The sequence below is a fragment of the Pipistrellus hanaki genome (assembly GCF_964339955.1).
Source record: "Pipistrellus hanaki genome assembly, chromosome: 3".
NCBI classification, from domain to species: Eukaryota; Metazoa; Chordata; class Mammalia; order Chiroptera; family Vespertilionidae; genus Pipistrellus; species Pipistrellus hanaki.
The window spans coordinates 90,072,561-90,360,918 of record NC_140505.1 but is presented as its reverse complement, the minus strand read 5'-3'; the positions used below and the strand labels follow the sequence as shown (position 1 = coordinate 90,360,918).

Sequence of the window (288,358 nt, the reverse complement as noted above, 5' to 3'; positions counted from 1 at the left end):
GCTCACTCTAACTGCCCCTACTACCCTTCCCCGGGATGCCAGGACTCATGCTCCAGAGAAGCCCCCGTGCTAGGTACTGGCTGTCCGTTAGGAGCCCTCCCCATATCTGCGTGGCCACATCCAGGTGAGCCAGGCCACAGTGGCTGGGACCATAGGGGCCAGTTGGGTTCCCCATGAGTTCACGTAGGAGCTGGCCAGCCAGAAGAGAGCACACAGCCTGCCCGGCTTCTGTGCAGCATCACTGGGTGGCCCAGGGGCCCACGTTACACCCCAGTTTGTGGTGTCCAGCCATGCTCACCACATCTTTACTTGGACTTGGACACCGTGACTCAGGTGGAGGGGGACATGTGGAGGCCCTGGGGCCCAGGTGGTGCCCAGGGCCCATAGGTCTGCTGGGACTTTCCCTTGCACACAAGACACTTGTACTTCAATCGCTGGCCAGGACTAGGGACTACACCAGTGCATGATTTTCATACATTGTGCCTCTAGCTATGTAATATTTTGAGAAAAAACACTAGACTTAAAATTTGATGTTTAAAGCCACCAACTTACAGCACATATAAAAATATACTCAAAATGGATAAAAGATTAAATGTAATTCATGAAACCATAAAAATCCTAGAAGAAAATATAGGCTGCAAAGTATCAAACATCTTACCTAGCCTGTTTCCCCGAAAATAAGACAGTGTCTTATATTATTTTTTGCTTCCAAAGATGCACTAGGTCTTATTTTCAGGGGATGTCTTATTTTTACATGAAGAAGAATATGGTACACATTTATTGTTAAATGAAAATAAAGGAAATTTATTACCTGTATAAGGTACGGTAGTACGATGGTTGTCAACACAAACCAGACAAACTGTGAATCCTACAGTATCAAGAATTTACTCATTTATTCAATGATAATCATGTCATCATCTTCTGGAACATCATCATAACAATATAATTTCTGAGTTTCCTGGTGAATTTTTTGACTCCATTTCTTTCAGAATCAGTGGACCAAATCTCTCATGTTTAGCCTTGGGGGGCCTTATTTTCAGGGGGATGCCTTATATTTCACTCAGAAGGAAACCTGTAAGTAGGTCTTATTTTTGGAGGAAGTCTTATTTTTGGGGAAACATGGTAGTAGAATTTTCACAGATACATTGCCTAAGGCAAGAGAAACAAAGGAAAAAATAAACAAATGCATCAAACTAAAAAGCTTCTGCACAGCAAAAGCATCAAAATAAAAAAAGTGTGGGGGGGGGTCCCACTGTATTGGAGAAGATATATGCCAATAAAACATCTGATAAGAGGCTTATTTACAAAATATATACAGTATAGTACTCATACAACTCAACAAAAGAAAGACAAACAATCCAATTTAACAAATGAGAAGAGGCCCTGAACAGATACTTCTCCAAAGAGGACATACAAATGGCCAAGAAACATATTTTTAAAATGTTCAATGTCACTAATTATCAGAGAGATGTAAATTAAAATGACGGTAAAATATCTATCACAACTGCCAGAATGGCTGCAATCAGTAAATCAACAAATAACAAGTGGTTATGAGGAAGTAAAGAAAAAGGAACCCTAGGTCACCGCTGGGGTAATGCAGACTGGTGCAACCACTGTGGAAAACAGTGTGGAGTTTCCTCAAAAAGTTAAAAATGGAACTGTCATGCTAGGAATATATCCTAAGAAGCCTATCAATTAGAAAAAACATATGCACCCTTATGTTCATAGCAGTATTATTTACAACTAGAAGACCAATGCAAGAATAATCATGCAAGAATGGGCCTTCCTTTCCCTGGATACCGGCACCACCTTTACTCTGGTCCTGGAGCCGTCTTCCCACCTTCCCATGCTGCCCAGAGGCCCTGAGTGGCTGGGGCAGTGCAGAACGCAAGCATCCCACCTTATCCCTGGTAGTTCGGAGTCTGCGTATGCAAATTAATCCACCATCTTTGTTGGGTTAATTTGCATTTCCACTCCTGATTGGCTGGTGGGCATCGTGAAGGTACCATCAATTTGCATCTTTCTCTTTTATTAGTGTAGATAACTAAGATCTGGAGACAGCCCAAGTGCCCATCAGTAGATGAAAGGATAAAAAAAACTTTGGCATATATACATAATGGCATATACACATAATTTTATAAAAGGTAGGATCTCTTACCCTTTGAGACAGCATGGAGAGACCTGGAAAGTATCATGCTGAATGAAATAAGCCAGACGATAAAAGATAAGTATCACATGATCTTACTTATATGTGTAATCTAATAAGCAAAATAAACTGATGAACAAACAGACCAAGAGACGTTGAAGCATGTAACATACTGATGTGTTTCAGCGGGAAGGGGGTGGGGGGGGAGGAAGAGATTAATCAAAGAACATATATGCATAATGCATGGACAATCAATAGTGTAGTGAAGGCCAGAAATGTGGTTGGGAACTGGATGGAGGATGCCAATGAGGGGAAAGAAGAGGACATCTGTACTATTTTCAACAATAAGGATAAATTTAAAAAAAACAAACCAATTTCAAAATCACATTTAGAATTTCTGTTGCTACCAAATTTTCATATGGTTAAAAAAAGCAACCTAGGAATTCTTTATTCATCATTTTAAAAAAAAGTTTGAGCCGAAGCCGGTTTGGCTCAGTGGTAGAGCGTCGGTCTGTGGACTGAAAGGTCCCGGGTTCGATTCCGGTCAAGGGCATGTACATTGGTTGCGGGCACCTCCCCGGTAGGGGGTGTGCAGGAGGCAGCTGGTCGATGTTTCTCTCTCATTGACGTTTCTAGCTCTCTAGCTCTCTCCCTTCCTCTCTGTAAAAAATCAATAAAATATATTTAAAAAAAAAAAAAAAAAAAAAAAAAAAGTTTGATTTAGAGTCATGGCCCTTGCTGGTGTGGCTCATTTGGTTGAAGTGTCCTGTATACAAAAGGCTATGTGTACAATCCTGATCAGGGCATATATGGAAGGCAACTAATAGCTGTTCTCTCTCTCACTTTGATGTTTCTCTCTCTCCTTTTAACCTTCCCCTCTCTCTAAAATCAATAAGCATATTCTCAGGTAAGGATTAAAAAAAAATAACGACACAGATTAGACAGCTGAAAATATAAATACTTATTATAATATTGATATTACTGAAGAATTAGTTATTTTTTAGGTGTCACAATAATATATATCTTAAAACTTATTTTATAAAGATAATACTGAAAAACTGATAACTATGATGTTTGAGATTAACTTCAAAATAATATCAGGCAAAGAGAAAAAAAGATGGCGACTGGCAACACAGCACTGAAGGCGAGAGTGTGAGAAAGTGAGGGAGTGAAAGGAGAGTATGTGGTCTTGTGTGGTGTGTGTGTGTGTGTGTGTGTGTGTGTGAGAGAGAGAGAGAGAGAGAGAGAGAGAGAGAGAGAGAGAGAATAAGATCATGCAAGACTTTTCATGAGGCTGGTGGACCATGCCATCTTGGATGGTGAGACCCTGCTGCTGCTGCAGGCACTCCCAGGTGGCCGGTGCTGGCACAGAAACCATGCCATTTTGAAGGGCAGAATGGCTATGACTGGGAGTCCAGTCTCACCACCACCCAGAATGATCTCAGACACAAATGGGTACCCAACATTCACTCTGGACAAAGAACTGGTACCACAGCTGTAGACCTGAAAGCACCAAGACTCCAGCCATACCAGCAGCAGTCTCCAGTGAGTCAGGAAGGCATTACCCTCCCGCTGACCTGCTGTAGTGGTCCCACGCATCCTGAGGAGCATGAGTGGGCCTCTGGCCAACACATGGCAGCTGCACTGCCCAGGCCACCTGGCCACCGAGCACCAGTGACTCTGATTCCGGCACTCGGAATAAGATCATGCAGGCTGCCCTACCCCCACATGTATCCATGACTCTGCCTATCAGCATGTGCAGGGAACTGCTGTTGCCAACCAATGGCAGCCGCACCACTAGCCCATGAGTGCACATGACTTGGCCTCTCAGAATTGGCGACACCTACCTCAGAGAACACCCTAGACTCTGTCTCTGGGTGTGTGTGCACAGGGCTGCTGCCCACCTATGGCAGCCATGCCAATCCCCAAGCACCCTTGACTCTGCATCAGGGCACACACACACAGGGCTTCTGCTGGGTCCCCCAAGCGCCTGTGACTCTCTTTCAGTGTGCATGCACAGGGCTGCTGCCGACCCTCTGCGGCGACGCCACCCCCTTCCCCAAGTGAACCATGACTCCGCCTCTAGCATGGGGCTTCGCCATCCGGCTCTCGAGAGCCCATGATTCTGATTCTTTGGGATAAGTGGGGCTCCCGCTGATCTACAGCAGTCAGGTATCTCAGTCCATAACCTCTCCCATGACTCTTGGCGTGATCCACACACCAAGCAAGCCCAACGCCAAAGCTCGGTGCCCTACAAATCAGCACTTGAACCTTTTGGTGATAGCAAACTGGGGAGACAAAGACAAAATGCCCAAAGGAAAGAAAAAGAGGAATAGCAAAAAAAAAGAAACAATGAAACAGAGTCATGTAATCCTGTATAATAAAGAGATAATATGCACATTGACTATCATGTCATCACAAGATGGCAGTGCCAGGGTGGGGGCAGGGCCAGCTGCTCCATGTGCCTGCATTCAGAGTCCCCTCATCCCCGCCAAGGGCCTTGGGTCCTCCTGCATCCCCCACCAACTGACAGCTCCCCCATGACCCTCTAACAAGCTGCCCATCACAATATTCCTCCCTCCCTGGAAGCTGAAGCCTAACTGTGGTGTCCAATAAATTGAAAGTTATAACTCATGTCGTTGAGAGTATCTTCCATTCCTAAGCTGGGCCAGCCATTCTATATGACTGTTGCCAGAGTCCACTCAGCCCCGCTGGGGGACTCAGATCCTCCTGCAACCCCCACTGATTGAGGCTCAGGCAAGCAGGGCCATCCGAAGCTTGCGTTGCTGGTAGTGGCAGCAGCAGAGGTGTGATGGGGGCATTGGCTTCCCCTGATCACAGGGATCCCAGAATTGAGAAGGGGAAGGCCGCCTCTCTAGTGCATGAATTTTCATTCACTGGGCCTCCAGACCTATATAAAAAGAGAGGAATGTAGGAGGAGAGCCAAGATGGCAGCATGATAAACAACTATACTTGCTGCCTCTCACAACCACATCAAAATTACAACTAAAAAGAAGAACAGCAGGAAAGCTGGATGAGTGGAAGTTTCACAATTAGAGAGGTGAAGAAAGCACAATGAGACTGGTAAGAGGTGCGGAGGTGCAGAAAGTGCTGGCACCTGGATGTGTTGCTCTTTTAATCGGGAGGGAGATACAATTTCCTGCTTGCTCTGAATGCCACTTCCAGGTAAGACTAGGGGGGACCCAGAAATACCAGAGAACCTGGACTGTCTGGCATTGGGACAGGAATGCGAGACCAGCTTTCTCTAAGAAGTACACACAGTGATCATTGTTCCAACCCAGGGACGTGGGACGCAGAGACCCAGGGACCTCTCCAGTGCAAGCCTGACTGGCAGCCATTGCTGTTTGCTACATCAAGATGATTCCTGGAGACCCCACCCCAGCCAATTTACAATCCTACCCAAGCTGTGCACATCGGCTTTTGCATATAAATGGCCTGTCCTTTCTCCACCTAAAACCTGTCAAACGGCAACTGGATAAGATAACCCCAGAGCTTCCAAAAGAAGGCCCAAATCTGTCAGCAGCAGCCTGCCCACCACCTCATCTGGGCACTTCCAACTCCCATACAAAGAGGAGGAATCTGCAGATGTCTCTGTAGCTCCTGCTGGGTGACCCCAGACAATGGCTGACCTTGGACTTGGAGATCCAAGAGCTAGTGTACCCAGTGATCAGAGTGAGACCATACCGGATTACCACTCTTCACATCCATAAGAGACACACTCAAGGGGCAGACTCAGTTAGCGCCAAAGCCCTACTGAAACAAGTCCTGTCCCATAAGGTTGTCTCCTGTGCAACAGATCTTTCAGTGTAGACACAGCTGGCCATTACAGCCAATTGGCCTGGAAGTCAATTCCTCCCAGTGACAACAATAGCAATCAAGGGTTAAGTACAAGATTGTGCACACATCCCACAAGGGATGCACCAAGAGCGTCCACATAAGGTGACTTGGGAGGCTGAGAAACTGTGCCCTATAGGACACCAACCACACAAGGCCACTCTGTCAACTCAATGAGACTTAGAAGCTACCCAATACATAGAAACAAACACAGGGAAGCAGCCAAAATGTGGAGACAAAGACACAGGTCACAAATGACAGAATGGAGGAAAGCAAACTACTGGAAATAGAGTTCAAAATCAAGGTTAAATGGTTACTCAAGAATCTTCTAGAAACTTCTGATAAATTTAGTGAGAACCTCAAGGATATGAAAAGGACCAACTAGAAATTAAGCATACACTGACTAAAATAAAGAATAATATACAGAAATTCAACATCAGACTCGAGGATCCCAAGAATCAAGTCAAAGATTTGAACTATGAAGAAGCAAAGAACACCCAATAGGAAAAGCAAAAAGAAGAAAAAAAAAAATATGAAGATAGTGTAAGGAGCCTCTGGGACAACTTTAAGGATACCAACATCAGAATTATGGGGGTGGCAGAAGAAGAGAGAGAGCAGGATATTGAAAACCTATTTGAAGAAATAATGACTGAAAACTTCCCCCACCTGGTGAAAGAAATAGACTTACAAGTCCCAGAAGCACACAGAACCCCAAAGAAAAAGAATCCAAAGAGGACCACACCAAGGCACATCATCATTAAAATTCCAAGGGCAAAAGACAAAGAGAGAATATTAAAAGCAGCAAGAGAAAAACAGTTAATTACCTACAAGGGATCACCCATATGATTGTCAGCTGATTTCTCAACAGAAACTATGCAGGCCAGAAGGGGGTGGCAAGAAATATTCAAAATGATGAACAGCAAGAACCTACAACCAAGATTATTCTACCCAGCAAAGCTACCATTCAGAATTGAAGGGCAGATAAAGAGCTTCACAGATAAGAAAAAGCAAAAGGAGTTCATCACCACCAAACCAGTATTATATGAAATGCTGAAAGATATTCTTTAAGAAGAGGAAGAAGAAGGAAAAAGTAAAGATAAAAATTATGAACAACCAATGCATATCTATCAACAAGTGAATCTAAAAATCAAGTGAATAAAAATCCTGATGGACATAAAAGACTGGTGAATGTAATAAAATCAGGGGCATGGAAAGGGAGCAGACTGACAATTCTCGAGGGAAAGGGTTTGTGGAGATGTTGGGAGAGATTGGGCAAAGAGTATACACCTATGGATGATGTCAATGAAGGGGGGAAGGCCTGGAGTAGGGTGGGAACCTGGTGGAGGGGAGTTATGGGGGGGGCGCGAGGAACATCTGTAATAATATGAACAATAAAGATTGTTTAAAAATGGGGGGGGGGGGAAGAGAGAGGAATATGCTAAATATCCATTAAGCCCTGAGGCATAACGAGTGACCATATAATGACTGGGTCATGGATCTGCAGGAGAGTGGGGTAGCAACCTACAAGTGGGCAGAGGAAATCTGCAGGAGGGAGCATGGCAGCAAGCTATAATGGGGGGTTGGGAGGGATGGAGGCAGGGAGAGCTATAGGACAGTGGGGCAGCGAACAGAGAGCTACAGGAGGGCAGCAGCGACCTACTTGCGCATGGGTTTGTGCACAGAGCTACTAGTATGTCAGAAAAAGAATTCAGAGTAATGGTCAGACAGTTCATAAACTGATGGAGGATTGAATTACTGAGTTAGAAAATGAAAGTAGAGAAACAAGCCCAAGCCAAACAGTAATTGCAGAAAAAGAGGAGGAAAAAAAAAGAAAAAGGGGGGAAAAAAGCAAGAGGAGAGCCTAATGGAGCTTTGGGACAACACGAAACGAAGTAACATATATATAATAGGAGTGTCAGAAGGATAAGAGTAGCAAGGACTAGGGAAGCTATTGGAAGACATATGTCAGAAAACTTCCCTGGGATGGGGAAGAAAAATGTCACACAAGCAGAGTCCTAAACAAGATGAACCCAAAAACACCCACAACAAGACACATTGTATTTACAGTAGCAAATGTTAACAACAAAGAGAGAAGCTTAAAGGTTGCAAGACAGTTACCTAAAAAGGATCTCCCATTAGATTATCAAATGATTTATTAACTGAAACATATGAAGCCAGAAGGCAATGGAATGAAGTATACCAAATGATGCAAAGCGAAGGACTGAATTCAAGAATACTCTATCCATCAAAGTTATCATTCAATACTGAAGGGAAAATCAGATGCTTCTCAGACAAAAAAAAGGCTAAGGGAGTTTATCACTACCAAGCCAGCAATGCAAGAAGTACTAAAGGGACTATTGTAAAAAGAAGAAATAGAAAGGGAAGAAGGAACACATGCATAAAAAATAAAAATGACTTTAAACAAGTACTTATCAATAATAACCTTAAACATAAATGGATTAAATTCCCAATCAAAAGACATTAAGTGGCCAAATGGATAAGAAAACCTGACCAATATACTGTATATGCAGTCTACAGGAGATCATCTCAGAACAAGGGATTCACCCAGGCTGAAAGTGAAGGGATGGAAAAATATTTTACAGGCAAATGGAAATGAGAAAAAAGTTGGGGTACCAATATTTATATCTGACAAAATAGACCTAAAAGTGAAGGCCATAACAAGTGACAAGGAAGTTCACTTTATAATTCTAAAGGGATCGATACAACAAAAATATATAACTCTAGTAAACATATATGGACTCAATGCAGGATATCCAACACATAAAAGAAACTTCTGGAAGGTATCAGGAGACTGACAGTAATACAATAATAGTAGGAGACTTTAATACCTCATTAACATCACTGGATAAACACTCTAGACCAGGGGTCCTCAAACTTTTTAAAGTGGGGGCCAGATCACGGTCCCTCAGAGAGCTGGAGGGCCGGACTATATGAACTACTAATCCCCACTGTAACACCTTGGCTGCGCTCACTGCCCAAAAAAACCTGGCGGGCAGGATCAGACTCCCCTGGGGGCTGCATGTGGCCCGCGGGCCGTAGTTTGAAGACCCCTGCTCTAGACGAAAATAAATAAATAAATAAATAAATAAATAAATAAATAAATAAATAAATAAAATTAGCAAATAACCAGGAATTCTATACAACTCACTAGCTAAGATGGGCTTAATTGACATCTTGAGAACATTTCACCCTCAAGCTACAGAGTATACATTCTTCTCAAGTGCATATGGGAAATTTTCAAAGATAGGACACAGGCAAAGTCCAAATTCAAGAAGGCGAAATCTTATCAAGCATCTTCTCAGATCACAATAGCATAAAATTAGAAATCAACTACAATATAAACAATGAAAAATATCAAACACTGGCAGGCTAAATAGCATGCTATCAAATAATGATTGAGCAATCAAATAGATAAAATAAGAAATAAAAAACATCCTGGAAAAAAATTACACTGAAAACACAACAATCCAAAATTGATGGGACACAATGAAAGCAGTCCTGATAGTGAAGTTACAGTTCTACATCTAAAAAAGAAGAAAAACTGGTAACAAATTATCTAACTATGCAACTTGAAGAATTAGAAAGAGAGCAACAAGAAAAGCCCAGAGTGAGCAGAAGGAAGAAAAATAAAGATCAGAGCAGAAATAAATGACATAGTAATAAAAATAAAAAAAATACAAAAGATCCACAAAACCAAGAAAGAGCTGGTTCCTTGAAAGACTAAACCAGATTAATGAACCTCTAGCCTGGCTCACAAAGAAGCAAATAGAGAGGACCCAAATAAACAAAATCAGAAATGAAAGAGGATAAATAAAAGACCCCTCAGAAACACCATACTGGACCAACCTTGGAGAAATGGACATATTCCTAGAAAAATATGACCTTCCAAAATTCAATAAGAATAAAAAAATCTGAATAGGGTGATAACTATGGAGGAAATTGAAGCAGTCATCAAAAAACTTTCAACAAACAAAAGACCTGGACCAAATAGCTTCACAAGGGAGTTTTACCAATCAGTCAAAGAAGAACTAAAACTTATCTTCTTCAGACTATTCCAAAATATTCAAGGAGGAGGAACACTTCCAACCTCTTTCTATGAAGCCAGCATTTCATTAATCCTAAAATTATATAAAGCCACCACAACAAAAGAAAATTATAGGCCAATATCTCCAATGAACATAAGATGCTAAAATCCTCAAAAAAAATTACTAGCAAATCTGATCTAGTGTCACACTAGAACATGACCAAGTGGGATTTATGCCAAAGATGCAAGCATGGTACAATATCCACAAATCAATAAATATGATAAATCACATAAACAAACTGAAAGATAAAAACCATATAATCATATCAATTGATGCAGAAAAAGCATTTTACAAAATCCAACAGCCTTTCTTGATAAAAATGTTCAGCAAGGTTCAAATAGAGGATCATAATTTAACACAATAAAAGCCATATATGACAAACCCAAAGTGAACATCAGATTTAATGGGCAAAATCTAAAACCATTTTCTCTAAAAACAGGAACAAGACAGGAATGCCCACTCTCACAATGTCTATTTGATATAGTTCAGGAAGTAGTAGCCATAGTGATTAGATAAGAAGAATAAATCAAAGGCATTCAAATTGGAAAAGAAGAAGTAAAACACATTATTCGCTGATGACATTATATTATACATAGAAAAGCCTAAATATTTCATAAAAAACCTACTTGAGCCGAAACCGGTTTGGCTCAGTGGATAAAGCGTCAGCCTGCAGACTGAAAGGTCCCAGGTTCGATTCCGGTCAAGGGCATGTACCTCGGTTGCGGGCACATCCCCAATAGAGGGTGTGCAAGAGGTAGCTGATTGATGATTCTTTCTCATCGATGTTTCTAACTCTCTATCCCTCTCTCATCCTCTCTGTAAAAAAATTAATAATATATATATATATATATATATATATATATATATATATATATATATATATATAAAACCTATTTGATTTAATAAGTGAATTTGGCATTGTAGCAGGATACAAAATAAACAGTCAGAAATCTATGACTTTTTTATATACCAACCAGGGTCCCAATGCACGAATTCATGCACCTTGAATAGAACTGTGGGCCACAAGGCTGTGGTGGGCACAGGGGCAGGTCTCGGCCCATCCTCCATGCTCCAATCTGGCACCTCCTGCTGTCACCCCTGATCCCCTGTCTGATGGCTGCCCAGCTCACACTGCTGTTGCTCCCATGCACTGACAGTGCTGGCCCTGCTCGCACCTGCTGAAGGCAGGAAGCAATTGTGGGTGGCGCCAGTGCCATCAGCAGGTGCTAGTGGTGGCTGCTGCCCTAATCACCTCTCAGGGCAGAAGAATATGGAAAAGCCATCAGGAGCAATAGGGACCAGTGACAGCCCTGGTAGCAGGTGCAAGTGGTGTCTCTGGCACTGGCAGTGGAAGCAAGCGGGGCTGTCATGGGCAGAAGGTGTGCGAGGTGGCTGCTGGCCCTGATAGCACCTCAGGAGCAGGGTGAGGTAGAGAAACCCTGAGGGGCAATCAGTGCCAGCAGATACCGCTTGCACCCAATGATGGTGTCCAGCAATCGGGGAAGGCATTGGGCACTGGCCAAGGGTGTGAGCAGCAGCTCTGGTGATGGAGGCAGGTGCGAGCAGAGCCACATCATCAGTGGATGCAAGCAGCAGTTGCTTCCCTGGTTGCCCTTCAGGAGCAGGGGGAGGTGGAGAAGCCCTCAGGGGTGATAAGGATAAGCAATGGACACTGGCAGCGTGTGAAGGTGGTGATTCTGGGTGTAAGTGTAAGTGGGGCCATCATGGGCAGTGGATGCAAGAGGCGGCTGCTGGCCCTGATAGTCCCTCAGGAGCAGGGGGAGTTGGAAAATTCCTGAGGGATGATCAGTGCCAGAAGATGTGGCTCACATCCACGGTTGGCACCAAATGATCAGGGCCAGTGTTGCACACAAGCGGCTACTCCAGTGATAGCAGCAAATGCAAGCGGGGCCAGGGCCAGCAGTAGATGTGAGCGCCAAGTAAGAATGCGGTGCGCGGGAGCAAAGAATTTTCAGTAACCAACAGTGGCTCAATCCAATGCCTTGGTCTGGCAACCCGCTCACCTGCTCCACCATTCCACCGTGGCTGATGTAAGCCATGTTCCACACTCTTGTGCCTGCTGCCAACACCCGCCATGTTCTGTGCACAGACCTTGGTGGTAAGCACACATCATAGCAACCAGTTGTTTGGTTGTTCCACCATTTGGTCAATTTTCATATTAGCCTTTTATTATATAGGATACTGAGCTCACCAAAAGAAAAACAAAACAAACAAACAAATCCCATTTACCACTGCAACAAAAAAAAATGAAGATACCTATGAATAAACCTAACTAGGAGGTAAAAGACCTATACTTATAAAACTATATGATGTTGAAAAAAGTGATAGAGGAAGTTATAAACAAAAGAAAGAATATACTGTGTTTATGGATTGGTAGAATCAACATCATTAAAATGACCTTCTTACCCAAAGCAATCTAAAGATGAAATGCAACTCCCATTAAGATACCAACAACATATTTCACAGACCTAGAACAAATGCTCCAAATATTCATATGAAATAAAAGAAGACCCTGAATAGCTGCAGCATCTCCAAAAAGAACAAAGATGGAGGGATCACAATATTAGATATCAAGCTCTACTACAAAGCCACTGCTCTCAAAACTGCCTGGTACTGGCACAAGAACAGAAATATAGACCAGTGGAACAGAACGAAGAACCCAGAAATCAATTCCAAGCTATTATGCTCAATCAATATTTGAGAAAGGAGGCAATAGCATACAATGGAATCAAGATAATCTCTTCAATAAATAGTGTTGGGAAAATTGGTCAGATACATGCCAAAAGATGAAACCAGACCACCAATTTACACCATACACAATAATAGATTCAAAATGGATAAGAAACTCAAACTTAAGATGGGAAACCATAAAACTTTTAGAAGAATCCATAGGCAGCCAAATACCAGACATATGTCGTAGCAATATCTTTACCAATACAGCTAATAGGGCAATAGAAACTAAGATGAAAATAAGTAAATGGGACTACACCAAAATAAAAAGCTTCTGCACAGCAAAAGAAACCATCAACAAAACAACAAGAAAGCCCACTGATTGGGAGAACATATTTGCCAATGTTATCTCCAGTAAGGGTTTAACCCCCAAAATTTATAGGGAACTTGTACATCTTAACAAAAAGAAGATAAACAATCCAATTAAAAAATGGGCAAAAGACTTAAAAAAATTGACATACAGAGGAATATTAAAAAATGCTCTAAGTCACTAGTCACCCGTTAGATGCAAATCAAAATGACAATGAGATACCATCTTACAACTCTCAAAATGGCTTTCATCAACAAATCAACAAATGACAAAGTGCTGGCGAGGAACCCTCGTGCCCTGCTGGTAGGAATGCAAGACTGGTGCAGCCACCCTGGAGAACAGTATGGAGTTTCCTCAAAAAACTAAAAATGAAACTCCCATTTGACCTGGTGATCCTACTTCTGGGAATATATCCCAAGAAACCAGAAACACCAATCAGAAAAGACATATGCACCCCCTATGTTCATAGCAGCACAATTTACAATATCTAAGATTTGGAAACAACCTAAATGCCCATCAGCAGATGCATGGATTAAAAAACTGTGGTGCATCTGCACAATGGAATACTATGCTACTGTAAGAAACAGCATAGATGAACCTGGAGAATATTATGCTAAGTGAAATAAGCCAGTTTGTGAAAGATAAATATCACATGATCTCACTCATTTGTGGCATATAATGAGCATTATAAACTGATGAACAAAAATAGATGCAAGTCAAAGAAGCATGGAACAGACTGTCAAACTTCAGTGGGTATAAAGGGGAGGGATTGGGGTTGAAGGAAAGAGATCAACCAAAGGACTTGTATGTATGCATATAAGCATAAACAATGAATACAGATACTAGGGAGGTGAGAGCATGTGCCGGGGATGGGGGGCAGGGTGGCTGGCTGTGGGGAGCTTAATGGAGGGAAAAGGAGACATATGTAATACTATATATAATTCTTTAAACAATAAAATAAAACTTAAAAATAAGTAAAAAATAAAATTAAAATGAGAAAAAATATCGGGGAACATGGTTGGAATACAGATGATAAAGATCAGCTATAAGCAAATAACTGCTAAAGTTAGGTGACTGGTGGGCAAGTAGACACCATACTGCTGTGTACTTGTGTATATGTTTCAAGTTTTTCATAATACAAAGTCTTTCTAAGTCAAAGTATTTTTTTAAAGGTTTAAAAGAAATGAGACAAATTCAATCAACTTTAAAACAAATTCAACATGCAAATGTTGAATAGATCGTGGTTCAAATTTTTTTTAATAGGGGACAACTGGGCAGTTTAAAATAGAACTATTAAATAAAATTAAAATTACTGTTTCTAAGTGTGATAATGGTATTATGATCATGCAGAAGAGCATCCTAATTATGATGTTTAAAAGAGCCACAATGAATTCCATAGGACAAGAGCCACAAAGAATGCAACTGTGAATTGACTCAATTCTGCAGAAAAACAAACAATTAAAAAAATACATTCATTTTCATATAGTAGACAAAGCAAATATTACAAAATGATAACTGACAAATCTAGGTGATGGGTACTGTGGGCATGCACTATAACATTTTCTCAAATTTTCTGTATATATTTTTAAAATTTTATAGTAAACAAGGTTTAAAAATTATAATGCCTTCAGATGGTGACACACAACTGAGAGGACCAAAGCCAGCCAGAAAAAGCCCCACAAAACAGTCATGCATGTGTTGAAAGGACAAGTAGACAAAAAGGCTCCTTGACTGGCCCTAGAAGTTGAATATAAATAAAAACACAAAAGCAATAAATTCATTGGAGAAAACAGAGCCTCAAAAAAACAAAACAAAACAAAAAAAAAACACCAATCGGTATTCTTAATAAGAAAGTCCATGACCATTTTGTCACTGTTCAAACTGCAGAAAGAGCTTAGAACTTTGAATGAAGAAAAGACAAATCAGCCAATCTGAACAACCTTCTAAGGATACAGTGTAAATAAAACCAAAGTGAGGGAGATCTAGACCTACACTCTTCCAAATAGGTTCTGTGATTCAGAAGTATTCTTTTGGCCCACCAAATCTACTGAAAAAAGGTGAAGTCCTTTACTCACAATCAATGACAGGCCAACCTGTGATGTCTTTCTTTGCTTCTAACAGAAGCCTGAGGCCCACTGCTGCAGAAATCCCTCCACTGGCTCTAGGTCTCATCATCATCTGAGATGCCTTTTATAAACACTCTGTCTCATATGTATGCTTTGTTGAAGATAAGAGATGGCTCCAAGAAGCTACATGTATATACATCTGTCAGAATGCAATGAACAGTACACTTAAAATTTATTCATCTCATATATGTAAATTTCATCTAAAAACAAAACCCAAAAAGAATTGCAAACCAATATTAACAACACACACTATAGTAAATGGGATGACATGCACTGAGGTCCACAACTTACTTTGAAACACATCAAACAACAAGATAGGCTGAAGGATGGATGGAGGCATGTGTGTGTGTGGGGAAAAAAAATTAAAAAAAAAAAAAAAAAAAAAATATATATATATATATATATATATATATATATATATGAAACAAGTAAAACGTTAACTTTAAAAGTTGTTTTTTAAAAGTTTAATTGTAGAATTTTGGCAGTCCACATACAAATTATAGCTGTGAATTTTTTCAGCTTCTCTGTATATTTGAAAAATTTCACAATATATTGTTGGAAATTTAGTAACACACTACTTCTACTAATTATTGCAATGGCTTTTACATTACCTTACTGCTTATTCTTATAACTATAAGCTATGTTCTATGAATCACCAGATTATGTTGTGTGTTTTTTTTGTTTTTTGTATAGGCATGAATATTACATTACTATCTATTCACACTCAAGGAAAGCAAGCATATCTCCCAGTCAATTAAAACTTAAGTGTACCCTGGCCAGGTAGCTCAGTTGCATAAAGTCAAACCAATATGCCAAGGTTTCGCGTTTGATTCCCTGGTCAGGGCACATATAAGAATCAACCAGAGAGAGGGAAGATGGCAGTTGGTAGGATGGAGGTGAGGGAGAGAATGTGAGTGAGGGGGTGAAGAAGAGTGTGTGGTGTGTGTGTGAATGAGTAAGGGACAGTTAAATCTGGCAGGAGTAGCAGGAGCTGGCTGACTAGACTCTCCTGGACAGGGAGCACCTACCACTACTGAGGACACTCCCCAGGCTGTGGGACGCAGGCATGTAGCCCACGCCATCTTGAAGGGGTGAGTGGCCTCTTCTAGAAACTCATCAACACCACCATCCAGACAGGTCTTGGATACTGCCTGCAACCCTTCAGCCACTCCAGCCAAAATTCTGCTGCCCCATCCGCAGACCTGCAGACTCTAGGACCTCCACCTCCAATGGCTCTCACAGCAGTAAGTGCAATTACCCCCTCACCAGCGGCAGACCTCCAGATGCCACAGTCGCACTATTCCAGTGCACAGGCCTCCTGAGCTCACCACTCCACAGGCAGCTCTTGGATGCCGCTGTGAGTCCTGGCATTAGAAATTCTGAATTCATTCATCCTGGATACCTGCCCACACATACCTCGGTCATGTGGCTTCAGCACCAGGGCCCCTCAGAGTGCATCAGAGTGCCATGCTGGCAAATGCACCATGGGTGCCCCTGTGAGCTGCTACTCCGCACAAGTCCCCAGAGCCCACAGGAGGCCACTGGGTGCTTTTATGAGTTGCCGCAAGGCACAACTCTGGCCCCTGGCATTCAGTTCTTGCAGTAGCACCTCTCTAGCACAAAGGTGCCCTGATCTCACTGCCCAGCAGATGGACCGTGGCACCTCTGTAAGCAGCCATTGGGTACCCATATCCAACAAAGGGAGAACATACCCTGAAGCATAAACTGGGACCTCTCCCTCGATGGAGCTGGTAGCACACCACAAACACTCCGATTCAGTGTGTGGACACCGTAAGCACACACCCCTTGAAGATGGCTCCTGGGGCCCTCTGAGTACTGCCCGTGGGCATATGCCTCTCCAACCAATGGCATACGACTCCCTGAGAAGGATCCACAACATCCCCCTCCTGGCTCCCTATCTCTGGAAAGCTTGGTGAGTTACTAAGGACTTGCCTTCCTGGACAAGCTCACATTGTTTCAGCCACAGACCTTGAAATTCCCACACCCCCAGCTACTGGAACCTGAACCCTTTCATGATTCAGAGAGGGAAGTCACTTTGGCAAGAATCCCACTGCCTCAAACACAGGCTACAAAACATCCTGCCTCCCCCCCATGGGCTCTGGGACTCTCATAATGAGTTTCAGAGTGATGCGAAACCAGCAAGAGTCACAACACACTGGCCAAAGTCACAGTTCCTGAGACTTAGCCCTAAAACTCCTTCCTCCCAGGCCATAAAGTCTGGGAACCAAAAATGAGCACATAACAAGTGAGACCTCAGACAACCTTTTCTACAAGAACCAGAACCACAATCACATCCAAAACAGCTTGCACAACAAAGCTGGGGTAAGTCACATAACAAAACTGTGATGAGATTTCACTCATGAATAAGAAACTAACATTCAAAATCCAACTACATCAAGAGAACCCAAATAACTCAAGTAGCAAACTTGACTAGATTACCAAGCTCAGGAGACCTGAGAGATCACACAACTGTCATCATCCATAAAAGAACCTGAGTAGCAAAACAGTTTGATTTAGGACACAGAAACAATTAAAGCATTACAGCAAAACACGTGTAGATAATAAAAGCAATGCCCAAAGGAAATAAAAAGAAAGCACCAGAAAGGGAGTTAAATAAAATGAGGGTAAGTAACATGTCAGATAAAGAATTCAGAGTAATGGTTATAAGGATGTTCAAACAGCTGGATGACAAATACAATACATACAACTCAATGAAAATTATAAGGATCTGAATGAGAATGTCAACAACATAAAAAGAAACCAAGAGGAAATGAATAGAATGACATAGTTGCAATAAAGAACACAATGGGAGGTTGAAAGAATAGGCTAGAAGAAGATGAGGACCACATCAGCGATTAGAAGACAAGGTAGGAACACACACACACACACACACACACACACACACACACACACAGCAGGACTGGAAAGAAAACTTAAAAGCAAGAGGAGAGCTTAAGGGAGCATTGGAGCAACACACACACACACACACACACACACACACACACACACACCAAAAAAACACTATCCACATAGTAGGGGTAAATAGTAGGAGAGGAAGCAGAGCAAGGAATAGAAAATCGGTTTGAAAAAATAATGACAGAAAACTTCCCTGATATTGGCAAGAAAAAAATCTACACAAGTCCAAGAAGCACAAAGAGAACCAAACAAGATAAATTCAAAAAGATGAATACCAAGATAAATCATAATTAAATTGGCAAACAACAGAGAAAAGGTAAGAATCTTAAAAACTGCCAGAGAGAGACAGAAAGTTATCTACAAGGGATCTCCCATTAGAATATCAACTGATTTCTCAACAGAAACACACCAGATCAGAAGGGAATGTAATGAAATATATAAAGTGAAAGCAAGAGATTGAATCCAAGAATACTATACCCAGCAAGGTTATATTCAAAATTGAAGGTGGAATTAGGAGCTTCACAGACAAAAAAAAAAAGGGGGGGGGGGAGATAAGAGAGTTTATTACCACCAAGCCAGCAATAAAAAAAAAATGCTAAAGAGATGCTGTAAAAAGAAGAAATATGAAGGCAAGAAGCATAAAGATAAAAATGGTGACAAACAAGTACTTATTAATAATAACATTAAACTTACATGGGCTACATGCTCCTATCAAAAGACATAGGGTAGCTGAATGGATAAGAAAACATGACCCATATATTATATTTGCTGTCTGCAAGAGACCCACTTCAGAACAAAGAATTCACAAGGATTGATAGTGAAGGAATGGAAGAAAAATTTTCAGGCAAATGGAAATGAGAAAAAAAAGCTCTGGTTGCAATACTTACATCTGACAAAATAGACCTCAAAGAAAATGCCATAATAAGAGATAAGGAAGGCCACTACATAGTACTGAAGGGAGAAATTGCACAAGAAGATATAACTCTGGTAAACATATACGCACCCACTACAGGAGAAACCAAATACATAAAAGAAATTCTGGAATATATCAAGGGAGAGATTAACAGCAATACAGTCATAGTAGGAGAATTTAATATTTCACTGACACTACTGGATAAATCCTCTAAATAAAAATTCAGCAAAGAAACAGCAATTGCAAATGACTCACTAGAACAGATGGAATTAATTGACATCTTCAGAACATTTCACCCCAAAGCCACAGAATATACATTCATCTCCAGTGCACACAGGACATTTTCAAAGATAGACCACATATTAGGACACAGGCAAAGTATCTTCAAATTCACGAATATAGAAATCATAAAAAGTATCTGCTCAGATCACAATGGCATAAAACTAGAATTCAACTACAATAAAAACTGGAAAAAAATTGAACACTTGGGGGCAAAATAGCATGCTATTAAACAATGATTAGGGTACAATAACATCAAAGAAGAATTAAAAAGCACCTGGAAACAAATGAAAATGAAAACACAACAATCCAAAATCTATGGGACACAATGAAAGCAATCCTGCAATCCTGAGAGGGAAGTTCATAGCTCTCCAAGCTTAACTAAAAAAAAACAAACAAACAAACAAACAAAAAAAAAAAAAACCAGAAAAAAAGGGTAGTAAATCATCTAACTCTACAACTCAAAGAATTAGAAAAAGAGCAACAAGAAAAGCCCAGAGCGAGCAGAAGGAAGAAAATAATAAAGATGAGAGCAAAAATTAAATGACATAGAGAAAAAAAATACAAAAGATCAATAAAACCAATAGATGGTTCTTTGAAATGATAAACAAAATGATGAACCTCTAGTCAAGATCACCAAGAAAGAAAGAGAGAAGACCCAAATAAACAAAATAGGACATGAAAGAGGTGAAGTAACAACTGATGCCACAGATATACAAAGGACTGTAAAAATAAATAAATAAATAAATAAATAAATTAATTAATTAATTAATTAATTAAATTAAATAAAAATACTATGAAAAAGTCTACTCCAACAAACTGGACAACCTTGATGAAATGGACACATTCCTAGAAAAAAATCCAAGTTTCCAAAAGTCAATCAGGAAGAATAAAAAAACCTGAATGAACCAATAACTACAGATGAAAATGAAATAGTAATAAAAAAGCTTCTAGCAAAAGCCCTGGACCAGATGGCTTCATAGGGGAATTTTACCAAACATTCAAAGAAGAACTAAAACGAATCCTTCTCAGAGAAAACCAAGATGGTGGCAAAAGAAAACAACTAAACTGCCACATCATACAATTTTAAAACTACAACTAAAAGACAAAACCTCTATCACCCAGAACCACAGGAAAGCTGGCTGAATGAAAGTCTTACAACTAGAAGGAAAGAGAAAGGAGCACAAATGCTGAAAAGCTGAGGTACAGAGGCACAAGAATCTGGCTGGTGGGGGGCAACTGGGTGCGCGGCTTTTTTTCAACCCGAAGGAAAACAAGCTCCCGATCACTCTGAAATCCAGTTTCTGGGGTCACACAGGGGACCCAGACGCCTACTGGGAGAAGCTAGTATGTTGGCCACCGGGTCAGAAAGTGAGGGTGAATTTTTTGCAGAGGTGCACACAGCAATCATTATTTACTGCACTGGAGCACAGGACGCCAGGACTTGGAAATGCAGAAAGGCAGAGACAGCTGATGGCAGCCATCGCTGTTTGCCACACCACAGCCTAGTGATGCCCTGAGACCCCGCCCCGCCGTGAGACCCCACCCCATCCTACAAACTTGCCCAGGCTCCACATAGTGGCTTTTGCATATAAATGGCCTGCCCAGTCTAAGCAGCTCCAGTCAGACGGCTCCAAAACCGCCAAATTCCAAGCAAAGAGGAGAAAACTGTAGTTCTCGCTGTAGCTCCTGCTGGGTGGTCTCAGATAGTAGCTGACCTGCACCCAACTGGATATCCAGAAACTAGTGTATCTAGTGGTCAGTGTGTGGTGACACCAGATTTCAACTACTCTCATAAGGGACACATTCAAGAGACAGACTCAGTGAGCACCAAAGCAATACTAGAACAAGTCCTTCTCCATAAAAGTATCTCCAGCACAGCAATTCTTTTGTTATAGACACAGCGGGTCCTCATAGCCAAGTGGCGTGGAGGTCAATTCCTCCCAGTGACACCAACAACAATCAAGACTTAACTACAACAAGGTTGTACACACAGTCCACAAAAAGATGCACTAAGAGTGTCTACATCAGATAACTGGGAGGCTGACCCATTGAATCATATCCAGGCCCACAAAGCGACCGTACCAACTCAGGGAAGCAGTGAAAATGAGACAAGGAAACATATCATAAACGAAAGAAATGGAGGAGAACAAATGACTGGACATAGAGTTCAAAACCACAATTAAAAAGTTTTTCAAGAATTTCCTAGAAAAGGCTGATAAATTTAACAAGAACCTCAAGGATATGAAAAAGAACCAACTAGAAATTAAACATACACTGACTGAAATAAAAAATATTGTACAGAGACCCAACGGCAGACTAGAGGAACACAAGAATCAAGTCAAAGAGGCAAAGAACTGCCGGGACCGGTTTGGCTCAATGGATAGAGTGTCGGCCTGCAGACTGAAAGGTCCCAGGTTCGATTCCGGTCAAGGGCATGTACCTTGGCTGCGGGCACATCCCCAGTTGGGGAGGTGCAAGAGGCAGCTGGTCAATGTTTCTCTCTCATCGATGTTTCTAACTCTCTGTCCCTCTCAATTCCTCTCTGTGTAAAATCAATAAAATATATTTAAAAAAAAAAAAAAAAAAAAAAAGAGGCAAAGAACACCCCTCCGGAGAAGCAAGAAGAGAAGAGAATCCAGAAAGTTGAAGATAGTGTAAAAAGCCTCTGGGACAGCTACAAGCGTACCAACATCAGAATTATGGGGGTGCCAGAAGAAGAGAGAGAGCAAGACACTAAAAACCTATTTGAATAAATAATGACAGAAAACTTTCCCCACCTGGTGAAAGAAATAGACTTATAAGTCCAGGAAGCACACAGAGCCCCAGATAAAAGAAATCCAAAGAGGACCACACCAAGACACATCATCATTAAAATGCCAAGGGCAAAAGACAAAGAGAGAATCTTACAAGCAGCAAGAGAAAAACAGTTAGTTACCTACAAGGGAGCATCCATATGACTATCAGCTGATTTTTCAACAGAAACCATGCAGGCCATATGGGAATGGCAAGAAATATTCAAAGTGATGAATAGCAAGAACCTACAACCAAGATTACTCTACACAGCAAAGTTATCATTCAGAATTGAAGGGCAGATAAAGAGCTTCACAGATAAGAAAAAGCTAAAGGAGTTCATCACTGCCAAACCAATATTATATGAAATGCTGAAAGGTATACTTTAAAAAAAGGAAAAAGAAGATAAAAATTATGAACAAATACATATCTATCAACAAGTGAATCTAAAAGTCAAGTGAATAAAAAATCTGAGGAACAGAATAAACTGGTGAATATAATAGAATCAGGGGCATAGAATGGGAGGGGATTGATAATTCTCAGGGGACAGGGGTGTCTGTGTGGGGGGTACAGGAACAGACTTGACTAAAATCATACATCTATGGATGAGGACAATGGCGAGGGTGGGGGAGTTTGGTAAGGACAGAGGGTGGTAATAATCTGAACAATAAATATTTATTAAATTAAAAATTAATAAATAAATAAAACTAATTCTTTTTTTTTAAATATATTTTATTGATTTTGTACAGAGAGGAATGGAGAGAGATAGAGAGTTAGAAACATCGATGAGAGAGAGTCATCGATCAGCTGCCTCTTGCACACCCCCTACTGGGGATATGCCCGCAACCAAGGTACATGCCCTTGACCAGAATCGAACCCGGGACCCTTCAGTCCCCAAGCCAATGCTCTATCCTAGGGGTGTCGAACTCAATCAGAGAAGGGGCCAAAATCTAAAATCCAGCCTAAATTGCGGGCCGAATGGTTTACTGAACAGTCATAAACTGACAATGTCATAAACTGACAGCGGAGTGCAGTGATGACAGCGCGGTGCGGGCCACATTGCAAGGCCTGGCGGGCTGGATTTGGCCCGCGGGCCTTGTGTTTGACACATGTGCTCTATCCATTAAGCCAAACCGGTCTTGGCTAAAACTAATTCTTCGCAGACTATTCCAAAAAAATTCAGGAGGAAGGAACACTTCCAAGTGCATTCTATGAATCCAGCATTACCATAATCCCAAAACCAGATAAAGATACCACAACAAAAGAGTATTACAGGCCAATATCCCTAATGAACATAGATGCTAAAATCCTCAACAAAATTCTAGCAAATCAGATCCAGCATTACATTAGAAAGATCATACAGCATGACCAAGGGGGATTTATTCCAGGAATGCAAGGCTGGTTGGTACAAACCTGCAAATCAAAAAACGTGATACATCACATAAACAAATTGAGAGACAAAATCAAATAATCATATCAAATGATGCAGAAAAGGCATTTAACAAAATGATCAGCAAAGTAGGAATAGAAGGATTATACCTCAATGTAATAAATGTCTTATTTGACAAATTGACAGCTAACATCAAACTCAATGGGCAAAAACTAAAACCATTTCCCATAAGAACAGGAACAAGACAGGGATGCCTGCTTTCACCACAGCTGTTCAACATAGTACTGAAAGTGCTAGCCAGAGGGACCAGATAAGAAAAAGAAATAAAAGGCATCCAAATAGGAAAAGAAGTAAAACTGTCATTATTCACAGATGACATGATACTGTACATAGAAAACACTAAAGACTCCATCAAAAAAATTATTAGAGTTAATAAATTAATTCAGCAATGTACAATAGTAGGATACAAAATTAAAGCCAAGAAATCTTTGGAATTTTTATACATCCTGGCACCCAGGTCACTGAGGTAAGGATCGCAGGGAGCTGGGGGTCTGCTTCAGCGTGGTACACAAGCAGACCTCCTGCGATCGACCAAAGGGAGTTGGGGGCCACTCTGGCACCAGGCTGAAAGCCTCAGTTTCAGCCTGGTACAGGAGCAGACCCCCTGCAATCGATTGCCTGGGCAGGGAGCTGAGGGTCTGCTTTCATCCTGGGCAGGAGCTGACCCCCTATGATTGATTGCAGGGAGCTGGGGGTCCACTCCTGCCCAAGAAGCTTTGGGCCTGGGCAGGCCTGGGCAGGGCTGAGCTGGTGATCAGGGGGAGCTGGAGGAGCCCTGCGCAGGCCTAAAGCTTTGGCCAGAGGCTTTAGGTCTGGGCATGGCCCAGCCCTCGATTGGTGTAAACTATAGAGGAAACACCTTTTCTGACATTGGCTAAGCTTCCTCTATGCCACTGGTAATATTCTTAGTAACTTGGATAATAAGAGTCCAAAAAGGTGATCTAGGGTTTTTCCACCACACTTCTGGAGAAAGAAATGAAGGTCTGGCCGAGACCGGTTTGGCTCAGTGGATGGAGCGTCGACTTGGGGACTGAAGGGGCCCGGGTTCGATTCCGGTCAAGGGCATGTACCTTGGTTGCGGGCATATCCCCAGTGGGGGGTGTGCAAGAGGCAGCTGATCGATAACTCTCTCTCATCGATGTTTCTAGCTTTCTCTCTCCCTTCCTCTCTGTACAAAATCAATAAAATATATATATAAAAAAAAAAGGAATGAAGGTCTGCTGCTGGAGGGCTAAGAAATGTCATATCCTGCCCTAGCCAGTTTGACTCAGTGAATAATGCCTCGGCCTGCAGACAGCATGGTCTGGGTTCGATTCAGCTGGGGCCCAGATCAGGGCTCATGCAGGAGACAACCAACCAAAGTGTTCCTCTCACTTTGATGTTGCTCTCTGTCTTTCCCTTTCTCTTCCACATTCTCTAAAAGTCAATGGAAACATATCTTCATGTGAGAAGAAAGAAAGAAAGAAAGAAAGAAAGAAAGAAAGAAAGAAAGAAAGAAAGCAAGCAAGCAGGCAGGCAGGCAGGCAGGCATATTCTATGAAAGACACATCTTGAAAATGTCTAAAGAAAGTTGTCATTTTTTCTCGGTGAAGGGACTGGAGTCCGTGTTAATGAAAACACCTTGGTGGATGCAGTGACTGGCAGTGGCTGCAGCAACGGGGTGATAGGGCTGGTGCCTTCCCCTGATCAGCCCAGTTGCCTCCAAAAAGCGAGGCCATCAGTGGGGTGCGGGCCTAAACCATCAGTAGGACATTTCCTGAGGGCTCCCAGTATGTGAGAGGGGCCAGGTTGGGTGAGGGACCCCCCACCGCCAGTGAACGAATTCCATGCACCTGGCCCTTAGTTCAATTATAAAAAGTTCTGGCATCCCACAGTTAGCAGCTTAAGAACATGAGTTTTTATCTGAGAGGAAGCCCAGGAAGACTCATGTTTGGTGAGTAAAAGGAGAAAGGTTCTATTTATTTTGTCTGTGTTGCATCAGTAGAGGTTGTCTTTCTTTCTTTTCTTTTTCTTTCTTTCTTTCTTTCTTTCTTTCTTTCTTTCTTTCTTTCTTTCTTTCTTTCTTTGAGGGTGGGGCAATCAATTAGCATATTCCTTCCTTATTGGCTAGCTGTAGGCACCACCATATTTGAGGGCGGGAAGCAATTAGCACATTCCCTCCTTATTGGCTGTGGGTGCCGCCGTCTTTGCAACAGCATGAAGGTCAATTAGCATATTCCCTCTTTATTAGATAAGATGGATCATTTTTCCAAAAGTACAGATTTTATACAATACTTTTCTGAGTATAAAAATATTTATTTAGAAGGTTTGAAAAATTAAGGAACAAAGTTTGTGAGAAAAGGAAGAGCTATACTAAACACAGCATCATAAAATTTCAGAACACTGAAGACAAAAATTGCTCAGAGCACCAAAGAGAAACCAAAGGCTACAGTCAATCAAGCATCAACAATCAGTAGCAATAATGGAAGCTGCAAAACAATGAAGGAATGTTCTCAAAATTCTAGGTGGAAATAATTGCTGACCTTGAATTCGATATCCAAACAAACTGTTTATGAAGGTGTCAGTGCAGAATAAATTGTTTTCAGACATGAAAAATACAATTTTTATATTTTTCATGTCTGAAAACAATTTATTCACAATTAAAAATTGTGACTCCTTCGTACTCCCTTGGGAGATTACTAAAGGAGATCTTCCACTAAAACCAAAGAGTACTAATAAACTTAGAAAGACCAAAGAATCAAATAGAAGGTAAAGACAAAAGAATGCCATTGAGTGATCAAGAAGAACAATCTGAGGGTAAGGCCCAGAGGACAAGCAGTCCAGATTAGAGTGGGAGAGGGGGTTTCAAAAGAGGTCATCAATAAAATAAAACACAAATATCCTCATGTGGCATAAAATACTAATAAGAGTTCCCCACACCTGGGGGAATGTTAGAGGTTTAATAAATAATATGGTTACAGTAATCTAATCAAGAATACCAGGTCCAGCCCTAGCCAATTTGGCTCAGTGGATAGAGCATCAGCCTGAAAACTGAAGGGTCCCAGGTTTGATTCCAGTCAAGGGCACATGCCAGGGTTGTGGGCTTGCTTGATCCCCAGTGGGGGACTTGCAGGAGGTAGCTGATTCATGATTCTCTCTCATCATGGATGTTTCTATCTCTCTCTCCCTCTTCTTTCCTCTTTGAAATCAATAAAAATATATTTTAAAAAAGAACATCAGGTCCAGGGAGGAAAAAGTAGTTACAGAATAGCCACACATTCACAGTAGTGCACAATGCTCACATGGTTACAGTAAGAATGAAAGGAACACACTATAGACTGATTTATTTGCCTCTCAGCATAACCATTATGGCTTGTCTCAGTTTAGGTTCTTACAAGGGTGTTTCATGGATCACATGATCTCACACATCTAGAGGAAATGATGAACAACATAGACTGATGAACAAAAACAGACCCAGAGAAAGAGAAGCACCGAACAGACTCTCAAACCTCAGAGGTAAAGTAGGGGAGGGTGGGGGTAAAGGAGAAGAGATCAACCAAAGGACTTGTGTACATGCATATGGGCCTGTCCAGTGGCCATGGACAACGGGGGTGGGGGGGGGGTGAGGGCATATGTAGGGAGGGGTTTGGGATGGGATTGGGGAGATGAGGACAATTATGTGATACCATAATCAATAAAAAATAAATAAATAAATAAATAAATAGGTGCATTGAGAATCTAAAAAAAAAAAAAAAAAAAAAGAATGGGAAGGAGAAAGAATCTTTAAACTATTTGTATATAAACCTTTAATTTAAGCAAGAGAAAGATAGATCACTTGACCTTACAATCATCAACATTCTAACGCCTTTATCTCCTGTGTGGCTGCCATGTGAAGTTTATTTATTTATTGATTGATTGATTGATTTTTTAAAAATATATATTTTATTGATTTTTTAGAGAGGAAGAGAGAGGGATAGAGAGTTAGAAACATTGATGAGAGAAGAATCATAGATCAGTTGCCTCTTGCACACCCCCTACCGGGGATGTGCCCCCAACCAAGGTACATGCCCTTGACAGAAATCGAACCTGGGACCTTTCAGTCCACAGACCAACGCTCTATCCACTGAGCCAAATCAGTTTTGGCATAAAGTTTAATTTTTAAGGAAACCCAGGGTCAGACTTAATGTACCTAATTCTAAGGTTTAAATAAAAGTCGTGTACTGTAAAGCATTTTACTTATTAAAGATCCTTCCTAAACAAGTAGTAAGACTAGTTAAACACTGTGAAGTAAACCAACAGTTTAATTAAACATTACTTTATTATTAGATAAAGCTACACTTGTACATTAATATTTATATACCTGATTATTCTTTTAGGATACAGTCCTAGAAGTTAATCAAAAAGACTCATTTTTAAGCTTCTTTCTAATACATTGCCAAATTATCCTCCAAAAATTTACCTAATGAATCCTCCGTCTAGCCATGCATGGTAGCAACAAAGGAAACTATTTAATCACTCTTAGCAAGACCTTTTTATGTGCCAATGGGCAGGTTCCAGTCAAAATGAAGGAGTAAGTAAATACTATGCTAACCTCCTCCCATGACCACATCAAAATTAAAACTTAATTATAGAATAATCAACATGGAGAGCCATCTGAAGACTAGCTGAACAGAAGTTCTATAACTAAGGATATACGTAAGAAGCCATGTCAAGAATGACAGGAGGAGATGAGATACGAAAAGGGCTGGTCCCACAGATGTGTCTGGCAGTTGTGAACTGGGAGGGGTATCTCAACCGAAGGGTCCCAGGTTTGATTCCGATCAAGGGCACATGCCAGGGTTGTGGGCTTGATTCCCAGTGGGGGACTTGCAGTGAGGGGTCTCAATCCCACACCAGGCTTTCCACCTGGAGCACCAGTGCTAAGATTCTGTACATCCAGGTATAATGGAAGGCTGGTGGAAATCCAGGCATCCTCTTAAAGGGATGATAGAGATCTACAGGGAGAAACTGAGTTGTGTGGCTTCAGGGCAAAGGCTGAAAGAATAGCTGCCACTGTCTCTTTTTTGGCCCTCCTCCTACACAAAAGGCAGGTGGGTTCCATCTTTCTTCTGTTGAACCTACCCCTACAGGGGGCAAATATGATTCTGCATTAGTCTGGTGATCATCACTAGCTCCACCCTGAAACCATGCCCTCACCCATCACGCAGGCAGACAAATTTTCTTAAAAATTCTCAAAGTCCACAGGACCTAGGCAGGTAGTTTCATGAATGGTCTCAGTCTGAGTGTCCTCAGACTCTGCACTGGCACCAATTCTGAATCTACATTAACCTGGTGAATACCCACTCACCCCATCTTGGTGACTCTAAAACCCTACCTCATCCAACTCACCTCACCCAACTAGCCTATCACCTGAGGCTCTTCCAGTGAGCCTTTCAGGCACTGGCAGTTCTAGAGGTGCAGACCTTCAGGTGGTCTTTTGCTGACCAGCCCTTGGTCTGGTACTGGTGGCAGCTGGTCATGGTTCATAGCATGGCCTCTCCCACAAATCTCTAGGCCTGGTACAGTCAGTTACCAATCATGGATAACTTTTTAACTTTTACCAGGTAGTTCCAGGCTGATTCCAAGCAGTGGCTAATGTTGGCCTGCACCCAGCACCTCTTAAGAAGCCTCAGAACTAACACACCCTATGGCTAGCTTCAAAACACTATTCAATTATCTCCATAGTCTTATTTCATGGGGTCAACCTCTGCAGAGTAGCTCACACACTGTGGTTCTGGTCAATCCTTCATAGCCAGTTGCCTGACGATCAATCCCACCCAGTGACATTCCAATAGCAACCAAGGCTCACTCTCACACAAGAGACAATCCTGGAGGACCTGGCTCATGTGATTGAAAAGACTGTACCATTTGACCTCATAGAACACCTCTTATGTAAGACCACTCTGCCAATACTGGGAGACACAGCAGATCTATGTAATACATAGAAACAAACTCAGGAAGTCAGCCAAAATGAGGAGACAAACATAAAACAAACAAAAGAACAGAAAAAAATCTCCAAAAATAAGAACTAAAAGATGTACACACACTCAACCAAAGACATAAATGGCAAATAAGCACATGAAAATATATTCAAAATTTCTAGTCATTAGATATCCTCAAATTAAAATTACAGTGAAGGATTGTGCAGTGACAGTATTGTAGCCAATAAGGTTTATCTATGATGTGGTATTACTAATTTAAAAAAATATACAATGAAATATCACTACACTAGGATGTCTCAAGTAAAAAAGCAAGACCATATCAAGTGTTAATAAAATAAGGTTAGGAACTGAACTACTGCTGGTGGGAACATAAAATAGTATAAACACTTTAGGAAGACAATTTGGCAGTTTCTTACAAAGTTAAACGTACTCCTGCATTAAAATCCAGCAATTCCTCTCCTTTGCATTTACTTAAGAAAATGAAAGCATACACATAGACTTGTATGTATATATTCCAGAGTAGTTTCATTTGTAACAGCCAAATGCTGCAAACAATCCTAATATCCATCTACTGGTAAGCAAATCGTGTATGTCCATACAATGGAATATCACCCAACAATAAAAAGAAATAATGAACCTTTACTGCCATGCTTGCAATCATCAGCTGTACAGTAATATAACCTGGGGCTATTGGCTAAGTATTTCTGGACTTATGTTCCTAATCCTTTTCAGGTAGGAGCCCTTACCTGGGCTGATCCTCCTGCCCAAAGTAGTCACTGATGATACCAAACACATTGGTCATTCAGGAGGACCACAGGTGGGACAAGGAAGTATAATTACATAGGGGTCACCACCCAGCTGCCCTTCTGTATGACACAAAATCAAAAAACTGCTCCTTTGTGTGTAAAATTAAAGAGAGGTTTCTGGCTTGTGAGGACACCAAAGGAAGGGACCATCACTAACAAAGAAATATACAAAAAGAAATACAAAAAGAAATTGATAGCCAGTTTAAAATGGAATTTCCATGGCCTAGAGCAAAAAATATCCTTACATGATATTATTCTAAGAGGTCATTATAATTTTTCCCAGATTTGGGTTATCCCCATTACCTATAATATTTCCTTGCACCATGGGGTATCAATAAAAAATAATTTATTTTATTTTATTTTATATATTATATATATAATTTGTTGGTGGTGGTGCTTGGAGACCAAGGTAACACATCTCTAGATATTTTAGAATTACAATAGCATATTGTACAATTATCCTAAACAAACTTCCAAACCAATCCTTTGAATGTCTGGCAGCAATTTAAAAATGATATGAAAGGACTTAATTCCTTCCACTGTGTAGCGGGCCCCTTGGGAAGGCACCTGAGCATTCTATATTGGCCCCTCTTGTCCTTTTGGCCAAAAATGACCCTCTTCTCGTAGTCCAGGTGCCCACAGCTGTTCCTTGACCTTTCAGCTCATGCCGAGGCTGAAACACCATGGTGGCTAGTACCATGGATCTCTCTCCTGCCCAGTGGGGTGAGCTGGGCCCTCTCTGGAGAAGAAACATGGGTTCCCCGAAATATGAGATCAGTGCCTGGGCCTCGCCAGTAGGTGAGGGGTTCCTAAGGCAGGTGCTGGGCGTGGAGCCCATGGGGGCATAGGCTACCAAGGAGACAGAACTAAACCTCACATCACCCTGCTTGGCTCTGGAGGATGGCTGGTTAGCCAGAGACGGGTAAGATTCCTCAGGGAAGGAAAAACCTACGACAGGCACAGTCGCAGAGGGGCCATCAGGAGAGAACTTGCAGGTCAACAGAGGTGGGGCACAGACCCTTACCACCACCATTCCTGCAACGTGGCAGGCACCTGAACCTTCTCCCCTTCTGAGGGAGGTCTCCTGCTTCCGTGGCTGCTTTGCTTCCCATGCACAGCTCAAACTGGGACCCAGGTAACAGACAGAGACTTGGCTAACAGAATTGCCCTCTCACTGCAACAAGACTTGTTTGAGAGGTCTTGTACCTATGATGTGGGCAAGTGGGTTTTTAATATCCAAGTCCAGCCTAGTAGCAGAAATGCTCAGGCCCTTCTCAAGAAGGCAAATAATCATTTCCACTAATACACACATGGTAAATAAATACACAGCTAATGGAAATAAATGAATATTCTAGAAAAACTGATTGTACTGTACAAAAAGCTGTTCCTAAAGTGTTAACAAAAATTCTTATTGGCAGAGCAGCTCATGGTAAAATTGCATAACATGTAATGAACCTAAAGCAGTCATAGTTTAGTGCAAATAATTAAAAAGTAAAACCTATCAAGACTACATTATAAAATTTCCAAAAGCTTCCTATTATTTAAATTAAAAAAGGGGGTGACAGTGGAAGAATATCATGTAAGGAAAAATATCCTGTGAGTAAATTACATCTAAAAAATTTGTACTTTAGATTGGTTGCGGGCACATCCCCAGTAGGGGGTGTGCAAGAGGCAACTGGTCGATGTTTCTCTCTCATCGACATTTCTAGCTCTCTCTCTCCCCCTTCCTCTCTGTAAAAAATCAATAAAATATATATTTTTTTAAATTGTACGAAATGCTAACACCATAAAAATACACACATGGTGTCAAAACAAGCCAGAGGAAAATCATTTGGGGGGGAAAAAATGAAAAAGGATCCCAAGTCAAATTTATAGAAAATATCCCTTTATTAACTTTTGGTTGAGAATATGTTTGTATATTTTCAGAAAACAACTCCAAGACCATCTGGATTCCTGTATCAGAGAGGAATAGACATGCTCCGGCCATGAAGACAGAAGAGAAAGAATTCAGAGATAGAAGACGTTGACTCACCATTCCAGCAGACAGAAGCTGCGTATTGCTGAAGGATGCTTAGGACCAAACCAGAGATGGTCGGACCTGCATCATCACCATTTGTCCACCAACCTGAAATATCATGGCTGACATGTACACATAAGAAACTTTTTGACATTAAAATTGGGACTCAAAAGAACTGTTGGCCCAGAAAGGAACACACTATAGACTGATTCATTTGCCTCTCAGCATAACCATTATGTCTTGTCTCAGTTTCGGTTCTTACATGGGTATTTCTTGGATCACATGATCTCACACATCTAGAGAAAATGATGAACAAAAACAGACCCAGAGAAAGAGAAACAGCGATCAGACTTTCAAACCTCAGAGGGAAAGTACGGGAGGGTGGGGGAAAGGGGAAGAGATCAACCAAAAAACTTGTGTGCATGCATATGGGCCTAGCCAGTGACCATGGACAACAGGGGGGTGGGAGTATATATGGGGAGGAGTTTGGGATGGAAATGGGGGATGAGGACAATTATGTGATACCATAATCAATAAAAAAAATTTTTTTAAAGAAATAATGAACTATTGATATACACTTCAACATACATGTCAAAATAATTGTGACAAAAGAAGTCAGCTCTGCCAAAAAAGTATATTCTTTAAAAAATTCCAAAAAAAGAATATTCAATATTATTCATTAATATAAATTTTTAGAAAATACAAATGATCTATAATGAGAGAAAACAGATCACTGATTTAGCAAAGCCTAGGTGAGATTACAAAGGGCCGACAATAGAAAACTTTTATGGGTGAGAGATATGCTTACTTTCAATTGTGAGGGTGGTACACATTAGATCATAAGTTATCAAACTATACACTTTTAAGTATGTGCAATTTACCACATGTCATTTATACCTCCAGAGAGTTGTTTTTAAAAAGTTAAACAAGGTGAGACATTTTATATAAGGACATGGGTAGTGCCATTTGGCCTAAAAATCCAGTGAATAACACTGTTGACCCTAGGGAAGGGATATTCCATAACAACCCCCAAAAGACAGATGCAAAGTAGCAGGTACTCTAGTTCAGGTAGGAGAAAAAAAAGTGAATAAAAGCTAAACAAAATAAAAACAACAACATCTATTTGATAAAGAAGAAGCTATCTCTGGGTGTGAGCTATAGACTGAACAAAGATGGTCAGAGTGGAAATGAAAAGGAAGAGAAGGAAAAAAGGAAGAATTTTATGATTAAAAAAAATAGAAATTTGGGAAAAGAATATTACTGCTCTCCTCTCTTCTGTAAAGTTAACTGTGTGAGGCTAGGGGTTCTGAAGGACAAAGAAGCATCCAGAGGACCAGTGAGGCTGAGCCTTCAAGTCAGAGCATGGGCCACCATGCTGCAGCAGATTCACAAAGTCCAGTCTCGGAAAATAAAGCCTAGAATGAGATAATGCCATAGTGCAGGCTCGCAGAGAAAAATTCCACTAAATAAACTATTTTTACAAGATTCAAACCCAAACTAATTCCAATTTCATCACTAATTTTAAAATGTGAAAAAATTCTCATACACAGAAAATAAGACTTTTAGAAACAAGAATAACAACAATACACACAACAACTAAAATAAGACTTTCTTTGAAAACTATATAGAACACTAACATAGACAATAAGACTTTCTTTTTTTCTTTTTTTGAATGTCAGGCTACAAACCATTCTTAGTGCCCACTGTTCTGATCACTGAGCGTAGAAATAGCCACTTCCTCTGTGCCCTGGCATCACAGGTGCAGCACGGCAGCTGCGTCTGTGGTGCCGCAGGTCCAGCACCCGCAGGGCAAGACTTTCTTTTAACACCAAAAAAAAAAAAAAAAAAAAAAAGGGCTAAAATGGTTTTAAATATTTAAAAATGTCAGAAGCATGGAAATTCCATTTATTAATATAGCAAGATGATCTCCAGTTCCTTGTAATCAACTCTATTTCATAAATATTAATACATGGTCTGGCACAAGTATTTGCCTGTAACAATCTATATTTAGAATGAAGATCTGTGTTGTGAAAGGACATCAGAAATGCAGTATCTAGCTCTAGTCGGTTTGCCTCAGTGGATAGAGTGTTAGCCTGCAGACCGAAGAGAACAGGTTCAATTCCCACCAAGGGCACATGCCCAGGTTGTGGGTTCGATCCCCAGTGAGAAGCATGCAGGAAGCAGCCAATCAATGATTCTCTCTCATCATTGATGTTTCTATCTCTCTCTCTCCATTTCCCTTTCCCTCTGAAATCAATAAAAGAAATATATTTCAAAAAAAGAAATGCAGCCCTAACCGGTTTGACTCAGTGGATAGAGCATCTATCTGCCTTTGAACTCAAGGGTTCCAGGTTCGATTCTGGCACATTCCCAATAGGTGGTGTGCAGAAGGCAGCTGATTGATGTTTCTCTCTCCTCAGTGTATCTAACTCTCTCTCCCTCTCCCTTCCTTTCTGTAAAAAGATCAATTTAAAAAAAGAGAAAAGAATGCAATATCTAAAGCTTTACATGCAAGAAGAATTAAGTTTTTATTGCCCTTATCAATAAGGCTAATCTTATGAACCAAGAAATCAACCCCAAATTCTAATTCTATAATCACTCCCTCAAAATCCACCCACCTTATATTATCCCAACTGCATGGACAAAGCATTTGTGCCACCCAGCACATACAACCTGTATACCTGTTTGGAAGGTAGGATTTGCTCCAGGGTACATGTTGGAGGAGTAGGCAGGAGCTGCTGCTGCATAGCTCATGGGGAAACCAGCTGGAGAAAAACACAGAATACTCTGATGTTATCACTTGAAGGAGTAACATGATTTTACAACCAGAGTGGCCCACAGACAGAGTCATTCTTACCTTCTTCATCAGAACTCCAGACCAACTTAGGCAGCCCAACAATACTATGTAACCTGAGCATTTTGTTTCTAGTTGTCTCCTTTCCTCAGAATTGTGATGTGTCAAATTCCTAATCATGTATTTCAAACCTATGAGTAAATGTTTACAACTTTTTCCCTGGCTGGTGTGGCTCAGCTAGTAGAGTGTCATTCTGTATACCAAAGTGATGCCAGGTCAGAGCAAATATCAAGATTCTGGGTTCCACATCCCTATTTGGGGTGCATGTGGGAGGCAACAGATTGATGTCTCTCTCTCTCTCCCCCGGCTTGCCCTTTCTCTCTCTTGAAAAATCAATAAAAAAGGTATTTTAAAAAAATACAACTTTTGTCAAAGAAAAAACTAAACAAAAACTAAGTTAGAATACAAAATAATACATATAGATATATACTAGTAAGAGAACTACCAATACTTAGGCAGTTTTAGCCTAGATTCTAATTCCATAATTTAAGAGCGATAAAAGCATTGTGTACTGAAGGGGCTCTAACTGTGACCATAGACCCATGGAACTGGCAAAAAGCCAATCTCACAATATACTTGGAAGCAACCTTGCATTTATTAATACTAACAAGGAATTCCTACCTAATAAGAGTAATATGCAAATTAAAATTCATTCCGCTACACCTACCAGCCATGCCCACCAGCCAATCAGAGTGAGTATGCAAATAAACCCAACCAAGATGGCTACAGCTACAGAGAGCATGAGGGAGGTTTCTGTTTCCAAGGCAACAGAGGAAGCCAAGCTTTCCGCCTGCCCTTGCTGGCCTAGGCCTCCACTCAAGGATACAAAGTTTTCAATTATAGAAGGTAAACAAATCCAAACAGAAATGGTGGCAGCCATGGAGCTGGAAAGAACGGGAAGCTAGGGTTGCCCCCAGCAAAGGAAGAAGGAAAGCTTTCAGCACACCCTGGCCTGCCCAGGCCTCCACTTAAGGATACAAAGTTTCAATTATAGAAGATAAATTCCAACAGAAGTGCCTGCCAGCCACAGAGTAATCTGGAGGCTTGGCTCCAGTTTCAATTGTAGAAGCTAAATAAATTCCAGACACCAAGGCCTCCTCTTGGGTCACTAGGGGGCGTGGCTGGCCTGCAAACCACCACAGGCCCCTCGCTCAAGCTGCCCCACACCCGAAGGGTGTCCCCACCCTGGACTGGGACATCCTTCCGGGCAAACCAGCCAGCCCCCACCTATGCACCAGGACTATATCCTATCTAATAAAAGAGTAATATGCAGATTGATCATCATTCCAAAACACAATATGGCTGCCCCCATGTGGACACAAGATGCCCAGCAGGGAAGGGCAGTTGGGAGGCATCAGGTGTGCAAGGGAGGGCAGTTGGAGGCGATCAATCCTGCAGGGGAGGGCAGTTAGGAGTGACCAGGACAGCAGATAAGGGAAGTTGGGGGCAAACAGGCTGGCAGGAGCACTTAGGCATCAATCAGGCTGGCAGTAGAGTGGTTAGGGGGTAATCAGGCTGGCAGGCAGAAGCGGTTACGGGCAATCAGTAAGGCAGGCAGATGAGCAGTTGGGAGCCAACAGTCCTGGATTGTGAGAGTGATGTCCCTCAAGGGTTCCCAGATTGGAGAGGGTACAGGCTGGACTGAGGGACACACTCCCACTCCATGCATGAATTTCGTGCACCAGACATCTAGTCCTTTATAAAACTAAAGATTCACCAACAGTGCACAAGGGTTTCTTTTTCTCCACAACCACATCAACACTTTTTTTTTAAATTAAATTATTATTTGTGTACATATCTTACCATTTCCCTCCCCCCTCCCAATCATACTCTCTCTCCCCAGAGTTTTGTGTCCATTTGTTGTACTTATATGCATGTATACAAGTCCTTCGGTTGATCTCTTATCTCCCCCAGATCTCCCTGCCCTCCAAGCTGTAATTTGAGTCTGCTTGTTGCTTTACTGTCTCTATATCTATCTTTTGGTTCGTCAGTTTATAAAGTTCTTTATTATCCATAAATGAGTGAGGTCATGTGGTATTTCTCTTTCATTGAATGGCTTATTTCACTCAGCAAGATGTTCTCCAATTCCATCCAGGTTGCTGCAAATGATGATAATTCCTTCTTTTTTATGGCAGCATAGTATTCCATTGTGTAGATGTACCATGGTCTTTTGATCCAATCCTATGCTGACGGGCACCTAGGATGTTTCCAAATCCTAGTATTGTAGATTGTGCTGCTATGGACATAGGGGTGCATATATCCTTTCTGATTGGTGTTTCTAGTTTATTGGGATATAATCCTAGGAGTGGGATTACTGGGTTAAATGGGAGTTCCATTTTCAGTTTTTTGAGGAAACTCCATACTGTTCTCCACAGTGGTTGCACCAGTGCATTCCCATCAGCAGTGCACGAGGGTTCCTTTTTCTCCGCAACCTTGCCAACACTTGTCGTTTGTTGATTTGTTGATGTTGGCCATTCTGACAGGTGTGAGATCGTACCGCATTGTTGTTTTGATTTGCATCTCTCGGATAATTAGTGACTTTGAGCATGTTTTCATGTGCCTTTTGGCCTTCCTTCTGTCTTCTTTTGAAAATATTCTGTTTAGGTCCATTGCCCATTTTTTAATTGGATCATTCATCTTCCTTTTATTTAGTTTTTAAAAATATATATTTTATTGATATTTCAGAGAGGAGGAAGGGAGAGAGATAGAGAGCTAGAAACGTCGATGAGAGAGAAACATCGACCAGTTACCTCTTGCACATTCCCAACTGGGATGTGCCTGCAACCAATGTACATGCCCTTGCCCAAAATTAAACCTGGGACCTTTCAGTCTGCAGACTGACACTCTACCACTGAGCCAAACCTGCTTCGGCACTGCCTTTTATTTAGTTGTATAAGCTGTCTGTAGATGTTGGAGATTAAACCTTTCTTAGTGATAACATTTGCAAATATGTTCTCCCATACAGTGGGTTTTCTTGTTGTTTTGTTGAAAGTTTCTTTTGCTGTGCAAAAGCTTTTTATTTTGATGTAGTCCCATTTGTTTATTTTCTCTTTAGCTTCCATTGCCCTAGGAGCAGTATCAGTGAAGAAGTTCTTTTGGCATATGTCTGAGATTTTTCTGCCTGTGGATGACTCTAGTATTTTTATGGTTTCCCGTCTTATGTTTAAGTCCTGTATCCATTTTGAGTTTATTTTTGTGTATGGTATAAGTTGGTGATCTACTTTCATTCTTTTGTGTGTATCTGTCCAATTTTCCCAACACCATTTACAGAAGTGACTGTCTTGACTCCATTCTATATTCCTGCCTCCTTTGTCAAATATTAATTGAGCATAGTGATTTGAGTTGATATCTGGGTTCTCGATTCTATTCCATTGATCTATAGGTCAGTTCTTGTGCCAGTACCAGGCTATTTTGAGAACAGTGGCTTTGTAATACAGCTTGAAATCTGGTATTGACATCCCTCCTACTTTACTCTTCTTTCTCAGGATTGCTGTGGCTTCCGGGGTCTTTTGTTGTTCCAGATGAATTTTTGGAGAGTTCTTTTGGAGAGGTCTGTAAAGTATGTCATTGGTATTTTAATGGGGAGTGCATTGAACCTGTAAATTGCTTTGGGAAGAATGGACATTTTGATGATGTTGATTCTACCAATCCATGAACATGGTATGTTCTTCCATCTGTTTACATCTTCCTCTATCTCTTTTTTCAGTGTCGTGTAGTTTTCCGCATGTAGGTCTTTTACCTCCTTAGTTAAGTTTATTCCTAGGTATCTTAATTTTTTTGGTGTGATGGTAAATGGGATTGCCCTTTTACTCTCTGTTTTTGTAAGTTCACCATTGGTGTATAGAAATGCTGTAGATTTCTTGGCATTAATTTTGTATCCTGCTACATCGCCAAATTCATTTTTAAGACAATTAGTTTTTAATGGAGTCTTTTGGGTTTTTTATGTACAATATCATGTCATCTGAAAATAAGGATAATTTTACTTCTTCCTTTCCAATTTGGATGCCTTTTATTTCCTCCTCTTGTCTAATTGCAATGGCTAGTACTTCCAATATTATGTCAAACAGGAGTGGTGAGATTGGGCATCCCTGTCTTGTTCTTAGAGGGAATGGTTTTTGTTTTTGCCCATTGAGTATGATGTTGGCTGTGGGTTTATCATATATAGCTTTTATTATGTTGAGGTATGATCCTTGTACTCCCACAATGTTGAGAGTTTTTATGAGAAATGGGTATTGGATTTTATCAAATACTTTTTCTGCATCAATTGATATGACTATATGATTTTTTATCTTTCAATTTGTTTAAGTGATGTATTATATCACATTTATTGATTTGCGGATATTATACCATCCTTGCATTCCTGGAATAAATCCTGCTTGTTCATGATGTATGATCTTTCTGATGTGCTGCTGGAGCACATTTGCTAAAATTTTGTTGAGGATTTTGGCATTTATGTTCATGAGGGATATTGGCCTGGAATTCTATTCCATTGTGTTATTTATCTGGTTTTGGTATTAGGGTGATGCTGGCTTCATAGAACGAGTTTGGAAGTGTTCCTTCCTCTTGAATTTTTTGGAATAGTTTGAGGAGTATTGGTTTTAGTTCTTCCTTGAATATTTGGTAAAACTCTCCTGTGAAGCCATCGGGCCCTGGGCTTTTGTTTGCTGGAAGTTTTTTGATGACTGTATCAATTTCTTCCCAAGTCTCTTGTCTATTGAGATTTTTAGATTCTTCCTGATTGAGTTTTGGGATCTTGTATTTTTCTAGGAATATGTCCATTTCCTCCAGGTTGTTCAGTTTGTTGGAATAGAGTTGTTCATAGTATTTTGTAACAATCATTTGTATTTCCGTGGGGTCTGTTGTTATTTTACCTCATTTGTTTCTGATTTTATTTATTTCAGTCCTCTCTCTTTGTTTCTTGATTAGCCTAGCTAGAGGTTCATCAATCTTATTTATCCTTTCAAAGAACCAGCTCTTGTTTTTGTTGATCTTATGTATTGTTTCTTTGGTCTCTATGTCATTTATCTCCGCTCTGATTTTTATTATTTCCTTCCTTCTGCTTACAATGGGCTTTTCTTGTTGCTCTTTTTCTAACTCTTTGAGTTGTAGAGTTAGATAATTTGTTACCATTTTTCTTGTTTTTTTGCAATAGGCTTGTAGAGATATAAACTTCACTCTGAAAACTGCTTTTGCTGTGTCCCATAGATTTTGGGTTGTTGTGATTTTATTGTCATTTGTTTCCAGGATGTTTTTAATTTCTTCCTTGATTTCTCTGGTAACCCAGTCATTGTTTAATAGCATGCTGTTTAGTCTCCATGTGTTTGATTTCTTTGGATTATTTTTATTGTAGTTAATTTCCAGCTTTATGCCACTATGATCTGAGAAAATGCTTGATATGATTTCTATCTTCTTGAATTTGAAGAGACTTTGCCTATGTCCCAACATGTGGTCTATCTTTGAATATGACCCATGTGCACTTGAGAAGAATGTATATTCTGTGGCTTTGGGGTGGAATGTTCTGAAGATGGCAATTAATTCCATCTGGTTTAGTGAGTCATTTAGGATTGAGATTTCTTTGCTGATTTTTTTGTTTAGATGATTTGTCCAAAGGTGACAGTGGGGTATTAAAATCTCCTACTATGATTGTGTTGCTATTAATCTCTCCCTTAATGTCCTCCTGCAGTTTTTTTTTTTGTTTGTTTGTTTTTTTTTATGTATTTGGGTGCTCCTGTATTGGGTGCATATATATTTACCAGGGTTATTTCTTGTTGGATTGCTCCCTTTAGTATTATGAAGTGGCCTTCATTATCTCTTGTTATGCCCTTCACTCTGAGATCTAATTTGTCAGATATAAGTATTGCTATCCCAGGTTTTTTTTCATTTCCATTCACCCAGAAAACCTTTTTGCATCTCTTCACCCTCAGTCAGTGTGCATCTTTTTTTCTGAAGTGGGTTTCTTGTAGACAACAGATATATGGGTCTTGTTTTCTTATCCAATCTGTTACCCTATGTCTTTTGATTGGAGCATTTAATCCATTTACATTTAAAGATATTAGTCATAGGTACTTATTTGATGCCATTTTTATTCTATACCCATGTGTTCCTTCTTCCCTTCTTATTTCTTTATTTTTACAGTAGACCCTTTAGCATTACTGGTTTGGTGGAGATAAATTCCTTTTTTTTTGTCTGTGAAGCTCCTGATTACACTTTCAATTTTGATTGATAGCCTTGCTGGGTAAAGTATTCTTGGATTCAGACCCGTCCTTTGCATGATGTGTATTTCATCCCATTCCCTTCTGGCCTGATGAGTTTCTCTTGAGAAATCAGTTGCTAGCCTGATGGGGGTTCCTTTATATGTAACTTTCTGTCTCTCTTTGGCTGCATTTAAGATTCTTACTTTGTCGTTGGTGTTTGCAATTTAATTATAATGTGCCGTGGTGTCAGTCTTCTGAGATTCATTTTGCTTGTGACTCTGCGAGCATCTTGGATTTTTGTGGGTTTTTTCTTCTCTATCTCAGGAAAGTTTTCTGTCATTATTTCTTGAAATATGTTTTCCATGTCTTCCTCAGTTTCCTTTTCTCTGGAACCCCTATTATTCCAATATTGTTTGGTATTGTCCCAAAGTTCCCTTAGGCTCTCCTCCTGCTTTTTAAATTTTTTTTTCCCCAGAAGCTGCTCTAATTGGGTATTTTTTTCCATCTTGTCTTCTATCTCACTGATGCGGTCCTCTGCTTCTTATAGTCTACTCTTGGTGCTTTGTATTTAGTTCTTCATAGTAGCAATGTCATTTTTCATTTCCTCTTGGTTCACCTTCATTTCCTCTTGGTTCTTCTTCAATTCCTCTTGGTTCTTCTTCAGTTCCTCTTGGTTCTTCTTAATTTCCTCTTGGTTCTTATTCATATCGTCAAATTTCTCTTCCATTCTTTTTAGCTATCCTATGATCATTACTCTGAATTCTTGCTTGGTAGGTTGCTTGCCTCTAACTAGTTTACTTCCTTTTCTGGTGATGCCTGCTTTTCTTTCATGTGCAGGCTATTTCTTTGTCTCCCCATGGTCTCTCTTTTTAGGATGTCTGGTTATGTGGTATTTCTTCTCCTGCGTTGATTTAAAGGCACAAAATACAACACTACCAGGTACAACACAAAAGGCTCTGAACAGGTATGTATTTGCGATATTAATAGCCTCTAATAAAGGTGACCACTAGAGAAAGGCAAATTAGGGGATATGAGAGAAAAAAGAAAGGTAAAGAGATAGAAAAAGAAGAAAAAATTAATGTTGAAATGAAGTTGGCAAACAGGAAAGAGAGAGAGAGGGGGAGGGGGAGAGACAAGAATGAACACAGGCATAAAGAATGAAAATGGAGGGCTCTGCGCCTTGCCGCCACAGCCCACCGCCTCCCAATCGGCTCCCTCCGCAGCCCCGCAGCATGGCCCCCAAGTGCCCGGCCCCGCCAGTGAGAAGATTTTGAAAGTAGAACAGAAATATAACAAACTCCGCCAACCATTTTTTCCGAAGAGGTCAGAATTGATCCCCAAAATTCCAAATTTTTGGGTAACAACATTTGTCAACCATCCACAAGTGTCTGCACTGCTTGGGGAAGAGGATGAAGAGGTGCTGCATTATTTGACAAGAGTTGAAGTGACAGAATTTGAAGATATTAAATCAGGTTACAGAATAGATTTTTATTTTGATGAAAATCCTTACTTCGAAAATAAAGTTCTCTCCAAAGAGTTTCATCTGAATGGGAGTGGTGATCTATCTTCAAAGTCCACTGAAATCAAATAGAAATCTGGAAAGGATTGATGAAACGTTCAAGTCAAACACAGAATAAAGCCAGCAGGAAGAGACAGCATGAGGAACCAGAGAGCTTCTTCACCTGGTTTACTGACCATTCTGATGCAGGTGCAGATGAGTTAGGAGAAGTCATCAAAGATGACATTTGGCCAAATCCATTACAGTACTACTTGGTTCCTGACATGGATGATGAAGAAGGAGAGGGAGAAGAAGATCATGATGGTGATGAAGAGGAAGTGTTGGAAGATACTGATGAAGAAGGGGCTGAGCATGAAGGTGAAGAAGATGAAGATGATGATGAAGGGGAAGTAGGAGAGGAAGATGAAGGAGAAGATGACTAATGAACACTGATGGATAACAACCTTTTTTAATTTTCTCCAGTCCCTGGGAGCAAGTTGCAGTCTTTTTTTTTTCCTTTTTCTCTTCTCCAACACCCCCTCCCTCCCCCCCCGCTTGTGCTCAGTCACCCTGTTTTTGAGGTCTCTTTTTCTCTCCTTTACACCATGGTTCTCACCTTATTTGGGGGGAAGTACCTTGAGCAGCATACAGTGGGAAAAGAATCTTTGCCCCTTTCTGTTCCAAATTCATTTTTATCCATTCCTGTCTCAAGAAAAACTTAATGGAATCACCACCACCGTGCTCTGTGGGAAAAAAGAAAAGCCTTCTGCTCCCTTAGCTCTGCTGGGAGCTGGAGGTTGCTAGGCCCCTGTGTAGTAGTGCATAGAATTCTAGCTTTTCCCCCTCCTTTCTCTGTATATTGGGCTCAGAGATTACACTGTGTCTCTATGTGAATATGAACAGTTAGCATTTACCAACATGTATCTGTCTACTTTCTCTTGTTTCAAAAAAGAAAAAAAACTTAAAAAAAAAAAAGGGGGGGGGGTTATAGAAGGTGAGCAAAGGGTGGGTTTGAGATGTCTGGGTGGGTTAAGTGGGCATTTTGACAACATGGCTTCTCCTTTGGCATGTTTAATTGTGATGTTTAACAGACATCCTTGCAGTCCAAGATGACACTTTTAAAATAAAATTCTCTCCTAATGATGACTTAGCCCTGCCACTCGATGGGAGAATCAGCAGAACTTGTAGGATCTTTTTCGGAATTGACATTTCTCTATTGTAATTTTGTTCCTGTTTATTTTTAAATTTTGTTTCACTGGAAAGAAAAGATGCTCAGTCTTAAACGTTAAAAGTGTACAAGTTGCTTTGTTACAATAAAACTAAATGTGTACACAAAGGATTTGATGCTTTTCTCTCAGAACAGATTTCAAGCTTGACTTGTATAACATATTGTCAGACTTTGTCAACTAAACTTCATATTTTTTGATACGCACTTTGCAGGATGATCTCAGGGCTATGTGGACTGAGTAAAGGGGTTTGAATCAATATATTAATGTCTCCACAGCTGGAAAACATCAGTTTCTGTCAGTGTCTGAAAATTTTCAAATATTTGGAATACCAGATTGCTCAAACTTAGTTCTGAGTATGTTGTACTTTTAATTTTGTATATCAAGTTGGCATTTTAAAAATAGGTCTATATTTACCTGGGTTATAATAACAGTGCCTGCCACCACCACCAGACAGACCTGGTGTTCTAATGCCGAGTTACACACGGGGCTATTGCTGGCATGTCTTCATTGGCACTATAAAGGTGGCCCAGAAGACAGGCTTGCAGAGTAAGAAGTCCGTATTGGTAGTTAAGAAACTCAGGTTAGGAGTACTTTTGTCTCTTAAGTACCAGCTATTTAGCTTATTGTTCTCAAATGAGACCAGTCTGTGAATCTGGGTGACATGATGGACTCTGCTCTGCTAGATGCCATTCTGCATAGAACAACAGTTTGAAAAGCTACCTAATGCCTAAGCTTTTTAATGCTGTAAAATATAGTAGCTGAAATTAAATGCCAGTTATTTTTTTCAGAGACGAATTAATGGGCAGCCTGGTCAAATTCAAAGCTATTTGATGTATAAAACTTTAAAAGTGGAACTATTCCATCAATAGGCAAAGTGTAATAAAACCTATCTAGATGGATAGTATGTAATTTCTGCACAGGTCTCTGTTTAGTGAATTCATCACTGTATACTGGTCAGGAATCTTGCTCCAATAAAGATTTTTTGACTGAGAATGGAAATATTAAATAAGTACCTATCAATAACAAACTTATATGTAAATGGCTTAAATGCTCTAATCAAAGGGCGTAGAGTAGGTGAAAGGATAAGAAAACATGACCCACCCGAAACCAGTTTGGCTCAGTGGATAGAGCATTGGCCTGCGGACTGATAGGTAGGTCCCAGGTTCGATTCCAGTCAAGGGCATGTACCTTGGTTGCAGGCACATCCCCAGTAGGGGGTGTGTAAGAGGCAGCTGATCAATGATTTTTCTCTCATCGATGTTTCTAACTCTCTTCTCTCTGTAAAAAATCAATAAAATATATTAAAAAAAAAAAAAAAGAAAACATGACCCAGATATATGCTATCTTCAAGAGACCTATCTTAGAACAAAGAACTCATACAGATTGAAAGTGAAGAGCTGGCCGAAACCGGTTTGGCTCAGTGGATAGAGCGTCGGTCCCAGGTTCGATTCCGGTCAAGGGCATGTACATTGGTTGTGGGCACATCCCCAGTGGGGGGTGTACAGGAGGCAGCTGGTCGATGATTCTCTCTCATTGGCGTTTCTAACTCTCTATCCTTTTCCCTTCCTCTCTGAAAAAAAAAAATCAATAAAATATATTAAAAAAAAAAAAAGTGAAGGGCTGGAAAAAAAATTTCCAGGCAAATGGAAATGAAAAAAAAAAATGAAGAAAAAATAGCTGGGGTAGCAATATTCATATCTGACAAAAAAAGACTTCAAAGTGAAGGCCATAACAACAAATATTGAAAGCCACTTCAAACTATTAAAAGAGATCGATACAATAAGAGATATAACTCTGGTAAATATATTCACCCAACACAGGAGGATCCAAATATATAAAAAAAACTTTTGGAGGGTAGCAAAGGAGATATGCACAGCAATTCAATCACTGCAAGGGACTTTAATATCCTACTGATATCATTGGATAGATCTTCTAAATTAAAAAAAAATCAACATGGTACAGCAATCCCAAATGACACACTAGAACAGATGGGATTAATTGATATTTTCATAACGTTTTACTCAAAAGCTATAGAATACACATTCTCCTCAAGTGCACATGGAACATTTTCAAAGACTGACCACATGTTAAGACACAAACTAAGTAAAAGTTCAAGATGATTGAAATGATATAAAGTATCTTCTCAGATCATAATGGTATAAAATTAGAAATCAACAACTACACTAGAAACAATAAAAACCAATCAAACACATGGAGGCTAAATAACATGCTATTAAACAATAAATGGGTTACCAAAGAGATCAAAGGGAAAAAAAATTTTAAATCCTGAAAACAAATGAAAATGAACAAACAACAAACCAAAATCTATGGGAAACAGTGAAAGCAGTCCTGAAGAGAAGTTCATAGCACTACCACAAAAAAAAAAAAAATAAATAAAAAATAAAAAAATAAGGAAACCACAGCTGGTGTGGATTAGTGGCTGAGCATTGACCTATGAACTAGGAGGTCACAGTTCAATTCCTGGTCAGGGCACACGCCCAGATTGCAGGCTCAATTACCATTGCGGGGGAGGGGGGAGCATGCAGGAGGCAACTGGACAATGATTCTCTCACATCATTGAAGTTTCTGTCTCTGTCGGTATCTCTCCCTTGCTCTTACCTAAGAAATAAAATAAAATAAAAAATTTTAAAATAAGAAAAAGGACTAATAAACTATCTAACACTCCAACTTAAAGAATTAGAAACAGAAAGACAAGAAAAGCTCAGTGTACATAGAAGGAAGGAAATAACAAAGATCAGAGCAGAAATAAATGACATAGAAATAAAATAAATAGATACAAAAGATCGGTAAAACCAAGAGCTGGTTCTTTGAAAAGGTAAACAAGATAGATGAACTTCTAGCCAAACTCCTCAAGAAACAAAGAGAGAGGACCCAGATAAAATCAGAAATGAAAAAGGTGAAGTAACAACTGAAGCCATAGAAATACAAAGGATCATAAAAAATATATATATACACACACACACACACACACACACACACACACCACTCTGTTCCAACAAACTGGACAACTTGGAGGAAATGGATATATTCCTAGAAAGATATGATCTTACAAAATTCAATCAGGAAGAATTAATAAACCTGAATAGGATTCTATGATCCAAGGGGGTAGGGGTGGGGGTGGGGAAGAGAATGACGAAATGACAGCCGAATAGGCAGAAGTATACTGAACCTTATCTTGGAGCAAATAGAAAGAGCATCTATAACAAATAACATTTATCTGGAATTGATGAAATAGACATAGCTGGTGAGACAATGTGCAGCTGGGAAGGGCAGAGGACACCTGGAGAATGGTAGAATCAGGGATCTGGGTTGGAGAGACCAGTGGGCCAAGAATATATGAAGGAACATGCACAGCACCAAGTCAGCATCCCTTGAGGACAGGTTTAACATCTGACTGTGGAAGGGAGGTCCACAGGGCTGCTGGCAGCAGGGGATTCTAGATCTAAGTCCATAGCCACAACAGGCTGAGCCCAGAAAGGTAGCCTGAAGAGCTGCTTGAACCTAAAGGTGGCTGGGAGAAACTCGCAAACACACGGTTGTTTTTGCCTGTGTTGTCTTTAGTTTTATTCACTAATCCCAATTTATAAGATCTTTCAAATACAAACATCAGTGGCTGCAGTGAAAGTGGAGGTGCTGATTTGTGGAGTCTAGGAAGAGATTGTGGAGAGCAGGTTGGGGAGAAGTGACCAGGAGTCCAGCACTGAGATAATCCTGACTCTCCAAATTTGAGTGGTTATTTTTCTCTGAGTGAAGAGAAAATTACAACTTTCTAAATGAAGATCCAGCCCCTCCCAGCAGCATCAGGACAGCTAGTGCATTCACATCCAGCCTTGAACTTTAAAAAGGAAACGAAGACTCTGAAGAGCCCTTGGGGAACTGGGTTAAAAGGGGCATTCAGTCACGGAAAGCAATACACCACCTAAAGCACAGTCAGAAATAGACACTAGGGAGATTAAGATTGACAGCAGGCAGAGAGGCAAAACAGACAGATTGATCCTGTCTGTTTACAATCAAGGCTGTGGAGACAGACACAAAGAAAGGAGTGGTGGATCGCTACCTACTTAACAGGAAACTAAGAAGTAGAAGAAAGAACAGAAAAGTGGGGTCTTAAACCAGTCCTTAAAGGGCAATAAAACTTGGCTGAAGCAAACGGCACTTCACTTTTTTATACCTTGTATTTAAAATTTTTTTCGTTATTTTCTTTTGTATTTTTGTTTATATTTTATTTTTTGTATTATTATTCTTCATTTATTTAATTACTGGAGGTCCAGTGCACAAAATTTATGCATGGGGGAAGAAGTGTTCCTCAGCCCAGCCTGCAACCTCTCCAATCTGGGACCCTTTGAGGGATGTCCGACTGCCCAGTTAGGCCCAAGCCAGGTAGGATCGGGCCTAAATGGGCAGTTGGACATCCCTCTCACAATCCAGGACTGCTGGCTCCCAACTGCTCGACTTCCTTATTGCCCCTAACTGCTTCTGCCTACCAGCCAGATCACCCCTTAACCACCCCCTGCAAGCCTGATTGATGCCTAACTGCTCCCTGCCAGCCTAACTGCCCTCCCCTACAGGCCTGGTCACCCCCAATTTCCTCCCTCTGCCAGCCTGGTTCCCCCTAACTGCCCTCCCCTGCAGGCCTGGTCCCTACCAACTGCCCACCCCTGCTGGCCATCTTGTGGCAGCCATCTTGTATCCACATGGGGGCAGCCATCTTGTGTGTTGGAGTGATGGTCAATCTGCATGTTAGTCTTTTATTAAATAGGACAGAGGCCAGGTGTACAGATGGGGCTGGCTAGTTTGCCCTGAAGGGTGTCCCAGATTAGGGTTGTGGTTCCCTTGGGGTGTGGAGCAGCCTGGGCGAGGGGCCTGTGGTGGTTTGCAGTCTGGCCATGCACCACCCCTCCACCCCTCAGTGACGCAAGGGAAGTCCCTGGTATCTCAGATTTATCTATCTTCTATAATTGAAACTTTGTAGCCTTGAGTGGAGACCAAGGCAGGTCAGGGTTTTAGGAGCTTGGTTTCCTCCATTGCAAGGGACAACTCAAGCCTCCTGCTCTCTCCATCCCCATGGCTGCTGCCATTTTTGTTGGGATTTATTTATCTTCTATAATTGAAACATTGTAGCCTTGAGTGGAGGCCTGGGCTGGCCAGGGTGTGCAGAAATCATATATATGCTGTCTACAAGAGACCTACCTCAGAAAAAAGGACTCATACGGACTGAAAGTGAAGGGATGAAAACACATCTTTCAGGCAACTAGAAATGAAAAAACAAAAACAAAAACAAAAACAAAACTGGGGCAGCAGTACTTATTTCTGACAAAATAGATCTCAAAGTAAAGGTCATAACAAAAGATAAAGAAGGCCACTTCATAATAATAAACGGATGATACAACAAGAGGATAAAACCCTGATAAACATATATACACCCAATGAAGGAGCACCAAAATAAATAAAAAATCTCCTGGAAGATATCAAGGGAGAAATCGACAACAATACAATCATAGTAGGAGACAATAATACCCCAGTGACATTAATGGATAAAACAACTAGACAAAAAATCAGCAAAAAAACAGCAATTCTAAATGAATCACTAGATCAGATGGACTTAATTGACATTTCAGAGCATTTCATCCCAAAGCCATGGAATACACATTCTTTTCAAGTGCACATGGGACATTTTCAAAAATAGACCACATATTGGGTCACAAACAAAGTCTCCACAAATTCAAAAAGACTGAATTCATATCAAGCATTTTCTCAGACCACAATGGCATATTAGAAATAAACCATAATAAAAACACTTCAAAAAAATTCAAACACTTGGAAGCTGAATAGCATGCTATTAAACAAATTGATTGGGTTAACAATGAGATAAAATTAGAAATTAAAAAATTCCTGGAGACTAATGACAATAAAAACACAACATTACAAATACTATGGGACACAACGAAAGCAGTCCTGAGAGAAAAATTTATAGCTCTACAGGCCTACCTAAAAAAAGGTTACTAAATAATCTAATTCAACAACTCAGAGAATTAGAAAGAGAGCAACAACAAAAGTCCACAGTGAGCAGAAGGAAGGAAATAATACAGATTAGAGCAGAAATAAATGACAGAGAGACCAAACCAAACCAAACCGAACAAAACAAAAAGATCAATAAAACGAAGAGCTGGTTCTTTGAAAGGATAAACAAGATTGATGAACCTCTAGCCAGGTTCACCAAAAAGCAAAGAGAGAGGACCCAAATAAACAAAATTAGAAATGAAAGAGGTGAGATAACAACAGACTCCACAGAAATACAAAGGATTATTAAAAAGTACTATGAACAACTCTATTCTTTTTTAAAATATATATATATTTTATTGATTTTGTACAGATAGGAAGGGAGAGAGATAGAGAGTTAGAAACATCGATGAGAGAGAGTCATCGATCAGCTGCCTCTTGCACACCTCCTACTGGGGATATGCCCACAATCAAGGTACATGCCCTTGACCGGAATCGAACCCAGGACCCTTCAGTCCCCAAGCCGACGCTCTATCCATTGAGCCAAACCGGTTTTGGCATGAACAACTCTATTCTAACAAACTAGACAAATTGGAGGAAATGGAAACATTCCTAGAAAAATACAACCTTCCAAATTTACTAAAAAAAATACTAAAAATTTCAATAGGCAGGCAACTATGGATGAAATGGGAGCAGTCATCAAAAAGCTTCCAGCAAACAAATGCCCATGGTCAGATGGCTTTACAGGGGAGATTTACTAAACATTCAAGGAAGAACTAAAGCCTATCCTCCTCAGACTATTCCAAAAATTCAAGAGGAAGGAACACTTCCAAGCTCCTTCTATGAAGCCAGCATCACCCTAATACCAAACCAGATAAAGACAACACAATGAGAATTACAGACCAATATACCTCATGAACATAGATGCCAAAATCCTCAACAAAATTCTAGCAAATCGGATCCAGCAGTACATCAGAAAGATCATATACCATGAACAAGTAGGATTTATCCTGGGGATACAAGTATGGTACAATATTTGCAATTCAATAAACATGATACATCCCATAAACAAATTGAGAGGTAAAAATCCCAGTCATATCTATTGATACAGAAAAAGCATTTCACACAATCCAACACCCTTACTTGATAAAAACTCTTAGCAAGGTAGGAATAGAAGGATCATACCTCAACATAATAAAAGCCATATATGAGAAACCCACAGCCAACATCATACTCAATGGGCAAAAACTAAAACCATTTCCTCTAAGAATAGGAACAAGACAGGGATGCCCACTCTCACCACTCCTGTTCAACATAGTGCTAGAAGTACCAGTCAGAGCAATCAGACAAGAAGAAACAAAAGGCATCCAAATTGGAAAAGAAGTAAAACTGTCCTTATTTGCAGATGCCATGATACTGTACATAGAAAACACTAAAGACTCCATCAAACAATTACTAGACTTAATAAATGAATTTGGCAGAGTAGCAGGATACAAAATAAATGCCAAGAAATCTATGGCATTTCTATACACCAATAATGAACTTACAGAAAAAAGAGAGTATAAAAGCAATTTCATTTACACAAAAAAATTAAGATACCTAGGAATAAACTTACTTTAATTAAGGATTTAAAAGACCTATACATGGAAAACTACACAACTCTGGAAAAAGAGATAGACGAAGACATAATCAGTTGGAAGAATATATCATGTTCATGGATTGGCAGAATCAACATCATCAAAATGTCCATACTACACAAAGCAATATATAAATTCATTGTACTTCCCATTAAAATACTAACAGCATATTTCACAGATCTAAAAAGAATTCTCCAAAAATTCATCTGGAATTAAAAAAAGACCCCGAATAGCTACAGCAATCCTGATAAAGAAAAACAAAGTAGGAGGGATCTCAATACTAGATATCAAGCTATATTACAAAGCTACTGTTCTTAAAACTTTCTGGTATTGGCACAAGAACAGACATATAGGTCAATGGAATAGAACAGAGAATCCAGAAATTGATCCAATTCGCTATACTCAATTAATATTTGACAAAAGAGGCATGAACATACAATGGAGTCAAGACAGTCTCTTCAATAAATAGTGTTGGGAAAATTGGACAGATACATGCAAAAAAATGAAACTAGATCACCAACTTACACCACACACAAAATCGATCAAGGACTTAAACATAAGAAGGGAAACCATAAAAATACTAGAGGAATCTATAGGGAGAAAAATCTCTGACATATGCCGAAAGAACTTTTTCACTGATACTGCTTCTAGGGCAATAGAAGCTAAAGAGGAAATAAACAAATGGGACTACATCAAAATAAAAAGCTTTTGCACAGCAAATGAAACCATCAATAAAACAAGAAAGCCCACAACAAGAGAGAACATATTAACCAATGATATCAATGATAAGGGTTTAATCTCCAACATTTACAGGGAACTCATCCAGCTCAACAAAAAGAAGATAAACAACCCAATCAAAAAATGGGCAACTGGTGTAAAAGACATTTTTCAAAAGAAGACAGAAGGAAGGCCAGCAGACATATGAAAACCTGCTCAAAGTCTCTAACCATCAGAGAGATGCAAATCAAAACAACAATGTGGTACCATCTCACCCCTGTCAGAATGGCTATTATCCACAAGTGCTGGCGAGGATGCGGAAAAAAAGGAACCCTCGTGCACTGCTTGTGGGAATGCAGACTGGTGCAACCACTGTGAAGAACAGTATGAAGTTTCTTCAAAAAACTAAAAATGGAACTCCCATTTGACCCAGTGATCCCACTCATAGGAATATTTCCCAAGAAAGTAGAAACATCAATCAAAAAGGATATATGCATTCCTATGTTCATAGCAGCACAATTCACCATAGCCTAAGTGCCCATCAGTAGATGAGTGGATTAAAATCTGTGGTACAACTACACAATGGAATACTATGCTGTGGCAAAAAAGAAGGAGCTCTTACCGTTTACAACAACATGGATGGAGATGGAGAACATTATGCTTAGTGAAATAAGTCAGACAGAGAAAGATAAATATCACATGATCTCACTCATTTGTGGAATACAATGAACAACATAAACTGATGTGGGGGGGGGGGGGATATATTCTCCAGAGACAGAGAAATGCCAATCAGAACGTATAACCTCAGGGAAGAAATTGTGAGGCAACCAGAAACTCAATAATGCCTGAGAACTCCTTTCTAGTCATACTAGCAATCATCAGTTGTACAGTAATATTACCTGGGGCAAATGGGGAAGTATTTTAGAATTATGCTCCTGACACTTCACAGGTAAGACCCCTTACATGGGCTGATCCCCCACATAATGTAGTCACCAATAATACCAAACACCTTGGTCATCCAGGAGGACCATGAGGGGGCAAGAAAGTATAATTACACAGGGTTCTCCATCCAGCTTCCCTTTTGTATGACACAAAATCAAAATACTGCCCCTTTGTGTGTAAAATTAAAGAAAGGTGTCTGGCTTGTGTGGACAGCAAATAAAGGGTGTCACTACTATCACTACTAGCCTCTTGGAGAGGTCCAGAAATATAACTAAGACATGGTCCATAGAAAAATAAATGGACAGCCAGTATGAAATGGAATTGCCATGGCCAAGAATATCCTTACATGATATTATTCTACAATGTCATTAAAAATTTTTCTGGATTTGTGTTACCCCAATTACTTATAATAGTACTGTGAACCCTTGGGGATCAATTAAAAAATCATCTTTTGGTGCTTGGAGACAAAGGTAACACATCTCTTAATATTCTAAAATTACAACAGCATAATATACAATTATCCCAAGCAAACTTACAAATTAACTCTTTGAATGTCTGGCAGCAATTTAAAAAGTATACAAAAGGATTTAATCCCTTCCATTGTGTAGAGGGCCTCCTGGGAAGGCACAAGATCATTCTATATTGGCCTCTCTGCTCTTTTGGCCAAGAGGGATCCCCTTCTTACAATCCAATTGCCCACAACTGATGCCTGAGCTTTCTGTTCATGTCGAGGTTGAAGCCTCATGATGACTGGCACCATGGATCTCTCTCTCACCCAGTGGGGCGAGCTGGGCCCTCTCTGGAGAAGAAACGGGTTCCCCAAGATATGTGATCAGTGCTGGGGCCCCACCATCAGGCGAGGGGATCCTAAGGCAGGAGCTGGACGTGGAGGCGACGGAGGCATAGGATACCAAGGAGAAAGAACTGAACCTCATATCACCACATTTGGCCCCAGAGGATGGCTGGTTAGCCAGTGACGAGTAAAATTCCTCAGAGAAGGAACAACCTAAGCCAGGCACAGTCGAAGAGGGACTGTCAGGAGAGAACTTGGGGGTCAACAGAGGTGGGGCAAAGACCCTCACCCCCAAAACTTTGCAGGGGCCTGAAACCTCACCCCTGCTGAGGGAGTCTCCTGCCCCCATGGCTGCTTAACTTCCCATGCCCAGCTCAATCAGGACCCAGGTAAAAGACAGAGACTTGGCTGACAGTAGCTACCCTTGCACTACAAGACTTGTTTGAGTTGTCTTGTAAACATGGTGTGGGGAAGTGGGATTTTGATATCTAAATCCAGCCTACTATCAGGAATGCTCAGGGCCTACTCAGGACTGAACTCATACCAAGAAAGCATCTTCTCAGATCACAAGAGCATGAAACTAGAAATAAACTACAATATAAATACTCAAAGACAGTCAAACACATGAAGATTAAAGAGCATGTTATTAAACAACTAGAGTCCCAGTGCACAAAATTCGTGCATGGGTCGGGGGGGTGTCTCTCAGCCCAGCCTGCACCCTCTCCAATCTGGGACTCCTCAAGAAATGTCTGACTGCCCGTTGTGGAATCGGGCCTAAATAGGCAGTCGGACATCAAGCTCACAATCCAGGACTGCTGGCTCCCAACTACCTGCCTGATTGCCTCTAACCACTTCTGCCTGCCAGTCAGATCAGCCCCTAACCTCTCTCCTGCCAGCCTGATCAATGCCTAACTGCTCCCCCGCAGCCTGATTGCCCCTAACTGCCCTCCTCTGCAGGCCTGGTCCCCCCCAACTACCCTCCCCTGCAGGCTTGGTGCCCCCTGCTACTGCCCTCTCCTGCAGGCCTGATTGCCCCCAACTGCCTTTCCTTGTAGGCTGGTCCCTTCCAACTGCCCTCCCCTCCTGGCCTGATCACCCACAACTGCCCTGCCCTACTGGTCATCTTGTGGTGGCCATATTGTGTCCACATGAGGACAGCCATCTTTGACCACATGAAGGTGTCTATCTTGTGTGTTGGAGTGATGGTCAATTTGCATATTACCTCTTTATTATATAGGACTAGAGGCCCAGTGCACAAATTCATGCACAGGTGGGGTCCCTCAGACTGGCTAGCAATCACAGCCTATCAAGGGGCTGGCCAGCTGGGGGGAGGAATTGTCAGAGGTTGGCTGGCCAGCCATGGGGGGGGAGGAGGAACAGGAGTTTAACAATGAGATTCAGAAAAAAAATTTAAAAACTAACTGGAAACAAAAGGAAATGAACACACAATAAACCGCAGTCTATGGGACACAGTGAAAGCAGTCCTGAGAGGGAAGTTCATAGCTTAAAGGCCTATCTCAGTAAGCTAAAAAAATCTCACTTAAATCATATAACTCTACACCTAAAAGAACTAGAAAGAGAACAAGAAAAGACCAAAGTAGAAGGAAGGAAATAATAAAGATTAGAGTAGAAATAAATGACATAAAAACTAAAATAAAATACAAAAGATCAATGAAACCAAGAGCTGGTTCTTTGAAAAGATAAGATTGATGAACTACTATCCAGACTCATAAAGAAACAGAGAGCCGAAACCGGTTTGGCTCAGTGGATAGAGCATCGGCCTGCGGACTGAAAGGTCCCAGGTTCGATTCTGGTCAAGGGCATGTACTTTGGTTGCGGGCACATCCCCAGTAGGGGGTGTGCAAGAGGCAGCTGATCGATGATTCTCTCTCATCGATGTTTCTAACTCTCTATCCCTCTCTCTTCCTCTCTGTAAAAAAATTAATAAAATATATTTAAAAAAAGAAAAAAAGAAACAGAGAGGACCCAAATAAATAAAAGCAGAAATGAAAAAGAGGTAATAATGACTAACATCACAGAAATACAAAGTATTGTAAGAAAATATTATGAATAAATTGAACAACCTGTGCAAGATGGACAAATTCCTAGAAATATATAATATTCCAAAACTAATTCAAAAAGCATTTTTAAAAACCCGAATAGACCAGTAACAATAAAGAAGCAGTGATTAAAAAAAAAAAAAAAAAAAAAAAAGGCCTAGACCAGATCACTTCACAGGCAAATTTTTCCAAACATTCAAAGAAGAACTAACACCTAACCCCCTCAAACATTTCAAAAGATTCAAGAGGAGGGAAGGTTTCCAAGCTCTGTTCACAAAGTTAGCATTCTCGTAATTCCAAAACCAGATAAAGGCACTACAAAGGAAGAAAACTGCAGGCCAATATCCCTGATGAACACAGATGGTAAAAACAAACAAACAAAAATACTATAAAATAAATCCACATACACCATGACCAAGTGGGATTTATTTCAGAGACGCTAGGCTGGTAGAATATTCGCTAATCACTAAATATGATATATCACATAAACAAGATGAAGAATAAAATTCACATGATCATATCAATAGACACAGAAAAAGCATTGATAAAATCCAGCACACATTTATCATAAAAACTCCAAAGTGAAAATAGAGGGATCATACCTAAATATAATAAAGGCCATGTATGACGAACCTACAGCCAAATTCAGACTCAATGGGCAAAAACTAAAAGTGTTTCCCTTGATATCATGAACAAGACAAGGATGTCCACTTTTACTACTCTTACTCAACATAGTACTGGAAGTCCTAGTCACAGTGACCAGACAAAAAGAAAACAGAAAAGGCATCCAAATTATAAAGGAGGAAGTAAAACTGCCATTATTCACAGACATGAGATTGTACCCTGAAAACCCTAAAGACTCTACCACAAACTACTAAATTTAACAAATGAATTTGGCAAAGCAGCAGGGTACAAAATTAACATTCAGAAATTGATGTCATTATTGTACACCAATAATGAACTATAAGAGAGAGAGAGAAACTAAAAAAAAAAAAAAAAAGTCCCATTTATCATTGCAACAAAAATAATACAAGATAACTATGAATAAACTTAACTAACAAAGTGAAAGACCTATACTCAGAAAACTATCAGACATTAAAAAAGAAAGAGAGGAAGATATAAAGAAGTGGAAGCATTTACTGTGTTCATGGATTGGAAGATTAACGTAATTAAAATGTTCCTATATCTCAAAGCAATCTATAGACTCAACACAATCCCTATTTTAGCAACAGCAGCCTGGCCAAGTATGGCTTGGTGATTGAGCATCAACCTATACACCAGGTCATGATTTGATTGTCACAGCACATGTCCAGGTTATGGACCCAATCCCTAGTCAGGGGAGTGCAGGAGGCAGCCAATCAATGATTCTCTCTTATCATTGATGTTTCTATCTCTCTCTCCCTCTCCCTTCCTCTTTGAAATCAATAAAAATATATTTTTGAAATTATCAACAGCATATTTCACAGATCTAGGACAAATATTCCAAATATTCATACAGAACTAAAAAAGGACACAATTGCCACAGTAATCTTGGGAAAGAACGAAGTTAGAGAGATCACAATACCAGATAAACAAGGCCACCATAATCAAAACAGCGTGGTAATGGCACAAGAACAGGAATATAGATCGATGAAACAGAACTGAGACTCCAGAAATTGACTCTCGTGATTATGGTCATTAATACTTGACAAAGGAAGCAAGAGCATACATTGGAGTAGAGATTCTCTTCAATAAATGGTGATGGGAATATTGGACAGGCCCACGCAAAAAAAAAAATAAAAAAAAATGAAACTACCCTACCAACTTATACCATGCACAATAATAAGCTCAAAATGGATAAAAGACTTAGGTATAAGTAACTAAACCGTAAACGTCTTAAAAGAAACCATAGGCATTAAAATCTCAGACATCTCATGTAGCAGTATTTTCACTGATGCATCTCCTAGGGCAGTGGTCAGCAAACTCATTAGTCAACAGAGCCAAATAACAACAGTACAACAATTGAAATTTCTTTTGAGAGCCAAATTTTTTAAACAAACTTCTTCTAACACAACTTCTTCAAAATAGACTCGCCCAGACCATGGTATTTTGTGGAAGAGCCATACTCAAGAGGCCAAAGAGCTGCATGTGGCTCTAGAGTCACAGCTTGCTGACCATGATCCTAGGGCAAGAGAACCAAAAGAAAATATAAACAAACTAGAGACCCAGTGCATGAAATTCATGCGTGCGTGCGTGCGTGGGGGTGTGTGTGTGTCCCTCAGCCCAGCCTGCACTATCTCCAATCTGAGACCCTTCGAGGGTAGTCGGACATCCCTCTCACAATCCAGGACTGCTGGCTCCCAACTGCTCACCTGCCTGCCTGCCTGATTGCCTCTAACTGCTTCTGCACACTCTCCTGCCAGCCTGACTGACACCTAACTGCACCTCTGCTGGCCAAATTGCCCCTAAAAGTCCTCCTCTGCCGGCCTGGTCGCCCCTAACTGTCTTCCCCTGCAGGCTTTGTCCCCCCCAAATGTGCTCCCCTGCTGGCCCAGTCACTCCTTACTTCCTTCCCTTGCCAGCCTTGTCGCCCCTAACTGCCCTCCCCTGCTGGTCTGGTTGCCCCTAATTGTCCTCCCCTGCAGGCCTGGTCCCCCCCAACTGCCCTCCTCTTCAGGCCTGGTCCCCCCCCAACTGCCCTCCTCTTCAGGCCTGGTCACCCCCAATTGCCCTCCCATGCCAGCCATTTTGTGTCCACATGGGGGTGTCCATCTTGTGTGTTGGAATGATGGTCAGTATTACCTCTTTATTATATAAGATGGGATTATATCAAACTAAATTGCTTCTGCACAGCAACAGAAACTATCAAAAACATGAAAAGGGAACCCACGTATGGGAGAACATATTCACCAAAGGTACAGTTAATTTTTAAAATATATAAAGAACTCATACAACTCAACAACAAAGGACCTGAACAGACACTCTCTAAATAGGACATACAGATGGCCAATAGACAAATGAAAAAAAAATGCTCAATGTCACTAATCATCAGAGAGATGCAAATTAAAACTACAATGAGGTATCACCTCACACTTGCCTGAATGGCTACCATCAATAAAATCATTATGTATACATATAATACCTTAACAAAAAAAGAAAAATAAATAAAATCAGCAAACAAGTTCTGGCCAAGTTGTGAAGATAATGGAACCCCAGTGTACTGTTGCTGTAAATGCAGACTGGTACAGCCACTACACAGATTGTAGTTTCACTAAAAAGTTAAAAATGGAACTGCTATTTGACCCAGTGATCCCTCTTCTGGGACTATATCCTAAGAATCTCAAAACACCAATGAGAACTAATATCTGCAACCCTATGTTTATAGTAGTATTATTTACAATAGTTAAAACCTAGAAACGGTCCAAGTGCCCATCTATGCAGGAGTAGATATAAAAGCTGTGGTACAGAAAATAGGGGCGGAGCTTGAAGATGGCAACCAAACAGTCGGACTTGTTCTGACTCTGGTCCCAGAACGGATAAAAGTAACATCTGAGTCGCTCAGGGAGGGATGATTGGCAGCTGAGGGGCAGCAAAGGTTTCAAGGAAGCTAGGCAGCGATCCGCTGGACAGGATTTCCAGCCGGGTGGCCAACACTGCCACAGCGGCGGCCACGGAGGCCGGCGGCAGCGGCAGCGGAGGCAGAGGCAGCGGCGGCGGCGCTGTGAGAAAGGAGTGGCTTCTCTGAGGCCTGGAAAGCCCACTGCGGAGAGGTCCATCCAGTAGCTGAGACGCCCGAGTTGGCGCTGGCGCGTGGATTCAAAGGAGTTCTTCGGTCACCCACGGAAACGTCAGAGTTTGCGGGGAAAGCCTGAGAGATTGCGGTCCCGCGGCGCCGGCAGCCACGGTAGCCGGGGAGTTCCGGCCCCGCCTCCATGGAGCGCCCGCAAAGCTGAGCCCTAAGAAGGCTGCAGCGACATCTACTGCTGGGTTTGGCATAAGCTTCCCCAGAAGCGGAAATTTTTTTTTTATTTTAAAAAAAGCCAGGGGACACGGGACAGAGTGTTAAGAATCGCGGCTGTCCCGCCAAGGGCGGAACATCTGGACACCTCGGCGCCTGATCCCCTTCACCCCCTAGCTTCAGAATACTAGGGAAGAACAGCCTAGTTGGGCATATCCAGGGAATTTGCAGGGAGAAAGTGCCTCCCTGGAAACAAGGGATCGGAACCAGAAGAGATAGTCTGGGAGCCAGCTGGCACCCTGCCAGCTAGAGCCATAGAGAAAGAAGGCCGGAGCAACCAAAAAGACTGGGAGGTCAAACCGGAAACACTGACACCTAAGAGCTGAATTACAAACTGCCCTTTTTTTTTTTTTTTTTTTTTTTTCCTTTCTTTTCTTTTGTCTTTTAATTAATCAAAAATAAATGGACACAAATATCTAAGATATAGTCTACTAAAAATTAAGGATTACCTTACAAAACTGAGGTGCAGTGGAAAGCTGGGAACTGCAAGACTGTCTGGTCCGAGAATCAGAAGTGCCAAATACATTAACTGAGGAAGTGAGTGACCAGTACTGGTCATTTTTATGCTAATTTTGCTATACTTTATTTTATTTTCATTTTTTACATCTTTTATTTAATTTTCATTTTTCATATCTTTTACTTAAGAAACAATTTTTTTTTCTGTTTTCCTTACTTGATTTTACCTTTTCAATTATTACATTTTTCAATCTCTATCATCACTATTACTACTGCTATTTTGCAATTTTTAAAAAAAAATTTTTATTTATTTTTTTTTCTTTTCTTTTTTTTCTCTCTCTAGTACCATTTTATTTTTTCTTTATTTTACATTGGGAGTAACCTTCATTCTATTTTAATCTCTACTATAGCATCATTCAACCCTATCTCAACTCAACCTTTACACTATCACTCTCTTACTAAACTTTACCCTTTAGTCTACAGTTTATCCTATCCCTTTCCGACTTTAGTTTTTCCTCTATTCTCTCTGTATACCCCCTGCTAAAGCTCTCACTATACTTATAGACCTAAGTTCCAACCCCTGTTCCAAGTGTATAAATACCAATCTCTGCACTATATTAACTAGTTAAAAAAAAAAAAAAAAAATCCATTCTCCCCTCTATTCTTTTCGCATTGTGTGTGTGAAGGTTGATTATTGTGAATTTTTATGCCTTTTAGTGAAATTGTTATGCTTATTCCTGTATTGTTATTGTTGCTTTGTATTTTTTTTTTAAATCCTCTGTTTTTGTTTCTTTTACTTCTGTATATCATAGCCTTACTTAATAATAGTGGATATTGTAGTTTGTATTAATCTCCAAGTATTGTTACTGGCATTGGCTGGGTCCAGAGGTTTTTCTATGGCAATTTTCTCCACATATATATAGTTTGTTTCCCATTTCTCTTTTAGTTTGCTTCTTCTCTCTCTTTCTCACTCTCTCTCTCTCCCTCTTCTTTTTTTCCCTGTTTTCCAACTTCATTTTGTCATTACTTTTTTTTTCTTCTTCTTTTTCTATCTCTTTATCCCTCTTATTTTTTAATTTACTTAATTTTTTTTTAAATTTTAATTTTATTTTTTTTTAATTTTTCTTTATTTTATTTTTACCTTTATTCCTTCTCTCCTATCCCCTAAGTTGCCTTTCTCTAGTGGTCACCTTTATTAGAGGTTATTAATATTGTAAATACATTCCTGTTAAGTGCCTCTTTTGTTGTACCTGGTAGTGTTGTATTTTGTACCTCAAAATCAACACAGGAGAAGGAATACCACATAACCAGACATCCTGAAAAGAGAGGCCATGGGGAGACAAAAACATAGTCTGCACTTGAAAGAAAAGCAGGCATCACCAGAAAAGGAAGTAAACGAGCCAGAGGTAAGCAGCCTGCCAGAGCAAGAATTCAGAGTAATGATCATAGCATGGCTAAAAAGAATGGAAGAGAAATTTGACAAAAGCCAAGAAGAAATGAGAAAGAACCATGAGGAAATGAAGAAGAGCCATGAGGAACTGAAGAAGAACCAAGAAGAAATGAAAAGTGACATCGCTACCATGAAGAACTCAATAGAAAGCATCAAGAGTAGACTAGATGAAGCAGAGGACCGCATCAGTGAGCTAGAAGATAAGATGGAAAAAAATACCCAAGTAGAGCAACTTCTAGAAAAAAAGATTAAAAAGCAGGAGGAGAGCCTACGGGAGCTTTGGGACAAAACAAAACAAATTAATATTCGAATAATAGGGGTTCCAGAAGGAAAGGAAACTGAGGTAGACATGGAAAAAGTATTTCAAGAAATAATGACAGAAAACTTTCCTGAAATAGAAAAGAAAAAACCCACACAAATCCAAGATGCCCGCAGAGTCCCAAGCAAAATGAATCCCAGAAGACAGACTCCAAGGCACATTATAATTAAATTGGCAAACAACAACGACAAAGTAAGAATCTTAAAAGCAGCCAGAGAGAGACAGAAAGTTACATACAAAGGAACCCCCATAAGACTAGCAACTGATTTCTCAACAGAAACTTATCAGGCCCGAAGGGAATGGGATGAAATATACAAAGTCATGCAAAGGAAGGGTCTGAATCCAAGAATACTGTACCCAGCAAGGCTATCAATCAAAATTGAAGGGGAAATCAGGAGCTTCACAGACAAAAAAAGACTGAAGGAATTTATCTCCACCAAACCAGCAATGCAAGAAATGCTAAAGGGTCTACTGTAAAAATAAAGAAATAAGAAGTGAAGAAGGAACACGGGTATAGAATAAAAATGGCGTCAAATGAGTACCTATCAATAATAACCTTAAATGTAAATGGATTAAATGCTCCAATCAAAAGACATAGGGTAACAGATTGGATAAGAAAACAAGACCCATACATCTGTTGTCTACAAGAAACCCACCTCAGAAAAAGAGATGCACACAGACTGAGGGTGAAGGGATGGAAAAAAGTTTTCCAGGCAAATGGAAATGAAAAAAAGCCGGGGTAGCAATACTTATATCTGACAAATTAGATCTCAGAGTGAAGGACATAACAAGAGATAATGAAGGCCACTTCATAATACTAAAGGGAACAATCCAACAAGAAGAAATAACCCTGGTAAATATATATGCACCCAATACAGGAGCAACCAAATACATTAAAAAACTGCTGGAGGACATTAAGGGAGAGATTAATAGCAATACAATCATAGTAGAAGATTTTAATACCCCACTGTCACCCTTCGACAAATCATCTAAAAAAAAAATCAGCAAAGAAATATCAATCCTAAATGACTCACTAGACCAGATGGAATTAATTGACATCTTCAGGACACTCCACCCCAAAGCCACAGAATATACATTCTTCTCAAGTGCACATGGGACATTCTCAAAGATAGACCACATTTTGGGACATAGGCAAAGTCTCTTCAAATTCAAGAAGATAGAAATCATATCAAGTATCTTCTCAGACCATAATGGTATAAAACTGGAAATTAACTACAATAAAAATAATCCAAAGAAATCAAACACATGGAGACTAAACAGCATGCTATTAAACAAGGACTGGGTTACCAGAGAAATCAAGGAAGAAATTAAAAACATCCTGGAAACAAATGACAATGAAAGCACAACAATCCAAAATCTTTGGGACACAGCAAAAGCAGTTTTGAGAGGGAAGTTCATATCCTTACAAGCCTATTGCAAAAAACTAGAAAAAATAGTAACAGATGATCTAACTCTACAACTCAAAGAGTTAGAAAAGGAGCAACAAGAAAAACCCAGTGTAAGCAGAAGGAAGGAAATAACAAAAATCAGAGCAGAGATAAACGACATAGAGACCAAAAAAACAATACATAAGATCAACAAAACCAAGAGCTGGTTCTTTGAAAGAATAAACAAGATAGATGGACCTCTAGCCAGGGTAACCAAGAAACAAAGAGAGAGGACCCAAATAAACAAAATCAGAAATGAAAGAGGTGAAATAACAACAGACCCCACCGAAATACAACGGATTGTTACAAAATACTACGAACAACTCTATTCCAACAAACTGAACAACCTGGAGGAAATGGACATATTCCTAGAAAAATACAAACTTCCAAAACTCAATCAGGAAGAATCTAAAAATCTCAATAGACCAGTGACTTGGGAAGAAATTGAAACAGTCATCAAAAAGCTTCCAGCAAACAAAAGCCCAGGGCCAGATGGCTTCACAGGAGAGTTTTACCAAACATTCAAGGAAGAACTGAAACCTATCCTCCTCAGACTATTCCAAAAAATTGAAGAGGAAGGAACACTTCCAAACTCCTTCTATGAAGCCAGCATCACCCTAATACCAAAACCCGATAAAGACAACTCAATGAAAGAGAATTACAGGCCAATATCCCTCATGAACATAGATGCCAAAATCCTCAACAAAATTCTAGCAAATCGGCTCCAGCAGAGCATCACAAAGATCATACACCATGACCAAGTAGGATTTATTCCAGGAATGCAAGGTTGGTACAATATCCGCAAATCAATAAACGTGATATATCACATAAACAAGTTGAAAGATAAAAATCATATAGTCATATCAATTGATGCAGAAAAAGCATTTGATAAAATCCAACACCCTTTCCTGATAAAAACTCTTAATAAGGTGGGAGTACAAGGATCATACCTCAACGTAATAAAAGCTATTTATGATAAACCCACAGCCAACATCATACTCAATGGGAAAAACTAAAACCATTCCCTCTAAGAACAGGAACAAGACAGGGATGCCCACTATCGCCACTCCTCTTTGACATAGTACTGGAAGTCCTAGCCATTGCAATTAGACAAGAGGAGGAAATAAAAGGCATCCAAATTGGAAAAGAAGAAGTAAAGTTATCCTTATTTGCAGACGACATGATATTGTATATAAAAAACCCAAAAGACTCCATTAAAAAACTAATTGGCTTAATAAATGAATTTGGCAATGTAGCAGGATACAAAATTAACACCAAGAAATCTATGGCATTTCTATACACCAACAGTGAGTTTATAGAAACAGAGACTAAAAAAGCAATTCCATTTACGATCGCACCAAAAAAATTAAGATACCTAGGAATAAACTTAACTAAGGAAGTAAAGGACCTATACGCGAAAAACTACACGACACTGAAAAAAGAAATAGGGGAAGATGTAAACAGATGGAAGAACATACCATGTTCATGGATTGGTAGAATCAACATCATCAAAATGTCCATACTTCCTAAAGCAATCTATAAGTTCAATGCACTCCCCATTAAAATACCAACGGCATATTTCACTGACCTAGAAAGAACTCTCCAAAAGTTCATTTGGAACAATAAAAGACCCCGAATAGCCACAGCAATCCTGAGAAAGAAGAGTAAAGTAGGAGGTATCTCAATACCAGACTTCAAACTGTATTACAAAGCCACTGTTCTCAAAACAGCCTGGTACTGGCACAAAAACAGACATATAGATCAATGGAATTGAATCGAGAACCCAGATATCAACCCAAATCACTATGCTCAATTAATATTTGACAAAGGAGGCACTAATATACAATGGAGTCAAGACAGTCTCTTCAATAAATGGTGTTGGGAAAATTGGACAGATACATGCAAAAGAATGAAACTAGATCACCAACTTACACCATACACAAAAATAAACTCAAAATGGATACAGGACTTAAACATCAGACGGGAAACCATAAAAATACTTGAAGCATCCACAGGCAACAAAATCTCAGACGTATGCCAAAAAAACTTCTTCACTGATACTACCCCTAGTGCAATGGAAGCTAAAGAGAAAATAAACAAATGGGACTACATCAAAATAAAAAGCTTTTTTACAGCAAAAGAAACCATCAACAAAACAACAAGAAAGCCCACTGTGTGGGAGAACATATTTGCAAATGTTACCACTGATAAAGGTTTAATCTCCAACATCTACAAACAGCTTATACAACTAAATAAAAGGAAGATGAATGATCCAATTAAAAAATGGGCAATGGACCTAAATAGAATATTTTCAAAAGAAGACGGAAGGAAGGCCAAAAAGCACATGAAAACATGCTCAAAGTCACTAATTATCCGAGAGATGCAAATCAAAACAACAATGCGGTACCATCTCACACCTGTCAGAATGGCCAACATCAACAAATCAACAAATGACAAGTGTTGGCGAGGTTGCGGAGAAAAAGGAACCCTCGTGCACTACTGGTGGGAATGTAGACTGGTGCAACCACTGTGGAGAACAGTGTGGAGTTTCCTCAAAAAACTGAAAATGGAACTCCCATTTGACCCAGTAATCCCACTTCTAGGAATATATCCCAAGAAACTAGAAACACCAATCAGAAAGGATATATGCACCCCTATGTTCATAGCAGCACAATCTAAAATAGCCAGAATTTGGAAACAGCCTAAGTGTCCGTCAGCAGATGATTGGATCCAAAAACCATGGTACATCTACACAATGGAATACTATGCTGCCATAAAAAAGAAGGATTTCTCATCATTTGCAGCATCCTGGATGGAATTGGAGAACATCATGCTGAGTGAAATAAGCCAATCAATGAAAGAGAAACACCACATGACCTCACTCATTTGTGGATAATAAAGAACATTATAAACTGATGAACCATAAGATAGATATAGAGACAGTATATCAACAAGTAGACTGTCAAGTTACAGGGGGGACGGGAGGAAAATCTGGGGGAGATAATAGATCAACCGAAGGACTTGTATACATGCATATAAGTGCAACCAATGGACACAAAACTCTGGGGAGGGAGGGGATGTGTGGGAGGGAGGGAGGGGGTCAAAAAAAATCAATAAAATATATTAAAAAAAAAAACTAAAAAAAAACTCATCATGGGTAAGGCTAATGTAACATATATTTATACCAATCTTTAAATTGGTTGCACTAGTAATAGCTTGGGAGAGCTGAGTTATAGAGTCATGGTAATAATTATCCCTAGACTTTCGCACATTATTATTGCAGTAAAAGAACTATGATGGATTAACTGAGAAATGTGTTACCTTAAACTAATAAAGAATAAAAAAAATTAAAAAAAATAAAAAATAAAAAAATAAAAAATAAAAAATAAAAAAAAGGCTAAAAGCTGTGGTACATTTCCACAATGGAATACTATGTGGTTATAGAAAAGAAGGAACTCTTAACCTTTGTGACAGCAGAGGAAACTAGAGATGATTACACGCAAAATAAACCATTCAGAAAAAGACAAATATCACATGATCTCACTTATCCTATCTATAATAATAAAAGAGAAACATGCAAGTATGAAAATTAACCCAACCTAGATGGTGGTGGCCACGGAGCTGGAGCGAGTAAGAGGCTTGGGTTGCCAAGCTCCCCCCCCCCACCCCGCGCCCCCCCCCCCCCACCTACTTTGGCCAGCCCTGGCCTCCTCTCAAGGCTACAAAATTTCAATTATAGAAGATAAATAAATCCCAGATACACGCTTCTAGCCTGCCCTGGCCTCCGCTCAAGGACACATTGAAAAAAAAAAAAGAGGGTCTGGGAGCCTAGAACACCAGAGGGTATGACCAGACTGAAAACGGCCTTCATCCCCTCATCCATGCCATCCCACACCCGAAGGGAACTCCCACCCAGATCCGGGACACCCTTTAGCGCAAACCAGCTGATGCCCACCCATGCACCAGGCCTCTATCTATATTAATAAAAGGATAATATGCTAATTAGACTGGAAAACCTCCCAGGAGATCTTCCAGATGTTCTTCTGGACAAAGCTATGGTGCCGGGGCTGAGGTAGAGGCGGTTAGAGGCCAAGAGGGGAGGGCAATTGTGTGTGATCAGGCTGCTGGGGGGCGGGGCCATTAGGGGTAAGCAGACCAACAGGGGGGCCAGTTGGGGGTGAGCAGGATGTCAGTGGGGGTCAGTTGGATGTGATCAGGATAGTGTGTGGGGGGGGGGCAGTTTGGAGTGAGTAGGCCAGCAGGGGCACAGTTGGGGGCAAGCAGGCCAGTGGAAAGGGAAGGTGGGGATGAGCAGGCCAGCAGGGGAGACAGTTGGAGGCAAACACACTGGCACTGGGGGCAGCTGGGGGTGACCATGACAGCAGGGGAGTCAGTAAAGGTTTACCAGGCAGGTGAGCACTTAGGAGCCAGTGGTCTAGGATTGTGAGAGGGTACAGGCTGGGCTGAGGGGACCCCCCACCCCCTGCACAAATTTCATGCACCAGGCCTCTAGTACAGTATATGTCTAATGATAAAAATAAACTGATGAACAAAATAGGTCCAGAGGCATGGATGCATAGAACAGACTGACAGATCTCAGAGGGGAGGTTGGTGGGGAGGACAGGAAGAGATAAAACAAATAAAATATATGTACCACAGTTTTTAATCCACTCATCTTCTATGGACACTTAGGCTGTTTCCAAATATTAGCTATGGTGAATTGTGCCACTATGAACATGCATGTGCATATGGCCTTTCTAATTAGTGTTTCTAGTTTCTTGGGATATATTCCTAGAAGTGGGATCACTGGGTCAAACGGGAGTTCCATTTTCAGTTTTTTAAGGAAACTCCATACTGTTCTCCACAGTGGCTGCACCAGTCTGGATTCCCACCAGCAGTGCACAAGGGTTCCTTTCTCTTCACATCCTTACTAGCACTTGTTGTTTGTTGATTTGTTGATGATAGCCATTCTGACAGGTACAAGATGGTACTGTATTGTCATTTTGATTTGCTTCTCTGGGATGATTAGTGACTTTGAGCATGTTTTCATAGGTCTCTTGGCCTTCCTAATGTCTTCTTTCAAAAATTATCTATTTAGGTCTGTAGCCCATTTTTTGATTGGGTTATCTTCCTTTTGTTAAGTTGTATGAGTTCCTTGTAAACACTGGAGATTAAATCCTTATCAGTGATAACATTGGCAAATATATTCTTTCATGCAGTGGTCTTTCTTGTTGGAATACTACTCTACAGTAAAAAAAGGAGTTCTTACCATTTACAATAGCATGGATGAATAGCATTATGCTAAATGAAATAAGCCAGCCAGAGAAAGATAAATCATATGATCTCACTCATTTGTGGAATATAATGAACAACATAAACTGATGAACAAAAACAGATTCAGAGACAGAGAAACATCAATCAGACCATCAAACCTCAGAGGGAAAATAGGGGTGGATTGGGGTAAGAGGGAGAGATTAACCAAAGGACTTTTATGCATGCATATAAGCCTACCAATGGACACTGACAAAAGGGGGGTGAGGGCATGAGTGGGGGGATGGGAGGGTAATGGGGGGATAAGGACACACATGTAATACCTTAATCAATAAAGAAATTTTAAAAATGTGTATATGCATAACTCATGGTTGCTGACAATAGTGTGATGAAGGTCTGGGGTGGGTTGAGTTGGGCAAAGAGGGGTAATATGTAATACTATCAACAATAAAAAATAATAAATTAAAAATATGTATTTGATTTTTCAAAAGTCAAAAGAAAGTGAACAAAAGCTGGTGGCATCAATCTGAAAATAGTACATATATATCCAGTTATGTGAGAAATTACATGAATATAATTAAAAGATGAAGAAGGTAGAAGGTGTTCCTTCCTTTCCATTTCATATATTTTATTATTTATTTTAAATTTCTTTATTGATTAAGGTATCACATATTTGTTCTCCACCCCCCATTCCAATCCCCCACACACACCCCCACTCATGTGCTCACCTCTCTATTGTCCTCAACCACTGGTTAGGCTTGTATGTATGCACATAAGTCCTTTGGTTGATCTTTCCCTTTTATCCCCACCCTCCCTTTGAGGTCCAACAGTCTGACCCATGGCTACTTATTTCTGGGTCTGTTCTTGTTCATCAGTCTATGTTGTTCACCATTTCCCCTAGATAAGTGAGATCATGTCCTACTGGAAATATATTTATAAGAATCAAAAATGAGAAGCAATAATAGTTATGCTGAAAGGCATATGAATCAGTCTGTGAGAGTTTCTTTCTGGGCCACCAGTTCTTTTGAGACCAAATTTCAATGTCAAACAGTTCCTTATGTGTACATATCAGCAATATTTCAGTTCTGAATGGTGGGCAAATCATTACATATATTTATAAAAAGTTATACATCAGCCTGTCCATTTGCTGATAAGACTATAAAATTATATTAAAGCACTTTCCTATAATGTCTTATCAGTTTGGGGTATTGAAGTCATGGTAGCTTCAAAATTCTGTAGGCACATTAATTCCCTGCATTGACACCCTCATCTTCGAATTTAAAATACCCAGAATGACTACTAATTCTTGCATTGTATCTTTCCTGACACAGTCTGTTAAGAAAGTCAAGGAAACTAAAAAATATTAAAAATCATAAAAATAGGCAAGATACTGGTAAGTGTAAAAAAAATAAGTAAAATAGAAGAAATCATACAAAACTATATATAATTTACAACTGTTTTAATATTATAGAAATTTTCTTTTAAATGTAATTTCAAGACCGCAAACAAACAAACCTCTTAAAAAGTGTTTTATTCCAATGCTCCTGACCAGAGATCATCAAATGATAGGCCACAGGACAATGTAGCCCTCTGTCTTTTCAGTTGCTCTGAAAGAGACATACTCAGAGTAATTACCACAGAAACAGTGTGACCCACAGACCATGTATACTACCTGGGCCTTTACATAAAGTTTGCTTTTGACCAACCAAAGAGCAGAACAAAATTTATGCATATATCTTTAGTATTTTGGCAGCCTGGCACAATCAATCAATCAATCAATGTTTTTATTATATGGACTCTCATGTCATGTCTATTTCACTCAGAATTCTCTTCAGCTATTTAGCATTTTGATTAAAGTAATGTTAATATTTTAAGGACAGGTCTTATCACTAAATAACCTTTCATCAGTTATGGAAAATTCTGTTGTTTCTTTTCTTCTAGATTCCACCCAATCCTTCTAGAGCTCTTAATTCTCAAATCTTTCATTCTAACACATTTATATCTTTACCAGTCTATTTCCCCCTTTCCTTATGCCTTTTCTCTCTTTAGCAATGTTTTACCTGCAATTTAGCCTAAATTTTGTTCATATGTCTTTTTCCTCCCATTTAAGGTCCAGTTGGTTCATTTTGTTCACCCACTGTCTCATTCCCCTCTCACGTTTTAAGTCACTGTTTTATATCTTCTGTTATTCTAAGCATTTGGTGTGACATGACTTCTTTTTGATTAATTATGTCATGTGTTTTATAATAATTTTGCACTGGTTTTGCTTGTTTTTACTGAGAATACTTTATTTGCTGGTTGAAACTGCTAAAAATGCATAGAACAAATACCAATAGAAAATGTACTGTATTTGAAACTCTCTATTCTGTATAAAATGAATGGTGTACAGCATCTGCTAGAAAAATGGCTGCATGGACATTTCTTATTTTATGCCTTTGTTAAAAATAAAAATAAACCTTTTTACTCAAGAGTATATAAAATCTAGGAATACATATCCATAGAGGGCTTGTGGATTTTGGCAGATAATGCACTGTCTTAATTTCATCTTATCTTGTCAATATTCTGCTCCTCCATAATTCTGTATCCCTCATAATAAACCAAATCCATTGAGCAATAAAACATTCTTCAGCAATTAAAATGAGCTACTTACTCATTGATTTAATAAAACTGGTTAGCTTTTAAAACATAAAAAAGGCAAAATGTTGAAATGATTTTTAAGTGGTAAAACAGGAAAATAATGTTACAAATTTTTTTTTTACTCAATGCTGAGTTTTCATGAAACAGGTGTCTAACAGTGTTTATCTTGACAGCTATTTTAAATTTTTTTCCTCCCTCCAGAAAAACACACATTTGTATTGGGTAAGTCTAATATTAGAATACAAATGATTTTTAAGTTAGTCTTTCTGATGTGACCTTCACCAACAGCCCCCTTAGTAATTTACATGCTCTTCCTCTGTCACTGGAAAAGGGGACTGACCCAGAGCAATGCGGGAGACACAAAATGGCGGAAAAATAGATGGATGGGTTCTGAGCCTTGTCCTGAAGCAGAAAAAGAGAGCAGCTGAGGGTCACGCTGAGAGTGTTTGTTAGCAAGCTAAGGGACAGGCGAACTTCAGGAGAAGGTGTGGGACTGCTGATCAGGGTGCCCCTGACAGGGAAGCACCCACGGCGGGGCTGGGTCCCCTCCTGGAGCTACCTATGGGCTTTGACAGCGAAATCTCGCCATCTTTAAAGGAAAAGTGGATCTTGTCAGAGGCCTGAATATCCACAGCTGCAGTGACCACTGAGCAGCTGTGAGCCCCAGAACGCTGATCCCAGGCGGCGCGAACACTTGGACTCAAAGGAGCGCTCCACCACATGGCAAAAAGGAGAGAGAACTATATAACCAGACATCCTGAAAAGAGAGATCATGGGGAGACAAAGAAATAGCCCACATATGAAAGAAAAGCAGGCATCACCAGAAAAGAAAGTAAACGAGTTAGAGGCAAGCAACCTAACAGAGCAAGAATTCAGAGTAATGATCATAAGATGACTAAAAAGAATGGGAGACAAGTTTGACAATATGAGTAAGAACCAAGAGGAAATGAAGAAGAACCAAGAAGGAATGAAAAATGACATCACTACTGTAAAGAACTCAACCAGAAGAAGAAGAGCTAGTGAGCTAGAAGACAAGATGGAAAAAAATACCCAATTAGAGCAGCTTCTGGAAAAAAAAAAATTAAATACAATAGCAAGAGGAGAGACTAAGGGAATTTTGGGACAATACAAAACAAAACAATATTAGAATAATAGAGGTTCCAGAAGGAAAGGAAACTGAGGAAGGCATAGAAAAAATGTTTGAAGAAATAATGACAGAAAACTTTCCTGAGATAGAGAAGAAAAACCGACACAAATCCAAGATGCTCACAGAGTCCCAAGCAAAATGAATCCCAAAAGACCAATACGAAGGCACAATATAATTAAATTGGCAAACACCAATGATGAAATAAGAATCTTAAAAGCAGCCAGAGAGAGACAGAAAGTTACATTTAAAGGAACCTCCATCAGACTAGCAACTGATTTCTCAACAGAAACTCATCAGGCCAGAAGGGAATGGAATGAAATATACAAAGTCATGTAAAGGAAGGGTCTGAATTCAAGAATACTGTACCCAGCAAGGCTATCAATCAAAATTGAAGGTGAAATCAGGAGCTTCACAGACAAAAACAGACTAAGGGAATTTATCACCACCAAACCAGCAATGCAAGAAATGCTAAAGGGTCTGCTGTAAAAATAAAGAAATAGTAAGCGAAGAAGGAACACAGGGTCATAGAATAAAAATAGCGGCAAATAAATACCTATCAATAATAACTTTAAATGTAAATGGATTAAATGCCCCAATCAAAAGGCATAGAGTAACAAATTGGATAAGAAAACAATACCCATATATCTGCTGTCTACAGGAAACCCATTTCAGTAGAAGAGGAACCAAGATGGTGGCCTAGGTAAGCACCTAAGCTGCCACCTCACAAAACAATTTAAAAAACAACTAAAATCAGAACGGACTTCATCCAAAAACACAGGAAAGCTGGCGGAGTGGGAAATCTACAACTATTATAGAAAGAAGGAGAGAGGCTCAGAGATCGGACTGGGAACCGCAAAGTGCTGAGGTAGGGAGACACTCGCGTGCACAGAGAGAAAGTGCGGCCGAATGGCTGGCTGGCCGGAGGGAAAAGGAATTCCCCGACTGCACTGAACCCTTCCTGACTGTACTGAACCCCAACCCCAGCTGAAACCCCGTGGACCCAGGCTCATACGGGTGGAGTCTGGACTGTAGAGAAAGGCACCCAGAGACTCAGAGTCTGGGAGACCAGGGAGCCAGGAGCCGCAGCAGGCAAGATCTAGTCGAGCGTGAGTGAATACACGCAGAGGTCTGACTGCAGAGGTTGCCACAGCCTCTCTGTAGTGGAAGGAGTCAGAAGCTCCAGACTACAGAGACCCATACCAATTCTGGGCGAGCCCCTGGGGCACCCACACTCTTGCACAGGAAATCTGGGATGATCAGGCAGAAACTCAGGGGAGCCACAGAAGGCAGAAACTCAGGTGCCCGCACAAGGGCAAGGCTGATGAGAAGCTAAGACTGTCAGCTCAGCCCCAACACTCAGTCCTATCCAAGCTGAACACAGAGGCTTTTGCAATTTTGAAAGTCTGATCCTATAAGATTGTCTCCAATATAGAAGGTATCCCACAGCTGATACCCACATCCAATTGGCTTGGAGATCAATTTCTCACAGGGATACCAACAACAATAAAGACTTAGCTACAACAAGGCTGTACACGAATTCCACAAAGGGAAGCACCAAGAGTGTCTACCTCAGGTAACTGAGGAGGCTGAACCACTAGGCCATATAGGACACCAAACACACAAAGCTATCCTACCAACTCTGGGAAGCAGCGAAAATGCCGAGACAAGGAAATAGATCTCAAATGAAAGAGATGGAGGATGTAGAGTTCAAAACCACAGTTTTAAGGTTATGCAAAAATATCCTAGAAGAGGCCAATAAATTTCATGAGACCCAACTAAAAATTAAACATAAACTGACTAAATTAGAAAATATTATGCAGAGATCAAACAGCAGAATGGAGGAACACAAGAATCTGGTCAAAGAGCCAAAAGACACCACTCTGGAGAAACAAGAAGAAAAGAGAATCCAGAAAGTTGAAGATAGTGTAAGGAGCCTCTGGGACAACTTCAAGCATAACAACATCAGAATTATGGGGGTGCCAGAAAAAGAGAGAGTGCAAAATACTGAAAACATACTTGAAGAAATAATATCAGAAAACTTCCTCCACCTGGTGAAAGAAATAGACTTATAAGTACAGGAAATATACAGAACCTCAAACAAGAGGAATCAAAAGAGGAACACTCCAAGACACACCATAATTAAAATGCCAAGAGCAAAAGACAATAAAAGGATCTTACAAGCAGCAAGAGAAAAGTTACCTATAAGTGAGCACCCATATGATTATCAGCTGATTTCTCAACAAAAACTATGCAGGCCAGAAGGGAGTAGCAAGAAATATTCAAAGTGATGAATAGTGAGAACCTACAACCAAGATTACTGTATCCAGCAAAGTTATCATTCAGAATTAAGGGCAGATAAAGAGATTCACAGATAAGAAAAAGTTAAAGGAGTTCATCACCACCAAAACAGTATTATATGAAATGCTGAAAGGTATTATTTAAGAAGAGGAAGAAGATCAAGTGAATTAAAAATTTGAGGAACAGAATGAATTGGTGAATATAATAGAATCAGGGGCAAAGAAAGGGAGCGAATTGGTAATTATCAGGGGGAAAGGGGTGTAGGGGTGCAGAAAGAGACTGGATTAAAATTGTATAAACTATGGATGAGGACAATGGCAGGGGGTGGAGGGGAAGGTAAGAGCAGAGGGTGAGGCGGGAACTGGGTGGAAAGGAGCTATGGGGGGAAAAAGGAGAAACAATTGTAATAATCTGAAAATAAAGTTTTATTTTTAAAAAAGAAGAAAAGAAACCCATTTCAGAAAAAAAGATGTACACAAACTGAGGGTGAAGGGATGGAGAAAGGTTTTCTAGGCGAATGGAAAAAAAAAAAAAAGCTGGAATAGCAATACTTATATGTGACAAATTAGATCTCAAAGTGATGGACATAACAAGAGATAAGGAAGGCCACTTCATAATACTAAAGAAAGCAATCCAACAAGAAGAAATAACCCTGGTAAACATATATGCACCCAATACAGGAGCACCCAAATACATAAACAAAAAACTTGCTGGAGGGCATTAAGGGAGAGATTAATAGCAATACAATCATAGTAGGAGCTTTTAATACCCCACTCTCATCCTTCAACAAATCATCTAAACAAAAAAAATCAGCAAAGAAACATCAATTCTAAATGACTCACTAGACCAGATGGAATTAATCGACATCTTCAGAACATTCCACCCCAAAGCCACAGAATATACATTCTTCTCAAGTGCACATGGGTCATACTCAGAGATAGACCAAATGTTGGGACATAGGCAAAGTCTCTTCAAATTCAAGAAGATAGAAATCATATCAAGCATTTTCTCAGATCATAGTGGCATAAAACTGGATATCAACTACAATAAAAATAATCCAAAGAAATCAAACACATGGAGACTAAACAGCATGCTATTAAACAATGACTGGGTTACCAGAGAAATCAAGGAAGAAATTAAAAACATCCTGGCAACAAATGACAATGAAAACACAACAACCCAAAATCTATGGGACACAGCAAAAGCAGTTTTCAGAGTGAAGTTCATACCTCTACAAGCCTATTGCAAAAAAAAAAACAAGAAAAATGGTAACAGATTATCTAACTCTAGAACTAAAAAAGTTAGAAAAAGAGCAACAAGAAAAGCCCATTGTAAGCAGAAGGAAGGAAATAATAAAAATCAGAGCGGAGATAAACTACATAGAGACCAAATAAACAATACATAAGATCAACAAAACCAAGAGCTGGTTCTTTGAAAGGATAAACAAGATTGATGAACCTCTAGCCAGGCTAACCAAGAAACAAAGAGAGAGGACTCAAATAAACAAAATCAGAAATGAAAGAGGTGAAATAACAACAGACCCTGACAAAAAACAAAGGATTGTTATAAAATACTACGAACGACTCTATTCCAACAAACTGAACAACCTGGAGGAAATGAACATATTCCTAGAAAAATATAACCTTCCATAACTTAATCAGGAGGAATCTAAAAATCTCAATAGACCAGTGACTTAGGAAGAAATTGAAATAATCATCAAAAAAAAGCCCAGCAAACAAAAGCCCGGGACCAGATGGCTTCACAGGAGAGTTTTACCAAACATTCAAGGAAGAACTAAAACCTATCCTCCTCAGACTATTCCAAAAATTCAAGAGGAAGGAACACTTCCAAACTCATTCTATGAAGCCAACATCACCCTAATACCAAAATCAGATAAACACAACACAATGGAAGAGAATTCCAGGCCAAAATCCCTCATGAACATAGATGGCAAAATCCTCAACAAAATTCTAGCAAATCAGCTCCAGCAGTACATCAGAAAGATCATATACCAGGACCAAGTAGGAATGGAAGGAAGGTACAATATCTGCAAATCAGTAAATGTGATGTATCACATAAACAAATTGAGGTATAAAATCACATTGTAATATCAATTGATGCAGGAAAAGCATTTCACACAATCCAAAATTGGAAAATGTCTTTCTTGATAAAAACTCAAAACAAGGTGGAAATAGAAGGATCATACCTCAACATAATAAAAGCTATATATGTTAAACCCACAGGAAACATCCTACTCAATGGGCAAACAAAAGCCCGGGACCAGATGGCTTCACAGGAGAGTTTTACCAAACATTCAAGGAAGAACTAAAACCTATCCTCCTCAGACTATTCCAAAAAATTCAAGAGGAAGGAACACTTCCAAACTCCTTCTATGAAGCCAGCATTACCCTAATACCAAAACCAGATAAAGATAACACAATGAAAGAGAATTACAGGCCAATATCCCTCATGAACATAGATGCCAAAATCCTCAACAAAATTCTAGCAAATCGACTCCACCAGCACATCAGAAAGATCATACACCATGACCAAGTAGGATTTATTCCGGGAATGCAAGGATGGTACAATATCCGCAAATCAGTAAACATGAAACATCACATAAATAAATTGAGAGATAAAAATCTCACAGTCATATCAATTGATGGAGAAAAAACATTTGATAAAATCCAAGATCCTTTCCTGATAAAAACTCTCAACAAGGTGGGAATAGAAGGATCATACCTCAACATAATAAAAGTTATATATGATAAACACACAGCAAACATCACACTCAATAGGCAAAAACTAAAACCATTAACTCTAAGAACAGGAACAAAACAGGGATGCCCAATCTCACCATTCCTGTTTGACATAGTACTGGAAGTTCTAGCCATCGCAATTAGACAGGAAGAAGAAATAAAAGGTATCCAAATTGGAAAAGAAGTAAAATTGTCCATATTTGCAGATGACATGATATTGTACATCAAACACCCAAAAGACTCCATCAAAAAACTAATAGATTTAATAAATAAATTTGGCAATGTTGCAGTATACAAAATTAATGCCAAGAAATCTATGGCATTTCTATATACCAATAGTGAACTTACAGAAACAGAGACTAAAAAAGCAATCCCATTTACCATCGCACCAAACACATTAAGATACCTAAGAATAAAATTAACTAAGGAGGTAAAAGACCTATACACGGAAAACTACAGGACACTGAAAAAAGAGATAGAGGAAGATGTAAACAGATGGAAGAACATACCATGTTCATGGATTGGTAGAATCAACATTATCAAAATGTCCATATTTCCCAAACAATTTATAGGTTCAATGCACTCCCAATTAAAATGCCAATGGCATATTTCACAGACCTAGAAAGAACTCTCTAAAAATTCATATGGAACCAAAAAAGACCACAAATAGCCACAGCAATTCTGAGAACAACAAATAAAATAGGAGGGATCTCAATACCAGATTTCAAGCGGTATTACAAAGCCACTGTTCTCAAAACAGTCTGGTACTGGCACAAGAACATACATATAGACCAATGAAATAGAATAGAAAATCCAGATATCAACCCAAATCACTATGGTCAATTAATATTTGACAAAGGAGGTACAAACATACAATGGAGTCAAGACTGTCTCTTCAGTAAATGATGTTGGGAAAATTGGACAGATACACACACAAAAATGAAACTAGATCACCAACTTACACCATACACAAAAATAAACTCAAAATGGATACGGGACTTAAACATAAGACGGGATACCATAAAAATACTAGAGGCATCCACAGGCAGCAAAATCTCAGACATATGCCAAAAGAACTTCTTCACTGATACTGCCCCTAGGGCAATGGAAGCTAAAGAGAAAATAAACAAATGGGACTACATCAAAATAAAAAGCTGCCGAAACCGGTTTGGCTCAGTGGTAGAGAGTCAGTCTATGGACTGAAAGGTCCCAGGTTCGATTCCAGTGAGGGGCATGTACGTTGGTTGCGGGCACATCCCCAATAGGGGATGTGCAAGAGGCAGCTGGTCGATGTTTCTCTCTCATCGACATTTCTAGCTCTCTGTCTCCCTTCCTCTCTATAAAAGTCAATAAACTATATTAAAAAAATAAAAAATAAAATAAAAAGCTTTTGCAAAGCAAAAGAAACCATCAACAAAACAACAAGAAAGCCCACTGTATGGGAGAACATATTTGCAAATGTTATCACTGAGAAAGGTTTAACCTCCAACATCTACAGACGGCTTATACAACTTTATAAAAGAAAGATAAATAAATGATCCAATTAAAAAATGGGCAATGGACCTAAATGGAATCTTTTCAAAAGAAGACAGATGGAAGGCCAAGAGACACATGAAAACATGCTCAAAGTCACTAATTATCCGAGAGATGCAAATCAAAACAACATTGTGGTACCATCTCACACCTGTCATAATGGCTATCATCAACAAATCAACAGATGACAAGTGCTGGTGAGGATCTGGAGAAAAAGGAACCTTCGTGCATTGCTGGTGGGAATGCAGACTGGTGTAACCACTGTGGAGAACAGTATGGAGTTTCCTCAAAAAACTGAAAATGGAGCTGCCATTTGACCCAGTAATCCCACTCCTAGGAATATAGCCTAAGAAAGTAGAAACATCAATGAAAAAGGATACCATATTTTCCGGCTTATAAGACGACCCCCTAATTTTACAGTTAAAACATAGGTTTAGGCCTATATTCGCTGTATAAGACTACCTCCCTTTTCCGAGGCAACACCAGTTCTTTTTTTAATAGACCGCCTCTCTGACTCTGGCCAATCTGAGCAGGCTTTTTACTAGAACACAGTGTAGCTTCGGGCACAGAACATGTATAATTTACATGCATAAAAAGCTTGCTTGGATTGGCTGAGTTTGAGAGGCGGTCTATTAAAAAAAGAACTGGTGTTGCCTCAGAAGTGGGGGGTAGTCTTATACAGTGAATATAGGCCTAAACATATGTTTTCACTATAAAATTAGGGGGTCGTCTTATATGCCGGAAAATACAGTGTATGCACCCCTATGTTCATAGCAGCACAATCTACAATAGCTAGGATTTGGAAACAGCCTAGGTGCCCATCAGCAGGTGATTGGATAAAAAAAAACTCTGGTACATCTACACAATGGAATACTATGCTGCAATAAAAAGGAAGGAATTCTTATCATTTGCATCAACCTGGATGGAATTGGAGAACATTATGTTGAGTGAAATAAGCCAGTCAATGAAAGAAAAACACCACATGATCTCACTCATTTATTTATTTATTTATTTATTTATTTAAATATATTTTATTGATTTTTATACAGAGAGGAAGAGAGAGGGAAAGAGAGCTATAAACATCGATGGGAGAGAATCATCGATCAGCTGCCTCTTGCACATTCCCTACTGGGGATGTGCCCACAACCAAGGTGCATGCCCTTGACTGGAATCGAACCCGGTACCTTTCAGTCCCCAAGCTGATGCTCTCTTCACTGAGCCAAACCGGTTTCGGCTCACTCACTTATTGATAATAAGGAACATTAGTCGAAACCGGTTTGGCTCAGTGGATAGAACGTCTGCCTGCGGACTGAGAAGTCCCAGGTTCGATTCTGGTCAAGGGCATTTACATTGGTTGTGAACACATCCCTGGTAGGGGATGTGCAGGAGGTAGCTAGTCGATGATTCTCTCTCATCGACGTTTCTAACTCTCTATCCCTCTCCCTTCCTCTCTGTAAAAAATCAATAAAATATATATATATAAAAAGATAATAAGGAACATTATAAACTAGTGAACAAAAGATAGATACAGAGACAGTAAAGAATCAAACAGACTGTCAAATTACAGTCGGGAGCATAGGGAGATATGGGGGAGATAAGAGATCAACCGAAGGACTTATATGCATCTATATAAGAATAACCAATGGACGAAAAACTCTGGGGAAAGAGGGCATGTATGAGAGTTGGGGGGGGGGGGATTGTTAAGGTATGTACACATATAAGACCTTAATTTTAAAAATACGGAAAAAAAGGGGGGGGGGGACTGACCTCAATCATTTGATTAAAAAACAAATCACATCACATCATATCAAAAGTATTTTTCCCCTATAACACCTTGCACAGTACATAGGTCTCTAGCTCTAAATAATAGAGTTTCAGACTTGTAAATTTTCTTCAGACTTCAAAACATAGGCATTCCAAATCCTGATTCATCTTCTATGACAGCTGCAGAATCAAGGAAATCTGGCCTCACCTGAGCTCTCTGACTTCTTGATGGTGTCTTCAAATTTTCATTCTAACTGGCTCCAGAATGACTTCATCACATCTTCAAAGATGGGCTCAGCATCTTATTCCATTAAGGCCAAAACAGCATGCCTCACTCCAGTTCTGTTTCATGTAGTTCATTCCTGTTCTGTCTTCCTGACTTGTCTTCTAATTTTGACTTTGCTAAACCAAGAGATCGGCATTTGGGACTGTGTAAAAAGTCAGATTTAGAACCATGTTCAGATTCAGATTTCTGAACCTGACCTCCCATGGACCAGCTACTGGTATTCTCCTGCAGGACAGTGGAAGTGAACTGTGGTGCTGGCAGGGGTCCAGGACTCTCAATCATGATGTCAGTCCTATTTAGCCAACTATTATCCAGACTTTCATCTTCTACTCGTTTCTTGTGAGGATTGTCCTTTCTTAATTCTTACTGAAGAGGTTTTGCTGCTACTTCCACTGTTCATAGACATTCTACCATCTTTACTTCTGGTGACTAACACATTTCTAATACTATAAGAGATTAGTAGAAGGCAAACATCTTTCCTCCTTTCCATCATCTGCTCTGTAAGGATTTTCTTTCTAGGTATGAATGAACAGTCCTTTTGTCTTGTCGAAAAAATTTAGAAGAAAATTCTCTTAGTACTTCCAGCAGAGCCAGATTAGGAGGTGGGCATTCTGTCCTTTCTGATTTTGATATTTAAAGGCAAATTCCATGCCATTCCTGTGAAGTGTGGCAACTGATTCTTTTGTCTTGATTTGATCCAGTCCAAATGCAAGAGCAAAGTGACATGACAAGTCTTTAATGCCACTGACTTAGGGAGATGTTCTAAGTAGCTTGGAACCTTGTTCTTTAACAAGTTCATTAAACAACTGCTGTAAATTGAGAATGAGGGTCTTGGCATACTAAATTTTATCAGTCTGCCTGGTTTTACTAGTTTCCATAGTAATATCACCATATTCATTGTAATACTTCATGTAGTGTTTAAAGATGTCTGCAGCTGCATGCATGTCAACAATATCACAAATGTTTGTTGAAACAAGTAGATTTCCTTAGTTTATGTAAGGACTCAGTTTTATTTGTTTCATCTTCTTCATCCCTTCTATGCTCTGGTTCTCATCATCCTGTTTAATGAAAACATGACCCATCACAAAACTGAGGAGCTCAGACTGCAGTCCAGTATCTGGATTAAACTCCAAAAGCTGAAGGGCCTCCCTGATACCTGCCATTAATTGGTGGCTAAAATTCATCAAAAGATCACAGAGTATGCCAAAACCAGTTTGGCTCAATGGATAGAGCATCAGCCTGCAGACTGAAAGGTCCCGGGTTCGATTCCTGCATTCTACATATTTCAAAACATGTCTATTCTCACGGTACTTCGACATTCTAAACACAGGGTAAAAAAGCTGATAACCTTGCTGGTTTGGCTCAGTAGATAGAGCATTGGCCTGAGGACCTTGGTTGCGGGCACATCCCCAGTAGGGGGTGTGCAAGAGGCAGCTGATCGATGACTCTCTCATCGATGTTTCTAACTCTCTATCCCTCTCTCTTCCTCTCTGTAAAAAATCAATAAAATATATTATAAAAAAAAAAAGATCACAGAGTAACATGAAAGCTTTCAAGATAGAAAACACACACACACACACACACACATGCACGCACGCACGCACACATACACACACAGCATCATAATAAGATTTTTATTTAAACTGTTCTTTCCTCTCCTCTTTGCTAATGTTTCTTCTACTTGTGGGACTGACTGCTGAAAAAAATTTTTGTGAAGGATTCTCCAGCTCCATAGCAACAGGCAATGTGCTAAGTCCATCAGGAGGTAAACATTTTCATAGTCTTCATCACAAAGAGCTTTACTTCAATGAAATATGAGAGTAACCAATCAAATAGCTTCCAAATAGCTTCATATTCCTTGTGTCATTGATACAATGCAATCCTTGAATTGGTTTATGAATAGCTCCAATTTGGGGAATAATTCTCTATTGGAATAAAGACTCTAGCAAAAATTCAACCTGACTTCTCCTTGCCTGTCATGAAGAGTCCAACCAACATATTTTAGGTAACTGTCATTTAGGAAGGTATCACTATACATTTTCTCCCATAAAACAGTTCTTTCAATACAAATGGCTCTAATCTCAGTAATAGCATCACAGTATCTATGAACAAATATATCCTTAAAAATAGAGTTCTTCGTATTTTCAATGTCATCCTGATTTTCTTGTACACATCAAAAGTATGTTTCCCCCATAACACCTATCACAGTATCATAGGTCTCTTTGCATTTCTGAAGTAGCAACTTTAACCTTTGATTGGCTCTTTTCCCAATCATTTTATTTCTTTCAGCTTCATACTATCTTTGAGTATTATCCTGATAAATTCTGAGGTATAAGGCAACATTCACAGAAGTAGTCATGAGCTTCACAGCATCAGGGTGTTTGTATGCCTGAAAAGTCTGATCTGGGAGTCTGACAAACCAGTCAAAAGGGAGATTACTGGGTCCATCATATATAGATCATAATTTATGCTATACTAATACTGTCAAATCAGGACTCTGGTAAATTCAAAATTTTTTTCCAGTGAGGTCAAGGCATGGTAAGGAGATAATCACCCCTATCCTCGTCAAATTCTTCAGTAATTTTTCTGATGATTTCTGCATTCTACATATTTCAAAACATGTCTATTCTCACGGTACTTCGACATTCTAAACACAGGGTAAAAAAGCTGATAACCTAGCTGGTTTGGCTCAGTAGATAGAGCATTGGCCTGAGGACCAAAGAGACCCCGGTTCAATTACAGTTGCAGACCCTGTTCAGGGCATGTGTAGGTGGCAGCCAATAGATGTATTTCTCTCACATCGATATTTGTCTGTTTCCCTCTCTTCTACTCTCAATGGAAAAATATCCTTGGGTGAGGATTAGAAAAAAAAAAAAGTTGATTAAATTCAGAAGTGCACTGTCTCTGTCTTGTTTATATGATTTAATTCAGTTATCTACCAGTACTGCACTGCACTTTCCCCATTTCACTACTTCAAATAATGTGACAGACTCCCCTTCGTCATTCTGTTGCAGGTACCCATTTTTCCATGGCTTCAGTTCTAACTCTAGCTTCAATTCTCCTGTTCTTTCCTGGAGATTTTTGAGGTTTCTTTTTTGTATACTAGAGGCCCGGTGTACGGAATTCATGCACGGGGAGGAGAGGTGTCCCTCGGCCCAACCTGCACCCTCTCCAATCTGGGACCCCTCGGAGGATGTCTGACTGCTGGACCTAAACAAGCAGTTGGGACATCCCTCTCACAATCCTGGACTGCTGGCTCCCAACAGATCGCCTGCCTGCCTGATTGCCCCTAACCGCTTCTGCCTGCCAGCATGATCACCCCCTAACTATTCCCCTGCTAGCCTGATCGATGTCTAAGTGCTCCCCTGCCAACCTGATCGTCCCCAACTGCCCTCTCCTGACAGCCCAGTCACCCCAAAATGCCCTCCCCTGCATATTGCCTCTTTATTAGATAGGGTTTTTTCTTTTAACATATTCGACAGTCCTAACTGGTTTGGCTCAGTGGATGGAGCAATGGCCTGTACACTCAAGGGTCCCAGGTTCAATTCTAGTCAAAGCCATGTACCTTGGTTGGGGGCACATACCCAGTGGGGACTGTGCAGAAGGCAGCTGATCAATATTTCTCTCTCATAGATGTTTCTAGCTCTCTATCCTTTTCCCTTCCTCTCTATAAAACATCAATATATATATAAAAGAAACATTTAAGATTCCTCCATATCTGCCTGGCTGGTGTGACTCAATGGCTGGGCCAGGAAGGGATCTCTGCATGGGTCCACATGCCACTGCCAGCCTGAGACCCCAGGCTGGGACAGGGGCCCAATTGCCATGTGGGTCTGTGTGCCGCTGCCAGCCTGAGACCCCAGGCTGGGGACATGGACCCAAACCACTGCATTCACAAACAGCTGCAGGTGGGGTGGGAACGTCCCTACATCACTATGGTGATGCGGGGATGTTCCTGCCCCACCTCCAGCCACTTGGCACCTGTTCCAAGTGGCCAGAGGGCATTCTGGGACCTCTGCCGCTCAGGGCATAAACACAGGCCTACAGGCTAGGAGCAGCCTGGGTCCAGAGGATGTTAACTGCCATCTTTGTTGGGTTAATTTGCATACTCGCTCTAATTGGCTGTGGGCTTAGTGAAGGTACGGTCAATTAGCATTTTTCTCTTTTATTAGTGTAGATAGAACCTGGCTGGGATAACGCTTTTTTCTTTTTCCTTTGACTTCTGTTTCTTCAAGTTCATTGCCAGCATCAGAATGAGCAGTAGTTTCAGTTGTTGAACCTGTAACACTGGTAACTCTGAAGTAATCATTGTGGAGAGGTGTTTTCATAATGGAGGGAAAGAATGAAGCACTGTACAACTCAAAACTTGAGAAACAACCTAAAAGGCAATCCTCAGCTACCTATCCAGGTGCTGCAGCCATTGACATAGTTACACCTCAAAAGTCTTTGCTGTGTTATTCCAGTTGCCGGGGTTTAGGAGAACAAGAGGGCCTTCAAGACAGTTGCAATCCTAACTCACCATCTGGTAGCATTTTCCACATGCCAGTGGCATTGGCTGCTGATAAGCTCAGAAAGGGGAGGAAATTGGGGGCCACTGTGGGAAAATACAATAACTCTTTCCAATGGGGACTGAGTGCATACCAATAATTTTGCACTGTTAAGGAGAGAAGTTTATGGGAAACCCTCAAAACCTGGATTGAGAATGCCTCTACAGAGTTCTGCATTTGCTGCTGTCTGGTGCTACAGGAAATATTGCAGGATAAAAATGATTTTTTAATATATATTTTATTGATTTTTTTTTTTTTTTTTTTTACAGAGAGGAAGAGAGAAGGATAGTTAAAAACATCGATGAGAGAGAAGCATTGATCAGCTGCCTCCTACACACTCCCTACTGGGGATGTGCCTGCAACCAAGGTACATGCCCTTGACCAGAATTGAACCCAGACCCATCACTCCCCAGGCCAACGTTCTATCCACTGAGCCAAACTGCCTAGGGCTAAATCTATTTTTTTCATGTTACATATTCTTAGGAAATATTTTCCCCATTTCCAAAGCCCAAGCAAAAACTAATTTCCTTCTGAGCCAGTAAATGGATTGCTCCAGTCTACCTCTTCAATGGGAGTATCACTCTCTGAAGGAACCAGATTGATGAGAGCTCCCAGCCTCACAAAGTGCCTAATGGGTTATTTAAACCCACAAATAGCAAATGCCCCCAGGACAGGCTTAACATCAACTCAATGGCCAAATGTACTGGTTTTTATATCACTTTCATATTTACCTGCAGATATTTCTCTTATATTCTTACAAAACCATGGTACTGGAGAATCAAGAGCTCTGATGACTCCACTGGTTTGGGACTAGGATCTTTTATCACATAAAATTTTACATGTTTTATTCAGTTTTCTAGTGTGTGTGGTGTGTGTGTGTGTATGTTTATATCAACATGATTTTAAGGTTATCTGTTCCACCATATTACCAAAACTGAAAACGAAACTGTAACATTACAAATAATTATTCCTTGTTCAAAGTCAACAATTAGGACCACCATTTGCTTTTTTTTTTTTTTTTTAATTGATTAATTTGAGAGAGGGGAAAGTGGGGGAACACATGAATTTGTTTTTCCACTATTTATGCATTCATTGGTTGATTCTTGTATGTGCCCTAATCGGAGATTGAACCTGCAACCTTGACATATCAGGATAATATTCTAACCAACTAAACTACCTAGCCAGGGCCTAATTTGCTATTTTTGACCAACCAGCCCCTATTCCCCAAATTTTGCTTCATTCCTCCCTCTCGGCCCATGTTTGACTAGTTGACTCTAATAAGGGTGAAGAATGTAGTTAAGACTTAAATAAACCAATAGACGTCCATCCCTGGCCCAGGGATAGAAGCTGAGTCCAATCAGAACAAAGCCCTTCTTGAATAGAAAACAAGAAGGCCCATGGGGCTTTCCTATAGAGAAGGAAAGTTATAAAAATGCTGCTAGCCAAGGGACTAACAGGAAGAGCAAAACAGACCAACCACAATGGGAAGAAGTGTGACCTGTGACCAACACTGAGCTAATGATGAGAAAGTAATGCTGAGTCCAGGAGGGCTAGATCCTAGTCCCAAACCACTGGGGTCACCAGAGCTTCTGATTTTCTAGTACCATGATTTTTCAGTTCCATGAGCCAATACATTTTCTTCCTTACCTAAGACACTTTGAGCTGGGTTTGTCAACTGAAAGCATTCTTAGTGACATGGAAATTCACCAGTGCTCAAATTAAAAAGTTCAATAATGAAAACAAAATTGTACTTACTTACCTGGATAACCAATTCCTTTGACATTCGTATAGGGAACTCCAGATGAACTAGGACTATAAACAGGATTCATGACTTTGAGAACTAAAAAAGAAAAAGAAAGATTTAGTCAAACACTATTGTTCTCAGTTTATCCTCCAAGAATAATCTCAAAAAAAAAAAGGTAACAAGAGTCCTTCCTCTCCTTTACATAGTAAGACATCTCATTCTGCTGCCAAACAACAGTAAACAGAAAAGCAACAGCAATGTCTGAAGGGACCCAATAGGACACTGTAAACTTTCCTTTACAACTGCTTCAGAGCATTAGAAGCTAAGAAAAAAAAAAAAGTGGTGTTCTCTACCTCCCTGCTTAAAATAGTGTATGTAAGGGGTGGGGGGTGGGGGAGGGAGGGGGATTGTAAATAACCTAAATGTTCTTATAAAGAAGAGAATAGTTAAGTAAAACATATCTAACTACATGAAATATTGGTTCAATTGCTGTGAAAAATGTTAAATGAAGAAATATCTGGTGAGGTAGGGGAAAATGGCAACTGGCAGGACAGAGGTGAAGGAGAGGGTGTGAGTGAGTAAAGGGGTGAAAGGAGAGTGTGTGTATATGTGTGGTGTGTGTGTGAGTGAGTGAGGGACAATTAAATCCAGCAGGAATATCAGAGGCTGGCAGACCAGGCTCTCCTGAACAGGGAACACCCACAACTGCTGTAGGTACTCCCCAAGCCGCAGGGCTTGGGCACGGAGCCCACACCATGCAAATGGCCACTTTTAGGAACTCATCAGCACCACCACCCAGACTGACCTTGGACACTGCCCGTGGCCCTGCAGCCTGGGTAACTGGGGAGGATGAGCCACTGGCCCATATAGGACACCAAGCACACAAAGCTACCCTACCATCTCAGGGAAGCAGCAAAAATGCAGACACAAAGAAACAGATCACAAATGAAAGAAATGGAGGAAAACAAATGACTGGAGATAGAGTTCAAAACCACAGTTATAAAGTTTTTCAAGAATTTCCTATAAATTTCCTATAAATTTAGGGAGACCCTCAAGGATATGGAAAAGGACCAACTAGAAATTAAATATATACTGATTGAAATAAAAAATATTGTACAGATACCCGACAGCAAACTAGAGGAATGCAAGAAAAAAAGTCAAAGATTTGAAATACAAAGAAGCAAAAATCACTCAACTGGAAAAGCTAAAAGAAAAAAGAATCCCAAAATTTAAAGATAGTGTAAGAAGCCTCTGGGACAACTTCAAGCATACCAACATCAGAATAATGGGGGTGCCAGAAGAAGAGACCAAGATGCTGAAAACCTATTTGAAGAAATAATGACTGAAAACTTCCCCCCACCTGGTGAAAGAAAGAGACTTAAAAGTCCAAGAACCCCAAACAAAAGGAATCCAAAGAGGACCACACCAAGACACATCATAATTAAAATGCCAAGAGCAAAAGACAAAGAGAGAATATTAAAAGCAACAAGAGAAAAACAGTTTGTTAGTTACCTACAAGGGAGCACCCATTTGATTGTCAGCTGATTTCTCAATAGAAACTATGTATGCCAGACGGGAGTGGCAAGAAATATTCAAAGTGATGAATAGCAAGAACCAAAATCGTACACCTATGGATGAGGACAGTGGGGGTGAGGTAAGGGAAGAGGGTGGGATAGGAACCAGGTGGATGGGAGTTATGGGGGGGAAAAAGAGGGATACCTGTAATGATCTGAATAAAGATTTATTAAATTAAAAAAATAAAATAAAATAAAATAAAGAACCTAAAAAAAGTTAAAATCATATTTTTAAGGGCACTTAAGTTTTTTTTTTTTTTTTCTAATTCTAATTCTCTAGTTCTGTGGCATTACACTGCTCATTGTCTCAATGTTTGAAAATTCAAATAATTCTGGCATCATAATTCTGTCTAACTTTAAAACAGAAATGAGTTGAAAAGCAGTTGTAGAGCAAAATATCTGAAAATCCTAACAAATAACAGGAGAGCCTGATAGGAGGGCAGGGGTAGCTGCTGCAGCAGATGGTGCTTCCTCCTGTCTGATGAGTGTCAGGCATTTGCCCTACACACATAGCCAATCCTTCCACTATTATGAAGAGCAGAAGGCAGTTAGAGGGCACTTCTAGTAACTATTGCACCAAAACCACCCAGCCGAACCCAAGGAAGCAGGCTGTCTCCAACTCTTAAATCCCTCAGGGACCTCTACCACAGTGTTTTTCAACCTTTTTTGGGCAAAGGCACACTTGTTTCATGAAAAAAATCACGAGGCACACCACCATTAGAAAATGTTACAAAATTTAACTCTGTGCCTATATTGACTATATATAAAGTAATTCTCTTGAATAGGAATCAAATAAACACAAAGAAAGTATTTTATAATTACTTTATTATGAAATATTAAGTAAACAAAATAGTGAAAAATTATAAAATTCTTGTCTTGTCTGCACCTACGGCACACCAGGCAACATCTCGCGGCACACTAGTGTGCCGCAGAACAGCGGTTGAAAAACGCTGCTCTACCAGACCTTAGTTTCAGGAAAGGGCTAATCATAAGTAAGGTATGCAAACACTTGTAAACCGCGTAACTTAAAACAAAATCTCCACAATGTGAATCAACAGTAGAAAAAAAAAAAATAGCTTTGACTTGTTTAATTCTTAGTTTAAAATGCAAAAATAATCCACTACATTTATACTTGCCAACGTTTAAAAATGTGCCGAAAATAAAAGTTATTAACCTAGTGTTTCATAAAATATTTGGGAAAGTAACCTGAAATTACAAATACAAGGATGACTTGAAAATTTAAGGAGTGGGAACCAGACAAACCTTTCTATCTAAAAAAAAAATTCTTGCATGCCAAAACACTCCAAAATATTTTTATAAACATTTTAAAAAATTAAAAATCCATTATGTACACACTTATATACACTATAAGGGAGAAATAGCTTGTTTGTAGACAATTTGTAAAATCGTACCTTTTTCAAAATTAAGCAAGACTGGGACACAAAATGTCCTTTCTGACGAAAACATTAAAAGCATTTCAAGCTGGAGGGCGAAAACTAAGCTTCTGCCAGGCAAATATAATATTTTTTACATCGTGGATAGAGAAAGTGAATAAATTGTATATATGAAATTATCAAAATCATAAGAACCCAAACCTAACTGACAGAAACAAAAAAAAAGCTGCTTCTCCATTTTTCTTCCAATTTCCTGATCTGATCTAAATAACACCTTAAAGAACCCAGAGAACGTTTTTTGTGCAAAGACTTCACTAGGTATCAGTCCTCAAAGCCCACACCGCACTGCCGCACCCCTCTCCGCCTACCAGGCTCTGTGTGTCCCAGGAACCCGAGGCTACACCGCTCAGCCCCGCCCTGCGGAACAAAGTGCGCGGATCCCTTCCAGGGCTCCGGAGGGCCTGAGAGACGGACTCAATCTCGGTGCCGCCCCAGGGCGGTTGCACAAAGAGCCGCACTTCCGGCCAGACAGCCCACCCCCCACTCACCGTGCTGCCCGTTGTGGTGGCGTCCTGGGTCTGGGGGACCCGCTTGGCGAAGTGGCTCCACAAGGGCTAACAGCGCGGAGGCTTTGCTTCGTTGGGTGGTTGAACTTCGAAGCTCTCGTCTCCGCCAACCGCGCCCACTCTGTCTGGCCTGTGCTCCCCGCCCACGCTGCTCCCTGCCCACGCTGTGCAGCCCGTCTGCTGACTTCACTTCCGCCTGCAGCAAGCCCTCCGGGGGTGCGCCTGCGCGTCCATCAACTACACCTTCCTGGCTCTAGAGATGATGTGCAGCCTCCCATCTGTGTCTGAGGGGCCCCCTGTGCCTGATAGAGAGATGGAAAGAAACCAAGTGATGTGGCGACCCTTCAGGGTGCAGAGGGTTTAGTAGGTGGATAGTGTTAACGAAAAAAACCATTGAAACCTGTAAAGAATTTTTTGTGAGTTTATTTGAGCCAAACTGTCCACATATGCCAGGAAGCAGAACCTCAACGGGTTGAGATAAAGCTCCGAAGAATGGCGGGTTACGTTTCTATATTTATACATTGCAATCAAAGGAAAGGGACATAGGTGAGTTACATGAAATTCATTGGTGATAGATTAGGGAGGTGGGACAGAGCTAAGCAGGGAAACCTCTGTGATAGGGTAAAAGGTGAAATGATGGACATGAGCTTCTTTTACAGAGATGGATACAGGATACTCTAACTTAATTAACAGCTGACAATTAACTTGATAACAATAATAATGAGGGAATGTCTCGAGGCCATTTGTTGTGCCCTGAGGGGTCTGGGGTAAAAAGGAAGTTACAAATTACCCAGACATCTCACAGATATGTTATCTTAGATGCAGGATGGCAGATGGGCTCAGTAAACTAGATCAAAGTTGATCTTTGTTAGGTGAAATATCTGGGACATGACTACCTACTATAACCTGTTAGATATTTAATTTTCAAACCATCTTTTGTGGTTATCTTAGTTCTCTTGGTTTGCAAGACTGCCACTCAGGCCTTCCCTGAGCTTGTCAGGTTAGCATGTGGCTCTTTTCTTTTACAATAGCCAGAGAGGTCCATGGCGCCAGTGGGGTCGTCTCTGTTGATCTTTTGAAACGCTTGCATGGAATGTTTTTCCTCAACCTATTTTTGCTGTTCCTCCTGATGCATTATGGAAAGAACATATTGGAACGTAATTGTAGCGTTTTCTTAATATCTTATTGGTGGAAGTGGAGTATCCCTTTCCCTACTCTATGCTGGGTGTGGGATCCTTAAGATATCTGGAGGAAAATAATTTTCTGAGACTCACATAGCAGGATGAGTGACTTTTATTTGCATGGTATTAGATCTCTGGATTTCCAAAGTTCCATTTCCCTTAAATCAGTCCTGGAGGATGTGTAGCTAGGAATTCAGGAAAGCTAGAAGCAAAGTCAGCATCCAAAGTTTTCTTTCCATGGTGTAGTTGGGTCTAGTGCAGCATCAGGTTAGTTGCAAGTCTATTAGTCTATTGTGTGGCTTCCACATACCCTGTGAGCCATGTGGGCGAATGCAATGTATTGTGGACAAAGCAGGCCACATGCTAGCCTGACAAGCTCAGGGAAGGCCTGCATGGCAGTCTTGAGGTCTCAGAGATCTAAGGTAATCTCAAAGGATGGTCTGAAATTAAACTTTGGGAGCAATTGTGGTGATTAGTCACCTCCTAGGCCGGTATCTTCACTGACAATGTCAACATTTACCTTAACCAAGCCTGTCTTTTTGCATCTACAATAACATACCCTTTGAACTGTCTGGGTAACTTGCAACTTCCCTTTTTCTGGACCCCTTGGGGCACAACCTAATGTGCTGGTCACCAGGACAGATACCACAAATTCCTTCATTATGTTAATTGTTCCTGCACCTATGTGTCCATCATTTTACTTTTTATCTAATCCCAGGAGTTTCTTGCCCCTCCTCCCACCGGCCAACCCCCAATTTGCTTTCTCCTGCCTATCTACTCCCGTGGTCAGTAAACTGCGGCTCTTGAGCCACATGTGGCTCTTTGGCCCCTTGAGTGTGACTTCCACAAAATTCCATGGCTTGAGCAAGTCTATTTTGAAGAAGTGTCGTTAGAATAAGTTAAGTTTTAAAATTTTGGCTCTCAAAAGAAATTTCAATCGTTGTACTGTTGATATTTGGCTCTGTTGACTAATGAATTTGCTGACCTCTGAGACTAGAGTCTAGTCTATGAGCAATGAATTTCATGTAACCTACCTATATCCCTTTCCTTTGATTGCAATGTAGAAATACAGATGTAATCCCCAATCTCCAAAGCATTATTCAATTTGTTGAGGTTCTGCTTCCTGGCATTTGTCTACAGTGAAATATGGTAGCAACCATACTTGGGTAAAACTGCTGTTTGAATTTTATCCTGCTATTCTGGCTTCTGCACCTGCTTAAGCATAAGGTAGTTACCTCAGCTTCCAGGTGGAGACCTGGAGGCTAAGGCAATTTTCCTGTGCCTGGTACCAGAAATACAGGAGATTGATTCCCACAGACTCAGTAGCTTCAGGGATAGAAACTGTAGATAAACTTTAGAGATCAACCACTGAGCTCTGCTTCTGCATTATCGGCTATTGCAAGATAGGGCCACATTCCAATGTCCAGCAGGCTGTGGCAGGGAGGACCCTGCGGGATGTTCCCAGCCTTTAGAATTTAGAATTTAGAACAAAGGAAAATTCTTGTGGTTTAGACCTTTAAAGGGACTGCCTACACTGCACTTGGAACGGTGTGGTCGTGGGTGTGGCCACCTGTGTGTGGTGCTCTTGTGGCTGTCCTGGCCAGTTTTCAATAAATCCTTGCCTTCCTTTTTTTAATCAATCATCAGCCTCCAGTGGTCTTATTTTGAACCCAGGGTTCGACTCTACAACAACAATTTGGCTCAAATAAACTCACAAACATTCTTCACAGGCTTCTATGGTTTTTACGTTAACATTACATGGCATAGTCATGGCAGGATTCCAAAGAAGCTCACCTGGGACCATCCCTTGGACTTGGACTCGATGCTAGGATCCAGCAAAGGGCCCATTGAGCCCTCCAGTTCTCCACCCATTGGGTGAACTTGGGTGAGCTGTCTCTTGGATCCAGGACTTTCCCTCGCTTTGGTAGAGGGTCGCACTTTATTTGAGCTGTTTTAAAATCTTTGAAGTGGAACCAGGATTGAAAAAACTCAGGTTAATGTTTGACAGAACCCAGGCTAAGGTGGGACTAAAGGAAAAAATGGGTAGCTGGTTTTGATTTTGGCTTTTCAATTGGAATTGCTGAGAGTCTGAGCAAAAATAACCTTTGCTATATAAATGAGCTGAACTCATTCAGCTTTGAAGATAAAGGGGCACATCCTCTCACCAGTCCGATTCTGGGGTGTTCTTAGGTGACTAAGAATCTTTGTGGAGGTGTCAGAAATGCAGGAGCCCTATAGGGAAGTCCCAACACAACTGTAATTAAATGGCTCATCAAGGCTTGGTCTGCCTGGCCCCCCTGTGGTTTTAGATAACCTGGAGAGAAACTGAGGTCACACTTGACCCACTGTATAACATATTTAGAAAGTTTGCTCAGACTACAGATATATATATTGATATATATATATATATATATATATATATATATATATATATATATAAATAAATTAACATGTGAAATTGTGTCTTTAAGGCCAGAAGCTCCTCAAACCCCAGCCCGTATTTAATACTCCTGATATGGAGCCTTTACTTGCAAGTACTTTACAGAAATGGGAAGATTTCACTAGAACATATAAACAGAAATGGCCAAAATGCACTTTGTTTTGGGTACCTACATTAATATTTTGAATGCTGAAATTAGAAAATGCTGGCTCTGAAATTAAACTGAATGAGTATATGGGAAGCATATCTTGATTTGGAAATTAGAAGCTTCTAAGGAAAAGCATAGAAAAAAAATTCTTCCAATAAGATGGAAATAAAAAATTTTAGATGCTGTCTCAGAACTATTCTGAAATTGTTTTTCCCCCATAGGAAGCATGCCTCTGATTTATATCTATAGAAAAAGAAATAGTAAGTGGCTAGGCCATTACTGAATTTCCCCAGAGCAAACAGAATGTGGGGGTGGGGAGACATATGGTCCATAGCACATGTCCTAGGAAGATTCCCCTAGACAAAGGCAAGTAAAGGCAACTAGAAAAGACCCCAGCCCATTTTTTAGAATAGTCCATTGGGAGTATACTGAAATTCTAGAAAGGGACAGTTCCCAAACCAGGGACAAGAGAGATTGCTTTGGTGGTTTTTAATGCTGGACATACTCCGGTGTAAATTAGTGTATTCTGCATGCCTGTATAAAAGTGTTGATGTTTTGTGTTTCTTTGTTTAATTTGCTTAAAGAGGCGGCAAGTCCTGCTTGGGGAAGCCCAGTTATGTGTGGTGAGGTTGAAAGCATGAGAGAGATTGCAGGAATGTCCCAGCAACTGCCAAGAATTCTTAATCTTGGGACCTCTTCTTGTTTTCCTTCTCAGGGTTCAGCTACCAGAAACAGCTAGTGAGATTTCTGTTTGTCTGCAATATAATTTTGGCTTTCTATCTTTTAGGGCAGTGGTCAGCAAACTCATTAGTTAATAGAGTCAAATATCAACAGTACAACGATTGAAATTTCTTTTGAGAGCCAAATTTTTTTAATGTAAACTTCTAACGACACTTCTTCAAAACAGACTCGCCCAGGCCATGGTATTTTGTGGAAGAGCCACACTCAAGGGGCCAAAGAGCTGCATGTGGCTTTCGAGCTGCAATTTGCCAACTAAGGTTTTAAGGATTTGGGTTTGCTCTTCCCATGTATTTGAATATGGGGACAAAGATTACAGGGGGGAAGTAGGGATTACAGGCATGGTGAAGTGAGCTGTACAGGTGGGTTGGGCAACAAGGTTAATGATTCCATGATAATGTACAGTTCTTGAATAAGAATGGCCCACATTCCAAGGTTGACTCTCAGGTCCCGGAGGTATATGATTCCCAGCCAGGTTAGTAAGTCCTTTCTTTAAACAAAAAGGGCAATCATGGTTAACAGCATAATTAATATTTACCATTACCATAAATAGTCCCCAATGTTCTCTTTTTCCACCTATAACACTGGGAGGAAAAGATCTAAAGAAGTACACTATTGCAATGCAAGTGGGAGTGGGAGGCGGAGGCAGGGGGAGGGGGGGGAAGAAACTCCTATTTTATAAAGGAAAATAAAAATAGTACTATCACATTAAAGCCACTGAAGGCTGCTGAGTTATCACTGTTACAAAATTGGTTAAGAAAATGCTTTAGGTAATAACTGGCTTTAAAATGATGACCTTATGTCTGTGCAATGAGCCTTTTAAATGTAGGAAAAGTAGGTTCTTAAAATAAAGATCTAAATTAGATAATAAAAACTGACTCAGATCCATACACCTGGGCTAAAAAGTATAGCAAGTAAAACAGACTCTATTTTTTGTTCAAACATATTGGTTGTTCAGTGCAACAATTATTGGGAGCAGCATTCACAGCAACTGTGGTAAAATGGGATTCATGTTGTTGTACAAAGTGATGGCCCTTCACAGCCAAGTCTACAAACTTTGCCACCACCACCATCTCTGCTTTTTCTTTCTTGATGAGAGACCTTCACATTTATTTGTGTATTTGTCAATAGGTGACCCATTTCTCAGCACAGGAACTGATTTATGATTATAATGATTGAAGCCAGTCCTAATGATCTCACTCCCTGCCTGGTCATGGTTCAATCACAGAAATGTGACCCAATAATATTAAGAGTAAATCCCCTGATGGCACCTGGGAAAGGATTTCCTGAGAAATGAAAACAGACACGTAGAACAACGCTTTCTTCTTCCACTGGATGCACTCTTGTCTCTGGTGATGTCTGAAGCTGTTTAACTCAATTTAGATGAAATCGACTAAAATGTTCCAGAAAGAACAACAGAAATCCAAGATAAATCCTACTATTTATACATTTCTGTTGAGAAATAATAAATTCCTTAGTACTTTAAGCTACAATAAATATATTTAAATAAATAAATAAAATCTCAAAGTTGTTAAGGGAAAATATCCTACCTAATAAGAGTAATATGCAAATTAAGCAACACTTCACTACACCCATCAGCCATGCCCAGCACCCAATCATAGCAAGTATGCAAATTAACCCAAGAAGATGGCGGTTAATATCCATATGTGGAGGGAGGGAGGAGTGAAAACTGAAGACAGCAGAAGGAAAGTGGAAAGCAAGTCATCTGGGACTGCTGGAAGGGAAGCACTGGAAGCTCCTGCGGGGTGGGCACGGTCCCAGAGGCTGCAGCAGCTGGTGAGGTGTGGGGGAACATGCACCAGTGGTGGCAGCTCCCCTTTGGCCACGGGTGCAGTGGGGTGGGCAGGATCAGTGAGGCAGAGACAAGCATGGCGGGTCAGGAATGTGGGGGGAAGCGCGCAGCAGTGATGGCAGCATGCGCCGCGCGTGGTCATGGAGATGCTGGTGGCAGCAGTGGCCGCCAGTGCGGTGGGACAGGCGGGGTACCTCGCAATACTCACCTCAGCAGGAGACATGGGGAGGGAAGGGGGAGGAAAGATGGCAGTGGCAGGAGGGAGCCCGCCAGAAGTCTTGCCGGAATATTCCTGCAACAGGTTGCTAGTATATAAATAAAATGAAGAGTATATTATAAAAAAAAAATTTCAGTCTAAATTATATATACCTAAAAATACTTTTTCAGTCTTTTTTTTCATTTTCTCATTTTTTATTAAGGTATTATATGTATCCATATCTTACCATTGTCCCCTCCACCTCACTCCCATACATGCCCTCACCCCCCCACCCAGTTTTGCATCCATTGGTTATGCTTATATGCATCCATACAAGTCCTTCGTTGATCTCTTATCTCCCCTACCTCGCCCTAACCTTTCCACTGTAATTTGATGGTCTGTTTGATGCTTTACTGTCTCTGTGTTTATCTGTTTTTTTCATCAGTTTATAATGTCTTTTATTATCCATAAATGAGTGAGATCATGTGGTATTTTTCTTTCATTGACTGGCTTATTTTACTTATCAATGTTCTCCAATTCCATCCAGGTTGCTGCAAATTTTAAGAATTCCTTCTTTTTTATGGCAGCATAGTATTGCATTGTTTTCTGATCCAATCATCTGCTGACGGGCACCTAGGCTGTTTCCAAATCATAGCTATTATAAATTGTGCTGCTATGGACATAGGGGTGCATATATCCTTTCTGATTGGTGTATCTAGGTTCTTGGGATATAATCCTAGGAGTGGGATTACTGGGTCAAATGGGAGTTCCATTTTCAGTTTTTTGAGGAAATTCCATACTGTTCTCCACAGTGGTTGCACCAGTCTGCACTCCCATCAGCAGTGCACAAGGGTTCCTTTTTCTCTACAACCTTGCCAACACTTGTCGTTTGTAGATTTGTTGTTCTGACAGGTGTGAGATGGTACCGCACTGTTGTTTTGATTTGCATCTCTCGGATAATTAGTGACTTTGAGCATGTTTTCATGTGTTTCTTGGCCTTCCTTCTGTCTTCTTTTGAAAATCACTATCACCTTTGGACAAATCATCTAAACAAAAAATCAGCAAAGAAACATCAATCCTAAATGACTCACTAGACCAGAGGGAATTAATAAATGGTACCACACTGTTGTTTTGATTTGCATCTCTCAGATAATTAGTGACTTTGAGCATGTTTTCACGTGTCTTTTGCCCTTCCTTCTGTCTTCTTTCAAAAAGATTCTATTTAGGTCCATTGCCCATTTTTTAACTGGATAATTTATCTTCCTTTTATTAAGTTGTATAAGCTGCCTGTAGATGTTGGAGATTAAACCTTTATCAGTGATAACATTTGCAAATATATTCTCCCATACAGTGGGCTTTCTTGTTGTTTTGTTGATGGTTTCTTTTGCTGTGAAAAAGCTTTTATTTTAATGTAGTCCCATTGCCCTAGAAGCAGTATCAGTGAAGAAGTTCTTTTGGCATATATCTGAGATTTTGCTGCCTGTAGATGCCTCTAATATTTTTATGTTTTCCTGTCTTATGTTTAAGTCCTGTATCCATTTTGAGTTTATTTTTGTGTATGGTGTAAGTTGGTGGTCTAGTTTCATTTTTTTTTTTTTTTGCATGTTTCTGTCCAATTTTCCCAACACCATTTATTGAAGAGACTGTCTTGACTCCATTGTATCTTTATGCCTCCTTTGTCAAATATTAATTGAGCATAGTGATTTGAGTTGATATCTGGATTCTCTATTCTATTCCATTGGTCTATATGTCTGTTCTTGTGCCAGTACCAGGCTATTTCGAGAACAGTGGCTTTGTAATACAGCTTGAAATCTGGTATTGAGATTACTTTATTCTTTATTCTTCTTTCTCAGGATTGCTGTGGCTATTTGTGGTCTTTTGTTACAGATGAAATTTTGGAGAGTTCTTTCTAGAGTCTGTGAAATGTGCTGTTGATATTTTAATGGGGAATGCAATCTATAGATTGCTTTGGATAGTATGGGAATTTTAATGATGTTGATTCTACCAATCCATGAACATAGTATATTTTTCCATCTGATTATGTCTTCCTCTATTTCTTTTTTCAATGTCCTGTAGTTTTCCACATATAGGTCTTTTACATCCTTAGTTAATTTTATATTTCTGTATCTTAATTTTTTGGTGCGATGGTAAAGGGGATTGCTTTTTTAGTCTCTGTTTCTATAAGTTAACTATTGGTGTATAGAAAGGCCATAGATTTCTTGGTGTTAATTTTGTATCCTGCTACATTGCCAAGTTTATTTCTTAAGTCTATTAGTTTTTTCAAGGAGTCTTTCAATTATTTATGTAAAATATTATGTAATTTGCAAATAAGGACAGCTTTACTTCTTCTTTTCTAATTTGGATGCCTTTTATTTCTTCTTGTCTAATTACAATGGCTAATACTTCCAGTACTATGTCAAAAAGGAGTGGTGAGACTGGGCATCTTTAACTTGTTTCTGTTCTTAGGAGAAATGGTTTTAGTTTTTGAGTATGATGTTTCCTGTGGGTTTAACATATATAGCTTTTATTATGTTGAGGTATGATCCTTCTATTTCTACCTTGTTTTGAGTTTTTATCAAGAAAGGGTTTTGGATTGTGTGAAATGCTTTTCCTGCATCAATTGATATGACAATGTGATTTTATACCTCAATTTGTTTATGTGATATATTACATTTATTGATTTGCAGATATTGTATCATCCTTCCATTCCTGGGACAAATCCTACTTGGTCCTGGTATATGATCTTTCTGATGTACTGCTGGAGAGGATTTGCTAGAATTTTATCGAGGATTTTGGCATCTATGTTCATGAGGGATATTGGCCTGGAATTCTCTTCCATTGTGTTGTCTTTATCTGATTTTGATATTAGGGTGATGCTGGCTTCATAGAAGGAGTTTGGAAGTGTTCCTTACTCTTAAATTTTTTGAAATAGTCTAAAGAGGATAGATTTTAGTTTTTCCTTGAATGTTTGGCAAAACTCTCCTGTGAAGCCGTCTGGCCTCGGGCTTTTGTTTGCTGTAGCTTTTTGATGACTACTTCAATTTCTTCCATAGTTACTATCCTATTGAACTGTTTAGATTCCTCTTGATTGAGTTTTGGAAGGCTATATTTTTCTAGGAATATGTCCATTTCCTCCAGGTTGTCCAGTTTGTTGGAATGGAGTTGTTTGTAGTATTTTTTAATAATCCTTTGTATTTTGGCAGGGTCTGTTGTTATTTGATCTCTTTCATTTCTGATTTTATTTGGATCCTCTCTCTTCTTGGTGAGCCTGGATACAGGTTCATCAATCTTATTTATCCTTTCAAGGAACCAGCTCTTGGTTTAGTTGATCTTTTGTATTATTTCTTTGGTCTCTCTGTAATTTATCTCCTCTATGATCTTTAGTATTTCCTTCCTTCTGCTTACACTGGGCTTTTCTTCTTGTTCTTTTTCTAACTCTTTATGTTGTAGGGTTAGGTAATTTGTTACTATTGTTTCATGTTCTTTTTGCAGTAGGCTTGTAGAGCTATGAACTTCCCTCTCAAGACTGCTTTCACTATGTCCCATAGATTTTGGATTGTCGTGTTTTCAATGTTGTTTGTTCCTTTTTCTCTGGTAACCCAGTCATTGTTTAATAGCATGCTATTTAGTCTCCATGTATTTGATTTCTTTGAATTGTTTTTATTGTAGTTGATATCCAGTTTTATGCCACTATGATCTGAGAAAATGCTTGATATGATTTCTATCTTCTTGAATTTGAAGAGACTTTGCCTATGTCTCAACATGTGGGCTATCTTTGAAAATGACCCATGTGCACTTGAGTATATATTCTGTGGCTTTGGGGTGAAATGTCAATTAATTCGATCTGAAGATGTCGATTAATTCCCTCTAGTCTAGTGAGTCATTTAGGATTGATGTTTCTTTGCTGATTTTTTGTTTAGATGATTTGTCCAAAGGTGATAGTGATTTTCAAAAGAAGACAGAAGGAAGGCCAAGAAACACATGAAAACATGCTCAAAGTCACTAATTATCCGAGAGATGCAAATCAAAACAACAGTGCGGTACCATCTCACACCTGTCAGAATGGCCAACATCAACAAATCAACAAACGACAAGTGTTGGCGAGGTTGTGGAGAAAAAGGAACCCTCGTGCACTGCTGGTGGGAGTGCAGACTGGTGCAACCACTGTGGAGAACAGTATGGAATTTCCTCAAAAAACTGAAAATGGAACTCCCATTTGACCCAGTAATCCCACTCCTAGGATTATATCCCAAGAACCTAGAAACACCAATCAGAAAGGATATATGCACCCCTATGTCCATAGCAGCACAATCTACAATAGCTATGATTTGGAAACGGGCTAGGTGCCCGTCAGCAGATGATTGGATCAGAAAACTATGGTATCTCTACACAATGGAATACCATGCTGCCATAGAAAAGAAGGAATTATCATCATTTGCAACAACCTGGCTGGAATTGGAGAACATCTTGCTGAGTGAAATAAGCCAGTGAATGAAAGAGGAACACCACATGACCTCATTCATTTATAGATAATAAAGAACATTATAAACTGATGAACCAAAAGATAGATATAGAGACAGTAAAGCAACAAGCAGACTGTCAAATTACAGAGGGGAGGGTAGGGAGATCTGCGGGAAATAATAGATCAACCGAAGGTCTTGTATACATGCATATAAGTACAACCAATGGACACAAAACTCTGGGGAGGGAGGGTAGGTACGGGAGGGGGTGTAATGATAAGATATGTACACGGGTAATAATTTAATAATAAAAAAAGAATCACTAAAAAAATATAAATAAAAGTTTAAAGTTAAAAAAAAAAAAGGTGATAGTGGGGTATTAAGATCTCCTACTATGATTGTATTGCTATTAATCTCTCCCTTAATGTCCTCCAGCAGTTTTTTTGTGTATTTAGGTGCTCCTATATTGGGTGCATATATGTTTACCAGGGTTATTTCTTCTTGTTGGATTGTTTTCTTTATTATTATGAAGTGGCCTTCCTTATCTCTTGTTATGTCCATCACTTTGAGATCTAATTTGTAATTTGTCCTATATAAGCAATGCTATCCAGCTTTCTTTCTTTCTTTTCCATTTGCCTGGAAAATGTTTTTCCATTTCTTCACCCTCAGTCTGTGTATGTCTTTTTTTCTGATGTGGGTTTCTTGAAGACAGCAGATATGTGGGTCTTGTTTACTTATCCAATCCGTTACCCTATGTCTTTTGATTGGGGCATTTAATTCATTTACATTTAAAGTTATTTATTATAGGTATTTATTTGTCACCATTGTTATTCTATACCTGTGTTCCTTCTTTGCTTCCTATTTCTTTGTTTTTACAGCAGACCCTTTAGCATTTTTTGCATTGCTGTTTTGGTGGTGATAAATTCCTTTAGTCTTTTTTTTGTCTGTGAAGCTCCTGATTTCACCTTCAATTTTGATTGATAGCCTTGCTGGGTACAGTATTCTTAGAGTCAGACCTTTCCTTTACATGACTTTGTATATTTCATTCCATTCTCTTCTGGCCTGATGAGTTTCTGTTGAGAAATCAGTTGCTAGTCTGATGGAGGATCCTTTATATGTAACTTTCTGTTTCTCTCTGGCTGCTTTTAAGATTCTTTGTCGTTGGTGTTTGCCAATTTAATTATTGGGTCGGCAACTAAGTAATTGCGGATTTTTAAAAGAAAATCAAAGACAATTTTTTCATGGAACTAAATAACTTTATTCTGTAATGTATTGCCCATTTTGATCAATGACCTTTTGCCATCTTTCAGGCAGCATCATAATCCCACGTTCAAAAAACTTCTGGTTTTTATTAGCAAAAAACTGAATCAGGTACGATTTAACATCATCATCATTATTGAAATTTTTACCATTCAAGGAGTTTTGTAAAGATCGAAACAAAAAGTAATCAGATGGTGCAAGGTCAGGACTATATGGTGGATGTGGCAAAACATCCCAACCAAGCTCCATTAATTTTTGCCGAGTGACCAAAGATGTGTGTGGCCTTGCATTGTCATGATGGAATACAACACCTTTTCGATTTGTCAATTCGGGCCGCTTTTCTTCAACTGCATTGTTTAATTTCGTTAGTTGTTCAATGTAGACATCAGAATTGATCGTTCGGTCGGGTGGTAAGAGTTCAAAGTAGACAATTCCTTTGTAATCCCACCAAACTGATAACAAAACCTTCTTTTGATGAATATCAGCTTTTGATGTTGTTTGAGTTGGTTCACCTGGCCTGCTCCACGATCTTTTCCGCTTGATATTGTTGTAAACAACCCATTTTTCATCGCCAGTTATCAGTCGTTTTAAAAATGGATCATTTTCATTACATTTCTTTAGCAAATCGCAGCTGCTAATGCGTTGCGTTAACTGTGATTCTTTCAGTTCGTGAGGAACCCATGTATCGAGATTTTGAACATAGCCAAGTTGTTTTAAGTGATTTTCAATGCATGTATGTGATACATGAAGCTTCTCTGCAATCTCACGTGTTGTACTGTGACAGTCCGAATTGATTATTGCACCCTCAACCAGGCATGGAACATGCAACTTAGATATGTGCCCTGACTGGGAATCAAATTTGCAACCTTTTTTGGTACTTCAACCAAATGAGCCACGTGGTCAGAGTTGTTAACTTTATTTTTATTTATTTATTTATTTTTAAAAATCTCTTACCACTGTTTCATGGTTGTGGTTTATATTTAAGTTCATGAGAATTATACACGGTGCCTAAGAGCAAAAATAATTGCTTCTGTCTTTCTTAAAAATTATATTTCTCAGGCTATATTGACACTCTAAATAAATAGAATTGCTACCCTGTTTCCCCAAAAATAAGAGAGTGTCTTATATTAAATTTTCAGGGGATGTCTTATTTTTCCATAAAGAAGAATACAGTACACATTTATTATTAAATGAAAATAAAGGAAATTTATTACCTGTATACGATACGGTATCCTACAGTATCAAGAATTTACTCACTTATTCATTGACAATCATGTCATCATCTCCTGGAACATCATCATAACAATCCAATTCCTGAATTTCCTGGTGAATTTCTTGTGACTCCATTTCTTTCAGAATTAGTGGACCAAATCTCTCATATTTAGCAATAGCACTGTCTTTAAATGAGTACTTCTTGTCAAGGTAGCCTGCTCGCAGTGCATTTGCAATGCAACTGTCAGTGATTTTCTCCCATAAATTCTTCACCCAAGTCACAACTTGTTGCACTTTAGGTTTCACAAAGTTTCCACACTGATTTCTCTCCATTCTATTTTCAATGTAGTCATTAATTTCCACAAGCAAATTGTCTTTGAATGGCTTGTTTATTGCAATATTGAGTCTGGAGATAGGCCGTTATTCCTGCGGGAATCATCTGATCTATTTTTTTTTTTTTTTTTTGAGAAGAAATGTCTTCATGTCTTTAGCACAGTGAGTGCTGGCTGCATCCTAGACTAGCAGACCTTTTTGGCTCCCTTGCATAACAAGCGGCAGCATTAAATCGACCCACTTCCTTATAACTGCTTGTGTGGCCCAGGCTTTTTCAGTTTCAAGAATAAAAACGCCCAAAACATGTTCAATCTTTTCCTTCTTGCCCTTAGAAATGATTAAAGGTGGGATTTTAGTACCATCCAGACGAACTGCCAAAATACAGGAAACACGTGCACTTTCGTAAGCAGTGGAGGGAATGTACACTAAGGAGGCACCCCACTGTTCAATTGATGTTTGAGATAATTGGCCCATAAACACTGCAGTTTTATCAATAGCGATCATGTTGGAAAGATTGTATTTAGAGAAGTCAGAGCCTAGAGGGGGCCTTATTTTCAGGGGGATGCCTTATATTTCACTCAGAAGGAAACCTGTAAGTAGGTCTTATTTTTGGAGGATGTCTTATTTTCGGGGAAACACGGTAAAGCAAAAGAAAATTAAATTTTTTTAACATATACCTTAAAATTTGTTTTGTCCAAAAGATGTATAAAAAATTTTACTTATGACAGTAAATTCTTTACAATTATCAAAAGGCAGACAATGGCATACACTTATCTCAGCTTTATTTAAAATTTTAATTCAAATGAAATAATATCACAATAATACATATTACAATCAAAAATAGCAAATAACCTAATTCATTTTCCTGATTTGGTCAAGCCTCCAGGCACCAGTCAAGTATCGGAGTCGTATGAAAAGTAGGTCCTTGCCCATTTGTAGCCAGCTCCAAAATGGAACTAATTTAGAACCTGCGATTAAATAATAATTAAAAATAAATTGAGTTAAACTCAGAATATATATCCCCTTATAATTACTTTTAGTAGTCAGTTTACATGATTTTTGGTAGCTTATAGGTACTAATTTTATTTATATTATATATGTATGTTAAATCTATGTCCATCTGTTCATTTAAAAGTGATTTTGGGGAGAAATTTTCATATTTTAAATACCACTTTTCAGGCTCATATATACTATAGAGAATCAAGTATACCGCCACAAATAATAGAAGTACATATTAATAATCTGTGATAAATCTAAGAAAAAAACCTATTTTTTTTTTCTAATTCTTCCAAAGGCTCTTACTCTAAAATAAATGCCACCCTAGGTAGGCCATCTTCTTGTCCTTTGATTTCCAAGTGGCAATGTGCCAAGTCCAGCTAACTATATAAAATACATCTCTGAACATGTTTTAATATTTTATATTTCTTGATTTCACTCCTTGGAATTGTCTTTTTATTATATCAGGAATAGAGCCTCCCTATCACTTCTACAATTTTACAGATTAGGTCATGGATGCTGGGTGGTAAAGTGATATGGCTAGAATCACAACACTAATAGAACTGACAATTTTCAGATTTTAGGCAAGGCCAGTGCCCTGGCTTCTTTCTCTTTATTTTTTCCTAGCTTTACATAGGTGTAACTGACAAAGAAAATGGAAATATATTTAAAGTGTACAATGTAATCACTTCATATAAATATATACAGTAGGTAGGTACTTGAATTACGTTGGAGATCCGTTCCTATGGTGCGACATAATGTGATTTTTGCTGTAGTTGGAACCCACCTACATAAGCACCTACATCACTCACATGGAGCATATACACAGCAGTAATGAAGTGAAACAGTAAAAGGAGTTTAAAAGAAAGATAACAATTCCTGACGTTTACATGTGGTAAATATATAATAAAAAACATAAAGCACATATGTACATATGTCAAAATGATGGAACTTTTCTTTTTTATAAATAAATGGGAAAGGGAGGGAGGGAGGAAAGGGGAGGGTAGGGAAGGGGAAAAGAAGGGAGGAATTTTACTTTTAAACTCAGGTCTTGTATTTTGGAGCTAGTTTTACTGAATTTCTTGGGCAGGATGGTAGACCTATTGAAGACCCCAAGACTGAAAAAATATAGAAAGCAATAGGCAGTAGGCAGAATGCTCAATGGAATTGCTTGTCAGAGTTAAGATAGCTGAGGAGTTTCTGATGGAGAAAGAAAGAACATTAGAGCCAGGAGACTACTGGGAAACTGTATTTTCTCATGTCTGCCCTACTCCTCTTAAGATAAGTTAAATCTATAGTACTCACCTTCTATTTCAGTCCAATTGACAGCAATTTCTGCTATTGGAATTTTAAAGAACTGTGCTATGTAAAGCAGTTCTACATCAAATGCCCTGAAATACAAAATATATTGGTATTTATTTTTTAAAAGAATGTAACTAAATTGCTACCCTGGCATGTTTAAAAAAAAAAAAATAAACTTGCATGGCAGATATAAAGCTTCTATCATGAAACTAATGGTCAGATTGACATAAGATCAAATAAAAGCTAAGCAGTTGAGGAGCTTTAAGGCGAATAAAATAATTTGGTGTCACTGTATAACACTTAAATGAGAAATATCTCTACCACGACTCCAAAAATCCCAGGGATAAAAACAGCCTGTTGGCCCTAAGAAAACATTTAATTTTAGAACGTTTCATGACTGATGGTTTTCAGTCCCAGTTTTAATTAACTCAAGATACAGATCGAGAGCATTTTCAACTGATTTAGAGAGCTGATAAAATAGAACTCTGAGAAGCTTTTAAACAGAATGTTCTCAATGACTTTTGTGTTGCTTGATTACACAATTCTCCTACCAAAAGATCAGGATTTCTTTACAGGGTCTTTAGGGTCTATCTTTTCCTTTTCCCTTCTCCAGGTCATCCTGGACAATAATAGTATCAATAATTACTAAAAGTGAAAAAACAATATAAACTAGTCTGAATATCCTTTGAATATAATTAAATACATGCATAGGAATTAAATATAGTCTTGCTTTTACATACAATGTTAAAATCATCTCTTGTCTAAATTCCCAGTTTATCCTTCCTTCTATCCATGAGATAGATTTTTTCTCAAAGCTCCTCTTCGATCAGCCCCTTGATATAGTAAAATCTGTTCTCCTTACAGTTTTTGAGTCCTGACTCAGTTTTCCTGAAATCTACTTAAAAATTTCTCTCAACCAAATGCTTCCTTTCACTGGCACTAAGATAAAAAAGAGAAGCATGCCTACCTGTGCTATACTTCTCCACATTCTTTTAACTGTCTCTAAAGCATATCCTTTAATCATTAAGACCCTACTTTTCAGACTGCATGGAACACACTTCAAACATGACCCTATGCTGTCTAACTTCAAATCAAAAGACTAACAGAAAATGAAAGTGAAGGGATGGAAAAAATTTTCTAGGCAAATGAAATTGGGGGGAAAAAAAAAAAGCTGGGGTAGTAACACTAATATCTAACATAATACAATTCAAATATTACAAGAGACAATGAAGGCCACTTTACAATACTAAAGAAATCAAAACAAGAGGATAAAACTCTGGTAAACATATATGCACCCAATACAAACATAAAAGAAAACTTCTGGAGGATTTTAAAGGAGAAATGGACAGCAATACAATCACAGTAGAGGGCTTCAACATTGCCTCTACATAGCTGGATAGATGTTTTAGACAAAAAAAATCAAGGAAACAGCAATCCTAAACAACACACTAGACCAGAAGTAATTACATTTTCAGAATATTTCATTCCAAAGCTACAGAATATACATTCTATTCAAGTGCACATGGGACATTTTCAAAGATAGACCATATGTTAGGAAACAAAGTCTTTTTAAGTTTAAGTAGACTGAAATCATATCAAGCAACTTCATAGATCACAATGGTAAGCAATTAGAAATTAACTACAATAAAAACTCAAATACATGGTGGCAAATTGCATGCTATTAAATAATGAAGGGTTCATTAAAGAGATCAAGAAAGAAATAAAAACTTCCTGGAAACAAAGGAAAATGATCACAAAACAACCCCAAATCTCTGGGACACAGCAAAAGCAGTACTGAAAGGGAAGTTCATAGCCCTCCAGACCTTCCTCTAAGAATAAGAATCCTATATAATAAAAGAGTAATATGCAAATTGACCGCACCTCCACTATATTCACAAGCCACGCCCACAAGCCAATCAGGAGCAAATATGCAAATTAACCCAACCAAGATGGCTACAGGCCCCAGAGAGAAGGAGGGAGGCTTGGGTTTCTCCTGCGATGGAGGAAGCCAAGCTTTCCACCTGCCCTTGCTGGCATTGGCTATGGTCAGAGTCGGAGCCAGCTGGGATCCCCTGCGGGTGACTAGAGCCAGCTGGGGGTCTATGCCCAGGGTCTGAGCCTCAGCCAGATGCTTGCGGCCTTGGCAGTGGGTGGAGCCGGGTAACTGCAGCAGCTGGGGGTCCCTGCGGGTGATTGGAGCCAGCTGGGGATCCATGCCCAGGGACTGAGCCTCAGCCAGAAGCTTTCAGCCTTGGCCAGGGGCGGAGCCTGGCGATAGAGCCAGCTGGGGATCCCCTGCCAAAGGCAGGAGGCTTTAGACCGTGGCAGGGGCGGAGCTGGAGATCTGAGGAGATAGGTGTGAACTACAGAGGAAACACCTCTTCTGACCACACATTGGCTAAGCTCCCTGTATGTCACTGGTAATATTCTTAGAAACTTGGGTATAAGAATCCAAAAAGGTGATCTAGGGCTTTTCCACCACACTCCTGGGGGGAAAAAAGAAGGTCCGCTGCTGGAGAGCTAAGAAATATCATAACCTGCCCTAGGTGGTTTGTCTCAGTGGATAATGCCTACATTTGCCAACCACAGGGTCTGGGTTAGATTCTGATCAAGAGCATGTACATAAGTTGCAGGTTCTTCCCTGGCTGGGGCCCCAGTCAGGGATCATGCAGGAGGCAACCAATCAAAGTATTCCTCTCACTTTGATATTTCTCTCTGTCTTTCCCTTTCTTTTCCTTCCACGTTCTCTAAAAGTCAATGGAAACATATACTCAGGTGAGAAGAAAGAAAGAGAGAGAGAGAGAGAGAGAGAGAGAGAGAGAGAGAGAGAGAGAGAGAGAGAGAAGAAAGGCATATCCTATGAAAGACACATCTTGAAAATGCCTAAAGAAAGTTGTCATTTTCTCATGGTGAAGGGACTGGAGTCCATGTTGATGAAAACACCTTGGTGGCTGCAGTGACTGGCAGTGGTTCCAGCAGTGGGGTGATGGGGCTTGTGCCTTTCCCTGATCAGCCCGGTTGTCTCCCACAAAGGGAGGCCAGACTGCAGCTTAAGCTGTCAATAGGATATCCCCTGAGGGCTCCCAGTATGTGAGAGGGGGCAAGCTGGGCTGAGGAGACCCCCCAGTACACGAATTTCCTGCACCAGGCTTCTAGTATTAACAATAAATTATTTAACCCAACGACTTAAAGACTTAGAAGAGTAAGTCGAAGGAAGGAAATAATAAAGATTAAATAAAAAATATATGACAGAGATTAAAAAAAAATGTTTTTTTTAAAAAAAGGTTTAAAAATCAATTAAACTAAGCGCTGGTTCTCTGAAAAGATAAATACGATTGATGAACTGTTAACCAGACTCAAGAAACAAAGAGAGGATCCAAAAATAAAAAAAATCAGAAACGAAAGAGGTGAAGTAAGAACTGACCCCATGGAAATACAAAGGATGTAAAAAAACAAAAACAAACTATGAACAACTATACAGTAAGTTGGTCAACCTGGACAAAATGAACATAATCCAAGAAAAATACAATCTTCCAAAACTCAACCAGGAACAATCACAAAACTTGAATAGACCCATAACTACTAATGAAATTGAAGCAGTAATAAAAAAAAGAATTCCCAGTAAACAAAAGCCCTAATCCAGATGGCTTCAAGGGGGATTTTACCAAACATTAAAAGAAGAACTAATTAACATCTAGCCTCCTCAAATTATTCCCCCCAAAAATCCAAGAGTAAGGAACACTTCCAAGGTCTTTTTATGAGAATATCATTAGCTTAATTCCAAAACCAGGTAAAAACAGCACAAAGAAAAAGAATTACAGGCCAATATCCCCCATGAATATAGAGGCTAAAATTCTGAACAAAATATCAGCAAATCAAATCCAAGAATACATTGAAAAGATCATACACCATGACCAAGTGGGACTTATTCTGGGGATGCAAAGCTGGTACAATATTCTCAAATCAATAAATGTGATACATCATATAAAAAACTTGGAAAACAAAAGCCACATGATCATAACAATTGATGCAGAAAAGCATTTGACAAAATCCAACAATCTTTTTAGGTAAAAACTCTCAGCAAATGGGAATATAGGGATCATACCTTAACCTAATAAAGGCCATATATAACAAACCTTCAACCAACATGATACTCAATGGGCAAACACTAAAACCATTTCTCCTAAGAACAAGACAGAAATGTCCTCTTTCACCACTATTATTCAATATAGTGCTGGAAGTACTAGCCTCAGTTATTAGAGAAGAGAAATAAAAGGCATACAAATTGGAGAAGAGGGAGTAAAACCGTCATTATTTGCAGATGACATGATATTGAATATAGAAAACCCTAAAGATCCTACAAAACACTACTAGATTTAATAAAATATTTTGGCAATGTAGCAGGATACAAAATTAACACCCAGAAATTGATGGCACCTTTATACACTAACTTAGAGGCCTGGTGCACAAAATTCGTGCATGGAGGGTGTGTGCATGGGGTGAGGGAGTCCCTCAGCACGGCCTACACCCTCTCAAAATCTGGGACCGCTGGCTCCTAATCGTTCACCTGCCTGCTTGATCGCCCGTAATTGCCTCTGCCTGCCTGATTGCCCCCAACTGCCTCTGCCTGCCTGCCTGATCATCCCTAACCACTCTACCTGCCTGTCTGATCACCCCGAATTGCTAGCCTGCCTGCCTGATTGCCCCTAACCACCTCTGCCTGCCTGAGAGAATGGGGAAAATAACAATAAAAAGCTGACATTTGTTATACTCTCAACAAAAAAGTTAATTTTTTTTAAAATAACCATTTAAGCCCTGGAGGTGTGGCTCAGTTTATGGGGAGTTGTCCCATGCACTGGAAAGCTACTGGTATGATTCCTGGTCAGATCCCATACCTATGCTTCAGGCTGGATCCCAGTAGCAGATATGCAGGAGGCAGCCTATTGGTATTTCCCTCTCACAAAGATGTTTCTTTCTCTTTCCCTCTCTAAAAACCAATAAAAAAAAAACCTTGAAAAAAATGGACATACTAAGTTCCTGAATACTTCCAAAGGTGGTGGGCAGAGATAGGGGTATATGGAGACAACATAACATAGTACCATATCAAGATTTACATCATCTACAGAAATGAACTACATAAAAACACTTATTTTTTCTCCAGCTAATTATTAAATAAATTTGGGAATAAAGATACCTCTTTCCATGCAAAATCTCCAAGTTGCCTTCTCATAATTTAGGGAATTGAATAGAGGATATGCTCTACTACAATTGGAGTATAAACCAAGAAAAAGGAAAGGGAGAATAGGAACTGTTCAGGAGGCCAGAGAACTGGAAAGTAACATCCAAGGAGAAGAATTTATACTCCTGATGGAATATAATCTACACTAATAGAAGAGTAAGATGCAAATTGACCATACTTTCATGACACCCACCAGCCAATCAGGAGTGAGTATGCAAATTAACCCACAGATATGGTGGGTTAATTTGCTTATGCAGGTGCTACACACCACCCCAGCCACTTTGGGCCTCTGGGAAGGCAGAAAGGTGGCTCCGGACAGAGCAAAGGTGGTGCCGGCAACCAGGAGAAGGAAGGCCCATTCTTGCACGAATATTTGTGCATCGGGCCTCTAGTATAATATAATATAATAAATTAATATAATATAATATAATATAATATAATATAATATAATATAATAAATATAATATCATATCAAAACCATAAGATAGCTATTATATTCTTAAATAGCAACCTTCTCCCAGCCTCTACCTGCCCTCTGCTGAGGTAAATATAAATTATTTTTACATAGCTGTAACTATTATCTCAATACTGATATAACCAAAAATTATTTTTCAACTATACTAGGAGAATAAGTGTAGAGGGGGCATAGAAATTTAAGAGAACTAATTAGGTATCCATTAATTTTCTATTTCAAAAAGTAATATGTAAAACTGAAAAATGGACATGTAGCTATGCAGAACCATTCTGCATTAGGAAAACAAATACTACAAAAAACAGTATAGAGTTGAAAGTGGCTATAGTTAGAGAGTATTAATTGGGGGTGGTGGAAAACGGCATTAGGGATAACTGTTTTTTGTTAAAATCCTGATGGGGCTGACTTTAAATTAGAAACTTGTATAACATTGATTAAAAAGAGAAAGTATTTATCAGAAGAAAATACATTTCAAAAGAATTCAGTTTTAAACTTACTCATAAACTGGGCTAAATTACACCTTAAGATTAAATAGAAAGAATTTAGCTGAGGTACATGTGAGGATGGAGATTCTATACATAAATATTTACTAGAGGCCCAATGCATGAAATTCGTGTGCTGATATGGTCCCTAGGTCTGGCCTGCAGTCAGTGTCATGTTTTCCAGCTGCCTGCAGCCAGCTCCACCATACGCCACCACCCACCCTAGTTCCCTGTTTGCCATCAGGTGATCAAAGCCTGCTGGCTGGGGCAACTGAGAGGTTGGCTGTTCCTACCACTTGTCAGCACCACCCCCTGCCACAGGACACCTTCTGTGTGTGGGCAACTGGCAGGGTGGGAGCATTAGCCTGGCGCTACCCATCATCCGCCACCCCCCACCCCCTTGTTCCCTGTTTCCCATAGGGAGAACAGAGCCTGCTGGCCAGGGGAAGGGACCGAGAGGTTGGCCGTTCCTGCCCTGCTGCAGGTTGCCCTCTGTGTGTGGGGCTATTGGTGGGGTGGGGGCCTTGAATTGGCACTATGCATTTCCCCTGCCACCCATCCCCGGTTCCCCGTTCCCCATTGGGAGATTGGAGCCTGCTGGGCGGGGAAAAGGACCGAGAAGTAGTCAGTGCACCTCATAGTGACTGGTCAAGTTGTCATTCTGGTCAGTCCACTGTTAGGGTCAGTTTGCATATCACCCTTTTATTATATAGAGAAGCCTGGTACATGGGGGTGGTGGCTAGCCTGCCCTGATGGGGGCCCCGGATCATGGTGGGTATCCCCTCTGGGGTTGGGGCCAGCTGGGACAATGGGCCACAGGTGGTTTGCAGGTTGGCCATGCCCCTGATGAGGATAGATGTCACTGCTACGGGGTGGGATCAACTGGGACATGGGGTCGCAGTCATTCTGGTCTCTGGTCATTCTGGTGGTTCCACCATTTCGGTCGCTGGGTTTTTAATATATAGGATATTTAACATTACCTATATTCAAGTCTAATTCTTAATAAAAGAAATATCTAGTCTTTTAACTTCAGCTATATGTTTTCTAAAACCTAGAAACTCAACTTGGGTTTTAATGAAATTTATTTGAAAAATATGAATGAATCTTTAGGATAAATTCTTTAAGAAAGAAGTCTCAGGTGACATATGGAAATAAACAGATGCACAACTTAATTTCTATAATTTATACTACATAAAAGAAATCTTTTAAGTCTTTCTTGACTAAAAAGTATAGATGATTTTGATTTAAAGAAATGTTTAGCCCTAGCTAGTTTGGCTCAATCAATGGATAGAGCATCGGACTGCGGATTGAAGGGTCCCAGGTTCTATTCCAGCCAAGAGCACATGCATGGGTTGCGGGCTTGGTCCCCAGTAGGGGATATGCAAGAGGCAGCTGCTCAATGATTCTCACTCATCATTGATGTTTCTATCTCTCTCTCCCTTTCCCTTCCCCTCTAAAATCAATAAAATATACCATATTTTTCGGACCATAAGACGCACCGGACCATAAGACGCACCAGTTTTTAGAGAAGGGAAATGAAGAAAAAAAGATTCTGAAACAAATAGTGTCCTAAACTATTTTATGTGCATTAAAACCCAACATCACAGTCATAAACACATGTAATCAACCCTGTAAAGTAAACAGCAGCATTTAGAACCATTTTAGAGCCGGGCAAGCACACAGAGACCACACAGAGCCGGGCAAGTAAAAAAACTTTTTTTTTAAAGTATATGTGTAGGCTATATTTGGACCATAAGACGCAGGGACTTTTCCCCCCCACTTCTGGGGGGGAAAAAGTGCATCTTATGGTCCAAAAAATACGGTGTGTGTGTGTGTGTGTGTGTATATATATATATATATATATATATATATATATAGAAATGTTTTAATGACAACTATTGATGAAAAGTGGTAAAGAAAGTACTGCTAATTAAGTTGATAAATGCATATTTGGTAGTTCTCTTTTACAGGTCCAAATTAAACATAATTGGACCATAAAGAAATGTGAGAGGCTAAAATTTTAAGTCAAGTCATTACTATGTCAACCAAGTCCAAATAAATAATTTAAAAGGCATGCACATGCCGAAACCAGATTGGCTTGGTGGATAGAGCATTGGCCTGAGGACTGAAAGGTCTCAGGTTTGATTCCGGTCAAGGGTATGTACCTTGGTTGGGGGCATATCCCCAGTGTGAGGTGTGCAGGAAGCAGCTGATCAATGTTTCTCTCTCATTGATGTTTCTAACTATCTATCCCTCTCCCTTCCTCTATGTAAAAAATCAATAAATATATATATATTTTTAAAAAGGCATGCACATGAGCATAACATTTAAAGAAGAAAAACAAAAATTTTAAATGTTCTTTAACCAAAACTTTCCCAATATCCTGGAACTATGTTGTTCAATACAGCAGCCATGATGGGGATAAAGATATGCTGAGGAAACAACTTATTTCAAGATAGAGAGTTCAGAAGCATTGAGAGCTGCTGATGGGTTAATTACTAGTAAGACAATAAATTGTCATATAAAACATGACCACTGAATTTAACAACCTTAAGGGAAAATTCATATTAAGGTGGGGTGAAGAGTAAAGTGGAAAATGAGAAAATGGTGAGAGTGAATAGAGACCACTCTTTCAAGAAAAGGTCAGCTATGAAAGCATACAGGGCTAGAGCTGAAGGGATGCTGAGGGGGTGGGGTGGTGTTAATAGAGAATTTTTTTAAAATGGCAAGAGAAATTTAAAATTGTTTTCAAAACTGATGGGAAAGATTCGATTAAGGGGAAAAGACTAAATGAGGAGAAAAGCAAACAAGATAAAGTTCTTAGAAGGTGGAAGGAGATGCAGAAGATTGGTCTTAGGCAGGAGAGAACTTATGTAAAGGAAAGAAAAAAAAAGAAAGCTTAAGGACACAGGATTTTTCAGTCATCTCAATTTATACTGTCTATAATTAAAACGATTCATAACTTTATATCCAACCAGTAAAAGTATAAAGGCACAGATTACATATAAAAAGTGTCAATTCTGTTTAAACCTGGTTGTTCATTATGAGAATAGAAGCCTGCTTCTCATTATCTGAAATAACGTTGTATAATATGATATACCAGATACATTCCAATTAGAAACCTACCATCGTTCAATGTGTAGAGATGAAAACGTCCGTGAAGCTGCTTCTCTCGTTAATAATTTGAAACCACATTGTGTGTCTCTGATTCCTTTGACACAAAGGAACCACACCAGGAAATGGAATCCATACATGAGCAGAGTACGGAAGTAAGAACGCTGAAACAAAGACAATAAAAATGACTTTCCATTTACCTATAAAGGAGACACTGAAAACACCTGGCTATAGACAACTGCAATTAATATGTAATTGGCTGAGTAGATCTTACATGTGAACACCATTCTTCCATTAGCTTTACTGGAAAAGTATATCATAGAAACTGTGAAGATACTGTCTGCTTAGAACAGGGCAGAGGCACTCTGGAGTTTGAGTCAGAAAAGAAGAATCATAGTACCTGTGCGAGATAGGAACTTGAATTTACTAGAAGCATAGCATAGCAGTTTGAGCTGCTATATGCAAAGAGAACATCTCATTCACCTATGTTGTGACGCTTTTTCCCAAATACACTCCAGTTTCAAAAGAGATGAGTTACCAGAATATCTTGAAAAAGCAAAACAGTAAGATAAAAGTCACAAAAGTTTCAGACTAGAAAGGAATTTGAAACAAAAACCCAGTATGCCTAATTAGGCATGACATAATTAAATATACTTTAACAATTAAGTTCTTTAATACTTTATATACTAAACTTAAGTAATCTTTACTCCTGTTTATTACTTATCATTGTTAGTAATTAATTTCATTATTAGTAACAACAGGACATAATATTCTATTATTCATTAAACACTGAAAACTTATACACTAATAAAAGAGAAACATGCTAATTGACAGTCCCTCTGCTCTATCCACCAGCCAATCAGGAGCAAATATGTAAATTAACCCAACAAAGATAGCAGAGGCAGGAGGCTTGTTTGGACCACGCCCTGCCCCCCCAAATGGAAGAAGCCAAGATTCTGGCCCTTCCTGGCCACCACTCAAGAAGTGGCTGGGGGCCTGGGTCACTGGGGGCGACCCAGGCTTCCAGCCAGTCTTAGCCTCTGCTCAAGGAGGAGCTGGAGAAAGAAAAAAAAAAAAGGAGGGGCTTGGAGCCTGGGTCGCGGGGAGGGGAGGAGCGTGGTCAGCCTGAAAACAACTGTCAGCTTCTCATCCAGGCTGCCCACACCCCCATGGGAACCCTACCCTGATCCAGGACATCCTTCAGGGCAAACCAATTGGCCCTCACCCATGCACCAGGCCTCTACTTATACTAATAAAAGGGTAATATGCTAATTAGACCAGGAGACCTTCTGGATGTTCTTCTGGCCAAAGCCATGGTGGTGGGGCTGAGGTAGAGGCGGTTAGAGGCCAATAGGGGGAGGCAGTTGTGGGTGATAAGGCTGGTGGGCAGGGGGCCGTTGGGGACGAGCAGACCAGCAGGGGGGCCAGTTGGGGGAGAGCAGGCCATCAGTTGGGGTCAGTTGGGAGTGATCAGGACGGGGGCGGGAGGGGGAGCAGTTCAGAGTGAGCAGGCCAGCAGGGGGGCAGTTGGGGGCAAGCAGGCCAGTGGGGAGGGGAGGTAGAGATGAGCAGGCCAGCAGGGGAGGGCAGTTGGGGGTGAGCAGGCTGGCAGGGGGGCAGTTGAGGTTCCCACTGGCACAAGGGGCAGTTGGGGGTGATCAGGCTGGAGGGAGTCATTTGGGGGTGAACAGGGGGCAGTTGGGGGTGAGCAGGCTGGCATGCAGAGTGGTTAGGGGCAATCAGGCAGGCAGGCAGGTGAGCACTTAGGAGGCAGCAGTCCCGGATTGTGAGAGTGTTATCCAACTGCCAGTTTAGGCCCATTCCCTGTAAACCAGCAATAGGACATCCTCTGAGGGGTCCCAGATTGAAGAAGGTGCATACCGGGCTGAGGGACACCCACTCCCCATGCACGAATTTCGTGCACCAGGCCACTAGTTAAAACATAAGAATAATAGATCCTTAGTTATCACTGTATTCAAGACTTTCAAGTTTGGAATTATAAAATACAGGACTTCTTAACATGGGTGAAAAGACCCATGGAATAATAATTAGATATTTATATAAACAACCTATTATGAGTCTATGTAAAATATTTAAATTGTATATCAGTAGAGAAAGGTCTGTTCACTCTTTTGTTTTGTTTTTTTGTAATTGTAATTTTTAGTATCATTCTTCACTCACATATCTTTTTCTATCATCATTGAAAGAATCATGACTCATTGATAACATAAGTAGAAAAAAGCCCACTGAACTAATAATTAGGGAAACCATGAGCAAGTTACTTACACACTCTGTCTCACTTTCCTCATTTGAAAATGGGAATGAAAATGCCTACTTTCAGATGTTATCACAAGAATTCAAATGAGATAATATGAAAGCCTTTAGCCAAGTATTTGGCACAGAAAGTAATAGAAACTCAATAAATATTTTTAATAAGGAGAGCTTGAAAGCTCATTTTAATCTTTTGACCACAACTTCACTCAAGTAAATAGGCTAAGAAAGGAAGGAAAAATAAAATATTTATAAAGTATTTCAAATAAACTTTTTGAAAGGATCTAACACTTCTCATTTACCACCTGTAATAGAATCTGTAGTTACGTTTTGATATAATTACGTCCTTCTTCTCTAAGTAGATAGGGTGGAAATCTAATTTTAAAATGCTCTGGGAATTTCACAACACCTAGCCTTCTATATAAAATATTTCCAATAAATACTGGTTGACTGATCAATCCTCCAAAAGAGCATTTACACTTAGGAAAGGAACAAGTAGAAATTCAAAGATAAAAATAAAAAATAAAAATAAAAGGTAGAAAAACAATAAACTATTTTTCTTAAATATGATTTAGGTGACCTTACTAGTTATAAAATAAAAATACTCATGACTGTTTTTGCTTTAATGTGAAGAGAAGATTTTTGTTTGTTTTAGGATAATGGCTATTTTAAAATCTAGAAACGTAAAGTTCACATGAATACCTTAAATTTGATGTGTAGCATATTTAAAATATAACAATTAACTACAAAGAAGATCTTTATTTAATTTTTAAAAACCTGGCAAAATATCTTAAATTTAAAAGACAACTAAAAATATATTATAAGATAAACTTAATAAAATAAATCTAACAAAGTGATAGAATAGCATTATATAAACTTCTGGTAGACTTCTAAAAACATCAAGGAAAAAGACATTCACTACTTCATGTTAAAAATAACTTTCTAGTGTTACGAAATATAAATAAGGAATTCAGGTAAAATTTAAGGGGATTTCATTATCTTAAAATAAGAAGTCTCAAGATGTCTTCAAAGAAAATCTAAAGATATCACATAGTAATAGATTATATTTTGAATCTTTTAAATGATAAATTCAAGAATACACACACAATATAAACAGTATTATTATAACTGTTACACAGAACAAATGGGAATATGAATACATTTAAGGGTGCTAAAAGACTCCATTAGTGTTGTATCCTGTTGTACATCCACGGGAGCAGAACATATGAGAATATGTATAAATGTATTTAGAAAAGATAAGTCTGAAATCTATGCAATTAAATTATTGAAGTCACAGTTTATTATTTTGATTATTAATTCTTTTGTAACTTTTTCACTATGCACTATACAGGGATTTATGTTAGCTACAGTACATTCAGAAAAAAACTGAGTGCTCAGAAATGGGAGGCCATGCTGCAGTTTCATGGACATGTGGCAAAAGAATGTGTTGTTTCTTGGAAAGGATCTTCAATAAGATTTAATTGTGGAAGCTCTCACTTCTGAATAACACTGTGGCATAAGTAGGAGTGGTACTCACCTCCTCCCACAACCAAATAAAATTACAACTAAATTACAATTACCATCATTCAGAACTACCGTATTTTTCGGACCATAAGACGCACCGGACCATAAGACGCACCAGTTTTTAGAGAAGGGAAATGAAGAAAAAAAGATTCTGAAACAAATAGTGTCCTAAAATATTTTATGTGCATTAAAACCCAACATCACAGTCATAAACACATGTAATCAACCCTGTAAAGTAAACAGCAGCATTTAGAACCATTTTAGAGCCGGGCAAGCACACAGAGACCACACAGAGCCGGGCAAGTAAAAAAACTTTTTTTTTACAGTATATGTGTAGGCCAGTGATTCCCAAAGTGGTCTATATCGACCCCCAGGGGTCTATGACAACCTGCAAGGGGTCTACGTCAGCGAAAAAAAAATTTGGGGGTCCATGAAATGAAAATGGGGGTCCACGATAGTGGATCTCAACATACACTGATAGTACCTATTTACTTACATCATATTATCTTATAATATAAAAACATATAAATTATTTATAAAAGTACCTATGAAGTAAAAAATTTATTATATATGTTTATAAAATTGTGTAAGTTGTAGGATAAAAACCTGCACATAATGATATACCAGTATCATCTTGTTACAAGCATACGTGCAGTAAACATTTTGTCTCAAAGCTTCGCGAACTTGCACCGACTTGTTCAATTCGTCACTCTATAAATATGAATGTGAGAAAAATACGTTCATTCGTTTCCTGAATCTTGAATAGGAAAGTGCTGAGAAAATATTTAAAAAAATATAAACTGGTAGTTTATCATACAAATTATAGTGAATCAGTGTTATTTTGTTTGAGAATGCCGGAGAAAAGTAGGTACATTATTTTTTATTAAATTTTAACACTAAACTTCACTACAGTTAGAAATTTACAAAAAAATCAATATCAGGTAAGTAGGGGGTCTAACCAAAACCGAAAAACATGGCAAGGGGTCTACGGCACAAACAAGTTTGGGAACCTCTGGTGTAGGCTATATTTGGACCATAAGACGCAGGGACTTTTCCCCCCCACTTCTGGGGGGAAAAAGGTGAGTCTTATGGTCCGAAAAATATGGTAATTGAAATGTGGCTGAATGGAAGTCTTACAACTAGGGATTTACAGAAGCCATATCCAGACTGTGAGGGGAGGTGAAGATGTGGAACAGGCTGGTACCACACCAAAATGTGGCAGATAAAAATTGGAAGGGATATCTGAGCGGTGGAGTCCTACCTTGAGGCGCAAGGGGTCCCAGCCCCATACCAGCAGCCCACCTCCAACCCTGGGTTCCAGTGCTAGGAAGAGAAGTCCTCATGATTTCTGGCTGTAAAAACCAGCAGAGATTGAGGCTTTTGAAGACAAAGGCTGCTGGAATCCCAGGCAATTCCTCTTAAAGGGCCCATTCAGGGACTTAGTCACACTCACTCCCTCTGAGCTTCAGTGATGGAACTGCAACTTGAAAAGCAACAGAGACATATGGGGAAGAACAAAATTATCTGACATCAGGGCAAACACTGGGTAAACAGAAGCTGGCAGAGTCCATTGATCCTTGCATGAGCCTTCCCCCACAGAGCTGGCAGGTGAGAGTCATATCTGAGTCTCCATCAACATAGCTCGCACTGTTCGTCCTTGGCCCCTCCCAGTGGCCCCTCTCACTGCCCCCCTTCCCTGCAGTGGTTCCTTGAGGCCCCATGACATATAACTTCACAACTTACAGACTCACCTAAGCTGTTTCCAGCAGCTTTTCCATATAAATGGCCTGTCTTGCTCATGCTTCAGATTCTAAAAATCTCTCAAACAAGCAGCAGCTGGGCTCAGCATGCCCTGTACCTCTCACTAAGTGGCCTCAGGGTGGTACTCACAGCAGCAGGCCTTGGACCTCTCCTGGGCGCACCCCAAACCCAGCACAAGTAGCAGCCATCTGCAGACTGTTTTGTAGCTCACACTGGAAGGCCCCCAGCAGAACAAAAGCAGTGGCTGGCCTTGGCCTGCAACTCTGGGAAGCCTTACAGAAAATAATTCAGTGGACAGCTTTAGACTACGTCAAAGCATCATGGTTCAACCATCACTATAGGCAACACACTCAATGAGCAGACTAAGCGAGCACTATAGCCCCACTGAAGTAAGTCCTGCTCTGTCAGATGGGCCCCTACACAACTGATTATCCACAGTGGTCAAAAGTCAGTGGTTGATGGTCATAGTCAGTCCTTGCAGCTGAATGACCTGGAGGGTAAATCCCTCCTATTGACAAGCCAACAGCAATGAAAGTTAAACTACAAGATGAGGGAGTACACAGCCCATATGGGAGATGCCCCTTGAGGGCCCTACTTCGGTGATTAGGGAGGTTGTGCCACTAGAACACTGACTACGTTAGGTCACTCTACCAAGTTGGGAGATGTAGCAGCTCTACCTGATACATAGAAACAAACACAAGGAGGCTGCCAAATTGAAGAGACAAAGAAATCTCCCAAATGAAAGAACAGAACAAAGCTCCAGAAAAATAAAAACTAAACAAAATGGAGAGAAGCAATCTACTAGATTCAGAGTTCAAAACACTAGTTATAAGGATGCTTAATGTACTGAGTGAGAACCTCAGCAGCATAAAAAAAGACTAGTCAGAAATAAAGGAGAAACTAACAGAAGTAAAGAATAATTTACAGAGAATCAACACTAGAGTAGATGAAACCAAGAACAAATTAGCTATTTGGAATATAAGGAGGCAAAAAACACCCAATAAGAAAAGAAAAAAGAAAAAATAGTCCAAAAAAATGAGGATAGTTTAAAGAGCCTCGGGAACAACTTCAAGTGTACTAACATTCAAATCATGGGGGTGCTGGAAGGAGGAGAGACAGCTGGAAATTGAAAACCTGTTTGAAAAAATTATAGAAAGCTTCCTTAACTTGGTGAAGGAAATAGACATAAAAGTCTAGGAAGCAAAGTCCCAAACAATATGAAACCAAAGAGGCCTACACCAAGACACACCATAATTAAAATGCAAAAGGTGCCAAAAACAGTTTGGCTCAGTGGATAGAGCGCCGGCCTGCAGACTGAAGGGTCCCGGGTTCGATTCCAGACAAGGACATGTACATTGGTTGCAGGCATCCCGGGTGGGGGGTGTGCAGGAGGCAGCTGATCAATGTTTCTCTCTCATCGATGTTTCTAGCTTTCTATTCCTCCCCCTTCCTCTCTGTAACAAGTCAATAAAATATATTTAAAAATAAAATAAAATGCAAAAGGTGAAAGACAAAGAGAGAATCTTAAAAGCAGCTAGATAAATGTAGTTAGTAACCTTCAAGGGAGTCCTCTCATAAGTCTGTCAAAACTTTTCAGGCCAGAAGGGAGGAGCAAGAAATATTCAAAGTGATGAAAAGCAAGGACCTACAACCAAGATTTCTCTATTCAGCAGTTATCATTTAGAATACAGGGACAGATATAGAGCTTCCCAGTAAGAAAAAGCTAAAGGAATTAATCACTAACAAACCAATGTTATATGAAATGTTAAAGGGTCTTCTTAAGAAGGAAGAAAAGAAGATAAAAAATATGAATGATAAAATGGCAATAAATATGTACCTATCAATAATTGAATCTAAAAATAAAAATAAACAATCAAGCAGAACAGAAACAGACTCATAAGTATAGAGAACATTTTGATGGTGGCTAGATGGGCAGGAGACTAGCAAGATGGGTGAAAAACTGAAGGGATTAAGAAGTACAGAATTGCTAGGACTGGTTTGGCTCGGTGGATGGAGCATCGGCCTGCAGATTGAAGGGTCCCAGGTTCGATTCTGGTCAAGGGCATGTACCTTGGTTGCGGGTACATCCCCAGTGGGGAGTGTGCATGAGGCAGCTGGTCGTTTCTCTCTCATCGACGTTTCTAGCTCTCTATCTCTCTTCCTTCTTCTCTGTAAAAAATCAATAAAAAATATATATATTAAAAAAAAAAAAAAAAAAAAAGAAGTACAGAATAGGGAGAAACCAAGATGGCGGTATAGGGTAGAAACCTGAATGCAGCCTACCACAACAAATTTGAATTTAGAACTGAAAAACGGGGGAAACATCACCTTGAAGTGCTGGATGGCTGGCTGAGAGGAGGCTCTACCATCTGGGAAGGAGAGAGAAGGCACCTCAGGAACTGTGAAGGTAGAGAGAACTGTGTGCGCGAAAAGGCGGGCGCCCCACTTCGCTGCCGGCTTGCTTTTGACCGCTGAGAGGGAGGGCTGAGTTCGCTGCTGGCTTACTCCCTGCACGCAGAGAGGGCGGACAGCTAACGTGTGGCTGGCTTTCTTGTTTGGGAGGAAAACAGAAGCACCCTATTGCTCTGATATACGGCCCCCGACAGGAAGAGGCTAGACTGTCAGGAAGTGGGCAGAGATCTCTGGAGGTGTGTGAAGTGGGACTCAGAAACCAGACCCTCGTAGGGAGGGGCTGAATAAAGCTTGTCTGCACCACCCGAGACTCTGCCCCATCCAAACTAAGCACAGAAGCCCTTCCAGTGGCTAGCTTTCTCATTCGCAGTGAATGGCAGACAGGAATCCAAAGCTTCTCTACGCCTATACCAAAGAGGAGCGTGTGTGCCTGCAACCAATTGTGCAGGATTCAACAAAGCTTGTCTGTGCCACCCCAAGACTCTGCCCCATCCAAGCAGAATACAGAAACCCTCCTAGCTGAGACACTTTTGATCCTCATAGCCAACTGGCTTGGAGATCAACACTTCCCTGTGATACCAACAACAAGCAAGGCTTAACAACAAGACTGCACACACAGCCCACAAAGGGCTACACCAACTCAGGTACCTGGGAGGCTGACTCACTGAACCATATAGGACACCTTAGCACACAAAGCCACCCTACCAACTCAGGGAAGCTATGAAAATGCTGAGACAAGGAAACAAATCACGAAAAATAGAAATGGAGGAAAAGAAGCGACTGGATATAGATTTCAAAACCACGCTTATAAGGTTTTTCAAGAATTTCCTAGAAAAGGCTGATAAAATAAACGAGACCTATGAGGATAAGAAAAGGGATCAACTAGAAATAAAGAATACATTGTCTGAAATAAAAAAATATTATACAAAGTCCTAAAAACAGAATGGAAGATCCCAAGAATCAAGTCAAAGATTTGGAACACAAAGAGCCAGAGGACACTCCTCTGCAGAAGCAAGAAGATAAGAGAATCCAGAAAGTTGAAGATAGTGTAAGAAACCTCTGGGACAATTTCAAATGAACCAACATCAGAATTATGGGGATCCCAGAAGAAGAGAGAGAGCAAGATACCAAAAGAATACTGGAAGAAATAGTGACAGAAAACTTCCCCCACCTGGGGAAAGAAATAGACTTACAAGTCCAGGAAGCGCAAAGAACCCCCAAAAAAAGGAATCCAAAGAGGACCACACCAAGACACATCATAATTAAAATCCCAAGAGCAAAAGACAAAGAGAGAATATTAAAAGCTGGAAAGTGGAAGAACAAAGCAGGTAGTTACCTATAAAGGAGCACCCATACGATTGTCATTGATTTCTCAACAGAAACCATGCAGGCCAGACGGGAATGGCAAGAAATATTCAAGGTGATGAATAGCAAGAACCTACAGCCAAAAATACTCTACCCAGCAAAGCTATCACTAAGAATCGAAGGCCAAATAAAGAGCCTAACAACAACAAAAAAAAAAGCTAAAGGAGTTCATCACTGCCAAACCAGAATTATATGAATTGCTGAAGGGGGTTACTTAGGAAGAGGAAGAAGATAAAGATAAAACCAAGGGAATTAAAAAATCTGATGAACAATATTAACTGGTGAATATAATAGAATCAGAGGTATGGAAGGGGAGTGGACTGACGATTCTCAGGGAAAAGAAATGTGGGGGTGCAGGAAGAGACTGAACAAAAACTGTACACCTATGGATGAAGACAATGGGCGATGGGGAAAGGACAGAGGGTGGGGTGAGAACCAGGTGGAGGGGCACAATTGAGGAGGGGGGGAAGAGGAACACATCTGTAATAATCTGAACAGTAAAGATTTGTTAAAAAAGAATTTATATATATATACACATATATGTATATTATATACATATATATGTATATATATACATACACACACACACACACACACACACACACACACACACACACACACAAAGTGATTAACAGCAAGAACCTACAATCAAGATTACTCTACCCAGCCGAGACCGGTTTGGCTCAGTAGGGGGCATGCAAGAGGCAGTTGATCGATGATTCTCTGTCATTGATGTTTCCAACTCTCTATCCCTCTCTCTTCCTCTCTGTGAAAAATCAATAAAATATATTATATAAAAAAAATTACTCTACCCAGCAAATCTATCATTTAGAATTGACAGTCAGATAAAGATCTTTAAAGACAAGAAAAAGCTAAAGGACTTCGTTTCCACCAAATCTGTATTATATGAAATGCTGAAGGGTATTCTCCAAGAGGAGGAAGAAGAAAAAGGTAAAAAGTGACAACAAATGCATATCTATCAACAATCATCCTAAAAATCAAATGAATAAAAAAACCCTGATGAACAGAACAAACTGGTGAATATAATAGAATCAGGGGCATGAAAAGAGAACAGACAGACAATTCTCGGGGGAAGGGGATGTATGGGGTGTGGGAAAAGATTAGACAAAGAGCTTACATCTAAGGATGAAGTTCGGGGGTGGGGTAGAGAAGGCCTGGAGGGGGTGGGAACTGTTGGATGGGAGCTATAAGAGAAAAAAAGAGGCAGAGACCGGTTTGGCTCAATGGATAGAGCGTCGGCTTGGGGACTGAAGGGTCCCGGGTTCGATTCCAGTCAAGGGCATGTACCTTGGTTGCGGGCATATCCCCAGTAGGGGGTGTGCAAGAGGCAGCTGATCGATGACTCTCTCATCGATGTTTCTAACTCTCTATCTCTCTCCCTTCCTCTCTGTACAAAATCAATAAAATATATATTAAAAAAAAAAGAGAGAGAGAAAAAGAGGAACATCTGTAATAATCTGCAAAATAAAGATTTTATAAAAAACCAAAACAACAAAATAAAAAAAAATTAATGAGCTGGAAAAATAGGCTAAGTTGACTGGCACACAGACAATACATATAAAGCTTTCACTGGCAATTGCATGCATATGTTTTCATCTTTCATTGTCAATTGTGAATTTGGTTGACACTTCTATAGAAAAAGGGCAAATAGTGATATTAAAATACTAGAGGCTCGATGCATGAAAATTCATGCACTGGAGGGGGAGTCTCACAATCCGGGAGACTTCAGGGGTGGGAGGCGACAAGGCAATCAGGGGAAGGCGACATTCCATAACACTCCGCTGCTGCCACTGCGGGCGGTACAATACTTGGTTGGCCATGGTTACCTGAGCAGCCACCATTCGAGGCTTGCCTGCGCCTTAGGCATCGGCTAGACAGCCACTAACTGAGGCATACCTGGGGCTGGTCCTTGGGTGGCTGGGGAGCTGAGGGGACTGGGCACAGCCCTCTTATGGTTGTGGGTGTCACCATCTTTGAGGGCGGGGCACTCAATTAGAATATTCCCTCCTTATTGACTGTGGGTGCCGCTACCTTTGCTACAATGTGAGAGTCAATTAGCATATTCCTTCTTTATTCGATAGGATTGGTTCTAATTAATTTCCTTTCAATATGCATGAATTTGTGTACCAGGTCACTGGTTTATATAAATAAAAGTCTAAGCGACAAAACAGTTGACTGGTTGCTATGACTCACACTGATCACTGGGGGGCAGATGCTCAACACAGGAGCTGCCCTTGATGGTCAGTGTACTCCCATAGTGGGAGTGCCACTCAGTTGACCGACTTGTCCTGGCAGCCAACCAGCAGGACAGCAGCAATGCACACCCTCAGTAGTCCTGCAGGTCTAATCTCCAGAGCACGGGCCAGGCACCGATGGACATGTGCCACTGGCATGGTCCCAAAAGAGCTGACAGCTTCCTGGAAGTTGGCCTTGGGTGCTGCTGCTGCTTCCTTACAAAGTCGCAAGCATTAGTGGTATGGATCTGGATCTGGGGAATGCAAGGCATCCACCACCCATCCAGAAGACCAATTGTATCCTGGTTCCTCTCCTCAACCACCCTCAGGACAGGCAGCCGACAAAAGGCTCATAGCTGGTGAGCACTGCTGTGGTGGTGCAAGCTTTTCCTAATTGCGAATAACTGTGCATGAGCCAGTGGCAGACACAATGGGGCCAGTATGAGCAGAAGTGGCAGGAAAGAGTGGCAGGCAGGAGCAGAAGACAGCATTCCTGTGCATGAATTTGTGTATTGGTCCTCTAGTAAAATTAGTCCTAGTATATTTTCTTTTTTTTTTTTTTAAACATTTTTTAAAAATATATTTTATTGATTTTACACAGAGAGGAATTGAGAGGGATAGAGAGTGAGAAACGTCGATGAGAGAGAAACATCGAACAGCTGCCTCTTGCACACCCCCTACTGGGGATGTGCCCTTGACCGGAATCGAACCCGGGACCTTTCAGTCGCAGGCCTATGCTCTATCCACTGAGCCAAACCGGTTTCGGCGAGTCCTAGTATATTTTCAATAAGTGTTTTAGTTTGCACTGATATTTTTATGTAAAATATTATACTGTACTAGAGGCCCAGTGCACGAATTTGTGCATGGGTGGGGTTCCTCATCCAGTTCTGATTGGGACCGGCAGCCAACCTCCTGCATCCCTTCCCCCGGCTGGCTTGCAAGGGACCACAGGAGGTTGGTTGCCTGCAAGGAGGAACCATGTGTGGTTGGCTGGATGGCGAGGGGGAGGGGTCATGAGAGGTTGGCTTGCTGGGTGGTGGGGCCATGGGAGGTTAGCCAGCTAGCCAGGAAGAGAGAGGGCACAGGAGATTGGGCACCTGTGGGGGAGGGGCCATAGGAGGTTGGCCAGCCAGAGGGAGGGGCCAATTGGGCTGGCCAGTGGGGGGAGGACCGTGGGAGCCCGCTGGTGGGGAAAGGACCAAGTGTGGCCAGCCAATGGGGAGGAAGGGGGAGGAACTATGGGAGTGTGACTGGCAGGGGAAGGGACCCACGGCCTGGAAGGAGGGACTGAGAGAGGTTGGCCAGCCATGGGAGGTTGGCTGTGGGAGCACAATGACCACCACAGGTCAGCTCCTGCATTGAACATCTGCCCCCGGTGGTCAGTGCGTGTCATGGCAACTGGTTGACCCGTCGTTCCAGTCATAACAGTGGCTTAGGCTTTCATATATATAAACTGGTGGCCCGGTGCATGAAATTTGTGTAGGGGGGGGTGTCTCTCAGCCCGGCCTGCATCCTCTTCAATCTGGAACCCCTTGGGGGATGTCCGAATGCCCTGTGGGATCAGGTCTAAATTGACAGTTGGACATCCTCTAGCAATCCAGGGCTGCTGGCTCCTAACTGCTCCCATGCCTGCCTGCCTGATCACCCCGAATTACTCTGCTGCTGGCCTGCTCTTCCCCAATTACACCAACCCTACCAGCCTGCTCACCCTTAAATTGCCCCCCTGCCAGCCTGATCACCCCCAACTACTCCCAATGCCAGCCTGATCACCCCCATACCACTGGCCTCATCACCCCCTACTGGCCTACCCTCATGGCATGATCTCCTCTAACTGCCTCTCCCTTGGCCCTGCCACCATGGCTTTATCTGGAAGGATGATAGGAAGGTCTCCAGAAAGGTGTCCCAGTCTAATTAGCACATTACCCTTTTATTAGTATAGATAATATTTTTTTATGCAAATTCATATTTTAGGTATTTCCCCATGTTTTATAGTCTCCATTTTCATCTATTTTATTGTTTGGATATTTCACCCAGGGGTAACATCTATATTTTCTAGCGTTGGAATTTAGTATTTTACAGCTTCTACTATTTTATAATAATAGCTAATGTGCTGAATATCTTGGACAAATATTTTTCTTCTTTATCCCACACCACAGATATCTGTAAAGTGATAAAGTTAAACTAACTAATCTCTAAACTCCCTTAGTTTTAAATTTCTAAAAAGTATGTTTTGTATTGTATATTAACCTTTTAAAAATACCATTAAAAGTCCATATGAATATAAAACACTGAACTACACAGGGAAGATGTTAAAATAATATACATCTTAAAAAAGGAGAGTCTAGGTTTCCATATCCTGTCTAATAAAAGAGTAATATGCAAATTAACCGTCACTCCGCTACACCCAAAAGACCCACCCACCAACAATCAGAGTGAGTATGCATAACCCCAACCAAGATGGCTGCAGCTGCAGAGAGCAGGAGGAAGGCTTGGGTTTCCCTGGCAATGGAGGAAGCCAAGCTTTCCAAACACCCTGCGGACCCAGGCCTCCACTCAAGGGTACAAAGTTTCAATTATAGAAGGTAAATAAATTTCAAAAGAAATGGCAGCAGCCACTGAGCTGGAAGAGCAGAAGGATAGAGTTGCCCCTGGCAATGGAGGAAGCCATGCTTCTGTAGCCTTGGCTGGCTCAGGCCTTCACTCCAGGCTACAAAGTTTCAATTAAAGAAGATACATAAATTCCAACAGAAATGGCTATCACCACGGAGTGTGCCACACCACAGCTCTGCTCCAGGATACAAAGTTTCAATTGTAGAAAATAAATAAACCTCAGATACCAGGCCTTCAGTTTGGGTTGCCAGGGGGCGTGGCTGGCCTGAAAACCACCACAGGCCCCTCGCCCAGGCCACCCCACGCCCCAAGGGAACCCCACCCTGATCCAGGGCATACTTCAGAGCAAAACAGCTGACCCCCACCTGTGCACCAGGCCTCTATCCTATTAATAAAAGAGTAATATGCAGATTGACCATCACTCCAAAACACAAGATGAGTGCCCCAATGTGGTCAAAGATCCTGCCCCCATGTGGACACAAGATGGCCACCACAAGATGGCCAGCAGGGGACTGCAGTTGAGAGGAACCAGGCCTGCAAGGGATGGCAGTGGAGAGGGACCAGGTCTGCAAGGGAGGGCAGTTGTGGGCGATCAGGCAAGCAGGGGAGAGCAGTTAGGAGTCACCAGGCCTGCAAGGGAGAGTAGTTGAGAAGGACCAGGCCTACAAGGGAGGGCAGTAGGAGGGAATCAACACTGCAGGGTAGGGCAGTTAGGGGTGAACAGGCCAGCAGAGAAGGAAAGTTGGGGGCAAACAGGCTGACAGGGGAGCAGTTAGGCATCAATGAGGCTGACAGGAGAGTGGTTAAAGGGTGATCAGGTTGGCAGGCAGAAGTGGTTAGGAGCAATAAGGAAGGCAGGTAGATGAGCAGTTGGGAGCCAGCAGTCCTGGATTGGGAGAGGGATGTTCGACTGCCCGTTTAGGTCCGACCCTACCAGGAGGGTTGCAGATTGGAGAGGGTGCAGGCTGGGCAGAGGGACACCCTCCCCTGTGCACGAATTTCGTGCACCAGGAATCTAGTTTAAATATAATCCTTAAGAGGCTCTATAACTTTGCCATCAGTTTATCTTGAAAAATAAAATTAGATTTTTTTTTCTTTATTGACTAAGATATTACATATGTGTCCTTATCCCCTCATTGTCCTCCCACCCCACTCCAATTTATGCCCTCACACACCTGGTGTCTATGTCTAGAATTTCTTATTTCAGAATCATTGAGGGAAAGATTCAAAGTTTTATTCTGGTGCTTCTCAAACTTTGGTATGTATAAGAGTAACCTGGAAAATTGTTTAAAATGCAAACTCTTAGCCCCATGGCTAGAGGTTATTTAAGAGTGTCTGGGATTGGCCTAGAAATGTTGCATTTAAAAAAGACACTCCCCAGATAATTTTGACCTTGCACTAAGAAATACAACTTGTTTTGTAAGCCACTGATTCTTTTAACAGATGAGCCATTAAAAATATAATAGACAATTATTGAACTTGATATAGTAGGCCTGCATTTTTTAAATGAAAGAATTTTTAAAATTGCCAAATCACACTGTACATCTGAAACTAATAATATTTATATTAACAGTAAGTGAAAAATTAAAAAAAAATAAATTAAAAATAACCAAAACATTTGTATAAGATGATTCCTTATTTATTCTTTCAAGTTATTCCTATAAGTGCTTCTCTAAGAGGAATTAAGTTAAACAAAATTTAAACTTTGAATGAAACTCAAAATATAGTATTTAAATGTGCCAATATGGAAAAACAAAAAGCAAGCTGATATGTTCAAAATGGATCATGTAGGAAAATTTGTCTTATATTATTATTGAATGGGGACTCCTTTGTGTCTTAAAAATAAAAATCAAAGAAAGCTGGTTGCAGTTCAATTGAAAGTGAATTCTTCTTACACTCATTAAAAAAAAAAGCATTCCAAAAAGTGCAAGTCCTTCATAAACTTTCCAATATAAAAGTTTTCTTTTCTTTCTTTCTTTTTTTTTTTTTGAGGAACTTAGTTTTTACGATATTAAATATGAAAGTTTATTTTGTGCTACTAAATATACACACACACACACACACACACACACACCCACCCCGTATTTTTCGGACCATAAGACGCACCAGTTTTTAGAGAAGGGAAATGAAGAAAAAAAGATTCTGAAACAAATAGTGTCCTAAAATATTTTATGTGCATTAAAACCCAACATCACAGTCATAAACACATGTAATCAACCCTGTAAAGTAAACAGCAGCATTTAGAACCATTTTAGAGCCGGGCAAGCACACAGAGACCACACAGAGCCAGGCAAGTAAAAAAACTTTTTTTTTAAAGTATATGTGTAGGCTATATTTGGACCATAAGACGCAGGGACTTTTTCCCCCCACTTCTGGGGGGGAAAAAGTGCGTCTTATGGTCCAAAAAATACGGTGTGTGTGTGTGTGTGTGTGTGTGTGTGTGTGTGTGTATATATATATATATATATATATATATATATATATATATGAAATAACTACGGATCTATTCAGTTAATGAAAGCCTTACCTGAGCAATTGATTCTGTTTGCAAATGAGCTCGAGATCCACATGCAATAGCCATTTGATCCTGAAGAAAAAACAGTTGTTTTAATATTTAAATGTCATTAATAAAAATATTTACTTTCAGCCGAAACCAGTTTGGTCAGTGGATAGAGCTTTGGCTTGCGGACTCAAGGGTCCCGGGTTCGATTACGGTCAAAGGCATGTACCCTGGTTGTGGGCACATCCCCAGTAGGGGGTGTATAGGAGGCAGCTGATCGATGTTTCTCTCTCATCGATGTTTCTAACTCTCTATCTCTCTCCCTTCCTGTCTGTAAAAAATTAAGAAAATATATTTAAAAAATAGTTTCCTCAAAATAATTTACAAAAAAAAAAATTACGCCGAAACTGGTTTGGCTCAGCAGTAGAGCGTCGGTCTGCGGATTGAAAGGTCCCAGGTTCGATTCCGGTCAAGGGCATGTACCTTGGTTGCGGGCACATCCCCGGTAGGGGGTATGCAAGAGGCAGCTGGTCGATGTTTCTCTCTCATCGACGTTTCTAGCTCTCTATCTCTCTCCCTTTCTCTCTGTTAAAAATCAATAAAATATATTTTTAAAAAGAATACACTGCTAACTGGTTTGGCATAGTAGATAGAGTATTGGCCTTCGGACTGAAGGGTCCTGGGGTTTGATTCCACTCAAGGGCACATGCCTGAGTTATGAGCTTGATTCCTAGTACGAGGTATGCAGGAGGTAGCCGATCAGTGATTCTCTCTCATCATTGATGTTTCTCTCTCTCTCTCCCTCTCCTTGTTAAATGTTCATATAATAAGAAGGAAATGAAATGTACAGATTACATGAAAATCTCTACCATACTTTGAAATTATATATTTTTTAAGCTCTATTGTTCTCACAGCTTTTCTTTTCACTTTGCTATCACTAACCTTCTTATAACTCATGGTGAGTTATTGTATGTATTTAATAATAGTAAGCAGCAATTAAAGCAAAGGAAAACCACCAAAACACATGAAAATACTCATAGCACAATTTCTTGAGATGTAAACAATGTGAGGTTTAGGGGTAAATTAGTTCATAATAGTGCATTCTTTGGTTTAATTATCACCAAGAGACTTGTGATTGATCATACTGGCATCAACAGGAGAGTTGTGAGAGCAAGAACTGAATTGCTACAGATGGGGGATATTAGTGAACCGAGGTTTGTAATTTATTTGTTGAAGGAACCATGCAGTTTTTCTGTAATTTCCTACATTTTAGATTTTTCTGATTAGATCTAACATGTTCCTTTGTCTTCTGGATTGCCTATAAACTGTTCTTAAGAGAGTCTTGATAAGATTTAGGTTTATTTTACAAGAATTTGTCATAGAAGTATTGTTTCTCTCTTTTTTGTGTCAATAAATGCAGCATAATATTTCACTGTTTAGATTACCATACTTTCACTATTTGCCTATGTGCTGACCATTTTGAATTTGGTATTATAACAATGATGCCTAAAATAACATTTTTTTAATATAAAACTCTAATTGCATTTTGGTTTTCTTTTTTTGGAGTCATAGAGGTAGAATTCTACCAAGTTAAAATTATGAATGCTTTGTAGTGTATACGGACTAAAATTTTTTTAATGCTCCTTCTATCCTCACTAACTAGAAATAATTTTTAAAATTGATTTTCAGAGAGGGAGAGTGTGAGAAAAACAGTGATGTGAGAGTGAAACATTGATCTGCTGCCTCCAGCAGGTCCCCCTATCAGGGTATGAGCTCACAACTAGGCATATGCCCTGACAGGAAATTGAAGAGTTTGGTGCATGGACAATGCCCAACCAAACTGAGCCACACTGACCAGGGCATGATTGACTATTTCATCAAATATTTGCCAATACTAATTATTTTCATTTTATTTGTGTGTCTGTATTTTTTTTAATAAATATTTATTTATTTATTTATTTATTTATTTATTTATTTATTTGAGGGGGGGGGGGAGAGAATTACTGGTCCACTTATATATGAATTCATTGGTTGATTCTATTGAATATGTGCCCTGACCAGTGACTGAAACAACAACCTTCTGGGATAATTGTTCTCATTTTAAATTTGCTGACCTATCGGAAGGCAATTCCAGCATGTCAGTAGGGCTAAGAAATCTGGAGATGGCTTAAGGTATTTTCCAAACCTGAAAATAATACATAAAATAACTGCTGGCTGCTAGACAGCTCAGGGCCTTTCAATCTACATGTTGTTGCCTCCTACTGGCCAAACACCTGAAGAACAGAAGGCAGTTTCTCCCAAACCTGATAATCTGACAATGGTTTCTGTATAGTAGCCCTGGCCTTTGATGTGTATATCTACTTTGCCTTAGGACAATTTATGTTAATAAATAGCAAGGGGTCCTGAGACAAGGAGAAATTAGTCTCTTTAGTTAAGTCTTCTCTGAATCCCCATAATGCCTTCCAAAATTATATTTTGTCTCTGGATTCTTATTTAATTTATACACAGCCCTTTTCCAGATTCCTGAATGCTTCTAGATGCTGGATCAAGACCATAGGCACTAACAACACATGAACTCATTTCCTTTTTTAATTTTTGAAATACTTTTAATCCAAAAAAGAGCAGTAAAATTAATGAAAATAGATAAGGACATCCTTCCAGCTTTCAGAGAATAGGTAGAGTTAAAATATCATTTAACTAGGGTAAAAAGAAATAAAAACCAAATTCGTTCATTTAAAAGATCCTTTCCTTTCACCATGAGTCTATAAAATTTTTAAGAGTTTTGCATATTTGAAGTTCTGACATAAGAACTGAACGCCCATTACTCATTTAACACCAGGTGGAATTCATCTAAATAGCATATATGATTAGCTTAATTTAATTTTATTGTTTAAAGTATTTCAATAGTGGTTCATGTCTCATCTCATTTCCCCCCCCAATGGCCTTCCCCTGATCTCATTAACCCTTAGCACATTTTCACCCCTCCCAGTGTCTTGTGTGCATTCGCTATGCTTATATGAATGCATACAAGTCCTTCTATTGTTCTCTTGCCTCTCCCCCTATTATTCCTCAGCCTTCCTGCTGCAGTTTGACAGTGTGTTCGATGTTTCTCTGCCTCTGTATCTATTTTTGTTCATCATTTTATAACGTTCTTTATAAAATATAAATGAGATCATGCAACATTTCTCTTTCACCGATTGGCTTATTTCACTTAGTATAATGCCCTCCAGTTCTATCCATGCTGTTGCAAATGTAAGAATTCCTTCTTTTTTATAGTAGCATACTATTCCATTGTGTAGATGTACCATAGTTTTCTAATCCACTCATCTGCTGATGGACACTTAGGCTATTTCCAAATCTTAGCTATGGTGAATTGTGCTGCTATGAACATAGTGGTGCATATATCCTTTCTGATTGGTGTTTCTGTTTTCTTGGGATATATTCCTAAAAGTGGTATTACAGGGTCAAATGTCAGTTTCATTTTTAACTTTTTCAGAAAACTCCATACTGTTATTTACAGTGGCTGTACCAGTCTGCATTTCCAGAAGTGTACGAGGGTTCTTTTTATCCAGATCTTCACCAAGACTTGTCATTTGTTGATGATAGCCATTCTGACAGGTGTGCGATGGTATCTCATTGTTTTGATTTTCATTTCTTGGATGATTAGGGACTTTGAGCAAGTTTTCATATATCTCAGGGCCTTCTCTATGTCCTCTTTCAAAAAGCGTCTATTTACTCTAGTTTCTCTTAAGATCGCATAAATCTTTCGCCTTTTCAAAAAGCATCTATTTAGATCCTTTGACCATTTTTTTAATTGGATCATTTATCTTCTTTTTGTTAAGTTGTATGACTTCTCTGTAAATTCTGGAGATTAAATCCTCATCAGAAATAACATTGGAAAATATGTTCTCCTGTAAAGTAGGCTTTCTTGTTGTTTTGTTGGTTTCCTTTTGCTCTGCAAAAGCTTTTTATTTTGATGTAGTCCCATTTGTTTATTTTCTCCTTAGTTTCCATTGTGCTAGGAAATGTGTCTGTAAAGATGTTGCTACAAAATATGTCTGCAGAGAATCCAAGATGGCTGCTCGGGTAGGCAACTAGCCGCAGCCGCACACAACAATTTTAATAAAATACAACTAAAATATAAAATGGACATTACCCAGAACTACAGGAAAGTCGACTGACTGGAAATCCTACAACAAGAAGCAAGGAGAAAACCAGAAGGAAGCACGGAGGAGCTGTAAAAGCCTAAGGTACGGAGACACGCGGCGCGCGCGGAGAGGACGGAGCCGGAGAGGAGGGAGGCCGAGTGCCTGGCAGGCGTTCCCTAGCAGAAAGGAGATAAAACTCCGACTGTGCTGGGCCCCTGACTGCTCTGAACCCCAGATCTGGGCCAGACCCCGGGGACTCAGGCTCAGCCATAGGGAGCTGGGCTGTAAGTCGGAACCCCGGGGTAGCGGAGAAAGGAGGTCCCGGAGGCGCGCACACTGCCCCCAGAGAAGGGACGGTCGGCTGTGCCGCGGGATTGCCCTGACGGGAAGGAGACTGGGGCTCCAGACTGCTGTGAACGCCACCTCCAACTCCACTTCCAACTGACCTGAACCCCAATACTGGGCTCATTGTGGGAGAGCATAGACTGTTTGGCAGCAGGCGAAAATCGAGGGCACCTTTCTCTCAGAGGCGCCGGCAGCGAGCACTGAAGGACCCGCATAGGGCGGGGCTGACGGAAGCCAAAGCTGCAGACTCCACCCTGAAACCCCGTCCCATCTGTAACTGCGAAATGCGACAACAAAATAGATCACAAACGAAAGAAATGGAGGACAAAAAGCGTCTGGATATAGAGTTCAAATCTACGCTTATAAGGTTTTTCAAGAATTTCCTAGAAAAGATGGATAAGACCTATGAGGATATGAAAAGAGATCATCAAGAAATGATAAGGGAACAACAAGAAATAAAGAATACATTGTCTGAAATAAAACATATTTTACAGAGTCCTAAAAACAAAAGGGAAGATCGTAAGAATCAAGTCAAAGATTTGGAACATAAAGAGCCAGAAGACACTCCTCCACAGAAGCTAGAAGGCAAGAGAATCCAGAAAATTGAAGATAATGTAAGAAACCTCTGGGACAACTTCAAGCGAACCAACATCAGAATTATGGGGGTTCCAGAAGATGAGAGAGAGCAAGATATCGAAAACATACTGAAAGAAATAGTGACAGAAAACTTCCCCCACCTGGTGAAAGAATTTGACTTACAAGTCCAGGAAGCACACAGAACTCCAAACAAAAGGAATCCAAAGAGGACCACACCGAGACACATCATTATTAAAATTCCAAGAGCAAAAGATAAAGAGAGAATACTAAAAGAAGCAAGAGCAAAGAAGGTAGTAACTTATAAAGGAGCACCTATACGATTGTCAGCTGACTTCTCAACAGAAACCATGCAGGCCAGAAGGGAATGGCAAGAAATATTCAAGGTGATGAATAGCAAGAACCTACAGCCAAAAATAAGCTACCCAGCAAAGCTATCACTCAGAATCGAAGGCCAGATAAAGAGCTTCACTAATAAAAAAAAGCTAAAGGAGTTCATCACCACCAAACCAGAATTATATGAATTGCTGAAGGGGGTTCTTTCAGAAGAGAAAGTAAACAAAGATAAAAATTATGAACAACAAATACGTAATTATCAACAAGTGAATCTAAAAACCAAGGAAATTAAAAAAATCTGATGAACAATATTAACTGTTGAATATAATAGAATCAGAGGTATGGAAGGGGAGTGAACTGATGATTCTTGGGGAAAAGGGGAGAGGGGGGCGTGGGAAGAGACTGAACATAAACTGTGCACCTATGGATGAGGACAATGGGGAGAGGGGAAAGGGCAGAGGGTGGGGTGGGAACCTGGTGGAGGAGAGCAATGGTGGGGGGGGGGGGGAAGGGAACATTTGTAATAATATGAAAAATAAAAACTTATTAAAAAAAAAAAAAAAAAAAAAAAATTCTTCCTAAACTACACATCAGAGTGCACTCGCTACCACGCTTTCAAACATACTAACAGTGGTTCAGGGAGGAGCCCTCTTATTTGTAAAATATGTGTTTACATTTATTAAACAATGGTAAAGACCTGCATGAAGGGCTGAACCCCAAACTTGGCTGTCCTTTCTAAAGTGATGTATCACTCAGCATCTCTTAATTAAGATGAACTAGATGAAATATAAAAAAAAAAAAAAAAAAAAAAAAAATATATATATATGTCTGCAATTTTGCTTCCTATGGAGTCTTGTAGGATTTTTATGGTTTCCACTCTTATATTCAAGTCGTTTAGCCATTTGTAGTTTGTTTTCTGTATGGTGTAAGTTGGTGGTCTAGCGAGCACCATTTATTAAAGAGACTGTTTTGACTCCATTGTATGCTGTTGCCTCCTTTGTCAAATATTAATTGAGCATAATGGCTGGTATCAATTTCAAGGTTCTCTGTTCTGTTCCACTGGTCTATATGTCTGTTCCTGTGCCAGTATCAGGAAGTTTTTAGAAAAGTGGCTTTTTAGTATAGCTTGGTATCTGGTATTGTGATTCCTCCAATATTGTTATTCTTTCTCAAGATTGCTGCAGGTATTTGCTCTCTTCTTTTATTCAGAGATGAATTTTTGGAGAATTTGTTCTAAGTCTTTGAAGTATGCTGTTGGTATTTTATTGTGGATTGTACTGAATTTATAGATTGGTGTTTTATGGACATTTTATTGATGTTGGTTCTACCAATCCATGAACATGGTATATTCTTCCATTTGTTCATGTATTCCTCTATCTCTTTTTTCAGCATTCTGAAATTCTTAGTACAGGTACTTTATATCCTTGGTTAAGTTTAATTCTAGCTATCATTTTTTTTTTCCCCAAGGGTAAATGGAATTGCTGTTTGAATTTCTCATTCTGTGAGTTCATTATTGGTGTATAGGAAAGCCATAGACTTCTGGTGGTGAATTTTATATCTTAGTACATTGCCAAATTTATTAAGTCTAGTAGTTTTTGGTTGGAGTCTTTGTTTTTGTAATGTACAATATCATGTCATCTGCGAATAAGCAGTTTTACTTCTTTTCCCATTTGTATGCCTTTTATTTCTTCTTGTCTGTTCACAGTGCTTAGTACTTCCAGTACTATGTCGAATAGGAGTGGTGAAAGTGGGCATCCTATCATGTTCTATTTTTAGGTGAATGAAATTAGTTTTTGTCCATTGAGTGTGATGTTGGCTGTGGGTTTGTCATATATGGCTTTTATTATCTTGAGATATGAAGCTTCTATTCCCACCTTGCTGTATTTTTTTTTAAACCAAGAAAAAGGTTTTTCAGACAGCTTATACAACTAAATAAAAGGAAGATAAATGATCCAATTAAAAAATGGGCACTGGACCTAAATAGAATCTTTTCAAAAGAAGACAGAAGGAAGGCCAAAAGGCACATGAAAACATGCTCAAAGTCACTAATTATCCAAGAGATGCAAATCAAAACAACAATGCGGTACCATCTCACGCCTGTCAAAATGGCTAACATCAACAAATCAGCAAATGACAAGTGTTGGCGAGGTTGCGGAGAAAAAGGAACCCTAGTGGACTGCTGGTGGGAATGCAGACTGGTGCAACCACTGTAGAAAACAGAATGAAGTTTCCTCAAAAAACTGAAAATGGAACTCCCATTTGACCCAATAATCCAACTCCTAGGAATATAGCCTAAGAAACCAGAAACATCAATCAGAAAGGAAATATGCACCCCTATGTTCATAGCAGCACAATTTACAATAGCTAGAATCTAGAAACAGCCTAGGTGCCCGTCAGCAGATGATTAGATAAAAAAACTATGGTACATCTACAGAATGGAATACTATGCTGCCACGATAAAGAAGGAATTCTCATCATTTGCAGCAACCTGGATGGAATTGGAGAACATTATGCTGAGTGAAATAAGCCAATCAATGAAAGAAAAACACCACATGATCTCACTCATTTATGGATAATAAAGAACATTATAAACTGATGAACAAAAAGATACAGACAGTAAAGCAACAAACTGACTGTCAAATTACAGTGGGGAGGGGAGGGAGATATGGAGAAGATAAGAGATCAACCAAAGGACTTGTATGCATGCATATAAGCAAAACCAATGGACGAAAAACTCTGGGAAGGGAGGACATGTATGGGGGTGGGGGGACAATGGTAAGATATGAACACATAAAATACCTTAATAAAAAAAATGGGGGAAAAAAGGTTTTTTGATTTTGTCAAATGCTTTTTCTGCATCAATAGACATGATAATATGGTTTTTATCTCTCAGTTTGTGTTGTATCACATTTATTGATTTGCAAATATTGTACTACACTTGCATCCCCAGAATAATTCCCACTTAGTCATGGTGTATGATCTTTCTAATGTAATGCTGGATTCTATTTGCTAGAATTTTGTTGATAATTTTGACCTCTATGTTCATGAGGGATATTGGCCTGTAATTTCTTATTTGTAGTCTCTTTATCTGGTTTTGGGATTAATGTAGGACTAGCTTTTAGAGCTTGGAATTGCTCCTTTTTCTTGAATTTTTTGTAGTAGTCTGAGGAACATAGGTTTCATTTCTTCTTTGAATGTTTGGTTAAACTCACATGAAACCATTTGGTCCAATGCTTTCGTTTGTTAAAAGTTTTTCTTTCTTTCTTTCTTTCTTTCTTTCGTTTGTTAAAAGTTTTTCTTTCTTTCTTTTTCTTTCTTTCTTTCTTTCTTTCTTTCTTTCTTTCTTTCTTTCTTTCTTTCTTTCTTTCTCTTTCTTTCTTTCTTTCTTTCTTTCTTTCTTTCTTTCTTTCTTTCTTTCTTCTTTCTTTGATTACTGCTTCAATTTCTTCGGTAGTTATAGGCCTATTGAGACATTTTGATCCCTCCTCATTGAGTTTTGCAAGGTTGCATTTTTCTAGGAATATTTCCATTTCTTCTAGGTTGACCAGTTTGTTGGAATACAGTTGCTAATAGTATATATTTAAGATTCTTTATATTTCTGTGGGATTTGTTGTTATTTCACTTTGTTAGTTTCTTATTTTCTTTATTTGGGACCTCTCTCTTTTCTTCTTGGTGAGCTGCGCTAGAGGTTCAACAATTTTCTTTACCAGGTTCAATGAACCAGCTCTTGGCTTCATTGATCTTTTGTACTGCTTTTTTTTTTTTTTTTTTAAATTTTGTCTATTTGTCATTTATTTCCACTTTGATCTTTATTATTTCTTTCCATCTACTCAAATTGGGCTTTTCTTGTTGCTCTCTTTCAATTCTTCAAGTTGGTGAGTTAGATTATTTATTATCAGTTTTTCTTTATTGAGGTAGACATGTAATGCTATGACTATGTCCCAAATATTTTGAATGGTTGTGTTTTCAATGTCATTTGTTTCCAGGATGTTTTCTATTTCTTCTTTTATCTTTCATAAACCACTCATTTATTTTTTTAAAAATTGTTCTTTATTCAGATTGCAATTGTTCCTCCTCCCCCCCATAGCTTTCCTCCATTTCTTTAATTTGTGACATGTTTCTTTGTCTCCACATTTTGGATGCTTCCCTGAGTTGATAGAATGACTTTGTATGCTAGGTGTCCTATAGAGCCCAATGGCTCAGCCTACCTAGTTACCTGAAGTGACACTCTTGGTGTACCCCTTTGTGGGCTGTGTGCACAGTCTTGTTGTAGTTAAGCCTTGACTGTTGTTGGTATTACTGGGAGGAATTGATCTTCAGGCCAATTGGCTGTGAAAATCAGTTGTGATTATGCTGGGAGAATTTCTGTGCTGAAGACACACTTATGAGACAAGAATTGCAAAACCCTCTGTGCTTGGATGGGGCTCAGTTTCATTGTGGAGCAGACAGGAATGGCTTCCCTTCAGCCTTGTCCTTATAGAACCCTGTGTCTCGGTGTCCCATGGTAATTTCTGCAAGCACCTCAGAGAGAAAGCTGCCTTCGAGTTTCGCCCGTTGCCAGACAGTCCAGTTTCTCCCTGAATGAGTCTGGTTCCCCAGAGTCTCACCCAGAACTGGAGTTTAGAACCATTGGGACTTTTTGTCTCCAAGCGGATTGAAAATGCCAGCCGAGTACACAGTTGCCAGCCCTCTCTGCATGTGAGTCTCTGTACCTCTGCCTTCCTTAGTTCCTCTGATTCTCAGTGGTGCTTTTCTCTTTCATGACAGTCCAGTACCACCTCATTTGAGTCTTGGTCCCCAGAGTCTCGCCTGGAACTGGAATTCAGAGCAGTTGGGAGTTATCTCTCTCCGATTGAGAAATCCAGCCACTAACTCAGTTGTCAGCCCTCTCCATGTGTGCCTTCATACCTCTGCTTTCTGCGGCTCCTTGGAGTTTAGTATGCTTTTCTCTTTCCTTTTAGAGAAATTTCCACTCAGCTAGCCTATCTGTGGTTCTGGATGATGTCCCTTTTGACTTTTAGGTATAGTTTTGAAATTGTGTTCGAGGCAGTTTAGGTGTATACCTATGCCGCCATCTTGGTTTCTCCCCCACACTCATTGTTTAAAAGTATGCTATATAGTCTCCAAGTGTTTGAATTTTTGTGATCAGTTTTACTACAGTTGATTTCTAATTTTATGCCATTGTGATTTGAGATACTTGAAATGTTTTCAATCCTCTTGAATTTGGAGAGACTTTGCCTGTATCCCAATATGTAGTATATCTTTGAAAATGTCCCATGTTAGCTTGAGAAGAATGTATATTCTATAGTGTTGGTGTGCAATATTCTGAAGATGTCTATTAATCCCATCTGATTTAGTGAGTCATTTATGATTGAAGTTTCTTTGCTAATTTTTTGTCTAGAGGATTTATCCTGTGAAGTTCATGGGGGTATTAAAGTCTCCTATCATGATTGTGTTGGATATTACCTGGGTTATATCCTCTTGATACATTGTTCCTTTTAGAATTATAAAGTGGCCTTCCTTATCTCTTATTATGGTCTTCAATTAGAGGTCTATTTTGTCAGATTTAAGTTTTGCTTGCATAGGTTCCCCCCCTCCCCCCATTTCCATTTGCCTGATATTTTTCTTTTTAAAAATAAATCCTTACAGTCATTTCTCTTCTCCGCCCCATAGCTACCCTCCACCTGATTCCACTCCACCCTCTGCTTACAGCCTCTTCACTGTCCTCATCCATACATGTACAATTTTTGTCCAGTCACTTCCCGAACCTCCACATCCCTTTCCCCGAGAATTTCCATGCCCCTGATTCTATTATATTCACAAGTTTATTCTGTTCATTAGATATTTTATTCACTTGATTTTTAGATACACTTGTTGATAGATATGTATTTGTTGTTCATAATTTTATCTTTGCCTTTTTCTTTTTCCTCTTCTTAAAGAATATCATTCAGCATTTCATACAATGCTGGTTTGGCAGTGATGAACTCTTTTAGCTTTTTCTTATCTGTCAAACTCTTTACTGACATTCAATTCTAAATGATAGCCTTGCTGGGTGGAGTAATCTTGGTTGTAGGTTCTTGCTATTCATTACTTTGAATATTTCTTGCCACTCCTGTCTGGCCTGCATTCTATTGAGAAATCAGCTGACAATCATCTGGGTACTCCTTGTAGATAACTGATTTTCTCTAGCTGCTTTTAAGATTTTCTCTTTGACTTTTGCTCTTGGCATTTTAATTATGATGTGTCTTGGTGTGGTCCTCTTTGGATTCCTTTTGATCAAGGTTCTCTGTGCTTCCTGGACTGGTAAGTCTATTTCTTTCCTCAGGTTGGCACGTTTTTGGTCATTATTTCTTCAAATAGGTTTTCAACATCTTGCTCTCTCTCTTCTTCTGGCACCCCCATAATTCGGATGTTGTTACAACTGAAATTGTCCCAGAAGCTTCTTACACTATCTTCATAGTTTTGGATTCTTTTTGCTTTTCCAGTTGGGTGTCTTTTGCTTCTTTGTATTTCAAATCATTGACTTAATTCTTGCGATTCTCTAATCTGCTCTTGGGTCTCTGTATATTATTCTTTATTTTAGTCAGTGTATGCTTAATTTCTCGTTGGTCCTTTTCATATCCTCGAGAGTCTCACTAAATTTATCGGCAGTTTCTAAAGATTCTTAAAAAACCTTATAAACTGTGGTTCTGAACTCTATGTCCCGTAGTTTGATTTCCTCTATTTCTTTTTGTCTTCGAATTTTGGCTGCTTCCCAGGGTTATAGAGTGGCTTTGTGTGCTAGGTATCCTATAGAGCTCAGTGGCTCAGCCTTCCCAATTGTCTGAGGTGGACACTCTTGTTGCACCTTTTTGTGGGCTGTGTGCAGTCTTGTTGTAGTTAGACCTTGTTTTGGTATAAGTCTGATAGATATTTTTCTATCCCTTCACTTTGTCTGTGTGAGTCCCTTGTTCTGAGTTGGGTCTGTTGTAGACTATATATAGTTTTCTTATCCATTCACTCTCTCAATGCATTTTATTGGAGCATTCAATCCATTTACATTTAATTATATTGATTGGTACTTTTCTGTAGTAGTTTGTGTACTTTATGTCTGTTATTTCATCCCCTTCTATTTCTTCTTTTAATAGTATTTCCTTGAGCATTTCTTTCAATGCTGGCTTGGTAGTGATAAACATCCTTAGCCTTTTATTATCTGCAATGTTCCTGATTTACCCTTCAAGTTTGGTCGATAGTCTTGCTGGATAGAATATTCTTGAATTCAGTCCTTTGCTTTGCATCTTTATTCATTCTATTCCCTTCTAGCTTAAAATGTCTGTTGAGAAATCATTTGATAATCTTATGGAGGATCCTTTGTATTATAGGTAACTCTTGCACCTATAAGGTTCTCTTTGTTTTTAACATTTTCAATTGTAATTATGATGTGTCTTGGTGTGGGTCTTTTGGAATTTATCTTATTTGGGACTCTCTGTACTTGTGTAACATTTTTCTTCCTCAAATCAGAGAAGTTTTCCATAATTATAAAAATAGATTATCTAATCCTTGCTGCTCTTCTTCTCCTTCTGGCAGCCCTATTATACGTATGTTACTTTGTTTTGTTTTCTCTAAAAGCTACCTTCGGCTCTTCTGCTTTTTAATTTTTTTTCATCAGATTGGGCTTGTTTTTTGCTGTTCAGATTGGGCTTGTTTATCTACCTTATCTTGTAATTCACTAATTTGGTACTTTTCTTCTAGGAAACTGGTAAAAACTTTCCATGGTGTTTTTTATTGTAGCTATAGCACTTTTGATTTCTTCCTGCTTTTTACACGTTAATTTTCTCGTCCATCCAGTTTATGAACTGTACGATCATTACTCTGAATTTTTTTTCTGACATTTAGCATGTCTCAGTTTCATATATTTACTTTCTTGGCTATTCCTCTTTTTCTTTCCTTTAGGGATTGTTTCGTTGCCTCCTGATTTTAATTATCACTATAAGGTCCAGTCACCAAGATGTGGGGGTCTGGGCCATGTGCAGTGGGAGGTTTGTGTCACTGAAGAGCTCCATCATAAAGATGTGTGGCTGCTGTGGGTCAGTGGAAGGATAAGAGTCACCAGCAATCAGTGTGGCCTAGTGTGTGCACCTAGAATCAGGGACCCCTCCTGCTCCATGCTGAAAAGTGACCCTGCTGGCATGTGTCAAAAATCATAGGACCCTAGATCAAGCCAGGAGTCAGTGTCTCCCTGTGTCTGTGCCAAGAATGGAGTACTGGAATCTGTCAATTGGTGTAGGCTCACACCAAGACTCAGGGTCCCTGTGTGCACATACACTGAGAATTGGAGTCACTAGCTCTTAGTGTGTGTGCACTGGGAATCAGGGATCCTGTGTACACAATGAGAAACAGAGTCAAGTAACTGGTGCTCAGTGCTGCCTCTCGTGTAGAGAATAATGGTCCCAGTCTGCTTGGGGGAATTAGTTGCACAGCTGCCCTGTGTTGGCTGAAAAACAGACTTTTGTGTGCTTTCGCCCAGAATCAAAGTCAGGTGGCATAGCTGCCCTGTGTTGGCCTGGGGTCTGGTTGCACAAGTGCACTCTGCAGGATACAGACCCACCGTGTCCACATTCCGAGATTTAAATTCAGGTAGCACAGCCACCCTGTGTGGGTATGGGTACTGGTTGCATGAGTGCACGCTGTGGGAAACATACATTCATGTCCCTGCATCCAGGTTCAAAGAGGGATAGTGCAGCCATCTTGTGTGGGCATGGTGTCTGCGTACACAAGCACTGACAGTGAAAAACAGTGTCCCTGTGTCCATGCACCCAGGCTCAAATTCAGGTAGAGCAGCCACCCTTTTCTTCTTTGGCATGGGGTTTGGTTAAGCAAGGGCATGCTGCGGAAAACAGTCTCCCTCTGTCTGTGCACCCAGGCTCAAATGCAAGTAGCACAGCCATCCTGTGTGGGCAGGAGGCCAGTTTTCATAGAGAGGATCTAGCAGTTCCTATGCCACTGCAGCAGGCCAGTGGGGAGGGAAATGAGCTCTGTGCCTCACAGAAATCCGCAGCCAGGATGCCTGGAGTCTTGGTGTCCATGGGTCTGCAGCTGTGGTCACAGGTCTTTATCCTGAGTGGCTGTAGGCTCCTGGTTTGCATCTTAGACCAGATTGGGTGTTGGTGAGGCTAGGATCCTAGTCTAAAGCAATTCTATTCTTGCAAGATGGCATGGTTTCTGTCCTGGCGATGTCCACCCCGTAGTGCTTACAGTGGCGAGGTTTCGCCCTCTAAGTCTGCCTGGTTTGATAGCCTCCCAGGAAGACCTGCAGGAACTGTCCCCAGCTCTCACACAAACACACACACACTTCACATGTCCACACACTCCTCTATTGCTTCCTCACTATCTCACAGACTCTCATGCCCTACCTTCTTGCCTGTCGTCATCTTTTCTTCTCTAAATAGCTTTTAGAACAGTTAGCTGTTCCTCAGAAATGAAGGATATTATTGTTTTAAAAACTGCCCGTATTAGAAAATATATATGAACATGGAGTTTTTTTTTTTTCTTTTAAGCCTCTTTCAGAGTATCACTGAATTTTTGGCTTAAAAAATAAAATATTAAACAAAATATTTTAGTTACTATGACAGCTGGGGTTTTTAAGTGGTAAAGAGTGGTATTATATTGTATTCTAGGAAGAAATGCTTAATCAGAATCTCTCTTTTCGAGTAATTCTTTAGTTAAGTCTTTTCTCACTATTTACAGAGAGAGAAATTGACTAGACTAGGTAAAAACAATTTGTGTTAAGGATTATAAATAGTAACATCATCATTCTGAAAATGAAGCAGACAGATTAATGTTAATAATTTAGAGACAATCGTTAGTGACTACTGAACAAATATTAAACAATAAAAAATCATTTAAAAATTTTTAATCATTACCTCAGGATTATGAACTTTGAACTCACTGTCTATGTATCATAAATGAGGAAAATGAGGTACATAGATTAAATTGCCAAATTGCCCATGGAATGTGAACATAGGTTTATTTGACTCTACATCCAAAGTTAAGAAACATACTGAAATGGTAATGGAAATTTGGAAAGAAACTTGAAAAGACAAAACTGACTCTAAATGTGATTGTGATCCAAAAATGAAGTTGAAATAATTTAGAAATTAATTTTTAAAAATTCAAATAGTAAGATTAACCATAGTCATCCAATATGGGCAGAAATAAAAACAAACAAACAAACAAAAAAACATTGTATATGAAGCAAAGTACTGAGTTAAGAAAAAGTTTCATTTATTAAATACATACTTTTCTTTAGCCTGGGAGGTATAGCTCAGTGGTTGAGTGTCTATGAACTAAGAGTTCATGGTTCAATTCCCTGCCTAGGTTGTGGACTTAGCTCCCAATGGGGGAGTGCAGGAGGCAGTCGATCAATTATTCTCTCATCACTGATATTTCTATTTTTCTCTCACTCTCTGTAATCAATACAAATATATTAAAAACTAAAAAAATAAATCCTTTCCCCTCCTTTTCCTCTTAGATGCAATATAGGTTCACTGTTCAAAACAAACAATACAATTAATCTTAAAAAACAAAAACAAAAACAAAAAAAAAAACTTGAAAATATAGCCACTATCCCACTATCCTGAGATAACTGATGTTAACTTATCATTTTATACATATATATATATATATATATATATATATATCTCCAGATGCTTGAAATTTGCTTTTTTTTCTACTTAATTATATATAATAGTCATCCTATATAATAAACTGAACCAGTGTTATTTAATATTGGACATTTAAAATTGTTTCTACTTGTTTCTTTTTATTAAAAAAAAACACTACTATGTAAAAAAATAAGCAAAACTACTTAAATTTAATTACATACATTTGCAATTATTTCCTTAACACGTTAAGCACTAAGCCTGTTTTGTCTTCCTTTCTGTGTAGCCCACGATGTCTAGTTTCACCCATATGCTGGCAGATAGAGACTGACAAGGTACAAAAGTAAAGTAGTGTTAGTCACTGGTGGCTGACATGGTGTTTAATGTGTTAAATTTGTCAAAGCTGTGTCAATGGATATGTATTATGGGATCAATGGCTATGAGTTAACTAAATCTTGTGGTTCATATTTCCAACTTGTTCTAAAAAAAGTATTGTATCAATATGCCCAAACTCGCCGAAATCAGTTTGGCTTAGTGGATAGAGCGTAGGTCTGCAGATTGAAAGGTCCCAGGTTCGATTCCGGTCAAGGGCATGTACCTTGGTTGCAGGCACATCCCCAGTGGGGGGGGGTGCAGAAGGCAGCTGATCGATGTTTCTCTCTCATCACTGTTTCTGACTCTCTGTCCCTCTCTCTTCCTCTCTGTAAAAAATCAATTAAAAAAAAATTTTTTTTAAATGCCCAAACTCAACCAAGGCTGTGAATTAACAATTCAGATATGTTTAGTCCTAATCAGATGTTTTAGTTCTTTTTTAAAAATATATTTTTTTATTGACTTCAGAGAAGAAGAGAGAGGAAGAGATAGAAACATCAATACTGGAACATAAACTGTGCACCTATGGATGAGGACAATGGGGGGTGAGGAGGAGGCGGAGGATGGGGTGGGAACCTGGTGGAAGGGGGAAGAAATGAGGAACCTTTGTAATAATAAGAGCAATAAAGATTGATTAAAAAAAAAAGAAAAGAAAAGAAACATAATCAGACCCATTAAGGTAAAAGTTACATATTTTAGAGTGAATGAGAAAGTGAACCATCCAGGATATTTTGAAAATAGAACGTTAGAAAATGTCCACTTTTTTATTTTTATTTTGTTGCCCCAAAAATGATATATTCACCCAGCTGTTGTATCTACATAATTTAAAAACTTGAGAAAACAAATTTCTAAACTGTTTTAAAAGTTTTTCTTAATTTGTGATTAGATTTTTTATCTATTAAAAATATTATAATGTAGCATCTCCTAATAAATTTGTGAGAACATCAACAAGTAGGCAATTTTGCTAACAGAATTTCAAATAAAACCTTAGAGTAATCAGTGAATTACATTAAAAATAAGCAATGTGATTTTAGAAGGCATGAACTTTTCAGTGGTTCTGCATATCAGAGTAGAACCTTTTCAGCTATTGGGACCAACTATTAAAAATGAACTTAGAATCAGACCCTCAAATCTACATTACAGTTTTTTATAAGATTTTTCATTTTTTTTTAAATTGAACCAAAAGATACTTTATACCATTAGTAATTAAAATATTTTAAAATTAAAAAAAAAAAAGAAACATCAATACTGAAAGACAATCATTGATTGGATGACTCCTACACCCCTCCCCCCCAACTGAGGATAGAGCTGCAATCAAACCTTGACCTCCTGGTTGAAGGGTCAATGCTCAAACACTGTGCAACACCTGCCATACCAAATGTTCTAGTTTATTGAAAATTTAACATTTACAGTAACAAAACAGTGAATTAAATTATATTAAAGAAAAAAGATGACATTTATTTTCCTTTTATTTGAAGAAGTGCCTTGTTTTTCTAAATATTATAATAATACTGAAGGCCTGGTACATGAAATTGGTGCAGGGGAGGTATGTCCCTCAGCCCAGACTGCACCCTCTCCAATCTGGATCCCCTTGAGGGTTTCCAACTGCTCGTTTAGCCCCGATCCAGGTCAGTTGGACATCCCTCTCACAATCCAGGACTCCTGGCTCCCAAATGCTTGCCTGCCTGCCTTCCTGAATTCCCCTAACCGCTTCTTCCTGCCAGCCTGATCAACCCCTAATCACTCCCCTGTCAACCTGATTGATGCCTAACTGCTCCCCTGCCAGCCTGTTTGCCCCTAATTGCCCTCCCTTGCAGGCCTGGTCACACCTACCTGCCTTCACCTGCAGGCCTGGTCCCCCCCCCAACTGCCCTTCCTTGCAGGACTGGTCACCTCTAACTTCCCTCCTCTGCAGTCCTGGTCACCCCTAACTGCCCTCCCCTGCTGGCCTGATCACCCACAAGTGCCCTCCCTGCAGGCCTGTTCCCTCCCAACTGCCCTCCCCTGCTGGCCATTTTGTGGTGGCCCTCTGGTGTCCACATGGGGGCAGCCATCTTGTGTGTTGGAATGATGGTCAATTTGCATATTACTCTTTTATTATATAGGATTCTCTCTTAAAAAACATGAGGATATTAAATTTATGAAAATGTCTGTGTTTAGCAAAAATTATGTTTAAGGGAATCACTTTTGGAAGCTTGATCATCTACCTACATAATGAGGAGATTAAACAAATATACTAGGGTGTTAGACTTGCCCACATGGTGCACAAAAAGGGAAGTAGTTCTTTTGTTTAAGGGACAATCAAACTAAGCATATACATATGAAACTATGGTGTACCAAAAACTATACTTGGCCAAGGATTACTATACTGAAGGCAAAGGAACATTCAGGGTCATTAGTTAGCAATCATTCCAAACTGAGTTGTGCATGAGCATGTAATTTTATTACATATCTGTTTAATAAAAGTTACCTTTAATCATTTGTGGTCTTAAAACCTAAAATGTAAGCTTGTTGAAAGTATATCTAATTGAGAATTTAAGATGGAAATCACAGCCTGTGAGGAGATGTCTTGTCATCTATTTTGCCTGTTTAGGGATTTCTGATTCTATTTCAAATAGTTAAGCCACTAAACACTAAATGCTTTCTTTAGACAAATTACTATAAAATCAAGCACATTTTTGTTAAAAGAAGGATAATTATTGTTTAGGAAACTGAAGAGCTTAGAGAAAAGCTTTTCACTTAAAAAATACAAATAAAATATCTGGAACAAAAAGTAAAGTCCAATTTTATTTGTCATACAAAGCTATACTTAAATTATAAAAGAACAATTATCTTCAAAGAAGGAAGAAATCATGTAAGAATAACCAGACCAGAATATGTAAGAATAGCAATTATTTTTGTTGTTGCAATTAAAAGTAAAATCATCTGAGAAGGAAACATTGAATAACATAATAAGAAGATATAAAGAAAATATTATCAGCAGCAATTTTCAACCAAATTTTAAAACATTAAATACATAACTACTGAGTCTGAGGTACTGACCTTTTTTCCCTTATACCCAAAATCTTTATCAGCTGAATTTTTCTTTTAGCTTTTCATGATTTACTCAGAAGTAGAAGAATAATTTTTTTAGGAAGAGTGAACATCCGGTACATGCCCTTGACCGGAATCGAACCCAGGACCCTTCAGTCCACAGGCTGACGCTCCATCCACTGAGCCAAACTGGTTTCGGCTGTTGTGTAGTTTTCAGTGTACAGTCTCTTACTTTGTTAAATGTACTTCGATGTGTTTTGTACTTTTTTATGCTATTGTAAATGGGATTCTAAAATTTATCATTGCTAGTATAGAGAAATACAATTTATTTTTATATATAAAAAAATAAAAAATAAAACCGTACATCTATAGATGAGGACAATGGCGCGGGGGGGGGGGGGGGGGTGTTAGGGTAGAGGGGGGGGGCAGGAACCAGGTGGAAGGGAGCTATGAGGGGAAAAAGGAAAAACAATTGTAATAATCTGAGCAATAAAGATTTATTTAAAAAAAAAGAATAAAAGGATTCAAGTATAATATTATACATATATTAAAAAAGAATAAAAGGATTCAAGTATAATATTATACATATATTATAATATTATGAAAACTGCACTAACATAATATCACAAAAGTTGTAGGAAATATTAAAATCTGCAAGTAACAGGAAAAAAATAAATCAATGAAGTTTCCTTTCTCGCCATGAAAAAGTTTTAAGAAATTTAGAAATGCGTCTAGGATCTGTGCTCGTGTAAAGAGAAAAAGCTAGTTTGGGACAAAATGTGCACACGGTCCAATTTCAGATATTAGATAGGTCTTTTTAAAAAAATATATATTTTATTGATTTTTTACAGAGAGGAAGGGAGAGAGAAACAGAGTAGAGAGTTAGAAACATCGATGAGAGAGAGTCATCAATCAGCTGCCTATTGCATGCCCCCTACTGGGGATGTGCCTGCAACCAAGGTACATGCCCTTGACCGGAATCGAACCCAGGACCTTTCAGTCCGCAGGCCGACACTCTATTCACTGAGCCAAACCGGTTTCGGCCAGATATTAGATAGGTCTTAAAGTGGGCTTGACAATTTACAAGGGCTAGAGAAATGAAAAACCCAAGACTGGTTGTTTTTCCTAAGAAAAATGGTGAATTTGACCCAAGGAAAGAAATTCAAGCTAGTTCCAGCAATAGTATTCGTATTTCTATAATAAAGAGTGGTTTTTAAAATGCTAATGAAGAGTGTTAAAAATTGAACTTTAAGGCCTTTATAAAAATCAGTGAATTGTTTTTGTTACAAAAATTGCCAATGAAAATGCCCTACCAGACTGTTGTACTGATTTTTCTACAGTATTTCCAAATCTGCCGCTATAACACTGTAATTTTCGGTACTTCGCTTAGTACGTGGGGAAAAAAAAAGCGTCACAAACTAAAAATAACCAACCAATCATGATCAAACCTCATGGTTAGCCATTGCAAATGTCTGCACACATGTGTCTGAATTGACTTTGTGTGGTTTGACTTGAAAAAAACTCTAAAAATTTGCAATGAAAGAAGTGGCTGATGAACCAAGCACTTCAACAGAAACGCGAAGTAGGTCTAGGCTTACCATAGTCCAACAGGTGATCAATACTTTGGTTGATTCAGACTCTGAGGAGTCAGAATTTCATCAATAATATGTTTCCAGTTCAAGAGACACAGACAGTGAGAGCTCGAGTGATGAGGAAAATCTTGAACCTAATAGATCTAGACCTAGATAAATAGTACGAGAAGGGGGGCATGTCCCTCAAACAACTGACGGGGAAGATGTAGGTGGTGATGAAGGTTGGTCAAGGAATTTTTATCACCAAATACAGATCTCAATTTCAGTGAGGATGAAAAATGCCCAGTGAACATTCCTGGATCTATCACAGAGGAGAGTGACGCGATTGACTTTTTATCCTTGTTTTTGGAGGATACTTTCTGGCAAAATTTGACAGAGAAAACCAACCCCCGGGCCCACCAATTGCATATAGCAAAACCCAACTCCTACAATGCCAAAAATTTCAAGGATGCCACAGTGGAAGAAATGAGGCTTTTCTTGGACTGAGGATCTATATGGAATACTTATGTATAAAGCCCAGCTATCGGATTTATTGGACAAATGAGGGCTCTGACTTTGTTGGGTTTACTCCTGGATTTTGAAACGTTATGACTCCAGACAGATTCTTAGAGTTTTTTACACATAACTGATGAGGAAGATACAGATATTGATAAGACAGATAGAATATATAAAGTTAGGCCTTTCTTGGAAAGTCTGCTCCCCAAGTTTCTCCACTTCTACCAAAGCAACATTTGAACCTAGATGAGGGGATGATCCAGACAAAAAACCACTTGGCCATCAAGCAGTATATCAAGGATAAGCCCGCAAAGTGGGGCATCAAGTCTTTCCTTCTCTGTGAAGGTGAGACTAGCTACATTTTGAATGCAGAAATCTACACTGGTGCTGCACCAATGTCTATAAAAGACGTGAGTGCAGTAGGAAATACAGTTGTTTGTCTCCTGACCTCATGTGTAATGGAAAATAAATCTCATGTGCTTGTCATGGACTGGTTCTACAACTCTGTAACCCTTGCTAAATATGCACTGTCAGAATTACACACAGGAATTGTGGGAACCCTGTAGCAAAAACAGGAAGCAGTTTCCTAAGTCACTGAAAAGTGTAAAAAAAACTTGCTAGGGGTAACAGTCGCTATCTATGTCAAGAAAGTGTAACATGTTTAGTTTGGCAGGATAGAAAGCACATCACATTTATTTTTTTGAAAATATATTTTATTGATTTTTTACAGAGAGGAAGAGAGAGGGAGAGAGTTAGAAACATCAATGAGAGAGAATCATTGACCAGTTGCCTCTTGCACACCCCCTACCAGGGATGTGCCCGCAACCAATGTACATGCCCTTGACCGGAATCAAACCTGGGACCTTTCAGTCCGCAGACCGACGCTCTACCACTGAGCCAAACCGGTTTTGGCCCATCACATTTATTTTGAAGTACTGCCGAAACCAGTTTGGCTCAGTGGATAGAGCATCAGTCTGTGGACTGAAAGTTCCCAGGTTCAATTCCAGTCAAGGGCAAGTACGTTGGTAGAAATCTCTCAATGACATTTCTAGCTCTCTATCCCTCTCCCTACCTCTCTGTGGAAAATCAATAAAATAAAATAAGTAAATAAATAAATAAAATAAAATAAATAAGAGTTAAAAAATATTTTGAACTACCACGATCTTGCCCAAAATGTAATAAACAGAAGAAATAAAGATAGCAGTGTGCAAGACATACAGATGCCACAGCTGGTGACAAAAATGACCAGATGACCCGCCTTCACTGGTCTCGTCGTCATTACTGCTGGTCCTGGCAGATTTTCATAAATTTTTTTACGTGGGCCAGTTATAATTCTTTTATCTTGTATGCTTCAAAGCAGCAAGCTGCTTCAAAAAGTCAGTTTATTTCACCAGATATATTCAGAAACTGTGCCTGCAACTTATTGGTGGATACAGGACATCAGCCCACCGCCACCCACAAAAGAAACCCGGTACTCAATGGATGACCCCAGGCAATCATTTTCCAGAGATTCCCCCTGGGACATCGTCCAATCATATCTATGTGTGTGCATGGAAAAACACTCCAGGTACAACAAGCAAAATCCTGGAGTGTCTTACAAAGACAACCCATGCAAAAGGTGAAGAGCAACATCTGGTGCTCACTTTGCAAGAAGTACCTGTGTGTGAAACAAGGCTCATCCTGCTGGGTGGATTGGCACACAAAGGTGGAATATTGGGCTAGATGAAAGGTAGACCTATATTCTACAATGTCTCCAACTTCCATCTTATTCTAACCACTTGTTTGCATGTAACTAACATTTTTCTATATCATGTTGATTTTTTTCTCTTTAATGCCCAGGTATAGGGGACAGTTCGGTTCAGGGCCTCAGGTCTGGTAGGGTTAAAATAACTAGAATTAGATTTGAATCTCAGAAATTGTTGAAAAATATATTATAAAAATCTAAATAGTCCAGGTGAAGACTGGCTATGCCCTTTGTTAATGGAGGAATGGGTAGACACCCTTTCCCCAGAAGAACACGTAATCCAGTTTCTGCCAGCAGCCATCTTTAAAGAATGTGTTAATTTGCATTCAAATGGCTACAAGTTTGCTAGCTGCCCTTCCCCAAGCAGAAAAATTATGCTTGGTTTAAAGTTAATTATTGTATTTTTGAAATTTATCCTTAAAAGTATTAAAATTTTAGTAATCTAAAGAAATGCTAAATATTTAACATGCTAGCTCTGAAAGTTTAAAGTTCAAATTAAATTGGGAGAAATTATATAGTAGTGGTAATTAAGTGCCTAAAGTATCGAAATTTAAAATGTTTTCTCTAGCAGGTGCCCGGCTAGCTCAGTCGGTAGAGCATGAGACTCTTAAAATGTTTTCTCTAATGATTAGGAATTCAAAATATGATGCTTATTAGTCTAATTTAATAAGAAGGATTAATTCTGTGGTGTGAACCAAAATTTTTAATGCAAAAACAAGTTTAAAATTTAATTGATATCTTAAGATACTTATAAAAAGAATTATAATCTTTAAATCATATATAGATATTTGTTTGATGTCTTTTTTTTTCATGTTAAAATTTCAAGGTTTTAATCTAGAGATAATTCTTACAGAGCTCCAAGCACCCGGAGTAATTAAAAAAATTTGTGCTCTCTTCTTAAAGGAAATATTTTGAATTTAACCCATCTAATATACTTGAAATTGCATGGAAAGCTTTATAAAAAAATTAATAATTATATTTTACTTATAAATATTATGAAAGTTTTGGCCTCTAAGGAGGACAAAACAACATTATAAATAAAGTCAAATTTTTAACAGCAGAATTTTAAAACAATTTAAAATGACAAAAAGCCCACAGCTGCCTGCATTTTTAATTAGGTTGATGGTGGAGTTGCTTTTGTGCCTTGTGAATCAGATGTAAACATTTAGGAAGTTTGCTTTGCTTTTTTTAAATTAAAGATACCTACTTTAATTACTTTTAAAAATTAGCTTTTAAAAATATAATCAAGATCTCATATAAATTAAGTTATATCTATCAACCAGAAACAGCTAGTGAGATTTCTGTTTGTCTGCAGTTTGATTTTGGCTTTCACAGTTCATACAGTCACCCATGAGGACTGCTTGACTTGGCAGCTGCCATGTTGGCCTCATGGCTTGCCGCTCCCCTAGGGGCTGCCATTTTCAAAAAGTATAGGCCAACCCCTCTCTTTGAGACCTCCCATGATCCCTCTGTATATGAAAATAAGCCTAAGGGGATACTCTTTAAACATAAAATTCTAGCTTAATTAAAAGAAGAAATTTTTAAATTTGGAAAACTTCCAGTAATAGTTACAGGGTAAACTAAGATTGTTATTAAAGTATTAAATATGACAGTAAAATAGTAGCCTTAAAGAAAGACAAAGAGTTTTAAATGAAACTACCTGTAGCCTGAAAAATTATTTTGGAAGGAAATAAAGAGAGGTTTTCTTCAAACATCTGAAGAACTATAATTAAAAGTCAAAACATTTGGCCTCATAAACTGAAGTAAATAATTGGTGTCTTTGTTTCCCTGACAAACCTTATGTTAAATTACTTAAAGATTAATTGCAGAAGTCTAATTAATATCATTTATTGTCCATAACCTAGGACAAGCGAAGTTAAGAAAATAAATCTTATTTCAGATTAATTTAAATTGGCTAATTGAAATAAGTAAATATTCATAAAAACTTAATTGTACTGCACAAAAAACCTAGTACTAAAGCAGGGGTCTTCAAACTACGGCCCGCGGGCCGGGAGTCTGATCCGGCCCGCCAGGTTTTTTGGGCAGTGAGCGCAGCCGAGGTGTTACAGTAGGAATTAGTAGTTCATATAGTCCGGCCCTCCAGCTCTCTGAGGGACCGTGATCTGGCCTCCACTTTAAAAAGTTTGAGGACCCCTGTACTAAAGTATTAACTAAAATTTTTATTGATAGTTCATCTCATAGTAAAATTGCTTAACATGCTGTGAATCCAAAGCAATAGTATTTCTGTGCAAAATTTAAAATAAGTTATCAAGACTGCATTAAAAAAATTTCCAAAAGCCTCCTAATATTTAAATAAAAAAGGAGGGATAGTGGAAAAATATCTGTAAATAAATTACGTCAAAAATTTTTTACCTTGAAAATTAATTTTCTTTTGTAATACTGATAGCAAGACACCCATGAAAAATCACATGGTGTCAAAATAAGCCAAAGGAAAATCATTTGGGAAAAATAAAAAGGATCCCAAATCTAATATATAGAAAAGACCCCTTTATTAACCTTTGGGTGAGAATATGTTTGTATATTTCCAGAAAAGCCCATGTGGATTCCTGCAACAACGGATCCCATAGAGAAACTAACCAGTCTGCTCCAGCCATAAAGACAAGAGGAAAAACAGTCCAGTAATGAAGATAGTAAAAACACCTTGCCATACTAGCAGTCAGCAGCTATGCATCACTGCAGGTTGCCCAGGACCAAACCAAAGAGGGTCAGACCTGAATTGCCACCATTTGCCCACCATCCAGAACTGAAATATCATTTATGACATGTACACATAAGAACTGTTGGACACTGAAGTTGGAACTCAAAACTACGGACATTGAAATTGGGACTCAGAAAAACTGTTGGCCCAGAAAAAAACTTACTACAGACTGATTCATTTGCCTCTCAGCATAACTACTGTTGCTTGTCTTATTTTTGTTCTCATATGTTTATTTCTAGTCTGCAGATGCAAAATTTTTAAGGAAAAAAATGTTGGAAGCCGCCCATTGACTTCACTAACAGAGGTGTGGACAAGAAACCCAAAAGGCTGGTCAACCTTGAAGCTCTGAAAGGTCAGAGCCAACCACCCACTGTCTAGTTGAGACAATGTCAGCTAAAGCAACCTCCACCTATTAATCTTATATAAACCCTTGCTGATTGGCTATTACTGAAATTGCCTGCCTAAAAGCTATGGGTGTATCCCATCCTTCCTAATAAAAGAGTAATATGCAAATTGAACATACATCTGATACACCCACCAGCCACACCCACCAGCCAATTAGAGTGAGTATATAAATAAAACCAACCAAGACATCTGCAGCTACAGAGAACAGGAAGGAGGCTTGAGCTTCCCAGGCAATGGAGGAAGCCAAGCTTTCCACCTGACCTTGCCAGCCTAAGCCTCCACTCCAGGCTACAAAGTTTCAATTATAGAAGGTAAACAAATCCAAACAGAAATGGCACAGCCACAGACCTGGAAAGAGCGGGAGGCTAGGGTTGACCTCAGCAATGGAAGAAGCAAAGCTTTCTGCACACCCTTGCTGGCCTAGGCCTCCACTCCAGGGTACAAAGTTTCAATTATAGAAGATACATAAGTCTCCACAGAAATGGCTGCTGGCCATGGAGCAAGCAGGAGGATTGGCTCTGCTCCAGGCTACAAAGTTTCTATTGTAGAAGGTAAATAAACTCCAGATACCAGGGCCTCTGCTTGGGTCACTGGGGGCCATGGCCGGCCTGCAAACCACCACAGGCCCCTCGCTCAGGCCACTCCATGCCCAAACGGAACTCCAACCCTGATCCGGGACACCTTTCAAGGCAAACCAGCTGGCCCCCACCCGTGCACCAGGCCTCTATCCTATCTAATAAAAGAGTCATATGCAGATTGACCATCACTCCAACACACAAGATGGCTGCCCCCATGTGGTGAAAGATCCTGCCCCCATGTGGACACAAGATGGCCACCACAAGATGGCCAACAGGGGAGGGCAGTTGGGAGGCACTAGCCTGCAAGGGAGGGCAGTTGGAATCGATCAACCCTGCAGGGGAGGGCAGTTAGGGGTGACCAGGCCGACAGAGGAGAGAAGTTGGGGGCAAACAGACTGGCAGGGGAGCAGTTAGACATCAATCAGGCTAGCATGGGAGTGGTTAGGGGGTGATCAGGCTGGCAGGCAGAAGCAGTTAGGGGCAATCAGGAAGGCAGTTGGGAGCTAGCAGCCCTGGATTGTGAGATAGATGTCCAATTGCCCATTTAGGCCCGATCCTACTGTGATCGGGGCTAAACAGGCAGTCGGGCATCCCTCAAGGGGTCCCAGATTGGAGAGGGTGCAGGATGGACTGAGGGACACCCCCCCACACACACACCTACCACAAATTTTGTACCCCGGGCCTCTAGTAGTCTTAATAAAAGGGATAGCAAGGCCAGAGTAGGGCGGACTCCTTTCCCTTGAGTTGGGCTCCCACCTGCCCCCAAATATTCCCAAATTTATACTTTCTTGTCTAGTCTCTTTCATTTGCGTGTGGCCTCCTCCAAAGCCCAAACCCTGAACCTGAACCCTGAACCACACAGGATGTAAAAGGGGTTCTCTACAATTGATGTTTCTATCTCTCTCTCTCCCCCCCTCTTTTTATATTAAAAAAAACAATAAACACACACACACACACACACACACACACACACACATTTTAAAGCTCAGGATCTGGTAAACTCATCAATTAATCTTATTTCTCAAAATGGCTTTTTTTTTCTTTTTTTAAATCTTCACCCAATGATATGTTTGTTGATTTTAGAGATGAATCGAGAGGGTTTAAGAAAGAGAAATATTGATATGAGAGAGAAACATTGATTGGCTGCCTTTTCTGCCCTGACTGGGGGTTGAGCCAGAAATCTAGGAATGCGCCTTACTGGGAATTGAATCTACAACCTTTTCAGTGTATCGGGCAATGCTCCAACTAACTGAGTAATGGGGCCAGGGCTCTATATGGCTTTTAAAAATCAGGAGTGGGACAAAAATTTTCTTCATTTCCTACCCTGTACCTTTTTTTTTTTTTTTAACATAAACGTTGATACTGAATTTGTTTGTAGTTGTCAAATGTTGAAAACAGCCCAAATGCACTTCATCAGTTGAATGAATAAACAATCTCAGATGCTCCCATACAATGGCATACTACTTAGTAATTGAAAGGACCAAATTATTGATATGTACAGTAGTATTGATAAATCTCAAATGCATTATGCTGAGTGAAAGTCAACCTTTACTTTTAGTTTTTCAAACAACAACATATATTTATTTTTCAAAGTTCCGGAATCTGAAAGTACAGGATCAAGGTGCTGGCTAATTTGGTTCCTGGTGAAAGCTCTCTTCCTGCCTACAGACAATCACCATTTTGTTAACTCCTTATATGGATGAGAGAGATATCTCTCATTTATCTTCTTATAAGTGTGAGTGGCAAAGGGCACAAGAATGATAACAGTGATTGGAACTTAGTTCAGCTACCTGGTACTTGAGCTCGGGCTAAGAAAGAATTCAGAGCCACCACTAAAATAAAAGCAAAGAAGAAAACCAAGATGGCGTTGTAGGTGAGCAACTAATCTGCCACCTCTCACAACAATTTCAAAACTACAACTAAAGGACAAAACATCTACCACCCAAAACCATGGGAAAGCTGGCTGAAAGAGAAAGGAACACAAGCACTGAAAAGCTGGAAAGCCTAGGTACGGAGACACGCGAATCGGGGCTGGTGGCGGGGAACTGGGCGTGTGGCTTTTTTTTCAACCCGAAGGGAAACAAGCTTCTGATCACTTTGAAATCCAGTTTCTGGAGTCACGTGGGGGACTCAGATGGCTAGGGGAGAAGCTGGTCTGTCCGCCATTGGGTCCGAAAGTGAGAGTGACTTTTTTGCTGAGATGCATGCAGCAACCATTGTTTACTGCACTGGAGTGCACAGACTTGGAAACACTAAAGGCAGAGACGGCTGATGGCAGCCATTGCTGTTTGCTACACCCCAGCCAAGTGACATCCTGAGATCGCACCCCACCCTGAGACTCCGCCCCGCACATTCTACAAACCGGCCCAGGCTCCATACAGCTGCTTTTGCATAAGCAGCAAAAATGCTTAGAAAAGGAATGAGATCTCAAACAAAAGAAATGGAGGGAAACAAAAGACTGGATATAGAGTTCAAAACCATGGTTATAAGGTTTTTCAAGAATTTCCTAGAAAAGGCCAATAAATTTAAGGAGACCCTTGAGGGTATGAAAAAGAAATTAAACCAACTAAAAATTAAACATACACTGATTGAAATAAAAAATATTATCCAGACACCTGACAATAGACCAGAAGAATGCAAGAATCAATTCAAAGATCTGGAATACAAAGAGGCAAAGGACACTCTTCCGGAGAAGAGAGAAGAGAATCCAGAAAGTTGAAGATAGTGTAAGAAGCCTCTGGACAACTTCAAGCGTACCAACATCAGAATTATGGGAGTACCAGAAGGAGAGAGAGAGCAAGACACTGAAAACCTATTTGAAGAAATAATGGTCAAAAACTTCATCCACCTAGTGAAAGAAATAGACTTACAAGTCCCAGAAGCGCACAGAACCCCAAACAAAAGAAATCCATAGAGGACCACACCAAGATACATCATAATTAAAATGCCAAGGGCAAAAGACAAAGAGAGAATTTTACAAAGCAGCAAGAGAAAAACAGTTACCTACAAGGGAGCACTCATACGATTATCAGCTGATTTCTCAACAGAAACTATGCAGGCCATACGGGAATGGCAGGAAATATTCAAAGTGATGAATAGCAAGAACCTACATCCAAGATTACTCTACCCAGCAAAGTTATTCAGAACTGAAGGGCAGATAATAATAAACTAAAGGAGTACATCACCACCAAACCAGAATTATATGAAATGCTAAAAGGTGTTCTTTAAAAAGAGGAAAAAAGATAAAAATGAGGAACAACAAATACATATCTATCAACAAGTGAATCTAAAAGTCAACTGAATTAAAAATCTGAGGAACAGAATAAACTGGTGAGCATAGTAGAATCAGGGGCATAGAATGGGAGGGGATTGATAATTCTCAGGGGGAAAGGGGTGTCTGTGTAAGGGGTACGGGAAGAGACTGAACAAAAATCATATACCTATGGATGAGGACAGTGGAGGGGGGAGGTAAGGGCAGAGGGTGGAATGGGGACCAGGTGAGGGGAGCTCTGGGGGGGTGGGGGGGAAGGAGAAACAATTGTAATAATATGAATAAAGATTTATTTTTAAAAAATAAATAAAATAAAATACAAGCAAAATATATTTTAGAAAGTCAAAGATGTAGAATAAGTGAGCTGTGAAGGAAGGGAGCCAACTGGGCTGTGTGGGCTCAGGAAACAAGTTCTAGAGGCAAAAAAAAAAAAAAAAAAAAAAAAAGGGCCCTTGGAGCTTAAGAGGAAAGGCAGAGACACACCCAAAGGAAGAAAGCATAGGCAGTTTGAGAGGGAGAGGGAGAGGGAGAAAGAGGGAGAGAGGGAGGAAGAGAGGGAGGAGAAAGAGAGGGAGCCAGGCCTTTACTTTTTGAAGGTATTGCATGAAGTTGCATAGAAACTTAAAAAAAAGTTCACTGGGGTGACACTGCTAACAAAATTATATAGGTTTCAGGTGCACAATTCCACAACACATCATATGTACAATGTATTCTGTGTTTAACACTCCAAGTCTTCAAACATTCCCATTCATCCTCTTGATGCCCTCCAAACATCCCCCCATACATGCTCTCCCTGACAATCACATTTATCTCTGTGGATGAGTTCTTTTTTAACTCAATTACTCCAGAGCCCATAACCAGTGCCAACCCCTCCTTCCTGAAACCTATCAGCCTGCTTTTCATTTATGAGTCTGTCTTTATTTTGCTTGTTAGTTCATTGTGTTCATTAGATTCCATATATGAGTGAAATCATATAGTATTTGTCTTTCTCTGACTATTTTCACTTAGCAGAATGCTACCTAGGTCCATCTATGCTGTTACCAAGGGTAAAACTTCATTTTTTTTACAGCCAAGTAGTACTCCATTGTGTAAATGTATCACAATTTCCTTATCTGCTCAACTTCCTTATCTGATGGACACTTAGATGCTTCTAACTCTTGACTACCCTATTTCCCTGAAAATAAGACAGTGTCTTATATTAATTTTTTCTCCCAAAGTTGCGCTAGGTCTTATTTTCAGGGGATGTCTTATCTTTTCATGCGCTAGGTTAAAGATGTCTTATTTTCGGGGAAACACGGTATTGTAAAAAAAGCTGCTATGAACATAGGGGTGCATGTATTCTTTAGAATTAGTACTTCAGGTTTCTTCAGATAAATTCCCAGAAGTGGAATAACAGTTTCAGTCATAGGGCAGTTCCATTTTTAATTTTTTTTTAGGTAACTCCATAATGCTTTCCACAGTGTCTGTACCAATCCACAGATCTAGCAACAGTACATGAAGGTTATCTTTTCTCCACAGAGAAACCAACAGTTGTTTGTTGACTTATTGATAGGCATTCTGGCAGATGTGAAGTGATATCAAATTGTGGTTTTTATTTACATTTATCTGATGATGAATGAAATTGAGAATCTCTTCATATGTCTCTTGGACATGGGTATGTCATCTTTGGAGAAGTGTCTATTCAGGTTCTTTGCCCATTTTTAAATTGAATTGTTTGTTTTTTTGTGTTGAGTTTTATAAGTTCATTATAAATTTTGCATACCAACATGTTTTCCCATTCAATGGGGGAGTATTTTCATTTTGTTGATGGTTTCCTTTGTTGTGCAGAAAATTTTTAGTTTGATGCACTCCAATTTGTTTATATTTTACTAGAGACTGGTGCATGAACTTTGTACATGGGTAGGGTCCCTATGCCTGGTCGGTGATCAGGCCTAATCTGTAGCGAGACTGGTGGGGTGACTGGGGCCCCTGCTCACACCTGCCTTGGCCTGGTGCTGCTGCTCCAGGCCCAGCCCCTACCATGGGTCAGTCTGTGGGGCAACTGGCAGGACGATTAGGGCTCTTGCTCACATCTACATTGGTCTGGCCCCGCCCACTCACCTGCTCCACCATCCCACGACATTGCCACTCCTCAAGACCTGTCGAGGCCAGCAGTGCCTCCACTCCTGCCCACTGCCACTTCCCCATTGCCGATGCTCCCATGTTCCATGCTGTCCTCTGGTGGTCAATGTAGGTCCAACTCCCACCCGTGGGAATGATTTGAATATTAGGTTTTTATTATATAGAATTTTGTTTCCCTTGACTGAAGTGATACATAAGAGAAAATACTGCTACAAGAAATGCCCAAGATTTTACTGCCTAGGTTTTTGTCTAGGACTTTTATGGTTTGGAGTCCAACATTTAAGTTTTTAATTCGTTTTGAGTTTATTCTTGTATATGTTTTAAGAAGGTGGTCAGATTCATTTTTTACATGTATCTAATATTCTAAACACTATTTATTGAGTTATTATGTTTACCCCATTGTATGTTTTTGCCTTTTTGTCAAATATTAATTAATTATAAAGTCATGGGTTTATCTATGGGCTCCTGTTCTGTTCCATTGCTCTATATATCTCGTTTTATTCCAAAACCATGCTCGTTTGTTTACTATGGTCTTGTAGTAGAGTTTGATATTAGGTAGAGCAATTCTTCCAACATTGATGTTTCTCAAAATTCTTGAGGGTATTTGGGGAACTTAGTACATCCATATAAAGTTTTAGAATATTTGTTCTAGATCTGTGAAACACACCATTGGTATATTCATAGTAATTGTACTAAATCTAAAAATTGCTTTGTGTATTACTGACATTTTAATTGTTAATTATTTATATATATGAATACAGAATATGCGTCCACTTACTTGAGTCTCCTTCAATTTCTTTAGTGACTTATAATTTTCCAAGTACAGGCCTTTTACATTCTTGGTTAAATACATTCCTAGGTATTTTATTCTTTTTACAGCCATTGTGAATGGGATTGTTTTCTTACTTTCCCTTTTTGATAGTCCATTATTTGTATATAAAAATGTAAAGATTTCTGGATATTTCGTATCCTGTTACTTTAATGAATTCATTTATCAGTTCTAGTAGTTATCTAGTGGAATCTTTAGGGTTCTTTATGTACACTACCAAGTCAATTTCAAGTAATAAGTTTTATTTCCTCCTTTCAAATTTCCATGCCTGATTTCTTGTTTGATTGCTATAGCTATGACTTCTAGTACTATGTTGAATAAGAGTGATGAAAAAATACATCCGTCTTATTGCTCATTTCAAGGTAAGCATTTGTAGTTTTTGTGCAATAATTATAATGTTGACTGTATATTTGTGATATATGGCCTTACTTAGCTAGAGGTATGGTCCCTTTATTCCTACTTTGCTGAGAGTTTTTATCATAAATGTGTGTTGGATTTTATCAACTGCTTTTTCTGTATCTATTGATAGGATCATGTGGTTTTATCATTAATTCAGTTTATGTGGTGGATCACATTTATTGATTTATAAATATTTAGTAACTTTGTATTCCTGGGATAAGTCCTACTTGATCATGGTATATGATCTTTTTAAAGTATTGCTAGATAAAGTTCGATAATACTTTGTTGAGAATTTTAGCATCTATGTTTATCAGCAATACTGACCTATAATTTTCTTTGTAGTGTGTTTATTTGGTTTTGAAATTAGAATAATGCTGGTCTTGCAACATGTGTGGGAGTTTTCTCTCCTCTTGAAGTTTTGGAATACTTTTAGGAGGACCAGTGTTAGTTCTTCTGTGAATTGTTAGTAAAATTAACCTGTGAAATCATCCAATCCAGGAATTTTGTTTAGTGGAAGTTTTTTGATTACTCTTTTAATTTTATTAATTGTAATATGTCTTTTTTTTTACTAATTCAGTTTTGGAAGATTGTATGTTTATAGGAATTTATCTGTTTGTGTCCAGTGTCCAAATTGTAGATATACAGTAGTTTGTAAAATTTTCTTATAGTTTTTTTTTTTTTAATTTATTTGTTGTCAGTTGTTAATTCGCTTTCATCTCGATTTTATTTACTTGGGTCCCTTCTCTTTCTTTCTTGATAAGTCTGGTAGAAGGTTTGCCAATCTTGTTTATCTTTTCAAAGAAACAGCTCTTGGTTTCATTATCTTTGTACCTTTTTTTAAAAGACTCCATTTTGTTTATTTCTGCTCTAATTTTTATTTTTACCCCCTTCTACTTACTCTTGTCTTTGTTTGTTCTTTTTCTTTTTCAAGTTCTTTTAAGTGTAAAATTAGATTGTTTCTTTAGATAGGATTGCAATGCTATGAATTCCCTTCTTAGAACTGCCTTCACTGTTTTCCATAGATTTTTGACTTGTGTTCTCATTTACATTTGTTTTAAGGTATCTTTTGATTTCTTTCATTGTTGAACCATTCACTGTTTAATAATATGCCATTTAGCCTCTGTGTCTTTGTGTGTTTTTCAATTTTTTTCTTGTGATAGATTTCTAGTTTCAGACCATAATGGTCAGAGATGATGCTTGATATGATTTCAATTTTCTTTAATTTATTGAGATAGGTTTTGTATTACAACATAGTCTACACTAAAAAATATTCCATGTGCACTTACTGCAGCTTTGGGGTGAAATGCTCTGAAGATAAAAATTAAATGCATTTGGTCTATTATGTCATTTAAGGTTGCAGTTTCCTTATCAATTTTTTATCTGGAAGATCTATCTACTGATGTCAATTGGGAGTTAAATTCCCCTACTATGACTGTATTACTTTCTATCTCCCTTTCAATCAAGATTTGCTTTACATTCTTAGATGCTCTTACATTAGGTGCATAAATGTTACAGGGGTTATATCCTCTTGTTGCACTGCTCCTTTTATCATTTTGTACTATACTTCTTTGTCTTTTACTATACTGTTTTGAAGTCTGTCAGATAAATTTACTTCTACCCCTTACTTAAAATTTCCATTTGAACAAAGTATTCTTTTCCATCCCTTTTGTTCTGAGGTGTGTCTCCTATAGAAAGCATATATGTGTCTTGTTTTCTTATCCATTCTGCTACCTTATGTCTTTTGATTGGAGCATTTAAACCATTTAAATTTAAATCGATTATGAATAGGTATGTATTTATTGCCATTTTATTCTTTTAACTATTCTCTCCTTTTCCCTCACTACTTCCTAAAACAGGCCCTTTAATATTTCAAGTAATACTGGTTTGGTGGTAAGAGACTCCTTTAGCTTTTTGTTGTTGAGGAACTTCTTTATATGTCCTTCAATTTCTTTCTTTCTTTCTTTTTTAATATATTTTTATTGATTTTTCAAAGAGAGCAAGAGAGAGGGATAGAGAGTTAGAAACATCAATGAGAGAAAAACATCAATCAGCTGCCTCTTGCACACCCCCTACTGGGGACATGACTGCAACCAAGGTACATGCCCTTGACCGGAATCGAACTGGGACCCTTCAGTCCATAGGCCGAAGCTCTATCCACTGAGCCAAACCAGTTTTGGCTGTCCTTCAAATTCAATGTTAGCCTTGCCAGATAGAGTTGTATTGGTTATAGGTCCTTGCTTTTCATCACTTGAATATTTCATGCCAATCCCTTGGGTAATGAAATGTTTCTGTTGAAAAATCAGCTGACAATTAAAATAGGAGCTCAGTACATAACTAACACTCTTTCTCATACAGCTTTTAAGATTCTCTGTCTTTAATATTTATTATGATGTGTTTGGTGCTGGTTTCTTTGGTCCATCTTGTTTGGGACTCTTTCTGCCTCCTGAACTTGTAAGTCTTTTTAGTTCACCTGTTACGAAAATTTTCAGTCATTATTTCTTCAAATAGGTCTCAATCACAGTCTCACTTTCTCTCTCTCTTCAAATAGGTCTCAATTACTTTCTCACTTTTTCTCTCTCTCTTTTTCTCTTCTTGTACCCCTAAGATGTGGATGTTGTCACACTTCATGTTGTCTCAAAGGTCCCTTAAGCTATCCTCATTATTTAAAATTACTTTGCTGCTACGATTGGGTATTCTTTTATACTGACATCGAATCTCGCTCCTCTGCTTTATCTAACCAACTGTTTATTTATTCCATTTATTCTTCACTTCTGACTGGTTCTTTTTATGATTTCTATATCCTTTCTCATTCTTATAACAATTACTTCAAATTCTATATCTGATAAATTGTTTGCCTGCATTTCATTTAGCTTTTTTTGAGATTTCTCCTGTTCTCTCATTTGAGATATATTTTTTTGTCTCATCAGTTTTGGTGCTTGTTTCTAGTATTAGACCTGCCATGTTTCCCAGAGTTTATGGGGTGGTATTCTGTGGATCCAGTGGTCCAGTTTTCATGATCACCTGGGCTGGGCTCTTCATGAATGTCCAATGTGTGGGTTATGTAGGCCCTCCTTATAACTGAGTCTTGATTGCTATTTGTCCATTCATGCGTGAGATTGTCTCTCAGTCTGGCTGACTGTGAGTCTCAACCCCAACCGCAGTGTGTGAGCTGCTGTGCAGGTGTTGACCACAGAACTGGAATTCACCTAACCAGAGTTTTGTGCCTGCCAAGATTGTCCTTTAGATATGCTTCTTGTAAAGCTTATTGGATCCTGATTTTTTTTTCTATAGCCGACCACTGGGCATACTGGTTTTGGGCATCTTAGAATGAACTCTGGTGCAAGCCAATGCCAGACACTGCTTTTGACTCGCCCTGGGTAACCTGTTTGGAACAGTCTCGATATGTTTTCCTCTGCAAAACCTTGACTATATTGCTTTCTTCAGTCACCTAAGATGATGGTTCTATAATTTAATTGTAATTCCAGTTTGGTCCTAAGAGGTAAGTATAGCTTCCACTTACTCTGTAGTCATCTTAGATCCTTTTATTGGCACATAATCTTTTTTGATTAGTTGCTACTTGTGTTTGCTTTATCACAAACAAGATTCATTTCATATCTTTAGCTGGAAGTCTCAGTCCATGCTTTTAATTTAATATGTACATATTAAATAAGTTAAGCAATTAAAATTAAGCAATTTATAAGTTAAGCAATTAAAAATCAAGAGATGGCCAAAATATTAAACAAGTAATTGTCAACTAAAACTCAGAACATCAGTAAATGTTTATAACAAAACAATTAGCTCTTCTATGGGACTGTACAGAAGAACTTTACACCCAAAATACCTCCTAGTTTTTTAACCTACAGGTAACCTTCATATTTATTTTACTTTAAATCCCATTTATCCTTGATTGAATACAAAGTTTAAATTTTAAACTATACTAGAGGCTTGGAGCACACAATTTGTGCACTCGGGGGAAGAGGGTTTCTCCCCTGCAGTCCAGGAGCCCTCAGGGGATGACTACAGCTCCCCACAGGAATCAAGCCTAAGCTATCAGTCGGACATCCTTAGTGCTGCTACAGAGGCAGGAAAGGCTCCCACCACCGTCACTGAGCTAACTAGCCTCTGAGCTTGGCTTTGGGTTGACTGGCACTCCCTATGTGGGAGCGCACTGACCACCAGGGGCAGCTCCTGCATTGAACGTTTGCCCCTTGGTGGTCACTATGCATCATAACAACTGGCCATTCCACTGTTTGGTCTATTTGTGGGCTGCAAGGCTGTGGTGGGCACAGAGGCAAGTTTCAGCCCATCATCCATGCCCCTGTCCAACCCCTCACGCTGTGACCCCTACACCTGTCTGCTAGCAGCCCTGCTCCCGCCACTGCCACTCCCACTGACAGCACTGGCCCTGCTCGCAAATGCTGACAATGTGGAGTGATTGGGGCTGGTGCCAGCAGTGGGTGCAAGCAAGGGTGAAAGTGGAGCCAGTGCAGACAGTTGGTGCAAGCAGCGAATGCAGTCCCCGATTGCACCTCAGGTGCAGGGGGTGGTGGAGAAACCCTGAGGGGCGATCGAGGCTGGCAGCCACCACTTGCACCCACTAATGGCACTGAGTGATTGGGATTGGTGCTGGGAGCTCGCAGCAGGTGTGAGCAGGGCTGACACTGGTCCCAGCGGGACCACGGTGCACAGAAACAAACAATTTTCAGTAAGCACCAGAGGCTTGCCCCAGTGACAGCGACCGGCACCCTGCCTTGGTCTGGTGCCCCTGCTCGCCTGCTCTACCATTCTGCTGCAGCTGATACCCGCCATGTTCCGTGCTCCACTGCCTGCTGTGGGCACCCATCATGTTCTATGCACACCCCTCTTGTGGCCAGTGCATGTCATAGCAGCCAGTTGTTCAGTCTTTTGGTCTATTTGCATATTAGGGTTTTATACAGATTTTTATACTCACAGGCCAAGGCTGTAGATCACGAAGTCCCTTTTCTAATTTCTCAACATCTGGAAACTTTGTGGCTCCATCAGCATCTGCCATAAGGATCTTTTCTCCTCGAGAACTGAATACACCCTGTATTAAAAAATTTCAATTAAAACAAAGTTGCTTAAAATTAAGGCTAAATTAAATTAGATACCTGTCTGTTCAGCTTTACTTAAAATATCTAAGGGTAAAATACCAGTATGTAATGATAGGAGGCGGCCAAAGTTCACTTAAAACAAATTAGATTGATTGGCTCTTCCTACATGTATGTAATGTCTATTTTATAGTTTTAAAAACTTTGTGAGGGTTTTGCTTGCCGAAATCAGTTTGGCTCAGTGGGTAGAGTGTCAGCCTGGGATAGGTCCCGGGTTCGATTCCGGTCAAGGGCATGTACCTTGGTTGCGGGCACATCCCCAGTAGGGGGTGTGCAAGAGGCAGCTGATCGATGTCTCTCTCTCGTAGAGTTTCTAACTCTCTATCACTCTCCTCTTCCTCGCTATAAAAAATCAATACAATATATATTAAAAAAATAATAATAATAAAATAAAATAAACTTTGTGAGGCCATACAACTAATACCTTAGAAGCTAAGAAAATACTTTTAAATAAATCAAAGAATGTGAAATGTCATCATATATAACATGTATGCATTGTTTATATATCATGGCACTTAGCACAGCATATCAAGAACATATTTATTGCCTAGCTGGCATGGCTCAGTGGTTGAACATCTACCTATGAACCAGGAAGTCACAGTTCAATTCCCCATCAGGGCACATGCCCAAGTTGCGGCTTGTCTTTTAAATAAATTATTGAACAAAGAAATACAGAATTTCACTAAATTTTAGAAAATGTGGTTATACCCATATAAACTGAGTGGCCAGATTATTATGACCACCCAATCAGCACTTCTGCTGGGCCACCTTTTGCCTTCAATACCACGGTGATTCTTCTTGGCACTGACTCCATGAGATGCTGAAAGGTGATGCAAGGAATCTGACACGATGCCTGATGAATAGCACCATCCAGTGCTGTGAGATTTGATGGTTGTGGCTACCTGATGGCTCTTTTAACTTAATCCCACAAATGCTCAATTGGATTGAGATCTGGTAATTGTGGGGGTCACCTAAGCAAGGTAAAGTCTCCCTCATGTTCTTGAAACCACTCCTGTACAATATGAGCACTGTGGCATGGTGCATTGTCTTATTGGAAGAAGCCATCTCCATTAGGATATGCCATCAACATGATAGGATGAACTTGATCAGCAATGATACTTAGGTATGTTGTGCTATTCAGATGTTTTTCCACACGAATTAAAGGGCCCAAATTATGCCAGGAAAACATGCCCTAAACCATAACACTGCCCCTTCCATCTTAAAGTGTTGTACTCATGCATGTGGGATGCATGCTTTCATGCTGTTTCCACGAAATCCTCACTCTTCCATCTGCATGATGCAAATGGAAACGTGATTCATCAGACCACATGATTTTTTCCCAATCCTTGTGTTCCTGTGCGAATTGGAGACATTTTATCTTGGTAATTGCAGACAGCAAAGGTGTTCGAACAGGCCTTCAGCTTCCATATCCCATACGATGCAGTGTACGGCTAATTTGCTTACAAACAACAGGAGGTCAGAGTAATCTGGCCACTCAGTGTATATTGTTATATTAGGCAGATGACAATTAGCAAAATTATGCAATTTTAAATTGGTCATTTGTGCAAAATATGGCACAGAAATGAACTATAAATATGTATATATGTATAGACACCAACTATATATTCAGATATATACATACACATGTATATACACAACTGTAGATATACAACTGTACATATACATATGTATACAACTGTATATATACACATGTATCTATACAGATATATACATATACATATGTATATACACAACTGTATACATTCAGGTATATACATATACATGTATGTATAGTTGGTATATATATATGTGTGTATATATATACATACACACATATTTATACACACACACACATATATACATCAACTTCTAATTTCATGGTGCACTTCAGTGAATTAATTTTTTCTTAAGTACAAATATATTTTACTTGATAAAGTAAAATACAGCTTTGATAACACTCAAAAGCATAACTGCAGATAAAATATACACAAATGTGGATAGAAATTTATTTGATCATTTATTCTATGGATTAGATCCACTAATTAGTGTGTGTAATGTTTATCATATTCATTAGCATATGGGTAAAAAAAGAAACGAAAATGTTATATTTAACACCTAAATAACATATATGAAATTTTAGAAAAAAATATTACAAGGTACAAAATCTGTAGCTATAAGTTTAATGTGGAAAAACAAATAATAAAGGATTATTTCAATGATACATGATAAAGGTGAACTGGAGGTCATTAATGGAAAACTGTCCTTGCCTCTCTAACATGTTAATGCTGCCTCATCAATTTTGTAAATGGGGGTTCTTTAATGCTTGCTACTCTTCCTTCTGCTATTGATGGCCTTCATTGCCATTCAGTCACTTCCAATACTTTCAGACTACTGATTTTTCTTCTGCCTTATGTGTCTCATTTCCCAAGGCTTAGTTCCTGACCCTTCTTTATTCCCTCTTCCTTGCCAATTTAATGGCTTCGACTATCACCTAATGTTTGTGACTACCACTACTTGGTACCTCAAATTTAATATGGCTCCAACTTCACTCAACATACAGTGTATGAATTTCGTGCACCAGGTATACTAGAAGCCCAGTGCACAAAATTTATGCATCGGGAGTGGGGATGGGGGAGTGTCCCTTAGCCCAGCCTGCAATCTCACCAATCTGGAACCTCTTGAATTAAAGGGCCCATATCATGCCAGGAAAACATGCCCTAAACCATAACACTGATTCCACCATCTTAAAGGGTTGTACTAATGCATGTTTGACTGCTGGTTTAGACCCATAACAGGCAGTCAGACATCCCTCTCACAACCTGGGGCTCCTAACTGCTCAACTGCCTGACTGCCTCTTACTGCTTCTGCTTGCCAGCCTGACCACCCCCTAACCGCTCCCCTGCCAGTTTGATTTAACACCTAACTGCTCCCCTGCTGGCCCATTCACCCCCAACTGCCCATCCTTCTGGCCAATTTGGTCCTGATTGGTTGGTTTCTATGCCAGTCAGCATCAAAAGCTCTGCCTCCTAGGCAGCCATTGGCACCTCACAGAATCTTTATAGTTCTATTATCAGCCAACATCTTCTTTGTGAAGTCTACTATTTTTCTCATGTGCCTGAGACTGTTGTTCATTTACCCCAACATCTTTTCTTTCCTTCTTCATTACTAATGGAACCTTGATTTAGTGAAGAATGAATATATCAGTAAAAACATTTTTTAGTCTTCCTTGGAAACAGAGGTGGCCCTGTGATAATGTTCTGGCTAATGAAATTTAAGTTAGGTTATTGGGTGTAGCATCTGGGACTGCTCCTTAAAAGGGAGAAAACCAGTTGGAAAGCATCTTCTGCCCTTTGTCCTTCTTCCTATCTAGAATGTGGATGTAATTAATAGTGCTCCAAGAATCATCTTGTGTATATTAAGAAAAGGGTGTGAAAAGATAGGAGCTAGATTTCTGATGATACTGTGGAGTTGTTGAACAAGCCTTGGACTGTCTATATATATATATATATATATATATATATATATATATATATATATATAGACTGTTTTTATGAAGGGTTGGGGAAGTGCTAAGTAAATAAAACTCCAAGTCATTTAGGCCATTATTGTTTGAAACTTTTTTCTCGCCGAAACCGGTTTGGCTCAGTGGTAGAGTGTCGGTCTGCGGACTGAGGGGTCCCGGGTTCGATTCCGGCCAAGGGCATGTACATTGGTTGCGGGCACATCCCCAGTAGGGGGTGTGCAAGAGGCAGCTGGTCGATGTTTCTCTCTCATCGACGTTTCTAGCTCTCTGTCTCTCTCCCTTCCTCTCTGTAAGAAAATCAATAAAATATATTAAAAAAAAAAAAAAAAAAAGAAACTTTTTTCTCATAAATGACTTTTGGCTTTTTTGTTACTAAATCTTGATTCCTAGCTGATATGCTTCAGGTGAAAGTAATCTCTTCTTTCTTGGAATTTCTATAGCACTTCATTTGTTTTTCTCTCATAAGTACAATCACCCTTTCTGTTACACTATCAATTTAATCAGGATAGACTATATAAGAATGGCCTTAGTTCATGGCACCCTGCTTAACACAGTGCCTTCATATAGGTAAAATTTAATACACAAGAGCACTTTGTAAACTGCAAAATAAACCAACAACAAACAAACAAATAATCTTATTATCCAGTGATTCTAACAAAGACAGATAGAAAAATGGTAAAATTTTAAACTTTGATTAAGATAAACATATATTTCTGAACCACCCAGTATGTTATAGATATCAAATATTTTCAGATTTGATCAAATATACCTATATATATAAAGTTATTACTAAGAATAATTTCCCACTAATTTGAAACCCTGGTATTCAAATAGCTAGCTGTAGAATTCACATGTACTACAGTCTGCAAAAGAAGTTATTCAAAATATCTTTATATTTTATATGTTTTTTAAATCTTCAGCCAAGGATATTTTTTTCCACTGATCTTTTTTTAGAAGTGATAAATACTCTTTATTTGATATTCTACATAAACCACACTAAAATGTCTTTCCTTCAGTAAAAGGCAATAGTTTAGATACAAGGAATTTTATTAAATTGGCAGAGTTGGGATTAAAAAGATAAAATAGTCACTACCAGTTTATCTGCAGCTCTTGCCTTTTAATAGACTAATGAACACAGCTTGAAATATAGGCAAGTCTTGCAGGTCTAAGAGACAGTGAAGGGAATTCCTCAGAATTTAAACATATTAATACAACCAATTATGTAAATCTAAATATTAGCCAATCTCCTATAGATTTTGAGATGGCAATCACCACCTATGTGAAAAGTTAAACATTATGGATCAAATCCAATCCTATTTTTAGAAGACGGCAGTGATAGCACTTGCTGAACTAAAATTACCATCAAAGCTTAAAAAGTTGACCATATTCATTTAACCACAAGCCAATCTTATATAAATCACGACTGCCTAAAAGAAATACTCTATTACCCATTCATGATCTGAATTTTGGTGTATGAGATCAATTTAAATTTGATACACATTTAAAAAAAAATCATGAGATATTTGTAATAAATAAGGCAGTGGCCAACTATTACTCATTAGTAGCTTTTTTCAGATAAGTTATCAAGTCTGCCCTTTCTGCATACTTCTTAATGTCAGCAAAAATCATTTTTATTCCAGGGATGTACTTCTTGTGATTCTCCAAATACTATATCAGTGTAGCCTCTCCCCAAGTGAGACCTTTCTTCTTTCTTTCTGTGTAAGAAAATCCAGGGGCCTGACCTATTTTTCGCCCAGGCTTGTGTTTGCCTCCCTTTTCCACAGTATGACACTGTGGCACACTTGTGAACAAAAATCTTCTTGCCCTTTTCAACATCACCCATTTTTAACTCACTCGTTAGTCGTGTGCGACACAGAATTTCCCACTTGCAAGCCAGATGTGACACTCTCTAACTCCAATGATTTTTAGAGAGAATGGAAGAGAGGTTAGGAGAAAGGGGGAGAGGTACAAAGAGAGAGACAGACACACACATACACACATCAATGTGAAAGAGACACATCAATTGGCTGCCTCCAGCAATGCCTCAACCAGGGCTGAGGATCGAACCTGCAACTTATGCCCTTGAATGGGAATTGGGCTGACGCTCTAATCACTGAAAAACACTGGCCAAGGTGAAAATATCTTTATATTTTAGATAAAAATGTTGAAACTATGTATTACCATTTTAATAGCTCCACCTTTCCCACGATTCTTCACCAGAGTTATCACCCGTATTTTGTCACTTCCATATTTCTGGCAATATTTAAAAGCAACCTGTCAAATTACATAAAAGTGAGAAAAATTAACTTGGATTACAAAATCCTATAGAATAAAGAGGTAATATGCACATTGAACATCATGCCCTTGAACAAGATGGCCACTCTTATGTGGTCACAAGATGGCCAGCAGAGGAGGGCAGTTAGGGGCAACCAGGCCAATAGTTGAAGGCAGCTGGGGGTGATTGGGCCAGCAGGGGAGGGCAGTTGGAGGTGACCAGGCTAGCAGGGGAGGGCAGTTGGGGGCAACTGGGCCAGCAGGGGAAGGCAGTGAGGTGTCGATCAAGCTGGCAGGCAAAAGTGGTTAGGGGTTGATCATTGGGCTGGCTGGCAAAAGTGGTTAGGGACAATCAGGCAGGAAGGCGAGTGGTTGTGAGCCAGCACTCTGGGATTGTGAGAATAATGTCCCCTGAGAGGTCCCAGATTGGAGTGGGTGCAGACTGGGCTAAGGGACACCCCCCAATTAGTGTACATATTTTGTGCACTAGGCCTCTAGTAGTAATACAAAGTGGGTTTCTTATTTTGGCTTAACCAGTTAACTGCCACGTGTGCAAAATGGAAACTATCCCCACATGCCATGATATTTTGAATTTAAAAAATCAACTTGCAATGAATATTATAAAAATAGATATATTACAATTCGGGAATTCTTGAATATTTTCAGTTGAAAATTCTCACAAAAAATGATTTTAAAGTTGGTCTATAGAGGCTTATGGCAGGCAAATTGTTAAACACTGCTATTTCAGTTGCCCTCTTCCGGTGAGTTTATTATACCCACCATGCATTTTGGTGGCCCAGGGGAGTCGCTGAATTCCTGGTGTTAAAATACGACACCAGGAATTGACCTACCTAGGCTGAAGTTAGACTTTACTTCCCTGCAGAGGATCCAGTAGCACAGGCAGCTGCTGTTCCCTTATTATCTCACCTTCTCTACCTATATCTAAATCCAGTCTAATACTAGGAATGCTTAGAGCCTTCTCAAGGATGCAAATAATCCTTTGCATTAATATTTACCAGGTAAACTAAAATTATTGTTAGAGTATTAAATTTTACAGTAAAATAGTCAAGTTTTCAGATTAATTTAAATTGGCTAATTGAAATAAGTAAATATTCAAGAAAATTTCATTGTACAAAAAGCTGTTTCTAAAGTATTAACTAAATTTTTTCTATTGGTAGTTCATTTCATGGTAAAATTGCGTAACATGTAATGAACCTAAAAACAGTCATATTTTTGTGCAAAAAAATAAAAATTTGAAAACTGCATTATAAAAATTTTCCAAAAGCCTCCTAATAATTAAATTAAAAAAAAAGGGTGGGGGGGGGGGGAGTGGGAAAATATTATGTAAGGAAACATATCCAGAAAATTTTTTTCCTTTAAAAACTAATTTTCATTTGTAATGCTAACAGCAGGACGAAAACCACACATGATGTCAGAATAAGCCAAAGGAAAATCGTTTGGGCAAAAAATAAAAAGGATCCCACGTAAAAATTATAGAAAAGATTGCATTATTAACTTTTGGTAGAGAATATGTTTGTATCTTTTCAGAAAACAACTCCAAGACCATGTGGATTCCTGCAACAGAGTGGAATTGACAGGAATACTTCAGCCATGAAGACAAGAGGAGAAACAGTCCAGACATGGAAGACGCTGACAACGCCTTGCCATGCTAGCAGACAGCAGCTGTGTGTCGCTGCAGGTTGCCCAGGACCAAACCAGAGGTCGGACCTGCATAGCCACCATTTGTTCACCATCCAGATACCATTGCTGACATGTACTCAAAAAGCTGTTGGACATTGAATCTGGGATTAAAAAACTGTTGGCCCAGAAAGAAACTTACTGCAGACTGATTTCATTTGATTCTCAGCATAGCCATTGTTGCTTGTCTCATTTTTTGTTTATTTCTAGTCTGCATATGCAAAATTTTTTAAGGAAAGAAAACGGGGGAGATGTCGGAAACAAATCAGTTTCACTAAAAGAGAGATGTTGACAGGAAGCCAGGAAGGCTGGTCAACAACCTTAACTGTTCTAACCACTCACCCTTTAGTTGAGATATTGTTAGCAGCCTCCACCTTGTTTGTCCCGTGAAAGTTTCTGTTATTTCCTGCCTAAGGGCTACATGTACATTTTTGTTTATCTTGCCTAAGATGTTTTCCCAAAGCCTCAATAAAAGGGATGGCAGGAGTAGTTCTCCCACTAGAGTTGGACTACTGCCTGCTCCCTGCCCCACCGCCCCTACCGCCCCCCCCCACAACCATATCGTCAAATTGAATTTCTTTAAGTCTTTTTTCATTTGTGTGTGGCCCTTCTCCAGAACCTGAACCCTGAACTGGAACCCTTTCCACGTGGGACATGAAAGGGATTCCTACATTTACTCATCACATAATGTAACTGCAGACCTTGCCCACCAGGTAGTGGGCTACTTAAAAGCTAATCTTACTATTTCTAGTGCCTGACACATAGTCTAGAATTGATTAATCTCAATGAACAAATGCAGCTATAGTCCTTTGTACATACTCCTATTATAGCATTATGGTAGACACTGTTAGCCACCTACCCAGCAAATAATGCCTCCTTCTTCCTTACTATTATGGCTCTAATCTTACATAGTGACAGTGTGTACAGGACTAGACAATGAATCATGATTGGTCTAAATCTGCTTTGCCAAGTACTTTCCCAGTCCTCCTTGCAGGTATGGGTGGTCATGTCACCAACTTCTGGCTAATGAAGTCTACTGGAGGTCTGCTGGAGGATAAGGCTTCTAGTAAAGCTTTCTATTTCCAATTAAAAAGAACAGAGGTAATCGAAGATAAATCTTAATGTCCTGGCTATTTCTTACTGCTTAGGACACATGTGTCAAACACAAGGCCCGCGGGCCAAATCCAGCCCACCAGGCTTGCAATGTGGCCCGCGGGCCAAATCCAGCCAGCCAGGCCTTGCAATGTGGCCCGCACCGCGCTGTCATCACTGCACTCCGCTGTCAGTTTATGACATTGTCAGTTTATGACTGTTCAGTAAACCATTCGGCCCGCGATTTAGGCTGGATTTTAGATTTTGGCCCCTTCTCTGATTGAGTTCGACACCCCTAGCTTAGGACGTGCAACATTTGGAGCTGTGGTAATTTTGTGATGAGGAAGGATATGAGAATTGAAAAGTTGCTTTTCCTCAACTGGGCTGCTGCTGCTTCTAACAACTCAGGAAGTGATCAATGTTTATTTTCTAAGCCCTTCCTTTCATGTAATTAACAAATTTCTGGAATAGTCTATGTTTATGTTTTTCATTTGACATCCATTATTCAAAGCAGTTTCCATAATACTGTCTGGCCTCTATGCCTTTGTTTACACTATATTTTCAATCTGAAAATACTATCCTCCATGTTTTTAGTCATAACTATCCTTAAAAGTTCAGATCAAAAGTCACTTCTCTTTCTCTCAAATTCTTTACAATATTTTATTTTCAGCACTTTTTACCTGCATTAAAGAATTTATGAAAATGTTGCACAAATGTCCTGAAGGCTTCTTGCACAAACGACTGGAATCATGTATTTGTATAGTTCCTCCGGCGCCTAGAACTTCATGTATACTTGGTATTTGTATATTTGGTATTTAATAAAAAATCATTACTGATGAATAATCAAGTAAACAGGTGTTTCCCTGTGTACTTATTATAAGGTACATTATGTTGCTATGTAACAAGAATATTAATAGCACCATAAATGAATCTTTTATTATAAAAATAGAAATATTCTGCCTATATGTATGTATGTACGTGTGTGTGTGTGTGTGTGTGTGTGTGTGTATCAAAGAAAAAATGTGAAACATCCTAATATATAAAAAACCTGGGTTAAAACAACGAGTAACAACCAGAGGCTGACCAACTGAAGTCAATGCTGGCCCTGCCCCCAAGCAAGAGGTAAGGGGCAATCAGACAGGCAGAGGGGTTAGGAGTGATCAAGTAGGCAGACAAGCAGTTAGGGGTGATCAGGTAGGCAGATAAGTGGTTAGGGGAGATCAGATAAGCAGGCCAGTGGTTAGGGGTTATCAAGTAGGCAGAAAATCCCTAGCAGGGCTGTCCCCACTCCCAAGCAAGCCGTTAGGGGTAATCAGGAGGCAGGCAGAGGGGTTAAGGATGATCAGGTAAGCAGACAACCCCTCCTTTGGCTGGCCCGCCCCCAAGCAAGCAGTTAGGGTCAATCAGGTAGGCAGACCAGCAGTTAGGGGTGATCAGGTAGATAGGCGAGCAGTTAGGGGTAATCAGGTAGGCAGACGGCCCCTCACAGGGCTGGTCCCCCTCCCTAGCAAAGAAAGAGGGAGACCCAGGTCAGCCAAGCCATTGCACCCCAGCCTGTTGCCTGCAGAAGGACACCGGTGGCAGGGGAAGGAGGAACAGTGCTACACAGATGGCAATCTGTGGCAGCCAAGGGGGTGGGGCCAGTTGCCCCAGCCCGGGGAAGGAAAACCCCAATAGGCCCTAATCTCAGGTCAGGTCTAGGGACCGAGGGATCCCAGACTGTGAGACGGTGCAGGCCAGGCTGAGGGACACCCCCCTCACGAGTACACAAATTTTCATGCATCAGGCCCCTAGTTAATAATAAAAACACTTAGATGTTTGAAGAGTAATTTACCAGGGTCACTGGCAAGACTTAATAAATGTACTACTGCAAAACTAGGTGTACCTGGGCCTGGCAGCTACAGGTCTAAGAATGGAGGAATAAGAGGGGATAATACTTAAAGACACTGTTACCTCCTATGGGTAAATCTAGATGGGGGTATGACAAAGGACATATCTGATACCCAGTGGTGATATGAAGGCATCTTCATATTTAAATGATTGCATTAAAATCTGTCAGACAAGGTGTGGCATAAAGAACAGAATCATGCTTAATAAAAGAGGTACCATAAATTGACAGGCAAGGAGGGTTCCCCAGAGGCCAAGGTGAACTGTTGTTGTGCATGTTCTCTCACATTTGCTGATCTTCAAAGTTTCCCTGGTTTTATGAAATAGTGGAATAATAGATATAGTTTCCAGCTTTCCATAAATAAAATATCTGCTTCTTCTACTACCCATAATGTAGCAATGGAAAGTATTTAGCAAAACTTGAGGGTTCTTGCCCTAGCCGGTTTGGCTCAGCGGATAGAGCATTGGCCTGTGGACTCAAAGGTCTCAGGTTAGATTCCAGTCAAGGGCATGCACCTTGGTTGTGGGCACATTCCCAGTAGGGGGTGTGCAGGAGGCAGCTGATTGATGTTTCTCTCTCATTGATGTTTCTAACTCTCTTTCCCTCTTCCTCTCCCTCTCTGTAAAAAAATCAATGAAATGTATTTAAAAAAAATAATAAACTTGAGGGTTCTCTGATGAACAAAACTAAGATTTTACACCTGCTAAATTAATTATTCCATATTTTCTAGCTACTGGCAATTCTAAAAGCAAGTTTACTTACCTTCGAAGTCTGGTCTTTGCTGCCATCGTCAACTACTATTACTTCATAAGTAAAAGTAGGATCTTGTTTCTGTAAGAAGCAAAAATAACATACCACAATTTGGCATAACTGCCATAAAGAACTCTAAAAAGAATTTAAAAATAATTGTTGTAGTGTTAACATGTATATGAAGTAGTGAATAAACCACATAAGATAAGAAGGCCAGAACAAACAGGAGAGACCCTTGGTAAAAATAGAGGGTGGATACTGAGTCTCTGTGAGCATCCTGCTCTTCCTGTCGCATGTCAGTGAAGGAGCCAGTTTCTTGTGGTGCTGAGTACATCTGTGAGATGCTACCAGGTGTATAAGAAAAAAAACTCAAGAAGTTTGAAGTCAGAGAGTGTAGATTCCAACCTGGATGCACTTCTTAGCCTTATGACCTTAGACAAGTTAACATTTTTGCCCCATTTTCTCATTAAAAACAACAACAAAAAACTAGTCTATGTGACTGGTATAAAATTACATGTAATAGAAGAGATAGTCACCTACAATAAAACCTCAATTCTCTTTCTCTTTGAAATTTAATTTTTGAGTTGATAATTTGAGCTCCTCTCTTTTGATGACTCTTCTATCTTCCCTTTCCACACACACACAAAAAAAACTTAAAGTAAATCAAAACAAGAAATTTTCTTTAAAAAAATTCAGCCACAAAGCTTACTTCTTTTTCTAAACTCTTCAAGAAGATTCCAACAGCAGTTGATGCTATAAAAAGTGGCACATATTACCTTTCTTTTCTTTAGCAGGAAAAAAAGAGGAAAATAAATGAGGACTCTTAAGAATAATAAAGAAATACAAAATAATTTCACCTTAATTGTGTCTTTCAAATAAATTAAAAAATCACAGAAGTGAAAGCAGCATTGTGCTATATTATACAAAGTCTGCAGAAACTCTATCACTCAATTTTATGTATAAAATCAGGCAAGAGAAGATAAAACACTCAATTTTATGTATAAAATCAGGCAAGAGAAGATAAAACATAGGTAGGTGGGTACATAAGGGAAATGTCAGCTTTCAGCTTGCTTTCAGGTCACCTACCTGCCTCTGGAAGAAGTGATTACCTGCTGGGGTTTGCCTAGTAACAAGCTGAGAACAGGGGCCAGTGATGATGACCCACGCAGAACTAACATTGCCTTTCACAGTGGATCTCACCTGGGATCCACCAGTTGGTAACCTGGTCTAGTTTTAATTGGAGACATTATATTAAAAGAGAAAACATGATACCTGTCTCTCTTCTAGATATCCCAGAGCTTCATCCATCATTATAGGCACTTAAAAAAAAAAAAAAAGGTACATTAAAAATTGCTTTTGAAATTGTTATAGGAATAGGGCAGAAGGAATAGGGAAACTGAGATAGGAAAGTTAAATCAAGGCCAAACAGTGTGGGCAATCTGCATCCAGCTTGTAACTAACAAGTCATTATCTTTCCCAGTGAAGGACAGTTGAGAGCAAATGGTTAAAACCCTCAATGAGAGAATTCAGAAAAGGAGGGAAAAAGGGGATAGAAAAAAGGGCACTTTTACTTCCTAAGCAGAGAAGCCGGCAATCTCAAGGCTTGGCAAGGTAAAGTTGCCAGGTGTTTTTCATGATTTCTGGGAAGGCCACAACAAAGTAAAAAAAAGGGACATTGAACTTTAGCTCCATGGTTGGCAAACTGCGGCTCGCCAGCCACATGCGGCTCTTTGGCCCCTTGAGTGTGGCTCTTCCACAAAATACGGCCTAGGTGAATCTATTTTGAAGAAGTGGTGTTAGAAGAAGTTTAAGTTTAAAAAATTTGGCTCTCAAAAGAAATTTCAATCGATGTACTGTTGATATTTGGCTCTGTTGACTAATGAGTTTGCCGACGACTGCCCTAGCTGGTTTGGCTAAGTGGATAGAGTGGTTGGTCTGCAGACTGAAGGGTCCCGGGTTCATTTTCAGTCAAGGGCATATGCCCAGGCTGTGGGCTTGATCCCCAGTAGAGGGCATGAAGGAGGCAGTGAATCAATGATTCTCTTATCATTAATGTTTCTCTCTATCCCTCTCCCTTCCTCTCTGAAATCAATTTAAAAAAAAAAAAGTGGGGGGGGGGGGTGGTAGGGGAATCTTGTGAATTAATCTGTATCAAAATATTAAGTAAAGGAATTTTGTAACCTATAGAAAGGAGGGTATATAATACCTCGGACCCCCATCCAAACTGCTCTTCAGATTAGTTGAGAGCCCATCTGTGCTTCATAAGCCAGATATATAGGTTTGCTTTTTCAATAAAGGTGCATGCTTTAATTGCTTTAATAAATTGGTTTTTCACACTGCAATCATGATCTCTCTTACAAATTCATTTACACTGAATGGCCAAACTATAATGGTCTCTGAACACATAATAATCTGGCCACTTAGTGTAAGTATTAGAAGCCCGGTGCATGAATTTGTGCATGGGTGGGGTGCAGCCAGCCTGGCCAGGGGGAGGGGACAAGGGTGGTTGGCTGGCCTCCCTGCTGGTCAAGCTCCTGGTCAAGGGGGCAATTTGCATATTAGCCTTTTATTATATAGGACTATATAGGATATACACTGAGTGGCCAGATTATTATGCGTTCAGAGATCATAATAATTTGGCCACTCAGTGTATATGAAAAGACAAGGATTGAGGTTGGAAATAGTCCTTTTCCACTGACTCAAGGAGTGGTCTAGGAACACCTCACTGGTGTTGGTGAGAAGTTACTCTAGCAAAATGATTTATCAAGTTCTAACAGTTTACTTTTGGGGAAAAAAAACATATAATCTAAGAAGCTACTCTGGGACCTTCCTGCACGCACCATTTTGGAACACCTGTCTGCTGTTCATATCTTGCTCATTACTCCTCAAGTCCACTTCAGTCTCAACTATTTTATGCTGCTGCTCATAGCCTCATAGCTAATATTCTCTTTTCCTCTTCTGAGCTGCAACTACCAACTAATTAGATACTCACCACAGCCCATATCTACTAAAGTTCTGGGAAAGGCAGTAAAATGCAATACTATAAATTTCCCTCTCTTCCCAAATCATCCTTTACCAGAAAATCAAAACGGGCTTACACCGCTTTTCTTCATTGTATGAAGGCACAACAATAGAAAGCTGTTTAGTAGGCGAGTCCCTTATGCTGGGTAGAGTTTCCTTCTGTCCTCTAGCATTTAAGAAGAACTTCTCTTCTTCATGTCGATGGAGAGGTGGCATTTCTGTAGCAGTAACAAATGCAACAAAGGAAATCTAAAAGCAGATATGTTAAAAAGAAATTGTTAGGTTCACCTTTTTTACATTTGTTGTGTTCGAATGCTGTATCATTTATGTAATTTCCCCCCCTTGGTTGGAATATTTATTCTCAGTTTTTAGTCCATTAATAATGGTCTGGAGGTGACTCCAAAATTCAAACCAGTCTTAAGAACGGTGTAATGTATTAATGTCTTAAGAGACTGTCTCTTCCCACTTGTCATTCCCTAGGGTTCTGTCATCCCAGATCGAATAGGGAACAAATTACAGAAGTACAATTTGCTCTTAGATGTGCCAAACCCCGAAACCTGTTCATACATATAGTGAGGTACCATCCCTACTTGGAGCCTATATGTGACAGAGGACAAGTTCATATAACAATTGGAACATGTGGGATGAAGGCAGACCTCCCATCCAGGACCAGATTGACCCAGGGTATGAAGGGAAGATTCTCCCAATCCCCATACTGGGGACTAATAATGCTTAAGAATTCTTGGCACTTACCTCCATATTTCAACTCAAAATATAATATTTTCTGGAGTAAAGTATCAAACTTGTAGAATATGTGTCGAATATTGGTCAGTGCCATGCACTATTAATATTATAGCCCCTTTAATTTTTGTGTATAGTGTAAATTGGTGATCTAGTTTTACTTTAGATCACCAACTTACACCATACACAAAAATAAACTCAAAATGGATACAGGACTTAAACATCAGACGGGAAACCATAAAAATACTAGAAGCATCCACAGGCAGCAAAATCTCAGACATATGCCAAAGGAACTTCTTCACTGATACTGCCCCTAGGGCAATGGAAGCTAAAGAAAAACAAATGGGACTACATCAAAATAAAAAACTTTTTTACAGCAAAAGAAACCATCAACAAAACAATAAGAAAGCCCACTGTATGGGAGAACATATTTGCCAATGTCATCACTGATAAAGGTTTAATCTCCAACATCTACAGGCAGCTTATACAACTTAATAAAAAGAAGATAAATGATGCAATTAAAAAATGGGCAAAGGACCTAAATAGAATCTTTTTGAAAGAAGACAGAAGGAAGGCCAAGAGACACATGAAAACATACTCAAAGTCACTAATTACCCGAGAGATGCAAAGCAAAATGACAATGCGGCACTATCTCACACCTGTTACAATTGCTATCATCAACAAAGCAACAAATATCAAGTGTTGGCAAGGATGCAGAGAAAAAGGAACCCTCGTGCACTGCTGGTGGGAATGCAGACTGGTGCAACTACTGTGGAGAACAGTATGGAGTTTCCTCAAAAAACTGAAAATGGAACTGCCATTTGACCCAGTAATCCCACTGCTAGGAATATATCCTAAGAAATCAGAAACACCAATCAAAAATGATATATGCACTACTATGTTCATAATAGCACAATTTACAATAGCTAGGATTTAGAAACAGCCTAGGTGCCCATCACCAGATGACTGGATCAGAAAACTATGGTACATCTACACCATGGAATACTATACTGCCATAAAAGAGAAGGAATTCTTATAATTTGCAGCAACCTGGATGGAATTGGAGAACATTATGCTAAGTGAAATAAGCCAGTCAATGAAAGAAAAACACCACACGATCGCACTCATTTATGGATAAAAAAAGGAAAAAAAAATATTATTGCCTGATGCACAAAGGCTCATGCAATAATGGGCCTTCCTTCCATTGGCTGCTGGCACCACTTCACTCCGGCCGGAGCTGCATTTCCACCTTCCCACGTTGGCCAGAGACCTGGAGCACCTAGGGCAGTGTGGAATGCCTGCATCATTCCCATAGTGATGACACAACATCCCGCCCTGGCCGCTCGGTGACTGTGTATACAAATTAACCCACCATCTTTGTTGGGTTAATTTGCATACTCACGCCTGATTGGCTGGTTGGCGTGACAAAGGTATGGTCAATTTGCATCTTTCTCTTTTATTAGTGTAATATCCCTTACACATATGATTAGGAGCTAGCTTTGAAATAGCTATTCTTTGGAATACTACTTCTATTGGCACACTGTTTCTAAACAATCAATCTACATATTACTCATTTGTAATTTGACATCATTTATAATGTTCCATTGGGTACAAACTGAAATTGCATATGCTTGTCATTGGTGTAAGCATGGACAGTATCCCGACTAGTGGGTCCAAATTATTGCTCTGCATCTCTAGTATCCAGATTGTATTTTGTAAATTCTACCTCTCACTAGAAGCAACCAGTGTTCTAAGAAGAATGTATGGTTCAAGTTGGGGCAGGATATGGGCAATGGTGGAATAGCACATCAATGATAATGAGGATGATGCAAAAAAGAACAAAGTAGCCTACTTGAGGGGCTCTCATTGCCTTATGATGGGAGGATTTGAGCTTCAAATTGCTGTAAATCCATTGAAACAAATGAAAAATATTTTAAATCATGGATTCATAACACTAAAAATAAAAAAATTCATTGGTTAAGATGCCAGGGAACTATGTGATTATTTTGAAATCTTGCTTTTTATCTTACCTTGTATATATGAACAGTATTTCAGGTTAATTGGTAGCTGAGGATTAAATTATTTTTCATTATTGGTTTCTAGATAATATAGGAAGAAATGGTAAATTAGAATATTTTACTTTTGCGCCGAAACCGGTTTGGCTCAGTGGTAGAGCGTCGGTCTGTGGACTGAAAGGTCTCAGGTTTGATTCTGGTCAGGGGCATGTACATTGGTTGCGGGCACCTCCCCGGTAGGGGGTGTGCAGGAGGCAGCTGGTCGATGTTTCTCTCTCATCAACGTTTCTAACTCACTCTCTCTCCCTTCCTCTCTGTAAAAAATCAATAAAATATATTTAAAAAAAAAAAAAAAGAATATTTTACTTTCGCCAGTGAAATGATGAATTTAGGTATATTCCCAGTGAAATAATGTATTTAAGTAGTGATCATCAATGCTAAAAACCTTTAGATAAATGACAAATTTTATAACTGATGGGTCAGACTAACAACATCTTAACACCAAAAAAATCATGCATTATAAATCTCTTAGTGTTATAAAAGAGGAAGTATTCAGCATCACTCACACATTTTTCTTGATTAAAAAAGTTAAACAAACATTTCATAAGTCTCTAGATGTAACTACTAGTTTACAAAAAATTCAAGAGACAGAGCGAGTAAAATGCAGACTATGAGAAATTCTACAGAAAAAAATGACCACTTATTAAAGACTAATGACCCCATGCATGAAATTCATGCACATTAAAAGGGGATTAGGGAAAATAATTTAATACTGCTATTTGCCCTTTCTCTATAATAGAAGTATCAGAGATTAAAGAAAATTAGTAAAATGTATATTAAAACCTTCCTCCTGTGAGAGTGTGGGGCTCACCTTGGGACCCAGAGTTAAGTTCCCGACCACCCACATGCACCTCAAAATTGTGTGAGACCCAGACCAGTCTGCCCTCCTACCCCCCACTCTCCCATCCCCCACCCCCGCATTGGGCTAGATCAGTGGTTGGTAAACTGCAGCTCGTGAGCCACATATGGCTCTTTGGCTCCTTGAGTGTGGCTCTTCCACAAAATACCACGTACCCTAATTAAGTTAATAACAATGCACTTACCTATATAGTTTAAGTTTAAAAAATTTGGCTCTCAAAAGAAATTTCAATCATTGTACTGTTGATATTTGGTTCTGTTGACTAATGAGCTTGCTGACCACTGGGCTAGATCCAGACCCAGCCAGTCCCACCCTTGTCAAGCCCTGCCGGGCAGGGAGAGGAGCCTCAAGTTCCTTTGCCCAGTGCCAGGATGGGGGATGTGGCCTGAAGTCCCCCAGCCCAGACCAGGGAGGGGGGCATGCCTTGAAGTCCCCTGTCAAGCCCACCCAGGCAGACATGGCCTGAGGTCGCCTGTCAATCCCCATGGGGGCGGGGGAGGGCATAACCTCAGGTCCCTGCTGATTGCTTGTTAAGGCTCCTTATGGGAACTTGGTCTCAGCTGTGGGTGGAGCTATCTTTGTGATGAAGTGATGGTCATTTAGCATATTCCCTCTTTATTAGATAGGATAAGGGGGAAAATGGGAAGAGAAATTGTTATAGATCAAAGGACTTGAGACATCAATTAAGTGCTAAGTGTGTGTGAATGTGACTGGAAAAAACTGACTATTCTAAGACATACATCAGGCATTGAACTGATAGGGTATTTAAAACCACTAAATAACGGTTGATGTAAAAATAATTTGTGAGAATCCTATTGCCATTATATTTTCAAAAGGGGCCTATCTTTTTAGATAAAAGCTAAGGCTTTATAAGTAAATATTATGTCTTGGATTTGCTTCAAAATAACAGAAGGAAGTGGGTGGGGAGAAAGTATGCATGGGGGATGGAGATAAATATAACATATTAGTGGCCCAGTGCATGGATTCATGCATATTTAAAGGAAATTAATTAGAAGAAAGAGCTTTATAGGTATCGTGCATACGCAAGTTAGCATTTATTTTTCAATTGCCAGTGGGCGTCAGATATACCAGTTGTTGGTTGGGTGGTCGGAAGGACGTATGGTTGGTCCCTTAGCTTTTTATATATATAGATAGGTAAAACAAGATTTGTGGGGGTTTTTTGGTAATAATTACACCCTCTATCTGGCATTTAAAAAAACCAAGTTCCAGGAGCAGTTTGACATTTGTGCATATGAGCTCTTTAACCTCAGTTTCCTAACCAGTCAAATAAAGCTATTATTTGTCAGTGTTGTTCTAAGACCAAATTTATTGAATACTTACAATATATTTTAAGTATTCAATAAATGGTAGCTCTTACAATCACTTCAAGCTGTGGGGTCAACTAATTCCAGTACAAACTCATAATGTACACATGTAAATCTGTAACAGATTCAATATAAGGCAGATCAATTTAAGATTTTCATCAAACCCTAACCTGCCCACAGCCTGACTTGCTCAAAACCCTGAAAAAAAAATCCAAAATCTCCATATACAATTAAGAAAAGGCGAGGACTCCTCTCTCACTTAGACACAAATATAAAAGATAAAGTGCTTTTTCTCTAGCTAAACTGTTTCTAAGCTGTGAGTTTATAGACTTTCTGGCAAGATGACAGAGACCTTCCTGGCTGCTAATCTGAATGTCAAGGAAGCTGAAACCTCTCCATTAACTAACTAGAGAGCAGGCTCATTCCAAATCATATGGGAGGAAGTTCAGTTGGCATACTTTCTACTACTTACCAAGTATTTACAATCCGTTTCCAAAATAATGGCTATATATATATGAATTTGAATCATACTGTACTGCATCATTTCGAGGCAGCAAATTTAGGGTATTTAATTATGGGATATAATGATCCCCAAACAGATGTTAACATCAGGTCTTGCCTATCTTGGTGTTACTGTGTTCCTAGTGGGTCTTTTTGATCCACTAATTTCAATCTGTAATAGATGGCTCCTGTTGGTGCTCGTTAACCGCTATTTGCTTAACCACATAAGGAAAAGGGAGACTAGAGAGCACTCACCTTCTAGGGGCTTAAGACCTCCCCGTCGGGGCAAGATGCAGAGGGCACAGACCCGGGAGGGTCTTGGAGAGGTCGGGATGGACAAAGGGTCTGGGGACAAGGGGACGGACTACTGAGGAGTGTGTGGTCACGTCTCAAAGTGAACAAATATATAAGGCTCTGAGTACGTAGGAACATGGAGCACCAAAGTAAAAATAAACAAGGAAGAAAGGGGGCGTGAAATTAAGAAGAGTAATTCTGGGATAAAGGTTGGGGATAAGCATGATGAAAGAGGACACAGAAGAGCCGACAGCGCGGAGAGAATGCCTGGGCTTTGTCTCCAGAAGACCAATGAACCCAGGCCCGCGTTAGTCCCCAACCCCTCTTCTCACCAGAATTAGGGCTGCGGCCGCCAGCGCCGCGCCGAGCACCGCGCCGAGCACCACGAGCTGCAGCGAGAGCGAAGCCATCCTCCAACACCGCCTGCAGCCGCCCCATCCGGCACCCAGACACGCACGCGGAAGCCGTGGCACAGCCCCGCCTCCCGCCCGCAGAGGCCGCGGTGCCGGCACCTGCCGCCCACAGCGCCCTCGCGCGGCAAGGCGAAGAAAACGTAGTAGTTTGCCAGGCACCTTGTTTCCAAGTAGACTTGCCAGAATTTCCAAGAAAAACACAGGCTTAATTTGAATTTCAGATAAACAACATAAGTTATTTTTAAAAGCCTTATTAGAATATAATTGCAAAACCATATAACCGACCCATTTAAAAGTTTTGGTATGTCATAATTTTTAGAACGGTTTTAAAATGTTTTTAAAAACATTTTAACATGGAAATGTACAATACAGTGGCATTAATTAAATTACACAATTTTCTGCAACCATCACTATCATTTCTAAAACTTTCCCGGCTCCCCAGCCCTTGGTAACAACCACCAATATACACCACTGGAAGCGTACTCATAGTAGGAAATTACTTTGTTTATCTGACATTCAAATTTAATTGGCTGTACTTTATTTTCTGCCAACCCTATCCAGAAGGAAGGACACAGCCTACAAAACCAGCAGCTCCTGTGGAGCCCGCCCGGATCTTGCAAAGTGTAACCTCGGGAAATTTACGTAATCTCCGGTGCTAGAGCTGGGAGATCTTTACCTAGGAGAATGAAGAGTCGGAGAAGGGCGTAGAAATTTTGCAGTAATGCTTCACACTCAGTACACTATTATTTGCTATCGATTGTTCTCTCTCAAACTCTTGAACAACCCGGCTGTTTCTAAAGAGAGACGCTCATCACTGATCGAATAGCAGATTCGTCAAAATCTGTAGAAGGCAAAGAAACCGAAAGAGGCTTCCAGCAAGAGACGGTGGAAACTAAGGCGGGTCAATACCGCTGTAGTTGCACCTTCTGCGTATCCCGATACGGGAGAAGGGCACTCTGTTCCTCGTCGAAAGTGTGGAAGCGGAGCAGGCGCGCGTCCTGGAGGCCGAAGTCGCCGCAGCGCAGGCGCAGAAGCAGGCTCGCGAGAAGATGGCGGCTGGGTTCAAGTGAGTGTTAGCGGCTGGCGTGCACATGTTTGTTCCCTGGCAGATGGTGGCTTCCCTTAACCGTTAGCTGGGGTTTTCTCACCTGGAGGCCACCCCACTTATCTCCGCGGAAGCAGGCCACGGGGTCGGAGGACCTGGAGGTGGTCGTAGGGAAAAAAAAAAGAGGGCTCCTTCCCTCCAGTGAGGCGGAAGGTGGAGGGTGTGTGTGCGTGAGTTCAGTGCCCGCTGGGAGTGTTTTCGGTGGAAGTGGGGTAGCCTCTTCCTCATTGGGTGCTTAGGTGGGGTACTTGGCTTTCCCTTTGTTCCTTTCTGGTTGTTAATAAATAGATTAATTTCAAGGGTATCAGTAGCACTGTAGTTTGGTAGTGGATGTGCAGCCCCAGGAGACACAGTTGTATGTTTTTGTTTTTATTTTTTTGTAAATATATCTTGAACCTGGGACCCCTCAGTTTGCAGGTCCATGCTCTATCCACTGAGCCAAACCGGTTTCGACAGTTGTATGTTTTTAAAGAGTGTTGCATCTGGCTCAGCTGGCGTGGCTTAGTGATTGAGCATCGACCTTTGAACCCGGAGGTCAAGGTTCGATTCCTGGATAGGGCACACGCACGGTTTGTGGGGCAAGTGTTGCATAAGAACCACATGCCACTCCATTCTCCTTAAGTAATTTATTTCTAAAAGGACTGTGCCTTGTTTCGCAGTTTTTTTTAATAGGCCTTTGTGTGTGTGTGTGTTCCACTCTGGTGAAACCAATAGATTTTCATTCTTAGAGTCAAGTTTTTAAGCATATAAATAGGATTCCAAAGGAAACCGATTTATTGAAAAAGTTACCTATTTGTATAAAATCTCAAGTGTATGATATAGTGTTGGACATAAACTTGTTTTTAAAATCAACTTTCTTAAGCAAGATCAACTATTTTAAAAAATGAAAATTTTCAGTGTCTGTGGTTGTGCTAAAGTCGCAGGTACAGCTAATATAATAGTTTATTGTCTGTCATAATTGAAGAATATACTAAATTTAGTTACTGGATAGTAAAAATAAAGATGTAACTTTTTTTCATTCTCGCTAAGAATCCCTTCTTCAGAGAGACAGAGAGTGATAGTAACTCTTCTTAAAGATGCCCAAAGGCTTTGGGCTCCAATACTGTAATTAAAGCAGGGTTAAGGACAGCAGTTAATAACTGTGATTGCTACAGCAAGAGTATTTACTTTTTATAAAGAGTTACATGTGGCAACAAACACATCAGAATATCTGAAGGAAACTTACATGTTGTGGAGACTTAACTCTGCCTCACTACACTTTTAAGATATTTGCCAGTTTCTGAGTTTATGTTAAGATTCATTACTTCACATATATTTTTAATATGTTTCAGAACTGTGGAACCTCTGGAGTATTACAGGAGATTTTTGGTGAGTAAAAGAGGTTATGTAGATGTTATGTCTTTTGATAGTATATGCTTTAAAGACAATGTCATATATACAAATATTGAACATTGTTACATTGTACAACTGAAACAATTATATCAGTTATAAAAAAAATTCAAAATAATTTCAACTAACAAGGTTTAATGTTTCCTTGGTTCTGTATAAAATATACACATATATGTGCTTTACTTTCATATAAATTTATTTAGAAAGAGAACTGCCGTCCTGATGGAAGAGAACTTGGTGAATTCAGAACCACAACTGTTAACATAGGTGAGAATATTGAGTTCTAAAATAAGAATGTTGAAGTTGCTTCAGTTTTGAAAATATAATTTTTCTTGTTTTTTTTTATACTAGTAAAGAATTTTTATTTGTAAAGTTTTTTAAAACTCACTTTATATGTTCTCAATTTATATGCTCTTTATTTACAACTTTAAAGTAACTATAGTTTTTCCCTATTCCTTCCATACCTCCAAGACATGAATCCATTATGTTTTAAACTAGTTAAACCTGATGTTGCAAATATGGAATTTTCCAATATTACCTTTATAGCATTCCCAAATTTTAGCCTCTGATCCACTTAACCAGTGTTTTGGCCAAATTCTATGTTTAAGGGATTTCGGTGATTTTGTGTAAAGAGATTTTTTTATCTGTTCACTGCTGTGCCTGAATAAAAAAATTATTGACTCAAATTCAAGGATAGGTGAATAATTCTTAAAACAGTAGATTTAAGTACTTATACCACTTTTTAAAAATTTGAGCTAGTAATTTAATAAGCGACTGGTTTGCGTAGCAATATAAAATCATGTAGAAAACAAAAACACTTTTTATGGACCCTTTCATTTTGTTTAAATACTTCTTTTCAGGTTCAGTTAGCACTGCAGATGGTTCTGCTCTAGTGAAGCTGGGAAATACTGCAGTCATTTGTGGAATTAAAGCGGTAAGTTTAATATATGTCTTACTAAGTTGAGATTATCAGATTATCTTCATACTAGAGGCCCTCTGGCAATCTGGTACACTTAATGCATCAGTGACCATACTTTTCATATAGGTGAAAGGCATCTTGCTACTGTATGGGCAGCTACATTTTTTTGCCGATTATAAAAAATAGTACATAACATGATCCTTCTGAGCCAGTACCATTTTCCCCATCTTATGGGTAGAAAACTGAAGTAGAGAAAAGTTAAGTAATTGGCTTTGTCACAAAGTTGTGTCATAATCAGGGCTGACCACAAAATGTGCAAGCCAGAGTCCATGTATGTCATCGCTGCATCATCCTGTTTCTTTAGAGTAGCTTTGCCATTTTTAATTTTTAAATCTAAGAGACTGTTACCAATATATAGGGAAGGGGGTCCCTAGGCCTGGCCAGCGACCAGGACCAATTTGTGGGGTGACTGCGGGGCAGGGTGATTGGGAGGGCCCTCACTGGCACCACTGCTGGCTGGCTCTGCCCCCACTACCCCACAATCGCCACTGCTGGTCGTCTTCTCTCAGGGGGATGACTTTCAATGCAGGAGCTGTCCCCATTCGGTTAATGTACATCATAGCAACTGGTTGTTCTTTCATTTGGTCGATTTGCATGTTAGGGTTTTATTATATAGGATACTGATTAAATTGTAATATATACTAGTAATTCTGTTGACTAGGCAGTCAGGTTGTCACATTTAGTATTTTTCATTTACAAAGAGCTTTCATCTTTGAGTATTAGATAACACGACCCAGATTTAATGACTAGGTTATAATTTATGGGTATTCTTCAAATGTTTTGAATCAAATAATTTTCAAAATTTGACCACCTTTAAATTTTTAAGAATTTGGGTATAATTTGAGATTTTCGGTGACATCCTTTTATCGACTGGTGGTATTTAATCCATGCAGATGTGTAGAAGATTGAGATTGTTCAAAAGAAAATCTTGAGGGAATAATAGCTGTGTACCTGTTATGTTCCAGACACCTCATTAACTTCCCATTTTGCAGATGAGGAAATTGAATGGTAAGAGGTTAAGTAACTTACCCAAAGTCTCTCGGCCAAAAAGTGTGGGGCTGACATATGAAATGTGATTCCGAAGCTTTTGCTTAGTTTCTTTATCTGTTACCATCATTTCCTAAATCTGGCTATGCCATAATTACATCGGGGTTTAAGCTAAAGATTCATGGCTACTGAATTAGTGCAAGTGAGGATGAAGAAATCCAAATAATATTTTTTAATTTTGATGAGTACCACTGTAGTGTAACTATGCTGTACTGCCTCATTACTGCAGAGCTAAAGTGAGTGTTGGTGCCATTAGAGTCCCTGACACAACTCCTTAAGCATACCGGTAGTAGTTAGCTAGCTAGTTATATGGTCTTTGGTAGAGCCTTCATAATGTGGTACAGTTTTCCCCAAAAATAAGACAGTGTCTTATATTAATTTTTTCTCCCAAAGTTGCGCTAGGTCTTATTTTCAGGGGATGTCTTATCTTTCCATGCACTAGGTCTTATTTTCGGAGGATGTCTTATTTTCAGGGAAACATTGTAGTTAGCTAGTTAATATGGTCTTTGATAGAGCCTTCCATAACTAAGGCTTTCTTAACAATTATTAAGTAGCTTCTTTGATTGGAAACATTTGTTTGCTTCTATAGGAATTCGCAGCACCACCACCAGAAGCTCCTGATAAAGGATATGTTGGTAAGTTATAATTTTGTAATTTTAATAACATTTAATACAAATAATATAGTTAAGTCCTAGTAGTTGAGAAAGTTATTCATAATCAGAATTATACAGGAATGGCCAAAACTGATTTGGCTCAGTGGATAGCGTGTCAGCTTGTGGACTGAAGAGTCCCGGGTTCGATTCAGGTCAAGGGCATGTACCTTGGTTGCGGGCACATCCCCAGTAGGGGGCATGCAAGAGGCAGCTGGCCGATGACTCATCGATGTTTCTAACTCTCTCTCTCTCCCTTCCTCTCTGTAAAAAATCAATAAAATATAAATATATACATAAAATATATAGGAATGAAGCAGACATTCCTGAAGTTTTCTATTGAAAGATAGCATAAGAGAATTTTGTAATTTTTCAAACTCATTCAATCAGTTTTTGTTTATATATTCAGATGTCATTAACCAAGAAAATATCTTTTAGGAAAAGGCTGTAATTGGAGACTTTGTGATTTATTTTTTAATCCTCACCCAAGGATATGTTTTTATTGAGAAACATAAATGTGAGAAACATCAATTGGTTGCCTCCAGCATGCTTCACCTGGGTATCAAATTTGAAAGCAAGGTATGTGCCCTGACTGGGGAATTAAACCCACAACCTTTTGGTGGATGGGCCAGGGCCCACTATGCCATCATTTTTCTTGACTTGGGCCATTTGTTCTTTATGGTAGGAACCAATATTTTTAAAATGCAGAGCAGTTGGATATTACTAGAGGGGTTACGTTCTGTGACAGATTGAGGTATTTGGAAAGGAAGAAAACTTGTGAAGGATCTAAACCTTAAATGCTTTTTAAAAAATATGTATTTGTGTGGTAAAGTTAGAAATGCAGATATTTTATCCAAGCTTAATAGTCTTAAAAAGACTAAGAATACAATTGATGTCTTATAAATCTTTCCACTTGGAAAAAGCTTTCCAAGGCAACAGTCCCCTTGCAATGGATTTACATTTAACACTTCCATAAACCAGAAGTGAAGTTTATTTCATAGTTGCAGAGTGTTTCTTTCAGTTCCTAATGTGGATCTACCACCTCTGTGTTCGTCGAGATTTCGGTCTGGACCTCCTGGAGAAGAGGCCCAAGTAGCTAGCCAGTTCATTGCAGATGTCATTGAAAAGTAAGATAATCGGGGATAAAGTATTACTGTCATTCATTTTCAGATAATTTTGACCTTTCCTTTACTGTTTTGTCATTCAGTTCACAGATAATTCTGAAAGAGGACTTATGCATTTCTCCAGGGAAGGTAAGAATAATAGAGAAGCTATAAGCTTTATTGTATTTTGTGAAGAGTAGATGGGGAAATTAAAAAAAAACACACACAATAGCCTTCAATACAGATGTCTTAATTTTAGATGAAGTTAAGTAAAAACATGTCTTATTCTGTAACTATGTAGTTCATAAAAAAAGACAACCAATTTTGACTAATTTATTGCCCGAGTTGGAGCTACATTAAGCTGAGGTAATTCTCTTCCCCCTTTGAACATTCTTTTTTTTTTTTTTTTTTAAATATATTTTATTGATTTTGTACAGAGAGGAAGGGAGAGAGATAGTTAGAAACCTCGATGAGAGAGAGTCATCGATCAGCTGCCTCTTGCACACCCCCTACTGGGGATATGCCCGCAACCAAGGTACATGCCCTTGACCGGAATCGAACCCGGGACCCTTTGGTCCCCAAGCCGACGCTCTATCCATTGAGCCAAACCGGTCTCGGCTCTTTTTTTTTCTTTTTTCTTTTTTTTTTCTTTATAGCAGATTACTGCTATGTGATTAGCTAATGTGTTTAAGGTGAATCCACACTATAAATTCTAATAATTTGAAAACTTAGAACTAAGTTGACTAGAACCTATCGGATTTTTCTATTTGATTACATATTTACTTGTAAAACCTACTAAGCATTTTTTTTAAAGGGAAACTTTTTTTTTTTCTTACGAGAGAAAGTGAGGAGGAGAGAGAGAAATATCAATGATGAGAATCATTGATCAGCTGCCTCCTGCATTCCCCCTACTGGAGTTTGAGACTGCAATCCCAGCATGTGCCATGACCAGAATCAAACTGTGACCTGGTTTGTGGCTTATCCCAGTGTTTTTCAACCTTTTTTGGGCAAAGGCACACTTGTTTCATGAAAAAAATCACGAGGCACACCACCATTAGAAAATGTTAAAAAAATTTAACTCTGTGCCTATATTGACTATATATAAAGTAATTCTCTTGAATAGGAATCAAATAAACACAAAGAAAGTATTTTATAATTACTTTATTATGAAATATTAAGTAAACAAAATAGTGAAAAATTATAAAATTCTTGTCTTGTCTGCACCTACGGCACACCAGGCAACAGTGTGCCGCGGAACAGCGGTTGAAAAACACTGGCTTATCCACTGAGGAACACCAGCCAGGCCTTACCAAGCATTTGATATATTAAGCTTTCTTTTTTTTTTTTTTTTAATATATTTTATTGATTTTACACAGAGGAATTGAGAGGGATAGAGAGTTAGAAACATCGATGAGAGAGAATCATCGCACAGCTGCCTCTTATACACTCCCTACTGGGGATGTGCCCGCAACCAAGGTACATGCCCTTGACTGGAATCGAACCCGGGACCTTTCAGTCCGCAGGCTGACGCTCTATCCACTGAGCCAACCTGGTCCCGGCATATTAAGCTTCCTTTGGGAAAGTATATTTTGATTTTCATTTGTGACTTTCAAAATTATTTCCCTTATCTGACTTAGCAATAGAATGGACATGTTTGTCACTTGTCAGCTTGGTAGTCAAAAGCCAGCTTTTAACCAAACATATCCACTTTTTTTGGTTTATTTCTTAAAGGTAAAGGTTTTTCTTTTTTTGTAAGTTTTTGAAGGCTTCTTGCTTGTTTAAGGGTTCTGTGGTGTATAAGTTGAAACAAATCCCATGTTCTACCTATCAGAAGGCTTTAATTTGCTTTGTGTAAACTCTATTTTAGCTTGCTTGGGTTCTGTACTGTGATCTCATTTGCCTTGACTATGATGGAAATATTTTGGATGCCTGTACATTTGCTTTGTTGGCAGCTTTAAAAAATGGTAAGCAAACTTTAAGGCAATAATCCTCCTTTTGTGTCAGAATATTCTGTTTTGTTAAACTGCTTTTGTTATGGTTGAGCCATCATTCATTTTAGTCTTTAATAAAAAATGTTTATATACACCAGTGTTTCCCAAACTTTTGACATGTGTACCCCTTCTATAATTTTCATAACGCTGAGTACCCCTCATCAAAAAAAAAAAAAAAAAAAAAGGATGTATTAGGCGCAGCTAAGCACGGTGCAGTGCATATCCCCACCAAACTCTGGTGCAACGTGTACCCCCACCAAACTCTTCCCGTACCCCTGGGGATACGCGTACCACGCTTAATTGTACACTATATTTATCTTAACCCTTTGCACTCCGCTGTCCCCTCTCAGGGGACATCAGAATTCTAGCATATCACTCGGATGTCCCCTCTCAGGGGACATTGCAGTTTATTAGTGATTACGGGGAATTGAGTTATTTCAACGCACTCCGCCGCAAAGTAGTGTCGAGTAGCTGGTAGCCAATGTCCAGCATGGTTCGGAGTGCAAAGGGTTAATGTTCTAAGAGGTCCCCCTCCCCCCCAAAAGATTATTTCTGAAAAAGTTAAACAGGCAAAAGTGAATTTAGAAAATGCCATATTTGTTACTTATATTAGAGATCTTACATATTTGTCTTTCTAGTACAATTGCCTGAAGTTACTATAAATGAAGAAACTGCTTTAGCAGAAGTTAATTTAAAGAAGAAACATTATTTGAACATTAGAACTCATCCAGTTGCTACCTCCTTTGCGGTCTTTGATGAGTAAGTTAAATGTGTAAAAATTTGTATTTTAAATATTCTTCTAAAATAAAATGTTTCATGGATTGATAATTTACACTTCAAAAAATTTTTTTAAATAGCACTCTGCTCATAGTGGACCCTACTGGAGAGGAGGAACATCTGGCAACTGGAACCCTAACAGTAGTAATGGATGAGGAAGGCAAGCTATGTTGTCTTCACAAACCAGGCATGTTCCCTTTACTTCAGTCCTAAATGTTTGGATGAAAACTCTATGTGAACTTATTTACATAGGAGTAGGGCAAATGGAATATGGGATATTTACTGTTTACCTAATACAGCAAATTTAGAATGACAGTTTGTTACCTCAAATTCCTTATGTTTTTATGTTTACCAGTGGTTCTTATGGCATACATTGGAATCACTTGGAGGTCTTAATACATAACTTGGGCCGAAACCGGTTTGGCTCAGTGGATAGAGCGTTGACCTGTGGACTGAAAGATCCCAGGTTCGATTCCGGTCAAAGGCATGTACCTTGGTTGCAGGCACATCTCTAGTGGGGGGTGTGCAAGAGACAGCTAATCGATGATTCTCTCTCATCGATGTTTCTAACTCTCTATTCCTTTCTCTTCCTCTCTGTAAAAAATCAATAAAATATATATTAAAACAAAAAACAAAAGAACATAACTTGGCAATCTTAACCATACCCCCTGGTTTACAGCTTTGGTCTATAACTTGACATGATGTTGATCATTAAAAGTACAATAGCATATATTAAAAGTGTTGGTACAATAATTTTTCAGGTGGCAGTGGGCTGACTGGAGCTAAACTTCAGGACTGTCTGAGCCGAGCAGTTACAAGACACAAAGAAGTAAAAAAACTGATGGATGAAGTAATTAAGAGTATGAAAGCCAAATAACTATATTTTCTAAACATATTTGTAAAAAAAACTATTTATTACACTGTGCACAAATCTTTCATAATAAATATCAAACTACATTTATCTGAAGGACATCTCTAGTATTTCTTAGGCCACTTCTACATATTCTATGTACAGTGGAACAGTTTTGAAAAAGGAAGGGACTTAAGCAAACGAACCCTAAACATTTATTAAAGCATTTCTGTTTTTATTTAAAAATCATAGGGTTGTGCTTCTGTATAAAGTTTGTACATCAAATAATGTAAAATACTGATTATGTTTTTAAAAACAAAAATGAAGTAGAAGCTCAATCTTTTTGATTGATCTTATGTTTTCAAAAAAGAAAAAAATAATGCAAGACTCAGAATTTTGGAGTGGTTGGTGTACCTCTCTTCATTTTACTTTTTGATTGGCTGCCTGTATGCTGTTGAGGATGTAGCTGAGCTGTTTGTACTGTTGCTGCTGCCATGGCCATTTGATGCTGTAAGAATCGCAACTGCTGTAAAAAGGGGGAGGGAAAAAATCAATTAAATATAAGCAGGTATAAAAAGATGCTTTTCCTGAGAGTGATAAGAACAAAAATGAAAGGGAGAGAGCACAGAAGGGGACTATACCACATTCAGACAATGCACAATCAAACAGCACCAGTGGCACAGAAGCCTGCTGAGGGCTTTTAAAATGGTTCTTGGTACACTTCAAAAATACATGTTACTTTGCCCTGCCAGTCTATATTGTAGTAACTCAGCAACTTCAGTTACCATTTTGTTGTATAATAGTTTATACCAATATAAACCACCCTGCATAAAGATAGTCAACCATAATATGCTGACTTCCTGAGATAATGGAATGGCATTTTTCTAAAACAGTTATGACATTTACTAGTACAATAGTAACATTGGCGTTCTTGTCTTTTTCTACAGTGCAAATTAATCATTGGCATTGACAACTGTCTATTTCAAAATATAATGCAAACTACAAAAATGGATGTTAATGTGCCACCAGCACTTCATGAAAGATTTTAAGTCAAGAAAAGTATGGCTTAAATGTACAAAATATATTCAGTGCTCCAAGCTGGCTAAAATGTCAGACTTAATAAAATTTGCTAAAATCTCTATTACTTTATAGTCTTAAAAGATAATAAAATAAAACTAAAGTTTTTTGAGGTACTTTTGGAGCAGAGTATCTAAAATGTAATCAGAGTGAAGTTGCTGGATTACTTGTATCTGTTGCTGCTGCTGTTGAAAGGCAGAGGAGAGCTGGAATCTCTGCTGAGGAAGGCTTTGCTCAGGTCTGTTCTCGGCAGAGCCAAGCTGAGACAACACTACAGAGAGGAGAAGGGGAAAGCAGGCCAGTCAAAAGTTTGAAGGCCACCAGGGTTAGAAAAGGACAACACAGAAAATGAAATAGAAAAGTTATCAGTATGATTAATCTTAAGTATCAAATCACAGACATTTCATAATAAATTTAGTCTCCTGTTAGTTGAGGGCACTTCCGGGACATAGAAGGGGAAGGAAGTGCACATATATTAAACACTGTATATCTTCATGCATCTCACTGAAATTTGATAAAAGTGCTATGCTATTTAGAAAGCTTTTTGGCAAAATGGAAAATACAGGATGTTATTTTAAAATATAACTAATAAAGTAGGAAAGGGGGTAGGACTAATCCAAGCTATCATAATAACATATTTGGTAAACAAGTGCTTTTAAACAAAAGATACTGCAATGAGTATTAGACTATACTAGTAGCAACAGAAATGGTGACCTGAGCCTGTGCATTATTCCTTTTTGAGCTGAGAGGGACCACAATAATCGTCTAACCCTCTCACTGTACAAAGGAAGAAATTTCAGGCGTAGATGGTTTGACTCAAAGGCAATTAGTGGCAGGTCTGGAGCATGGACCATTTTTACGGTTTTTCAGTCTAGAGTTCTTTCCACTAAATTATACTAGTACTTAAGAAGGTAATATCATGGGGTAAAGGATTATAAAAATTAAATTTCCATTAGAAAATTCTCTAGCTCTAAATCTCTACATGTAAGACCTTATTCTAAATTCAGACACTGGGAGTTACTTGTATATGATTATAAAGGCGCCAATGATAATTCAAAATGTTGACATGACCTTATTCAATCCTCAAACTCTGTAATTACTATTTTCAATTTACAAGATAATCTTCATTAAAGATTATGGTTTGCCATAACTGGTTCATTTACTGTTGGAAGTGGTAAGCAGTCATTTAATCTCATTTTTTTACAAATAAAAAAAAGTGGCTTATAGAAGTTATGTTACTGATATTACATTTTAATTCATGCAAATACAAGATATCAGAATGAGAATATTAACTGTCAGTGGGAAAAAATGGGGGGCTATCAATAACTTGATGTAATAGTTCACAAGTAAATATATCTATACTATTTCCTACTTAATGCTTGCAAGAGAAGGAAAAATAATCTTAAAAGGTGAGATCCCAACTAAATTAAATAATAAACTCAACATAAGAAATCATGAAAATACCAACCAGCTGCCTGTGACTGCATAAAACTTCCTACTCCAGCAAGATTAATAACAGCAGCATGCTGAGCAGATAAAGCCTTTTCTTGACTGTTTGATCCTTGTTCAGAACCCTAAATAAAAATCATACATGAGTTGTATAAAAAGAAAAACAATTTGTGTTGGTAAGAAATTAGTATTTTCCTTATAGGACAACAAATAACAATTTTAGACTATTATAAAAACAGTAACAAGGAAAAGACTTCAGAAGAATTAGCAAGAACAAAACCTAATAAAAGGGTAATATGCAAATTGCCCGACACTCCAACACACAAGATGGCCAGCACAAAATGGCCAGCAAGGGAGGGCAGTTGGGAGTGACCAGGCCTGGAAGAGGGCAGTTAGGAGCGATCAGGTCTGTAGGAAATAAAGTTGGGGGAACCCAGGCCTGTGGGGAGGGGGGACCAGGCCAGCAAGAGGGGCAGTTGGGTGGGACAAGGCCTGCAAGAGAGAGCAGTTGGGGGTGATCAGGCTTGTAGGAGAGGGCAGTTGGGGGTGACCAGGCCAGCAGGGGAGGGCAGTTGGAGATGACTACACATGCAGAGGAGGATAGTTAGGGTGACCAGGCCAGTAGGAGAGAGCTATAGGAGGCAATCTAGCCAGCAGATAAGCAGTTAAGTGTCGATCAGGCTGGTAGGGGAGTGGTTAGGGGGTGATCAGGCTGGCAGGCTGGCAGGCAGGCAGGCAAGCGCTTGGAAACCAGCAGTCCTAGATTGTGAGAGGAATGCCAATTGCCCTGTAGGTCTGATCCAACTGATCCTACATGGACAGTCAGGCATCCCTCGAGGGGTCCCAGATTGGAGACAGTGCAGGCTGGGCTGAAGGACATACACAAACCCGTGGATGAATTTCATGCAACGGGCCTCTAGTCCTATATAATTAAAGCCTAATGTGGTGTCTGGTCATTCAGTCATCTGTTCAACCAATCAAAACATAATATGCTAATGATATCCTAAGGCCGCTCAACGGCTCGCTATGATGTGCACTGATCACCAGGGAGCAGATGCTCAACATAGGAGCTGCCCCTTGGTGGTCACTGTGCTCCCACAGCCAACCTCCCATGGCTCCTTCCCCTGGCCAGCCACCCCCATCAGCCCTGATTTGGGGGGAAGAGGGGCGTGCGTGCAGGTGGGGAGAGACTGGCCAGCCAACATCCCACAACCCCCCCCGCCCCCAACTGGCCCAATCTCTAGCCAGGCTAAGGGACCCCACCTGTGCATAAATTTGTGCACTGGGCCTCTACTATAAAATACTTACAATTCTATAATACAAAACATGAAAAGATAGAAAAGCACATACCTGCTCCCCTGGCTGTTGAGGACTGGAAGTTGTGGGTTGCTGAAGTTGTTGGGGTGTAAATTGAGAGAGCTGCTGCTGCTGCTGCTGCTGCTGCTGCTGCTGCTGCTGCAGAGTGTTGAAAATTAGTGAACCACCTGGAAGCTATTAAGAATTTAAACATGAACTCATTAATTAATTTCACATTGTTTAAATTTCTTTATTCCACAAGTATTTTTGGAACATTCACTATGTGTCAAGTACTCTTTTAGGGATTGAGGAAACAGAAGTAAACAAAAATAAAAGCAAAACAAGATCTCTGCCCTTAAAAAGAAAGATTTGAAAACAATTTTTAAGTGTTATTACTAAGGAATCTCAAATATGTTAATAGTATCAAATATAAGTCATTCTGCTTCAAGTTAATGACATATACAAATATACACATTGAGTTTAACTTTTTTATACCTCAATACAAAACAGCACTCAGTACACTAGAAAGTAAGCAACAAGCTATTGAAAATCAGAGATATACTTATGAAAATTCATCTCTCAAAATTTGTCTAGCTTTGCCAAATCCCATGACTTCATGGATGCTTATATAATATAGTAAGAAATTCCAAAGCTGAAAAGTGCATTAGGTGTCCATATTTAGTTTGGAGATATTTCCAGCTTTGTCATTCAGAATCTAAATTAAGTTAAATTAAAAAAAAAAAGGTTTTAAGAAGAATTCAGAAAAATTCATGTTAAAAATTAAAACTAGTAATTCCAAATGAATCAGGAAACAAAGGGTTTTTCTTTTTTAATCTATAGGAGTTTAAATTATAAGCACTTTGAAGTCCTTAAGAGAAAGTCCAAATACCAAATATAGAATTCTGAGATCTATAAAGTTAAAAATCTCTATATCCAGCACAGCTTGTTGTTAAGTAAATTTGGGCATAGCACAAGTCAAATGTTCTTTCCTCAAACAGTTTGATAGTAAATGTAGCAAAATTCATTTTTATGGTGGCTTTGTCGTTATTCTTTATTATCAGTTCTATTAAGGAATTCCATTCCTATTTTCACCAAGACTAATCCCTGACAGAAGTTCCAACAGCAATGTGTAGGAAAGTTGAATAAACCAATGTGATTTGTGATTTATCCATATTACAAGTAGATTGTTCTGTAATTACAGTCTGTATATAGTAATATTGTGTTTGCATCTTGGATAAGAAGTTTTGTGTTTTGGCTCTAAACACATTTCCTGATTTACTTATGAACTAGAGGCCTGGTGCACGAAATCTGTGCACGGGTAGGGTCCCTAGGCCTGGCCAGTGATCAGGGCCTATCTGTGGGGTGACCAGTGAGGTGATGTGGAGGCAGGGGGGGGGGCACTCGCCTTGGCTGGTCTGGGGCCTGCAGGCTGGGGGGAAGCTCCTGCATTGAGTGTCTGCCCCCTGGTGGTCAGTGCGTGTCATGGTGACTGGTCATTCTGCTGTTCAGTCGATTTGCATATTAGGCTTTTATTATATAGGATACCAGATTGGTTTGATCTGTCTTTTACTGTTATTTCCCAATTTTGTGTCTCTAAGTCTTTATATTACCTATCTTTTCTAAATTCTCTATAGATAATCTTATCAACTACCAACCTGGAGTTGATAATTTAATCCTGGAGTCCAAACCTTACAAAGGACCTAGAGCCTAACACTGTAAATATTTTAAGTTCACACTCGACGTGTACGAAATCTCCACATTTGATCTCTTTATATGCTGTCTATGTTGGCATTTATATCATTTATAAGAAAAGCCTCATCATTAGACACAAAATGTAATCTAATGAATATTTACCAAATGACTCTAAGGTGCCTGGCACTGTGCTAAGAAATTCTCCTCAGGAAAAGAACAAAGCTATTTTTAAATCCTCTATTCAAGTACAAAATCTTTTGTAAGCAAAAAGTACTACATATATGTAGACACAAATGGTTATTGAGAGAGATATTATTTTTTAAGTGTAGGTATTACTGCTAATGTAGGCAACTATTCACTTTGTAGTTGTCAATTCTCCATATCAAAACATCCAGTTCTTGCTTTGACAGAGGTCAATGAAAGTACAGTATGAAAGACACCCATTCTTTCTTCTTACCCTCTCAACCATGCAAAGGTAGCAATTATAACCATATCCTCACAAGATTCTGAACCATCTCAAAATTTCAAATGCTGACATATATAGGTATACATTGTAATAAAAATATCAAAGTATGAAAACTTTAATCAAGAGCAGTGATTCAGGTTTACCTGAAGTAGATTCAAGGGCCTGAGTCTTGAAGTAGTTTTTAAACCAAATGGAACACCTATTAAATACAATTCCTGGTTATAAAAGGGAATTAAATCTTTTAAACATGAAAACACTTTATACTTTAGCATAAATAAATATGACATTTTAAGTACTTTCTGCCTAGATTTGCTTTATTTTCTATACTTTCAAAATGATCTTAAAAACAATACCCATCAATACTGAGATAAAAGATGTGAGCATTACATGTACATTTTATTCTATATTTGAGAAACTGAGACTTCTTTATCACTATTTTGACTGTTAGCTGGAAAAAGTAATCTAGACATATGCATAGGCCATAAATATAACTGAACTATCACAGTTATGCAAACACATTTTCAGGTGTTGGCTTCTATTGACATTCCTAGGTGCTATATACTATATATTAGGTCTAGTAATAATTAATGTCATTTTCTAATACTTTTTTAAATCGAATTTATTTAAACAATACAACAAAATTTAATCAACAATATAGTTGCCGTTGTTTTCTGCTACTTGTGCCCAACACTCAGGAAGCATTTTAATCCCTCTGTTGTAAAATTCTTGTGATTTTGATGCAAAAATTTCGGTCAATGCATTTTTGAGGCATTCTTCATTATTAAATTTTTTTCCAAGAAGAAAGTTTTGCAAAGAACGAAACAAATGGTAATCAGAAGGGGCAATATCAGGAGAATATGCAGGTTGAGGGAGAACTTCCCATTCCAACTGGCGCAGTTTTTCAGCAGTGATTCTTGCAGTATGCGGTCGTGCGTTATCGTGGTGAAGAATTACGCCCTTCCGATTAATCAGCGCGGGTTCTTTTTCTCTTAAAGCTTGGGCTAACCTTTCCAATTGGGCACTTTACACTGCACTTGTAATGGTTTGGTTAGATGGTAAAAGTTCATAATGAAGAATTCCTTTAAAATTCCACCAAACACACAACATCACTTTTTTCGCATGCAAGTCAGGTTTTGGCGTGGGCTGCGGAGCCTCATTTTTGTCCAACCATTGAGGCCGCCTTTTCAAATTAACATACAGCACCCATTCTTCATCTCCGGTAACAATTTGCTCTAAAAATGGCAAACGGTTTTTGACGAGAGAGGAGCGAACTGCAAATTGTGACTCTTTGATTACGGTTGTTGTAGGTCAACTCATGAGGAACCCATTTTCCAAACTTTTGGACTTTGCCAAGTGCACGCAATTGATTGGAAATTGTTTTTTGTGAACAATTTAAAGTTGTCGCAAGCTCTTGTTGGGTAATTTGAGGATTTTGCACCAAAAGAGCTTGAAGAGCTTCTTGATCAAAATTGGACACACGGCCTCGACCACTCTTGTCATCTAACGAAAAATTTCCCTCGCGAGATTTCTCAAACCAATGCTGGCATTTTCTGGCGCTAACTGCATCGTGACCAAGAGCACTACAGATGTTTTTTGCAGCCTCACTTGCTTTTCTTCCTAATTGGAACTCGTAAAGCATGCAGTGCCGAATATGCTCTTCATCCCCCATCTTCTTAGCCCTAGTTTTGCAACAAAAACCAAACCAAACACAAACTTTTTCAAGCAAAACTTGTTAATTGCACTTCACACATTCTGTAGATACCACGTGTTTGAAGGTTATGTCAATACAAGTCAACGCCAAGCAAGATTTTAAACGAATGTTTTAAAACGACATTAATTATTACTAGACCCGATAGTATACGATAATCACAACAACTATATCTCTGAGAACCAGTGTGCTCCATGCAATTATTTTAAAGTCCGAATGCTAATATGAATAATAAAGTACAATGAATTTTGTTTGTAGGGTCAAACTAATAGGAAATAATACTGTTAATTTTGTGACAACATAGAACACATCATAAATCAGGAGTTGGCAAACTTTTTCAATAGGTCAGACTGAAAATGTTCTGTTGGATATTCTTCCTGTTCATTTTTCTTTACGTTTTAAACACATCTTTAAAAATGTAAAATCTAGTTTAGACTGTAAGATTTTTATTTGCTGACACTAGTCTCAAAATGCATGTATATTTTTCTCACTAACAATATATACCAATTTGAACTCTAATTAAAAATGTATCTAGTCTGCTAAGCAAATTTTTTTTTAAAAGGTAAGAGACAGGCCCTGGAAAGGCAGCTCAGTTGGCTGAAACATTGCAGGTTTGATTTCTGGTCTGGGTATAGGCAACTGATCGATGTTTCTCTTTCACACAGATGTTTCTCTCTCTTTCCATTCCTCTCTAAAATCAACAAAAAATAGCCTCAGATTAAATAAGTAAATAAACAGATAAATAAGTAAATAATAAAAAGGTAGGAGGCAGGAAATTTTTGTATAGAGAAACTTAAAAAAAAAAAAAAGCATAATCAGATGAAAATATGACACTGATTTTACTTTCAGGAATTCTCATGTAAAGAATTGTCAAAATTCCCTTTAAAGGTAAATGACATCTATATAATGCTATTGCTTATTAAAGGCACTTCATTTATTAATCTGAAATACCTATTATAGTTAGATAAATTTACTCATACTTTACATCAAATGAAATGGAATCTAAGGAAGAAAAACGGACTTCCTTAAGGACCCACAGTTAGCATTGGAAGCCATGTGTAACTGGTAGAGTTACATGTAAATATGAACATTCTAAATTCAACATCTGGCCGAAACCAGATGGATTTAATGGCTCAATGGATAGAGCGTTAGCTTGGGGACTGAAGGGTCCCAGGTTCGATTCCGGTCAAGGGCATGTACCTTGGTTGTGGGCATATCCCCAGTAGGGGGTGTGCAAGAAGCAGCTGATCGATGACTCTCTCTCATCGATGTTTCTAACTCTCTATCTCTCTCCCTTCCTCTCTGTACAAAATCAACAAAATATATTTAAATTCAACATCTGATTCCATTTCCAGTGCTTCCACCACTACAGCACATTTATGCACATTAAAATAAGAACATCAGCCAAAAAATTAGGAAATTACAGAAATATGTTAACATGCTTATATGATACTAGAGGCCCAGGGCACGAAATTTGAGCATGGGAGTGTGTGTTTCTCAGCCCAGCCTGCACCCTCTATAATCCAGGACTGCTGGTTTCCAATTGCTCACCTGCCTGCCTTCCTGATTATCCTTCTACCTGCCAGACTGATTACCCCTAACCACTCCCCTGCCAGCCTGATTGATGCCTAACTGCTCACCTGCAGGCCTGGTGCCCCCCAACTACCCTCCCCTGATGACCTGGTCACCCCTAACTGCCCTCCCCTGCAGGCTTGATCGTCCACAACTGCCCTCCCCTGCTGGACATATTGTGGCAGCCATCTTGTGTCCACATGGGGGCAGACATCTTGTGTGTTGGAGTGACTGTCAATTTGTATATTACTCTTTTATTAGATAGGATTCTTTGGGCTCTCTTAAGTCAGTGATTTTTCAATCGGTGTGCTGCAAGAATATTTAAGACATTCAATAGTTACGGACCTCTTTTCGTTTAGATTGTTAAAGAAATGACAACAGCCATTTGGTGTGAATGCTCTGACTTGAATAATATCCAGAGAGGATATATTATAGAGTTGCATTGTAAGGTAGCATCTGCTTGGTCAATTCTTGGTACCAGAAATCCTTATATACGAATATAGGCACCTGATTTTTATTTTTTGATTCCTCACTGAACAGTATGTTTTTATTGACTTTTTAGAGAGAGAGCAAAACATTAATTGGTTGCCTCCTATGCTTCCCAAAACATTCCTGGTGCCCTGACCAGAAATCAAACCCTCAACTTTTTGATGTATGGGATGATGCAGCTGAACAACCCAGCCAGGGCTAGATATCTGATTTTTTTAAAAGTTACTTTGTAGCAAAAAAGGTAGGTAATTACTATTATTATTTCTTTCTGTAAATAAGTCAAAATTATACCTATTTTTTGTCAGATCGGCAAAAATTAATTTTTGGTGTGCCTGCCACAGAATTTCAGTAATTAGTTTATGTGTGCCATGAGGTGATAAAGGTTGAAAATCATCATCTTAAGTCATATAAAGTTTTTGATTAATTTTCTTACTATGTCAAGTTTGTTTTTCCTATTAAATTTTTTTTCTCAGCAGTAGAAAACTGGATTGTAACAAGATATTACATTACATTCTCTTAAGGAACATTAAATAGTACAAGCTGTTATAGCTATTTTCTAGTATATGTAGTAACAAGTTACTATTGTACAACAATAAAACTACTACTATTGATGGCAACACATATTTTTAAATGCTTAGGTCTAAGGTATAATTTAAGCAGTTCATCTGTATATACTCATTTAATGCTCACAATTAAGAGGTATTAAGGTATTATTATTATCCACATTTTATTTATGAAAAAGTGAGGCACAAAGGTAACTTTCCCATGATTACCCAAAAAGTTAAGTTACAGAACTGGGATTCAAACTCAGGCAGTCTGTCTCCAAAACGGGGGCTTTTAATTGCCACACTATGTTGCCTTTCTTGCACAATATATATTTTCAAGATACATTCCTTTTATTTGGAGTAAGACTACACTGATAACAATAAGACTATCAATGTTAACTTTATTATAATGTGTAGAATACAAAGATATAATTTGCAGATTTATGGGGCTTATCAAGTTTCTTTCCAGAAGCTGATTGCTAGATGATTTTTAATTTAAATACCATAACTTTAAAGGCTTTCAACATAAGCCTTTCCTTTAAAAAGAGCCTTTTTAACATGAGGCATGTTAAATATTTTTAATAACAGCATAAAAATGTCATTTTTACATTAGTATGTATTTTAATTTTTTAAAGAGGTTATTATATCTAATATATTCTGACCTGCTTGAGAAGCTGCCTGCATTGTACCAGGTAATGCATTTGGTAGCAGACCTCCTGAGGGGAGAAGGCTTATTCCTGCAGGAGTTATGGCACCAGTGTTACAGCCCAGCATAGGGTTTGAACCATTCATCAAAGCCTGAGCTCCACTAAAGGAGAATAGACAAAGCATTAAACTTATAATATAAAAGAAAAAAAATCAGAGCCTTAATTCCTTAGATTAAAAAAAGAAAAAAACAACATCACCATTAAACCAATTAGATAATTCTATATTAAATATCAATTTCAAGGCTGTTTCCTTTTTATGCTAGAAAGTTACAGCAAGGTTGGCTAAAATTAAGTACATATACTGCATATTTATCAAGGTTATAATATAATTTCAAATAGTAAAGCACTGATCGAAGGATTAAAAGATAGTAACAGAAGACAAACAGAAAAATCTAAGCTACTGTCAATATGTAATAGTATTGTCTCCGTGCATATAAATAGATGTATTATTCAAAATTAAAATATACTTGGTTGAGATAGCTTTTATCCATATTTATAGTATTTCCTTTCATTTTCAGTAAGATGACATTTATTCTTAATTTCACAAATGAGAATTCATTCAGATTGGTGAGAATATCTTTTGAAAAAATCAGGGCATCAATGAAGACTTACCAAACAGAGCCCACTACTTTGATGAAGTTAAGTCCAGCAGAGTTTGCCATGACCTGGGTAGCTGTGGTTCCTGGAGTTATAGATGTTACCATGGTGGAAAGAGGAATGGTCGTTACAGGCATTGCCTGGCTCAGAGACCTTTGCTGCTGAGCAAACTGAGTTAACAAAATGGGCTGAGGGGTGAAGCCTGAATCTTGGGGAGTAGGGGTAGGTGAAGGGATAATAAGAGTTGAGCTCTGAACATCAGGAGGGTATGGGGTCGATGAAAGGGTTGGTGTAGGAGTAGATGGCTTAGGAGTTCCAGATCCTGCTCATTGAGAAAAATAAAAATTGCTAGTTTGTTATAAATGGCCAGTCTTTTTAAAAATAAGGTTAATGGAATTTTACTTAGCACTGACAATTTGTTCCAGTTTTTTTTTTAAAGCAGTTAACTGCAAGTGTTAATTTCTACACATGATACATGAGTGTTGCTACACTCAATTACAATTAAGGATGCAGTATATTACCTAAAAATCCCATAAGATGTTATTATAGTAACATTAAAAACACACATTTGTATTCTACCACAGTACTCATTTAAGTTATTTTCCTATATGTTACCTTTAGTCTAAAAAGTTTAAAATGAACTCAAATTAACTTTTTGTTATTTACAATTTCACTAATTTAGGACTTCATTTAAAAATACTGCTTATTTTCTATAATAGTCTGAGATAACGCTGAACATATTTAATAAATTACATATGGTTAATAGTCATATGTGGCACCTAAATAAACATGTTTAAGTTCTAACACATCAAGTTTATCCTGACAAGCCAATTTACAAAACACAGTAATAAAGCAAATATTTGATAGGTAATACTGCATCATTAACAGTAACTGTGTACTTCTATTTAATTGTAGAATGTATAGAAAATCTGTTGTGAATGAAGTATACACAGTTTATCAACTTTTTAAGAAAAAACAAAACAAAAAACAAAAACAAAAAAAGTAAAACCAAAAGCTCTTGAGGTGTTTTCTTTTTTAGCTTTCATGTCCTGCAGAAAGAAAGGAAAGAAATGTGAATGTCCAGAAGCTGTCACTCAACCCTTACTTAAAGTAACAACTGTGTGCAGATTAGCATAATTCATACCCACAACATAAAAAGTGTGAATAAGACTTTCAGGAAATTGATATATTTTTCTTTGTGCAAAACAAGAAGGCAGAAAAATTACACCTTTTGAGCTATCAAGATGAAGATGTTTATATCTAATGAGAAGACCACCCTATTACTGTGCAGTGTACTAAAACTTTCAGCATATTTTAATTACCTATAAAAAAAAAATCTAAAAAACTGGAATGCTTTCTTGCAAATTAGGATTGAAATATCTCAGATATTTATTAATTTGAAGAAATTCTCCCCAAAGAATTCTTAAATAACTCTTCTTAATGATAAAAAAGTATTAAGTACTAAAAATTACATTTTAATATCTTCAGAATAATGCTTTGTAATCATCACGTTTTACTAACTGACAATTTATAAGAGTGTAGAATGTTTCAGAAAAATTGGCTTTCAGTTTATTGAATCACCACCTTGGAAATAGTTGGCTTCTTACATATACAAAGACAAGACTGCACCAAGAACACTTATGACATTTTTTTTCATATAGCTGCAAAGTTTATGTAAAATGTAAAGTGACCCCAGGATAAAATAAAATAAAAAATATTCTGGAATTTTACTACCATATCTAACTACCAGATTTTTAAAAAGGATATGTATAGGCTGTAAGTCTATAAGAAAGGTATACACAAGGTACATACATAAATATAGAAAAACAAATACAATTATATTAAACATATAATACATATAATCAACGAGATTTGCCTCAAGATTATCAAAACTTATACATTTGGGTACACAGTTTATCCAGATTTTACTGGTCAAAAAAAGCTATCTAGGAAACACTAATGCTAAAGTTTATGAAGAGTTACTATAAGAATTTAAACCAGAACTCACTTTGTGATGAACTGGCAGGTGACAGGGCAGCTGGAGAAAGCATGCTAGCTTGACTGAGATCCACAGATGACTTTCGAGAAAGACTTGGTGGCTTAGAAGCAGGAGGAGGAGTTGGAGATTTAAGAAAGCTGCTGGCCTGTTGTGGCGTAAAATAGTTACCTAGAATATAATATTGGTTCCTATAATTCAAAATTTTGTGAAAATCAAAATATGAATAAAATTTTAAAAATAAGTTATGACCATATGATGTTTTTTTACACTAGATTACAGAAAAGTAGGGAATGTAATACCTGTGGAACTATTTCCTGAGCTTGAGGGAAGTTTGATGGGTGGAGGTCGATGTTTTATCCCTTTCCCTAGTACTGAAGACTGAACTGACACGGTCTCAGGCTATAAAAAAACAATGACATTAAGTATACTTGTTACAATTAAGGTCAAATCTATATCTCATAAATTAATACCACTATAATTCCCAGAAGAAAAAATCATTTTATTTTTGTTTAAATATTTTTGTTTATTTCAGAGAGGAAGGAAGAGGGAGAGATAGAAACATCAATGATGAGAAAGAATCATGGATTGGCTGCCTCCTGCATGCCCCCTTCCCACAATCAAGCCTACAACCCAGACATGTGCCCTTAAGTGGAATCAAGCCAGGGAGCATTCAGTCTGCAGGCCAACACTCTATCCACTGAGCTGGGCAGAAAAAAAAAAACATTTTAAAACTGCAAAGTACTTTCAGTGGTTATAGACTGAATATTACAGATGTTACAGAAGAATAAATTTCAAATAAGGTCATCTTATACATAAACAATGAAAAAAAAATTTCTGAGTAAGCGGGTGGGGAGAAAGTTTGTGAGAAAGGGACAGAGGAGTAAGATGGAGACAAAGCTTAATCCTTAGATTATTTTTTCCAGAAAAGTATATATGAAAGCCACTGATTCATTATACCTTTTGCACTATCTTTGTATATATTTGAAAATTTCCATTATAAAAAGTTAAATTTAAAAAAAATTAAAAGTACAATCAAAACAAAACAATTGCTACATCCCTCAAAAAATAACATATCTCAGATTACTTGAGAAACAATTAGGCACAAATAATAAACAACACACACAATTTTTGGCATAAAAAATAAAAGAAACACACACTTCTGTTTCTTTCCCTGGAGAAAGCTGACTCAAGCTGGCTGAGCCACTGGAGCTATGCAACATCTTGACTGGACATTTGGCTTCAATCTGGACCAATTCCTGGTACTGATTAACTACCCTAAAATATTAGAAAAAATTTTTTAAAAGCAGGTAAGAATTACTTAACTCTTTTAAACATCAATTTATTATGTAGAAAATAAATACTGTTAATTAAAAAGTTCTATCAACTTAACACAAAAATTAAAATTTGACAGTTTACCTTTCTGTTAAAAGTACTTTTTTAATCTTTTCAATAACAAGCTAATGCTCTAAATCTTTTTCACTTAAATTATCAATCTTAAAATATATTTTCAGTACCTTATTTCAAATACAGAAATTACATGGATTATTTTTTAATTAATAAACAGTCAAAAAAAATACCACTTTTACTTAACATTCTGATTAAAGAGCTACTTAGAAAGTATCTTCCTTACCTACTATAGATATGTCTACATTTTTAAATTTAAACTAAAGCTATATTTTAAACATTACTCTTTTAATTGTTACTTTCCTAATTCTATTTTTTAAATCCTAGTAAAGCCTATGGTATAACTAAAATCAAACTTTTGATTCCTAATGAAGTACTCTTTATCCTCTGAGGGAAGATTTTCATATCTATCCAGATCAAAAATAAAGATGCTAGTATTTTTACCTTTCAGCATCAGTCTTTGATCCTATAATGAACCTAAAATATTTAAAAAGAAAGAAAAGTATAAGAATTCTCTTAGGGAGTTCTGGAATTACTTTTGAAGGCTTCCATTTTAATTTATCAAATTATTGACAGTAATTTGACAAATTAAAATCTACCAAGATATGAACAAAATTTAAAATACATTTAAAATTGGGAACAATAAAGTTTGGCATGCAATAAAATAATATTGTGAATAATTTGGCTGTTTTAATTTAAGGGAAATTTATTTTGCCACAAAACTTAAGTATCAAAACAAAATCTGGGCTGAAAGTTACCAAATGCTATTCAACTTTGCAAGTGTCTGTTCTACAACAAAATTCTCTGAACTGTGTGCAAGGCCTTGTTTTCATTTTAACCTGTAGCAGCTCTTCAGCTATATTCCCAAATGATTATCGCAACCAATGGTTTTAGAAGTCATTAGTTTACATAGCAGGAACACAATATATTTTAGATAAGAAAGATAGTTGATTGGAAACTCAGAAAAAAAATGTATTCACTAAGTCTTTAAAGAGCTTGACATTTACATGTTTTCTTAACAGATTTTAATAATGTTTACTTTTTTTAATTACCAATTTGAATGATCTTCTGTGAAGGAGCTGAAATATAAAATGTAGAAAAAACAAACAAACAAAAACCTGGTTAATGCAGCTTAAACTTTAACTTCATCGTTATTAAATCAAATAACTTATGAATATGGAGAATGACTGAAAGATAACAAACCATGCAGTATTTTTGCAGCAACTCCCTAATATAAAGGCCAAAAATTTTATTTTCTTCTTGTCAAATCTATTTGGGTAGCTTTATTAACTAACTTTTAAAAATAAGAATATATGTTACTCCCCGTGTTTAAAAAAAAGTTCATAAAATGATTTAAAATGAACAATATGTATCTTTAAGTGGAAGATTAATAAAAATAAAGGTAATAAAAATATCAGATCCTTCTATTATACTTAGCATACAACAATAGAAACTGCTAATGTAAAAAAAAAAAAAAAATTAGTGGAGGATTGATGACTGCTACTGTTTCCTCCCATCAACTTTTACTTAGGTATTGGTGAAGTTATTCTTTAAAATCCATCTTTCTGCTGCAGTTTCAAATAGTATTTTGTGTACATAAAGACTTTATAAACAATTTAACAGAGATCTGGTCCCTGCTTTTTTCTCCTCTTTGTAATTTCTTATTTTCAAAACATCATCAACTTGATTAAAATGGAAAACTAATAAAAACAAAATTAAATACTGGTACCTTGTACTAAATATATGTAGTTCATAAATTTAGGAAGCCAAATCTAATAAGTGTATTTAAGTAACAAATAAATCCCCAAGGGGGAAATTTTATTCATTAATAGTTTACCAGTAGTTGCTAAATAAATTCTGATGTTTTTGTCAGTTACATGTATTTAACAGAACTCACTTGGATGGAGACATATGGCTGTCAATCTCTTCATCTTCTTTACATGGCTGTATTTTACCGTAGTAAAGTGGATCGCCAAGTGACTGAAAAATGGTCAGCTTTGTTTTCTGATTACCAGCTTCACATTCAAATACATAATCATCTTTGACATCCTGAAAAAGATAGAGCATCCCATTATGAACAAAAGGGGGCTACGGAGACATCCAGTAAAGACTGTGGCAAAGGTAAACTCGATACCCCTCACCTCCTACAACCACATCAAATTTTACAACTAAAACATACAAAAATCATCATTCAGAACGACCTGAAATCTAGCTGAATGGAAGTCCTACAGCTGGGAATTAATGAAGAAGCACATCAAAACTGGTAGGAGGGGAGAAATTGTGGACCTGGCTGGTCCCACACCCATGTGTGGCAGTTTAACATCAGGAGGGATATGTTGGCCATGGAGGTTTTCCTGAGGAACACAGGATCACTGGCTCACATCAGGCCCCCCACCTAGGGTTCCAGAGCTGGAAAGAAAAGTCCCCATAACTTCTGGCTGTAAAAATGAGCAGGGGTTGTGGCTGAGTGACATGAAGGTGTGGGGAGTCCTAGGCAGTTCCTCTTAAAGGGTCACTTCCAAATTTACTTGGACTTACTCCCTCTGAGTTCCAGTGCTGGAACATCTGGGGAGGAACCAATTTACCTGGAATCAGGAAAAACCTGGAGGGGCAGCTTTTTCTCCCAGATAGAAGTGCTACCAGAGGACAGTGTTTCTGTGCTGAGCTCTCCCTACCACAGAGCTGCCAGGCTGGGCCATATCTGAATCTCCTTCAACATGGCTCACACTTCTCACCCACCCTGGTGATTTCCCTGAGACACCCTCCCTACTTGTAAGCTCATCCAAGCTATTTCCAGTGGCTTTTCCCATACAACTGGCCTCTCCTGCCTCATACTTTGGATTTTCCTAAAATCTCTCAAACAAGTAGCAGCTAACATCAGCATTCAAGGCACTTCTCAGTAAGTGGCCCCAGGCCCTGAATTAGCTACAGCCTACCCTGGTTCACAGCTTGGCCTCTCCTGGGCACCTCCAAACTCAACATAAATAGCAGCCATCTAAAGACCACTTTGTAGCTTACACTGGGTGGCTCCAGGTAGGGCACAGGCAGAGGCTGACTTTGTACCTCTTGGGAAGCCCCAGAGGCAGGGCAACTGGTGGTCAACTTCAACCATACAAGATTACCACTTTCATGAGTTCACAATGAAAGGGTGGACACAGTGAACACCAAAGCCCCACTGAACCAAGTCCAATTCCATAGGATTGATGATAATGAACTCCTTTAGCTTTTCCTTATCTGGGAAGCTCTTTGGGTCCTGCTCAGCAGCTCTTCAACTATAGTCCTGGCTCATTAGCACAACCAATTGGCATGGGGGTCAATCCCTCCCAATGATGCCAATACAAATCAAAGCTCACCTATCTTATGACAGTGCATATAGCTCACACAGGGGTGCTGCTTAGGTGCCCAGCTCAGGCAACTGGTGAGGCCGAGCCAATGGGCCCTACAGGACACTTACCAAGTCTAGGAGACATAGCAGATCTACCTAATACATAGAAACAAACATAGGAAAGCAGCCAAAATGCAAAGACAAAGAAATATGTCACAAATAAAAGAAATCTCCAGAAAAAGAACTAAAGGAAATGGAAGCAAGAAAATTACCCTTTTCCCCCGAAAATAAGACAGTGTCTTATATTAATTTTTGCTCCCAAAGATGCGCTAGATCTTATTTTCAGAGGATGTCTTATTTTTCCATGCGCTAGGTCTTATTTTCGGAGGATGTCTCATTTTCAGGGAAACACAGTAACAGATACAGACTTCAAAACAAAGGTTACAATGATGCTCAAGGAACTTAATGAGAAATTCAAGGAACTTAGTGAGATCAACAACATAAAAAAGGACCAGCAAGAAATGCAGCATACATTAAATGAAATAAAGAATAATTTATAGGGATTCAACAGTAGAGGAGAGGATGCTGAGTCAAATCAATAATTTGGAATATAAGGAAGCAAAAAAACCCACACCCAGAACAGCAAAAAGAAAAATCCAAATACATGAACATAGTGTAGGGAGGCTCTGAAACAACTTCAAGAATACCAACCCTCACATCATGGGGGCACCAGAAGGAGAAGAGAGGGATCAAGAAAATCTATTTGAAAAAATGACAGAAAATTTCCCTACCTGGTGATAAGAAATAGATATACAAGTCCAGGAAGCAGAGTCCCAAACAGATAAACCCAAAGAAGCCTACATCAAGGCACATCACAGTTAAAATGCAAAAGTTGAAAGACGAAGAGAGAATCTTAAAAGCAGCAAGAGAAAAGCAGTTAGTTACCTACAAGGGAGCACCTGTAAAACTGTCAACTAGTTTTTCAACAGAAATTTTGCAGGCCAGAAGGGTGTGGCAAAAAAATATTCAAAGTGATGAAAAGCAAAAAACAAAAACAAAAACAAAAACAAAACCAAAGTGATGAAAAGCAAGGACCAAGATTACTCCACTCAGCAAAACTATCATTTAGAATTGAAAGTCAGATAAAGAACTTCTCAGATAAGGAAAAGCTAAAGGAGTTCATCATCATTAAATCAGTATTATATGAAATATTAAAGGGGGGAGAATAAGGGAGTGAAGGGAGAAGGAGAAGAAGGAAGAAGAGGAGAAGGAGAAGAAGGAGAGATAAAAATATGATTAGTGAAATAGCAATAAATGCATATCTATCAACAATTGAATCTAAAAATCAAAATAAATGAACAAAATAAACTATGAATAGAATAGAACCAGATGAATGGAAACATGGAACAGATTGATGAATCTCAGAGGGAAGTGGGTAGTAGAACCAGGAAGAGACAGACTAAAGAATTTATATGCATATATGCTTCACCTATGGACACACAATAAGGTGATGAAGGCTTGGGGTTGGATGGAAACTGGGTGGAGGTGGGCAATGGGGAGAAAAAAAGAAGACATTTATAATACTCTCAAAAATAAAGAATTTTGGTGTTTTTTCAAAGAAAAGTCTCAAGATATCAGAGGATAATTAGGAAAAGCACACAATGAAATTCAACATATGTTCATGATTTCTAAAAACCACTAGAAAAATAGAAATAAAGGGAAACTTTCTCATCGATATTTCTCTCTCCCTACCCCTTCCTCTCTCACTAACAACAAATCAATAAATAAATTTTTTTAAAAAGGGGGGGACTACCTGGCAGGACTGGCAAATTCAATAAGTGAAGGTAACCACATGGAATGTTCTGATCATAAAAACTTCTGGTTACATTATAATGAAAGTCAGGTCCTAGTACCTATTTATGATAGATTAATCTTTACCTTAAGCCAGTGGCTGGCAAACTCATTAGTCAACAGAACCAAATATCAACAGTACAATGATTGAAATTTCTTTTGAGAGCCAACTTTTATAAACTTAAACTTCTTTTAATGCCACTTCTTCAAAACAGACTCTTGCCCAGGCCGTGGTATTTTGTGGAAGAGCCACACTCAGGGGCCAAAGAGCCTCAGTTTGCCAATCACGGCCTTAAGCAAATCTTATCCATTGTTTTTGCGCATCTAGGATAACATGCCAGAATGATCTCTTCCTCAAATTTCCAGAGATAAACACCCGATGCCGGGGTAAGACAACCACATCATTCCTATCTTTGACCTGCATAACTCTGTAAACCATGTTATGTTCAATGTTAACTATCCTGCAGCCACCAATGAAAAAAAATTTTTACCAATAGTTTACTTTTTATCCAATTCAAGAGATTTCCCTGCTTTACTTTCTCCAGCCTCCATAATTTACCACCAATGCCTTTTATGTAACCTTCCTTCTTGTCTTCCCCTTTAATTAAAATATATAAAGTAAGCTATAAAACTTATTCCTTAGGGTATTTTCTCAATCTTTTGAGATTTTACATCTAGATCTGGCCTTCAGCTTTGGCTCAGATAAACGCTTTAAACCTTCTTTCCTAGACTCCAAACACCTTCTCTAGTTGACACAATGATAATTAACAAAAATCAGACATAAATGACTTACTAACAGATCTGGGAATAGGAAGACATTTCACTTCCAGATTCACTTTATTTAATAAATTATGCCCATTTCTCCTGATATTATTACAAATAGCGAAATGTACATAGAATAGATCCTTAAGAAAAATACTTAAAATAATTTACTATTTACGAATTTGAAGCAAAACAAATCAGAACTATCAATATGCAACCACAGCAAAAGGAAACATGCAGTTATGCATTAAAATTGCATTTTAAACTGGAAGCCACATTTTGTTTAAAAAATTCAGATCCCAGATTAGGAACATTAGAAATGAAGACTATAACGGTTACTTACATGGGCTGGCCAGACTGTTGGTTGTGAGTCATCAGATTTGATAGACTTTTCGACTTTAGCATATTTCTCCACCTAAGAAATCAAATCAAGAAACACGAGATATAATGGAATCAGTATTAAGACCAAAGAGAAGAATCTAGTAACTTGACAATCCTATATAATAAAAAGCTAACATGCAAATCAACCAAATGGTTGAACAACCGGTAGCTATGACACACAGTGACCATCAGGAAGCAGATGCTCAATGCAGGAGGAGCGCCACTCAGCCAGAAGCCACGCTCACAGCAGTGGAGACAGTGCTAAGGATGTCGCGGGGAGTGGGACTGAATTGGCAATTGGACAACCAGGACTATGAGAGGGTACAAGCTGGGCTTAGGGAACACCCTTCCCCCTCTTGAGTGCATGAATTTCGTGGACTGGATCTCTAATACAATAACTTTTTAGCACAAGAATTCTTGAGTCATGCAAATGATTTCTCAACAGAAACTCATCAGGACAGAAGGGAATGGGATGAAATATAGAAAGTCATGCAAAGGAAGGGTCTGAACCCAAGAATACTGTACCCAGCAAGGTTATCAATCAAAATTGAAGGTGAAATCAGGAGCTTCACAAACAAAAAAAGACTAAGAGAATTTAACACCACCAAACCAGCAATGCAAGAAATGCTAAAGGGTCTACTGTAAAAGTAAAAAAGAAATAGAAAGCAAAGAAGGAACATGGGGGTATAGAATAAAAATGGCGTCAAATAAGTACCTATGAATAATAACTTTAAATGTAAATGGATTAAATGCCCCAATCAAAAGACATAGGACAACAGATTGTATAAGAAAACAAGACCCATACATCTGTTGTCTACAAGAAACCCACCTCAGAAAAAAAGATGCACACAGACTGAGGGTGAAGGGATGGAAAACGGTTTTCCAGGCAAATGGAAATGAAAAAAAAGCTGTGGTAGCAATACCTGTATCTGACAAATTAGATCTCAAAGTGAAGGACATAACAAGAAATAATGAAGGCCACTTCTTAGTATTAAAGGAAGCAATCCAACAAGAAGAAATAACCCTGGTAAACATATATACAGCCAATACAGGAGCACCCAAATACATTAAAAAAAAAACTTCTGGAGGACATTAAGGGACAGATTAATAGCAATACAATTATAGCAGGAGATTTTAATACCCCACTGTCACCTTTGGACATATGATCTAAACAAAAAATCAGCAAAGAAACATCAATCCTAAATGATTCACTAGACCAGATGGAATTAATCGACACCATCAGAACATTTCACCCCAAAGCCACATAACATACATTCTTCTCAAGTGCACATGGGTCATTTTCAAAGATAGACCACATGGCACATAGGAAAAGTCTCTTCAAATTCCAGAAGATACAAATCATATCAAGCATCTTCTCAGATCATAGTGGCATAAAACTGGAAGTCAACTACAATAAAAATAGTCCAAAGAAATCAAGCACATGGAGACTAAACAGCATGCTATTAAACAAGGATTGGGTTACCAGAGAAATCAAGGAATAAATTAAAAACATCCTGGCCCAGGCTCGGAGCAGCAGCTGCCAGGCCGGGAGCGGCCGGGACCGGAGCAGCCGGGCCCATAACAGCCGGGTCGGGAGCAGCCAGGCCCAGAGCAGCAGCAACCAAGCCCAGAGCAGCCAGGCCCGGAGCAGCAGCAGCCAGGCCAGGAGCGGCAGTGGCCAGACCCGGAGCAGCTGGTTGTGGAACGGAACAGAGCAACAGAGGCCAGGCCCAGAGCAGCCAGGCCCGGAACAGCTCACTCTTCGCCTGCCCACGCCCCAGGGCTGCCTCTCAGACATGGCTGGAACTTTTGGGGGAACTTGAGGGTCTGCTGAATCAAGTGATGAAGGTTTAGATCTGGATGTGTTGAGTTAGTATAGTGCTGGGGTGTTGATCTGTGAGTACCTTGTGTGGGGCCTGGATGAGGTTGGTTGATCTATTTGGAAATGTCTTTTGTATGAAGTGTATCCTTGGGCATGTGGAGGTATTATTGATTTGAGAAAATGCTAAGTAACTGATTTACTATCTGAAAAATTTAAAGTTCTGAAAGTTTAAGGTCTCTTGCCAAAAGGAGGTTTTAAAGCTAACATCTTAATTATAATGGAGAAAGGGGAGGACAAGCCCTTCCCACCCAGAACAGGTAATCCAATTCCAACCAGCAGCTATCTTTTAAAAATGTGTTCATTTACATTTAAATGGCTACACCTTTGGATAGCCTAAGGCAAAGTTTACATGTAAACAAGTATGCTTTTCAATTCCCAGGGCGGAAAAAAACAAGGTTTAAAGTTATTAGATTCTAAAATTTATTCTTAGAAGTGTAAAAGTTTATTAATCAAAAACAACAACAACAACAACAACAACAAAAAGGAGATTGAAAAACCTAATGAACAATATTAGCTGTTGATTGTAGTATAGCCGGCGATATGGGAGGGGAGTGGACTGACAGTTCTCGAGTAAAGGGGAGTGGTGGATTCGGGAAGACAATGAACATAAACTGTGCACCTATGGATGAGGACAATGGGGGCTGGAGAGAGGGCGGAGGGTGGGGTGGGAACCTGGTGGAGGGGGGAAGAAATGAGGAACTTTTGTAATAATATGAACAATAAAGACTGATTTAAAAAAAAAAAAAAACAACATCCTGGCAACAAATGACAATGAAAACACGACAATCCAAAATCTATGGGACACAGCAAAAGCAGTTTTGAGAAGGAGGTTCATATCTCTACAAGCCGATTGCAAAAAACAACAAAAAAACCCCAAAAAAATGGTAACAAATTATCTAACTCTAGAACTCAAAGAGTTAGAAAAATAACAAGAAAAGCCAGTGTAAGCAGAAGGAAGGAAATAACAAAAATCAAAGGGAAGATAAATGAATAGGAACCAAAGAAACAATACAAAAGATCAACAAAACCAAGCGCTGATTCTTTGAAAGGATAAACAAGATTGATGAACCTCTAGCCAGGCTAACCAAGAAACAAAGAGAGAGGACCCAAATAAACAAAATCAGAAACGAAAGAGGTGAAATAACAACAGACCCAAACAAAATACAAAATATTGTTACAAAATACTATGAACAGCTCCATTCCAACAAACTGAACAACCTGGAGGAAATGGACATATTCCTAGAAAAATACAACCTTCCAAAACTCAATCAGGAAGAATCTAAAAATCTCAATAGAAAAGTAACTTGGGAACAAATTGAAACAGTCATCAAAAAGCTTCCAGCAAACAAAAGCCCAGGGCCAGATGGCTTCACAGGAGAGTTTTACCAAACATTCAAGGAAGAACTAAAACCTATCCTCCTTCGACTATTCCAGAAAGTCCAAGAGGAAGGTACACTTCCAAACTCCTTCTATGAAGCCAGCATCACCCTAATACCAAAACCAGATAAAGACAACTCAATGAAAGAGAATTACAGGCCAATATCCCTCATTAACACAGATGCCAAAATCCTCAACAAAATTCTAGCAAATCGGCTCCAGCAGCACATCAGAAAGATCATACACCATGACCAAGTAGGATTTATTCCAGGAATGCAAGGATGGTACAATATCCGTAAATTAGTAAACATGATACATCATATAAACAAATTGAGAGATAAAAATCATATAGTAGTATCAATTGACGCAGAAAAAGCATTTGATAAAATCCAGTAACCTTTCCTGATAAAAACTCTCAACTAGGTGGGAATAGAAGGATCATACCTCAACATAATAAAAGCTATATATGATATACACACAGCAAACATCATACTCAATGGGCAAAAACGAAAACCATTCCCTCTAAGAACAGGAACAAGAGAGGGATGCCCACTCTCACCACTCCTGTTTGGCATAGTACTGGAAGTACTAGCCATTGCAATTAGACAGGAAGAAGAAATAAAAGGCATCCAAATTGGAAAAGAAGAAGTAAAACTGTCCTTATTTGCAGGTGACATGATGTTGTACCTAAAAAACCCAAAAGACTCCATCAAAAAACATATTTAATAAATGAATTTGGCAATGTAGCAGGATACAAAATTAACGCCAAGAAATCTATGGCATTTCTATACACCAATGGTGAACTTACAAAAACGGAGAGTAAAAGAGCAATCCCATTTACCATCACACCAAAAAAATTAAGATACCTATGAATAAATTTAACTAAGGAGGTAACAGACCTATATGCGGAAAACTACACGACACTGAAGAAAGAGATAGAGGAAGATGTAAACAGATGGAAGAATATGCCATGTTCATGGATTGGCAGAATCAATATCATCAAAATGTCCATACTTCCGAAAGCAATTTATAGGTTCAATGCACTCCCCATTAAAATACCAACGGCATATTTCACAGAACTAGAAAGAACTCTCCAAAAATTCATCTGGAACAAAAAAAGGCCCCGAATAGCCACAGCAATCCTGAGAAAGAAAAATAAAGTAAGAGGTATCTCAATACCAGATTTTAAGCTGTATTACAAAGCCAATGTTCTCAAAACAGCCTGGTACTGGCACAAGAACAGACATATAGATCAATGGAATAGAATAGATGATCCAGATATCAACCCAAATCACTATGCTCAATTAATATTTGACAAAGGAGGCACAAACATACAATGGAGTCAAGACAGTTTCTTCAATAAATGGTGTTGGAAAAATTGGACAGATACATGCAAATGAATGAAACTAGATCACCAACTTATGCCATACACAAAAATAAACTCAAAATGGATACAGGACTTAAACATAAGACCGGAAACCATAAAAATACTAGAGGCATCCACAGGCAGCAAAATCTCAGACGTATGCCAAAAGAACTTCTTCACTGATACTGCCCCTAGGGCAATGGAAAATAAACAAATGGGACTACATCAAAATAAAAAGCTTTTTTACAGCAAAAGAAACCATCAACAAAACAACAAGAAAGCCCATTGCATGGGAGAACATATTTGCAAATGTTATAACTGATAAAGGTTTAATCTCCAACGTCTAAAACAGCTTATACAACTTAATAAAAGGAAGATAAATGATCCAATTAAAAAATGGGCAATGGACCTAAATAGAATCTTATCAAAAGAAGACATAAGGAAGGCCAAAAGGCCCATGAAAACATGCTCACAGTCACTAATTATCCGAGAGACAAATAAAAACGACAATGCGGTACCATCTCACACCTGTCAACAAATCAGCAAATGACAAGTGCTGATTAGGATGCAGAGAAAAAGGAACCCTTGTGCACTGCTGGTGGGAATGCAGACTGGTGCAACCACTGTAGAAAACAGTATGAAGTTTCCTCAAAAAACTGAAAATGGAACTCCCATTTGCCCCAGTAATCCCACTCCTAGGAATATATCCTAAGGAAACCAGAAACAAATGAGAAAGGAAATATGAACCCGTATGTTCATAGCATCACAATTTACAATCAGATTTGGAAATGGCCTAGGTGTGTGTCAGCAGATGATTGGATCAAAAAACCAAGGTACATCTACACAATGGAATACTATGCTGCCATAAAAAAGAAGGAATTCTTATCATTTGCAGCAACCTGGATGGAAATGGAGAACATGTTGCTGAGTGAAATAAGCCAGTCAATGAAAGAGAAAAACCACATGATCTCACTCATTTATGAATAATAAGGAACATTATAAACTGATGAACAAAAAGATAGATATAGAGACAGTAAAGCAACAAGCAGACTGTCAAATTACAGTGGGGAGGGTGGGGAGATATGGGGGAGATAAGAGATTAACCGAAGGACTTGTATGTATGCATATAAGCATAACTAATATGCTTATATGGGGAGGAAAAACTATGGGGAGGGAGGGCATGTTTGGGAGTAGGAGAGGTGGGGATTAGTAAGGTATGTACACATATAATATCTTAATAAAAAATTTTTTTTAAATTATAACTAATAAAAAGAATTCTTGAGTCACTAATATCACTGACTACTCATCTTTAGTTTAAAACTCTCCTGATATATTTAATTACACTGTTTTTAAAAATAAAACAAAATTAGAATCAAATTATTTGCCATTAAACAAACAGTGCTTTCTTGAACAATGCCTCTTCTTTTTATTCCATAAACTGTTATCACATTTGTCCTTTAGGAAAATCAGAATATCTGACAGGTGATTAGGATCAGGACCTGTTCCTTTGGTTGGATTTTTAATGATACAAGAGTTAGCATGTAACAGGGAGGAAACTAGGGAAGTTACAGTAAAGTTGCATATCTCCTACTAGTCTGTGCAAGTCAAATGCTCTCATATTTCTGATAACAATGATTTTGTTTGGGGTGTTTTTTTTTAATACTCACCTGAGGATATTTTTCTATTGATTTTCAGAGAGAATGGAAAAGAGAGGGAAAGACAGAGAGAAATATCAATGTGAGAGGAACACACTGATTGCCTCCTGCACACTCCCTAAACAGGGCCCAGTCCAAGGAGAAGCCTGCAACTGAGGTAGATGCCCCGACCAGAATCAAACCCAGGACCATTTAGTCCAACCATCTATCCACTGAGTCAAACTGACTAGGACTAACTGTGAACTTAAGAGTATCTTAGCCAAAACCGGTTTGGCTCAGTGGATAGAGTGTTGGCCTGTGGACTGAAGGATCCTTGGTTGTGGGCACATCCCCAGTGGTGTGTGTGTGTGTGTGTGTGTGTGTGTGTGTGCAGTAGACAGCTGATCAATGTTTCTCTCTCGTTGATGTTTCTAACTATCCCTCTCTCTTCCTCTCTGTGAAAAATCAATAAAATACATTTAAGAAAAAAGAAAGAGTATCTTAGACTCAACTGGGTACCTGGTAAAAATTGGGATTTCCATGTCCCTACCCTGGAGATCTAATTTAGTCACTAAGTATGAAGTGATGCTTGAAATCTATATGTTTAACTGATATCCTGGAATTCTTCACTTAATCAAGCCATATTGAGAAACTTTGTATTAGGGCTTTGTTACTCAAAGTGTGGTTTGTGGACCTCAGTACAAAACAACCTAACAGCTTGTCAGCACTGCAGCATTTTAAGCCCAAGCCCAAGCTTGCTAAATTGGAATCTTCCAGCAATCCAGGTGATTAATATATACATTCAAGTTTGGAAAGCACTGCTTTAGATATCCAGCCTGCCCTGTAAATCTATATTTCGCCCTTTGGTATTTACACTAAATATCTCTTTCGCAGGCTGCATTCCTAAAGGAGTACATAAATTACCAAAAGATAATGTGGCTTACTCTATTGAGTTACATATTCAGTCTACTTTTTTTCTTTCTTTTTTAAAATATATTTTATTGATTTTTTTACAGAGAGGAAGGGAGAGGGATAGAGAGCCAGAAACATCAATGAGAGACAGACATCGATCAACTGCCTCCTGAACACCCCCCACTGGGGATGTGGCCACAGCCAATGTACATGCCCTTGACTGGAATCAAACCTGGGACCTTTCAGTCCGCAGACGGACGCTCTATCCACTGAGCCAAACCGGTTTCAGCCATATTCAGTCTACTTTTAATGATTTTGGCTTTGTGCTTTTCACTATTTAAAAAAAAAAAATCATCCTATATAATAAAAAGCTAATATGTAAATAAACTGGTTGCTATGTTGCACACTGACCACCAGGGGAGAGATGCTCAACAGAAGAGCTGCCCCCTGGTGGTCAGTGATATTCCATAGGAAGAGCACTGCTCAGCCAGAAGCAGGGCTCATGGCTGGCAAGCGCAGTGGCAGTGGTAGAAGCTTCTTCTGCCTCCATGGCAGTGCTAAGAATGGCTGACAGCCAGTTTAGGCCCGCTCCCCAGCCATCAGTCAGACATCCTCTGAGGGTTCCCAGACGGCAAGAGGGCACAGGCCTGGCTGAGGGACGCCCTGAGTGCACAAATTTCATTCACCACACCTCTAGTAGATAATAAGAATAGTACATGTGTTAGCCTGAAAAGAATGCAGAAGAGCAAACATCTGTTAAAATAACTAACCAATTATAAAAAGTTGAGTAATAAAAATGTGGGAGACAGAAATAGGAAAATAAAATAACTAGAGACATCAAAAGATCCCTTTAATGTCTTTGATCGTACATATTATAGACCAGCAAAGAATACCACCCAAGGTTCTTTATCTACTCTAATACTGTTAACTTTTAAATTTGCCCAGTTTGAGAAAAGAAGCATTACCAGGAAATTATGATAAAATATTAAAAATTAAAAAAAGCATTTTATGCATGTTATATAATACTAGAGGCCCAGTGAACAAAATTCATGCACTAGGGCAGTGGTTGACAAACTGCAGCTTGGGAGACACATGCAGCTCTTTGGCCCCTAGAGTGTGGCTCTTCCACAAAATACCACCTGCGGGCGTGCACGTACAGTGCAATTGAAACTTCACGGCCCACGTGCAGAAGTCAGTTTTCAGCCTGGGTGAGTCGATTTTGAAGAAGTGGTTCACTTAAAGGGCCAAATATCCACATGTGGCTCCCAAGCCAAAGGCGTAGGAAAGGGGGGATGCCCAGCATGGCCAGTGCCCTCTCACAGTGAGGGAGCCTCACAATTGATCTTTCAAAGAGGTAGGTCCACCTACCCACCCAGGGCTCCTTATCTGAGCTTCTTGGATTTGTGTGGGTTTGTCCCAAAAAGGTAGGACAGGGCCGGGGGCCCCACCTCTGCACACCTTGCCGTGCATGCAGGCCCACCCACCTGCACGTGCCCACTGCACACACAATCTCTGGTGATGGACTGTTACGGTGTGAGGGAATTACAGCATGAGGGCGTGATGACCACATAGGCTTTTATTAGTAGATCTTTTACCTCGTTTCAAAATTCTTTGGTTATTGTTCCTGCTTTAAACACAGACCAATATTAAGTAGTTACAGTCTTTTTTTTTTTTTTTTTTTTAAATATATATTTTATTGATTTTGTACAGAGAAGAAGGGAGAGAGATAGAGAGTTAGAAACATCGATGAGAGAGAGTCATTGATCAGCTGCCTCTTGCACACCCCCTACTGGGAATATGCCCGCAACCAAGGTACATGCCCTTGACCGGAATCGAACCCGGGACTCCTCAGTCCCCAAGCCGACGCTCTATCCAGTGAGCCAAACCGGTCCCGGCTACAGTCTTATTACACAAGTAAATGTAAAAGGAAAATATAGATTCTAAAATTGAGCAGTTTACTTAAAAAAGAATTCATTATTTTGTTTTTTAAAAAGTAAGGTGGGCTAGGAAGATGGCTGCCAACGGGAAGGCAGACTGCAAGATAGTGTGTGAGTGAGAAAACAAAGGGAGAGTGTGTGGTAGCATGGGGAGTGTTTGTTGGTGAGTTGACAGACAACTGTACTCCAGGAGACTGTGAGGACTGCTGGATGGGGCTCCCCTAACAGGCAGCCCCCACTGCTGCTGGGTTCCCTGCCAGAGTGACCCATTCGGAAGCGGAGACCATGCCATCTTGAAGGGGAAAGTGGATGGTACGGGATGCTTGAAAAGCCCAGGAAATCTACAACTAAAGCACCCACCAAACAGCTGCGAACCCGAGAACACCAGTACCCAAATGCTGCAAGCACGCAGATTCAGAGTGCTACACTCCCTCACAAAAAGGAAACAGAGAACTATATAACCAGACAACCGGAGAAGAGAGATCATGAGGAGACAAAGAAACAACCCAGATATGAAAGAAAAGCAGGCATCACCAGAAAAGGAAGTAAACAAAATGGAGGAAAGCAACCTGTCAGAGAAAGAATTAAGAGAAAAATGATCATAAAGTAGATGAAAAGAATGGAAGACACATTTGGAAATATGTGTAAGAACCAAGAGGAAATAAAGAAGAACCAAAAAGAAATGAAAAATGACATTGCTGCTGTAAAGAATTCATAGAAAGCATCAAGAGTGGACTAGCAGAAGCAGAGGACCACATCAGACAGCTAGAAGAAAAGGTAGGAAAAATACCCAAATAGAGCAGCATCTAATAAAAAAATTTAAAAAGCAGGAGGAGAAAAATTTGGGATAAAAGGAAACAAACCAACATCTGCATAATAGAGCTGCCAGAAAGAAAGGAAACTGAGCAAGGAATAGAAAACCTGTTTGAAGGAATAATGACTGAAAACTATCCTGATACACGAAAGAAAAAACCTACACAAATCCAAGAAGCTGAGAGTCCCAAGCAAAATGAACCCGAAAAGCCAAAACTGGTTTGGCTCAGTGGATAGAGCGTCGGCCTGTGGACTGAAAGGTCCCAGGTTCGATTCTAGTCAAGGGCATGTACCTTGGTTGCGGGCACATCCCCAGTAGGGAGTGTATAAGAGGCAGCTGTGCGATGATTCTCTCTCATCGATGTTTCTAACTCTCTATCCCTCTCTCTTCCTCTCTGTAAAAATCAATAAAATAATTTTTTTAAAAAAATGAACCCGAAAAGACTGATGCCAAGGCACACTATAATTAAATTTGCAAACACCAACAACAAAGTAGGAATCTTAAGAGGGGCCAGAGACAGAAAGATGCCTAAAAAGGAATCACAATCAGACTTGTGAAAAATTTCTCAACAGAAACACATCAGGCCAGAAGGGAAGGGAATGAAATATACAGTCATGCATAGGAAGTGTTTTTTTGTTTTCTGTTTTTAAAAAAATATACTTTATTGGTTTTTTTACAGAGAGGAAGGGAGAGGGAGAGAGAGTTAGCAACATCGATGAGAGAGAAACAAAGATCAGCTGCCTCTTGCACACCCCCTACTGGGGATATGCCCTTGACCGGAATCAAACCTGGGACCTTCAGTCCACAGGCAGATGCTTTATCCACTGAGCCACACCGGTTTTGGCCATAGGAAGTGTTTTAATCCAAGAATATTGTACCCAGCAAGGCTATCAATCAAAATTGAGGATGAAATCAGGAGCTTCACAGACAAAAGACAAAAAAAAAAAAAAAAGACTAAGGGAATTTATTACCACCAAACCAGCAAGAAATGCTAAAGGGTTTGCTGGAAAAAAAAAAAAAAAAAAAAAAAAAAAAAAAAGATTAACAAAACCAATAGCTGGTTCTTTGAAAGGATAAACAAGATTGATGAATCTCTAGCCAGGCTGACCAAAAAGTAAAGAGAGAGGACCCACATAAACAAAATCAGAAATGAAAGAAAAGAAATAACAACAGACCCCACAGAAAATACAAAGAGTTGTTAAAAAATACTCTATTCCAACAAATTGGACAACCTGGAGGAAATGGACATATTCCTAGAAAAATACAACCTTCCAAAACTCAACTAGAAAGACCCTAAACATCTCAATAGGCCAATAACTATGGAAGAAATTTAAGCCATCATCAAAAAGTTTCCAGCAAACAAAAGCCTGGGGCCAGACTGCTTCACAGGGAAGTTTTACCTATCCTCCTCAGTCTATTCCAAAAAATTCAACAGGATGGGACACTTCCAAACTCCTTCTATGAAGCTTGCATCTCCTGAATACCAAAACCAGATAAAGACAACACAATGAAAGAGAATTACAGGCCAATATCCCTCATGAACATGGATGCCAAAATCCTCAACAAAATTCTAGCAAACTGAATCCAGCAGTACATCAGAAAGATCATACACCATGATTGGGTAGGATTTATCCCAGGGATGCAAGAATGGTACAATATTCGCAAATCAGTAAATGTGACATATCACAGAAATAAATTGAGATAAAAATCACATAGTCATATCAATTAATGCAGAAAAAGCATTTCATAAAATCCAACACCCTTTCTTGATAAAAAAAAAAAAAAAAAAAAAAAACTCAGCAAAATGGAAATAGAAGGATATATCAACATAATGAAAGCCATATATGATAAACCACAGCTAACATCATACTCAAGGGGCAAAAAGTAAAACCATTTCCCCTAAGAACAGGAACAAGACAGGGATGCCCACTCTCACCACCCCTGTTTGACATAGTATTGTAAGAATTAGCCATTGCAATTAGACAAGAAGAAGAAATAAAAAAGCATCCAAACTGGAAAAGAGGAAGTAAAGCTGTCCTTATTTGCAGATGACATCATCTTATCTAATAAAAGGGTAATATGCAAATTGACCACACATCTGCTACACCCACAATCCACACCCACCAGCCAATCAGAGCAAGTATGCATATTAACTCCAACCAAGATGGCTACAGCCACACAGAGCAAGAGGGAGGCTTGGGTTTCCCAGGTAATTAAAGAAGTCAAGCTTTCCACTTATCCTTGCTGGCCTAAGCCTCCACTCAAGAATATAAAGTTTCAATTATAGAAGGTAAACAAATTCTAACAAAAATGGCGGCAATCACGGAGCAAGCAGAAGGCTTGGCTTCACTCCAGACTACAAAGTTTTAATTGTAGAAAGTAAATAAATTCCAGATACCAGGGCCTCCGCTTGGGTCACTGGAGGGCGTGGCTGGCATGAAAACTACCACAGGCCCCTCGCCCCACACCCCAAGGGAACCCCCACCCTGATCTGGGACACCCTTCAGGGCAAGACAGGCCTCTATCCTAGCTAATAAAAGAGTAATATGCAGATTGACCATCATTCCAACACACAAGATCAAGACAGCTGCCCCCATGTGGTCAAAGATCCTGCCCCTATGTGGACACAAGATGACAACTACAAGATGGCCAGCAGGGGAAGTCAGTTATAAGGGACCAGGCCTGCAAGGGAGGGCAGTTGTGGGTGATCAGGCCTGCAGGGGAGGGCAATTAAGGGATGACCAGGCCGGCAAAGGAGGGAAGTTGGGGCAAACAGGCTGGCAGGGGAGCAGTTAGAAATCAATCAGGCTGGCATGGGAGTGGTTACAAGGTGATCAGGCTGGCAGGCAGAACCAGTTAGGGGCAATCTGGAATGCAGGCAGGCGAGCAGTTGGGAGCCAGCAGTCCTCGATTGTGAAAGGGCAGTTGGACATTCCTTGAGGGGTCCTAGACTGGAGAGGGTGTAGGCTGGGCTGAGGGACACCACCACACCCCCGCCCTGTGCACAAATTTCATGCTCTGGGCCTCTAGTACTGTACATAAAAATCCCTAAAAACTCCATCAAAAAACTAATAGACTTTATGAATGCGGTAATGTAGCAGGTTACAAAATTAACGCCAAGAAATCTATGGCATTTCTATACACGAATAATGAACTTTCAGAAAGAGAGACTAAAAAAGCAATTTCATTTACCATCACACCAAAATATTAAGATGCCTAGGAATAAACGTTAACTAAGGAGTTAAAAGACATATATGTGGAAAACTACAGGACCCTAAAAAGAAAAAAAAAAAAAAAAAAGATATACCGTATTTTCTGGCGTATAAGACGACTTTTGAAACAAAAAAAAGTCAGCCGAAAATCGGGGGTCGTCTTATACGCCGAGTATATCCCAAAAAACGTCTCGATATGCCGCTAAACAAATTTTCCAACTCAATCCTGAAAATCGTCTGGATATGCTGCTAAACGAATTTTCCAACTCAATCCCACACCAATCACTGCAAGGCTGCTCGGACTGCCTCTCTAACTCAGCCAATCCAAGCAGGCTTTTTATGCATGCAAATTATACATGTTCTGTACCCAAAGCTATACTGTGTTCTAGTAAAAAGCCTGCTCAGATTGGCCAGAGTCAGAGAGGCGGTCTATTATAACCTTTGAACCTTTGCTTGTTGTGATTGGCTCACCGTGGTACATACAGTTGCAGCACAGGAACGTTCTGTGTAGCCAAAGCTGCTGTATCAGGACACATACAGTGAGTTAAAAGGTACCATAATAGAACATTCTGTGTGTAGCTGAAGCTACAGTACTGTATAACCCCGGCCTAAAAGATTAGTGGGTGTACAACAAATGGCTGGTAGAAAAGAACCCATCATGGCTCCAGCAAGAAGAAGGAAATCTGAAGCCAGTTTCAAACTGAAAGTTGTAAACTTTGCCAAGGAACACAATAACTGTGCTGCAGCAAGACAATATGGAGTAACAGAAAAGATGGTCTGAGACTGGAAAGCAAATGAAGATGCATTAAAGAGCATGCCAAGGATTAAGTGTGCATTAAGAAGAGGCATCCCTTATTGGCCAGAAGTCGAAAAGCATGTAGCAGACATGGTTCTTGAGCATCGTCAAAATGGTTATGTAGTGACACGAAACAAAATACGTATGTTTGCACTTCAGTGGGCCAAATCTAACCCAGAAAACAGCAAAGGATTTAAGGCCACTGTATCCTGGAGTACTAGGTTCTTGGAAAGGCACAATCTGGTACTGAGGCAAAAGACCAAAATTGCACAAAAATTACCTGCAGATCTTGACGGCAAAGTAAGTCTTTTCCATCAATATGTAATACAACAGCACAAGAAACATGACTATGCATTAAGTCAGATCGGAAATATGGATGAAACTCCTATGAATTTCGATATGGTTGGAAATAAAACTGTTAATCCAAAAGGTGCAAAAACAGTGTTAATTAAAACAACAGGACATGAGAAGTCCAGTTTTACAGTGGTACTAGCATGTACAGCTGATGGTGCCAAACTAAGATCAATAATTATTTTTAAAAGAAAAACAGTGCCGAAAATCAAGTTCCCTGTTGGAGATTTTGTACATGTGAATGAAAAAGGATGGATGGATAAAGAAGGGGTAAAGCTATGGCTTGATAACGTATGGAGTAGGCGACCAGGTGGACTTCGTCAAGAACGTAGCCTACTGGTGTGGGATATGTTCAGAACTCATTTAACTACCAGCACAAAGAACAGGCTGGCAAGAATAAACACAGATGCGGCAGTTATTCCTGGAGGATTGACATCATTGGTACAGCCTCTGGATGTGTGCCTAAACAAGCCATTTAAAGATCGCATTAGAGAACAGTGGAATGAGTGGATGGTTAGCAGCGAAAAGTTATTCACAAAAGGAGGAAACATGCGTGCGCCACAATTGGATGTTTTGTGTAACTTTGTCATAAAAGCCTGGAATGATATTACTGAAGAAACAGTAATCAGGTCTTTCAAGAAGTGTGGCATATCAAATTTTTTGGACGGTATGGAGGATGACTTCTTGTGGCAAGATGAAGGGGAAGCCGAAGCTGAAGACACACCATCTGATTCGGAATTTGATCCATATGATGACTGTCTTACAAATGTACCACAAGAGGTCATTGATGAACTTATGATTTCAGAAGAAGAACATGATGAGGATTTTGAAGGATTTTAAGCTCACAATGCTCCTCTGCCTAGAAAAACCTCTTATCATCCCAGTCACAAACAAGCGTTTTCTTCAAGTTCTTCATGTAATCTTCTTTCCAGATGATGCTATCATTGTTAATGTTCTCTTTTGGATTTCTTGTTTCTAGGTCAAGTTCATGGCATTGCCATTTGTGAAGAGACCTTCCATTTATCGTATCAATGTACGGTATATTACAGTATGTTCGAAAAATGTCATTCATTAAAAATTTAATTAAAAAAAGAACTGGTGCTGCCTCGGAAGTGGGGGGTAGTCTTATACAGTGAATATAGGCCTAAACCTATCTTTTAACTGTAAAATTAGGGGGTCGTCTTATATGCCAGAAAATACAGTAAGAAGATGTAAACAGATGGAAGAATAAACCATGTACATGGATTGGTAGAATCAACATCATTAAAATGTCCATACTACCCAAAGCAATCCATAGATTCAGTGCACTCCCCATTAAAATACCAATGGCATATTTCACAGACCCAGGAAGAACAGTCCAAAAATTCATCTGAAATAAAACAAAAGACCCCAAATAGCCAAAGAAATCCTGAGATGAAAAACAAAGTATGTGGGATCTCAATACCAGGTTTCAAGCTATATTACAAGACTACTGTTCTCAAAACAGCCTGGTACTGGCACAAGGACAGACAGACCAATGGAATAGAATAGAGAACCCAGATATCGATCTAAACCACTATGGTCAATTAATATTTGACAAAGGAGGTATGAACATACAATGGAGTCAAGACAGTTTCTTCAATAAATGGTGTTGGGAAAATTGGACAGATACATGCAAAAAAATGAAACTAGATCACCAACTTACACCATACACAAAAATAAACTCAAAATGGATAAAGAACTCTAACATATGACGGGAAACCATAAAAATACTAGAGGAATCCACAAGCAGAGAAATCTCAGACATATGCCAAAGCAATTTCTTCACCGATACCACTTCTAGAGCAATGGAAGCCAAAGAGAAAATAAGCAAATGGGACTACATCAAAATAAAAAGCTTTTTCACAGCAAAAGACACCATCAACAAAACAAGAAAGTCCACTTTATGGGAGAACATATTTGCAAATGTTATCACTGATAAAGGTTTAATCTCTAACATCTACAACTTATACAACTTAATAAAAGGAAGACAAATGATCCAATAAAAAAATGGGCAACAGACCTAAATAGAATCTTTTCAAAAGAAGACAGAAGGAAGACCAAGGGACATATAAAAACATGCTCAAAGTCACTAATTATTGGAGATATGCAAATCAAAATGACAATGTGGTACCATCTCACACCTGTCAGAATGGCAATCAACAACACATCAACTAACAAGTGCTGACAAGGATGCGGAGAAAAAGGAACCCTCGTGCACAGCTGGTGGGAATGCAGACTGGTGCAGCAACTGTGGAGAACAGTATGGAGTTTCCCCAAAAACTAAAAATGGAACTCCCATCTGACCTAGTAATCCCACTTCTAGGAATATATCCCAAGAAACTAGAAATATCAATCAAAAAGAATATATGCACTCCTATGTTTATAGCAGCACACTTCACCATAGCTAAGATTTGGAAACAGCCTAGGAGCCCATCAGCAGATGACTGGATCAGAAAACTATGGTACATCTACACAATGGAGTACTACACTGTGGTAAAAAAGGAATTCTTACCATTTGCAGCAGCATGGATGGACCTGGAGAGCATTATGTTAAGTGAAATAAGCCAAGCAATGAAAGAAAAACACCACATGATCACACTCATTTATGGATAATAAGGAACATTATAAACTGATGAACAAAAAGATAGATACAGAAGCAGTAAAGCATTGAACAACCTGTCAAATTACAGTGGGAAGGCTGGGGAGTACTGGGGAAGAGAAGATAGAGATCAACCAGAGGACATGTATGTATGCATAGAAGCAGAACCAATTGACACAAGACACTGGGGGGATGGGATCAGGGCATGCGATAGGGGTGAGGGGAAGATAGTGGAAGGTCAATGGGTGAAAAAAAAGGAGATATATGTACTACTATATGTAATACTTTAAACAAACAAAAAAAAATTTGAAAGAAAACAAAAAAAGTAAGATTCTTTGTTTGCCCAAAGTATAAGCTACTATTAGTTAAACTTAGGAACCTTATATGAATATAAGTGAAATTCATGAACTTACATCCACTTCAGAAGGTACAGTCAAATTACAGGGACTCCGTTTCCACATATCCACACACTGAAAAGTTAAGAACAGTATAAATATTCTGAAAATTTAAAATAAGGCAAGACTTTTGGCATAACAATAAGCTTCATTTTAAAAGTATAACTTACATTTCCTGCTTTAGAAATTTTGAGGTCATAATGCTGACCTACTTTTCTTTCCTTTCTTTTTTGTAAGAAATCAAGTAATTTTAGCTGAGGTGGAGGTTGACAATGTGACAGATCCTGTTGTCGATTCAGAGAGGACCTGGAATACCGCTTGAAACACCTGAAATATTAAGAGATTTGAAATAAAGTAAGCTAATAAAAGAAATTCGGAATAAATATGGGTTTAAATAAGTAAGCATTAAATAAGCAATTAAATCACAAGTATCTGTAGAATACCACCACTTGTCAAGCATGGTCCCTAGGCACTAGTGAAATAAAAATGAACAAGACATAATTTCTGCAACAATGGAGCTGATAGTCCAGGGTGGAAGATAGACATTCAGGTATAAACAGGTAAAATCATTTCAGACAGAAATAAATAGTAGCAGAAAACCAGTGGATACTCCATAAATTGACAGGAAAGGCAATATTAGAGAAGGAAAAAAACCCTGAAGAAATGAAATGTGACAGGAGACATGAATGACAAGAAGGAACCAGCTATACAAAATTGGGAAATTAGTATTTGAAGAAGAAAGAAAAATTTTAAAAGGTGCTGGATAGAAACAAACTTATTTTGTTTTAAAAACAGAAAAGATAGGTGCATCAGGGTCCACAGAGGAGTGAGATCAAAGAACAAAGCCTTACAGGTCAATGATAAGGTTTAGATTTAGTATGAGTGATGGAATGGTTTTAGGAAAATTTAGGCAAGAGGTGGTATGATCTGAGTTAATGTTTTAAGATTACTCTGGCTTGCTTACATATGAATAGGTCAGAAGGGATCAGAGGTGAAAGCAGGAATATCAATCAGGAAGAAATTTATTACAGAAGCTATGATGATTATGGTGGCCTGAACTAAGGTAAGGCATTAGGCATGACGAGATGTGGGCAAGAATATGAGACTCTTTAGGACTTCTGTAAGATCCAATATAGCTTTATTTCATTGTTCCCAAAGATATACCATTTCCTCAGCATCTTATTTTAATATTAAGCCAAATATTTAGAAAATACATAGGTATTTTAAGCTCCTTCAAACTTGGTAAAGATCCAAAATGGGAAACTCAAACAATTATGTAAACATATGAGCCTAACCAGTGGTCAAGGACAATAGGGTGGTGGGGGCATGAGGGGGGTGGGGGGAGTGGAATGGGGAGTTGAGGACAAATATGTGAAACCTTAATCAATAAAGAAATTAATTTAAAAAAACAATTATGTAAACTTAATGAGACAACTGTAACTGCAGTCCAAATTAACATTTAAAGATAAATTATGTTATAAAAAGGCATTTAGTTATAAACTGACTTCTAAAACTGTGATATTTTTCTATATCTCAAAATAAATGTTTTATTGTTTCTTTAACAGTAATATTAACAAAATTAATCTGGTTACTAGATATTACAAAGTAATAAAGTAATTCTTTTTGCTCATAAATGTCCTTATCTTTTTGGTGAATAAACTCTAAACTTACAGCCTCACCAGCATGGTTCAGTGACTGAATGTCAATATATTAACCATGAGGTTGTGGTTTTTTCCCAGTCAGGGCACATTGCCTGGGTTGCAGGCTCAATCCCCAGTGGGAGGAGTGCAGGAAGCAGCAGATCAATAATTCTCTCTCGTCATTGATGTTTCTATCTTTCTCCCCCTCTCCCTTCCTCTCTGAAATAAATATAATCAATAAAAGTATATTTGAAAAAAATACAAAGAATGCATAAGTTCAATACAAAAACAAAAGTATGAAAAAACCTATAATACACAAAGTAATACAAAGCAATTAAAAATCCTACTTAAAAAACAAATATACAACATTTCCATACTTTGAGAGGGAAAAGGTACCAGAAATAGCGAAATTTAGAGCTACTTGTTTAGGAGCATCTTTTGGTTTACCTTTCCACAAAGGTAATTACCGTTTCATTGGGTGTGTGTTCATCTTTTGCTTGTTATAGAGCAATCTATTTGCAGTACATGTTACAGCTATAGAAGGATCTAGACACAGTGGTTCAGTTGTAGCTAGGATCAGTTGGCTCTCAAGCAAAAGTTTGTCTTCCTGAAATGAGTAAGAGCACATGTCAGTATGACACAGTAAGATTTTCAAATCAAATATATCACTTAACCTAGAAATATTCCTCTGAACTCTGCTAAGGATTACAGAAAATATATTATTTCAAGTTCTAATTCAGTGGATAAACTTCAGAAACTTGTCAGCATAATGAAACTATTAATGGAAATTCAGTAATCAGTATAGTGTACAAAGTGGTCAAATTGTAAGGATTCTTTTCCTTAATCTAGCAAATATTTACTGAACACCTACTATGTGTTAGGCATTCTTCTAGGAGTGGAGGGATAAAGTAGTGAACAAAACAGTTAAAATCCTCTTGTAAGGAGCATATAGGGTGATCAAGATGGATCAGAGCATTTTTAATAACTAGGAAATAATAGTCCCAATTATATACTCAACTTCCATTTCATTATAATAAAAACTAGAGGCCTTGTGCACAAATTCATGGGTGGGATCTGGCCAGTTCGCCCCAATGGGGGCAGATTGAGGCTGGGCTGGCCAGGGTGAGGGGCCATGGGTGGTTGGCCAGCCAGCCCTGCCACCAATTGGGGTGGGGGCAGCCGACCAGGGTTGGGGCTGGCTGGGAGAAGGGGCCAAGATAGGTTGGGGGGGCCGATTGGCTGCCACAGTATATGTCATAGTGACCGGTTGTTCTGGTCATTCTACCAGTCCAGTCACTTGGCTTTCCTATGTATAGATGACTACACTAATACTATGTAGACCCTAAGTACTTAATTCCAAAGAATATACAGGATGTATCAACACCCAATTTCACTTAACTACTTGCCCCTCTAAATTTTGTTGTTTTTGTTTGTTTTGCTGGAATAACTTAAAATACATCTCTGACACTATTATTTCACCTGATAACACTTTAGCATGCACTGTAATTGATAAGGATTTCTAATATCCAGTCTACAAATTTCCCATTTTCTCAAAAATGTATTTTCATTTGGTTTGTTTGAATTTGAACTCAAATAAGAACTACATTATATTTTAGTTTTTCTCTCTTAAAAACCTTTCTTTTATTCTGTAATAATAACATTTTTTTCTTTTCTAACACAGCTGATTTGTTGGATTTGACCACTTCCTTCCAAATGATATCATTTTTAACTGAATCTGGCTGGTTGCTTCATCTTGCCATTTGTTTCTTTTATTTCCTGAATTCTCTATAACAGTTAGATGTAGAGGAGAGACTTAATTCAAGTTCTATATTTTTAGACAGGAGTTCATTGGTATTATTGTGTACCTTTTCAGACAACACACCAGGACGTACACAATGATATTCCACTTTTAGACGAGTTTAGTCAGATCTCTCCATTAGAAAAATTCCTATAAACCTATAATTTAATGATTTTTTAAATCTGAAAATTTCAGCTGTCTAAATTCCTTACTTCATTAAGATAGCCAAGTGATATTTTCAAGTCTATCACTTCTTTTGTAGCTATTAGCTGAAATGGTCCTAAAGAAAAATTACCTTTAGTTATTATTGGGCTATCTAATGTAAAATTCATACAGAAAAGCAGAATACATACTATAGTATTTATTTATAAATTTATTTATCAATTTTCAGAGTAAGAAACTAATGCCCTTACAACCTCCAATGGTGACCAATGAGTTTGTTTTTGAATATTCTTTTAATAGTTGTTAAGGTTTTGTTTTAAACAAAAAGATTATAGCCCCAAAGTAAAACATAACACTTGATAGTTATTGATAAATTGAATCTTACTTTATAATAATACTAGAGGCCCAGTGCACAAAATTCATGCATGGGGGGGGGGGGGGGGGGAAGGGAGGGTGTCCCTCAGTCCAACCTGTACCCTTCTCCAATCTGGAATCCCTCTCACAGTCCGGAACTGCTGGCTTCTAATCACTTGCCTGCCTGCCTACCTGAATTCCCCTAACCACTTCTGCTTGCCAGCCTGACCACCCTCTAACCGTTCCCCTACCAGCCTGATTAACACCTAACTGCTCCCTTGCTAGTCCGATCGGGCCCAACTGCCCTCCCCGGCCAGCCTAATTTCACCCCCACTGCTACCCTGCCGACTGATCTCGCCCCCAAATGCCCTCCCCTGCCAGCCTGATCGTGCCCCCAACGACCCTCCACTGGCCTGATCTCACCCCCAATTGTACTCCACTACTGGCCTGATCTCGCCCCCAAATGCCCTCCTTTGCCAGTCAATTTGGTTCTGATTGGTCGGTTTCTATGCCAGTCAGCATCTCTGGACCTATCAATGGGACCCGATCAGAAACGTGGGGCTGATCAGCAGCCCCAGTGGAGGCCTGGAAAGAAATGGAGGCGCGGCTTCTGACCAGGCCCGGAGAGAGTCAAGTGCTGATCAACAGCTGCCACAGAGGCTACAGATCAGACCCTGCTTCTCGCTGTGCCTGATTCGCAGCCTCCTCAGCTGGGTCACCATGCCTGGAGCCACAGCAGTCAGTGCTGGGTTGCTACAGCAACCCAGCAGACTGCAGGACTGACTTCCAATTGGCCGAGCCTCCTAGTTGTTGTAGATGTGCTGGGCTCAGGGTTATTATATATTAGGATTAGGATTTTCATAGATTAAATAATTCTAATTATTGATATTTTCTTTGGTTTAGTAACTATTTCTCTCTATAGTAGCAGAGAAATAAGTGAACATTCCTGTGAGTGGGCCTTTCAGATATATTGAGCCAGTACTGGAGGGGTACTGGCTATTCTCAGGAGCAAGAGTATCCCATATGAATAGTAAAGACAGACTAAGCCTGTTTTAGAATCCTAGATGATAGAAAATCAGTATCTATTTGTAACCATTGTACAAACAAAACATCCTTCTTTTCTTTTTTTTTCTTTTTTAATATATTTTATTGATTTTTTACAGAGAGGAAGGGAGAGGGATAGAGAGTTAGAAACATCCATGAGAGAGAAACATCAATCAGATGCCTCCTGCACAACCCACACTGGGGATGTGCCCACAACCTAGGAACATGCCCTTGACCAGAATCGAACCTGGGAACCTTCAGTCCACAGGTCGACACTCTATCCATTGAGCCAAAACCGTTTCGGCAAAACATCTTTTTTTTCTTTGAGACGGATTTAAAAAACTAAGTTTTACATTAGGCAGATGAAGTCAACCTGACCTTATTTCACCATGTCCTAAAGCAAATGGGATTAAATTGTTTTAGTTCCTTGAAGAATTACTACACATACAAAGACCCTTAACTTCTAAAGCTTATAAACAAATCCCAAACTTAACACATGAATAAAATTATGAGCAGAAAGTATTCTTCGCTTAACATAATGATAACTGCTGTTTTATCCTCTATTTTGCCTGTATGGGATTAAATAGAGGCAACTAACCTGGGTCCATTTATGGTTATCACTTGTTATTGAATGTACATCACAGATTAAAGTCTAGAACAAATCAAAAATTTAAAGTCACATTAATGTATAGGCATACAAACATATGAAGACATTTAATAAATAAATTTCAAATAAATTCTAAATAATACTTCTTAAACATGCCTTACCTGCATTGTTGGACGTAAGAGAATGTGCTTACTCTGGTAACCTGGAGATTTCATATTACTGGATTGCCTATAGTCACGTATTTCTGCTATGACACATCCACAATGAAAAATATTAACCTGTTTTAAGTGAAAATACTTGAGTAAATGTCCTTTTTCAAAGCCTAAATAAGTGAGTTATACTGAATGTTTTGGATTCTTTACATTCTCATGCAATATTTTTGGTCCTTCACATACCCATAACCAGCTTTTCTTAGAGGATTTACCACTACATATATAAACCCTTTAAAGGGAACTAATTCCTGTTCATTACTTTGACCCAAGAAACAATTTAAATCATTTCTAGCTATAGACTAACTTTTGGTATTTATATTTTATACTAGAAGCCTAGTGTGCGATTCGAAATCCCAAAGCGCCACCCACCCTCAAGTTGCAGGTCCAGCCCTGCCTCACTCCAGTCCTTGAAACAGCAGTGGCCGCTGCTGATTAGGCCCTCCCCAAGTACAGGTGCAGAGAGGCCTTGCCACCCCGGCCCCAATGCTGCAACCTCCTCCTTCCAGTTGCCCCGTTACAGCTTCCTGGTTAATTAGCATATTTCTATTTTATATAGAGAGATTACAGTTCATGGAAATTGCTGTTAATTGGCTCGGTTATACTTTGCTAATTTGGTCAGTTATTAATTGTCCATCAGCCCTGTTATGAGTTTCAGCTTATAGATAAAATTGCTATTATTTGCTAAAATTTCCAGCAGACAGTCTTTATTAATAAAAGGAGGACAGCTAACTATAAGTTAAAATAATCTTCTGTTAAAAATAGTTTCCTAGTCCTTTTTTCTAAGTCCAAAGAGCCTTTATGGCTTAAATCTTCATAATTATCACTTGTCAATTACTCACAGTATTTTTTTTTTCTCCCATTCAAAATTTTAAGTGTGTAATGTGACCTCCATGCTATCTGTCGTCATGCTTTTTAACAAGTATTTGAGTTACTACAATGTGAGCTATGTGCCAGGCACTACCCTCAAGACTTCACAGCTACAGTTGTGAGACAACACTTGTTTCTCAGTGTGTGAAGACAGGTAATAAACATGTAAAAAATTTAAAAAGTTATTTTACACAGTGATGAATGCTACAAAGGAAATAAAATAGGAAGGGGCTAATTTAGATTGTTTACTGAGATAAACACCTCTCTGAAGAAGTGATGTTTCGGTTGAGATCTAAATCGCAACAATGCCAGATATGTGGAATAGATCACTCCAAACATAAAGAATAGCAAATCAATAAGCTTAAGTGTTTAAGTTTGGAAAGAAGACATACATGGCTGGAGTGTACTGAGTAGAAACGAGATCAGGGGTTTTGTGCACTGAGAGGACACTACAGAACTTCAAGCAGGGACCTCTTTTTATTTTTGTTTTATAAGCTTAATCTCTGGAAAATTTATTTCTCAGGTTCTAAAATGAAAGCAGGAAGTTTAGCAAAGTGAATATAACAGGTCATGACCATATACTTTCAAGATACAGTTGACATTTGCACATGAACTGGGTATAAAAGGTAAGAATAAGGTAACTCTTTAAAGATTCAAAATACTTGCAATAGAACTGGTTTGGGAGGTAAAATAAAAAGTTGTGTTTTTTCATGTTAAGTTAAAGAGTTATTACATATACTAGCAAATATGTGTTTGGAATGGTAACTGTGAGAGATATAAGCAAGAAATTAAATGTCATTTTAAAATTCATAAAGCTGGTTGAGATCAACTAGGGAGAAAGTGTTACTAAATACAGTACCTAGGACTGAACCCGAAATCAAACATATTTATGTGTGGAAGAGTTAACAGCAAAGACGACTGAAGCATTGCAGAGAAAAGAGGAAAACCACAAATGTGATGTCTCAGAAGCCAAAAGAAAGCTATCTCAAGAAGGAAGTAGTCATCTGCACTGAGTTTTGCAAAGAAACCAATTCAGACACAAATAGAAAAGGATTTTTTAAGTTAAGAGATAGCACTAATATGCCTGTATTTTTTAACTAAAAGAGAGAGGGAAATAGATGATAGAAGAGGAGAAAGATCATAGTAGCAAGTCACTGAAAAGGAGGTGTATCCAGGGGGGGAAAAAAAATGGAGAAGATGCCTTAGGAACAGTTTACTTCATCCATTTTAACAGGAAGGCAGACAGAAAGTGTGGACAGAGATGCGGGGATACTGGTAAACTAGTGCTAGGAAGAAAACATCTCCTAGCACTCATCTTAAGGCTTCCTTTTCCTCAGTACAGAACAGAGTATGGCTGGGGTGAAACCAAGGGAATAGTGGTTTCTTCCATAATTTATTGATTGAAGTAAAAGGGAGATTTCCCATGGAAGAGCTAATTTTCATAGCAATTATAAAAGAATCAACTAAATGTACATATTTCAGTGTAGCCTAAAGGATATATATCCCACAATAAATCAATTTTCACATTGTTTCCAATAATGTTTCATTTCATGTTCTAACTACTGTTGAGAATACAGATAAATATCCTTTATCATAAAACAATACTAGAGGCTCGGTGCACAAAATTCGTGCGGGGGGGCGTAGGGGGGGAGGAGGGGTGTCCCTTAGCCCAGCCTGCACCCTCTCAAATCTGGGACCCCTCAAGGGATGTCCAAATTCCTGTTTAGGCCACATCCCATGGGCAGTCAGGCATCCTTCTCACAATCCAGGACTGCTAGCTCCTAACTGCTCGCCTGCCTGCCTTCCTGATTGCCCCTAACCACTCCCCTGCCAGCCTGATTGATGCCTAACTTCTCCCCTGCCAGCCTGTTTGCCCCCAACTGCCGTCCCCTGCAGGCTTGGTCACCCTAATTGCCCTCCACTGCTGGCCAGATCACCCACAACTGCCCTCCCCTGTTGGCCATCTTGTAGTAGCCATCTTTGTCCACATGGGAGCAGGATCTTTGGCCACATGGGGGCAGCCATCTTGTGCGTTGGAGTGATGGTCAATCTGTATATTACTTTTATTAGCTTGGATAGAGGCCTGCTGCATGGGTTGGGGCAGGCTGGTTTGCCCTGAAGGGTGTCCCGGATCAGGGTGGGGATTCCCTTGAGGCATGAGGTGCCCTGGGCGAGGGGCCTGTGGTCGTTTGCAGGCTGGTCAGGGCCCTTGGAAACCCAAGTGGAGGCCCTAGTATCTGGGGCTTATTTATCTTCTACAATTGAAACTTTGTAGCATGGAGGGGAGCCAAGCCTTCTGCTTGCTCAGTGGTGGCAGCCATTTCTATTGGGACTTATGTATCTTCTATAATTGAAACTTTGTAGCCTTATACAGAGGCCTTGGCCTGCCAGGGTGGGCGGAAAGCTTGGCTTTCTCTATCACCAGGGGCAACTCTAGCCTTATGCTCTTTCCAGTTCTATGGCTGCCACCATTTCTGTTTAGATTTATGTATCTTCTATCATTGAAACTTTGTATCCTTGAGTGGAGGCCTATGCCAGCAAGGACAGGAGGAAAGCCTGGCTTCCTCCATTGCCAGGGAAACTCAAGCCTCCCTCCTGCTCTTGTAGCCATAGCCATCTTGATTGGGTTAATCTGCATACTCGTTCCTGATTGGATGATGGGCATGGTGTAGTGGAGTGGTGGTGGTTAATTTGCATATTACTCTTTTGTTAGATAGGATAGTTGACAAATCTGAGGACATGTTTAAAAGAAGAAAATTGCACCTGAGATTTTTCTAGGAGATCAACCAAGATAGGAGGCAATTCTTCCGCATCCAAGTATTCAAGCAATTCCCCTTCTTCATAAGGCAGTCGAATGGTCTCAGAATCTTAATTTAAAAAAAAAAAAAAAAAGTTTCTGAAAAGATTGAGGCTGGGTGCATAATTTAAATGAGTCTCCCCCCCCCCCCCCCCAAAAAAAAAAAAAAAAAACAACCAAGGAGAATAAAGCAAAAAGGCTCTCCTAAAGGCCTTCTTTTTGATGTCTTATAAAAAAATCACTTTATATACTGCTAAAAGACTTGGGTGAGTTTTAGATCAGGGTGCTTGGCCAGTTTGGTTCAGAGGTTAAGCATTAAAACAAAACAAAGAGGTCATTAGTTGGATTCCCCATTAGGTTGCTGGCTTCATCCCCAGTGGGGGTGAGCAGGAAGCAACTGATTGATGTTTCTATCTCTCTTTCTCCCTTCGTCTCTCTCTAAAATCAGTAAAAACATATTTCAAAAGAAAAAATAATTTTAAATCATAAAGGAAAAAAACACCTAACATCTTATGGGAAAACATCTAGCATAATAATCAAAATACAAATATGACCAGCAGTACAATAATTAGAATATGACAAAATTCCAATGTCTGATAACTGATAAGTCATTGAAGATTGCTTAATCAAATCTGGAAATCAATAATTTGGTATCTAATCTGAAAAATGGTCATTACAGAACAAAATTTTCTTGGTATAACATTTTACAATTATCAACACTTAACTAGGTGAGTTCCTTGTAGAACTCATACTATCACCATATCAAAATTTGTGATGGCTCTTTAATGAAATCTAAGATTATATATATTTTAAAACTATTTTCATATTCACATGAAAATAAAAACAAAATGTTAACATATGTAAATTACTCAAAAGGCAGTCAGTCTGCTTAATTTTTAAAGTTTCAGACTCAGTATATTCAAAATGTAGAAGAAAAACACCTCATACTATCTTAAAATATTAATGGCAATTGAATGAAAGAATTTTGATATTTTAAATTACATCTTTTACAATTTAACTACAATGACCTGTCTCAATCAAAACAATCCTCAAACAAAGGACAAGACCTTCCAACCTCAGAGGGAAGGCAGGGGGAGGGAAAGAGTAAGAGATCAACTAAAGAAGTTGCATGCATGCATATTAGCATAACATATGGACAAGGACACTGGGGTAGTGGGGGTTTGCCCTGGTGGGTGCGAGTGGTCGGGGAGGGGGGAACAGGGGAAAAAGGGGACATATGTAATACTTTAACCCTTTGCACTCCGAACCATTCTGGACATTGGCTACCAGCTACTCGACACTACTTTGCGGCGGAAACGTGCGTTGAAATAACTCAATGCCCCGTAATCACTAATAAACTGCAATGTCCCCTGAGAGGGGACATCTGAGTGATATGCTAGAATTCCGATGTCCCCTGAGAGGGGACAGCGGAGTGCAAAGGGTTAAAAAATTAAATTAAATTAAAAAATAGGAAAAACAAAACAAAAACTTTCCAGTGGCTTCCACTGAACCAAGAATAAAGTCTGAAGTTCTACCCCCCCTCCCCCCGCCATCTCACAAAAAAAATCACTTCTCAAATGCATATTTCAGGAAGATTAATCACATTAGAGATAAATTCTAATATTCTAATGAAATATAGAGGAAAAGTTGGGATCAAAGTCTTCTTTTATGTCCTCACTATCTGAAGGACAGACCATTTACCAGGTTAAGAAAATCCTTCTAAATGACAGCACATTTGCCCAGCTGGCATGGCTCAGGGGTAGAGCACTGGGCTATGAACCAGGTCACAGTTCAATTCCAGGTCAGGGTACATGCCTGGGTTGTGGGATCAAACCCCAGTAAGGGCATGCAGGAAGCAACCCATCGAAGATTCTCTCTCACTGATGTTTCTATCTTTCTCTCTCTCTCTCCCCCCCTCTCCCTTCTTCTCTGAAATAAATAAAAATATATTAAAAAAAAAAAACAACAAAAAAACAGACAGCACATCCTGCCAGGCAGAGAGACTTTTGTGGCTGCTGCCCTCTCGAGGTTCTTACCTGATCCATTTTTTCCCCTGAGCATCAAAGAATATCCCTCATTTCCTGGATATAGGTTGACCACTAAGCACGACAATGTCTCTTGCATGACAAGCTTCTCTAACAAGTTCACATTTCTTCTTAACTTCTGCTTTAAAGAGGCAAAGATCATGAAAATAATCCAACATAATCTTAACAAAAAAATACTATGATTTAACAAAAGAAAACTTGAATTAATCTTTTAGAGCTCATTCCACATTATGATGCTGAATATATAGGGAAGATACACAAACATTATAGTTGCCAATTACATAACATCTATGTAAACTTAATTATCTATTGCTGTTTTATATAAATTAATTTGTATCACAAAGAAAAAAACAGTGATCTATAAAACGAAAAAAAGTGAAGTAATTCTACATAAACAAATGAAGAATTTGGGGCATTCTCCTTGGTTGTACTGTTATATAATAGAAGCACATTTCTTAAATATTTTATGGCCTAAATTAAATTTATACAAGTTCAAGAGCTCAAATACAATGTTAAACTCAAAAATATCTAATTGTTAAGAGGAAGTGGGCAATTAAAGCAATTTTCTGTAAATTGAATTTGACTACTCCTTGGAAACCATTTTGTTAGAGAGAAATTCATCAAAGTCCTGGCCAGATAGCTCAGTTGGTTAGAGAATTATCCCAATACACTAAGGTTGCAGGTTTGATCCTGGTTAAAACACATACAATAATCAACGGATGAATGCATAAATAAGTGGGACAACAAATCAATGTTTCTCTCCCCCCCTTTCTCTCTCTCTAAAAAAAATTAAAATTAAAAAATTTTAAAAGGAAAAATCCATTAGAAAATATAATATGCACATTTCAAAATCCATTTCAGAAATGTACATGACTTAAAGCCCAATTATAGATAAATAATTCCTGTCATGAAATTATATTTGTGAAATCAGTCAACAGAATATTCATTTTTACATGATCTCAAAAAACATGTTTTGAGTATCACATATTAAAAATGTATAGAGTCAAATGCAGAAAGTAATTATAATTCTTGATCTGTTGTTACCATAGACTCAAAACACTGCATTTTCAAATTTGAAAAAGTGGCAAAATAACTTTTACCCACTTTGATATAAAATAAAAAACTACTGAAGATATTAAAATTTTAAAGTCTTTTCAAATGATGAAAAAAAAAAAAAAAAAAACCCTTACAATCTAACATTAGACAGAATAGTTAGATACATTTTGACAATATGTGTACTCTTCAAGATAACAAGTTGGGTCCTGAATGGTGTAGCTAAGTTGGTTGAAGCAGCATCCCATGCTAGGTTTAATTCCCAGGCAGGGCACATTGCAGATTCAATCACCAGTCAGGATGCCTATGGAAGGCAATTATCCTTCTCTTTTTTTAGTCAAGAAAACCCCATATTAAGTGTTTGGTTCTTCCCAGAAATGGGAGGTGGTCAGGAGTGCTTAGGCGTGGGAGATGCCAGGCAGAGGGTCTGGGCTGGGGTGTGGTAAACAGGCCTTCAGGACACACCAGAGCTGTTGCTGCTCAGTCTTCAGGACACCACAGCCTAGGACGCAGGGCTCAGGCGGGCTTCTTTCCTCCTCACTGCAGTCACAGTCACCAGGGCCGTGACAGCATCCCGGCAGCATTAGCTGCCCGCGCTCCCCCAGGAAACAGAGCCATCCCTGCCATTCAGGGCGCACCCTTGAGGTGGGACTCCGCAGTCTGATCCTTCTCTTTCTCTTTCTTTGTTTCTCTTCTCCCCACCCCCCATATTTAAAAACAAGCTGGTTTCCATGTAGTTCTGGAGTGAACATATATATCAAAGGACAGAAAATTTTTTAAAGGACAAAAGCTAGTATCTTCAGGCTTGTGGGCCATATGGTCTGTGATGCTCAGGTCTGTCATTGCATTGTAAAATCAGCCATAGAAAAGATACTACAAGCCAACAGGTGTGGCTGGATTCCAATACAACTTTATTTACAAAATACACAGTAAGCCAGATTTGGCTGGTGGACAATGGTTGCCATTCCTAATATAGAATCTTTATATATCTGTCCTATCTTAGTTCTATCTCTGAGATAAAGTTCATTAAATTGATTATTGTGATAGTTTTATGGGTGTATAGATTTCAAAATTACAAAATGTATCTTTTTATTTTATTATTAACTAGAGGCCCGGTGCATGAAAATTCATGCAGTTCAGGAGCCCTCAGGGGCAGAAGGTGACCAGCGACCAGGGGAAGACAACACCCTCATCACACCTCTGCTGCTGCCACTGCTGGCAGCGCAAGCCTTGACAGGCCCTAGTTACCTGAGCCTCAGGTGGCCCTGCATCCGAGGTTGGCCTGCACCTCAGGCCAGCCCTGGGCAGCTGGGGCTAAGAAGAATGGGAAACTCTGTAGGCCAGCCCAGCCTTGCCGCAGGCCTGCTGCCACTCCAGCTGGTCTAATGGTACTAGGCGCTGCCATCTTTGAGGGTGTGGCAGTCATTTAGCATATTCTCCCTTATTGGCTGTGGGAGCAGCCATCTTTGAGGGCATGGCAGTCAACTATCATATTCTCTCTTTATTAGATATGATATGAAATTTATTACATATTAATTATACCACAATAAAACTTATGCAAAACTTACTGTAAGACTTATTTATAGTTTAACAATCATTTTTCTTCTAATGTTAAGATTTCAAAGATTAGGCACTATAGGAATCCCACTGTTTTTTTTGTTTTAAATAAATGTTTATTGATTTTTTTCCAGAGAGGAAGGGAGAGGGACAGAGAGAAACATTGATCAGCTGCCTCTGCCCACAACCAAGGCACATGACCTTGACTGGAATTTAACCTGGGGCCCTTCAATCTGCAGGCTGACGCTCTATCCACTGAGTCAAACCGGTTAGGGCTCCACTGATTTTTTTTTTTTAACCTAAATGGTAAAATGATATTCATTTTTAAATTAGGGACAGATAACAGAACTCAAAGAGCCCTTTAAGGTCCTTACAACTTAACAGCACAATAATTATCAGGAAATCAATTTTATTACTTTCAACTGCCCATATTTTTATGTTAAATAAAAAAATTAATTTAACCTGGCCATGAACTAATTTTGTGACCAAATTCACTTATTATTACCACAACTGATTTTCCTGCATGCCCTATATTAGCTTTAACTTTCCAGTACAAATCACCATGAACAGGTTACTTTCCTCCTATCTTCAGTCTACAAATGCTTTCTCAGAAGGGAAAAGAAACAAAGAATACACAGGGTGGGCCCTAACCAGTTTGGCTCAGTGGATAGAGTTGACCTATGGACTGAAGGGTCCCAGGTTCGATTCCAGTCAAGGGCACATTTGCAGTAGGGCTTGATCACCAGTAAGGGAGGTGCAGGAGGCAGCTGATCAATGATACTCTCTCATCATTGATGTTTCTCTCTCCCTCTCCCTTCCTCTCTGATATCAATAATAATAAAACACACACACACACACACACACACACACACAACACACACATACAAAAAAAAGAATACACAGGATAGGGCAATAGACTTAAAAGTTGTTCATATGGAAAATAATACGGTTAGTAAGTAATAATGCATAAGAATGAACTCTGGTCATAGCTGGTTTGGCTCAATGGATAGAGTGTTGGCCTGCATACTGCAGGGTCCCCGGTTCGATTCTGGTCAAGGGCTCGATCTCCAGTGGGGGATGTGCAAGAGACAGCATATCAATAATCCCTGTTATCACTGATGTTTCTATCTCTCTCTCCCTCTCCCTTCCTCTCTGAAATCAATAAAAAATATATATATATTAAAAATTTAAAAAAAAATACTTTCACTTACTTGAAACTGTAAACCTACTTTTGCCCTACACAACATCCTATCTAATAAAAGAGTAATATGCGAATTGTACATCACTCCAACACACAAGATGACCTCTCCCATGTGGACACAAGATGGCCACCACAAGATGGCCAGCAGGGGAGGCAGTTGGGAGGCACCAGGCCTGCAAGGGAGGGCAGTTGGGTTCGATCAGGCCTGCATGGAAGGACAGTTGCAGGAGGATGAGGCCTGCAATGGAGGGCAGTTGAGGGTGACCAGGACAGCAGGGAGAGGGCAGTTGGGGGGAACTAGGCCAGCAGGGGACAGCAGTTAGGGATGACCAGGCTGGCAGGGAAAGGTAGTTAGGGGTGACCAGGCCAGCAGGGGAGGGCAGTTGGGGTGACCAGGCCTGGAGGGAGAGCAGTTAGTGTGACCAGGCCTGCAGGTGAGGGCAGTTAGGGGCAATCAGGCTGGCAGAGGAGCAGTTAGTCATCGATCAACCTGGCCGGGGAATGTTTATGGGTGATCAGGCTGGCAGGCAGAAGTGGTTAGAGGCAATCAAGCAGGCAGGCAGGTGAAAGGTTGAGATACAGCAGTCCTGCATTGTGAGAGAGATGTCCCGAGATTGATGAGGGTGCAGGTTGGGCTAAGGGACACTCCCCACCCTCCGTGCACGAATTTCGTGCATCAGGCCTCTAGTATTAGTATATTTTTCTGACTTACCAATGGGATATTCTGTTACTCAGTAAACACTGTTCCCATCTCCTACCTAAGCATGTGATCTCTACCTTGTAGCCGGAGCCCTGGGTCAGCTGTAAAACTGGCTAGAATTTGGCTGGAAAAGATGTTAGCTCATTCACAAAAATATAAATATCTGCTTCAAATGTAACTCTTTCAAATTACCCGCTTCCTTTACATTTTTTTTACCTTCTACATTTCAAAAGTCGTAACAATATATAAAATGTATATTTACCTTAACCTCAGGCTCTTTTTCACATTCTTCAATATATAAGTCATAAAGTTTTTGAAATACAGATTTTCTAAAATTTAATAAAGACAATATAAAAAATAATGTGAATATAATAATCATTGTATCATTGTAAAATAAATGTTATCAAATTCTCTCATCCCTCCTCCACCCAAATTCTTTAAGATTGGAGGTGAAGTGGACATGGCTAACATAAACTAAGAAAGTTTTAATAAACACCAAGTACCTATAATATAACATCTCTAGTAGTGCCTATTTGGAATGCAATAAATGGTGGCTCTCATCATATTTCAATGAGTCTAAAGTCATCAATTAATAAAGTATTCATACCTTCCAGTAGATAAGTATTTCCTTTTAGGAGGTCTCTGTCGGGCACTTTCAATGACATACTAAAGAAGAAAAGTTTATGAAATAGCTTGCCTTTTACTTAGTGAATGAACTAACTCTGTTTTAAGTATGTTTAAAACACATGTAAGCCTAAAAAGGCTATTCAGTCACTCAAGTTTCTGAGTTCTAATAAATTATAAGAAAAAATGATTTAACTTGTAAATATCCTATAAAACAAAGAGCTAATATGCAAATGATCATCACACCCTCATGCTGTTAGTACTGGTTTAGACATTCAACACTGGGGAGAGAGGATTCCAGACCAGCCAGGCACAAATGAGCTCACAAGGGAGGAATGGGGACCAGCCAGACACAAATGAGCTTATGAGAGAGGAATGGGGACCAGCCAGGCACAAATGAGTTCTCAATAGAGAAATGGGGACAAGCCAGGCTGTGGCCCAGGAAAGGGACAAGCCGCACTCCCCATGGTCCTAGGCGCCAGCGGCTGGGCTTGTGTCTGGGAGAGGGACAAGCCATCCATCCCATGGTCCCAAGCACCATCGCCTGTGCCCTGGGATAGGGACAAGCTGTCCATCCCACAGTTCCCTGTGGCTGAGGCCAACCGGGGTGAAGCTGGCCTGGGTCCTGGGGGCCGGCATCCAGCTAGAGGAGGAATCCTGGGTTCCAGGTGTGGGGCGAGGCAGAGGCTGTTAGGGGTAGTCAGGCTGACAGAGATGGTTAAGGGCAATCAGGCAGGCAGGCAAGTGGTTAGGAGCCAGTGGTCCCAGATTGCGAAAAGCAGTTGGACATCCCCAGAGGAGTCCCGGATTGGAGGGGGCGCAGGCCAAGCTGAGGGACCACGCCCACCATGCATGAATTTCATGCACTGGGTCTCTAGTGTTATAGGTAAGTGAAATTTAAACTTCTCTAAAATTTAGCACAATATTTCACTGCTATAAGCAAATGTGATTTCATAACTCAGAAATATTCTCAGTATATTTTATGGTTCTTCAGAATATGCAGAGCATATCCAATTGCAATAACTTAATTTTTTGGCTATTCCCCCCCCCCCCCCTTCAACTGAGAAATCAGAAAACTTATCAAAATAGAAAAACATGATTTTAGAAATTCTGTTCATTTAAATAATAGTCATTATTTAAATAATAACTATTATTATTTAAATAATAACTATTATTATTTAATATGTAAGTCATAGTTTTTTAAATACAGATTACTACCTACTCCTAAGGATGAAGTATTATTTAATTTTTATTCTGCAGCATTATTAACTGAGAACTTCAAGTAACAGTTGATTCAAACATTGCCCTGTATTTTTATATACTTACAGAAAAATTTGCATATTTGCCTTAAAATGATATTAATGTATTCCTCTCACAATCAGAACAAAATCTCTTAAAACTGAGTTTTGTCAATTAATGTCAATACTATTTCAATATATAACTTAGTGATGTCTTACCTCTGCACGATCCAAAGCTAGTTCTAAAGCTTGCTGCTGTAAAAAAGTAAATAGTGCATTTGGTAATATTAGCTATTTTCACAAAAAACAATTTAATATACACATAACATTTGTAATTAAGTGTTTAAGTATAATTTTCTAAAATAAGTCTAATAATATAAGTACAACCAATGGACATAAAACTCTGGGGAGGGAGGGGATTTGTGGGAGGGAGGGAGGGGGGCAAAAAAAAAAATCAATAAAATATGAAAAAATAAAAAAAAATAATAATAAAAAAAATAAAATCTAGACATATATGATTGCATTGGTGCTGGTGCTGATGCTGAGAGCAGTAAGAAGCAAGTGTAAGTTAATCAATACACTTAATTAAGCTATCTAATGCAACTAACTTGGGAGGCTTTCACCAGCGGTTAACTAAGTTTTAAATAACAGCAATGAAACACTATATAGGTTTTCTTTGCTCTTCACCTGCAATGTCACATAGGGATATTTGTGTATATTAAGAATGCCATAGCACTTCACTGCTCTGTGAATGAGCCTGTTAAGATTCTGCAGCATTTGAAATGTTACACACATGCTATAGGAAATATTAGTTGCTCTGATAAGGTTTAATGAAATTATGTCCTCAAAGGTGTATTTTTCATTATTATGAATGAACATGTTGACATAAGGTGTGATAGGAGCAGTAGCCATGTCTCTACTTGTGCTGGCAGCACATTATGTTCACATCATGTTTTTGAATTTCATTTACAGATAAGCTCTGTGAGTAATTGTAACATGAAGTGGTAATCTGCTGCTGATATATGAAAATAGAGAAACTGAAATTACAAACATCATTCAACTGAAATTTTAGACTGTATTGTATAAGGCTGTATGTGTAAATGCACAAAGGATACTCTCTTGAAAACATTTTGTATTCAGGTCATTGTATGAAATTTTACCTTTAATAAATAGCAAGAGTTTCTACTGATAAGATAAAATAAAATAAAATAAGTCTAATATATTTCCTTTTCTCTTCTCCACATTGTATGCTCAATATCTATATATGTAAAAGCCTAAGCGACCAACCAAACAAGTCGACCAGTCACTATGATGTGCACTGACCACCAGGGGGCAGATACTCAACACAGAAGCTGCCCTCTGGTGGTCAGTGCACTCCCACAGCCAAACTCTCATGGTCCCTCCCCCTAGCCAGCAGGCTGGCCCTGATCAAGCAGGCTGGTTAACCTCCTACAGCCCTTCTTCCCAGCCAGCCAACCTCCCAGGGCTCCAATGGCCCCAATTGGGCTGGCCAGCCAATCTCCTGCAGCCCCTTCCCCAAGCTGGCCAACTCCAACTGCCGGCCAGGCTGAGGGACCACACCAATTCCAAGGGACACCAGTTGTGCAAGAATTTGTGTTCCAGGCCTCTAGTATATTATAAAGAAAAAATTCTGACAGTCTTAGGCACCTGATTATGATAACAAATTAGATAAGAAATGCTAAAATAGCTTTCTTTGGCCAGGGCATGAGACTAATACAGGATAATGAGCTGGAGATAGTAACTACTACCACTTTATAAACTTTAGCTTCTTTAACATTCTAAGAGCACCATTCAGTAAAATATACTGGACATCAAGTATGCAATTCAAGTAAAGCAAAGACTACTCTCCTAATCTTCTAAGAATCCTGAAAATTGGGGGTGCTTATTATGTTGATACCTATCATCAACTTAGAAAGTCATATATATATATATATTGTTATTTTTAAAGTCCCACTATATTAAGGCAGAGATTCTTTAACATGTTTTTAGGTCAGTGCCTAGTAGAATGCAATTAAATAATGGCTAATTATCATGTTTCAATGACTTTAAGATAACATCAACTATAAGCAAACATCATTAATGTAGGTAACATTAAGAAAAATGTGCTATCAGTTATAATTGTAAGAGGTCACTGATTGTAGATTCATCTTCAATTCAGTAATATTAAAATGTAAAAGAGAATGAATGCATCTTCTAGTTGATAAAATATAGTATTATTAGTACATGTACAATTTAAGATCTACTAGTAGGTTCCCATCCTTCATCTGTTATTTGGAAACCCTTATTTTAAGGCAAGAGGGAGAAATGAGAAAATAGTTTCTATCTTTCCTATCTGTAAAGTTTCTTTTGTAAGAACACACAGAAAATAAAAAGTTCTAGGCTTTAAACAAAATTAAGCATATATACTGCTAGTGATTTCTATTCCTAGTTTTGTGGTTTGGGCACAGGGTTATTGTATTTTTCATTCACAATGTCAGTCATTTTTAATGACTAAGAGGCACAGAACTTTCTTTTTTTTTTTTTTATTTACAAGGATCTAAAATTTTCTCTTTTATTTGTAGACTCCAACAATTCAATCTACCAAGTTGCATTGCGTAAAACCTCTCAGCATCCACCAAAACCCAAAAAGGTAAAGGGAAGAATAAATATTGCCATACTTCGGAAGTCATGGAAAGGTTTAAGTGATCCTGCCACCCTAGTCCTAAGGATGAAGAAATCAGATGATTACAAAAATAGCTGGCCTTTTAATTTAGACTGCAAGAAAAAACAATCCACATCATCAAATACCTAAAGTGTAATAAGTGAAATATATACCTTCAAAAGATTCAGTTGAAATAAATGTTTTGCAATTTATTTTAAAAATCTTATGAGGTTCAAATTCCCAACAAAACTGGGCAAGATGACATTCCTGAGTATAAAGCATTTTCCAGCACAAAAACATTCTGAATATATACACTTGACAGATACATAAGGTTTTTTTTTTAATTATTTGGCTATAAAACCTTAAAGTTTATATAAAAGAATTATAATAAACATAGTCAAATATACACTCTAGGACAATTTAAATAGTAAATCTTCTCAAGTAAATATTTCACTTCTGAAATCAAAACTTCAAAAAATTTAGTAAGATATACCTACATATGTAAATACAAGCATAATTTATATATCAATACTATCTTCTTCAAATACTTTAGAAAGAAATGTTAGCTAATATAATATATAAAACAAGATGTGAACCTCACCGCAACTGCTCTACTTATCTCTAATAGAGCAGGGGTAGAGAGGCAAAATCCCAAAGGAGAAGAGAGACAAATGTTTTCTGAGGCAATTCAACATGGTGGTCAGTGTTCATTTATTCTCATACTGTCAAATATTACTACTTCTTTAAAACATTAAAAAGTGTTTTTTCCCCCTTTGTCTTTAATTTTTAGTTACAAAAGTTAAATGCCCAGCCCTATGTGTGTTTAGTGACTGTAAGTCAGTGAACAGAAATGTGCCATTAGAAGACTAAAATTGACGTTTTAAATGTTATTTAAAGCACATTATGTTTGTTAAAAAAAAAAAAAAAAAAAAATTAATCATATTTTAAACTTTAAAATATGAGAAGCCCCCAAAACTATCAAACTTATATCCATCCTCCTTGCCAATGATTTGGTCTATGATAAATAGAAGTACATTTTAATGTTTCATAAAGTTAAAGACAGGTAGATTATCTGTATAACCTGGATATTTTAACACAGAATTGAGAGATGAGCCCCCTATTTTGTGCAGAAAATTTTGCATGTAGTTACTAAGTAATTTCCCAGTTAGAGAACTTAAACAGATTGCAAGAGGATTTCTGTATCTATAATAGATATTTTTATGGAGATAAAGAAATAGAACAATCTAAAACATAAATAACATACTGAGCTGTAGCTTACCATTGTGGTATAAAATAGGGGTCCAAAATGTAAATTTAACTGCGTTGAAGTAGGGTGAAAACCATGCCTTTAAGATAAACTTATAGCACTGTAAAAGCAAAAGCAAAACCCCCATATTAACATAAAGCTAATTAAAGAAATGATAATAATTTAGTAAGAAGAAAAATTATTTGAGATATGTTTTCCTAAAACACTTTTTAATAACCAGCAATAATGAAATTCATGTGCCACAATCTAGATCTATTCACTATTGAAAAGTATACTTTTGACTAGATAGGGCAAAATACAGTTTGTAAGTTAAAATGATTACTCACTTTCTTCAAAAATATTTAATATCCAGGAGAGAAAAAAACAAAAGTTCATTGTTACTGGTCTCATTGGTTCCTCTGGATTACTAGTAACCACCATCCCATTGGCCTTGATTGCTCTACAGTTCACTTTACAAATCATACACTTCATCATATCTGCTGATAATTCCCCCAAATACCCTAGGCTACATTTTCCAGATGCAGCTGAAGTCCCTGAAACAAACTGGATACACTTCGGAAGAATCTTATTTCTCTAACACAAGGGTTCTCATTCTGGCTGCAAAACACAGTAACCCCGAGAGCTTTAAGAAATGGAATACCCATGTATCACCCCTCCAGTGATTTTCATTACCTGGTCTGGGGTAGGGCCCAGGGATCAACATTTTTGGAACTCCCCAAGTGATTCAAAGATGCTGTCAGAGTTAAAGCCAGCCCACTGCTGTAGCCTCTCTGCCTCAAACAGAAATGGTGTATGTCTACTCTGTAAGTGATGCCAAATAAATAAGGCTTATTTTTAATCGAATTCTTTACCTAATTCCTTGTAATCCGTGTCTGTCTGTCTATATAGGTGAAGTAAAAGCACATCTGCAAATGACAGAAAATAGTATTCCCATGTAAAATTCTTTTGGCTTGTTTTGGTGAACCCAAAGCTTAGGTTTTGCCAGTTTAGGTTTATTAAAAGTGAGTGTGTGTGTGGGGGGGTGTGTTGAGGGGGGGGGGGGAGAGAGACAAGAAGAAGGAGGTGGAGATGGAGGGGGGAAAAAACAACCCAAATTAGGAATAATCATTAAAAATTATTAAGACATTAATCCTACTCTTCAAGAGTTCATAGATTTAATATGAATTCAAGTCAAGATGAAAAATTTGACCAGTGAATCTAAAGATTAAATACTATACAGAAAGGCAAATGTAATGGCTTTAAAATTAGATCTCTAATAGCTTCTCAGCCTTTTGGCTAACATCAAGTGTAAAATTAGATCTCTTGTCCCTACCTGGGGGAATGGAGTGAAAAAGGCTTAGTGACTTTAAATTATTTAAGTTATTACAGACAAAAACCAATTACTATCACTTACAAACCAAACATTCTTACTTTATACTGGATATACATACTAGAAGTCTGTGAGAAAACCATTGTCTTTACAGAATAAGGCACTCAAAACCAATGACTTTCCCAAGGTCACACTAGTGGAATTCAGATCACTATCAATTTTTAATTTTAGATTATCTCCATTAAATCTTACAACCTTCAGACCAGTCAACCCAGCACCTGTTTTTAATTTTTAAAAGCAAAGCATTTAAAATAACGACCCGAATCTGCTCAGATTAACATACTTTTTTCTTAATTTTGCTGTAAATTTACATCATGGTTATTAAACCATCGTACTGTACTTAATTTCAGTTGAAAAATCTTGCTAAGCATTTTATATTTCATGTATTCAGAGAAATACAGTCCTTCCCATACGGTGGTTCCGGGGGATGGCTTCCAGGGGCAGTTATTCACCAAGATCGTTTCTGAACTCCCGGTAACCATGGCGAGAACCAGTAATTAATACAATTGTCATATCGCAATCGATTCCATCGATTTCTATGATGGATCCGAGTTTCCTCCAACTGCTCGAGCTTTTGTAACAATTTAGGCTTTTCCTGCAATACGCCGCAACTCAAAAGCGAAGGAACAGCCTTTATTCAATATGGACACCAAGAAACCCGCCCCCAAAGAAGCGCTACGCGAAATTACTGCGCTTCAAAATACCTGTAACTGGAACCCAAAAGTCAAACTAAAATGAAGAGCGTGCTTCGTGGCACCGTGAAAGTCAAACGGAGGTGGCCGCCTAGACCGTGGCTGGCTCAGCTTGGCCCGAGTCACTGGGCACACCGTCTTCCTTTTCCGGCCTCCGGAAAGTGACGTAACACCGGAAGCGGCTCGCTCACCTCTGACCTCGGCCACCGGCTCTCGCGCGACTACCCCGCAGGCCGTGGCCCACGGCTAGGGCCGAACCCTGCTCGGCTGGGACTCGCAAGGGGATTCGCTCCTTGCCGCCACCAGCGCACGCCCTCCTTCTGGCCGGTCCGGGACCTGTTCCGGTGCCTCCATTCCCGTCCGGCTGCTGAGGGGCGGGCGATGGCGACAGCGAAAGGAGAGGACGGGCGTGGTTGGGTGCGTGGGTGCCAGGGGGCGTGGCTGCTAGGATTTTGTTAACAGCCCCACCCCTCCCTGTCCTCGTCCTGGCTCTTCCTGATTCCAAGCCTTGCAGGCTTAGTCTGATCCGTAATGTGCTGGTAGTGTTACCTGCACCTTTCACAGACTTCCCAGAGGTGTTATCTGGCAGTCCCTTGAGTCAGAGGAAAAGGGCTGTCTCCCCCTCAATTCTTGTCATGCGCCTATAAATGAATTTAAAGGAGAGACCCTGATTGTGTTGTTTTAAACTGAATTTATTTTTAAAAATTAAATCATACTCATGATTTAATTTTAATATAAGGCAAGCAAATCTAAACATCTGGCTTATGTAATGCAGATGGGCTATAAGCCCCTCTGAAGAGCGAGTGGGGTGGGGTTTCTGCCTTATATACCCTGTGTCTATAAGGCTTTTAAAAACAATTTAAACTTCGTTATTCTTTGTACACCCCAGTGACCAGATATCATACAATTTACTATGTGATCATCCCAATAAATCCCGCACCCATTCAGCACCAGACCTAGTTATTATAATATTATTGACTATATTCCCTGTTGGTTTGGTTTTTTAAATTCCCGTTAGATATCATGATACAGATGAACTCTGAAGGTCTCCCCTTTTCTTTGTTATGGCTTTCCCAATTAAAGTACCTGGCAATTAAATCTTGAGTGTTGGCTTCTCTGTTTAAATAGTGGGGTGAGAAAAGACTGCACTCCTCCCCCTCCTCCCTCCTCTCTTCTGTCTTTTATTTGATTTTAGGGTGATTTAAATTACGTGTTTCACCCTGGCTGATATTGTTTTAATGGTTAGAGTGTAGGCCCGGTGCGCAGAAGGGTCCCATGCTCAATCCTGATCAAAGGCATGTGCCTGAATTGCAGGTTTGATACCAGGTCCAGGCCAGGATGCATTCGGGAGGCAAACAATCAATGTGGCTCTCTCACATTGATGTTTCTCTCTCCCTCTTCCCTTCCCCTCTCCTCCCCTCTCCTCCCTTCCCCTCCCCTCCCCTCCCCTCCCCTCTCCTCCCCTCCCCTCCTCTCTCCTCTCTTCCCCGCCCTTCTCCTTCCCTCCCCTCCCCTTCCCGCTCAGGTCCCTTCCACTCTCTCTAAAAATAATAACATTCCTCCTCCTCTTCTTCCCTTTTCCCTTCTCTTCTGCATTCTTCTGTGAAGAGAGGTTTTAACACTTTGTCCTTAAGATAAGGTCCTGCAACAAGCAACCTGCAAAACTTTTTTGGCTTTGTTTAATTTTCCTGCCTCAGTTTCCCTATACCACTTGTCCTGTGTAGAGAGTGCCTGGGAAGGCACATGGGCATTTCTTTAATTATTGTCAGCTGAATCCACTGGCTCTGGCAAAGCCATGTCCTGGAAACATGCTTTGCCAGAGGCAGGAGTGTTGTCAGCTTGACCTTCAGTCCATATGCCAGGGGGTAGCTTTTGTTATTTAAATCCAGCCAAGCACCAGGAATGGCCCACCCAAGAATGCACATAATCTCCTTTATCCTGACTTTTAGTAAAACTTCCTATTTTTTGCTGTATAAAATAAACACCCTGTATTGGCTCTGGGTCCCTGTTTCTATCAGAGGACAGTAGTCCCACCTTGCCTCAGCTTTTTCCTTCTATCTCTATATCTGTCGCATTCATTTTCTCAATTCCCAGCATCCCCTACTCAGGAATCTGATCATTCTCTAGCCTTGCTGGACTCAAAAAAGGAGGAAAAAAAAAAAAAGTTCCACAGTTCTGGAACTTTGTTAGCTTTTCATTGTTCTATAACAGTAGGATGTGGCTGTTATTTGAGGTGTAGGGTGCCCAGTAGAATTTCCAAGATGAAAATACTTGGGACTAGCTTTTGTTGCCCAGTCCATCCAATGGAAAGGGAATGATATCTTATATTTCCTAGTCCAAGCCATGTAGCCTTGATAGTATATCAAGTGCCAATGAATTTAATGTTTTGGGGGAAGGGGGGAACCTCACCGAACAGTTTTTAAAATTCAGGAACGGAATAACAAGCATATGTTGCACTATTGTAATTCTGCATCTTTAAATAACTTTGTTTGTTGGGTTATAAACTTTTTAAAAATGTTATTGAAGTGAAATCCACAGAACATAAAATGAAACATTTTGAACTTTACAATTCAGTAGCATTAAGTACATTCACAATGGTGCATAACTATCAACTCTATCTAGTTCTAAATTATTTTTATCATCCCCATTAAACAGTTATTTTCTTTCCTCTTCCAGGCCCCAGCAAATACCAATTCGTTTCAGACTCTATGGGTTTACCTAAACTGGTTAGTTCACATAAATGAACATGTGACCTTTTTGTGTTTCAGCATAATGTTTTACAAATTCATCAACCATGTAGCAAGTTTCAGTATTTTATTCATTTTTATGGCTAATATGCATTTCCACTATATGTATATACCACAATTTCATTCATCTATTCATTCATGGACATATGGATTGTTTACACTTTTGAGCTATTGTGAATATTGCTGCTATGAACATTTGTGTGGGAGTATGTCAACTCTTTTGTGTATATTCTATTAAAGAAAACTAGAGGGAGATGGAAGATAGTGCCCAACAGGATAGCAGTGAGAGAGTGTGTGAGTGAGAGAGAGTGAAAGGGGAGTGCGTGGACATGTGGTGTGTGTGTGTATATGTGATTGAGGGACAGTTATATTCCGCAGGACTGTTGAGGACTGGCGGTGAAAGGGCAGGGTGGGGGATAACTCCTGATCCTCCATTTTGTAACCGGACCCTAGCCCTCACCCAACCAATCAGGGTCAGCCAAAGCAGTGACATCACCACCCTATAAAACCTTTTGATCTGTTGAAGCTTGCTCTCTTCCACCATGCCGAGGTTGGTGTAAGTGAGACAGAGCCCATGCTAGCATGGAATACAGGCTTTCTGCTATTGCATCGGACTCGGCTCACTGGTGGTCCTTGGGGATCATGAAATCTGGGCATAATAGTGGACCAGGCTACCCTAGCCAGGCAACCTCGACTACCACTGCAATCTCTCCCAGGGCAGCTGGCTCTGCTGCAGAGAATGTGCCATCTCAAAGGGAAGGGTGGCTTTGACTGGGACCTAACCCCCACCTCCCCCGAGGGAGACCTCAGATACCTATTGGGACCCTACAGCCGCATTGCCCAGGGACCACCTTCTGGCTGTGAACTCACGGACACCGAGACTCCAGCCTCCCCTGGTGCGGGCTCCTAAGAAGTTTGTCTAGAGGGAGACAAAATGGCAGCCTGATAGGCAGAAAGGTCCAGTGCCTTCTCACAGAACAAATAGGAGAAACAGCTGAATCAAATAATATCCACCCGGAATTGACAAATTAAACCCAGATGGAGAGACAATCTGTGGATACAAAGACTAGAGGTTGCCTGGAGAGAGGTGAGATCAGGGATCCTGGCTGGAGGGAGAAACATGCACAGCAGGGAATATAGTGTCAGAGGGAGACTGCACTGCACCAAGTGTGCATACATTGTGGACACCTGTAGCGCTCACCTGTGGAAAGATGTCCTAGGCTTCTGGCAGTGGGGAACTCTAGATCTAATCCCACAGCCATGGGAGGCTATTCGCAGAAAGGCAGACTGGTGTACTTCACCAGCTGTGCAGAGCTGAGAGGTGGGGGTGGGAGGGCACGCGGGGAGAGATGCATAGTGGTGCAGTTGCTGTCTTTATATTTTCCTTGCTTTTACCTGCTAAACCCAAAATCTTCCAATTACAAACACTCACCTAGGCTGCAGTGCAGGGGAATGTGGTTTTGTGGAAGCTGGGGAATAAAATAGGGAGAGGCAATCAGCAAGCCAGGTCTGGGACATGATCCTTCCCATCCTGAACAGACATTTTTCTCCTGAAGACTAGGCTCCTCCCAGCAGCACAGCCACACCCAGCCTTGAGTTCAATAGGGAAACAAAGATTTGAAATACCCCCAGGGAGCCCTCCAGAAATGGGTTGAGGGGCAATAGGGTCCAGGAAACTAATACGGAAACACTGATACCTAGAGGATTGTCAGAATAGACACCTGTGTAAATATGACTGAATGCAAGCAAACAACAAAGTGGTCAGATTTGTCCTGGCTGCCTGAAACCAAGGCAGTGGCATCTGACACAGAGGAGCAGTAGATCTCTGGGAGCTTCAACATGGTGCTGACTATATAGCAGGAAGCTGAGATGTTGCAGCAGAACAGTGGAAAATGGGTCTTAGACCAACCCCCAAGGGACATTAAATACTCAGCTGAAGCAAGCGAACGGCCATACTTTACTTTTTAAAAATCTTTTACTTAAATTTTTCTTTATTTTACTTTTATTATTATTACTACCGTAGAGACCCAATGCATGGATTTGTGCACTGGTGGGTCCCTTGGCCTGGCCTACAGGGATCAGGCTGAAGCCAGCAGTCCAACATCTCTCAAGGGGTCTCAGAGTGTGAGAGGGCACTCTGCAAAGTTGTTGTTGCTTAGCAGCTCCTGCATTGAGCATCTGCCCCCTGGTGGTCACTGTGAATCATAGCTACCAGATGGTCAGCGGGACAGCTGGTCACATAGGCTTTTATATATATATATATATATATATATATATATATATATATATATATATATATATATGATTATTTATTTATTTATTTATTTATTTTTAGATTAGTGTTCTACACTCTTATTTTTATTTTATTATTTTAAATTTTAATATTTTACTCTCACTTTTTCCTTTATGCCAACCCTATCTTCCTCACCACCCACTTTTCAACCTGTTTCTCTTCTCATGTTCCTGCTTTAGTTTCTCTCTCCTTTCTTTTAACTCCTTATTAAAAATTGATATTGTCTATCTGCTCTATTGACCCATTGCTTTATAGTAGTCTCTGTTGGCTTACTCATATATCTAATTTCCTCTCCCCTGCTCCAAGTTCCTGCACCCTTCTCTATTCTCTCTTTTTCACTAGGCAATTTTTTTCTTATTGTTGCTTCTTTAATTATTCATTAGCTTTTTTAATTTATTTTTTATTTTTTTATTTTATGGTTATGTGTTTCTTCTCCTAGCTTATTTTCTTCTTCTACTAATACCTTAATTATTTTCAATCACCAAACTCAGGCCTATCTGCTCCCTACTCTATTCTCCTTTTCCAAAAATAGATGAATGTATACATAGGTAGATTAAAGAAAGGGGAAATTTATCACTATTATTATTATTACTATCGGGTCTAGTAATAATTAATGTCGTTTTTCAACATTCGTTTAAAATCTTGCTTGGCGTTGACTTGTATTGACATAACCTTCAAACACGTGGTATCTACAGAATGTGTGAAGTGCAATTAACAAGTTTTGCTTGAAAAAGTTTGTGTTTGGTTTGGTTTTTGTTGCAAAACTAGGGCTAAGAAGATGGGGGATGAAGAGCATATTCGGCACTGCATGCTTTACGAGTTCCAATTAGGAAGAAAAGCAAGTGAGGCTGCAAAAAACATCTGTAGTGCTCTTGGTCAAGATGCAGTTAGCGCCAGAAAATGCCAGCGTTGGTTTGAGAAATCTCGCGAGGGAAATTTTTCGTTAGATGACAAGAGTGGTCGAGGCCGTGTGTCCAATTTTGATCAAGAAGCTCTTCAAGCTCTTTTGGTGCAAAATCCTCAAATTACCCAACAAGAGCTTGCGACAACTTTAAATTGTTCACAAAAAACAATTTCCAATCAATTGCGTGCACTTGGCAAAGTCCAAAAGTTTGGAAAATGGGTTCCTCATGAGTTGACCTACAACAACCGTAATCAAAGAGTAACAATTTGCAGTTCGCTCCTCTCTCGTCAAAACCGTTTGCCGTTTTTAGAGCAAATTGTTACTGGAGATGAAGAATGGGTGCTGTATGTTAATTTGAAAAGGCGGCCTCAATGGTTGGACAAAAATGAGGCTCCGCAGCCCACGCCGAAACCTGACTTGCATGTGAAAAAAGTGATGTTGTGTGTTTGGTGGAATTTTAAAGGAATTCTTCATTATGAACTTTTACCATCTAACCAAACCATTACAAGTGCAGTGTAAAGTGTCCAATTGGAAAGGTTAGCCCAAGCTTTAAGAGAAAAAGAACCCGCGCTGATTAATCGGAAGGGCGTAATTCTTCACCACGATAACGCACGACCGCATACTGCAAGAATCACTGCTGAAAAACTGCGCCAGTTGGAATGGGAAGTTCTCCCTCAACCTGCATATTCTCCTAATATTACCCCTTCTGATTACCATTTGTTTCGTTCTTTGCAAAACTTTCTTCTTGGAAAAAAATTTAATAATGAAGAATGCCTCAAAAATGCATTGACCGAATTTTTTGCATCAAAATCACAAGAATTTTACAACAGAGGGATTAAAATGCTTCCTGAGTGTTGGGCACAAGTAGCAGAAAACAACGGCAACTATATTGTTGATTAAATTTTGTTGTATTGTTTAAATAAATTCGATTTAAAAAAAGTATTAGAAAACGACATTAATTATTACTAGACCTAATAGATGCCCAATGCATGAAGATTCATGCAAGAATGGGCCTTCCTTCCCCTGACTGCTGGCACTGCCTTCACTTCAGGCCTGGAGCTGCCTTTCTGCCGTCACTCCAGCCTGAGCAGCATTTCTGCCTTCACTCCAGCCCAGAGTCACCATTCCATCTTCCCACACTGCCCAGAGGTCTGGAGCGATTGGGACAGTGTGGAACGCCTGATTCGTCACCATGATGACAATGCAAGCATCCCGCCTCTCTATGGGCTGCTTGGTGCCTGCATATGCAAATTATCCCTTCATCATTGTTTGGTTAATTTGCATTCTCACCCCTGATTGGGTGGTGGACGTCATGAAAGTATGGTCAATTTGCATCTTTCTCTTTTATTAGTGTAAATTATTATTATATAAACATATATATATTTTTTAATTTAATAAATCTTTATTATTCAGATTATTACAGTTGTTCCTTCCCCCCCATAACTCCTCTCCACCCGAATCCCACCCCATTCTCTTTACTTACCCCTCCCCCCCACTGTCCTCATCCATATGTGTACATTTTTTCTCCAATCCCTTCCCACATGACCCACACCCCTTTCCCCCTGAGAATTGCCAGTCTGCACTTTCTATGCCTCTGATTCTATTATATTCACCAATTTATTCTGTTCATCAGATTTTTTATTCACTTGATCATTAGATTCACTTGTTGATAGACATGTATTTGTTTTTCATAATTTTTATCTTTAACTTTTTCTTCTTTTTCTTCTTAAAGAATACCTTTCAGCATTTCATCTAATACTAGTTTGGTGGTGATGAACTCGTTTAGCTTTTTCTTATCTGCAAAGCTCTTTATCTGATCTTCCATTCTGAATGATAGCTTTGCTGGGTAGAGTAATCTTGATTGAAGGTTATTGCTATTCATCACTTTGAATATTTCTTATCACTCCCATCTGGTTGTATAGTTTCTGTTTAGAAATCACCTGACAGTCATATGGGTGAACTCTTGTAGGTAACTAACTGTTTTTTCCTTGCTGCTTTTAATATTCTCTCTTTTTCTATTGCTATTAGCATTTTAATTATGATGTGTCTTGGTGTGGTCCTCTTTGGATTCCTTTTGTTTGGGGTACTGTGTGCCTCCTGGACTTGTAAGTCTATTTCTTTCACCAGGTGGGGGAAGTTTTCAGTCATTATTTTTTCAAATAAGTTTTCAGTATCTTGCTCTCTCTCTTCTTCTAGCACCCCCATAATTCTGATGTTGGTACGCTTGAGATTGTCCCAGAGGTTCCTTACACTATCTTCATATTTTTGGATTCTTTTTGCTTTTTGCTTTTCCAGTTGAGTGTTTTTTGCTTTTTGTATTTCAAATCTTTGACTTGATTCTTGTGGTCCTCTGGTCTGCGTTTGATCTTTGTATAATATTTTTTATTTCAGTCAGTGAATGTTTAGTTTCTAGTTAGTCTTTTTTCATATCCTCAAGGGTCTTGACAAATTTATCAGTCTTTTCTAGGAAATTCTTGAAGAACCTTATAACTATGGTTTTGAACTCTATACCCAGTCATTTACTTTTCTCCATTTCTTTCATTTGTGATCTATTTATTTGTCTCCACATTTTCACTGCTTCCCTGAGTTGATAGAGTGTCTTTGTGTGCTAGGTGTCCTATAGCTCCTAGTGGCTCAGACTCTCCAGTTACCTGAGGTGGACACTCCTGGTGCACCCATTTGTTTGCTGTGTGCACAGTCTTGTTGTAGTTAAGTCTTGATTGTTGTTGGTATCACTGGGAGGAATTGACATCCAGGCCAATTGGCTGTGAGGATCAGCTGTGTCTAAGCTGGGAGAACTTCTGTGTTGGAGACACCCTACAGGTCAATATCCTTGAAGACCATAGATGCTAAAATCTTCAACAAAATTCTAGCAAATATAATTCAGCATTACATTAGATAGATCATACACCATGATCAAGTGGGATTTATTCCAGGGATGCAAGGATGGTTCAATATCTGTAAATCAATAAATGTGAGACATCACACAAACAAATTGAGAGGTAAAAATCACAGTCATATCAATTGATGCAGGAAAAGCATTTGACAAAATCTAAAACCCCTTTTTGATAGAAACTCTCCAAAAAGTGGGAATAGAAGGATCATACTCAACATAAAAACCTTATACGACAAACCTACAGCCAACATCATACTCAATGGGCAAAAACTTAATTCATTTACCGTAAGGACAGGAACAAGGCAGGGCTGTCCACTTTCGCTACTCTTGTTTGATATATCAATAATACTGGAAATGCTAGCCAGAGTATTCAGACAAGAAGAAGAAAGAAAAGCATCCAATTGGAAAAAAAAATGAGTAAAGCTGTCATTATTTGCAGATGACATGATATTGTACATAGAAAGTCCAAAAGACTCCATCAGAAAACTACTAGAAGTAATTAAATGAATTTGGAAATGTAGCAGGATACAAAATTAACACCCAGAAACTATGGCATTTTAATACACCAATTATGAACTCAGAGAAAGAGAACTGAAAAACCAATCTTGTTTACCATTTAAGTTTAAGATACTTAGAAATAATTTTAAGATACTTAGAAATAAATTTAACTAAGGAAGTAAAAGACCTGTACTCAGAAAACTACAACACATTGAAAAAAGAGATAGAGGATGACATAAACAAATGGAAGAACATACTGTGCTCATATATTGGTAGAATCAACATCATTAAAATGTCCATACTACCCAAAGAAATTCATAGACTCATTGCAATTCCCATTAAAATACCAATGGCATATTTAACAGACATAGAAATAACTCTCCAAAAATTAATCTGGAATAAAAAATAAGGCCCCAAAGAATAACAAAGTTGGAGGGCTCACAATACCAGATATCAAGCTTTATTACAAAGACAGGGTTCTCAAAACTGTGTGATACTGGCAAAAGAGCAGACATATAGACCAATGGAACAGAACAAGGAACCCAGAAATTGACACAAACCATTATGCTCAATTAATATTTGACAAAGGAGGCAAGAGCATAAAATGGAGTCAAGACAGTTTCTTTAATAAAAGGTGTTAGGAAAACTGGACAGATACATGCAAAAAATATGAAAGTAGACCACCAACTTACACTATACACAATAATAAATTCAAAATGGATAAAGGATTTAAACGTAACATAGGAAGCCATAAAAATCTTTGAAGAAGCCACAGGCAGAAAAATAGCTGACATTTGCCATAGTAGCATCTTACCGATACAGCTCCTAGGGCAATGGAAGCTAAAGAGAAAATAAAAAGTGGGACTACATCAAAATAAAAAGCTTCTGCACAGCAAAAGAAACCATCAACAAAACAACAAGAAAGCCCACTGCATGGGAGAACATATTTGCCAATGTTATCTCCAATAAGGGTTTAATCTCCAAAATTTTCAGTGAACTCACACAACTTATCAAAAGGAAGATAAACAATCCAATTTTTAAAATTTCCAAAGGACCTAAATAGACACTTTTCAAACGAGGACATTCAGAAAACTAAGAGACATGAAAACATGCTCAAAGTCACTAATCATTAGAAAGATGCAAATCAAAACAACAATGAGATACCATCTTACACCTGTCAGAATGACTTTCATCAACAAATCAGCAAATGACAAGTGCTGGTGGGGATGATGAGAAAAAGGAACCCTCCTTCACTGCTGGTAGGAAAGCAAACTGGTGCAGCCATTGTGAACAGTATAAAGTTTCCTCAAAAAATTTACAATTTAACTCCCATTTGACCCAGTAATCCCATTTCTAGGAATATACCCCAAGAAACTAGAAACACCAGTGAGAAAGGATATATGCACTCCTATGTTTATAGCAGCACAATTTACCATAGCTAAGATTTGAAAACAACCTAAGTGCCCATCAACAGATTAGTGGATTAGAAAACTATGGTACATCTACACAATGAAATACTACACTACTATAAAAAAGAAGGAACATTTACCAGATGCAATAGCATAGATGGAATGAGAACATTTTGTTAAGTGAAATAATCCAGTTTTAGAAAGATAAATTTCAGATGATCTCACTCATATGATAAATATCAGATGATCAACATTAACTGATGAACAAAAGTAGATCCTGGGACAAGGTAATATTGAACAAACTGTCCAACCTTAGAGAGAAGGCTAGGAGGGGGATTAGAGATCAACCAAAAGACTTGTTTGCATGCATATTAGCATAACCAATGGACACAGATCCCAGGACAGTGGGGTCTTATCTCTGGGGTGAAAGTGGCCTGGGGTGGGGGGTCAATCAGGAAAAAAAGCAGTATGTAATACTTTAAACAATAATGAAACAAGAAAGAAAACTAGAGCCTGCCAGTTGTTTAAGTGGTAAAAACTTTATTTCATTACACACCAATAATGAACTCACAGAAAGAGATACCTCAATATAGAACTGGACTTAATTCCAAACACACCCTGGGCAAGTGGGGAATTTAGAACCAAAGAACAGGGTTGGGTCATTGGATGGAAATTTCCCAAAAGGAAATATAGGGGTAAGGGGGCATTCTGGATAAACATACTTGACAGAATGCTGACTCAAAACAGATCAGGCTTTTCAGATTCCAAGAATGGGGTGGGAAAGGGATGAAGAATTTGATCAGATGTTGAGAGTGAACAGGCATCAAGGTAGCAGTTTTTGCTACTACTAGTTGATGCAGGTCCCACAAGGTGGATGCTGGCTTAGAGAAGCATGGCTAAAGTTTAGTGAAGAAGAGACTGGTGGTTAATAAGTATCTAAGGGTGGAATTGCTTAAATATCTAAAGAATCAATAAAATTTTCCACAGTGATTGAGACATTTTACATGCTTAATAGAATTGTACTGCAGTTCCAATTTCTTCACATTCTCCCCAACACTTGATCTTAAAATTATTATTTTTCTAGCCACCCTAGTAGGTATAAAATATTTCATTGTGATTTTGATTTGCATTTCCTTAATGTTGCACATCTTTTCATGTCTTTGTTGGCATTTGTATATCTTCTTTGGAGAACTATCTACTCAAGTCTGTTGCCCATTCTTTAATTGGGTTGTTTGTATTTTTGTTAAGTTATGACTTTAGATATATGAATGCTATATCCTTATTAGATATATAACTTGAAAATAGTCCCCCATTCTGTAGGTTGTCTTTTCGTTTTCTTGCTAATTCCTTTTGATGCACAAACTTTCAAATTTTTTATGTTCTAATTCATCTATTGTTTTTTCCTGTGGCTCATGCTTTTTTTTTTTTTTTTCATACTTAAGAATCCATTCCAAAATCCAAGTTTTTCAAAAATTAAACTCTTCTCACTGAATAAAACAAAGCAGAAAGTTTATTACAATTTTCTACCTATAAGCCTGTAATCTCAAGTCTAAGGAGCAATGACTCAAGTTTCTAATAGACTAACGGATAAATGCAGAATGCATTTGGCTTTTCCCACTTATTGTTTGAAAGAGAAGACTTGCTGGAGAGAACAGAAAGTAGAGACTGGTAGGAGGGGTGGAGGAGAGAAAGGGCTGGCAGGCTCCCATAGACAGCAACTGAAGTTTAGGAGAGATATCTCAAATGTGGGGGGTTGCTACTGAGAACTCTAGTTTCTAATCCTCAAGCTATGTCTCCCACCAGAGAGCACCAGAGCTGAAAAAAGTACCCACACAACATCTGACTATGAAAAGCAGCAGGGTTGCTTTTTGCCAGGGAGATATGGCTGGAAATTCAGGTACCCTCTTAGAGGGCCAATGCACAAATTCCCTATGAAGCTACTCACCTTGTGCTCTGGCAGAGGGAGAGCAGAGTGTACTGGAGCTGTCTGAGCAGAAGCCAGTATCATGTGCTCTGAGGTTAGAGATCAAAAGTCAAACACCAGGGTTTCCTTGTGCTTGTCATTAACTTATTCTGTGGAGGTCATCTTTCTCATGCAGACATTTTCTATGCAGGCAGTTGACCCTTCCTATTGGAAAATACCTTGCCCCAAGGTGAAGAGTTTCTGTGGTCCAATAAGAGACTGAGAATAACAATTAGCCTCCCGGCAGAAGCAATTGCCTGGACCCGAGGGAAAAAAAAAAAAAAAAGACTCTCGCCAAACCAGTGGACAATTGCCTAAGGGTAATTCAAGACAAAATCCTACGAGTCTGTAGGCAGAGGAGTGTTTAGAGACTTTGAGTCTTTGCCTGATCTAATTAGACAGAAGCTGTATTTGATAATGTCCTGCACTAGAAATGGAGATGTGTAGCAGATCTACCTAATAGATAGTCACAAACCCAAACAGTTAGCCAAAATGAGAAGACAAAGAAATAACCCCCCATAGAAAGAACAGGAGAATTCTCCAGAAGAGATAAATGAAATGGAGATAAGAAATTTACCTGATATAGACTTAAGAATAATAATGATAAAGATGCTCAACAGCATGAGAAAAGATATACTAATGATTAAAACACAAATAGAGAATGACATAGCACAAATAAGGAACACATTGGAAGGAATACACAGCAGATTAAGGGAAGCTGAGGATCATATCAGTGAATTAGAAGTCAGAATTAAAAAAAATCACTTGGGAGAACAAAGATGGCAGCATAGATAAATGTCTGTACTTGCTGCCTTCCACAACCAAATCAAATTTACAACTAAATTACAGAACAACTATCAACTAGAACCATGGGATAGCTGAATGAGTACTACAAGTAGAGAGGTAAAGAATAAAGCACAATTAAATTGGTAGAAGGTGTAGAGATGCAGGACGGGCTGGTTTGACACCAGATTATGCAGCTTTTTTAATTGGGAGGGAGAAGCCACAGCAATCCTGAGAAAGAAGAGTAAAGTAGGAGGGATCTCAATACCAGATTTCAAGCTGTATTACAAAGCCACTGTTCTCAAAACAGCCTGGTACTGGCACAAGAACAGACATATAGATCAATGGAAGAGAATTGAGAACCCAGATATCAACCCAAATCACTATGCTCAATTAATATTTAACAAAGGAGGCACAAATATACAATGGAGTCTAGACGTCTCTTCAATAAATGGTGTTGGGAAAATTGGACAAATACATGCAAAAGAATGAAACTAGATTACCAACTTACACCATACACAAAAATAAACTCAAAATGGATACAGGACTTAAACATAAGACGGGAAACCATAAAAATACTAAAGGCATCCACAGGCAGCAAAATCTCAGACATATGCCAAAAGAACTTCTTCACTGATACTGCCCCTAGGGCAATGGAAGCTAAAGAGAAAATAAACAAATGGGACTACATCAAAATAAAAAAATATTTTTTTTTTTTACAGCAAAAGAAACTATCAACAACACAACAAGAAAGCTCACTGTATGGGAAGAACATATTTGCAAATGTTATCACTGATAAAGGTTTATCTCTAACATCTAAGACAGCTTGTACAACTTGATAAAAGGAAGATAAATGATCCAATTAAAAAATGGGCAATGGACCTAAATAGAATCTTCTCAAAAGAAGACAGAAGGAAGGCCAAGAAGCACATGAAAACATGCTCAAAGTTACTATCTGAGAGTTTCAAATCAAAACAACAATGCAGTACGTCTTACACCTGTCAGTTCCCTTACAAAATTATCATCAACAAATCAGCCAATGACAAGTGCTGGTGAGGATGTGGAGAAAAAGGAACCCTCATGCACTGCTAGTGGGAATGCAGACTGGTGCAACCACTGTGGAGAACAGTATGAAGTTTCCTTAAAAAAACTGAAAATGGAACTCCCATTTGACCCAGTAATCCCACTGCTAAGAATATATCCTAAGAAACTAAAAACACCAATCTGAAAGTATATATGCACCCCTATGTTCATAGCAGCACAATTTACAATAGCTAGGATTTGGAAACAGCCTAGGTTCCCGTCAGCAGATGATTGGATCAAAAAACTATGGTACATCTACACAATGGAATACTATGCTGCCATAAAAAGAAGGAATTCTTATCATTTGCAGCAACCTGGATGGAATTGGAGAGCATCATGCTGAGTGAAATAAGCCAGTCAATGAAAGAAAAACACCACATGACCTCACTCATTTATGGATAAAAGTAACATTATAAACCGATGAACATAAAGATAGATACAGAGACAGTAAAGAAACAGACTGTCAAATTACAGTGGGGAGGGTAGGGAGATATGAGGGAGATGAGGGAGATGAGAGATCAACTGAAGGACTTGTATGCATGCATATAACCAATGGACGCAAAACTCTGGAGAGGGAAGGCTTGTATGGTAGTGGGGGGCGGGGGGTTGGTAAGGTATGTACACATATAATACCTTAAAAAATGAGAAAAAAAAGAGTACACCTCACAGCAGATACTGAACACTTTATTTATTGAGTAGAGGCATGATGCACAAAATTTATGCGTGGGGGAAGTGGTCCCTCATCCTGGCCTGCACTCTCTCCAATCCGGGACCCCTCGGGGGACATCCGACTGTCTCTCACAATCCAGGGCTGCTGGATCCTAACTGCTTGCCTGCCTGCCTGTTTGATTTCCCCTAACCTCTCGGCCTGCCTGCCTGATTGCTTCTAACCACCTCTGCCTGCCTGATTGCCCCTAACCACCTCATCATGCCTGCCTGCCTGATTGCCCCTAACTGCTCCCATGATGGTCTGATCATCCCTAATCATCTCTGCCTTACCCCACATCTGGTACCCAGGATTCCCTCCTCCAGCTGGTCACAGGAACCCAGGACCTGGGCTTCCCTTCCTCTGGTTGGCCGCAGGCACGCAGGACCTGGGCCGGCTTTGCCTGTGCAAGCCGCAGCAGAGGACTGTGGGCAGACACTTAGCTGGGGTATAGCCACAGGAACTTGGGATTGTGGGGCAGGCAGCTTGTCCCTATCTCAGGCCACAACCACAGTTGTTAGCACCTGAGACTGTAGGACAGGTGGCTTGTCCCTCTCTTGGGCCATAGCCCCAGCTGCTGGCACCTGGGACCACAGGGCATGTGGCTTTTCCCTATCCCAAGTCACAGGCGCAGCTGCTGGCACCTGGGACCCAGGGCATGCGGCTTGTCCCTGTCCTGGGCCATAGCCTGGGTGGTCCCCACTTCTCTCTTGTGAGCTCATTTGTGCCTGGCTGGTCCCCATTCCTCTCTCTCCAGTGTTGAGTGTCTGAAACATTATGGAGTGATGACCATTTGCATATTAGCTCTTTATTATATAGGATGTTCAAACAGATTTTTGTACTGCATTCATAGGATTATTCAACATCCTTCTAGGTGAGACTAGATTATTATAATAACCTGCATTAGGCTGAATTGCTTGCATATCTCTTGGGTCTCTTTGCCATATAGTTAATTACAGATGGATTATGGTCTATACTTTTTCAGTTTATTCCTTTTCTCATTTGTAAAGTAAGCTGTTGCATTGCTTGCAGCTGTGCAAAATCAGGTTGCTTATAAAACAATTGTCAAGATACCTGTTGTTGGAACTTTGGTATGTGGAAAAAAGGAGGAGAATGAATTTCTTTTTTTTTTTTTTTTTTTACACTTCACACAGAAGACATTTTCAAATAGGTCAACCAGCCTCATCCAGGCCCCACCCAAGGCACTCACAGATCAACACCCCAGCGCTATACTAACTCAACACATCCAGATCTAAGCCTTCATCACTTGATTCAGCAGACCCTCAAGTTCCCGCAAAAGTTTCCAGCCATGTCTGAGAGGCAGCCGTGGGCAGGTACAGGCGAGGAGCAAGCTGTTTCGGACCTGGCTGCTCCGGGCCTGGCCTCTGTTGCTCTGGCTCGTTCCACAACCAGCTGCTCCGGGTCTGGTCACTGCCGTTCCCGACCTAGTTGCTCTGGACTTGGCTGTTGCTGCTACAGGCCTGGCCGCACCCGACCCGGCTGCTCTGGGACCGGTTGCTCTGGTCCCGGCCGCTCCGGGCCTGGCCACTCCCAGCCTGTCAGCCGCTGCTCCGGGCCTGGCTGCTCCCAGCCTGGCAGCCACTGCTCCTGGCCTGGCCGCACCAGACCCGGCTGCTTCGGGCCTGGCCGCTCCCAGCCTGGCAGCTGCTGCTCCGGGCCTGGCCGCTCCCAGCCTGGCAGCCGCTGCTCCTGGCCTGGCCGCACCAGACCCGGCTGCTCCGGGCCTGGCCGCTCCCAGCCTGGCAGCTGCTGCTCCGGGCCTGGCCGCTCCCAGCCTGGCAGCCGCTGCTCCTGGCTTGGCCGCTCCCAGCCTGGCAGCTGCTGCTCCGGGCCTGGCCGCTCCCAGCCTGGCAGCTGCTGCTCCGGGCCTGGCCGCTCCCAGCCTGGCAGCTGCTGCTCCGGGCCTGGCCGCACCAGACCCGGCTGCTCCGGGCCTGGCCGCTCCCAGCCTGGCAGCCGCTGCTCCGGGCCTGGCCGCTCCCAGCCTGGCAGCCGCTGCTTCTGGCCTGGCCGCACCAGACCCGGCTGCTCCCGGCCTGGCCGCTCCCAGCCTGGCAGCCGCTTCTCCGGGCCTGGCCACTCCCAGCCTGGCAGTCACTGTTCCGGGCCTGGCCGCACCAGACCCGGGAGAATGAATTTCTGAAGCAGAGTGATGTTTTCTTCTTTTTTTAAAAAAAAAATTATTGATTTTAGAGAGAAAGAAAGAAAGGGAGGGAAAGAGAAAAACTTTGATTTGCTGTTCCACTTATTATTATTATTGTTTTTGTCGGACATTATTTTTTAATTCTCCCTCCCTCCTTCCCTCCTTCCCTCCCTCCCTCCTTCCCTTCCTTCCTCTCTTCCTCCCTCTCTCTCTCCCTCCCTTCCTCTCTCTCTCTTTCTCTCTCTCTCTCTCCCTCTCTCTCTCTCTCTTCTTTCTTTCTTACTTTTTCTTTATATTGTTCAAAGTATTACATATGTTTCCCTTTTCCCGCATCAACGCATCCTGGCCACTCCCATCCCCCAACACAAGCCCCTATACCCCCACTGTCTGTGTCCATTGGTTATGTTTATATACATGCATACAAATTCTTTGGTTGATCTCTTACCCACCATCCACCCCCCAATCTGTCCTGCCTTCACTTTGAGGTTTGATGGTCTACTATATGTTTATCTGTCTCTGGATTTGTTTTTGTTCATCAGTTTATGTTGTTTATTATATTCCATAAATGAATGAGATCATGTGATATTTATCTTTCTCTGACTGGCTTATTTTGCTTAGCATAATGGTCTCCAGTTCTATCCATGCTATTGTAAATGGTAAGAATTCCTTCTTTTTTACCACAGCATAGTATTCTATTGTATAGATGTAACACAGCTTTTTAATCCAATAATACACTAATGGGGCATTTAGGCTGTTTCCAAATATTAGCTATGGTGACGTGTGCCACTGTGAGCATAGGGGTGTATATATCCTTTCTGATTGGTGTTTCTAGTTTTGTTTGTTTGTTTGTTTTTTTATATATTCCTAGAAGTGGGATTATTGGGTCAAATGGGAGTTCCATTTTTATTTTTTTGAGGAAATGCCATACTGTTCTCCACAGTTACTATACTAGTCTGCATTCCCACCAGCAGTGCATGAGGGTTTCTTTTTCTTTGCATATTCACCAGCATTTGTCATTTGTTGATTTGTTTATGATATTCATTCTGACAGGTGTGAGATGGTACTGCATTGTCATTTTGATTTGCATCTTTTGGATGATTAGTGACTGAACATGTTTTCAGATGGATGTTGGCCTTCCTTCAGTCTTCTTTTAAAAGTATCTATTTTGGTCCCTTAGCCATTTTTTGATTGGGTTATCTTTCTTTTCTTAAATTGTATGAGTTTCTTGTAAATGTTGGACATTAAACCCTTATCATTGATATCATTGGCAAATATGTTCTCCCACTCTTATTGTTTTGCTGATGGTCTCTTTGGCTGTGCAGAAGCTTTTTATTTTGATGTAGTCCTACTTCTTTATTTTCTCTTTAGTTTCTATTGCCCTAAGAGCTGTATTGGTGAATATATTGCTTTGGCAAATGTCTGAGATTTTGCTGCCTGTGTATTCCTCTAGTATTTTTGTTGTTTCCCATCTTACATTTAAATCCTTTATCCATTTGAGTTTATTTTTGTTAAGTTGTATGAGTTCCCTCTAAATGTTGGAGATTTAAACTCTTATCAGAGATAACATTGGCAAATATGTTCTCCCATGCAGTGGGCTTTCTTGTTGTTTTGTTGATGGTTTCTTTTGCTGTAAAAAAGCTTTTTATTTTTATTTTTTAAATTTAATAAATCTTTATTGTTCAGATAATTACAATTGTTTCTCTTCCCCCCCCCCCCATAGCTCCCCTCTACCCGGTTCCCATTCCACCCTTTGCTCTTACCCACACTCCCTCCCCCGCCCCCCGCCACTATCCTCATTCATAGGTGTACGATTTTTGTCCAGTCTCTTCCCATATCCAAGCTTTTTATTTTGATGTAGTTTTTTTATTTTCTCTTTAGTTTCAATTGCCCTAGGAGCAGTATCAGCAAGGAAATTGCTTCAGCATATGTCTGAGATTTTGCTGCCTATGGAATCCTCTAGTACTTTTATGGTTTCCCATCTTATGTTTAAGTCCTTTATCCATTTTGAGTTTATTTTTGTGTATGGTGTAAGTTGGTGGTCTCGTTTCACTTTTTTGCATGTATCTGTCCAATTTTTCCAAAATCATTTATTGAGGAGACTGTCTTGACTCTATAGTATGTTCTTGCCTACTTTGTCAAATATTTTTAAAATATATTTTATTGATTTTTTTACAGAGAGGAAGGAAGAGGGATAGAGAGCTAGAAACATCAATGAGAGAGAAACATTGATCAGCTGCCTCTTGCACACCATCTACTGGGGATGTGCCCATAACCAATGTACATGCCCTTGACCGGAATCAAACCTGGAACCTTTCAGTCTGCAGATTGATGCTCTATCCACTGAGCCAAACCGGTTTCGGCTACTTTGTCAAATATTAATAGAACATAGAGATTTGCGTCAATTTCTGGGTTCTCTATTCTATTTTATTGATCTATATGTTTGTTCTTGTGCCAATACCAGGCTGTTTTGAGAACAGTGGCTTAATAGTATAGCTTGATATTTGGTATTGAGATCCCACCTACTTTGTTCTTCATCTCAGGATTGCTTCAGGTATTCAAGTTCTTTTTTTTTAATTCCAGATGAACTTTTTGGAGAGTTCTTTCTAGGTCTGTGAAATATGCCATTGGTATGGGTAGTATGGATATTTTGATGATGTTGATTCTACGAATCCATGAACATGTTATGTTCTTCTATCTGTTTATATGTCTTCCTTTATCTCTTTTATCAGTGTCCCATGTTTTCTTTCTTTTTTTTTAAATAAGTTTTTATTGTTCAGATTATTACAAATGTTCATTTTTCCCCCCCATCATTGCTCTCCTCCACCAGGTTCCCACCCCTCCCTCTGCCCTTTCCCCGCTCCCCATTGTCCTCATCCATAGGTGCACAGTTTATGTTCAGTCTCTTCCCACGCCCCCCTCTCCCCTTTTCCCCAAGAATCATCAGTTCACTCCCCTTCCATACCTCTGATTCTATTATATTCAACAGTTAATATTGTTCATCAGATTTTTTTAATTTCCTTGGTTTTTAGATTCACTTGTTGATAATTACGTATTTGTTGTTCATAATTTTTATCTTTGTTTACTTTCTCTTCTGAAAGAACCCCCTTCAGCAATTCATATAATTCTGGTTTGGTGGTGATGAACTCCTTTAGCTTTTTTTTATTAGTGAAGCTCTTTATCTGGCCTTCGATTCTGAGTGATAGCTTTGCTGGGTAGCTTATTTTTGGCTGTAGGTTCTTGCTATTCATCACCTTGAATATTTCTTGCCATTCCCTTCTGGCCTGCATGGTTTCTGTTGAGAAGTCAGCTGACAATCGTATAGGTGCTCCTTTATATGTAACTACCTTCTTTGCTCTTGCTACTTTTAATATTCTCTCTTTGTCTTTTGCTCTTGGAATTTTAATTATGAGATGTCTTGGTGTGGTCCTCTTTGGATTCCTTTTGTTTTGAGTTCTGTGTGCATCCTGGACTTGTAAGTCTAATTCTTCCCCCAGGTGGGGGAAGTTTTCTGTCATTATTTCTTTCAGTATGTTTTTGATATCTTGCTCTCTCTCATCTTCTGGGACCCCCATAATTCTAATGTTGGTTCTCTTGAAGTTGTCCCAGAGGTTTCTTACATTATTTTCAATTTTCTGGATTCTCTTGCCTTCTAGCTTCTGTGGAGGAGTGTCTTCTGGCTCTTTATGTTCCAAATCTTTGACTTGATTCTTGCTATCTTCCCTTCTGTTTTTAGGACTTTGTAAAATATGTTTTATTTCAGACAATGTATTCTTTATTTCTTGTTGATCCCTTATCATTTCTTGATGACTCCTTATTAATTCTAGTTGATCTCTTTTCATATCCTCATAGGTCTTATCCATCTTTTCTAGGAAATTCTTGAAAAACCTTATAAGCGTAGATTTGAACTCTATATCCAGATGCTTTTTGTCCTCCATTTCTTTCTTTTGTGATTTATTTTGTTGTCGCATTTCGCAGTTACAGATGGGACGGGGTTTCAGGGTGGAGCCTGCAGCTTTGGCTTCCGTCAGCCCCGCCCTATGCGGCTCCTGGGTCTCAGGGTCCTTCAGTGCTCGCTGCCGGCGCCTCTGAGAGAAAGGTGCCCTCGATTTCCGCCTGTTGCCAAACAGTCTATGCTCTCTCCCAATGAGCCTGGTATTGGGGTTCAGTTCAGTTGGAAGTGGAGTTGGAGGTGGCGTTCAGAGCAGTCTGGAGCCCCAGTCTCCTTCCCGTCAGGGCAATCCCGCGGCACAGCTGACCATCCCTTCTCTGCAAGCAGTGTGTGTGCCTCTGGGACCTCCTTTCGCCGCTTCCCCAGGTCCGGCCTTACAGCCCGGCTCCCTATGGATGAGCCTTGGTCTCCGGGGTCTGAGGAACTGGGGTTCAGAGCAGTCGGGGGCCTAGCACAGTCAGAGTTTTATCTCCTTTCCGCTAGGGAACGCCCGCCAGGCACTCCGCCTCCCCCTCCTCTCTGGCTCCATCCTCTCCGCACTGCGTCTCCGTACCTTGGGCTTTTCCAGCTCCTCCGCGCCTCCTTCTGGTTTTCTCCTTGCTTCTCGCTGTAGAATTTCCAGTCAGTCAACCTTCCTGTAGTTCTGGGCAATGTCCGTTTTATATTTTAGTTGTATTTTATTGAAATTGTTGTGAGCGGCTGCGGCTAGGTGTTCACCTGGGCGCAGCCATCTTGGATCCCTCGAGAATCCCATGTTTTCCATGTATAGGGCTTTTACCTCCTTAGTTAAGTTTATGCCTAGGTATCTTAAGGTGTTTTTTTCTTTTTTTTGTATGATGGTAAATGGGATTGCTTTTTAAGTCTCTCTTTCTGTAAGTTCACTATTGGTGTATAGAAATTCCATATATTTTTTCTTTAAATATTTTAATTAAAATATAGTTGGCATACAATATTAGTTTTAGTTGTACAACATAGTTATTCAATATTTATATACCTTAAGATGTGCTTACTACACTAAGTCTAGGAAGCATCTGTCACCATGGAAAGTTATTATAATATTTTATTATTTTGTTTTTCCCTTACTCTCCATTACCCTCCCAACCCCTATCACTCATGCCCTCATCCCCTATTGTGTGTGTCCATTGGTTAGGCTTAAATACCTGCATACAAGTACTTTGGATGATCTCTCCTCCTTAACCCCCCCCCGCCACCTTCCCTATAAGGTTTGAGATCTGATCAATGTTTCTCTGTCTCTGGATCTGTTTTTGTTAATTAGTTTAAGTTTTTCATTATATTCCATAAATGAGTGAGATCATGTGTTATTTATCTTTCCTTGACTGACTTATTTCACTTAGAATAATGCTCTCCAGTTCCATCCATGCTGTTGCAAATGGTAAGAAACCCTTCTGTTTTACTGAAGCATAGTATTTCATTGTGTAGATGTACACAGTTTTTAGTCCACTAATCTGTTGATGGAAACTGAGTTTGCTTCCAAATCATAGCTATGGTGAATTGTGCTGCTATGAACATAGGGGTGCATATATCCTTTCTGACAGGTGTTTCTAGTTTCTAGGGATATATTCCTAGAAGTGGGATCACTGGGTCAAATGGGAGTTCCACTTTAAGTTATTTGAGGAAACTTTATACTGTTCTCCACCAGTTTGCATTCCAACCAGCAGTGCACAAGGGTTCCTT

General features: G+C 39.3%; 5 protein-coding genes and 1 pseudogene across 48 annotated transcripts in view; 2 read left to right on the top strand and 4 right to left on the bottom strand.

The window, feature by feature from the left end:
- FAM168B (family with sequence similarity 168 member B) overlaps nt 1-98,198 on the bottom strand; it is a 132,604-nt gene extending 34,406 nt beyond the window's left edge. The window contains exons 1-6 of one of the 13 annotated variants that reach the window (XM_084879598.1): nt 98,113-98,195; nt 91,567-91,886; nt 88,058-88,146; nt 81,682-82,294; nt 35,131-35,214; nt 32,465-32,557 (exon numbers count right to left, since the gene is read on the bottom strand). In XM_084879598.1, coding sequence (XP_084735724.1) covers nt 32,465-32,557; nt 35,131-35,203 — 166 coding nt within the window. In that variant the 5' untranslated portion in view covers nt 35,204-35,214; nt 81,682-82,294; nt 88,058-88,146; nt 91,567-91,886; nt 98,113-98,195. Of the gene's footprint in view, nt 1-32,464; nt 32,558-35,130; nt 35,215-45,412; nt 45,503-81,681; nt 82,818-88,057; nt 88,147-91,036; nt 91,489-91,566; nt 91,887-98,112 lie in introns of those variants that run through there. The other 12 variants (XM_084879596.1, XM_084879593.1, XM_084879597.1 and 9 more) reach the window with 12 other exon arrangements.
- On the top strand, nt 42,584-43,519 carry LOC311618608 (protein SET-like; the record flags this gene model as incomplete). Its single annotated transcript, XM_084876189.1, is given in 3 exon segments — nt 42,584-42,592; nt 42,690-43,083; nt 43,086-43,519. Coding segments are annotated over 3 exon segments (756 nt in total). The 3' UTR covers nt 43,439-43,519.
- Nucleotides 98,199-106,130: 7,932 nt separating the features above from the next.
- Nucleotides 106,131-192,947, bottom strand: ALG5 (ALG5 dolichyl-phosphate beta-glucosyltransferase). 2 transcript variants are annotated; one of them, XM_084879574.1, is made up of 10 exons: nt 192,792-192,947; nt 186,742-186,913; nt 184,916-184,962; nt 183,656-183,724; nt 178,123-178,215; nt 172,241-172,354; nt 133,696-133,755; nt 116,983-117,134; nt 107,667-107,752; nt 106,131-106,333 (listed from the first exon to the last, which is right to left on the bottom strand). In XM_084879574.1, exons 1-10 carry the CDS (start codon nt 192,867-192,869, stop codon nt 106,218-106,220), a joined length of 987 nt encoding a protein of 328 aa, XP_084735700.1. In that variant the 5' UTR covers nt 192,870-192,947; the 3' UTR covers nt 106,131-106,217. The 2 variants fall into 2 exon arrangements, with proteins under 2 accessions (XP_084735700.1, XP_084735701.1); XM_084879575.1 differs by lacking the exon at nt 133,696-133,755.
- Nucleotides 177,489-177,784, bottom strand: LOC311620682 (cytochrome c-like; annotated as a pseudogene). The gene has a single exon. The product of its transcript is annotated as a cytochrome c-like (transcript).
- Nucleotides 192,948-193,438: 491 nt separating the features above from the next.
- EXOSC8 (exosome component 8) lies at nt 193,439-205,456 on the top strand. The gene is made up of 11 exons (XM_084879601.1): nt 193,439-193,938; nt 195,309-195,345; nt 195,570-195,633; nt 196,227-196,300; nt 197,982-198,027; nt 199,064-199,169; nt 199,250-199,295; nt 201,013-201,109; nt 201,775-201,895; nt 201,994-202,100; nt 202,675-205,456. The coding sequence occupies exons 1-11, from the start codon at nt 193,922-193,924 to the stop codon at nt 202,788-202,790; spliced, it is 831 nt and encodes a 276-aa protein (XP_084735727.1). The 5' UTR covers nt 193,439-193,921; the 3' UTR covers nt 202,791-205,456.
- Nucleotides 202,815-265,633, bottom strand: SUPT20H (SPT20 homolog, SAGA complex component). 30 transcript variants are annotated; one of them, XR_014794673.1, is made up of 27 exons: nt 265,281-265,417; nt 264,059-264,112; nt 263,220-263,307; nt 259,498-259,533; nt 258,024-258,082; nt 257,679-257,745; nt 252,897-253,023; nt 250,827-250,930; nt 247,146-247,262; nt 246,976-247,029; nt 243,487-243,626; nt 241,550-241,706; nt 241,398-241,454; nt 224,046-224,117; nt 219,662-219,813; nt 218,817-218,843; nt 218,209-218,241; nt 217,518-217,635; nt 216,660-216,759; nt 216,370-216,528; nt 214,377-215,410; nt 213,720-213,865; nt 208,887-208,942; nt 206,640-206,780; nt 205,309-205,414; nt 204,008-204,111; nt 202,815-203,289 (listed from the first exon to the last, which is right to left on the bottom strand). XR_014794673.1 is itself a non-coding variant. In XM_084879537.1 (27 exons), exons 3-27 carry the CDS (start codon nt 263,220-263,222, stop codon nt 203,152-203,154), a joined length of 2,346 nt encoding a protein of 781 aa, XP_084735663.1. In that variant the 5' UTR covers nt 263,223-263,307; nt 264,059-264,112; nt 265,281-265,417; the 3' UTR covers nt 202,815-203,151. The 30 variants fall into 30 exon arrangements, 17 of the variants coding, with proteins under 17 accessions (XP_084735663.1, XP_084735667.1, XP_084735662.1 ...); XM_084879537.1 differs by having other exon boundaries at nt 214,377-214,446; nt 252,897-253,026; XM_084879541.1 differs by having other exon boundaries at nt 214,377-214,446.
- Nucleotides 265,634-288,358: the final 22,725 nt, after the last annotated feature.

Coding starts and splice junctions, on each gene's coding strand:
- SUPT20H (XM_084879538.1), bottom strand. Junction 253,027..257,678: donor AAAAAGAGCCTGAGGTTAAG/GTAAATATACAT, acceptor GCCTCTTTAAAG/CAGAAGTTAAGAAGAAATGT. Junction 241,455..241,549: donor AAATTTCTAAAGCAGGAAAT/GTAAGTTATACT, acceptor TTAACTTTTCAG/TGTGTGGATATGTGGAAACG.
- ALG5 (XM_084879574.1), bottom strand. CDS start 192,869: ATGGCTTCGCTCTCGCTGCAGCTCGTGGTGCTCGGCGCGGTGCTCGGC. Junction 184,963..186,741: donor ATACAATGAAGAAAAGCGGT/GTAAGCCCGTTT, acceptor TTTTTTTTTAAG/TGCCTATAATGATGGATGAA. Junction 106,334..107,666: donor CAATTGGACTGAAATAGAAG/GTGAGTACTATA, acceptor ATTTAATCGCAG/GTTCTAAATTAGTTCCATTT.
- EXOSC8 (XM_084879601.1), top strand. Junction 195,634..196,226: donor AACCACAACTGTTAACATAG/GTGAGAATATTG, acceptor ACTTCTTTTCAG/GTTCAGTTAGCACTGCAGAT. Junction 201,896..201,993: donor TCCTTTGCGGTCTTTGATGA/GTAAGTTAAATG, acceptor TTTTTTAAATAG/CACTCTGCTCATAGTGGACC.